The sequence below is a fragment of the Pithys albifrons genome, chromosome Z, assembly GCF_047495875.1.
Source record: "Pithys albifrons albifrons isolate INPA30051 chromosome Z, PitAlb_v1, whole genome shotgun sequence".
In the NCBI taxonomy this organism is placed as follows: Eukaryota; Metazoa; Chordata; class Aves; order Passeriformes; family Thamnophilidae; genus Pithys; species Pithys albifrons.
The window spans coordinates 2,073,667-2,361,295 of NC_092497.1; the positions used below are offsets into that span (position 1 = coordinate 2,073,667).

Consider the following 287,629-nt stretch of genomic DNA (forward strand, 5'->3'; position numbering starts at 1 on the left):
CTCCAGGGATGGGGACTCCACCACTGCCCTGGGCAGCTGTGTCAGGGCTGGACAACCCTTTCAGCGAAGAAATCTACCCTAAGATCCAACCTAAACCCACCCTGGTACAGCTTGAGGCTGTTCCCTCTCCTCCTGTCCCTTGTTCCCTGGGATCAGAGCCCAACCCTTCCTAGCTCCACTGTCCTGTCAGGAAGTTGGAGAGAGCGAGAAGGTCCCCCCTGAGCCTCCTTTTCTCCTTCCACCCTCCATGCTGCTGGCTGGTGTCTGCATTTGACAGTGCTGTATCACACTCTGCCTCATGAAGGCTGATCCTAATTCAGCAAGAGAGCTACTTCATTCTGGCAAGAGCCCTACACATGCTTTGGTGCCATCCCTCCAATGTCTGGGCTTAGGATTTTCCCTAACAAAGCCTTGAAGGCTTATGGATCTGGGATGGAGAACAAACGCAGACATGCTGAAACAACCATGACACATTTGCTGAGAGGGAGCACCAGGAGCTAACTGGAGAGCTTTCACAATGTGAGTCACTCACTGAGCTCCATCTCATGGCATGTTAAGCAGTACGAATCAAAGACTGAAAATGCAGGGCATGTCTTGCCCTACAGAAACACCACTAACCACTTTACTTTTTAAGTAATGATTTGCTATTGATTATGTGCATGAAGATGAGGCAAGGCTCCCTACCTCTCCTGCCAATTTCCACACTCAATCACATCACAAGCAGGTGCCAGAGTTGAGTCATCTCTAACAGAGCCGAGTTACTGCTCTCAGGAGGGAATAAACTTGACACATCAGAAATCTCTTGGGAAATGACTAAGAGTGCTTGAGTTGACCACAGACCTCCATATCTATCGGTGGATGGTGTGCTGCTCCGAGAATTAGGAGCAGGGCGTATTGCTCCAAGGGGCCAGTGAAACAGCTCACGAGTGAGAACAGCTCTGAGCCCCTTGAAGCTGGGAAGGCTCCCTCCGCTCCCGCCTGCTGTGCCGATCCCCCAACAAGAGATGACCACATGAAGGCAGGAGTCCACGGAAGAAGCAAAGTTTATTAGGGTGCCCAGCTTATAAAGGGATAAGTGGACTATTCTAGAAGAAGGGGAGCAGAAAGGGAGGGACAAAGCATCCCATTGGTCCGAGCACGAGCAGAGGGGAGGAACAAGGAAAGGACCAATGGGAAATAGGAATGGAAACATAAGCACATATGGGAGATTGGTGCATTGCATCAAACTTGGACCAATCAGGGAAGGAGCAGTGGGAAAAATACTAGGGGCTTATGGGAAGAAGAACCTGCATAAAAATAACTATAGGAAAAAAACAATGGGTAGACTTGATGACCATGCAGTATTAAACAGGGAACATGCCAAAAAATGAGGTAAAATTATTATAAATCTTTTGTAAAACAGTTGAATCAACAGGTCCAGACTCCCCAACCTTGATGTCTTCATCAACCCATCGCTTGTAATATTGCTGCCATTTGATGAATTCAGGGTCTATCCTGACATCTCCTCCTTTTTTGTCTTGTATGACAGGATAGGCCTGGGGAGTCTAAAAAAACTTGGAAACTTTGAAAGCATTTAAACAGACATGGTAAAATACACATGACCAAGACAATCATGAACAGTGCAACGAGAAAAAAACATAACTTTTTAAACTGTGTCCGATAAACCTTTAAAAGGTAACCAACTGAATAAATCCTCCAATTTCAACCCATCTTCTTTGATTTGATGAACTAATGACTTTAGTTGATTAATATGACTGTGAATAGATGTGGAATGGTCCGAGAAGTTCATGCAACATAATCCTTCGAATTCCTTGCAACCGTGGCCATTGACCAACAACAGGAAATCAATGGCGACTCTGTTCTGCAAAACAGCTTTTTTATTGGTCTGGGTGTCCAAGAGAAGCTCCTCCAGCACCTCGCTGGTGGCGTTAGCTTCCTTGGCTAGCCAACAAATCATTTTCGTGAGCGAGTCCAGTGCATGTGTTGTCCCAATGGCAGGGATAAGGATTCCCCCCTAATAAGTTTTTTCCATGGGCCCAAAAGTGCATGTTAGAGTTGCACTCTTTTGTAAATTCATGTAAGTGTTCCATTTTTTCTAAAGGATGAGGTTCAGGATGCTTATAGGGGGTAGGGTCAGGATCTTCCCACAGCCTTGGTGGGGGTAATTTGGGTACTGCGTCCTCCTCCCAAGACAGTGGTGCTGGGACCCTATACTCGTCTGAAAAACAAGTGGAACTAACATGGCAGTAAGACAGGGGTGCTCACATCTTCCTGGAACCTGTAAGCCAAGTCTGACTGCCACCAGAGCTGTCAGGTGTGCCTTGGAGGGCAGGGCAGAGAATGTGGCTGAGGAGTGGTGTGCTCATGTAACATGGTTCCCAGGTGCCGTGGTGTGTTCAGGTTCAATGATCCTTCCTGCCATAGGAAGGTAAGCCAAGAGCCCAGGATGAGCACAGCACAGGCAGGGATGTAGTCCCACTGGATCTGAAGAGGATTGGCAGGGCCAGTTGTTAGTACAGAGGAACTACTGAGTGCCCCAGGCAAAGTGAGGGGATGAACTGGGTTCAGGATTCACTTGGACACAGCAGGAGCAGGACTGGACACAAGGCCACAATGTAGGTATTATGCTGATCCAAGACACAGGACTCCAGGCAGGACTACAACTGTCGTATCGGTGGATGATGTTGCTCCCGATATTGGAGTGCACGTCTTCAGCTCCGAGAGGCACTGTGGCTTTAGGCTTATAGTGATATGAGCTCTTTTAGCTGCCTCTCGAAGCCAGGGGCAGCTCCTCCTGCACCCAGGAGGTGCAGCTCCCAGAGAAGAACCACACTCGAGGCCAGGTGTCCACAGGAGAAGCCAAGTTTATTAGGGAACACAGGACTTATATAGGGTGTGGGTTGAACCGTCTAGAAAATTGTGAGGGGGGATGCCTCCCATTGGTCAACACTTATGCAAATGAAGGATCAAAGGAAGGACCAATGGGAGATGGGGATTAAACCATAACCATATGTCACATGAAAGGGAGGAGGGAGACAGAAATGCAAAGATTTCTAGTCTTAACTGTATTAATTAAAAGTTATTAGCCGTAAGTGCTTCCAGACAATCAGATCCTTATGTACCCAACACTGTCTGTCCTCTAACTGACAGCACACAGGATGGAAGGGGTTCTGACCTCTCATGTGAAGCTTCACTTCAGCCAGGGAGAAATATTATTAGCAATAAGCACTTCTAGACAATCAGAGCCTTATGTACCCAGCACTGTCTGTCAACTAACGGACAGCACACAGGTTGGAAGGGATTCTGATTTCTAACATGAAGCCACACTTAATGCCAGAAAAAGCTTTTCTCACAACAGCTCCTGAAATAACATTTATTAATACAAATATGTGACAGTTGTTGTGGGTTCTGCTTTGCCGGTGAGAACGTTCAGCTGCAAGATTGTTTTTAATTGATGATAAAAGACCCCAAAAGAAACCAGCACAAAACACATTCTACAGAGACAAACACACTAAACTCAAGTTACAACACAGCAATGTACCCCATTTTCACAACAGACAGAAACCAGCAATAGAGAACTACTAACTAAAAACACAGCCACCTAAAACACTTATCCAGAACATAAGACAATAAAATATCTTGCCCACCACTCTCTCTGTAACACAAAACAAAAGGGAAGAGCAGAACTGCTTCTTATCAACATACATGTTGAAAAAGAAAGAAACTACACCTTGAAAGTGAAGCAAGTTACTATAAAGCAAAACACAGCTGGTCTTATAAAGTAAGAATAGCAAAAAGCAATAATAGCAAAAAGCAATAGCCAATATAAAGTAGCAAAGTGTGAAGCAAGTTACTGTTATTAGTATTAAGGTAGCAACAAGAAATGCTTATAAAGTAAGAATCAAAGGAAGAAAGTAAAGTTAATAACAATAGAGAGCACATGGTCTCCTCACCCCTACATTGTTCCAAGAGGAGCTGCAGCAGTTCCCCTCACAGAGACATTGGCATTTCTCCCTCTCCTGGAGTTTAAACTCCAAACTCTTTTTATACCTTTTTTTTTTCCCATGTGGTTTGTGTGGCTAAAAGTCAATCTAAGGGGGGGTGATGGTGATGCAGATGCCTGAGGGGAGGTGGCTCCTTGAATGGCTCCTAGAAGATATCATAAAGGGAGGCCATGCTATTTCTTAACCCTCCACCCTATGTTAATCTTATCAGTTTGAAAGCCTTTGTCCTCAGCTGGAGCACCCCTTCAGGGGCTGAGGCATCTCCTTCAACCCATCAGGCCTTATCAGAGGGGCCATCACCCCACACCATATATAGCAAAACCTCTGCAATGCAGCAAACTGGGGCCAATCCGGGAAGACTTGGTGGGAAAAACGTAGGAGTTTATGGGAAGAAGAACTTGAATAGGGGTTAATATAGGGAAAATAAGTGGGGTAGACATGTTGTCATAACAAACATTAAACTGGGGAAACATTTATGTAAAAAGAATCGCAACTATAGTTCTTGTAAATTCGGTGCAAAACGTCAACATTCCTGGGACCAGGCTTCTCGACCTCGGCATCTTCATCTATCCATCTTTTGTACTATTCCTGCCATTTCACAAAGTCCAGGTCTATCCCAACACTATTCTAAGACACAGCTCAGGCAAGGCACTCAGAGCTTAATTAGAGCCTCTGGACTAATGAGTGGAGGGTGCATGGATAGAGGTGAAGTTGGTCAGGGAAGTTAAAACCAATCAGTGCACTCAGGACCATGAGAGAACTAAATGCAAAGTGAAGCAGGAAAAGTTATATTTCCATTTTATCCATTTCCAATCTCAGGCCAAGAGCTTCATTGTTTTTTTCCTATCCCAAGTTTTCCTGTGGCTGGGCAGAGGGAGAAAACAACCCCAAGCAGATCCAAAGCATCACTTTGTTCCTCATGACACCCTTGTCCAAAGCTCCCATCCCTCACAGCCTCTTGCCTGCTGTGCTGGTGAGTGTTTGCCAGACGAAGGCATGAGGGAATCCTTAACACATGTCAGTCTTGTTTCACTCACTCTCTTCAAGATGCTTTTGGCTGCTGTGGGTTTGGATGCTTGTGTTCATCTCGATGGATTTTTGAAGGCAGGAGATGTAGAGGGAAGATTAGGAGGTAGCATCACGTTGTTCCTGTCAGTGTGTTTGACACAAGCTTGTAGTTTTAAAAATAATCAGGTGCTAACTCTGGATCTAGAGAACAAGATAAAGCTTAGGGGTGATTCATACGGGACAGAAAGGGGGCATAAAATCCTCTCTGTCCTCTATGGAGAACTTTTGTAACTGGGTGGCATCCTTCCTCTGAGTGAAAATGATCCCAAGTCTTGCCTTTACTTTTTGTTAGGAACATACATTCCTCCATCAGCAAACTCCCAGTAGCTAATTTGAACCCTCCCTTAAACCCTTAAATCTAAAAACCATGTTACTAGTGAAGGATTTAACCAAAATCTGAGGTTTTTTACTCATTAAGGCACTCAGAGTCAGATCCCAGGTGGGGTCAGCTGCTAGCAATGGTTTTACTGGGCATTAGATGAGAGATCCCAGAGTGGATCTCTATGCCAGACTTGCACCTGAAACAGATGGATTGCAGAATAACAAATCCTACAGGGACATCTTGAAATGGTGTTTTCATTGAAAACATTTGATGAAAATCCTAGAAAATATAGTGCAAATGTGCTGGACTCTTTCTAAATGCATACAGGAAGGCTCTCCCTGAATAGCTGATATGGAGGGTGAAGTCTCAACTCCTCAGAACTGAAGCTGACAGTGTTCTTCCATGACTCAGCATCATGCTGACTGCATTTGGGGACACAGTGGGAAAGCATGGAAGCCTGACAACAGGGTAGGAAACCAGATGAAATTAAAAAAAAATGTGATTGTTGGCTATGTCTGACTGAAAAAAAAAAATCTCAAATCCCTAAAACCTCTTACCAAAAACCCACAAAAATCCAACCAAAAAACCTAGCATCCATTGAAGAATTAAACCTATAAAGGAGAATTTTTGCTATTCAAATTTCATGGAATGAGCTGAGTCGAGGTGTGTTCTTTGCATATTTTCCCTGCAAATCATATTTTCTTCCCTCACAGCCAAGCCCTTGAGAGGCTGAGCAGTGACAGCATCAGGTTGGCTTCAGGGATGATGTTGGTGTGACAACACACAGGGCAGGTGGCACCTGAAGATTGTGATCCCCACAAACATGGAATCTGATCCTCTCAGGAAGCCGCTTTTCTCACCAGAGAATGCAGCCAGAGAGAGACAATTAGGAAGGGGATGCAGAGAGGATCCAGAGCTGCTGGATCCCTGTGGGACCAGGGCAGTGCCATCAGCCTTGCCCCACTCCACCATGCCCTTGACTGTGAGGAGGGCCTGGAGGTCTCACAGGGGAATGACGACACTGTATTAAGCACTGTGATCTATAATTTTGTGTTATTATATCCCTACCTAAGGGTTTATTTCTCAGAAATTATCAAATAGTCCAGGACACAGGAAGTAGGACCATGGGAACTGCTGAGGTTTAACAAAACTGAGTGCTGGTGCTGCACCTGGGTTGGGGCAGCCCCAGGATCAATCCAGGCTGGGGATGAGCAGATGGAGCAGCCCTGGGAGAAGGACTTTGGGAGGGCTGGTGGGGGAGAGGCTGGACATGCCCCAACCCGGAAACCCTCCACGCCCTGGGCTGATGCCACAGTGTGGGCAACAGGGCAGGGAGGATTGTGCCCCTCTGCCCCTCAGGTGAGACCCCACCTGGAATTCTGCATCCAGCCCTGGGAACAACAGCAGAAGGACATGGAGCTGCTGGAGTGAGTCCAGAGGAGGCCACAGAGATGCTCTGTGGGCTGGAGCCCCTCTGCTCTGGAGCCAGGCTGGGAGAGCTGGGGGGGCTCACCTGGAGAAGAGAAGGCTCCAGGGACACCTGAGAGCCCCTGTCAGGGCCTAAAGGGGCTCCAGGAGAGCTGGAGAGGAACTGGAGACAAGGCATGGAGGGACAGGACACAGGGAATGGCTTCCCAGTGCCAGAGGGCAGGGATAGGTGGGATATTGGGAAGGAATTGCTGGCTGTGAGGGTGGGCAGGCCCTGGCACAGGTTGGGCAGAGAAGCTGTGGCTGCCCGTGGATCCCTGGAAGTGTCCAAGGCCAGGTTGGAGGGGGCTTGGAGCAACCTGGTCTAGTGGAAGGTGTCCTTGCCCATTCCAGGGTGTGGGATGAGATGAGCTTCAAGGCTCCTTCCAACCCACAGCATTCCAAGGTTCTCGGATACAACACAACACCCTCCCCTGCCCGTCCTGCGGCACTGAGACCTCGGGGCGCCGCCGCCGCCGCTCTCCCCTCCGGCGGTCCCGCCCTCACCGCGCTCCCATTGGCCGAGTCTCCCCTCCGCCCGCTTCCATTGGCCAACCCTCTCCACCACCCGTTCCCATTGGCCGAGCCGCCCGCCCATCCGCCGCGGTTTGTTTGGTCGCGTGGACCTGTCAAACCCGCGGGGGGGGGTCGGGGTGGCGGAGGAGGCGGGAGCGCCCCCCCCGCACGGGCGGTCCCACGTGGCAGCGCCCCGACGGGGCGGGCGGGACCCGCCGCCCGTGTCACCCCTCCCGACCCGTGTCACACCCCCCCACCCCCCGGCGGGGGAGGGAGCGGGGCCACCGACATCCGGGCCCTTGGCTCGGCACCGCCGCCGAGCCGCCGGCAGCCGCGGGTCAGCGCCGCCGGACGGGGCGGGCGGTGCCGCCGTGCCCGTCGCGGTGCTGTGTCCGCTGCCAGCCCCACCAGCGAGGTGCGCGGAGCTGCCCCGCCCCGTGCTGTCCCGCCCCGCCCCGTGCTGTCCCGTCCCATCCCGTCCCATCCCACGGCGGGAGCGATGCTCCACCCGCTGCGCTACCCGCGGCTCCCTCTCTACTGATTCGCTTTAGACGGTGAGTTCTGGCTTTATCTATCTATCTATCTATCTATCTATCTATCTATCTATCTATCTATCTATCTATCTATCTATCTACCTATCTATCTATCTATCTATCTATCTATCTATCTATCTATCTATCTATCTTCTTTATTTTATATTTTAAGAAATGCTCAGTTCCCTCCCTCTCGGCCCTGCCGGGGTTCCCGGGTGGGGACGCGGCGCAGAGTCCCCCGCGTGCTGCCTTCACCGACGGGGGTGGCCAGGGGTGAATGTCCCTCCTCTCTCGCTCTCCGTCCCCTCTCGTCGCTCCCTCTTGTCCCTCACGGTGGCCGCGGACAGTGCCCGGTTCTCCCGGTGGGTCCCCGAGCTGCGGCAGCATCGCTACCGCCTCCCAGGTCGGGTATTTCCCCGCTTTTTTTCCTGCCGAGCAATCCTAATAATTACTATTTTAAATTGATTAATTAGTGTCATTTTTTTATTATTTCGTGGTGATTACTCGCCATCAGTAATTTTTGCTGTTTCCCCTTGGATTGTGGCAAAACTTTTGCTCGAGTTCCCGCTGCCCGCGGCCGCTCGCGGTGCAGCCGATGCGATTCGCGCCGCGGAGCGCTCGCTGTCATGCGGGATCAACTCCGAGGATCGGCTTTTACTTCTAGTCAGGGATCGGATGCACGGTGTGATCCCGTCCCATCCCATCTCATCCCGTCCCGTTCCGTCCCGTCCCGTCCCGTCCCGTCTCGTCCCTTCCCTTCCCATCCCTTCTCCTCTGCACCTCGCAGCGGCGCAAGGACCCGACGGCTCGGAGTCCCCGCAGTGGTTAAGAGCCCTCCAGTGGGTTTTTATCCGGTTTTTATCCGGCTGCTTCCCGAACCCTTGTGAACTCGGAGGCGGTTGTGGCTCCAGCCCAGAGCTGGGATGGCACCTCGGGCGAGGCGTTGTCCCCGCTGCTTCTGAAGAGCTTCACGCTGTGTCATCGTGTCCCTTAGGTTTGCCTGGCGCCGGATCATCCCTCGGATAACCCCAGATCCCGGCGGCAGCTCCGAGCCTGTGCGATGCGGTATGTGCCCTGCTGCGGGCGGGAGAGGGGATGCTCGGAGGAGCGGAAGGGATGGGGGGATGCAGCGCTCAGGGACTGGCGGGCCTGGTGGCAAGTATCCCTGGGATGGGCTGAGCCCTGGTGTGGGGAGTGTGGGGTGAGTATCCCTGGGATGTGCCCAGTGTGGGGTGAGCATCCTTGGGATGGCATTAGCTCCAGCGTGGGGAATGTGGGGGGAGCATCCCTGGGATGTGCACAGCCCAGGTGTGGGGAGTGTGCAGCGAGCATTCCCAGGATGGATACAGTGCGGCGGGGGGGGGGGGGGGGGAGGATCTCAGGGATGTGCTTAGCCGGGGGAGAGCATCCCTGGAATGTGCTAAGCCCAGATGAGATGAGTGTGGGGTGGCTGTCCCTGGGCTGTGCCCAGTTTAGGGTGACCATCCCTGGGATGTGCTCAGCTCTGGGGTTTGGGGAGCCTGGGACTCTCAACCCTGGGACGTGCTCAGCACAGAGTGAGCCTCTCCGGGTTGTTCTAAGCTCAAATTCTGCGAATGTGGGGTGATCATCCATGGGATGTGCTCATCCCAGGTGTGGGGTGAGCATCCCTGGGATATGTCCAGTATGGGGTGAACATCCCTGGGATGTGCATAGTGTGGGGTGAGCATCCTTGGATGTGCTAATCCTGGGTGTGGGGTGAGCATCCCTGGGATGTGTCCAGTGTAGGGCGAGCGTCCCTGGATGTGCTGATCCCGGGTGTGGGGAGCACGGGGCGAGCAGCCCAGCTGGTGTGGGCACCTTGCCACCTCCCTCACCATGGCAGCAGTCCTGGCATCCCCAAATGTCCCCGCTGTCCCCTGGCCACACACGCTGTGTGGCAGGAGGGGGAGCTCGCACCGTGCTGGCTGAACAGGATGGGGATCTGTGCAGGACAGGGGTCCCCAGCCTGTGTGGGGTCCCTCTGCCCTAAGCAAAGGGAACCCCATTCCTCTGCACCCCCCCCTTCCCACCAGCCATCCCCACAGCTCCGGCACTGAATTTCCTCCAAGCCCTCCTGCCCATATTGTGCTATTGATTGCTGAGCTGAACTTCCTCCCGAAATCATTAAAGCTTAAAAAATTGATGGCACAATAGAGCCCTTTATTAGCCACATAACTTTTCTTGCTTTCTTCCTTTCTTCTTAGATTTTTTTTTTTAATCAACACAAAAGGGCAGAGCCTGAGCTTGGATTTGTGTCCCGTGTCCCTGCGAGATCTGGGCAGCATGCCCTCCTCCACCCCAGCTACCATCAGCACAGCCGTGCAGGGCTATTTATTAGGAAAAATGGCAAAGATGGAATCAATGTGTGCAGGTTGTTTTTTCTTTTCTTTTAATCCCAGCCCCCTCTCTTTGCAGCCTGCAGATAGGTCTATTTATTCCTCCTCTGGTAAATAAAAATATTTGAATGGGTATCTGTAATATTTTATTTCCTGTCGTCCCTATCCTTCGGTCTAATGATGGCTGAGTTCTTGCTCGGTATTAACTTACCATTTTAGTAACAGTTGAGTTTTCCTGAAGGAAATCCCTCTGGGCTGACCATTACTGTGTCATTGTATAACACAACAGAAAGATGGATTACCTGGATGGATCTCTTCCAGCATGACTTGACCAAATGACAGGCTTCAGCTAATTTATCCCCGCTCCCGTTGCAATTGTTGGGATGGGGTTTATGGCTTCTAGGAAATATTTGCAGTATTTCCAGGCATGCAATTGCAAATATAGACACTGATTTGCCAGGTGGAACTGTTGGCAGCATCCTTCTTCATGGGAAGCCCCAGCTACTGGAGTCAAGTTAACCCCTATGAGTTCTTCTTTAGTGGGGAAATAGAAAGTTTTTAGTTTTTCTGGTTGTTCAGAGAGGTTTTGAGTGTGTTAGGGCAGAGGAGAAAGAAAGAAAAAAAGGTACATTTATATGTGTGAGTGTGTATGGGTGTAAAATAAATCACATGATTTCGAAGCCAATATAACATTTTGTTGAAGGATCTCTTAGCAATCCTGTGCTGGAGCAGGGATTGAAAGTCACGTAGAGGGGACACTGCCTTGCTGTGTGGCCTTGGGCCAGTCATTTATCTTCTGTGCTGCAGTGTCAGGATCTTAGGAGTGTGGCTGCCTGTGCTGCCCCATTTTCTCCTGGCCCTGTCTCAGTGCTGCACACTGTCCCTCTCCTCCTCACCACAGTTTTTTTTTTCTGTCACTCTGTTACTTTTAAGGTGTTGCATCAAGGTGGACACCCATGACGGCAAAACACCTCTCTGCAAAATCCTTCCCTCCTAGGACAGGAGCAGTAGGTGCATCCCTCTGTGTTCCCTGTTTTTCAGAAAAACATCAGCTTGCTTCTGGGTGATGCTGTCCACCCTGTGTGCCCCCCGTTTGTCATCCCTGCAGAATATTGCATGCTGCTGCCAAAAACGATGAAGCTGTAGAACAAGAATGGCTCAGAGGGGTTTGTATTTGCAGATGGCACTGAGCTGGGTGCAGTTGACGTGCCTGAGGGATGGAATGCCATCCAGAGGGAGCTGGACAAGCTTGAGAAGCTGGCCCAAGGGAACCTCATGAGGTTTAGCAAGGCCAAGTGCAAGGCTCTGCACACACGTTAAGGCAATCCCCAGGACCAGTACAGATGGATCCTGTCCAAAGCCCTGCCATGGGCAAGGACGCCTTCCACTAGATCAGGTTGCTCCGAGCCCCATCCAGCCTGGCCTTGGACACTTCCAGGGATCCAGGAGCAGCCCCAGACAGCTTCTCTGCCCAACCTGTGCCAGGGCCTGCCCACCCTCACAGACAAGAATTCCTTCCCAATATCCCATCTATCCCTGCCCTCTGGCACTGGGAAGCCATACCCTGTGTCCTGTCTCTCCCTGCCTTGTCCCCAGTCCCTCTCCAGCTCTCCTGGAGCCCCTTTAGGCCCTGACAGGGGCTCTCAGGTGTCTCTGGAGCCTTCTCTTCTCCAGGTGAGCCCCCCCAGCTCTCCCAGCCTGGCTCCAGAGCAGAGGGGCTCCAGCCCTGGAGCATCTCCGTGGCCTCCTCTGGACTCGCTTCAGCAGCTCCATGTCCTTGTGCTGACGACCCCTGAGCTTGATCCAGGACGCCAGGAGGGGTCTCATCTGAACAGAACTGAGGGGCAGTTACACCATATTGTAAAGATCTGACCTAGACTAATGCTTTGCAGTTACCGGAATCAGGTGCCTGAAGTCATATTTAGTCAACTAAATCTATGCGAAACCCTCCTCCTTCCTGGCTTGCCCAGGTTATCCCTGCAGTCCCAGCCCCTGTCCCACTGCAGCTGCACACTCTCCTCGGCAGCGAGGACTCTCTGTTCTCTCCTCTTGCCACGCTCCAGAAGCTTATACAATTTTTTTGGCGCTTTTCCCCGAAGTCATTATTCTGGGTTACATGGTTTGTTTGTTTATGCTTTTTGGTTTTAATCATACTTTTTTTTTCCCCTTTTAATTTATTTATTGTGTCTGAAAAGCTCCAGGGCTTCCTTTCCACTCCCCACTCCCAGATGGTCGCCTATTAAAAAAAAGGAAATATTATAATAAAGAAGGAAATAGTTTGGTTCTGTAATGAATGAAGTTTGGCTTTCCTGGAGAGGATGTGGGAGAGAAAAAGAGGAGGGGAAAAGAAATCTCAGGTGTGTTTGGAGGGAAGGGTGTGCCCTGCCATATGTTTAAGCTTTGCTGAGTCTGTGCCACTTGTTTTACAGCACTCCTGTGAAAAGGGATCCGGGTCTTGCTCTGCCTTTAATCTCACCATGACCAGCTCAAAGAAACAACACTCCCTCTTCTCATGAATCTGTTTCATTTATTTAATGAGATCTTAGTTCTCCATTATTGCCATTGGGAGGAGGCTTATTTACCTTCTTTACCTAAGCTGGTTGGTATGAAATGGTTTCCATGGGGGTTTTGGGGAGGAGGAAGGAGCAGGCAGGTGGGGAGCAGTGGGGCTTTTCAGTGGGTTTCCCTCTCCAGTGGTTCTCCAGGAGTAAAGGGAGTTGCTCCAAGAGCAAGGCTCAGAAGAAAGACTTCAAAGGTTGGAATGACACTGTCTGTCCAGGTGTCAAGGACTAGGCAGGGACAACCTGCTGCCATTGCAGTCTGGGGTACAATTCCAAGTGAGCAGGACTAGAATATTGTCAGTCCTTCATGTCTTAGAAGTCCAGCCTGTCCTGGTGACATTTCATCAGCTGTCGCCCATGGCCATGGTGGGTGTCCACAAACATGGTCCTTCATTCAATGAGATGAACACCTGACACAGGTAGAAGAGGTAACACAGTGCTGTGCCACAGATGTGAAGTTAGCCCACATCCCCAGTGGGGCTGGTGGATCATGTCAGCCTTCTCTGGGCATCATGTTGTCCTCGCCAACGATGGTGCAGGTCCACACTTTGCCAGAACCAGAGCTGGGATATTGCAAGTCCAGTCACTGCTTCTGCACTGCACACCAGCAGCAGGGCTGGCATGCTGCCTTGGGGCACTTAAGGAGCAGACAAGAGGTATGGCATGATAACATCTCACCCTGCTGGTCCAGTACTGGAGCATGTGCCCCTTGCTCCTGCAGGGAAGCAGGTCTCCAGGGCTGGGTAGGGAGGCTGTCACAGCTTGGACCAGTAACAAGAACGAGAGGAAATAGCCTTAGGTTGGATCAGGGAAGGTTTAGATTGGATATTAGTGAGAATTTCTTCACAGAAAAAGTTGTCAAATGTTGGCACAGGCTGCCCAGGGCAGTGGTGGAGTTCCCTTCCCTGGATGGATTTAAAAGCAGTGGATGTGGCACTTGGGGACCTGCATTAGTGGTGGGCTTGGCAGTGCTGGGGGGAATGGTTGGAACGATGTTCTTGGAGGGCTTTTCCAGCCTAAACAATTTGGTGGGTTTGTGATCCGGGACTGGCTTTGCAGGGGCCTGCACTGCTGCCTTTAGTTATTCTTGTCATAGTCTAGGTGTTGAGACACTCATCTCAATATGAAAGGACTGTCTGAGCCCCCTTATGTGCTTGTGATGGGGCTTCTGTGGTCCTCTTCTGATCAATCACTTAGATGGGTGCTCTGTCAGTCAGAGTTCTCTTTCTGTTCGTTTTGCTGAGGTTTTCCATGGCATTTGGGAATATCATCTGGCTTTACATCCCTTACCCACCAACACCAGCCATGATGCTTCCTGTCCTCCTGTGTGGTCTGTAGAGCCAGTGCTGTCTCTTGCTGCTCCTGTCAGGCTGCATATTGATGGCATAGCCTCAGTCATGGTTGGCACCTGAATGAATTACTGCAATACAAATAAATAAGGAAAAAAAGAAATAGTATTTGCAAGAGCAGTGGGTTGGAGCTCTAACATTTATGCAGGGCCATTCATCAGAAATGACACCCAAATGTTCTGTAAACTCTCACATGCACATAAAATGCTGCTCCCAGGCTTCAAGGCAGTTGTCAGCTGTTTAATAACAAAGCTACACCATGGTTCAGGACCTGAAATGCAGAATTACTTCTTCCAGCTGCAGCTGCAGGGAAGATTTGGGTCTACAAATAGGATGAACCCTATCAGAAATTTGACAGGACACCTGTATTGAACATGATTTGAACGTTTTATGTCCTCCAGTGGGTGAATCCACCAGCTCTTTGGCTTATCTAAAAGTTATTGCCTCTGCCACCAAACCAGCCTCAAGAGGTACATGGGTCCTCCTGGGTTGTGGGGTGCATGATGCTCTAGAAACTCGTAGGATGGTTTATGTTGGAAGGCACCTTCATGGTCACCCAGTTCCACGCTCCTGCCATTGGCAGGGACACCTTCCACTAGCACAGGTTGCTCCAAGCCCCGTCCAACCTGGCCTTGGACACCTCCAGGGAGGGGGTAGCCGTAGCTGCTCTGTTCAACCTGTGCCAGGGCCTCACCACCCTCACAGCCAGCAATTCCTTCCCAGTGTCCCATCTAACCCTGCCCTCTGGCACTGGGAAGCCATTCCCTGCGTCCTGTCCCTTCATGCCTTGTCCCAGGTCCCTCTCCAGCTCTCCTGGAGCCCCTTTAGGCACTGGCAGGGGTTCTCAGGTCTCCCCAGAGCCTTCTCTTCTCCAGGTGAGCCCCCCCCAGCTCTCTCAGCCTGGCTCCAGAGCAGAGGGACTCCAGCCCGCAGAGCATCTCCATGACCTCCTCTGGACTTGCTCCAGCAGCTCCATGTCCTTGTGCTGTTGTTCCCCAGGGCTGGGGCAGCTCTGTAGGTGGGATCTGAAGTGAGGAAGCAGAGGGGGAGAACCACCTCCCTTGTCCTGTTGGTCACTCTGACATCCTAAGTAGCCTTATGGGTTATGGATTTACTGAGAAAAGTGTTGCCTCCAAACCTGTTGTTGCTACTTCTTTCAGATCTTCTGTATAGTGCCCACAAGATCCACCAGTCTGCAGGGTGGCCCTTTGGACCTCTTGGTCTCTGTTCCTGCTGGCAGGAGCTGTTCAAACACCGTAAGAGCCTTCTCTTTGCATTATGACTAAGAACACAGAGCAGAGGAGGAGATGGGGAGGGAGTATTAAAGTTTATTTCTTGCTTTTTTCTTTTTCATTTTAATAAAGAAATCACATTTTTATGTGTTCATTGGCTCTGGCCTTCTCCTTTCCCCAGGCTTTGTCTAGCATAAAACCTGGAGATTTGCATGGCTGATCAATTCTGATGGCAGTAACCAAATCAGCATGAGCAAATGTATGGACCTCAAGCTAATTGGCAGGTGATGAACTCCATGACTGTAATGAAGATGAGCTCTTGTGTAGAGCATGATGTGCCTTGGCACAGGGATGCGAGTAAGAAGCCATTGGCAACTTTGAAATATAAATCCCTTTGGGGCATTTATTTTTAGGTTGCCTTGTTCTGTGGTGGAACACACGATCAAAGTAAAACCATGAAGAGGGTAGGCAGGAGCATGGTGACCTCAACTAGCTCAGCAATGAGCTTGAGGTTGAAGTCTGGAAGAAATGTTTGGGGTATCCATTGTCACTTTTAAGCATCTTGATTGTCAGTTAAACAGAGGAGAGGAGAAATACCACTGTTGATAGTCACTCAGCGGAGATTTGCAGTCAGTGCTGTTACTGCATTGCTGTCTGATGGAAGTGCTTCTCTTGTCAGCCTTGCCTTTACAAATTGTCCTTTTTTTTTTTTGATGTTTGCACCTTGGAGATTCTTTTGGGGGCTGGAATTTGATACTGGGGGCTTTGGTGTTGTCCCCAGTGCAAAGGCACCAAGGATTGTGATTCTTGGGGCTGTCCTGTGCAGGGTCAGGAGTTGGACTTCGATGACCCTTGTGGGTCCCTTCCAACTGGATATTCTGTGATTTTGTGATTCTATGATTGGTGCAGAGCTGGTGTTGGCTAATGCCCTGAATTGATTAAATTAATCCCTGATATGCTTTTTTAGAGTTGTTTTCCCCACAAAAAGATAAACAAAGGGAGGGCAAAAGAACTGTAGCCCATAAGTTGGCAGGGTTAGTTAGGAGGGCTTTAAACTAGGTTTGAAGGGGGAAGGGACGGCAACTGGGCTCTCCAGAGACAGGCCTAAGAGCATAGAGCCTGAGTTGAGAATGAAATCAATGGCCCAGCTGAAGTGCATGTACACCAATGCGCGCAGTATGGGAAACAAACAAGAGGAGCTGGAAGCCATAGTGCAGCAGGAAAACTATGACATAGTTGCTGTCACAGAAACGTGGTGGGATGAATCACATGACTGGAGTGCTGCTATGGGGGGCTACAAGCTCTTCAGAAAAGACAGGCAGGGAAGGAGAGGTGGAGGGGTGGCTTTATATGTTAGAGAGTCTCTTGACTCTGTTGAAGTTGAGGTCAGCAGTGACAAGGTTGAGTGCCTGTGGGCCAGAATCAGGGGCAAGGCCAACAAGGCTGACACCCTTGTGGGTGTCTGTTACAGACCACCCAACCAGGATGATGAAGGGGATGAATTATTCTACAAGCAGCTGGCAGATGTCTCAAAATCTCCAGCCCTTGTTCTTGTGGGTGACTTTAACCTGCCAGATATCTGCTGGGAGCTTCATACTGCAGAGAAGAGGCAGTCAAGGAGGTTCCTGGAGTGTATAGAGGACAATTTCCTTCATCAACTGGTAAATGAGCCTACCAGGGGGAAGGCCCTGCTAGACCTACTGTTTACAAACAGAGAGGGGCTGGTAGATGATGTAGTGGTTGGAGGCCGCCTGGGGCATAGTGACCATGAAATAATAGAATTTTCAGTCCTCAGGGATGTAAGGAGAGTCACCATTAAAACCTCTACCTTGGACTTTCGGAGAGCAGATTTTGGCCTATTCAAAGAACTGATTCAGAGCATACCCTGGGAAACAACCCTTAAAGGTAAGGGGGTCCAGGAGGGATGGACATGTTTTAAGAGGGAGATTTTGAATGCACAGCAACAGGCTGTCCCAGTGTGCCGAAAGGCCAGCCGGAGGGGAAGACAGCCAGCTTGGTTAAATAGGGAGATTCTGCAAGAAATCAGGGATAAAAAGAAAGTTTACAGACTATGGAAAAAAGGGCTGGCTACTTATGAAGAATTTACAGATAGAGCTAGGTCGTGCAGGAAAAAAATTAGGGAAAGAAAAGTGGAATTTGAAGTAAATTTGGCTATTTCAGTTAGGGATAACAAAAAGTCCTTTTATAAATACATTAATAACAAAAAGAGGGGCAAGGAAAACCTCCATTCTCTGTTGGACTTGGAGGGAAATATAGTTAAGGAAGATGAGGAGAAGGCTGAGGTACTTAACACCTACTTTGCCTCAGTTTTCACCAGTAAGACAGGTGGCCCTCAAGACAACTGGCCTCTGGAGCTGGTAGACAGGGAGAGGGAGCTGAATACCCCTCCTGTATTCCAGGAGGAAATAGTGACCGACTTACTGAGCCAGCTGGATCCTAACAAGTCTATGGGACCAGATGGGATCCATCCCAGGGTGATGAAGGAGCTGGCAGAAGAGCTTGCCAAACCGCTCTCCATCATCTTCCAACAGTCCTGGCTCTCTGGGGAGGTCCCAGATGATTGGAGGTTGGCCAATGTCACCCCAATCCACAAAAAGGGCTGCAAGCAGGACCCTGGCAACTACAGGCCTGTCAGCCTGACCTCTGTGCCTGGCAGGGTTATGGAGCAGTTCATCCTGAGTGCAATCACACAGCACCTTCAGGGTGGACAAGGGATTAGACCCAGCCAGCATGGGTTTAGGAGGGGCAGGTCCTGTCTGACCAACCTGATCTCTTTCTACGATCAGGTGACCCACCTGGTGGATGAGGGGAAGGCTGTGGATGTGGTCTATCTGGACTTCAGCAAGGCCTTTGATACTGTCTCCCATAATATACTCCTGAAAAAGCTGGTAGCCCATGGCTTAGACAAGTGTAGCCTCTCCTGGATTAAGAGCTGGCTGGAGGGTCGGGCCCAGAGAGTGCTGGTGAACGGAGCTGCATCCAGCTGGCGGCCAGTCACCAGTGGTGTTCCCCAGGGGTCTGTGTTGGGTCCAGTCCTGTTTAACATCTTTATTGATGATTTAGATGAGGGGATTGAGTCCATCATCAGCAAATTTGCTGATGACACCAAGTTGGGAGGGAGTGTCGACCTGCTGGAAGGCAGGAGGGCTCTGCAGAGGGATCTGGATAGACTTGAGAGATGGGCTGATTCCAATGGGATGAAGTTCAACAAGGCCAAGTGCCGGGTCCTGCACTTTGGCCACAACAACCCCCTGCAGCGCTACAGGCTGGGCACAGAGTGGCTGGAGAGCAGCCAGGCAGAAAAGGACCTTGGAGTACTAATTGACAGGAAGCTCAACATGAGTCAACAGTGTGCCCAGGTGGCCAAGAAGGCCAATGGGATCCTGTCCTGTATCAAAAATAGCGTGGCCAGCAGGCCCAGGGCAGTGATCCTTCCCCTGTACTCTGCATTGGTGAGGCCACACCTTGAGTACTGTGTTCAGTTCTGGGCCCCTCAGTTCAGAAAGGATATTGAGATGCTGGAGCGGGTCCAGAGAAGAGCAACAAGGCTGGTGAAGGGACTGGAGCACAAGTCCTATGGGGAGAGGCTGAGGGAGCTGGGGTTGTTTAGCCTGGAGAAGAGGAGGCTCAGAGGTGACCTCATCACTGTCTATAACTACCTGAAGGGAAGTTATAGCCAGGTGGGGGCTGGTCTCTTCTCCCAGGCACTCAGCAATAGAACAAGGGGGCATGGGCTTAAGCTCTGCCAGGGGAAATTTAAGTTGGATATCAGAAAAAAATTTTTTACAGAGAGAGTAATCAGGCATTGGAATGGGCTGCCCGGAGAGGTGGTGGATTCACCATCCCTGGAGATCTTTAAATGCAGATTGGACGTGGCGCTGGGTGCCATGATCTAGTAAATGAGCTAGAGTTGGACCAAGGGTTGGACTCGATGATCTTGGAGGTCTTTTCCAACCCAATCGATTCTATGATTCTATGATTCTATGACTTGTTGAGAGGTGTAGAGTTGCCATGTGAAATTGGAAGCAGGAAAAAAAGGAGCAAGGTTTCTTTTAACAACCACTGTTTCAAACAACGAGGCTATAAATGAGTCCTTTGATAACATGTAATTAATATGATGATGCATGAATTTACTGGGTTCAAGTTTTAAATTTAAAGTGACCCAGGATAATGACAGGCTTCACTAAACAAACATCAACATGTGAATTAATTGTTGAGTTAGAAATAAATCATTTTAGGGTTCCTCTTCAAAATATAAAAATGACAGTATTAACTTGATTTTTGTGATGTTGATGCAACTTGAGTATCCCATTTCAGCACAGTCATCTGTGCAGGTATGTATGGACTCGTGCACCACAGTTTGTGTTACTATTTTTTGCCATTTTTATGACTTTTATAAAATAGTTTGGGTTGGAAGGAACCGTAAAGATCATAGAATCATCACTGAATGACTGTTGGGGTTGGAAGGGAGCTTAAAGTTTGTATCATCCCCCTGTGCCATGGACAGGGACACCTTCCACTAGATCAGGTTGCTCCAAGCCCCATCCAACCTGGCCTTGGACACTTTCAGGGATGGAGCAGCCACAGCCTCTCTGGGCAGTCTGTTCAGTCTGTCCCACCCTCACAGCCAAGACTTTCTTTGAAACATCTAATCTAAGTTTCCCCTTTTAGTTTAAAACACTTCTCCCTTGTCTTATCACTACATGCCCACATAAAAAGTCACTTTCCATCTTTTTTATGAGCTCCCTTTAAACACTGGGATGCACTTACCTCTGGGTCTTCAGGAAGAATGAGGAAGCAGATAATTTTACCTCCTAAAATGATCTAAAATCAGGGTGCTGTATGTAACACAGCTGTAGGTGTGATTTTTTTGGGTCATCTCAGTTGGAGTCTGGTATGCCTGAACCCTATAAAATAAAAAGTACTCTCAGTTTCCCATAACTGCAAACCCCCCATGTTATTTGCACATGTTGCAACAATTTGTTCTTTAAAGGCACCATTTTAGTAAAGCTTAATATTGCTTCTCCTGCATTTTAGACTTGCATAGTTTTGCAAGAGATAATTGCCTGTTTGGGAGACAAAAAGCTAATTTTGCCTTGGGCTGTTCTTTTTCTTAACGAAGTTGGTCCTTGTTGGGAAGCAGCTTGGAAGTGGTGAGTGTGTGGATGAGTCTGGAGGGAGATGAATGCATGGACCATGTGCAGGGGTGGTTTATAAAATACCCAAAACAACCCACAAACCATTTTTCTGCTGCACTGGATGGTGCTGAACACCTTTTCCTTGCATTCCCTACCTTGTCTCGTGCTCCACCAAGAGCTCCTGGACATGGGTACATCTTTGTGGGTTTTGGCAGTCACTGTGGTGGGTTCAGCACGGGCTGTTCGCCCCGATTATATTTGCAGTTGCGTTTCACTTTTGCTCTTAAGCTATTTTTGCTGGTATTATGGGATGGTTTTATGTGGTTTCGAACATGCAAACGTTCAGACAGTGCACCCTGAGGCCAGTGGCTCTGTGCAGTCTCTCAGTGCTTCCCCAGGGCTCCCCACATCACCCTGGCCCTGGGGCTGGTGGAGTCTTGAGTGGCTGAGGTGGCTGATGAGTGTCTGGTGACTCATGTCCCGGGGGACACCCAGGTGACTGAGATGACCCAGAGGGCTAAATCTTTCTTACCTTTGCTGCGCTCCACAATCAGGGTGTCCTCCTCTGCTCTCCCATCTCAACTGTCTTCACCACTTTGACAGCATGCTGTGGGTCTTCCTCAGAGTCCACTGCCAGAGTAATCCTTTTCCTGCCTTCCCATGGGCTCTTCTTCTCCCTCTCCACAGCCAAAGCTCACTGTTTGGGCCCCTCCAGGTCAGGTTCTTCACCAGCTGAGCAAGAGGAGGCTCTGCTGCAGGCACAGCGGGTCAGCTGCCCAGCTACCCCTATAGGTTATCAATAGTAATTAATTATGAATGTAAAGAGGTGATCTATCTGCATGGAACAGCGTTTCTCATTGTATGGGAGATGGGTGCTGATGAGAGGATTGTGGTAGGTGGCTTTGCTGCATAATTGGGTTTGGGAAGGGCACTTGCTGTTTTTTGGAGAGACAGCGGTCAGGTTTTGCCCTTCTTTGGAAATGGAGGTGCTTGAGATGAATCTTCAGGAGGGCAAAAGGAAAAGGGAATCCTCCTCAATCCAGGCTGAGCACTGCAGAGCCCCATGGTGGGGATTTGCAGCCCCTCTTGGCTGAGATTGGATCCACTTGAAAGAGGTTGATCTTCTGTCTTGGGGTTTACCTGGCTGACTTGTACTCAGTGAGGTGACCTTATACCAGCCAGTGGGATGTCCCCTGAGATCTGCACCGTTTCTGACACTCTTTGCCTCTAGTTTTGGTTTGCAAAAGGGCTGTAGCTCACTGAGGTTCAGTCAGACCTGACTAAGGCACCAAAAGCAGTTCCCAAGCCGTGTGTTTGCTCCCCGCTCACCGCCCTCTTTGCTGGTTGAGATGGGGGCAGTAGTGGGATTACACATCAACCCTACAAAAATGGATGCCATGGGGAAAAGCCAGACCATTTCCATCACCCATCTCACTGCTTAGCTTAGCAGGGCCCACAGTCTTTCAGGTTATATTATACTGGGGGTGGGGGTGAAGAGCTGGCTTTGTCTTTTATTATTTTGATACGAAAGGTTGGAATTCCTTATTTGAAAGAGGAATGAAAGGGAAAGTGCTGGGTTTTACCAGGTGGGCACCTACACAGGGGTGTGTTGCACTCCTGCAGGCATATCCACTGTGGCTGGGGCAGGTCACCCGGGTATATCACTGCTGTAGCTATCATGGCTCACAGGGACACAGCTGAATTAGTTGGAGTCCTGTTAACAGGGAGCTCCTGCTGTGCAACACAGGCATGTGTAACTGGATGCTTCCTGAGGTTTCTGGCTGGCTCTGGGAGTTGGGGCTGGGTGCAGACAGGGATGGGATGTAGGTCAGTGGGGTGCAGGAGGTGTCACGGTCTCTGTCTCTCTCTTCTGCAAGATGGAGGGAAAGTCCTATCCTGCCTCAGAGAGTTGAGGTAAAAATTCCTTAAAGAGAAGCAGCTCTGATGTTCAGAAGAAGAAAAATACGACCTGGATATTGCTGCTGCAATTGGTAATTTTGGTTTGGTTTTTTTTTTTTGTTTTGCACCTTCTAGCACTGAGGTCCCCGGCCAGCTGTGGGGGGGACAGAGGGTTTTATAGCTGGTGCTGTCAGAGAAGCCCTAGTGTCTGTAGAGTGAAAGCAGACCCTGAGATAAGCTGAAGGATTGCTGTGATGTTTGGCACCAGCTGAAGATGGACTTGATGGTTTCCCTTCTGTGCCCAGCACCTGTCAAGGTGTGCTCCTGGTTTGGGTCAAATCTTGGGAAGTGGTGACCAGTACTGTCCTGTAGGTCTGGGCAGCCCTGCCCTGCCACAGGAGGTCCCAGGCATGGGGAGATTACTCTGGATGAAGATGTCCTGTGCTTCCAGACAAAATCATGTGTCTGTGGGCAGGTGTTTCTGCAGCCTTTTCTCCAACATGAGCTGTAAGTCCCTGGACTGAGACTGAACCAAAACTTGGACGTGTTGACAACTGGAGCAGGAGACCTTTGGGTCCCATTGTGATGCTGGAAAACCAGGGAGTCCTCCTTTGCTCAGACAAAACCTCTTCACTCTGTTCAGGCTAACCACACTGTCCCTCTAACTCCTGCACTAGAACAGAGGAAAATTATTTGGAGTTCCTCTCCTGTCTGCCTTTCCTGATTCCCACAGTCCCTAGTCCATCTTTTTGCTTAATCCTGCCTGAGCTGTTTTCATAGAATCCTAGAATCCCAGAATGGATTGGATTGAAGGGACCTTTAAAGACCATCTAGTTCCATCTCCCTGCCATGAGCAGGGACACCTTCCACTAGCCCACGTTGCTCTAAGCCCCATCCAGCCTGGCCTTGGACACTTCCAGGAATCCAGGGGCAGCCACAGCTTCTCTGCCCAACCTGTGCCAGGGCCTCCCACCCTCACAGGGGAGAATTTCTTCCTAGTATTGATCTTTTGAAGTGCCTATGTGATGTAGGAGGAGAACTTGTATCTATGGATAGTTGTTTTAGTTGGGGTTCCTCTGGGGTTTTTGTTTTAATGCGATATATCATCACTAAGTGTATCTATAATAGAGTTTTTGTGTTCATTCCAGAGTGGGCTTCTTAATTTATAAGAGAATGGCATTTGTGCCTTGCTTGTTTTCATTATGCCTGAAGTGTGGAGTGGCCCAGATACAGAGAGAATTTTGGCTGAGGAATAAAGTGTCAGTTCTGGTCCTGTTATGATGAATGAGATACAGAAACAACAGAAAGAAGAGAGAGATTGAAAATAAAAATGTGATACTGTGGGGTGGGGCTTGAAAAGGTGATTGGGCATGTGGGAGGTGGTTCACAAGCTGCAGGTGAAAAATCTGACCTGAGAATGAGCCTCAACTGTGGGGAGGAAGGAGACAAGCCCTTGGGAAAGGGATCATCCCGGTGATGGACTCTAGGGAAGCATTACAGTGTGTGGCTGTTGTGATGGAGGGACCCAGTGTTGGGGGAGCAAGAGGGAACAAGCCTGTTCGTGAAATGCAGCAGAGGTGGGAGTGGAGGATTGAAAAACAACACATTTCTGAGCTTCTCTGTGGAACAAGGATGAAAACCTTTTAAGAGTGCATTTTTTGGGTGACTCCCTTCTGGAGTCACAGCCCTTTGGGAGATGTGGTCTGGGGAGAGCCACCAGTGTGTGCTGGTGTACAGGCAGAGCTGGAGGACACTGCCTGCTCCTCCCTGCCCACAGCAGTTCCCTGGCAGCTCTCCACGGGAGCAGTGGAGCGGGGTGTTCGGGCACCCAGGCACTGCCAGCCAGCCAAACCCAGTGCCAGGCGGGTTTGTGGCTGTGAGTCCTAATTAAAAAGCAGGGAGAAACCCAAGGAGCATAAAAGTATAAGCCTGATGCTAAACCAAACCAGATGCCGTTTGGATCACGATGGCCCACGGTCCACTGGAGCGAGGATGTGGAGGCAGTCACCTGTAGCCTGTGTGGGGGTGGTGGGGAGGGGAGAGGAGGGAGCAGCACAATCCAGAATAATCCCTTTTTTGGTTTTTCTTTTTCCTCTGGAGCATTTTGGTCTCGCCCCTGGACAAAAGCAGGATAGTGTGGTGTGTCATTTCCTCCTCAGCAGCCATTCAGCCTGGCACCGTGTGGGCTCTGCCACCCCCTCCCCTGCCCTGGGCACAGATTGCTCCTTGTTCCAGTTTTCTGTACCACCCAGGGTTTCCTTTCCAAGTTTTCTCACACCCTTTTATAGCTGTGCAGAAGAAAGCCTTGCAAAGGAGGAACTAAGTAGGCAGAAGGGGTATCTTTAAAAACCAGGCATGTTTTCCTGCAGAGCCACAGTGATGAAGGACTGGGTGAGCTCTGGGGATGCTCTCCGTGAAGAGCAGGTTCAGCCCTTGTCTTAGCCAAAAGGGCAGCTGGTCATGCATGCTGTGTGTCTGTGAGTCCATAAAAGTAAAATCAGCTGTATTTTTAAGTGTCAATCCAGGCACTGCAGCAGACTGGGAAGACCAGGTTCTGAGCGTGGTGAATCTGAGGGAGAGAGCACTGGTTGCCCTTACTGAAGTATGGTGGCCCTGATGCTGTTGGTGGAAACAGCAGCTACCATTGTGTCTTGTATATTTTGGGGATGAGGCAGAAATCCGTATTTCCTGATCTGGGCACAGAATGAGCATTAGATTGTCCTGCTTTCTATTTTTCTTGAGCTGATCAGCAGATACTTTCACCAAGGACCCATCCCACAGGCAGGACCTTTTGCCCTCACCCGTTTGCTTAGGTGGCAATCAAACAAATGACCTAGAGGCAAGCAGCAATTCATTACAGCCCTCATTTAGCATGCAATAAAATGTGTCGTATACCTTGTCTTTTGATCAATAAGTTGTATATTATACAGAAGTACGTGAGTCAATGTCTTTACATCACGCAGAGGCTTCTCGATGACTCCTTTTTGCTGGAGTCCCTTGGCCTGGCATGATGGATCAACACTCGAATGATGGGGAGGGATATTGTTAAACAGTAATTGGCTACTGAATTATTTAGCTGCACAACCCCTGTAGCAGCAACACCACCATCGAATGCTTAACTTGCAACTGTCTCAGCTGGGAAACAAATACAGGGCGCTGCAAAATCAATGGAGCCTGAGGCAGAATAATTCTGTAGAGACTGTACTTTTAAAAAAGAGGTTTATAGTTATTTTGGCCCTGATAGCCTCATGCAGTGGGAAGTGTATGCTATTCACTTATTGTCTGCAGCCTTTTAATTTGTAAGCAGATTCCTGCTGCTTTTATAAGGAAAAAGTAAGGTTGGTCCGTTGCAGGTTCCTCAAATTAAAGGTGAGCGTCTCCCTGTGCTTTCTGACTCCAGCAGTGTTTGCTGCAGGTACAGCTGAGCTGTGTCCATGGGATTCCTGGCCTGGTCCTTGTAGGAGATGGGCTAATTCACAAAGCAACCTGACTTGGCAGGCAGAAAACCCAAACCAGAGCAAGTATTACATCCCCCAAAGCCTCCTTGCAGTGGCTTGCAGCTGACTGAAGACCACCAGCCCATTCCACACCTGGTTCTAGATGAGATGTTGCAGTGGTAACGCTCTCCTTTCACTAACCTGCAGCAGAACCTCACCACACACAATTCTCTCATGAATTTTTGGGTTGGCCATTGCTCAAAGTCTTCTACCTTTGAAGTGCACCTAGAAAACCATTCAGCAGATTCTACACCAGTACAAAACCTGCTTTTGTTTGCATTTACCTGCATGTTGCAAGCAGGACAGCCAGGCAGGTACCTCTTAAAACCAACTCCCCCATGAGTGCAGCCCTTCACTTGGAGCAATTCCAGTTCCTGCCCCTCCAGGCAGTTCGCTCTGTCCCATTGGTGTCTGTGTGTGTAGGAGTGTCTGAGAACTACCTGGTGACTCTTCAGGGTTTGCTTTGAATTGGCCTGTGATCTGGTGGCTTAAACATATCTCTTCCATGTAGGTGCCTCCTGTGTTCTCAATATGGTGCTTGGGAAGGACGGCAAGACCTAATTCAGTGGTCTTCTCTTTTAATTAAAAGCCCAAAGCTAAATTATTTTGCTCCTGTGTGTGGGTTACAAGTTGGGAGGGCTTGGGTGGTGTAAGGAGGTGCAGGCTGTTTGCAGGGGTTTGTTCACAAGCAGCTTGTCCCAGCAGTGCCTGGTGTCTGCCATGGGATGGGCTGTTCCCGCTGCTTTGTTATATGAGTTCGTTTAGCACCAAGGCATAAGAGGTTCCTCTAATTTGGGAGTGGAGGTTGGCATACATGCCATGGCACACCCCAGAACAGCAGTGGAAACCCATGAGCATCATCAGGGGCCAGCAGCTGAAGCTTTCCCATTCCATCACGTAGGCATGACTGCTGGTTGATACTCCTTTGATTTTTCCAAACACACATTGATTATTGCTATTAATTTTATTGACTTGCCCTGGTGGCTGACATATCCAGCACTGGAGCAGGGCTCTGCTTTGCTACATGGGGAAAAAAAGTTCTCATCAAATGTCCCAAACATCCCTGTCCAGTCCCACAGCAGGAGGTTTGATGCTCACCAGTCCAGCCCAGCTCTGCTTTTCCTCCCCTTCTTGCAATTCTTTTAATGCCACGTAACTGACAGCAGGATCCAACCCTGTGATTCAGAGCTTTCCATAGACACATCTCAGGGAAGATTAATCTCCCTAATGAAAGCTGGGCCTGAGACAGCTGTGACTTTCAAACCTTGGTCCCAAGTAAACCAAGGAGATCTGGGAGGCTCATAACTTCCTGAGCAAGTGATGTATAAAGCAAAGTAATTACAATTAACCTCAAAGCATGAAACAGTTTGTCTTTCAGGCAAAAAATAAAACCAAACCAAACATTGCTCCCTGGACTTGAGTTGAAAATGAGTGGATTTTTGTGTCACATTAGCTGTGCCTTTAAAAGAAAGAAGATATCTTTTTAATTTTTAATTGTAATGGGTAAGTGATAATGAAGTTCTCCTTTTCACTGGAGCAGTGTGGTTCTGTCACTGGAGCAAGCTGCCTGAAGCTGGCATGTTTGGAAACGCAGTTATTGTTGTGTAAATCAGTGTGGGGTGACTTAATTAAACACAATCAGGGCCTTGTGGGTCTCTGAGTACAGAAATGTGGAGTGGTGGCCAGGGCAGGGGAGGTGGGGGTGACAGGGCTGGTGTGGGGGATGGAGACAGAGCCTTTTGCAAAGTCCTTCTATCCCTATACATGACCTGCCTCACAGCTGGTGGAGTTGAGCATGGATGGATGGGTGGCAAACATGGGAAGGCCATAGGGACCTTTAGACTTTGCCCATCTGCCCATGTGGATTTTTCGGGGTGCTGTGTGGACTCTGTGCATGCACCCCAAGCATGAAGGATTTGGCTGCTGCTTTCCAAGCACCATCCAGCAGCTTTGACTTTGCAGCCCCACTGTCTCCTTCCTGCACGGAAATGCTGGGTGAGTTTCTTCCGAAACAAACTCCACGTTGGCAAGGCAGCCCTGTCTCTGTTTCATGCATCCTTGCTTTCAGCGTGGGGCTGGAGCTTGCATCCCAGGAAAATAATACATATCCAGGAGGCCAAGACAAACAGTGTCTGCCTGCTTTTTTTATGACCTCTTGTCGTTCCTCCCAGCCATCAAAACTATTCCCTTAATAAAGGACTTTTTGATCTCCAGGGGAAACTTTCTTACTTCTCAGGGTTAAAACAAAGGCAGTTGGCAAAGGGAAGGTCTGGAAAGACCAGGGGCTCCTGCTTTTTACAGCCGTTTTCATGGCAATGTTTTGATTTAGAATGTCATTCAGATTCAGAACTGGGGATGATGAACAGGTTTTAAACTGACAGAGGGGAACTTTAGATTAGAGATTGGGAAGAAATTCTTGTCTGTGAGGGTGGTGAGACCCTGACACAGGCTGGACAGAGAAGCTGTGGCTGCCCCTGGATCCCTGGAAGTGTCCAAGGCCAGGTTAGACGGGGCTTGGATCAACCTGGTCTAGTGCAAGCGTCCCTGGCTGTGGCAGGTGAGTGGACTGAGAGGAGCTTTAAGGTCCCTTCCAACCTAAAGCATTCTGGGATCCTATGAAAAGGGTGGTTACATTTTAGAGGAAAATGCAGGTAGTGCATTTCAGTGAAGGTGAGATGCCCCAGCTGACAGCCATCTTCCCCAGGACTAACCCAGCAGCTTGTCTCATCCTGGTGACTTCAAGCACAGACAGTGGCCCCACAACCCCTAGGGCCCTGTGGAAACTCTACCAGGAACATTGGATAGGTAAAAATAACTCAGCCTAATGCTTGGGACACCATCATCAACCCTACTTTAAGCCCCAAGTCCTGGTATCATGTGCTGGTGTTGTTTGTCCACTTTTGTTAGTGGACTGAAGGAGAGAGCAGAATGCACTTCTACCTGCGTGGTGTGGAGAAGAAGCTCAGAATCTTGTCTGCCATTCAGACTTAGAGGCAAAGAAGTAATTTGTTTAAGCCATGGGAATTTTTTTTTATTTGGAAACTGCCAGAGGGATTTTGAACCTCCAGGGCTTGCAGTTACAGGTGCGACAATTAAAAGTTTGGGATATTTAGTGAACTCTGCATAGCTGTTTTTCCTCTTTCATAGTTCCAGCATACCTTCTAATTAATTCCCTTTAATTGCTTTTAATTTCCTTTCCTCCTTATTTCTCCTTCCGTATAACTAGTGCTGTCATCCTTTTAGTTTGCCTTTCATGTTGGAGACTCTCCATTTGATTTTGTTTCATCCACATTGTGTCTTGCAGCTATTTCATTCCTGGAAAGCTCCAGCACCACAGATAAAATCTAAGTGGATTCAGAGAACCTGAAAGGATCGCCTGCTTCATGGCTTTCTCTTTAGTAATATGGGAGATAAACAGAATGTAAAAAGAGTTCCATGCTCCTTGGAAAAGGGCCATTGCCCGTCACCTATATTTTTGTGGTACCATCATGCTGTGGATGCTCTTAGTCACCAGTGACAAGATAAAGAGCCTCCTGGTATCTAGTGCTGGCGGGTGTCTGAGGCCGAAACGGGCTCTTGGGATGACACACTGTCTCGCTGTATGTTGATTTACCGCCGCCGTTCTGCCTGGCAGCATCCCCCAAATTCCCACTGCTGGGACAGCTGGCACAGGGTCTGGCAGCTGGCTGGCAAGCCGTGATCCCTGCCTGGATGGAGTGGACACAGGGATGGTGGCAGTGTGCTGCTTTTGACCAGCTGAGGTCAAATTGTTAAAATCTTGACATTCGTCTGTGATACCTTTCGGTTTTAATGTGCACTAAAGGGCACCTTGTGTTTTGATTGAGGTACTTTCCAACCCAGTCAAAAATAAAAAAATAGAGGCAAGCAAAACCACTGTTGAACACTCAGAAGAGTCCTGAGGGCTTGGATCCATCCAGATGGGTGACTGTCAGCAGAGCCCCGTGGAGCTTGGCCAATATACAGGATCTGATGAGCTGACTGAAGGTTGGAGACCGTAGATTTTTTATACCTGTTCCCTTTCTGAATGAAATTCCAGTTACTTTGTCTAATCTAACATTTTTTCATGCTGCTCTGACATTTTTAATGATATTTTAACACTGTCTACCCTGATGGTTTTCACCCAACAGAGCTAAGTAAAGTGGTGATGGCTTCCTCTCTTCTTGGGAGGAAAAAAAATATCCATCAACAGCTAATTCCATCTGGAATTGGCTGAATCATCTACTTTATATTGTAATGCTGGTAAAGTTCTGGAGAAGTTAACACTGGGATCATGAGGAGAGTGGCTGAGAGTCAGCTGAGGACTTTGGTGGTGAGGAAGGTCTTAGTGGGGAGCAGAAGGAATGTGGACAGCAAGGGCTGTCCCAACCACTGTGATCTGGGGACATGCACCTGTGTAGGGTGGGATTGTGGAGCAGTGTTTCACAAGCTGGTGAAGAAACTTTGGTCTGATCCAGTTGCTGGAAGGAAAGAAACAGCTGAATTTGTATGAAAATTGATAGTAGAGCAAGCAGCAGGAGGAAAGTGATCCCAGGACTTTGAAGTGCCAAGAAGAGCAGTGCTAGAGACAAACACATCTCCTGCCACCCAAAAGACTGACTCATGCTACCTTGAAGTTTATTATGGATTGTTACTATTCTACTAGCAATGTGGATGGTTGGAGGGTCCCCAGCCAGTCCTCCCTGAGCCTGTTCTGGTGAATGTCATGATGAAATGGTGAAACAGAGTGGGTGGGCAATGTTCAGGGCTGGTCTGTGAGCTGTGGGGTCTGGTTTTGCAGAGCCCACTTTAAAGGGTGGTGCAGGACTTGTAATGAGTTCTTAGTGAACTGCCCCTGTTGGATAGGGGAGCAGTCTTGCAGCTCTCTGCTCTGTCCAGGTGGGACCAAGCTGTGGCCAGGAGCTAAAGTGGCATCCAAGTTAACCCTGGGGCTGTCCCCGCTGTTTGGGAGTCCAGGACTGAAGTGGCTCTGTGCCAGGCAGTCACAAAGATGGAGTATTTTGCAATAAACTGATCTGAGTACTCTGTGCCTTTGCATTTGTGAGTGAATCATCCTGGCGGGAGCTGAGAGTGAGCAATCTCTGAAGGCAGTGCTGAGGTGGCAGTGGGGCAGGTCTCTGCCAGCCCCAGGCTGGGTGGCAGTTAAGGGGGAGGCTCCTTGTCCCCATCCTGTCTGGGCACGTCCCCATGGCTGAATCTGGGGGCTGAGATCAGGGGGCTGAGGCTGAGTGGCTGGCTGCTGGTCCTGACAGCAGCATCTCCTTCTTGTAACTTTTGGGGAATTGAGGAACTATAGAAGGGTTTGAGTTGGGAGGTCATCTTCTCCAACCCCCTATGAGGAGGGACATCTTCAACTAGATCAGGTTGCTCAGAGCTTCATGCAGCCTGACCTTGAATGTTTCCAGGGATGGGGCAGCCTTGACTTCTCTGGGCAACCTGTGCCTCACCACCCTCAGCATAAAAATATCCCTGCTATTTAATCCAAACCTACCCTTTCTATGTTCAAAACCATCACACTTGTTCTTTTGCAGTTGGCCCTGCTAAAAATCTCACCCCTGTCTTTCTTGTAAGCCCTTTTAGGCACTGGAAGGGGCTCTCAGGTCTCCCCGGAGCCTTCTCTTCTCCACATGAACACCCCCAGCTCTCCCAGCCTGGCTTCAGAGCAGAGGGGCTCCAGCCCTCAGAGCATCTCTGTAGCCTCCTCTGGACCTGCTCCAGCAGGTTCCAAGCAGCAGAACTTGGACATCCTTCTCCAGGGTATAATGGGGAGATGCATGTCTCCTCTTTGGCATAAAAAAACACCACAAGAAAGTTTTGGGCTACTGCCCCTCCCTGAGAGCTTGGCAGACCCTCCATCCCCCAATGAGAGAGACAGGATGCTTTATGTCCTCGGTAGTCAGCCCCTTGGCTGAGCATCCCTCGGCACTGTGCTCCCGACTCTTCCCGCTCCCATCTTAATAACTGTAAAGATCAGGGTTGCCAAGGTCTTCCCGTTGCTATAGTGAGATTAGATAGGGCAGAGCGCTGCATTCCCTCTGCCGAGGGGAGAAATCACTCTCATCCCTTCCCTGGGCTTCACCAGCCGGGTTTTTTTCCATCCACCAGTGGCTACTAATTGCACCTGAAAGACGTGCAACGTATTTCACTGGAATTAATATTCCATAGCCTTTTGAAAAAAAAAAAGAAAAAATTAATTATCAAGGCATTTTCTTTTGGAACCAACTTAAGAGACTCTCCGGCTGGAACGAGTTTACAGCACTAACTGTGAAGTTAAAATATTTATCTTCATAAACACGTCACTCGAGCTGTGCTATTCCTCGCAGGGTCATTAGCAAGAGGCACGTTAGTCCAATGAGGAGGTGCCTGGGAGACACAGATTTGCCTTTTGCTTCTGGGCGGGGTTAGGAGATGATTTATTAAACGAATTTGAGAGCTGCGAGTCTGGCCAGACCTCTGAGTCAAACTGCTGTAGGAAAAAATCCCACCAGCTGGAGCTCTTGCAGGCAGAAGATGGGGTGCAGTCATTTTGATACGGTTGATTATTTCCTGATGTGGAGGTGTCCTCCCCAAAAACTCGTGAGGACGTACAGCAACTGATCCAGGGACCATCAGATTGCAGGAGGTAGTTTTTGTTTTAATTTTCTTAGGTTTTATTTTTTTTGGTCAGATTTAATTTTAATTTCCTGAGGGTTTTTTTTTCACTTTCTTAGTTTTTGTTTTCATTTTCTTGGCACGCCTGGGGGCTTGGTTAGGTTTATATAAGAATTCAGGTGAGATCTCCCTGAGTATAGGAGTGGAAAGCTTGGGGTAGGGCATGTTGTCCCACCCTTCTGCCTCCTTTTTTGGGTTGATAATGTTGTTTTTGAGCACATAAAGTTTAACCCCTTATAGCCCAGTACCAAACGTGCAGTGAAGAGTGATGTCTGTGGTCTGCTCTGTGTGTGGGAAGGGGATGGAGGGCTTGGGTAGTGGTGTGTTTTTGAGACATGTGGCTGTGTTTTGTGCATTTTGGCTGCTTGTATCCCAGGACATGGAGTGGGGTGAAGGATACGGGTTTTTTGGAGGTGTTGCTGCATGATGCACTGCCCAAAGCTCCTGACTTTTCTGGGGAACCAGGGGTGTTTGTGTCTGTCTGATCTTTAGACTGAGGAGGAATGTGCAGGGGAAGAACTAGTGGTGGCTAGAGGTAGTCCTTGGTTAGTGACAGTGGCAGTAAAGATTATTCAAGCTGAGCAGCTGTAACTGAGTTTTTCCCTCTGAAATCCTCTTCTCCTTGGGTCTCCATCCATCATGTATGCAAACAGCACAAGGAATGACATATGGTCTGACCAAGATCATTCCAGGGTCTTGCACCCCAGTCAAGGCATGGGGCTCACCCTTTGCTGCACCTTGGGTAAGTGGGAGGGGTATTGAAGAAGTTTGTGATACCTGCCAGGCTGCACAGGTTCAGAACAGAGACAGGGAAGAAGCAAGTGATATTTCCCATCCTCTGAGCAGATAAACATAGCCTTAGCAAGGCTTGGGGTACATTAGTCTTCCTCTCCAACAGCAAACCTCAAATTTAGAGTGAAATTTTTGAAAACAGTTCTCCTGAGCAGCACTTTAAGCTCTCTGTTCAAAGAGGACTGTTGATAGAGATCCTGTTTTCTGTAGGAAACCAGTTCTTGCAGAGATTTTCTGATGGGTCTCAATTTGTGCCTTCTGCCCTCGTCTCTTCTGCTTGCTGTCTGCTGACTTAAGGTGCTTTTCAGAATAGTTTTCTCTTATTTTTTGGCAGGATTTTCAGTAGCAGACATCACTCCTTGACTGCCTGGTCTGCCCTGCTTAGGCAACCTCAAATGCTGATGCTCTCCTTGCTCCCACCACTGCTCTTGGCTCGTGGTCAGAATGGGAAGTGCTGGCTGGTGCTCTCCATGTACTCTGTTAGCACATTTTTTTGTCAGCTCTGTCATGACTTAATCTGATCATCATTCAGCAGTGATGGCTAAATGGCACGGGGTGTGCTCAGCACTAATCACTTGAAGGAGATGTATGCAAAGGTTACATCCTGGTGGTAAATGTCATGCCCTGTGCAGTTCAATCAGGGCTGATATTTATGTGATCATGATCCACTGTGCCGAATGGAGAGCCCTCCTCCCAGAGAAATCCAAATATTTTGGCTGCAGCAGGACCTAACCCTCATTTTTGGGAAGTTTTATTGGCTGCACTTTTCTGGCAGAAGGTTCCTGCTGCTGGTGCTTGGGTTGCAGCTGCCACAATGAGCATCCTTGGCTTACAGGAACGGGGACCTTTTAAAGGAGCAGCTGCTGTGGCTTCACCAAGTGTGACCTGATGGAATAATGGTTGGTGTCCTGGATAGGTGCATCTGAATGATTTCTGGTCTCAGTCCTGTGTCTTTTTGATATAAAACAGAGGAGGGAGTCCTTGGTAGGTGTTCCCAGTTTGGGTCTTGTGCCAGTGAATCTGACACTCTGCATATGGAAGGGACCTGGTAGAGCCTTGGCTCTGATGTGAAACCCACCCATGAGGTTCCAGGGGAGGGAATCTCTTTCTGGAAACCCCCATGAGATAAAGGCCGTGATTGCCCTTGGTGAAGTGAGTTTATTATAGTTTTAGGGAGAAGAGTATTTTGGAATAGTGTAAACCTTGGTATAAGTTTTGCCCTCAGGGATTTCTGGGAATGTCCAAAACCAAGAGCAGGGGATGGGAGGGATCAGAGTGGGCTGGGGAAGAACACACAGGGAAATATAAAGGGAAAAGTGGAATAAAGGCAGCTTCCCTGGGTGTGGGGATAAGGAGGGGGATGTCTTAGCTGGAGTGAGGGCTGGAGCTGGTGTCTGGCCGTGCATACTGGAGGTTGGATAGCAGGAAACTACCTATGATGGCGATGGTGAGGTCGATGGTGGACCAGCAGTAGAAGTGGGAAGGAAAGTAGCAGCAACAGCCTGCAAGGGAGCAACTCCATTGTGTGTTCTCCAGCTACCACAGAGACCTTGAGAGTGTGAGGCGTGTCATACCTGGAGTACTGAATGGTGCTTACAGCTGATCAACTACTCAACTGGCCTTTTTCATTCTCCGTGACAGAGAGGCTGTGTGTGGGAGCAGGATGCTCAGCCCTCGTCCATGCTCAGGAGCAGCAGGTACCCACAAGCATGTTGGTAGAAGCCACAGTGAAACTATCCATGTGTTACTGCTGCATGGGGAATGTGGGGAAAAAAAACTGGGATATGTTGTGGGGGAGCAGGGAGGGAGAGGATCACACTCTCCCAATTTCCTTTGGGATACTACAGGACACTTGGAGCTCATCCTTGGATATTGGGGTGTCCCATTCCTTGGCTGGTTCTGCCAGCTGTGGTGCTCAACTCCCACTTCCCAGCCATGCCAGAAGACATGAATTATGTATGGCCACTAAAACTCTCACCCTGTTGCTTCTGATTACAGAGAAATTACGGGTTACTGGGCCAGACTGTGCAGCTGGTGACGTCTGTGGGGCTTTGATGCCTCAAGCAGAATTTGGTCAATGATGCATGGCTAAGTGCAGGTGCTCGGAAGCAGCCTGACCTCAGCTTGGAGCTCCTCGTTATCCAAAGCCTGGACTTCACAGGGAGTTTGCAAGCCCTGAGACTTGCCTCAAATCGTTTGTATAATTTTTTTTTGGTCAGTCTTGCAAGGCTTCTGTTTTGGGTGCTGTTTCCCGTGACTCAGAGGGTAAATAGCAGTTGCTCTGCTCACCTGGTTTGCCTGCTAAAAATGAATGAGAAACAGTTCAGGGGCCTTGTTTCCGGGTTGTTTCCTTCTATTTTGGGTGAGTTCATCTCTGATTATGGGCTCTCAAACCTCAGAAATTCGTAGCTGCCTGTCTACTCTCTAATTTTTTATTTTATTTTAAATGGAACAGGAAAGGAACATAGCCCTCTTTTATTGTAAAGTCATAAATACTCCAAAGAGCAGGTGGATTTTGCAGAACTCCTGGCATAAAACAGTTGAGAATGCATGCCTGGGTAGTGATGCAAGCATGAGGAAGCAGCCCAGTTTTTTGGCAATGAACAGTAAGTACTAAGAAACTTTATCATGAGCACATTAAAACTTTTATGTCCAGCTCCACAGACTTCCCTTGGGCCATTTGTTGTGATATGTCATACTGGAAATGTCATGAAGAGGAGGTGCATCTTTCTCAGCTACATTTAAGACCTACAAAGCTGTAATTATAGTCATTATTGCAAGGCTGTTTCCCATTCTGTGGTGCCCAAATGGGAAGACAGAAGGACAGAGATGAGTGATGAAGGTGTTGGAGTTGGTGTGGATTTACATCCAGGCAGGGCTGTGCTTGGTGTTGGAGGAGATGGGAAGATGCATGTACGAGTCTGGGAGGAGATGGTTGCACAATATGTGCCCACACAATCACAAAGGCACACACAAACAGGCTTGTACACGCTTTGTTACTCATGTTGGACCACTGTCCCAGAGCACAGACCCTTATACATCCCTCAGCCACGTGCTGGAGCTTGCTGAGATCACCTTGGCTTACAGGGGACTGTAGATAAGATAGAGTCCCTCTCCCATGAGGAAATGCTGAGAGAGTTGGGGTTGTTCAGCCTGCAGATGAAAAGGCTCCAGGGAGACCTCAGCCCCTTCCAGGGCTTAAAGGGGCTACAGGAAAGTTGGGTACAGTCCTTAGCAGGGTCTATCACAATAGGGCAAGAGGTAGTGGTTTTAAACTAAATGACAGACCATTTAAACTACATCTAAGGATGAAGGTTTTTACAATGAGGCTGGTAAAACACTGGCACAGGTTGCCCAGATTGCTAATGGGTGCTCCATCCCTGGAAACATTGAAGACCAGGGGCTCTAAGCAACCTGATCTCATTGAAGATGTCCCTGTTCATGGCAGGAGGTCGAATTAGATGATCTTTGAATGTCACTTCCAACTCAAACTCCTTTATGATTCCTCCTGCATGCTGGTATTGGTCAGCTCTTATGGGGAATGCTGCTGACCTCCACACTTGCTGCAGAGCAAGTATCTACAGACAGGTCAGCTTGTGGTGGATGTAATGTAAGGCCAGGTAGCAAAAAGCTGATATTGGGAACTGGAATTCATCCCAGGAGGTGGGGAACCCCTGAGGGGACACTTGGATTTTTCCCTCCCTTGGCCACTACCTCCCTATGTGACCACAACAGGTCACTCCAGGTTTTGTGTTTCCACTGCCTTGTCCCTGGAGCATTTCTTTGCTTTTCTGGGGCAGGGATTTTCTTTGATGTTCTAAGTAAAGCAGCAATAGCTGGCCTAGCATGATATTATGCCCCCTTGGCAAGGTCTGTGGACCTCACTGCAATATGGATGGGGAATTGTAATGATACAACGTTCAGCCAATGCCCAAAGCCAGTACCTGCAGGTCTTCTGATGTCTCCCTCCTTAAGGAGGTGGAAGATGTTGATGTCTGCAGTGAAATGACCCTGACTTGCACTAACTATCCAGACATTCAGATTTTTGTCTTATAAAACTTGTACAAAATAAACAAAAAGTTCAAAACAAGGGATGGCTTGGATTTTCCTCTGAGCCCCAAAGATTGCTGCTTTGATCTTGGCAAACTTTATAGAAAGCAGTGATGGGTTGGCATGAGTGGAATAATCACCTGGAATGAAAGAGGTCAATAAAAGAATTTCTGGGCAGTTGGAAAGACATGAGGAGCCTTAGACTGCTGGTCATCCAGTTACCCTAACAAGAGCCAAGGAGTGTCTATCTTTCTGAAAAGTGTGATCAGGCATTGGAAGGGGCTGCACAGGGAGGTTTGTAGTCCCCATCCCTGGACGTGTCCAAGGAATGACTGGACATGGCACTCAGTGCTCTTTACTAGGTGACAAGGTGGGCATCAGGCACAGGATGGACTTGATGACATTCGAGGTCTTTTCCAGCCTAAATAATTCTGTGATTCTGTGATCCCACTAGGATGTGGGATCACTGTGTACTATGCAGTTGTTGGTGGTGGCTGGGAGTGGCTCCAAAGAGAGAGGGCTTGGAATGGGCAGCACAAGGGAGGAGCAAGTGCACATCTCAGTCCCATCTGCTGGGAGACTGGAGCTGAATGTTGTGGTGGTGCTAATTTCTGCTAATGAGAAAAGGGCAAGGCTTGAGATCCAGCTGCTTGGCTGGGTTGGTGTTTTAGAACAGAGCAGGATTGGATTAATGCTAAGTAATTTAGAGCTGAGAGGGAGAGTGGATTTTATTCTCCCTTCTAAATCCTCTGTGAGTTCTTCACAAATTATTTCAGGTGACTTCCATGGTGTGAGTTCTGTTTAAGTTCTGTGTGTGACCTTGACCAAGGCACTCTAGTCTGAGATACATGAAATTGATTTTGGTTGATACCTAAATAAGGTCTAGAATCCCTGTGCATCTGGTCCTCAGCTGTGAAGCCCATGAATTAATCCTGTGTGGGACTATCCAAACACACAGGCTTCGCTGTGTTTATCTGCCAATTGAATTCCTGTGCTGTTTTTCACAACTAGGGAAGCAGAAATCTTACTTTTCTCCCAAGCTCTGGGAAGTTTGTGGGGCACCTGGAAAGGTGGGGCTACAGCAGTGTGGAGTTTTCCATAAAATAGAGGAGAATTTGCCATCTACTTCCTGTGATAGTGGTTTGTAAAGCCAGCTGATGTCCGTGCACTAGTGATCACAGCCTGTCAAGTGTGGATCTTTGAGGTCTCTCTGACGGTTTGGCTTCTTTGCTTGTCTATAGGTAAAGGTCAGTGGAATTTTAGGGCCTCAAATCCCCAGGGAACCATCTGATCAAGTTATTTTTCCTGTAATTTTTTGCTTTGAGTCCAGAGGCCTCCTCCCTTCCCCTTCAAACCCTTCCTCTGCTCTCTGTTTATTCCTTTGAAATCCCGTTTCCTTCTTCCCACCAGGATTCCCTCCCTACCAGGAAAATCCAAGCTGCTTTTTTTAATGCTTGAGTTAGATATAAAATATGATTGAGGTTCTGGGCACCTCCAAAATGCCTGCCATGCCTATGAAGATTTCTCCAGACATCTAATGCCTGCAAATACTGGCCAGCAGGACACAGACACCTTGGAGAAGGGTTTTTTGGCTGGAAGTGACCGTGTGCTGGAGTTCAAAGCATCGTTAGGTGCAGACTGCGTGATTCCCCTCCAGGGTTTTCCAATCCCTTATTCCCATTTCCACATACCCAAGAAACAACCCTCGGTACCAGCCCTCGGTGCATCCCTAATTTTGCTCTCATTTACAAGGGTGCAGCTCTGGTTGCTCTGCTGGGAGTGTTATTCCTGCATGGTAGTGAGGAGTAGTTGGGTTTTTTAATCACTTGTTCCAAATGTAATGCCCAGGCTGTTCTGAGTCATGTCAAGAACTGCAAAACAAGGCATCCAGCCCCTGTCCTTCACACTGGTGGCCAATGATATCGGTGGTGCAGGGCACTCCCAGCCCTGCTTGCTGTGCCCTGGCTCTGAACACACAGCCTGGGATAAACAGGGTCTCTCTCTGCTGGAGAAGAGAAAGGCAAGGGGTAAGATGTGAACCAGAGCGTGATTTGCCACAGTGACAGTGAGTATGGCACTTAAAAGTTGTTTCAGTGTTGTGTTGCAGGTCTGTGCCGTGATGTAAAACACAAACACCAGCAGGAAAACCACCAGGCAGTCAGAGGAGATGCTGCATCTCAGGAGGAGGCTGTGATTTAGGAGGTACCATGTGCTCCCTGCAGGGTGCTGTTGGGGAGCACACACAGGTCGTTATTGGGAGGAGAAAGAAGAGGGATGTTGTGGTGCCTCCAAGTGTTGCCCAGAGAGGTGGTATATTCCCCAACCCTGAAAATATTCAAGATCAGCTCAGACAGGGCTGTGAACCTGATCCAGTTGAAGATGTTCTTGCCCATAGCAGCTGAATTGCACTAGAGGTCCTTTAAAAGTTCCTCCCCACCCAAAAGATTCTATGATTCTGTGATGCCCAGGAACTCTGTATTTCCAATAAAGCTGCTTTAGGTGAAGGTCAGAGATACATCTTGCCAGGACTGTGGGTGCCCAGATATGCTCAACAAGAAGAAGGAGCTTGCTGGGAGATGGATGAGATCTCTGTGAAGGAAATGTCCCATCTTCCTCAACCCAGCAGGCTGGGGGAGATTGGGTTAACATCTCATTGTTGCTGGTACACTCAGGAGACAAGGCAGGTTTACTTTATTTTATTTTGATATTAAACACATCCTTTAAAGAAGTGTCAGCCCATAGATTGTCACTTTTATGATTAAAAAATTGTTGTTGCTTGCCTGGGGTGTATTTGAGAACAGAAAGGAAGAGACTGTGTTAGATTAATAAAGTAAAGGTTTAATCAATTTTCATTGTTTGCATAATAGTGTTTTCTAATTAATAGGTAATGGGCAGCCTATTAATTAATCCACGGGTGGGTGGAGTCTGTGGTGATGTCATCAGGAAAGGGTTTTATTGCTGAAAAGTACAGCCTTTTTTAATCTTTCTAGTAAATTTAGTAACTGTGAGAGCCAAAGGGTGTCTGTGAGAGTGTGTGCTGTGCCTGGGGTGGCAGGGTCTTTCAGGGACAACACGCATCTTCCCTAAATGCATCAGACCTGGAATGCAACCAGGGTTTTGTTCAAGTCTGTTGCTGCTCTGCTGCAGGCAGGGGCCAGCCAAGAAGCTTTTCTTATATTTTAATCTGTTTTAAGTAGCTTGGAAAATAGTTGCTTTTATTGTGACCATGATTTTCCCCTCTGTTTTGTCCTTAAAAACCTATCATGCTGTCATTTTGGTGTCCCTTCTTCAGCTGATGGAGACCTTTCTGCTGGTCTACAGGCACACAAGTGGTTCCTGTCTCAGATACATGCCAGGAGGAGGATCTCTGTCTCCATCTCTGTTTCTCTCCTCTTTTTTATGCTTTGGTTATGACAGTGTTTGTGATAAATGGAATGGGATTGCTTTCGATGCAAAGCTTGGCATGAAGCAGAACCTCTCATTAAATTTTGGGGTGGAAAGGAGATAGAAGATGGGAGGCCAGCCACTTCACTATAGGTGAATCCTGGCAGCAGGTAGGACTCCAGGCTCAGAGAATTTCAAGATGCAGTCAGTGTCCTGAAGAGCTCACCTTGTGAGATGAAACAGGCAAAGGAATGCAGGCACATAGAAGAAAAGTTGGGAAGCAATGGGACATAGATCCAAGATATCTGTTTCTTGGTTTTCTTCTTCACCAAACTGCCTTAGGGCTGTCCCACCTTAATTTTAGTGACTATTTTGCCCCACTTTTCCCTACATCCTGATGTGCAGGCACTGCCACAGGTTGCACAGAGAAGCTGTGGGTGCCCCATCACTAGAAGTGTCCAAGGCCAGGCTGGACAGGGCTTGGAGCAGCCTGGGACAGTGGAAGGTGTCCCTGCCCATGGCAGGGGGTGGAACAAGATGAGCATTAAGATCCCTTCCAAACCAACCCATTCCACGATGTTGTTTCGTACAACAATCCTGCTGCTTTCAGAGAGATGTTGTGGATGTGGCTTTGACTCTGTATTTGGATTTGCACCTGCTTGTACCAGAAATGAGCTGAGACCTTCGAGATTATTTGATTTCCTTTCAGTTAATCCACTCCCTGTACTCAGATGAAAACTTCAGATACCTACCCCAGGAGTTTTTCCTCTTGTTTTCCACTGAACTCTTGTGAGATACCACAGTCTTTGAGTGATGCTTATAGGTTCTGTCAGAGAAGAAGCATTGTTTTGATGGACAGCAGGTATTCTGGAAATAAATGACACAAAAAAAGGAGATTGTGGAAGTAAAAAACATGCATTTTTGTTGCTTCTGTGGCTGTGAACAATCTCTCCTCACCAAAGACTGCACTTCAGAAAAGGAAGCACAATTTGGCTAAAATTGCTTGAATGAGGTCATAAAATTATACTCTGTGAATGGTCCTGTTATTCACAAAGCACAGTTGCTTGGATGGAAATTGCTGACGACCTTTCACTGATACAGTGGGGAAAAGGAAGAGGTTTCATGAGCCTCCCACAGTTTAGCCACTGAGGGGATTAATACTGATGTAACAGCCAAATACCCTGTTAAAACCCATTTGTACTCTACTATACTCCAGGGTCTGTTGCTCCTTGGCTGTGATCTTGAGCAGAGCTCATCAGATACTGCTTGTAAGGCAGTACATTTATAATACACTTTAAGTGTCAAAACATGTATGCAGGAACCCCCTTCCCAAAGCCTGGAGCTGTTCCTTGCCATTACTCCTTTGGGTGAGCTGCTGTTCATGTGTGGGGTGTTTCTGAATGTGGTGTTGGTGGGAGAAAATGCCTCATGCAGTGATACTCCACTCACCTGGAATGACAGAGAACTTCTACATGAGCAAAATAGTTACTGAAATTATTTGCTGTGCCAATCAACAAGGTCAGGACTCGTTCTTGCAGAAAAGAGTCAAGAAACCTTTAGTGCATCTTGCCTGGGAGACTGCATGTGCCTCAAGTCTTGGATATGCCACCTTAATGCTTTGGTCTAGTACTGACACATTTGACAGACTCAGGAGGATTTCCTTCACTGCCATGGTTTTCAGCTGGAGGATTGTAGTTGATGAAAAACCCAGGTCTGACTTTGTACCAACTGGTTTCCAGTTTAGGAGTCCAGAGAAAATGAGCAGCCTCCTTAGGAATATTAATAGCCTTAAATTGTCAGAGAGTGGGGTTAGATGGGGTATTGGGAAAAAATTCTTGTCTATGAGGGTGGGCAGGCCCTGGCACAGTTTGCCCAGAGAAGCTGTGGCTGCCCCATCCCTGGAAGTGTCCAAGGCCAGGTTGGACATGGCTTGGAGGAGCCTGGGATAGTGTTTCTGTCCATGGCATGGTGGGTAGAACTAGATCATCCTTAAAGTCCCTTCCAACACAAAACATTCTAGGATTCCTAGGAGCTCTGTGTTTCTCGTAAGAGTAGTTTTTAATTATTTTTGTAGTTCAGCAGGTAAAGAGCCAACTTCATTTAATAAGGGATGTTGGCTGAGCTTCAGGCATCGGAAGTTAAAAGTCTACAGAAGGGCGTGTATTAAATACAGAGGTATGTGGAGAATGGAGAAAAGGCTGAATGCGAAGAGGCTGGTTCTTCTGTCTCTACCTCAAAAAGGCGAGAGGTAAAGGGATCCAGAGAAAGGACAACAGGAAAGAAAGGCAAAATATAGATCTCCCTTTTTTTTTTTTTTTTTTTTTTTTACTTCTGCTATTGCATTAATTCTTTTTTTCTGCAGGTGTCTTATAAAAGCAGTGTTTTGTCCTTTTTTGTGTTTCATGCCTCCCGTGTCCATGCCAGGATACCTGCTTTTATATGGTGGACAATGGGAGTGCAGCTGGCACTGAGCCGAAGCCTGAGCTGTTCTGCACCTCATGTGGATTTGAGTTCAAATAAATAGTTTTACTCACTCAAGGAGTGAATCAGAAAAAGGAACTTGAGCCTCTAGCCTACAAGCACCGTGCTGTGCAAGCAAGGTCTATAAACATGTAAGTTATTCTTTAGTGTGCAGTTGAATGTGAAGCTTGTGCTGGAAGAGGGTCGGTGTTTCAGACCTCCCGTAGCCCTGTACAGGGTCTTGGTGGAGAGTGCGGGAATATTTTGGGTTAGACTTTGTAGCAGGAGAGTGGAAGTTTGTTGTAACCTGATTTTCTGTCCTGTTCTCAGGTTTGTCTTTGGTACTAGGTGCTTTCAGTCTGAGTAAATTACAGTATTAAGAAGTAAAAACAGGAAAAGCAACCCCCCTGAGCCTTCTCAGCAAAATGGGGATAAGAAGTTACTAATATGGCAGGGCATTCTATATTCAGACTTCTTGCTTTTGTTAAAAATTGGTAGCTTGCTGAGCATGTCTAGGGACAGGTTCTCCTGGCTTGGACTGACTCAGAAGCACTTTGGTCCATCAGTCACCCAGCAAGGTCACACCAGAATGGTGATGGATTAAAGCCTAATGGTGCAAGTTTTCTCTTAGCCACTGTCTGTCCAAGCTGGATTGGAACCATTGAGTGTGGCAAGGGAGAGTGGTTGGAAACTAAATGAGGAGAGATTTAGAATAGATGTTAGCAAAAAATTCTTGCTTGTGAGTGTGGGGAGGCCCTGGCACAGGTTTCCGAGAGAAGCTATGCCTGTCCCATCCCTGGAAGTGTTCAAGGCCAGGTTGGATGGGGCTTGGAGCAACCTGACCCAGTGGGAAGCATCCCCATGGTAGCTGGGGTTGGAACTAGATGATCTTTTGGGTCCTTTCCTACCCAAACTGTTCTGTGATTCTATGAGACATCTTCTAGAAACATGATGGAGCTTCCTAGACTCCTGTTGGACAGCCAGAGTTCCTGATGAGCCTTGCAGCTGCTCTGAGGACAGTGGTGAGTCTCACCACCAATCTGCTGGCAAGCAAAAATGAGTTTGACCACTCATGTGCCCCCAAAAGTCTTCACCAAGGCCTTTGGTTGATCAGTTTGCTTATCTGCCCAAGCATTACTTAACTGAAGAGGGGTTGTGAGACAATACCCATGGTTGTCATTGCTGTCTGGTTTTGTCTTGCCTCCAAAGTATTACAAATCATTCATGGTGTGACATCGTCGTCTGTGTATGTGAGGTGAGATCTACTCAGAAATTGTTTTTATTGTGTGTTAGTGCTAGCAGGTAAATAATGTTCCCTCTGAGTTTTGCACGGGGAGATGGTTTTCTCCTCTCCCTTCAAATCAGGTGGTTAATAACAGCTATTAATCCCCATGAATGACAGCAGTATATTAGAAGCAAAACACATGTTACAATAATTTGAGAGGCTCTGGTCGGGTCATAGGTGTCACGTGAAAGGGAAGAGGGAGACAGAAATGCAAAGATTTCTAGTCTTAACTGTAATAATTAAAAGTTACGAGCTGTAAGTGCTTCCAGACAATCAGAGCCTTATGTACCCAACACTGTCTGTCCTCTAACTGACAGCACACAGGATGGAAGGGGTTCTGACCTCTGATGTGAAGCTTCACTTCAGCCAGGGAGAAATATTAGCATTAAGCTTCTCCAGAAAAATTCAAGCCTTATGAACCCAGCACTGCCTGCCAAACTAGGACAGAACACAGGCTGGAAGGTTTTCTAACCCCTGATATGAGGACCACACTTAAGCCAGGGAGAAAATTTTTAGCACTTCTAGACAGTCAGAGCCTTATGTACCCAACACTGTCTGTCAACTAACGGACAGCACACAGGTTGGAAGGGATTCTGATTTCTAACATGAAGCCACACTTAATGCCAGAAAAAGCTTTTCGTACAACAGCTCCTGAAATAACATTTATTAATACAAATATGTGACAGTTGTTGTGGGTTCTGCTTAGCCAGTTCAGCTGCAAGATTATATTTAGTTGATAATAAAAGACCCCAAAAGAAACCAGCACAAAACACATTCTACAGAGACAAACACACTAAACTCAAGTTACAGCACAGCAATGTATCCCATTTTCACAACAGACAGAAACCAGCAACAAAGAACTACTAACTAAACCACAGCCACCTAAAACACTTATCCAGAACATAAGACAATAAAATATCTTGCCCACCACTCTCTCTGTAACACAAAACAAAAGGGAAGAGCAGAACTGCTTCTTATCAACATACATGTTGAAAAAGAAAGAAACTACACCTTGAAAGTGAAGCAAGTTACTATAAAGCAAAACAGAGCTGGTCTTATAAAGTAAGAATAGCAAAAAGCAATAATAGCAAAAAGCAATAGCCAATATAAAGTAGCAAAGTGTGAAGCAAGTTAGTTATTAGTATTAAGGTAGCAAAACACATTTAGTAAAATAAATGCTTATACAGTAAGAATCAAAGTAAGAAAGGAAGAAAGTAAAGTTAGAAAAAATAGAGAGCACATGGTCTCCTCACCCCTACATTGTTCCAAGAGAAGCTGCAGCAGTTCCCCTCACAGAGACATTGGCATTTCTCCCTCTCCTTCTGGAGTTTAAACTCCAAACACTTTTTATACCTTTTTTTTTTCTTCCATGTGGTTTGTGTGGCTAAGTCAATCTATTGGGAGAGTGATGGTAATGCAGGTGCCTGAGGCAAGGTGGCTCCTTTGAGCAGTTATAGAGATATCGCAGAGGGGGGCCATGTCATTCCTTAAACAACACTCCACCCTATGTTAATCTTATCAGTTTGAAAGCCTTTGTCCTCGGCTGGAGCACCCCTTCAGGGGCTGAGGCATCTCCTTCAACCCATCAGGCCTTATCAGAGGGGCCATCACCCCACGATAGGCTAATACATTCTCTTCATATATAATGTTTTCATAAAGTGTATTTCCAGGCTTCAGATGTTGGCTGGAGATCAAGCTTTCAGAATGTACAGGGGTGGACCATCCATAAGAGCATCTCAGGGTATCAGGATCACAATCTGGACCAAAACCAAACTGAACTTCCAATGTAAGTTAATTAAAAAAGATTTGGAGTGGATATTAGGAAGAAAAATTATGCTGTTAGGGTTGTGAGGCCCTGGCACAGGTTGGGCAGAGGAGCTGTGGCTGCCCCATCTCTGGAAGTGTCCAAGGCCAGGGTTGGACAGGGCTTGGAGCAACCTGGGATAGTGGAAGGTGTCCCTGCCCAGGGCAGGGAGATCAGAACTTGGATTTTCTTAAAATTCCCTTCCAACCTTAACTGTTCTGTAAATTCCAAAGTTGAATTTGGGAAAGACTGGACTATTCATAAGCTTAAATTGAATTTGGCAACTGGATATGTTGAAAATCCCCAGGGGGAGTTAATTTATTTTTCATGTCCAGGCATTTCATGTGAGATGTCAAAATGAAATGTGTCATTTTGGAAATGCCAAAACATTTTCTTTTTGACATCTTCTCAATGAAGCTTTTCAAGTTTTTATTTGGCAATTGCAGTTAGCAGTTAGAAGGAGGAAAGGTTAAACAAGACTTAGTAATCAACTAGTCGATTTTATTTTGATTCAAACAAAACGTGTAGTGGTGGCAGACTCTCTGTTTTCATCTCACCGAATCCCTTTCCCTTCCCTCCTCCAAAATCTGTTTCTCATTGACTGAAGCTGTTTTCCTCCTACTTTTAGCACAAGTAGGAGATGTCATTGGATTAAAAAAAAATTAATTAATTCACCCCTTCCAGCTCCTGGAATACCCTGATTTGAGAATTATGACCATGACTGATGGAACACCAGTGCAGGAATATGCAGAACAGCCCCTTAACATCTGGTGATCCTATAAAACAGGATTTCATGGTGGGGCTGTAAGGAGGCTCACAGTGCCCAGTGCAGCATTGCAGCCCTTGCTGGCCATGCTGGACTCCACAGTAAAGCAGGTGAGGCCCTAAATAACCCAGCAGGAGTTACTGAGAGATCCCTGCGAGGCTGGAGAAGGTGATAAGGGACTTTGGGGAGGTGGCACCACAGCTGATGGAGAATTGTCCCAGCAGAGCCCACCAAGCACAGGCTGTCCTATCCCTGGAAGGAGTGTGCAAGACCAGGTTGGATGAGTCTTGGAGCAACCTGGTCTAGTGAAAGGTTTGCTGCCTGTGGCAGGAGCGATGAACTGGGTGGGCCCTTCCAACCCAAACCATTGTGTGATTTTACAATGCTAAGCAGCTGTGCTGCCCTCTTCCTACACACCTAGGAGCAAACTGTGATTTTTTCAGGTCAGTGCCCCCTTTTCCGGAAAGTAAACTCAACAGACAGCTTGGTGATGCAAGATACTTTGCTTTGTAGGGCTCTTCTGGTGATGGAGCGAGACTGTTCCCACGCTGGGAACTGCAACAAGCCATTGATCTTGACGTGCCCTCTTTGCAGGCAGTAATGTGTGTTCTTTTTGTAGCATTTTGGGCAGGAGATACATCGTGCTGCCTGCTGGAGCCCAGGGAGGAGCATCATCAAAATGAGGGATGCCAGAGGCTTAATTGATCTTAGGATCAGCCCCCAGCTCATTTCTGTCTTCAGCTCCTTTCTACTGTAATCGTTCCCCTGGGTTTGAAGAATTGGTAAGAGAAGAGTTTTGCTTTGAAGTGAGTCTCTACTAATTTTATTCCAGGTTCTGGAGGAAACTGTACATATGCAATAGCAAGGAAACAGGTGAGATTAAAAAAAGTGATAAAAACAAGGTTTTCTAGAAATTACTCTGAAAAAGGTGCTCAATTTCCAAACCAGAGCATACAATCATTGCACCTTTTTCCCCTATTTAAACCATCCCTTGGCAATCTCTGGGGCTGTAATTCTCTGCTGAGCTATCAGTTTCTCAGCAGCCTGTTCCAGCCAAAACATGGCAGGCTTTTTTCAAGGGGAATGTTGTCAAATGGAGGGGCAGAGGAGTTTGGGGGTCAGGGCTGGACATATTGACTTGCTTTACCCTAATTGTCAGGCAAAGCTTCTAATTTCATCCCAAAAGCAAGTCAGAGGTGGTTGGGATGTGTGGAGGAGGGAGTGATCCCACTGGAATTGCTGGAGAATCCCAATTCCCACTGGTGACTCGGAGTTGTCAACACTGTGACGTGTGAGATGGAGGTCTCAAACCTCTGGAGGAACATTTTGCAGTGTGGATCCAGTAGCTGTCATCCACATCTGAGGTTTGGGAAGAGCTCTCCTTGCAGCTTTTGTTTCTTTAATTGCTAACAGCAAACTGTTGCTGTTCGCTGGAGGAGAGAGGAGATGCTCAAGTTTTTATTTTCTCCTCTCACAGTACTTTTACCTGACTTGCTTCAATTACTGCTGCTGAGCTCTGGAGGATTTTTCTGCTGTTAAAATAGACTTAACTCGCACCAGAGCAATATTTTTTTTTTAGAGCTCATTTAACCATGAGATGACAAGAGGGAGATGTCACCAAACATTTTCTTGCTTCTGCCTATGTGTTAGTGTAGCAGGGCCTTCAGATGGTTACCCATATGTGCAGAAAACACGTTTTCTGCTACTCATGCTGGAAACAACTGTATCTGGAAAAGGCAACTTGTAGGTCTCTGCTACAGAGTGCAAGGCAAAATTCATCTTCTGTGTCAGCAGCAGACTTTGGATGAGGTCTAGAAGGGATTTGTGTAGCTTTATTGGTAAAACTATACCTGCTCTGCATAGTAGCTGTTCATTTATTTTAGCTGCTGTGACCCTAACCCTGATGAAAGGCTGAATTGTGATCCTTGGGCTGTTTTGTGCATGTCAGCACTGCACCAAGGTTTGGAAGTTGATGGAGATGTCTCCACTCTACATAATGGGGAGAGATATCATGGAATCCTAGAATGGTTTGAGTTGGAAGGGGTCGAAAGACAACCTAAAAATCAGCTCATTCCACCCTCTGCCATGGGCAGGAATACCTTGCACTAGCCCACATTGCTCAAGCCTTGTCCAACCTGGCCTTGGACACTTCCAGGGATCCAGGGGCAGCCACAGCTTCTCTGCCCAACCTGTGCCAGGGCCTCCCCACCCTCACAGACAAGAATTCTTTCCCAGTATTCCATCTCACCCTGTCCTCTGGCACTGGGAAGCCATTCCCTGTGTCCTGTCCTTCCATGCCTTGTCCCCAGTCCCTCTCCAGCTCTCCTGGAGCCCCTTTAGGCACTGGCAGGGGCTCCCAGGTGTCCCTGGAGCCTTCTCTTCTCCAGGTGAGCCCCCCCCAGCTCTCCCAGCCCTTTTCCAGAGCAGAGGGGCTCCAGCCCTGGAGCATCTCCGTGGCCTCCTCTGGACTCATTGCAGCAGCTCCAGGTCTTTCCTGTGCTGAGGACCCCAGAGCTGAATGCAGCACTCCAGGTGGGATTCGAGCAGAGCAGAGGGGCAGAGTCATACCCCTCAATCTGCTGGCAGTACCTCCCTAGATATCATCTGGGTAAGAGCATTTCCCACCCACAGGCAGGTGTGAAGCTCTCAAGGACAGTGGGGTCTCCCATTCATCAGTTTGTGGAAAGTGTCTTCAGGGTGGTCAGGGCTTGCTCTTCCAACCTGTGCCGTAGTTCTCCTTCCCCAAACCCTGCAGGAACTGTGCTGAAGGAGTGCTTGCTTCTCTGGCTGAAAAAACTCCCCCACCCTCGAAGCAATTTAGGGTTGCCTGTGTTTTATCTTTTTTTTTAATAAGGTGCAAATGGGGACTACGTGATACAAAGCTGCTAAATGCTGATTATTTCTTCATGTGGGCATGGCAGTGGTTCACTCTGAGGTCTGGGGAGAAGGGTGTTTTTGTGATTCTGTAAATGGCTGCACTTAAAAGCAGTGATTTGAATTTCTCTGGTCACTAATATATATTTTATATATTTATTTATTTATATCTATGTATTTATTAGCCTGAGAGCCAGTGGCAAGGCTTTGGCTTTGGCTCACCCCCTCCACTGCTTATTAGCAGGATGCTTCTGTTATCTATTGAGATGAAAGGTGCCTCAGAAATATAAACTACCAATGAGCCGTGCTCCTTTTAACGTAAAATAGTGATAATAAATACTATCCTGCTGTTCCCCTCATCCCTTGGCATCACAAAGCACTCCATAAATTGTGCTCCAGCCTTTTGCATTCCAGCTGTTTCACGTACCGAGGTACAGCCATGCGTGGGAATAAAAGAAATACTATCTTTGGGGCCACTGCTTATGTTACCCACAGGTTAATGTGAGTGGTTTGCATTTCCTTTCACTCCCCCTTGTCTCAGTCTCTGATCCATGTTGGTTTGGAGACTGAGTTCAGCCTGCAGCAGTTTATACCTTTTATTTTGGTTGAGTCTTGATATCAGCTTGGCACAGTGGCCACCTCGCATCCCTGTGGCCAGGGCAAAGTTGGTGACCTGGTCTTTGTTCACCAGGCAGTGGGTTGAGGCTCAATGAAGTACTGGGTGTTCACCTGTCCTAGAAATGGGGCAGGGTCATATTTTTCACCACCTTGCTTCACTGGGTTTTCCCCATAGATCTAAAATTGGTGCCTGGCACGATGTGATGCTCAGGTTTCCCTTTGGCAAGCAGTGTTCCCCTCCCTTCTGGGCTTGGGTTTTTGCTCTTGGAAGAGAGTCTCAGCCATCACTAAATCATGTTTCCCTCCTGTCAGCTGCACCTCCTTCCCTTCCAGCATCCACTCAGAGGGTGAGTGTTTGGAAGGAGCGACAAGTGTGCCTGAGCTCTGAAATTTATCCATAGGGACTTCCTGGCTTCTCTGTTCATCCTTTACCTCCCTCATTTCCCTTCCTTCCCCATCCTCATGCGTTTGGACAAGAAGAGAACATAAGCCAGTAAAATCAGATGCTGTCCACGTGCAACAGTTAAAATTCCCCAAGTGAAATTTATTTTTAAATTTCATTAGCCATGCAAAACTCTTTCCTAACATTGAACTATCCATGTTTTGGAATCCTAAAATGGTTTGGTTTGGAAAGGACTTTTCAAGGCCATCCGGTTCCAACCTGCTTGTAATTAGCAGGTACATCTTCTGCTAGATCCGTTTGCTCAGAGCCCCATCCAACCTGGCCATGAATGCTTCCAAGGATGGGGCAACTGCCATGTCTCTGGGGTATTTTTTGTCCTCTAAAAGTGAAAGGCTAAAGATGTAGTTGATGTTGAGCAGTAAACTGTCCTCCACACTCCGGTTTGCAGAGAGGCTCAGCCAGGAGCCATATCCAAATAATCCAAATATTCAGACTGAACTCCCATGATCTGGCAGCAGCCCAGGGGTTGATAACCTCCATCACAAAGGTCCAATCCAGCAGCCTGGGTTATTTTAAAGCAGGCAAGTGGAAGAGCCTACTGAGATAAATGCTCAGGTAATCACACAGGTCCAAACTGTGAAACCACCTTATGTCATCAAAGCAATTTGAAAATCAATTTGATGTCTGGCAGGGAGGCAGACACATCGGGTCCCTTCAGTGTTCATTAGCATTCAGGTGGCAGTGCTCTGCCAAAGCTGCTTTTTCTGGGAAAGCCATTAAAAAAAAATTAAAGGAGGGGGAAAAATTAAAATTAAGCAGTAACCATAATTTCCTCTCATTAAATGTAACAACAGCCCCAGTGCCAGTCTGGAACAGGGCTGGTTGATAGGTTTTCAAGACGGGGAAGCAGAGTGCACACCACAGAAGTGAAGTGATGATCAAATAAGAAAGCAAATGAGGCTCCCCCCTCGTTTTTAACAAAGGCAGGAACGGGGCCAGTGGCAGAGTGGTTTAACCAAGCAGTTAGAAAATTGGAGGTCAAAGCTTGACATGGCTATTGATGAATTGAGGGTGTTGGAAGAAGAGTAGCAGACATCATGAGTGGGCTACAGGGACTGAAACATGAAGCAAGATTAAAAGAAGTTAAGTACCTGGAGGTGGTGTGGCTGCATGGCAGTGAGGTGAACCGTAATTACAGTCACTACATGCTGCAGACTGGAGAGAGACGAAGGGAGCGAGGATCAGAGTGGGGTGAGGCAGAGGAAGGGGGGAAATTCAGGCTGTTCTGTCCACATGCTGTGCTCAGGCAGGTTGTGTGGTGCAGCACCTGCTGCTCATCTCTTTTTGGCCATCACTTCCTGAATTATTCTAGTTACTACTCTGATGTTTCCAGTGTAGCCACAGGTCATTAATGAAGGGCTGGATTCTGCTCTGCTGGCTGAGAATGAGCTTGTCTAGCACAACCTCCAGTGTCTGCTGCTGTAAAGCATCCTCATGGGCATTGGGTTCAATGCATGAAGGAGCAAAGCCTTGGAAGATCTGGCCTGGTAGTTCATACCATATGGGGCATACTGGGTGTTGGGATGGAGCTGGCTCAGGGCTAGTGGTAGCTCTCAAGGAAAGGTTTCCTGCCTGGAATGGTCAGGTGTCGGGCTCACATTTCAGCTGTCTTGCAGTGGTGCCATTTAGTTGCTCTCATTTGTTGAGGTTGCTCATTTTCATGAAGACTTTATGGGCTTCATAACTTCCTATCATCGTGTCTCCCTTTGAAACTAGAGTGGAGATGATGCCCTGGGCAGGTGACCTACTGAAAATTGTAGATGCAGAGACTTGCATGTATTTTTTTCATTAAGCTTTCTGGTTTACAAAGACAAGCACTAAATGAATCCCTAACTACTGTGACTGCAAAATTGTCTCTGAATCTAAGCATAGCAGCACCTCCCTGAGTCTACAGGTAGCCTGAGACAGTAAAAGAAAGGGTGAACACTTCCTCTGCCTCTTACCACACAGCCTGGATGGCTTTGCCTTGCTTGGTCTAGACTAACTTTTTTTCCTGATGATTATTTCTGTGTCTTAATTGATAAAGGAAATAGACTAAGGAATGGCAGGGGAGTTGTAACTAGATGGTCTTTCAGGTCCTTTCCAACCCAAATTGGTCTGTGATTCTATGATTCTGACACTCCTAAAGAGCATTAGCACTATACTGTTCCCTGTTTGCATTGATTGCATGATTAATTGATTGATTGAATCCGTATTTGCATATATAATTTTTCAGCCTGGCTTCCAAGGAAACAAACCTGAGATCTGTCTACATACCTCTCATCAGTGGTTCTTGAACCATGTGGTGGCTGAGGGTCAAATTTGTTGGAGGGCTAGGAATAATTTGAGATGCCTAGATTTCTCCAGAGTAAATATGTTGCTGAAGACCATAATGACCTGAGTGAGGAAACATCTGCAGTGATATGAGACACCAGTGAATCTGGTGATGGCAGAGCTGTGTGATGTGGTTACCACCCAACTGCAGATGGGTGGATGCTTTTGAACAAATTAATCCTAAGGGTGCTTGCAATCTCTGTGCAGCCAGACACTCCTAGGATAAATCCTGGACTAATTCCGAGCTGTCTGGCATCTCGTGTCGTCATTCAGCCTCTGCAGAGCAGGGACAAGGAGCAGCCACACTGATATTTGACTGTGAGGCACTGAGGGATTGAACCTTTTGCATGTGTCTGAGCAGGGTAGACAAGAGTCCTGAGTCAAAATAAAAAAGACAGCCACTTGAGAGTCTGTTAGACATGACTGAGGGCTGCTTGGGTTAGTGGAAAAGTTGAGCAAAGCTGAATTGTTCCTGCATAAAGAGCACATGGAGGAGCTATGAAAGCAGTCAGAGGTGATGTATGTAAGGTGTTACTTGTATGCTTATAGGGTGGGAGTAGATGAGCCAGCATCAGTTTGAACAGGAAGGAAAAAAATAAAAATAATACTCAGAAGCTTTTATTTTGAGAACTGTTGGTGCCAGAGCAGCTGCAAAAGGAAGCCGCCCTGGGATGCTTTGGGTTCAGCTGTGATTCAGCGTTCTTTTTCTTTTTAAAAACACATTTGCTTTATATTCAGGGATTTTGTGCCAAGTGAGATACCATGTGCATGTGACAATCTTACTGAGTGCTTTGTGGGGCTTGGCTGTCCCCCACAGCTGGCATGGAGCTCATCTGTAAGTTCTAATGGATGGAAGGGGCATCCTTTTCTCTGTGTGCCTGCAGACCCATTTCTGCTCAGTGCTGGTGGACATATGGACCAAGCCAGAGGTCCTCAGAGCTGCAGTGGAAGTTGGGCAGTGACATAGAGCAGGTAGGGATTAATGATCCCCTCCCTGCAGTGATTTCCCAGGGCCTTCTCCAGCCAGTCTAGAATCCTACCTTTCCTACCTTTGTCTTGGGAGGTACATTAAAGCTCCTCTTGTTGCCTTGGGCAAGGACACCTCCCACTAGATCAGGTTGCAGTGAGGGCCTTTTCCTGCTGCCCAAGGGTGATAGGTGAGGCTGGGCAGCCTTGAAATCTCTCAACAGAGCCTCAGCAAGGGTGTCACCTCCTTTCTGCCCTACATAATTGCTCCATCTCATGTAATAAGTGTTTGTACCTCCCAGCTTTCCATTCCTTAAACTCCTGGTCGTCGCTGCGAACTTCAGCTCTTTGCTTGCACTTTACTTGCTGGATTGTTTTGCAACTGCATGGCTCCTTTTTTATCTACCATGGAAGGTAGGAGAAGAGGCAAAGGAATGAGAGAGGGTTGGGAAAGGCATCATGATTGTTGGGGTGACAGCTCAGATCCCTGCTGATCCCTCTCCAAGGGGAGAGAGGGTGCACCAGGGCAAGTACAGGGAACCCCAGCCAGCACCTCTGCATCCTTCCATCACAGCAGGAAGAAGTCCTGTAGAGTGTAGTAAGTGCTATATTAACACAGAAAAATGTACTTGATACAGAAGCAAACTGACTACGAAAATTTTATGCGTTGTCTCTTTTTCTTTTTCCCTCTTTTACACCTCAGTAGCACACACTGAAGTTGTCTGGGTGGGTCTGATCTCAGTGCCTGGGTCATTTTGTGGCTGTTCTTGCTGTTTTCATGGAAGTCAAGTGATTTATGTGCATCTTTGCAGATCTGGGCCTTTAGCTGATATTGAAGTGCACACCCACACATGCCACTATGGCAACATCTAATAACCCCTGTGTAGAAAAATATTTCCTTTTCATTGTAGCAGTTAAGCTGGAATTTCTGAGAGGACTGATGACACGAAGTGCTGAACTCCCACCCAGGTAAATAACAGTTGAGCATGTTATTCTTTCCAAGACTTTTTTTAAAAACTCCTTGGTGCTTGTCTCTGCTCATAGTGGATTGTGGTGGGGAATGAGACAGCTGGAGCTTGGGTGGCTTCCTGGCAGGCAGTCTTGATGGTGACTTTGAAACATTTAGGCATCACCCCAGAATTCTTGTTCTGGGAGAAACCATCCAGTCAGTGCTGTGCAAGGCAAGGGGGTGCTCAGTGGGGAGGATGCTGAGGTCTGTCCTGCTCTTTCCTAGCAAACTGACTTTTCCCAAGGTGACTGTAGGACTTGAATTCCATTTTGGAATCTGGCTCCTCATCCTCCTGCCTTCAAGGGCTACATCTGCCCTAGATGGGGTTTGCACTGCGGTGGTGATGGTGAGATCTCTTCTGGTGCTGAGCTGTGCTCCTGCTCCTCAGCAGTCAGGTTCCAAATGCTTTGTGTGGCCCAGCAGTGCTGGTTTGGCGTCAGGACTTAAGATTTAACAGCCGCATTTGGCCCCAGAATGTTGTCTCACCCTGGGTAATATTGAGGGAGGTTATGTGTGGATACCAGGAGGAGATTCTTGAAACTGTTTTGAAGCTGAGGGGAGGAATAAAATAAAAATAAGAGAGTGCTTGTCCCCCCAACCAGCAAAGCGGGATTAATGAAATTCTGCAGAGGGCAGAGGGAGGGCAAAGGCACAATCAGCAAAAAACAGATCTGGGTGACTGTAACATAAATATTGAGGGGGATGGAGGAAGCTGGAGACGTTGCCCTGCCCTGTGCCGAGCACTGCAATTTAAGACGGCAGTGTCCTGCTCTGGAAAGCAGCATCTGCACATGTGTGTGCACACTTGTGCACAGTCATGGAAGCACGTAATGGTTTGGATTGGAAGGGACCTTCAAAGTCCAGCCCCACTGCCATGGACTGGCTGACATGCACGAGTCTGAATAAAACTACCAATGCGCCCAGCGAGTTGGTTTGCCCATCTCTGGAATTCACTACCATGCTGGTCTTTCTGCAAGCTCAAGCCAGGAAGGAGTTTGCCCTTAACAGAGATGGGATTTTTGAGTGTATTCACCATTGCTCTAGTGCTTTGTGTTTTGTATTATTATTAAAAATAGAGGAGAGCGTTTTGGTGAGGTGCATTCGCTGCTTCAAACACTGGAAGCAGAATTAGCTCAACACTGACTGTATTTGAAGCCCCTGCCAGCCTCAAAGGCCCTCATTCAGTATCCACTTTGTTTCAACAATTAGCAAGACGAAAGAGCATCTGGCATGCAAATTGTATGGTAGGACAAATGTCCGATGTGAGGTCCTGCACTGGTAACCAATGGTTCAAAACAAACAGAAATATCTCTTTCAGTCAAGAAATCTGGTATTGGGTTGTCTCCAAATGCCTGTACATTGGCACAATAAGGTTTTTTTTCTCATGGTGTCCCTCCAGAGATGGGATGTGCAGCAAAAAAAGTGTCCCTGCTGTGTACATCATGAGTTAATTACCAGCTTCTAATTATCTCTGGTGTGTATGTCTGGCAGGCCATGGCTTGGCTGTCACTGTGGCCATAAAGCTGAATCTGCTCATTGCTGCAGGTTGTCCAAAGAAGCTGTGGCTGCCCCTGTATCCCTGGAAGTGTCCAAGGCCAGGCTGGACAGGGCTTGGAGCAACCTGGGATAGTGGAAGGTGTCCCTGCCCATGGCAGGGAGTGGAATGGGATAATCTTTAGGGTCCCTCCCACCGCAAGATACTCTGTTATCTTTCATCTTGTGTTAAGGAGCTCCTGCAAGCAGTTCTGGAGTGCTTTGGAATTGAATTATAGAATAGCTTGGGTTAGAAGGAACCTTCAAGATCACGTAGTTTGAACCACCCTGCCCTGGGCAGGGATGTCTTCAACAAAATCAAGTTCCTCGAAGTCCAATCCAACGTGGCTGGGAATGTTTCCAGGGATGGAATCTAACATTTCTCTGGGCAACCTGTTCCAGAGAATGGGTTGGTCTGTGTAATTCCAAAGGCTGATCTGATGCTTTTAAGCCCGTGATGATGCTCCTTTTTTAGATCTGGTGAATGTCAGGTCCTGTTACAGGGCTCTCTGCAGGAGAAGGGGAGATCCCAGGTCACATCTCAGCTTCAAATCACAGGTGGAGAGGAGAAATGCACTCCTGCCTACTGATCTCACTTAAGGAATGATGCTGGCAGCGAACAAGCCAAGCAGCATCTTCCCTTTCTTCAGAGGACCTTCCTGTCTCCCAGTGAGAGGTGTGGGAAGGATGGCAGTCCCTACTCACAGAGTGCATGAGAAGAAATATTTTCAAAATTTTCTTAAAACCCATGGTAAAATTAGACTTTGGAGTCATTATTGCTGAAGCATCAGTGACAGGGAGCATTGCTGGAAGTGGAGGCATGACTTTATGGGAAAACAAGGGCTTGGTTGATGCTTTCATGTTTTAGTGTCTAAGGCAAGGTAGACCCAGTAGTGGTTTCCATTTGAAGCATGTGGATCCTCATAGCAGGGGTTGTGTGTTGTCATCCTCTGAAGGGACTGCTGAGGGAACAACACTTTTGGTGAAGGGAAAATTAGAGGATGACTCTCCAAACAAGTTTTGTAGGTACTTGCTTGGAAAGCAAACAATTGATTTCTTCTCTTGAGTGTTTTCAGATAGTTTCCTGCATTTGGCTTTGCTGGACAGTTTAAGGGAAAATACTGAGAAAGATGAAATTTCCTGTTCAGTCCTCTAAGCTCTTTCTCTAAAGCTTGAGGAAGGATCTCTGGAAGGTCAGTGGCAGCTTCTGCAGCAGTGTGAATAACTCATTTCTCTCTCCCCCACCATGTCCCTCTCTCCAGACCCTGCTGTCACAGTACAGCTGTGAAAGTGGCAAAGTGCAGATGCTCATTTTTATGAGCTGGCCCAGCCTTCTGCTGTCCCCACTCTTTGGCAAAGGAGGCTGCAGTTCCAGGCACGGCATCTGCTGGAGTGCCTGGAGGGCTGGCATGGCGTGGAAGTGAGTTGTAAGGCCAAGGGGAAGGCAGTGGGGTGGTTCAGACGGGATGCAGCCTTAGGAAGGGTCAGAGGCAGCTCCCATCGCCTCTCCATAGCTTCTGTTTTCCTTTCTTCTCTTTGTCTGTTTGTGTTGGATGTCCTGGCAAATTGTGCCCTCTGCAGATGGGCTTTGACCTTGGCTACCACCCAGGCTTGCTTTGCTGGAGCAGGTAGAGATAGGAGTGGTTTTTTGAGACCAGCTCTGAGGTCTTAAGCATTTTCCAAATTTGATGAGGTCTGGTTTAGGCTTGTTAACTATCTTTTTCCACTGTTAAAAAAACCAAAATTGATAATTTATTTTCCCAGGGTTGTGGGAAACTGCACTTACTTGAGCTTGAGGTAACTTCAGCTGAGCTTGTTGATCCCTCCCAAAGCTCCTGAGTTCAGAAAATAAAAATAAAACAGTGATAACAATCCAAGTGTGCCCCATGAGAAACAGAGAGGGGCAAATAGCAAGAGCTTGGGGAGTTTTCGATCTTGTGCATTTATGGGATTCTTAGAAAATAAATGTACTACAACTTTAAGGCTTTGCCTGCAGCTAAATATAAGGGTGTGTTGGCTCCACCCTGCTGCTCTGTTAGGGATACAGGCATTTATTTTTCTGGGGTGAGGTTTTTTGCTTTATATTTCATCCCTTCTATTTATTTTTTTTTTGGTGCATCTCCACCATGAAATAACCGACAGTTTAAGAGAGTGGTCCTGGAGCATGCAGGAGAGATACCTCCTAACATTCTCCCCATGGAAAGTTAAAGGATTGGAACTTTACCAAATTTCAACCTTCACGTAAGTTTTGTGTGCTGTTGTCCGATGGGGAGATGATGATGGCAGGGATGAAGCCTTAAGGCAGCAAGTCTATTTTAACCTGGCTTTCCTGAGCGCCCAGCCTGCTTGATGTGAAGCCAACAGCCAGGTTAGCCAGGAGAAGCTGAGCTTTGTGGCTTGGGCATGGTCAGCCCTTTATTTATTTCCTAAATATTTTTTTTTTAAGGGGAAAACTCTGTGTGTTGGTACAACTCAGAGAGGCGGTGGCAGGGTGTGTTTTCAATCAGTATTTTCTCAGTCTAAACTTAGTTTGCCTCCGACTTTCTGTTTTTGAAAGGAAAGCTGGTTCCATCTCCATTTTCTATAATCATCTGCTTATTTTATTAGCTTTTTCCAAAAGGCTGTGTTTCCCCCAATGCCTGGCCACCTGTTTTCTGTGAGCTGCTGAAGGTCCGAGCTCTTGCCCGCGTGTGCAGAACAGCTTTCTTTCAGCAAGCCAAAAGAAACGACACAGCTATAGACTAAAAAGGGCAAAAAGCCCCACATGCTGTGCTATTTTGGTAGTAGAAAATTATGCCTCCTACAAATTACCATTGGTTATGAACATTGTCTGTCTGTCTGGATGACAATGTCCTGCTTTCAGAGCATTGCTAATATGTTTAGAATTAGGATAATACCCATTGAACTCCAAAGCAGCTTCTCTTTCCTGAGCCCTGATTTATTCCTACCAGCAAATGTCACATGCAAGTGGAATTTTTATGGCTGGATAATTCACAGACTGTTGGACATCTTATTAGGAAGGACTCGCACTTTTTAAAAAAATGACTTGAGGTTTTTCTTTTAGAATTGTAAAACTATCAGTTCTCTAGATTTTCTTGCTTGCTGGCTTTCTCTTTTCCCTTTTTCTCCACCCCCCCTTTTTCTTTGCCCCTTTTTCGTTCCTTTTTTCCCACAATTTTTCCTACCCTGTTTCTTTTTTTCCTCCTTTTTCTTTTCTTCCACCTTTTTCTTTTCTTCCTCCCTTTTGCTTTTCCTTCCTTTTCTCCTTCCTTTTTTCTTCCCCCTTTCTTAACCCTTTTTCTTTTCCTCTCTTTTCTCCTCCCCTTTTTCACCCTCCCCTTTTATTTCCTCCCTTTTCCTTACACTCCTTTTCTTGCCCTCCTATTCTTATTCTTTCTCTCTCACATTCTTTTTCCATTTTTTCTCTCTTCTTTCTTTTCACTTTCTTTATTCCTTTCCCCTGTGTTTTTCCCTTTTCCTTTTTTTTTGGCATTTTTATTTCTTTTTGTTTTCTTTTTTTTAATCTTCTTTTCTTTTTCCTTTTTCTTCCATTCTTTTCCAGCGAAGCACAAGTTGAACTGAGGGTTTGTTCACCTTCAACCTTAGCTTCATGAGCTCTGAAATACCACCTTGAATCCACAGTGAGGACTGTGGTGCTGTAATTACAGTGAGAAATAGATGACATGTGATACCTACAGTATCAGGAGCATATTCAGCATTTGATATGCCTTGCAAAGGTGTTTCATGCCATATCTTGACCTATGGTTGGTCTTTTTATGCAGTGTATAGTGAATGGTGTTTTCAGATGTGACATTGCATGGGAGCTGAGCTGGAGCCTCTGGTGCTCCAGCTCAGCTATGGGGTGTGTGTGTTTGTGTGTGTGTGCTGAATGAATCCCAGCACAGGAAACCCAGCAGGCAGCTTTCTCCTCTCCTACAAGCCCTCTCTGCATCAGAGTGCCCCTTGCAGCCCAGCAAGAAAGGGCAGGTTATGCCCTTTCCAGCTGTGAGGCTTGAAAACAGATGGTGTCTTGTCTCACTTTCACACCACCCGTGGTTTCCTTTCCAGTTTTCCTGAGTCACCTTTTCCACAGATGGGATTGAAAGAAAGAGATAGGCACATCCATGGGAGCAGGCTGCTCTTCTCCTTCCATGCTGCCTGGCACATTCCTGTTAGAGAGTGTCTGGTTCATGTTTCTGCAGCATCTCTTCCCCATAACACATCTGTGCTTCCCCTCTCTGGGGTTTTCCATGGTGGTTATCTGTGCCAAACAGAAAACAGGAGGTGAGCTGCTTTACTGGCTGCCTGGGAAGAAAACAGTACTGTGGCCTGGTTTCATGTTGGATGGATTCAGACATTGCTCCAGAACAAACTCAGAGACCTCTTCCTTCCTTCTCTTCCTCTCATTCCTTTCTTGTCTTTCCTCCCCTTCTCCTCATCCTCCTCTGCTTCCTTTTCTTCTCCTCCTCTGCTTCCTTCTTCTCCTTTTTTTCTTTTCCTCCTTATCTTCTTCCTTCTCCTCACCTTCTTTCTGCCCTCTCCTTCCTCTCCACCATCTCTTTCCTTCCCCTTTCTTTCCCCTGATTCCTCTCCTCCTTCATTTTTCTCCTTCGTTTCTCTCCTTGTTTTCTGTCCTTCATTTTCTCTTCTCCCTTCCTTCCTCTCCTTCCTTCTTCTCCTTCCTTCTTCTCCTTCCTTCTTCTCCTTCCTTCCTCTCCTTCCTTCCTCTCCTTCCTTCCTCTCCTTCCTCCTGCCCCACCTCTGTTATAACCACAGTGGGACCTGGAGACAGATAGATCGAGTCCCAGGTGCTACACAAATTCAAAGCAACATTCCCAGCTCCAACTGCCACATCCACAACCCCTATCCCACACCAGATTTCTCTGTCTCTTGCCCTGCAGAGGCAGCCCTTGCAGAAGGGAGATTCCAGAGCACCCCAGCAGTGGGGTGTTGGTGTGGGACCCCTGGGAGCTGTTGTCAAGGCTCCTCAGGTCCCTGGGGTGTTTGTTGCCAGGATCAGACCCACCATCACCCTCCAGCTACTTCTAGGGTGTCTCAGGGCTTTGGGTGGGCAAACAGGACCACCTGCTGGGTTACGGAGACAGGTGCAAGAAAGGTGCCCATCAAAGATGAAGTCCCTGTCGTTGTGAAGGTGCTTGCACAGGGACCCATTTTAAACAGGCTTTTATCCACTGCATGGTGAGTGCAGGGTTGGCTGGGCTGCATGCTCAGATGTTGAGGTGCTGCTTTAGAAGGTATTTTAGGCCATAAAACCCAAGTGCTGTGCCTGGAAGGACAGACTGATGAAACAGTGTAAGCAAATCCATTGAAACCAGGCAGCCAGGTAATTAAACATGTACCATGTGTGTGTGTCCATCCCTTTTGTGCTTTCCTGGCCAGACTGAGAATGGCTTGGGCACTGGAGGTAAATCCTGTGGGGGGGGGGGCTGAAGGAGTTGGAGTTGTTTAGCCTGGAGAAAAGAAGGCTCAGGAACTCAGCAGAGCTCAGGCTCTGCTCCCAGGGAATAAGTGACAGGACAGGAGGACATAGTTTTAAGCTGCACTAGGGGAGGCTGAGGTTGGACATTAGGAGGAATTTCTTCACAAAAAGGGTGATTAAACATTGGAAGGGGCTGCCCAGGGAGGTTTGAAGTCCACATCCCTGGAAGTGTCCAAAGAATGACTGGACATGGCACTCAGTGCTCTGGGCTGGGTGACAAGGTGGGCATTGGGCACAGGGTGGACTCAATGCCCTTTTCCAGCCTCAGTGATTCTATGGTTGTCTGATTGCTACCCTCTCAAAGAGAGTGAGACAGGTGATGTGTGTAGGTAGGAGATGCCACTAACTTAAAATGAGCCCCACATGAATCCCATGGAGCTGGGACCGGTGTGAAATGGCACTAAAGCTTTGTCATTTGTGTGGATCAAACTCCTGGAGCAGGAGAGTTCCCTCTCCTCTGGGTGGCTTTGGAGGAGCTGTGTAATGACTACTAGAACATGGATGTGTAAATCCCTTCCTCAGGTCCCTGAACTCATGGCAATGGATAGAAATTAAAGACTGTTTTTGTTGAAGGATTGACGAGCTGCAGCTGATATTGCTCTTTTCTACACCTTTTCCATCTCCTAATGGAAGGGGTGCAATGGCCACTGGGAAATTGAGCAAATGCTCTATAAAGCACCTAAAAAAGCAAGTGTCTATGTGTGTGTGCTGCAGAGGGGGAGTGCACACTGATGTGTTAGCATTTCTAAGAAATGGTGATTCTCCTTTGGGAAGCCTGAGTGAGCACCACTTCCCGGGAGTTGCCTAATTTAAATCATCTTTGCTCTGTTCTGTCCTATCCATTATTTTGAGCTGTCAACATTAAATGCCACAATCACCCTGTAAGAGGTTTCTTTCTGCTTCCCTCTAATAATCCCAGAAACAGTCACTGGTCTCTTTCTGTGGAGCACTCTCTGATGGCTCTCAGTGTTTGGTTTTCTAGAGAGGAGACACTTTGTGGAACAGTAAGATGATCAGTGAGGCAGTGGCTCAAGTCTCCTGCCCTTGAAGAGGCAGGAGAGGAGTGAGGTGGAGTTGTGTTTTGGCCATCATGGTTAATGACCTCTAAGAAAACTTTGGTGGCAGCTCAACAGAGGTGATCCTGGCTTGAAAAAATAGATGCTTACACTTAATTTGCTACAAAATTCGTTAGGGTTTAGTGTTATCCTTGGTGCTGGAGAAGAATGATAAAATCTAGTGTTCAGGTCTAGATTAGGACTTGCAGTCTGAGTCCAACAGGAGGGTCCAAGCCTAGAGTGTCAAGGCCAGGATGAAGTCCAGCAGAGATGAGTGTTGGCTGACTGTCCTGGGTTTTTGAGGAGTTGGTGGGATCCAGGGATGGGTCCAAACACTGATACCAGATCTACTAAAGAAAGGGCTGGTGAAACACCAGGGACCTGTCAGTGCTGTGGATCCATCCTTGGCAGCCCTGAACTGGACAAACATCTCCTGTGTGTCCTTGGGGATGCCTGCTTTGGGCTGAGGGTTAACCAGGAGGCATCTTGAGGTCTGTTTCAGTACTTTGATTCTATAGTCTGTCTTCCTTCAGGCCTGTGTAAGGCATTGCATGCCTAACTCAGCATAGACTTGGGGGAACTCTACCCTGGTTTCTTAATCACCATGTTTTACTGAAGTGGAGGAACAGCAAGTGGCTTCATTGCCCAAAAATATCTTGAAATATCCAGCATTTCATGTGATTCCATACTGATTTGGTGCTAAGCTTTCCTTATCTTACTTGTGCTCCTGCCCTCAGCTTTGCCCATCTCCTGCCCCTTGTGCTATTAGTTATTGGTCCAGGTCTGTCTTCCTATTAGACCCCAGTCTGCTTCAAAAATTCTGTTTTTCAAGGGACCAGCTCAAGGCAGCTGAAAGTACCCTAATTACAACCAAAAGTACACCAACAGTGCTGCACTGGGGGTTAGAAGTCTGATTCTATTTATTGGTTAAGAATGGCTCTGTGACAACCTTTTCCTAGAGATTTTAGGGAGAAAAAAGGTGTAAAGATGGAGTTTTGACGCGTTTCTGGAGGACTCCTTCATGCATTGCCTGTGATTGCTTTTTCAGTCAGCTCTGATCCTGCATGAGATGTGACACAGGAAGGCACCAAGAATACATGATTGAGCAAGGCAGGGATGGCTCAGAAAGCTCAGAAAGAATTCAGCTTTTCTATAAGTGCATAAAGAAATAAGATATTACAGTGGGAACTGTTAGTTAATGCCTTAAAATACAGTAATAATGAGGAGCAAAATAACTTTCTGAGTAAGTTTTACAAGTAGAAGTAAGTTTGATTTTTAAGTTTTTACTATACATGCAGAAGCACAGGGTAATTGCTTCTGAGCCTATTTAGTCTTGAAACTTGATCCTTACAGCGACCACTGTCAGGAGCTGTTTTGCATTGGTTTTGTGTTGACTGGTGCTGCATTTCATTTGCCATCACACTGCTCAGCCCCTCTGCCTGCTGCTTGGCTTTCTTGAGTCCTGCTGGAGTGCCTGATGGGTTTTTGTGGCCTTGAAGCCTTACTCAACTCTGTGCTAAGGCAGCAGCTTTAGGAATGAAAAATAAGTTTTAAAATACTATTGAAAAAAAAAGCTGTTGGTGTAACATGATTTTTGCTCAGTCCCAGATGGCTGAGGGTGTCCTGGGCTCATTAAAAAACCCACTTAAAGTATGCTCTGCCTCCGAGGATGTCTCACAAACATCCCCTTGATGTTAGCAGGTCTTTTGGGTACGCCTGGGTGCTTTCCATCAATTCTCAGGTCTGGAATTGGATGGAAAGCTGAAAAACTAAGGAAAACTGTCATGACAAAATCTGGGCTTGTTTATCACCATATGGTTGTGGAAAGAAAAGTTGCAAACTGGACTTCTGAGCAGTCTCAAAGGAAAAAAAAGTCAATGTGTTTAGAAGAAAAAAATTAAAAAGAGGACTGAGCTTCTGTTGAAGCCAATCTCATGGCTTTGGGATGGTGTGAGCAGTGAGTGTGGCAGCCTTTCCTCCTGTCCCCTGGCAGGTCTGGATGGGGCTGGCAGTAAGCTGGAACTGTGGTTGAAGACAGAAGTCACCCTCTGGCTTTTCTTCAGGTTCAAGGAAGGTGGATTGTTTTCTGGCAATGAAATTTCCTTTTGAAAAAATTGAATGCTTCCTTCTTGCTCCTGTGAAGGGGACGCCCGGGAAGCAGAGCACGCTGGTTCCAATTACCAGCACAGCAAGGCCAAGTGCTGCAGTTGGTCAGGAATTTATACCTTTTCATACCTATTTGAAAAGATAAAACCTCTTTTTAAATTTTTTTTTATTCTTCTTTTATTATTATTTTTTCTTTTTCAATGTATGAAATGAATTCAAAACAGGAGCCCAGCCAGACAAGCTGCTTTTGATTCATTCCAATATTAATATTTTATGTCAGAATATGTGCCTAATGGCTCAAATTAGTCAAACTTGCTGCCTCAGTTGAGCCCAAAAAAATGGTCCCAAGGAATGCAGGCTCATTGATGGACCAGAGGGTTGAAGCCCCCAGCTCTGGAGACAGGCTGGAAATACTGGGGGTGCTCAGCCTGGAGAAGAGAGGGCTCTAGGGAGACTTTATTGTGTCTTTTCAGTACTTAAAGAGGGCTTATAAGAAAGATGGGGACAGTTTTTAGTAGGACCTGTTGTGATAGGACAAAGGGTGATGGTATAAATTAAGAGGGGAGATTCAGAGTAAATAGAAAGAAATTCTTGGCTGTGAGGGTGGTGATGCCCTGGCACAGGCTGCCGAGAGAAGCTATGGCTTCCCCATCCCTGGAAGTGTCCAAGATTAGGCTGGATGGAGCTTGGAGCAACCTGGGCTGCGGGAAGGGGTCTGGAATCCCTTCTCTCCAGGCCTTTCCCTGTTGGCATGGGCAGGGTGGCTGGCCCAATTTTCAGGCCATGCTGGATGGATCTGCTGTGAGCTGTGACTGCAGACAGGCCTGGAGGCTCCAGCTTTGCATGATGCCTTCTGCAGATAACTGGCAGAGCACAAAGACCTCATTGAGGTGGCTGGTTTGACTGCAAATGCACACTCCTTCCAGTGCACAATTGTCATGAGTGGTGCTGCTCCAGGACCAGGGTATTGCATCCCTTCCTGTTGATATTTAAAATCAGAGCATGCATCTCTATTATTGTTGGCATCCCAGTGTCACCTGCAGGTCTTCAAACAGGACCCCTGCTGTCCTAGAGTTGCACATGATGCCTCAAGAGAGCCAAAGCTTGTCCTGCAGACTTGGCAGTCTGAGAACAAGTGGCAGCAGACAGAGCTTGGAATCACAGAATCATTTAGGATGGAAAATCCCTCCAAGATCATCAAGTCCAACCATTCCCCAGCACTGTCATGGCCAGCACTAACCCATGACCCCAAGTGTCACATCCACATGGCTTTTAAATCCCTCCAGGTATGGGGACTCCACCACTGTTCTGAGCAGCCTCTGCCAGGGCTTGGCAATCCTCTTGGAGAAGGAATTTCTCCCAATATCGAACCTAAACCTTTCCTGGCAGTTTGAGGCCATTTCCTCTCGTCCTGACCTTGTTACCTGTGAGAAGAGACTGACCTCCACATGGCTACAACCTCTGGTCAGGGAGTTGTAGAGAGTAAGATGGTCCCCCTGAGCCTCCTTTTCTCCATGGGGAAATGTAAGTAGCTAGAGGAGAATGAAGAAATAGTGATCCAAAATTGGCTGTGGGAGATGCAGAAGTCCCACCACACACAAAGTAGCTCACAGCGTATGGAAATGTTGCGTATACATTTGTATGGATTGCAAAAGATTCCCATTGCACAGTTGTGTCTTTGGGAGTACATTGTCATTAGGAGTGAGCAGGAGTGGGAACACCTGGAGGAGCAGAGTTAAGGGTGATTATGTAAGCCCAGCCCTGGCTTTTCTTCACTTTGGGGAGCTGCACAGCATAATTCCAGCATAGATTTATATACAACTAATTGGCATATAGTTTGATATGCAAATAAAACCATATAAATATCAAGAGAGAGATTTAAAGCTGTGCTCTCCACTGTCTTGCTACAATCCTTGCTTTTCTGGTCAGTCTAATCTACTCAATTACTCCTTTCATCATCCTGTGTTTTGAAGAAATGATATCTCTTTCAAAGAACATCTGTCAGACGTATATTAATTAGTTAATTTTTCTGCATGGAATGTAAACACAAGGGTGGAGAACCCAAAACCTCGAGGATCCAATGAGGTGTGAGTCCAAGCAATTATTTTGGGATAATGCAGAGATGTGGCCTGCACTTGGTCTATAAAGGCAAGAAACAGGTTTCCTACCAAAGATATTTAGTTTATGCTAAAGACTGAAGAGACATTTTCTTGATGTGGGTAATAGAGCATCTGTCATAGACACTGTTGAGATGGCACTTCCAAATTGAGCTTTCTGGATCAGGAGTGCTACCAGCAATGTGCTGAAGGGTGTTTAAATTTGGTTTTTAATTCTGAAGATTAAGCATAAGTAGTTTTAAAATGAGAGAAGGTGTGCACAGAGTCAATATTTCTATTTTGAAGGAAAATTGAAAGTGTAGATTTGTTTGCTGGTAGCATCAAAGGTCAAACCTACCTTAGCCTGGATGCTCATTGTCTGGTTTACACTGAGAACCAGATTTATTGGGATTCTTGTGTTGTGATCTTTGGTGAGTGTCTTTCACTGTCATTCTGAGTCTTGAGTCAGGTACCTTGGGACCTTTTCCCTCCCTTATCCATTCTCCTACAGAGCTGAACTCCACTGACTACAAATTTTTGCAGGGCAGAGGAACCTGAAGGCTGTAAACCTATCTCTGGGTGGTGTATGTTTTCCCAGAAAAGATTCTGTGTGTGGGGGGAGGCCTGGAAGTTGGTAGGTGGTGTGAACACTAAAAGTAACCTCTGGGTGCTCAGCACAGGAAAGGCATGGACCTGCTGGAGCAAGCCCAGAGGAGGCCACAGAGATGCTCCAGGGCTGGAGCCCCTCTGGGCTGGAGCCAGATTGGGAGAGCTGGGGGGGTCACTTGGAGAAGAGAAGGCTTCAGCAACACCTGAGAGCCCCTGCCAGTGCCTAAAGGGGCTCCAGGAGAGCTGGAGAGGGACTGGGGACAAGGGATGGAGGGACAGGACACAGGGAATGGCTTCCCAGTGCCAGAGGGCAGGGATAGATGGGATACTGGGGAGGAATTTTCCCTGTGAATATGGTGAGGCTGTGGCCACAGGTTGCCCAGAGAAGCTGTGTGTGCCCCATCCCTGGAAGTGTCCAAGGCCAAGTTGGATGGGGCTTGGAGCAATCTGGTCTAGTGGAAGGTGTCCCTGACCATGATAGGGAGTGGAACTGGTTGCTATTTGAGGTCCCTTCCAACCAAACCACTGAGTGATTCCATTATTTGTGTAATTATGCAGTGGACTGCAGGTGAGAACTGGTGGCTTTGTGAAAAAAACACATTGTTTTGCCCTACCTGCCCAGCCAAATAATCACAAAAATTCCTCAAGAAGAAAGGGAAATGGCACCCATAATCAGCTGGGGGTCTGGTGAAAGACCATATAGCACGAGATTGCCAGTGAAGTCACGGCACCAGCAACAGTAAACTAAGGATTTTTGCTGGGTCTCATGTTTTCTTGGCCTTGCTTGATAAGATAAAACCTGCCAAAGCGAGCTCCCATCTATCTGTTCTCATACTCCCAGCCGCTTCTGCTTGAATTATTCATGTTCAGTAAGTGATCTGCAAACAGCTCCTGTGATCTCCCTGTGATCTGTGGGTATGAGAGACTCACCCCTGCTTAGGTCAGGGCATTTTCTTGTTTCCTTCCCTGCGGCAGGGAGTCTGTGGGAATCTCCAGATTCCTCACCTCCCCTTTCTGATTAACCGAGCAGTGTATTTATTATTTACATGATATGAAGAACGTATTGTTCTGCTGTCCAAGGCACATGGAATTACCAGTGGATAAGCAGGGAGACTTCCTGCAAACATCCGTAGTTGTTGCTTGACAAATCCAGTTGTATAAATAATAGTAGGGAGCTGCAGAGTTTCTTGTAGGGTAAATATCCTTGTGACTTAAGGCAGCACTACCAGCTTCTCACCCAGCTTTTCACCTGCATGTGCATCTGATTTATTGGGCTGGTTGTTTTATACATATATAACATAAATATACATCTTCAACCTATATATATATATATATGTCCCAACTTATTGCAAGGGGTTTGGACCAGATAACCAACCTAATTTGGTTGTCTAGTTCTTGGGTGGTTTTTTTTTTTAGTTTGAGTTTTTAGTTTAAAGGTCCCTTTCAACCCAGATTATTATGATTCTATGATTTATATATGTGTGTATTTATATATATATATGTTTTATGTATTTACCTGTTTTCCACCAACTCTTACCTGTCTTTATTTCAGGTCTTAGTATTTTTTTCTGATTTGGTTGTATAAGAAGGTTGACAAACCTAGTGGGAAGGGCAGTTTATGGGCCAGGTATTCTGTGTACTTTGCTATCTATGTAATTAATGAAATGGGCTGTATGCCTGTTCCACCACATCCACCCCAGATACATCTTGGATCTGCCCTTCCAGTATCTGCTTGATCCCAGCATAATGCAATAAACCACTTTGTATTTTGGAATGAGGACTGGAATGCTTCAGGAACCCATTTCCAAGTGGAGCTGATGCTCTGAGCAAGGGACATGGGACCCCCAGATCCCCTTTCCCCAGCTAAGGGAATAACCTCTGGTGAAAAATCTTCATTTAGGTTACCTGCTTCTGTGTACTGACCCTGAGAAAGACCTGTGTCTTGCCTAGGATTTCCCTCACCTATGGCATCACTGGGATACAGCAGTGAGTTTGTTAAAATGTCCTGTCTCTCTGTATTCTGGAAAGAGGATTTTCTATTAAACCTCTGGGAAATTACTGGCCTTGTTAACTAGTGTAGAAGTAATGAACCACAGCAGGGTGACTCGAGAGATTGGGCCCTTGCTTTGTAAGACTGCACTGTTTCTTCAAATGAGAGAAATAATTTAAGCAAACAAACGAACAAAGAATTTCTGGAAATTAAAGTATGGTACAAATGGGATGATTTGATCATCCTCTGTTTAATAGGAGCAGTGCAGCGAACAATTGCGTGGTCGACCTCAGAAATCTATCCATGGTAACCAGTCACAGGAGAGAAAAATAGACAGCCTGCCACCAACTTGGTATTAAAGTTCTATTTTCCGCTTTTTCCACGGTTGTGGGCCAGTCAGGGACTTTCCATGAGCAGTCAGCACAGCAGAAATCCCCTACTGCTCCCCAGCAGGCACTGCTGCTGAGCAAAGAAAGGTCTGATGGTGGTTTTGTACTGGTTTTCACTTTAGTGAGCTTTGGTCCCAGCTTTCAATGGGATCAGGCTGGGGCAGATCCTTCATGCCAAAGGTATCCTGCTGGGCCAAGGCTATCAATAGAATGGTTAAGTTTAAAAGGATGCTTAAAGATGTCCTTAAAGAACCTTAAAGATGTTCCACCCCCTGCCATGGGCAGGGACACCTTCCACTAGCCCAGGTTACTCCAAGCTCTGTCCAACCTCACCTTGCCTGTTCCACGCTGTGGCCAAGGCATGCTTGTGATGGTGTCTGGTAGAGGAAGCTCACCTTTGGCTTCATCACCCCTACAAGGTGCTGGGTGTTAAATCCCCTGTGGGATTTGGGATCTGTGCAAGCCCTGCATGATCCCTGCAGCTTTGGGTGGTTTCTGCAAGAGCCCAGAGGAAGGACAGAAAGACTCTGACAGGCTGGAATTCATCCAAAAATAAATAAACCAGAAATACTGGGCCTTCGGGCTTGATGGTCTGTTCCTCAAAAGACAATTTTGGAAGGGATCACTGTGCTTTTGTTCTTCCATTAGGCCACTGAGGAGAGTACATTGTTTTCCTCCCCTCATCCATTCCCCTTTTAGGGAAAGAAGGAGCACTTGGCCACTGTGATCTGAGCATCTCAGGGGACCTCCCAAAACAAAAGGCTGTGTGGAGGAGCCATCCTGTCCCTGTCATCCTCTTCCCTGCCTTCACCCTGCCCTTGGCACGGCCGTGTCTGCCCGGGGCTGTCATGCTGCACGTCCCTGCCAGCCGGCAGGGAGCTCCGAGGGGTGTTCCTTGCCTTCCTCCCTGGAATCATGGATAACTCCTCTTATCTCCAGGTTCATCACTTCTCATAGACTTGACAAGGCAACCCTGGAGTTTGTCTTCTGCCAGGAAGGGATGTGAGCTCTGGGATGGTGTTGTCGGTGTAACATGTCCAGGTGTGGTGTCTTGGAAAATGCAGCACTCCTGAGGAATGTCATTCAGGTGTTTCTGGATGTGGATGGAAGCTCTATGGGCACATCCATCCCATTCTCCTGTGTGCTGAAGGCATCCATTGTGGATCTGCAGAAGAGGCCTCTGGGTTGGAGAGCATCTCCTCAGCCATGCTCTGCAAGACCCTGTTAATTCCTTGTGCAGGAAAAAGAGGGCCAGCACATGGAGCTGGAATGTTTTTGGTTTTGCCTTTTTTTTTTTAATTATAGGTGTTTTAGGGGTCTTTTTATAAATACTGGACTAAGACCAACCTGTCTTGTTTTGCCCAGGCTCCAAGACTGACCCTGCTGAGAGCCCCTGAGCGGAGACCACTTGACTGCACTCAGCACCTTTCAGGACCAGGCCCTAGGTAATTATTCTAATTCTATGCCTGGATGATGGGGGAAATTTGATATTCTGGGTTATGCAGGCCTTTTGAATTGACATTCTTAGTTGTTCATCCCATGAATCTGTGGATTTTTTTTCTCTACTGGAGGTTGTCACTCTAGTGGCTTGACACTACAAAATACCAACAATGAAAGGGTGTATCTGCTTTGCTTCCCAAGGAGACATCATAGAATAGTTTGGATTGGAAGGGACTTTACAGACCGTCTAGTCCTACCCTCCTGCAATGAACAGGAACACCTTCCACTAGACCAGGTTGCTCCACATGCCCCATCCAACCTTGGCTGTTTTCGGGGATGGGGCATCCACCACCTCTCTGGGCAACGAGAATTACTGGATCACCATCCTGGTAATAGTCCCCAGCTATTCTGCTTGGAAGCTTCTCCTGAAGTTAACTCTCAGAAAGCTGTAAAATCAAAGAAACAAAAGCAACAAGAAGTTTTCACTCCCATCAGAAGCAATCAAAGGCTTGCAATAGCAATGTTTGTTGGCAAGGGATGTTTTTTCAGATCAGGCTTTTAAGAAGTGCTCAGAACCTACAGGTGCAGGTGCCTGTTTTTAAAAATGAATCCAGCCTCCATCTTCTGCAGAAAAGTAAGTTGTGAGAATCTTATTCATCTGGGTTTACAGTAGCTGCATTCTCTCCTCCAAACCTGGTGTCACTGTTGTGCCTTTGAGAAACTTTCAATCATTGCTCCAAGGTGGATAGATGGAATTCAAAGAGCCTAGGACCAAGCACTGTCCTGCTCTGCACCCTCATGGAGATGCAATGTCATCCTGGTGCCTTGCCTGGGGCACATGGGTAGGATTTGACCCAAGATTTGCTCTTCTATCCCGGCAAGACAAGCTCAAACTCAGAGCATGAGCTTGAGAGGTGAGGACCTCAGGGGTGAGTTTTAAGAGGAGTAAGGAGGAAGCCAGCAGGATGCTGTGGATGTTACTCTGAAGCACTAAGGATGAAGGATTTCCTATAGTGTTGGCTTCCTGAGCATGATGATATTCCACACAAAATTCCCTATGCCAATAAAAGTAACAGTCAACAGAGGGTTATAATTTTTAACCCCATCAGCTGAGTTTTTCCCCCAGTTAATAAAAACCAGCTTTGTACTGATTTCAGCAGAGGTTAAAACCCAGCTTCCAAGATCAGGATGGCATGAGGGCAGGGCAGATGGTGTGTCGCTGGCCAGTCTCCCAGAGCATCCTCTCTCTGTGTGGGAACAGAGAGCTTTTCTCCATCCCTTGCAGCTCTGTATGGTGACATTTTCAGGATCCAGGCCTGAGGACTTTGACTGGGTTGCTTCCTGTTTTGACAATCTCCATTTCAAATACTCTATACACAGCATTGTGCAAGGAATTAAAACAAACCACAACCTGTATCCTTTTCTCTTGAATGTTGTGGTGGGGAGCTAAGCTGAGGTTTCCAGTGGGGAGGGAAAAGACATGGATGGTGAAACAGGCTCAAAGAGTGAAGGAGAGGAAAATGAAGAATGAGAAATACAGTCACCTTCAGGGCTGCAGTGTGATCTTTTTCCCCATCCACTCTGAATTTGTGGGGATGGGGTACTTCCTCGATGCTGAAGCTCATATGCTTTGTGTTTAAACTGCTGCTGTCAAAGCTTGGGAGAGTAACTAAAACAAAAAGGTCGCAGGTCAAGTGGATGTTTTCCAATTGACCGGAGCGCAGTATAAATCCTGGGGAAGGAAATAACGCAACAAACATCCACCAGCCCCATGTCTGCATCCCCTGCTCCAGTGCTGGCTGCTGGTGGCAGGTCCTACAAGGACATGCAATCCACTGGCAGAGCTGGGCAGGCAGGCAGCTGCCTCAGCATCCTGAAACACATCTCAGGCAGCATCCCCTCCCCAGTAAATTTTTTGTGCAAATTTAACAGTACCAGACCCAGGTTTGATCTAGGCCAGTGATTAGGAGGATCAAGAGGTTGCTTCAGGTGAGCGTGGTAGGAGAAGAAACACCTGCCTGTGAGGACATTGGGCCTGAAACTCATCCTGAACCCTTGAAACAGATCTTCAGATGAGGGATGATATTTGCTGCTGTAGATTAAGGGGATTTGGGCATGCAACGCTCCTGGGGAACATCAAAGCAAACGTGTCTCTGCCACCACTTTGTGTCATCCCTTGCACAGTCTCCCCTGAGGTTTCGGTGTGGCCAAATGCTCTTCGATGTGTTGTAACCTGAAAAGAGGGATAGATAAAGGCAAAGTGTTCTGGGAGCTTTGCCAAGCCAAAGGCACTGAATTATTAAGAGATCTGGATCTTGATAACAGATTTATGCTCTATAACAACTTTTAAGAGAAAATATGGTGTTTGCAGGAACAGATTGGGATTGTCCTAAGAAATGGAGCTCTCCTTTTTAAATTGCATTGCTTTTATTATTATTATTTTAATAATAATAATATTTCCACAGTGAAGCCATATATGAGAATATTATTTGTGTAGGAACTGGAAATGAACCTGAAATGATCAGCGTATTTTTTAAAGGCACTTTACAAGTCACTTGGCATTGGAAAAGGTACAACTATCCATCAAAGCAAGGCTTGGGGATAAAATAATTAGAAATCACACAACCATAGCAAAGGAAGATTAGTGCTAAAATTAGAAGCCATAAAGTTGTTTTTAGATTAGGCTGGAATCTGGGCAGGCTGCTTTATTGTACCATGTTACTTTAAAAAATGCAAGGTGAGAGGTGTGAATTGTCTGCATTTGGTTGTGCTGAAATGGAAATGCTATTGTGAGTGCTAGATGGGATGATCTATGAGATAATTTTCAGGTAAATCCTTAGGGGATGAAAGTACAATGCCCAGTGAAAGATGACCAGCTGCTAAAGGAGTTGGGTTTGGTGCTGAGCTCCTCTCCCAATGGATATTCCATAAGGGTGGTTTGTTCCTTGTTTTGTTTCAGTGTTCTGGTGGCCAGCTATCCATGTTGCATCCTAAAAAACGTGGTGGGATGGCTGGATGAGGAAGAGTCTGCTGCCCCACAGGTAGGGTGGGTGCAAGTTGGGACTGCTGTGGTCCCCAGACCTGAGCTGGGGCTTTGGGACCAGACAGCAATGTCAGATGGGCATAGCCCATGGAGCTTCAGCACTTCATTTGTCTGCTGTAACTGCTTAGTCATGAACAGGAATGCATTCTCTATCAGAGACAAACACCAAAGTGATCACTGGACAGACTGAGAGAACAGAGCCTGTTCAATGTGGAGACTTCAGAGCCCTTTAAGTACCTAAAGGGGCTCCAGGAGAGCTGGAGACGGACTTAAGAGCAATAGAACAAGGGGAAATGGTTTTACACCACGAGGAGAGATTCAGAAAAGATAGAAGTAACAAATAGTTTGTGATGAGACACATCTCTAGTTGCCCAGAGAGGTGTATGTGCCATGTATAAATGTCCTCACCAAAAAATGTCTTGAGACTGAGAGCCATTCTGATATGGCTGGAAAGGCATAACATGAGCAGGAGGTTAGAGGACAAGATCCGGCACATCCAGCTGTGTTCACCTTGGGGGATGCTAAGTAGAGGTTCCTGTCACCCACAGAAAGGTGGCTTCTTCAGTGCTGGTGCCTTTAAATGGGGAGTGGAGGATTTCTGGGCAAGAAACCTGAACTTTGTGGGATGTGTTGCCTAAACATGGACACAATTAGGTGAAGCCTTTCACCTGTTCCCACCAGAGTACCAGGTGAAAGGTTCTCAGGTTCCCTACTGGCCAGGAAGCACCAGCCCCTCTGCGACCACCCACAGCATCTTGTTGGCACATGCATTTCCCAGTGCCTGCAGGGGGAAAGTGGAGTTGAGCAGACTGCCTGCTCCCCCCAGAATGCTCCCTGCTGTGCCTCCAGCTCAGTGAAAGCAGGACAACTCCTCACTGACTCTTTGTAGCCTGAGAACAGAGCCTTGGAAAAGTCCAGCAGCAGGAACTTTACTAATTCCAACTAATGACTCTGAAATACTGACTGAGGGGAACAATTGCACATCATCAAAAGGGACAGACAAAAGAAATGCACTGTATTGTGATAGCAAACGGAGCTGAATTTGGTCTGATGGAGCACCTTTCATATTCCAAGCATTTCAAAGCCTTTTGCAGAGTAATGAGCTGCATGCTGACAGCAGGCCCCGTGGACCAGGCTTTATGTGCCCAACAATAGCTGGCACAGTTGTTGGCAGAGGACCTGATCATGGTGGGAGAGGGGATGGTGGCTGGGATGCGAGGGTTATCCTGCACTTTTCTGTGTTTTTTCAGTGTTGTTGGATCTCTAGCTGGTATTTGGATGGGTACTGAAGGTGATAGGGCAAGACTTGTTGGTCTTTCACTCCTTAAGTGGGGCTTAGAAAAAAGATACAGCCAGATGTTTTTAGTAGGGTCTGTAGTGGTTGGACAAGGGGTGATGGGTTTAAATTAAACACAGAGAGATTCAAATTGAATGATGAAGAAATTCTTTATGATGAGGGCGGTGAGGCACTGGCATGGAGAAACTGGGGCTGTCCCATCCCTAGAAGTGTCCAAGGCCAGGTTGGATGGGGCTTGGTGTAACTTGGTCTAGTGGAAGCTGTCCCTGTCCACTGCAGGGGGCTTGGAAGCAGATGATCTTTAGTCCTTTCCAACCCAAAACATTCTATTAAACAGGAGTGGACCAACGTACCCTGACATGAGAATCCTTTGGCACAGCTGAGAATAGACATCAGCCTTCCAGGTCACCATCTAGTCCTCTAATCTTGTGGTCCCTGTGACAGTTTCATGAAGGCCCACATACAACTTGAGCTCTTTAATTTTAGCTAAGCCAGAATAGCACTGGTGCAGCTGTGGGAACAGATATCTTAGTCCTGAAACTATTTCTGTGGCAGGGAAGTTTCTTGCCTATTACAAGGAAAGGAAAAGGTTAATTGCATTTTTTTTCTTTTTTTCTTTTCTTTTTTCCCAAAGAGGAAATAAATGTACCTACCCCACCCTAAGGGAACAGCACAAATCTGTCAGCCCTTTGTGGGTGGGGGCAGGCAGCTGGGCTGCATTAAGGAAGTTGCCCTGGGGAGGGAAGGGTTTGGGGGCATGGGTGGGGGGCCTTGGCTGCCTGCCCAGAGCTGCAGGCAAAGAGTGGGATGCTATGCTGGGCTGTATTTCAAGAGACCAGTTAGTCACAGAATGGTCTGGTTTGGAAAGGACATTAAAGACCATCTAGTTCTACTTCCTGCCACGGGCAGGGACACCTTCCACTGGACCAGGTTGCTCCAAGCGCCATCCAACCTGGCCTTGGAGTGGGGCAGGCACAGCTTCTCTGGGAAACCAAGAATTCCTTCCCAATATCCCATCTATCCCTGCCCTCTGGCAGTGTGAAGCCATTCCCTCTTGTCCTGTCCCTCCATGCCTTGTTCCAAGTCCCTCTTCAGCTCTCCTGGAGCCCCTTTAGGCACTTCAGGGGAGTCCAAGGTCTCCCTGGCGCCATGGGACTTGTGATGAGTTACTCTTCCCAAGGGTTGAAAGAAAAGATCTGTAGCAAAGCCTGGTTTGGAGTTAGAAAATGAGCTCAGAGATGAGGAAGGAGATCTCAGACCTTGTACTCTGTGACGCAGGTCCTTCGCTGCACCAGCTCCCTGCTAACCAAGATAACCAGATTCCAGTAGCCTCCTGGCTTTCCTGGAGGTGCATGCTGTGTTGTTGTTGGGTTTGCTGCATCATCCCCATCCCAGCAGGTAAAGGAGGATGGGAAGCTGCTTAAGATGCTTTGGAAGCCTGGTTCCTTCTTGCTCCATCTGTGTTTCCATGCTTCCTGCGCTCCAGCTGGGTCGGGCTGATGCCATGGCAAGACTCCCTCTTGCAGACAGCAGTCTTGCATGCTGTCATCCCAGCAGGGATTTGATGGTGTGCAGATGGATTTGCTTCCTGTTTCCCTTCCCATCAGCCTCATTTGAAGTTGCCCAGTGCTGCTTTCCAAGCAGGAAGATCTCAATGGGCTGGCTGAGCATCTGCTTTAGCAGATACAGCTTCTCCATGATGATCCAACCCCATGCAGGTATTTTGGTTCCACTTTTGAAGTGATGCTGAAAGGAATATATAAAGAGCCAAGTTTAAGTTTCTTTGGGAGCTGATTACAATAAAAATACACACAGCCTATCAAAATCTTTCTTGTTTTGCTTTTATATTAGCGATGGCTGGTGTGAGTAACCTGTACTCAACTTCTGAGCATAGTAGGAGAGGAGGTAAGTCAGCTCTGGAGTCTTGAGGGAGACTGTACTCAGAGGAGGTGGAGTTGATGTTGGCCCTGGTGTTGTATCTGAGGTGGATTTACATCATTGCACTTAGCCACAAAGATCCTTTGCTTTGGTTCTGGTTTCAGTTGCATGTTGTGGCAGGGGCAGAAGGGGAGACATTAGGAAGGCAGGTATTGGATTGATAATACCAGGCCAGCACTGTTTGGTCTAGGAGAGCAGCAGTGAAGCCTCAGTGGTGTTTTCCAGAGGAAGGACAGACCGGCTGAGCCTGGGCATCCCTGTAGGACTCTGGGAAAATGCTGTACCCCCATAGCCCTGGGACAGAGGGGCTCTCATTGCCCTCTCTAGCACAGCTACAGAACAAGGGGCTCATCTACGTTTTGCAAAAAAGATTTCTTTGCCTCCTGTCTGGGATTCACCATGTGTCTGAGCTTTTAATATCACTTCATTCTCCCTCCCTACATCCCATGCCCCTGTCTCAGATGTGTTTGTTTAAGTGGCTTTAATTAACTTACATTTTCCTGTGCGTGACAGCTCCTTGAGGCTTTGGTAGCTGTTTTCTGTCCTTCCACAGTTGTCACTGACATGTAGCACTTTCCCTGCAGACCAGCCTTCAAGCCTACCATGTTTTTTCCCTGATCTGTGGAAGTGTTTTAACATACTGAAGGAAATGGTTTCCTTGTGGGCATTGTTACACACACTTAATTGATTATTAGGTGTGATTTTCCTGATCCCTCCTGGTATCTCTGAGCATTTTGAGTGAGGAAGCCAGAGGAGTGTAGGATGATGGTTTAGGTCAGATAGATTTATCTCACGAGTGACAAGACTGATAACTCTGGAGTGGCACGGCTACAGGTGTTATCATTTGGGTGTCTCCTCAAGAGTGAAGGTTAATGTCTTGCCACTACTGATCCATCACGGTGTTATCTGCAGGATTTATAGGTCTTCTGTGCCTTTCCAGTAGCAGTGGGTTCAGCTTTCCTGAGTCCAGAGCCATGTACCTTCTCCCTGGTTGCAGCAGCTGTAATGATCCTGTCAGCAAGCCCTTGTTCTCATCGATTTGTTTGCTTTTAAACTCAAAGTTAGGGATAATTTCTGCTTATTATTACATAGTTTTGCTCTTCCCCAATGGAGGAAAGTTGATTGCATGGGGACAAGCCCAATGGTTGAGTCCTCTCTCAAGGGAAGGCATCATAGAATGGTTTAGGTTGGAAGGGATGTCAAAGCTCATCTCATTCCAACCCACTGCCATGGGCAAGGACATTTTCCACTAAACCACGTTGTTCAAAGGCATCAAGTAGATGAAGGCAAGACAAGCCTTGATTCTGCCTTCCCAAGGATCACCCAAGAAATGTGACCAGGAGGATGGAAGGGAGCAAGGAGGAGGGACTCAGATCTTAAAGTAAAATCTCTTGGGAAAAAAAAACCCTAACAAACAAACAAACAAAGAGCAATAAATCCAGCAAATTAAAATGAAAAGGCAGCTCACATGAGTGACAATTGTGCAGCATCAGATAACACAGCATCCTGAATTCCAGTGGAATAGGAAATATGAAGCAAAAATCAGTCAGGTGCTTCTAGATAGCGATAAGGAAAGCAATTCCCATTTACCGGTAGAAATAAAATAAGAGGTCCTGATAAACCCTCCATGACTAGACTGGATTAGGGCTCTAGCTGTGAAAATTCATTACAGGCATGCAAAAGAATGCATATCGCAGCAAGCTAAACTGACTGCAAACACCATTTATCTGGAGCAGAGACGATTCTCTCAGAATAAATAGATTTCTTTCAAAGGGAAGGGGGTTGATCTGACAGGAATCTATATTCCTACCTTGTCATTTATTATGCAAATAAGTCTCACACCTTTCTAAGCCATGAAGGATGAGTTTATGTTGGATTTTATGCTGGAAGAATGATCTCAAGCTGTTTCAGGGACTCCAGGCTGGGGTTCTTTGTACACAGTGCCAGGAGCTGCTGATTTCAGGAGGCGTTCTGATGGTCAGAAGTCCTGGTTCTTGTCAACCAGGGTTATGCAATTTGGTCAGGTGCTTTCAAATTCCCAGAAACAAATCCATTGCTTCACATTGTTTTCTGCTATTTATGATGTTTCTCTTTGGATAATTTTGTTTTACTTATTTTTGTTTTACCTTGTTTTATTCTGATTTATTCTAGTCTCTTGTATTCATAGAATCACAGAATGGTTTGGGTTGAGATACACCTTAAAGATCTTCTAATTCCAAATTCCCTGCCATGTACAGGGATACCTTCCACTATCCCAGGTTGCTCCAAGCCCTGTCCAACCTGGCCTTGGACACTCCCAGGAATCCAAGGGCAGCCACAGCTTCTCTGGGCAACACTTGTAGTTACCCATTTTCTGTATCTGGCTCATGTGCAGGAGGGAGCCCATGGCATATTCTCCTCCCTCCTTTGTGGCATCAGCACCCAAGAAAGCTGCATCACTCTGCTGAGTAGGGCTCATTTGAGCTTCCATTTGTGGCTGACTCTGAGGTGGTTGTAGGTGGCTGCAGAAGCACTTAGCATGATGTGCAGAGACCAAAACGTGACCTAACACCTTTTGTTCTAGCAATTACATCTCTCAGGATGCTAATTTTAGAAATAGAATTGAGCTAGTAGAAACCTCGAGTAGTAGATGAAACCTTGATTCTGCCTTTGGTGGAGAAAGGACTGAGCCAGTGTTAAAAGAATGGACAATGAAAAAAACCAACAAAATAAAATGAAACAGAAAAAGAACTCTAGAGGGTATTTCCTGACAAAGGGGTTGTATGTTTTGGTCCTGTATTTTGGAAAGGCTTCTGATGAATTAAATATATGTGAACAAAGCTCCAGATTTGGAATCCTGGCCCACAAATCCAGCAAGGTCTCATCTTCAAGGTGGACTCTGGGCATGATTCAGGACAAGTGGGTCTTCTCTCTAGTGCAACATGAAAATCAGAGGGATTCAGGTGGGACATTGTATGTCACTGTAAGCCAGTTGTAGGGCACAGAGAGAACCTGGGTTACAGCAGAACGCATACACAGGACTTTCCTAAATGCTCGATCCCAGATTTCCTAGTTACCTTCTCCATCACAGCCAGTCAAGGTATTTGCACTGAGTTCTGTGTCTGGTGATCTAAGGAGACCATGGCAATAGGTGGCTTCTGGTAGGAGGAAAGGGATAGGATGGATGAGCAGGAGGGACCGACCACTGAGCATCTGCTGTGGGGCACTGAGGGGTGGTGTTGGCCATGGCATGAATCTCTCTTGCTTCTTCAGGAGCATTTTACACTTGTGGGTTTTTCCCTGAGCATTTCTGTGGAGCTGGGCTGGCCGTGTCTTGCAGTGCTCTGGAGAGATTCTGCTAATGGGATCTGACCTGATGGCTTTGCATGTTTTAAGTAAATTAAACACAGCTGCTAGGAAAATCCAGTAACCTTAACAGCACCACAGCTCCGTTGTCTGCATTGTAATTACAGCAGCAACCACTGGGAAGTTCTACTTTCTGGTTTATTTTTAAATAACTTCTGAGCCAGCCTTTGATCAACTACTTCATCCCCAAGTCTCGCCTGTCCTCTTGCAAGGCTTAACCCTTGCTGCTTCCTCAAGCATCCATCTCATCACAGTTTCAGTCAGTCACAAAGGCAAGTGGCTGACTGCAAAAAAATAACTTTCCTCCCCAAATATATCCTGTAATTTTGAGCTGAGGGTGAATCTGGGAAGGGTTTTAAGCCAGAGCTTTCAGGGTGCGTGCAGACTGCAGGCGTTGAGTGGTGTTTTATGGCTCCTGAGGAAGTGCATCTTGAAATATGCATTTTTTTGTTCTGCTTGAGCCAAAAATCCTTTGTACCCATTCAGAGAAATGGGCTTTCTGTCACAATGACTGCACTTCGATGAGAAGCAAAAGGACTTAGATTTATGTAGGAAGCAAAATTAGGAGCCTAATTAGTTTTCCCTTGTCAACCCATGAGTGGAACACATGCCTGCAAGAGCAAATGGTCAGCTCATGGCACGGATATAGCTGCATTCTCCTTGCCTTCATTAAAAGCTCACACCATCCTCTCTGTAGGAGCTGCATGGTTTTAAATTTCTAAAGGAAACGCAGGATTAGGGAAATGACACTGCCTTTTGGATCAGAGACTGCAAAAGTGCTTAAGAAACAGATGTATTTTAAGCATGTCCCAGTGCAAGGAGGTTGGCTGAGCATCATGGGATGCTGGTCCCACCTTGGGGGCAGCATGTTTGGGGCACCAGAGCTGATACATCCAAGGTTATGTTGTGTTTGAGTATAGAGAATGCAATATATATATATATATATATATATATATATATATATATATATGTATTTATGTGATTGATTATGTGATAATAGAATCATTGAGTGGTTTGGGTTGGAAGGGACCTTGAAGACCATGCAGTTCATGGGCAGAGAAACCTTTCACTAGACCAGGTTGCTCCAAGCCCCTTCCAGCCTGGCCTTAAATGCTTCCAGGGATGCCCAGCTTCTCTCAGCAACCTGTGCCAGTGCTTTATCACCTTCACTAAAAATCATGGGATGAACTGTCTCACAGAGACCAGAGGGCACTTCCAACAGATGCCTTTGATGGATTGTTTTGCAGCTCTACTTCCTTTCTTTTGAACTGGGCTGCCCAGGACAGGCAAAGCTCAACTGAGGTACCCTGGTCTGCTGTCCCATCTGCTGTCAATACCTAGTTGTGTATCTGCAAAAGCAAAGGGGTTGCCTGTGCATTTGATTTGGATGAAAACACTGAGTGAGTGTGGTTGAGGTTGTAAACTTTATCAGATTCTGCATTTTATGGTAAGTTTTAAATTGACAATGCAATCAGGAGCATTAGAGTTTGTAAAGGAAAGTCGGTGTGATGTGTTGCAGAACACAAGGTGGTAATTTCCTCTGTTATATTGATGCAACAGCAAAGAATGAAGCAGCTGCTTGTTGGAGGATTGATTTTTTTAATGCATTCATTTTATGTAATTTATAGAGTATTATTTATTAAGTGGGGGGTTTCCCCCTTTACTGGCTTTCCTTCTCCATTCCTAGCAGAGTGCAGCACTGTTTTACCTACCACTTCTCAGCTGTAGATTTCAAAGCCATTCCAACCACAGCTGACATTGTTGTTTCCATTATCACACAGGAAGGGGAAAACTGAGCATTGGAGTTTGGAAAGGATGTCAGCAAGATGTAGCCAGGCCACTCCTCCTTCTGAGCATGATCTACACACTCAGTTCTTCCCAGGTTGGGAGGGATGATCTGTGTCAGGGCATTTTTTGATGGAAGAAACAGTCCTAGGCAGTAAAGAAAACCCAGCAATAATCATCCCAAACACTTGCCTAGACAATGAAATGTCCACATGTGTCAAGGCATGATAGAAATGTCTTTCAAAGTATGTTTGCCAGGTGGGATTTTCTGCAGAGATGTGGATGACTTGCCTCCAGTGATTCCTTGGTTCCTGCACTACCCTGCTACAGGCTCTGAAGTTGCCCTGTTAATTTGCAGAAATGGGGTTTTCAGCTGAATGAAGTGTTTTCTGTTGAGGTGGGATTCATCTGTCCACGTTTGGGTACGTGGATGGTACCACCTCTTCTCTTGCTGCCTGAGCTGCCTTCACCGTTCATGGTGAGCACTAAGGACAATTTCAGTGATATGGTTTCTCTTCTCCTAAAGTAGATACGTAGCTGAGATCAGCTGCATCTTGGCTGGGGCTTCTCTCCTTTGATGATCAACTCCAGATAACTAGCCCAACCTAGCTAGGTGTGTGAGGGGTATGTGACCCTGGGTGTCTCCTTCCCACAACACATTTCAATAATGACTGGAAGGAGAATTATCCCCAAAATGTGGTGTATCGTGGGTTTTTCCCACCTGATGCTGTGTGCTCTGGTGTTCCACCATGGACAGGCTCTGTGGTTGCACTGCAGATCCTGATGTACCATGGTCAGGTATCATCCTACCTACCTACACACACCTCCAGAAGGATGGGGCCACCCTGATCTGGTGAGTGTCACAAAAGGAAGGTTTAGCTTTATTTTGTTGATAGCAAAAGGGCCAGTCTGTCATCTCATTGCTGTCAGAACACCTCAGATGCTCAAGCTGGGTTGGGAAGGCAGCATCTCATAGCTTTCTCCTGAACTTCAATGAAGACAGGATTCACACTCATTTTCTGTCTGACAACATGACAATGTTTGCCTGCAGCTCCAGATTTTGCTTGCCATTGCTAAGGCTGCTAGAAAACAGTTCTGGCATCTTCCTCATCCACTAATGTGTCTGGTGAGGTCAAAGACTTTTGAGAGCATACAAAGGAAGTGGTAAGAGTCCTCTGGGAGGAGTTTGGGATTACCTGTGCATGAGGGGAGATATGACATGAGCTATTCCCCCGCCTTAGGCTTGTTTGTTGAAGCTGAATCACAGCAAAGGTTTTTTTATGGTGTTAGGTTTTCAGATGTGCCAAGAAGGTGTAAAAAAACCTGATTGCAAAGTTCCTGAGCATTTAAAAATATTATCTGCTGGGGATTTATTGAAGATGCTGTAACACAGCTTGTAGCAGCATCTGCTTCCCAGATTAACAGAGGGTTTGAAAACAGCACTTTGGAAGCAACCTCCAAGATTATTTGAAAACTGGAGAGCAGATTTGGTGAATGATTCATGACATGGGTTTGCATATCAGTTGTTCCTTCTCTTTTCTTTGTCAAATTTATTTATTTCAGTGCTATTATGCAGAAGGCACACAAACACTGGAACCGTCCTGGAAGTGTTGATGTGCCAGGGTTGTGCTGCTCATCACAGCAGGGACCTAGGAGTGCAGAGCTGGAGGGCATCCTCATCCAGTGCAAATGGGTTTTATTTTGGAGCTGTTGAAACTTGGACCAGGAGCTGGAGGTGGGCTGCAGTGAGAGATAAAAATATTAACTCAGTGCTCATGTCCTGTTAGAGTTGCTGGATGTTTGATCAGTGAAGTCTGGAAGGTGTTTCACACCCCAAAAACAAGTACTGGTGTTTGAGTAACTAAATGGCTCACCAAGCACCCCAAATGATGCTGACTGCACCCCCATGGACTGCAGTAAGAGTTGGGACAGACATCACAATTCAGCTGCTGGACATGGGTGTCTGCTTTTACCTTAAGACTGGCTTAATCTCCATTTGTGAATCAAGGAGGATGCAGGTCCAGAGTTGTATCTGGCAAAGCCACACTTGGGTCTTCGATGCCTTAGGGAGTCCAGTGAGACAGTGGCAATGAGAACCTATGTTTAGGCAACCAAATCCAGGTTTTGCACATGGGCATCCCAACTGAAATGCCTTAATCTGGAGCTGAATCCTGCCCAGCATGCCAGGGTATGGTACAGGTTTATCAGGCTGTTCCTGAGGGTCACCCCATGGCATGGACCCAGGGAAGGAAATGCCCATGGTCTGTGCTGCTGGCTGTCAGTCCAAGGTTATCCTGTGCTTCTGGTGAGCTGAATTCCAGCTGCTGGCTGGTCAGGGATAGAGCATGGATGGAATCCTTGGGAGTCCTCTGGGAATGTGTGACTGTCTGTGCTGTTTAAGGCAGGGCTGTTCCCAGTGTGGACATATTACAGAGAGCTCTGGGAGTCCTCAGCACAGGAGGGAGGTGGAACTGCTGCAGCGAGTCCAGAGGAGGCCATGGAGATGCTCCAGAACTGGAGCCCCTCTTCTCTGGAGCCAGGCTGGGAGAGCTGGGGGGTTTCACCTGGGGAAGAGAAGGCTCCAGGGACACCTGAGAGCCCCTGCCAGTGTCTCAGAGGGGTAAACTTTTTGGCAGGGTCTGTTGCAATAGCACAAAGGGGCGATGGTTTTAAACTGAAGGAGGATCAATTTAGATTATTTGTTATTAAGAAGTTTTTTATTTGAGTGTGGTAAAGCACTGGCACAGCTTTCCCAGAGAAGCTGTGGGTGCCCCAGTCCTGGAAACATCCAAGGTCAGGCTGGACAGGGTTCTGACCTAGCTGAAGATACTCGTGCTCATGGCAGGGGATTTGGACTAGATGGCCTTTAAAGGTCCCTTCTAACCCAAACTGTTTGGTGATTCTGTGATAAAGGCTGTTTCTTCGCATGGGGTTGATGTCAAGAGCAGGACAAGCATGGCCCATCACCAGTTTGGGAACTGTCTTTCCTTGCTCTGCTGCTCACCCCAGCCAGGCAATGGAGAGGTCAGTGTTCTGAAGAGAGGCAGAAGCTCCATTTCGAGAGACACGTGGAGAGAGGAACGGACCCACCAGTGAGCTGATGTGGCATGTTAGTGATGTATTCAAGGAGGGTAATTAGAAACTTGAATGTCATATCCAAGAGGGTGTGTTCGATTCATCTACAAACCACCCCAAGAAGCTAAAAGGGACCTTGTGGCTGAGGGGGAAGCCACAGGCAAGCCTGGTTGATCCATAGCTTTTCATTGCACGTGTGTTTTGGGAACGGGGGAATGAAGCCTGGGCTGCTCTCGACAGTACCCATCCTATTTTGGAAACTGCTACAAGGACGCCAGGGCATCCTCCTCAGCTCCCTGTTCACTGGCTCAGAGGGTGGACCATGGCTGTGGTTGTTCATAGCCACTGTTCTTCATGGCAACGGGTTAATGAAACTGTGACTGAGATGCAGCCTTTACTTAGCCCAGAAACTCACATTTATTGCCCCATGAGGATTTTCCTGAACCTTAGAGATTTATTTTTTTAAGTGAAATCATAAAATTAGACACTCAGTTTAGGTTGGAAAACACCTTTAAGATCATCAAGTCTAACTGTTCCCCCAGCATGACAAGAGCCACCACTAAGTATCCTCAGGTGGCACATCTACATGGTTTTTGAATACCTTTAGGGTGAGGACTCTACCACTGCCCTGGGCAGCCTGTTTAGGGCTAGACAACCCTTCCCATGAAGAAATTTCTTATCATATCTAAACTTGCCCTTGTGCAACTTGAGGCTGTTCCCTCTTACCCTATCGCTTGTGAGAAGACACCAACCCCCACCTGTCTACAACAATGTGTTGCTTTGCAAGCTGTTGTGTCTGTGAGTTTCCCTTGCCATGGAGAGCAGGTGCAATGAAGAACCTGTAGAGAGAAGGAGACTTTAGCTGGAAGTTAAAGCTGAAGCCCAGCATTGCTCCAGGGAAACACAAGGCCAGCCCTTGCCCTGATGCCAGGAGGAGATTGTGCATCAGCCTTAGCAGAGCTGATGAGCTCTGGAATGAAGCCAAGACATAGCAGGATTTTTGCAGCCTTCTCTAGGAATTTTGTCCTAAACAAATATGATGGTGCTGACCCACGTGGGTGTGTTGACAGTGACTTGCATTAAGCTCTCTGCCCCTCTGCTGAGCACTTTTGGTTGTTGAGTGGAAAAAGAGCCATTAGTTTTCAGTAGTGGCAGTTCCTTGTCAGCTAATGATCTGAACAGGGCTGGGGCTAAGGAAGGAGGTCGTGCTGGAGTGCACAGGGTCAGAGCAGCTGGATGCTCTTGAAAGCAGATGGACTCATTAGCTGCAGGGAAATCCCATTCTAGGGGCTGTTCATGGCTGTATTGCTGGTCTGCAGCCACTCTGTGCTCCACCTGTGCTCCATGCATTGCTACTGCCTAAATGTCCCCTGATTGGTGGTTGTAGAAGCATGAGAAGGAAAATTAGAGGCCATCATAAAGGTTACCCTTTGTGGGTTTCCTCTGTTCCTTGGGTGTACATGCAAAGCAATTATCTTACCAGTTTAATAAATTGGGTGGGGTGTTCAGGGCCCTTTGGTTCTTCCATCCTGGGACAGTCGTCCACGGGTCAGCTGCACTTGAAAAAGGCTATTGGCACTTTCCCATAAAAATAATGAGAATCCCATGAAGGCTGACTCAAGATCAGTGGCTCCATCTAAAAGTAGTGAGTGGGTGGGAGAGGATCCCAGTTGATTCCTGTGTCATGAGTAATGGGAAGTAGTGCTGTGGGACCCTGCCCAAGTAAATCCATTACAAGGGCTGCCTGGAGAAGGAAGGAAAGGATATGCTTGAGTAACCGATCCAGTTGGGAACTTCTTGTGGACCCTGGGAAGAGAAGGCAGTGTGTCCATCTCCAACTGCCCCATGATAATAAGTGTCTCCTTGCAGTGATTTTCACCCCCTCATGTAAAATTGAGAGACTTCCCACAATGAGTGGCTGTTTCCTTACTTTGCACACCACTAAGCCTTGGCGTGGAGATCCTGTTTCCGTCACAGTTTCCATGGGTTGATGGACTTGACCTGACCAGAACTCAGGTGCAAACCCAGGTTTAAGGAAAAGGTGTGAACTGATTGTGTCATTTCAGGGAAGATACCCCAGATCATCACTTTTTTGGGCATGCAAATACTGCATCTGCATCTGATTGCTGAGCTACAGGAGCAATTTCCAGCTGGCACTTCCATATCATATGTGCCCAGTTTTGTATTAGCCATGGTGGTCTTTCTCTCTGTCCTTATCCAGGAGGAGAACTGGACCACCCCCTAAGCTGTACTAGGGGGCCTCAGGACCTTGTTAATGTGATGGCTGCCTACTAGTGGGGGTCTCACACCTTGAGGTTGAGGCCCACCTTCTGCCAAGCTGCTGGGCCAGCTCATCCCTCAGCAACCAGCCCCTACGTAACCCATGTTATCAACCATCAGTGTGTTTTGTCATCTCCTCTGGCACGTGCTGGTGACAGTTCTACTCACCTAACACCACCCACATGGAAGTGTCATCTTCCTGTTTGGAGATGTCAGCCTGCTGTCTCCATCATTTGGAAGTGTACGTGGTGGCCAGGAGCTTCTGTAGAGCTCCATTTCTCAAAAGTTTTTCCCAAGCTAAGAGGGACAGGAGACTTTTACAGGCAGAGTTGGGGGGACACTGGTCATACACCTTCCTCCTCTGCACCCCAGCACCTGTGGGTTGTGGGTTTGTTGCAGGTACTACTGCAGATACCATCATAGGTACCACTGAGGTACTACTGACAACTGAACTATGGTTGCAGAAAGCCCTGGGAAGTTGATAATCCCACAGGGACCAAAGCATAGTGTTTAGCTGGGGGTTGGATGGGTGAAGCAGCCAAAGCTGCTTGGCTGTGATCCGTTTCCGGAGTGTTCATCTCCCAGCTGTCACAGGAGATGTGATACAGTGGGAGGATGGGGTGGGTTTGCACCTCCATGGCACAGTGTTGCTAGGTGATTTTGTGATACAGGGACGGGTGATGAGCAGATGAACTGACCGTGGTGGTGGGAGAGCAGGAGCAGGCCTGGCTCAGTGTTTTCTCATTTTGCAGGCAGAAGGTTTCTCCAGAGCCAGCCTTTCTTAACCAGACACTCAGTCCTGGATCTGATGAAGGTTTTTGTTTTGTTTTTTTTCCTCTCTGTTGTTCTTAGGAAATGGTCAGAGGAGCAAAGGGAGTGTCGCTGATTTGAGACAAAACCAAGGGCCCTGGTGAGTACTCATCTGGGTAAGCTTTGTGGGGAGAGCAGGTGGCTCCTGGCAAGCAGGACACAAATTTAGGTTCCCCTGATATCCTTCTAGAGTCTTGGGGGTCTGATCCCGCCCTTCAGTCACCGAGATTTCCTGCGGGAGAGGAGGTAGTTTGTCATGTTGATGGATCAGCACAAAGCATCTTTACCACCACCACCACAATTCTCTGCTGTCATCACTGAGCAAACCTCTAATTGCTCTTCCTGTAAATCCATAGAAGATGCTCTCTTGAACGTGTGTGTGCTGAGTGCTGCAGTGCTGGAAGGAGCAGGCAGCAGATATGCTGGCAGCTGCACAGGAGTGCACTGAGCAACAATATTTGTTAATGCTTGGAGTGCTTTTGGCTGTTGTTGTGCTTGGCCCCGTCGCAGACCCAGTCACGGGGCTGTGAGCTGGGTGACATTTCAAGGTCCTCTCCAGACCTGTTTTCTGCAGCTGTCACAAAGGAGCCTGTGACTTGGATACCTGCCTAAAGGTCTTGAACAGGAAGAAAGGAGAATCCATTTTTTTATTGTCTAAACTGGTTCAAATGTGCCAGAGCCAGATCCCGCATAGATATTGCTGCAGTGAGTATTTTGCATTTCACCAGGTAGAAGGCTCATCTTCTGATGAGCAGCTGCCTGGTGTGCACTGGCCAAACCCTCAGCAGGGCCATGCTGTGAGTCCCCACAGGTTCCCATCTGTCAGGGAGCAAATCCCCACATCTCCCCTCTGGGCCCCATGCTGCATATTTGTAATGGATGCTGCAGATCATTTCAGTGCTGGGTTATCACAGAATTATAGAACAATCATTTGGGTTGGAAGGGACCATTAAAGCTCATCCAGTCCAACCCTCTCCCATGGGCAGGGACAGCTTCCACTGGACCAGGTTGCTCCAAGTCTAATCCAACCTGGCCTTGAATGTTTCCAGGGATGGGGCAGCCACCACCATTATGGGCAACCTGTGCCAGGACCTCACCACCCTCATCATAAAGCATTTCTTCCTTATATCTGTTGTGTCTTTGCTGTAGCCTGGACTATTTATACATGTGGGAATGGTGCTGGTAGGTCAAGGGGAGATGCAGAATTTAAGAGACACCTCGGCTCCTATAGTATAACCACGAGATTAGATGAAGGGAGAAGTTGACACAATGTGGTTTCAGGAAGGAATCTTCAGACATTTAAAAGGATAGAGGCCCTTTGTGTTTAGTGGAGATCTTTTTGTCCCTTGTTACATCTGGTCTAGTTTGGACACTACTCTAGGATGAGCAGAAGCCTGTCACTCTCCTCTGGCTGTAAGAGCAGGTGAGGGGATGGTGTGTCTACAGGGTCACCTCCTGACAAGGCAGTTGAGGAGGACACTGAGACCCAACACTCATCCCAGAAGAAGAGCCTGAGAAGTGATGCTTTGTTCCCAGGAATCATCTCTGAGTCCAAAACAGGTGCTAATCAGTGTCTGGAGCAAAACCCAAACTCCTCTCTGGCTCCCACACCTCCCACTGCTTCCCTGCTGCTTCTCTGCAATCAACTAAAATATAAACCCAGGCTATCTTCCTGGGAACACCAACACCCTTACCTATAAACAGGGCAGCCTTCAAGGCCACCAGCTGCAGACCTGAGTCCATCAACAGACTCGGGCTAGAGGACTGTGCTTCTCAATCCCAGGGACTCCTTGCACCCATCTTCTCCCAAATTCCAGCTGCATTTCCCCTCCCTGCTCCCCAGCCCTGCTCTCCTGGCAGAGATAGAGGACCAGTGTGTATCTGAAGCACAGGATATTTTATCATGCTGACTTTCCTGATTTACACCAGCAGGGGTTTGGTCCCTTGAGCTCCAACAATCCTGAAGTGATTCAGCTTATTAAACATTCGTTTGCACTGTCTTTAGCGTTAAATAATTGGCTTCTCAGCATATTTGAGTTGGAGGGTATCTAATAATCCTGTGAACTATCCATCATGCTCCATTATCATCTCTCCACTCCTGCACTGGCTGCCTCGTGTCAGCTCTGCCTGGGGTTTACAAATAGATTTCATTTCTCCTGCAGTTTTGCTCCTTTTCTTCTGTCTCTTTCTCTCAAAGGAACCATTTCAGGCTCCTTAAAATTTGTGCAGACGCTCCCATCAGCATCTTTCTGCTGACTCATGAGCGATGGGTCCCATCCTTGTGCTGCCTCTGTTCCTGCCAGAGTCCCCAAACAAAGACTCTCATTTACCACAAAGGAATAGAATTGTTATCTTGATTGAAAGAATTTCAATCTGCAAACTGATAAATCATCATATTGTGGAGTTCCCTTGTTGGCTTGGAGGATTTGTAGGACACACAGTAATGACCTGGCAGGTCCTGTTCACCAGGCCATCGCTGCAGCACACACAGGGCACAAACCCTGTCTGTCCTGATGGTATTTTAATAAGGATGCTTAAGAGGGCTCCTAAAAACCTTCCTAACCACAGGGATAATGTGAGAGCTGAGAATAGAATAGAATAGAATAGAATAGAATAGAATAGAATAGAATAGAATAGAATAGAATAGAATGGAATATTTTGGGTTGGAAGTGACCTTTAAAATATATCTAGTCCAACCTCTCTGCAATAAGCAGGCACATCTTCCACTGGACTGGGTTGTCCAGAGCCCTGTCCAGTCTTTATCTCATAATTTTTGGTACCTGTTGCTGCTACTGCCTTGCCAGTGATGGGAGAGATGCTCAGCTTGTGCTCACCTTTCTGGGTCTGCAGCATCCTGGAGGAGGTGGAAAGGTTGGGATATTGCATCCTTGCAAATCAGAAATGCTTTTAGAGCAGATGTACATATTCCCATTTTTACAGGCTCTGGAGATGCTGCTGGATATTTTACCATTATCAGGAAAGACCCAGCTAGGTTTAAGTCTTGCAAAATGAACAACTTCTTTTTTATATGGCTTAAGACAGTCTTCCCAGTGAAATCTTGGGATCATCAAGACTGATCTTAGGGTGACAGACTGGGATTGCATACCAAGATATAGCACAGGGGCAGGAAAGTGGAATCATCTTCCTATATAGTCTGAGCACTCCTTTTCTGAGTTGTTCTAGACACATCTTTTGCTCCTAGGGTATAAAACATTCAAGGCAAATTTGAGCAGCTTCAACCCATTTAGGAGCTCTCCAGCCCATATATTAGATTTTACCCCGTCATTTCTAGATCACCCTTTAAAAAATCTTTCCTAGCTCTAACCTGTCAAGAAGAGATTGATAAGAGAAGATTAAAATCCTAAAATAGCCACCTGGTACTTCTGTAAAAATATGTCAGTGCAATTGTCTAAAGGACAAAAACATTGAATTTTGTACTGAAATATGTTTGCCTTTGCAAGGATAAGTTTCACTTTGCCTCCTTGTCCTAGGTCCAGTCTGTTATTGGGCAGGAGCCATCTCTAACCTAGTGAGCTTGCAGTGTAAACAGAATAAAACAGGGCAAACCTCCCAGTAAACAGGGTAAAATAATTATAGAACAAGATATATTAATTATGGTTAACACATGGAGGACACTGCTGCTGGATGGCATAAAGTGACCCAGTAAAGCCCAAATACCTTCAGCAGAGGCAGAGACCTGGTTATCAAGACATTTGCAGGGTCTTAAGGACTGCAAATTTTACTTCTCCAGGAGATGCAGCAGTGCTGCGGCGTCATCATGAGACAGAAACCTCTCTGGTTCCTGTGCCTCTGCCCTAATGGCATTACTCTCCTTCTCTTGCAGATCCTCCTAATGACATTCATGGTCACACACGCTCACAAAAATACTTTATATAAAGAAAATGAATCTGGCTTCAGCCGGCTCTCGCCTCCTGCTGCGGTTACCTCCAGACCCCAGCTCGCCCAGGGTGAAATGAAAAGGGGAGTTAATGTGGTGGGGTCATTCCTCACTGCTGAATTGGTCAGCCGTCTACGGAGCCAATTTCTGCAGCTTTCAGTGGCGTGGCAGACCCCTGGGTAATATTTGCCTGAATAGAGCCCTAAGTGTTTAAGCTGTGTTGCCAGGGATGGCTGTTTTATCCTATGCATCTGAGATTTCAACTCATCAGACATGAAGCAGGTCAAGACTCTCATGCCATTGTGTGCATTATAGCGAACAGAACAGAATATGCTTGATAAAAGGGAGGACTTAAAAGAAATGCTTCTTTAGACCTGAAACTTTCAAGTCCCACAATGCATCAAAGACCCCTCGTATAGACTTTGAAAGGGGCAAAAGGCATTGCCTAATATTTGGAGGAAATGAATAATAAAGCATCCCAAGTGCCTGGAAACTAATTTAGGAGTGCACGTTGCACTGTATTGCCTCTGCTGGATTTGCTCCCCAGAAGAGTTGCTAACAAAAGATTTAAAAAAAAATAAAATTACGTTTGGAGACCAACTTTTCTGCCTTGAAATGCCCCCTTTTTTGTAATGTTTCCTGGTAAGAGTTACTTATGAAAAGATGAAATACAGCCTGCGCTGCAAACACCAGGTCTCAAATGAAGCTCAGGAGCCCATAAGGTTTCCCACCATTCCCCTCCCTGTCACAGCCTTTTTTTCCTTCATGTTGAAAGTGTTGCTTGCAGGATGCTGAGACACTACCTGCTCATGGAGTTAAGTCATAGCTTGGGGAAAAAAGAAAAAAAATCAGCCTTTGCTTTTGTTCCAGCAAAACCACCTTTGGGTAGAGTTGGGGCTGCTCTGTGGGTGACCTGTTGCTCCTTGCAGCAGGAGCTGGGAGCTTGGTACTGTTCTGAACGTATCAGTTATGTTTCTGGTATCTCTATGGATTCTGAAGATGCTGTTTGAAGCCTGAAATACTTATTGTAGAGTCACAGAATGGTTTGGGTTGGAAGGGATCTTAAAGACAATCCTGCTCCAAGCATCCATCCAACCTGGCCTTCTTTCCAAATGCTTATTTCCATAATTTTGTTTCTGAGGTGCAGTCGTTCCTAATGCAGTGGTCTCCAAGTCTCCCATTGGTTTTGGGAGCTGCAGAGCTTATGTGGGCTCAAATTCTGCCTTGTATCATGAGATGAGTATCATGATGGGACATCTGCCCCATTGGGATTGGTGGGACTGGCCTAATGACTCAGGGAACATGGGATTCAGCTTGCAAGGATAACCTGCTTCAGAGCAGAGTTTTCCCCTGAGAGTTAAACCTTCTGATATGCAAACTTCCTTCAAATCCCATGAAGTGAGATTTGAGAACATCTATGCATCCACAAGGATGTTTGGGCAAGAAGGGCTCTGCTCTCCTCCTTGCCTTGCCCTTGCCCATCCCGGCTGCCTGTGTTTGTCACATCAAGTTGCAGTTTTACCATCTGCAGAGATCAGTTTAACTTGAGTGCTTTCTTACCTGCTTCTCCCCCAGGCCACAATTAATTGAGGGCAGGAGGGCAGGCAGGAGTGCTCAGGCAATATTTACAAGAAGAAGGGGATGTTAATGGGTCACTGGGGCCAAACCAGTGGGGGATGGAGATGATGGGCAGTGTGGGGGGACAGTGAATCTCCTGCCAGCCCCAGGGGTGATTGAAACCTCAGCTTTGTGTCCAAATGAATTAAAATTGGACTCCCCCCTCACCAGCCTTCTGCTGCTGCGGCTGCTGTTTGATTGGGACCTTCTGGAGTGGGAGAAGAGTGGGATATTGGGATGGGGGAGGATGCCTGTGAGTTATCGGTCACTGCAAGGACTGGGAATGGGTAAGTTTTAGCCAAACAATGTTTTGTCTCCTCAGAATTCAGCCCAGGAGCCCTGTTAGGCTGGGGCCAGTTATTTTAGTTATCAGTTATCAGGGGGGTGGTGGCTGTCCCATCCCTGAAAGTGTCCAAGGCCAGTTTCGACAGGGCTCAGAACAATCTGGTCTAGTGGAAGATGTCCCTGCCCATTGAAAGGGGTATGGGCCAGCGGCCTTTAATAGTTCATTTCCAACCCAAAACATTCCATGGTTCTATGGATCTGTTTAGCATTCAGCCACAAAATCCAGTTGGTAGATGAGGCACAGAAAGTGGTGTACAGGGATGACACACCAGTTCTCAGCCTTTCCACCACCTTTCTCCTTAACACCAGAGAGCTGGGCAGCTCATCTTTGATAAAACAGTGATCATAAACCAGGATAATTTCTCATGGAAAGGGGTTTGGCAGCACTGTGAGGGGAGGTTCATGCCCTGACTTAACGATACATCAGTGCCTGGGGACTTTTCAGTCTTGTGCTTGGGTTTTATGATCCGTATTACTTCTCTTTTAATTTTTATTGCTTTGCTTTAGTTTTTGATACAGTTCTGGAAGCACCTTGGTGGGCAGGGATAGCTCTGCCAGCACTAACTGTCACCTTGTGGCTTGATCAACATTTCAGCAAGTAGCAGAGGGGCCAGACACAGGCTTGCCAGCCACACACTCAGTGTGGTGACATCCCTGCCTGTGTCAGCCCCTGCCTGCCACTGCTGTGGGCTGAGAGGTTGGTCTTGCTGATCTCCAACACAGCCGTATCTGGCTTCGTGATCCCCTTGACAACCTCTTAGACTTAGCACTCCATAACGTGTACAGGAGCAGAGCCAGGAGGAAGAGCTTGGTCTGGGTCTCCTTTTTGAGGTGACGCTGCACAAAATTGGTGGCTGTTGGGCTCATGGTGCTGTTTCCTCCCAAAATTGTGCTAGGCCGTGCTGCTTTCTCCTGGTCTTGAAGGGAAGCATGGCAGGACATGATCTTTTCCTCTGCAGAACATCTCATTCAGGGGGTCTCTCATCCATACTTGGGTTCCTAGGACATTGCTGAGCCAGCTAAGCAGGTAGACATTGCTGCTGGCTAGCCCTGATTTCTCCTTCCCAGAAGATCAGATGATGTTTTCTTCTCTTCTGTGTGTGTCACCCTTGCTGTAGTCTTGTTTCTGGTTTGCTAGCCATTGCAGAGAGAAATAAATTTTCATTAACATCATTCTGATGTATAGAGGTAGCAAAATGTGGACTGTGAGGTTTATCTGGGAAATTTTAACATCTCAGAGCCACGTGGGGTCATCCACACTGTCCTGAGCTGGAGCCCTCAAATGCTGTTCTCTCAGGTCTGCTGGTGACTCTTTTCTCAGAATAGCTCTGGGTAAGATTTGCTGTCAGGGAAAGCAAAGGGAAGGGATTTATTTAGCTTGAGTGGGAAGCTGGCACTGTCCAAACTTTGTGGTAATGGGGTGACTTTTGTTAAGGTGATAGTCAGATTGCACTGGTTGGCACCTCAGTGTAAAGAGACATCTGCCTTGGGTGTCTCCTGAGGCTCACTCCATGCCAGCTGATAATCCATGTCATTTAGGAGTTTTACTCCTTGCTACTTGGCATTTCTACTCGCTGCTCTGGGACAGATTCAAACCCTGTTGGCATCAGGAGAGATTTCCTCTGACTTCAGCTGTCTCCATTCTCTCAGAAAGAAGATGTGACACAACTTCTGTGTGATGGTTTATTCCTGGTGACAAGTGCACCTTCCCCAGTGACCTTTCACACCACAGAATGGAGGGAATGGGATGCTGGTCCCCTCCCAGGCATCCCAAGAGCAGGGCTGTCAGAGCCAGGGAGCTTACATGCCATTAAGAGAAATCCTCCCCTCAGTACCCAGGGGACCTGAGTGCTGGTTCAAAAGGTTGCAGAGCACTGTCAGCTCCTGTTTGGGGCTGCTGTGCTGAAGAGAGATCCTGCCAAGGAGGTCACAGGCTGAAGCAAGCTGAATTTGAAGCAATTGTGGTTTGAAATGATCTTTTAGGTTTGTCAGCCCTGTCAGAATTTAACTCATGTAAGGGCAGCCAGAAGCTTGGGGTGCATGGGGTTGTATAACCAGCCAGCCAAGGATGGATGTCCTTGCAGGTGACACAGCTGGGCCTTGGGCTTTCTCCAGCAAGACAGTACTCCAGTTTATCTGCAGTGAGTGAGAAAGTGCAGTTGGCCACAGGAAAGGAGGGAACAAGGACATCAACTTCAGCATTGAGTTTGCCACAGTGCTGAGATCCTTCTGACAGCAGCAGAGTGGTTGGGATCCATCCATCCATCCATCCATCCATCCATCCATCCATCCATCCATCCATCCATCCATCCATCCATCCACCCACTCTCATGGTTTCCAGACCATGACTTCCCCATGCATGTAGGTACACCCCTCTACTCTCCTCTCAACAGGTATGACATTTGCTCCCAAGTTTCTTAATCAAAACACTTTGTAAATAAAATTAAAATACCAAGCAGCAGAGGCTGACAAAAATCAGGGAGGATCTTTCTTGGCATGGAAAAATATCCCTAGCCAAGCAAAAGCCCAGTTTGTTCTGGTGGAGCAGAGAGAATCCAACAATCTCTCTTTTGTTGTGCAGTTCACATATATATATATACACCCTATATATACCCTATATTCACACTTGAAATCTTCTACTGAAATTTTGGCATCATTTCTTCCCCTTTTACTCAGAGAACTGGTAGTTTCAAAGTGGCTTCATTCTTTCTGGCTCTGTGAGAGCTGATTCCCACAGGACAGGTAGCATTGGTGGGTTGAGAACTGCAGCCTGCATTTCATCACCTACCAGCAGTCCCATCCATCAGTGGGAGCTGCACAGTTCTCCTCTGCTAACAAAATTATTTGTTTTGACCTGTCATTAGGGATATTCATGCAGCAGGAATGGGAGTGATCTCTGCTTTGTGAGTTTTACAAGCCCATTTTGTATTTGTCTTGGTGGTAGACGAGCAGTAAAGATCATGCCTGTTACGATAAGTGAGTTTTGGAAGAGGTTTTCTGTCGGTAGTCCATCTAAAAGCGTGGGGAAACGCCATTCTAACGGCTGTTAAAACACAATTGCTTGCTGATTTACACAGTCAAGGAGTGCCTCTTTACTAGGAGATGTACACGGAATGAAAGCAGTTCAAGTGGTGCTTTTAATAAATAGATAATGGAACAGCATTTCATCTTCTGCTTTAATCTGTTATGTTAGTGTAAGGTAGTATATCCCTCTGATAGATTCAGAGATAGCAGAAACTGAAAGTCAAACCACTTTCTTTCTGTGTCTTTGAAGCCAAATTGCACTCTGGGGAAAGGCACTGGGCTCGCAGTGAACTGGCTTTTTTTTTTCCTGTGAATGTGTTTAGTTGGGTCCCCCTGGGCTGGTGTTCAGGGCACTCATGGTAGAATATGGAAATGTCTCAAGTTGCATGTCCAGAGAAGGGGATGGAGCTGGGAAGCGGCTGGAGCAGCAGGAGTGGCTGATGAAGCTGAGAGGGCTCAGTCTGGAGAAAAGGAGGCTCAGGGGGGACCTTCTCGCTCTCTGCAACTCCCTGACAGGAAAGGGGAGCCGGGGAAGGTCAGGCTTTGCTCCAGGGAACAGGGACAGAAGAAGAGGAAACAGCCTTGAGTTGCACCAGAGGCGGTTTAGATTAGATACTGGAAAAATTCTTCATGGGAAGGGTTGTCCAGCCTTGGCACAGCTGCCCAGGGCAGTGGTGGAGTCACCACCCCTGGGGGAATTTAAAAGCCACGTGGATGTGGTACTTGGGGATATGGGTTAGTGGTGGCTTTGGCAGTGCTGGGGGTAACAATTGGACTTGATGACCTAATTCTGTGATTCTAAATTGGAAGGGGCACATAAGGATCACTGAGTCCAACTCTCCACTTCTCACAGGATTATCTAAACCTAAGAGCATCTTCCAGGTGCTCCTTGAACTCTGTCAGGCTTGGAGCCATAAACACATCCCTGAGGTGCCTGTTCCAGTGACTGATCATGATCTGGGTGAGGGGCCTGTTCCTGATTTCCAGTCTAAAATTCCCCTGCTGCAGCTTTACTCCATGATGCCTTGGCTTTGGCCATGGGACCGTCAGCTTGCGAGATGGCAGTAGCCATACCTCATGTCCCCAGTGCCATGGGGGATCCTCTCCAGCCCCCAGCTCCCATGGGTTTGAGTGGGAGCCACGGAAGGAGGTAATACTGTGGAAATCCCTTGGACTTCCCTGGGGGCACCAGGTTGCTGGGGGCTGAGTGCCTTGAAGCTAAATGAGCTGTTGGCTGCTTGGTTAGGAAAGAAACAGAACACTTCGGGAGGCAGGAAAAAGGTCATTTATCCTGTTGCTGCTCATCCTTGTTAATTCATTGTTTCCGTTGAAAACCCTGCACTTAGCTGCTTCATGAATGAACCTAGTGTCTGTGCCTCCAAAAACAACTTGGCTTGGTGAAAAATAAGACCTTTCACCTCCTCTCTGCTCTCTCTGCTGTGTTTTTTCCCCCGTGTTTTCTTCCACTCTTATCCATCCTGCCTGGGTGGCAGTCCAGGTTGTGCCTATGGAGTGGGGCTGGAGCTCAGGGGCCGGAGTCACAGAATCACAGAATAGTTTGGGCTGGAAGGAGCCCTTGTAGGCCATGGAGTCCAACCCCTGCCATAGGCAGGGACACCTTCCACTGGCCCATGTTGCTCTGAGTCCCATCCAACCTGTCCTTGGACACTTGCAAGGATGGAGCAGCCACAGCTTCTCTGCCCAACCTGTGGTGGTGTTTCACTACCCTTTGCATAAAGGATTTCAGCCCAAGGGCTGCTCTGTGGGCACAGAGGACGCTTTCTGTGTTCTGGACTGGGACTGCAGAGGCTCTCACAAGCCAAAGGGGATGGGAAAGCTTGAAGGAGATGTTGGGAAAAGGGGAAGTGACTCAGCTGCATGGCAGGAGGGACATCAAGGAGGAAGGGGTGGGTAAGGGAGATTTAGATAGAACTGGGAGGCTTTGTTGGAGTGGGGGAGTAGAGGGGCTGGAGGGTGACCAGGATGCTGTGATGGGACTTAGACATTGCCCAGCTGTGGCAGCTCTAGTGAGCAAACCCTTTTCCAGCAATGGCCCAGATGTGGAAAGGCAGATGGAGCAGGGGAAAGGTCTCTGGTGAGTGGTAGCTTGTCTCCTAATGCCCTTTAGCAGCTGGAATGGAGGAAGAGCTGGCACCACATCAACAGTGAGCTCTCCAAGGACCATCTGTGAGCCAAGGGCAGTGAGAACAATTACAAGCCATAGGAAAAAATCACTGAGAGAGAGTCTGGAAAAAGCTGTGGGGGAGGCTTAAAGCCAAGGAGAGGCAAGAAAAAGGGGATCTCAAAGCTAATGAGTGGCCAGGGAAAGTACACTGGATGTTTCTGATCTCCCTATCTCATAGCACAAGGTCTGTTTACGGAAGCAGCCATGCCTGTGAGAAAATGTTTTCCCATCTTGTTGGGTCTGTTAAACTGACTGCCAAGGGATGCCTACAAAGCTGGGAATTCAACACTCAGATAAGGCATGAATGTTGTCTGGGAATAGCAATGAGAACAAGAGCTAAAAATTAGATTTGGAAGAGGAATTAGTCAATTCAGTGGTTTAAAACAATCATGAGCTTGTTGGAGTTGAGAGAGCACCTTCCAGGAAGCACATCTGGGTGTTGGATTGTTTGGGGCAAGTGGTGAACCCTGGATGTGACCTAAGGTCACAAGGCTTAGCTCCTTTGGCTCTGCAGAGAGTTGAGAGTGTTCACTTGGAGAAGAGAAGGCTCCAGGGAAACCTGAAAGTCCCTTCCAGTGCCTAAAGGGGCTCCAGGAGAGTTGGAGAGGGACTTTGGACAAGGCATGGAAGGACAGGACACAGGGAATGACTTCCCACTGCTAGAGAATAGTTAGATGAGATTCTGGGGAGGAATTCTTCCTTGTGAAGATGGTGAGGCTGTGGCACAGGTTGCCCAGAGAAGCTGTGGCTGCCCCATCCCTGGAATTGTCCAAGGCCAGGTTGGATGGGGCTTGGAGCAACCTGGTCTAGTTGAAGGTGTCCCTGCCCATGACAGGGGCTTGGAATGAGTTGAACTTTAAGGTTTCTTCCAATCCAAACCATTCTGGGACTCTGTGATTGCTGGCCTTGTCCATGGAGCTTTTCTCCCAGGAATTCTGCCAGAAGGGAGAGCAGCTTTGAAGCTTTTCCCAGGATAGGGAAGAAACCAAGAAAAGAGTAGATATTTCCTAAGAGTAATCTGGCTGGTCCATCTGGTATTCCCAAAAAGGCCAGTGACATGGCACAGCACTGAAGAAAGCTGTAAAAATTGAAGTGGAGGCATCAAAGTAGAAGGTGATTAAAACTCAAACAAAATAGCAGCAAGGATGGTCTCCAGGGAGGAAGAAAGTCTGGCAGAGCTCCATCAGGGAGGGTTAGCAAAGGGAGGATGGAAATTAAAACAGGGCAATAATGAAGGTCAAGTGTATCTCCAAGGCTTTGGGAACGAGGAGTAACACTAACTCTGAGCTGCAGCAACTGCTACTCCAGGGAAGGGGGTTTGGAGGGAAACATTGATTTGTTAAATGGTTAGAAATAAATTGCTGTATAAACCTGTAACATTTTTTTCATGGGTCTGGAGGCAGAGCTGCTGCTGAGCCTGGTTAGGCTGATGTTAAGTGGTTTTGCTGAGGTTTTGCAGGTTTTTAAGCCAAGCCTCTCTGTTGGATAGTCCTGATTATAAACTCTCCGCTGTCCTGTCCCCCAGTGAAACTGGGGAGACTGGGGGTGCTGCTTTTCTGACGTCTCACTTAAGTGTTTGATGTCTCTTTAATCCCATAGCCCCAGAGTGCTGGGGAGGGAATCTGAAAGGAGAGGGTCTTACTGGATCACCTCATCCTCGTTATCTCTACTTCATCATTGCCACCCCAACCCTGACCTGTCTTAGGCTGCAAGCCCCTCCAGAGTCTGTCATCCATCCAGGTCTCTTTCCAAGTGACTCCTTTCCCAAGGCATCAGAATTCCTTGTCTCTCCTTTCCTGCTTCCCCCACCTGCATCTCATCCAGCTGCAGAACAAAGTTAATGAGGCTGGTTAGGCTCACATGGGGGAGTGGACATGTGGAGTGCCCCTCCATCTCTAATACCCTCCTCCTGACTGTTTCAGCCATCCCTGCTGTATCCTTCAGCTGGGATAATGCCTATGTGGACTTAGGGGGTGTCACAATGAGGTGTAGGGCCACCCAGGGGTGATGGGGTTCAGAACTGGGCAAGGGAAGTTGCTGCCACAACTTTTGACTTCCAGTCTTTAGTTGAGCTTTCTACAGGGTTTTCAGTGCACCCACACACTTCTAGCTCAAGCAGTTTCCTGGAGTGGGTTGTGCAGGTGCGACTTGGTGTTTGAATGGGTCAGAATTTGCACTGAAATGTCTTAGAAGTGGCCTCACCCCCAGCTGTGGTGTGGCTGATGGGGACCAGCTCTGGTCCACACAGGGTTGCCATGGTATTGGAGACCCACTACCCTTCCTCAGGGACTCACCACAGCCAGGCCCACCTCCTTAGTCTGGAGCAGCTGATATTTGGGTGCAAGTTACCCCCAGATAAGCTGGGCAAGCCACCCCACCACCAGCACGGGATTGCAAGGTCTGGACTCCCATCACTTCCACAGCAAGCAGAGCATGATCCAAGTGGAGGAGCCCTTAGCAAGACCAAATGCTGCAAAATGGCTTTCCAGTATAGAGTACATCTCTCATGATTACACTCCCTGAAGCAACATCTTCCCATTTACAGTATCTTGACCTAGAGACCTATCCCAGCAGGAGAAGATCAGGTGGAAATCACGGTGCTCCCCTTCTTCTGTAGAGCTCCTGATTGCCTTTTTGTTTTTTTACTGGCTTTCTCTACTCCCATTATCTCATGATGGGGGAGTTTTTTAAATAAGTAGGTTTGGGAACAGCAAGGCCATGGAGATAAGAGCTGAGATGACTCCTGCACTCAGAGATTCATTATCTGCTCCCATGTAAGCCAGGAGAGAAGCAAGCCTGCTTTTCTTTTTGTTAATAAAAATACTACACTGGGAATTTTTAAAAATCAAATTAAAGCACAGAAGGATGTGAGAAAGTGTGGGGGCTACAAACTAGTGCTGGAGCAAAAGGGACTCATTAAAATAGGAATTATTTAGGAGAACAAACTGGAACGCCATTATACAAAGTGTCACCAACTCATTTTCATTTCACTGAGTCCAGCCTAGTATTTGGCTGCACTTGATAAATGAGTCCGTTTTACTTCTCCTCCTCCTTTTTTTTCTTTTATTTTTTTAATATGGCGACTGGGGGGAAATATGCAATTACTATTTCAACCTGTTGGAAAAAATCAAGTTCCGCTGGAGCAGTCAGAGTAAAACCTTTCAGGTCTTACACATCTCCCTAAATGTGAAATCATCTGCTTAAAGCTGGGTGTCTGAGTGAGCACTGGGGGTCCCTGTTGCTGAATTTGGGGGGGTGCTGCAATGGGGTGCTTGGACCTACCCTGACACAGCCCCTGCTTATGCAGCATCACCTGAGCCAACCTGCCCCATGTTCTGGCTGAGTAAGGGTTTTAAGACAAGAAGCCTTTGTCTGCTGTGGTTATTTAATTTTATTCCCCCCTCCTTCTCTTCTAAGTAATTTACTCTGGCTGTGCTGTCTCTCGGGCTTGACTGGAGCAGGGGGGGGGATGTTCTGCCTCCTCAAGCATTAATTGTGGCAGAGGAAAAACACACTGGCCCAGCAAGCTTGTTTGGAGGGGAGGGGGAAGGTGGGACTGAAGGTAGTATCTTTTTTAGAGGGATGGAGTATTTGTGATTGTGCTTTTCTCCTCACCCTGGCTGCTCATGGAGCCAGAGAGGAAGAGAAGGTGGGAAGCAGGCAGGGCAGTAAGCAGGGGGCCATTCTCTGCAGGGCTCTCACCCACTGAGGACTTTATGCCAAGCACAGACATTTAAAAGCACACTGAGGAGTGATGCTGTGCCAGTCCTGTCCCCCCATAAGTGCATGGAATCATGGAGTCTCAGAATGGTTGGTTTGGAGGGGGCCTCAAAGACTATCTCGCTCCACCTCCCTGCCATGAGCTGGGACACCTTTCACTAGCCCAGGTTGCTCAAAGCCAAATCCAACCTGGCCCTGAATGTTTCCAGGGGTTGAGCAAATAAATTCAGGTGAGACAGAAGATGCAACCCAAATTGGTGGTTCTTTGGGGACATGAATTCTACAGTGAGCTGCTGGCAGGTTGGAGCCATAACAGGGAAGATAAACCCAGTTCCAAGGACTTTGGCTGGTGGTTGACACATCTTCCCAGCAGTATTTGCAGATGAGACCCCAGGTGGTCTGTTTTGGATGACAGCCTATTTTTTACCTTGCATCTGGACAGCCTGACAAGGTGGCTGCAATATTCACAGATCACCTCACCAAAACTGTATTTTTTGGGATTCAGTGATTTTAAGACAAACTTTTCTCTTTTTTTTCTTTTTTTTTCACCTCAAGCATTGAAACATTTTGTAATATTAGGTTTAACTTTTGATTTAATGACTTCTCCCTTGAATTCACCTTCAGCAATCACAATGTATTCTAATCCTCTGCTCAGGTGTTGATGGATGGGTCCTGTTTGGGTTAAACATTTGGGATTTCAGTTGTTGACCCTGTTCTTTCCCTGGAGGAAGAACAGTCATAACAGCCCATGAGGAACATTGTGAGCAGCAAGTTCTCCATCACTGGTTAGTGGCAAAGTCAAATGGAAACATGAGGTCAGGGGAGTGGGGTGCCCTTAGCCAGACTTCATTTCCATCTCCCATGGGGAACTCTGAATGTTTGGGACATGTGCAGTGTTAAGAAGCCCTCTGCAGATCCTGACAGATGGAGAAAAATAGGTTGGAGGCTAAATTCTTCCTTGAGTGTGATTCAGAAGGACAAAAAGTCATGAGGACAAAAATGTCTTGCTTTTTTTGAGGCTGTTTCACAGAGACTGTTGCCCAGCTCTACTGTATTGGTGCATCTGGAGCTGAGTAATCCTTTGAGCTTGGCTCAGGCTGGGATTAGGGAGCAAACCTTCCTCTGGACTCTCCAGGGGCCCCTTGGGGTCCTCCCTGGGAGTTGCCACATGGTCAGTCCTGTGTGAGACCCTCTGCCCCATCCTTCCTTCTCCAGTGACCACTGTGAGGTTTCATAAAGTTGTCTAACCTTTATGTGCCTGGTGTGGTCATGAGATTGATCAGGACTTTCTAAGCTTTTCAGATGGAGAGGTTTCCCCTCATCTTTTGCATAATTGAGCAGGTCTGGTCCTTTCCAAGGCAGCAGCAGGAGCAGCAGGAAGAAGAGAAAGTACCAGATTGCCCTTCCACACCCAGGAGAAGACACAAGTGAAGGCTGGGTTAGCAACTCTGCTCCTGGAACCTGTCTTGGTGTATCCAAATCACTAAGGCCCCTCTTTCTTGCTCCTGTGCTGCCCTAAAGACCAAAAACATGGACCCGCCCTTGGGGTTTGAGAGTAAGGAGCACACATGAGCTGATGAATGTGCACCCTCCTCTCTCCCACAGAGCCCTCTTCTGCTCTGAACCTAGAGAAATTAAGTCTCCCATGAATTTCCTGAGCCCCACATCTCCTCTCCAGCATCCACCCAAGCAATGGATGGATGTTGGCTGGCCGTGACCAGGATGAGCAGCTTTTCTTACACTCCACATGCCCCATATGAATATGAATACCTTGTGGTTTTCTAGGATGGGAGAGTAGAAATAAACCAAAACAAAATGGAATTGAATTGATGAAGCCTCAGAAAAAAGGTGGTACCTCTTCAGGGAGAAAAGATGTGGCTAAAGAGGTTGCTAGGGGTAGTGTAAGTGATACTGGTATAACTATGATGCAGCAAAGCCACTTCACATAATTGTTTGAACATAAATGTTTTCTAAAATCCTTTTCTTTCAGCTGCTCTGGTTTTGAAGCAGTAGAAAAGACCTAGGCATCCAAGTCTGTAGGTCTGCCCACAAGAATGCTCACTCCATGCCTACTACCTCTGTGCTTCCCTCTGGGGTGTCACTGAAGTGTTTGCCTGTGCATTATGTGTTGTGTTTTCCCAAGGGCCAGCTAAAGCTTGGGAATATGAAAGGCCAGATGGGATATTCCTGCTAGGAGAAGCTGGTTCAAGCATTATTTGATTTCCTTGGAGTCTCAAAAGCCAGTGTCAAAATTAAGTGTGGAAAGGTCTGGTCTGGGTAATGCATCCTTTCCTAGGCAATGTCTGACACCAGATGCTGCAGAGTCCTGCAGTATGGAGTCATTCATACTGACTCCTCTCATCCCAGGCTCCAACTTACCTCCTTATACCCACTCCAAGGATTTTTCCTTGGACATGTTGGGGTATGACACCCAAACTTGCTCTCTCCTGCTGATCAAGGTCTGTGCATCTCTCTGGGGGCACATGGTCCTCACCACCACCTGCTTCAGCATCACCTCGTGGATTCTGAGCATCCCACCTCTGTTTTTCCACTGACTGTCCCCTTCTTCTTACCCTCTGAGGTGAAGTGATGACCCCAGCCAGATGCTGGGCTGCCTTGACTCTGCTCTGCTTAGATGGCTTGGCCTCTCCTGTTTGTGTAGCACATAGCTGATTTATCAGCAGCGATGTTATATTTGCTTCCAGATAAGAAAATGCTGAATATCAGGGCTGGGATTGAGCCTTGTGAAATCCCCCTGGAAACAGCCTGATTCCCCTCTGACTGCTGTTTGTTGAGATCACCTTTGAATCCCCTGCACATGTGCTTTATTCTCATAATACAGCTTTCATTTTATAATCAACATGCCATGCTGTAGTAAATCAAATGTCATACAAAAGCCTATATATATTATCTCCAAGCAATTATCTTTATTAACCAAACTTGTAATCTCCTCAAAGAACAAAATCAGCTTTGTTTGACATGGTGTGTTTGCTGCAGAACCTCTCTGATGAGCATTAGCTGAATTCCCATCCTTTAATTCCTCTTCTGGGTGACTCTTGGGAGGGTTCCCATTATTTTACCTGTGACTGATGGCAGCCAAGCCAACCTGTTCATCAGGCCTTCCCACTTGCCCCTTTAGCAGATCAGTGCAGTATTTGCATGATTCCAGCCGTCTGGATCTTCCCTGGTATTCCAAGATTTATTAAAAATTAACATCAGCAGGCCAGAGAGCTTCTCAGCCAGCTGTTGGAGAGCTCTTGGGAGCAAGCTATCCAGGCCTGCTGATTTAAAATTGTTTATCACCAGTAGATGCTGTTTAACAACCTCCTTGGTTACTAATGGACTGGAAAGTACTTCATCCTCCTCATGTGATACAAGCATCTCATCCTGCTTCTTTCCAGATGCAGAGCAGAAATATTGATTGAACACTTCTTGCCTTTTCTGCATCATTACTTCTCTCCCCATCTGAGGCTGCGCTCCTGATTTATACAAAGGCATTATAATATTGCCAGGATTATTCGTTGTCCCTTTCCATGTGCAGCTGAACATGTTGTGATCTTTGCTCTGTGACTGCGCAGGGTAGAGGACTCCACAGTCCTGCCTCTATTGATGGGAGAGCAATTCCTTGGTTTGACTCAGTGTAAGACCCTGGGAGGTGCCTGAGGAGCAGAAATTCCTTTCCCTGCCTCCCATCTCTTTGCATTCATTAAGGAGGGTTTATGAATCTGCTGAGCCATTTGATGAGCCACCTCCAAAAGCTCCAAAACCATTGGACCCCTCAGCCTTTCCACAAAGGATGAGTTTTGCCCTCAAAACTTTCAGACTTTTTTTTAGTTATGACCATTCTACATCTCAACCAATCTGTTAACTCCCCACCTCCATGTGGCTGTGCTAATATTAGGTTAATCATCCATGGATGTACAAGCCCTCATCTCTCCTAGCAATCTGTGTCTGCGTGCTCTCTCTCCTGACCTAGAACAGAGCTGCTATTTCTTTCTCCCATCCTATGTTTGCCTTTTTCCTTTCCTCCCACTTCCTCATCTGTGTGTCGCTGAAATAATAAATTCCAAGGCTTGGCACAGGGAGGGCAAATGTACTCAGTCATGGGGCAGAGCAATTCCAGGGGCTCCTTCTACTCTGCTCTGGTGAGACTCCACCTGGAGTCCTGTGTCCAGCTCTGGGGTTCCCAACATCAGAAGGATGTGGAGCTGCTGGAGCAAGTCTAGAGGAGGCCATGGAGGTGCTCCAGGACCTGAGGCCCCTTTGCTCTGGAGCCAGGCTGGAAGAGCTGGGGTGGCTCATCTGAAGAAGAGAAGGCTCCAGGGACACCTGAGAGCCCCTGCCAGAGCCTAAAGGGCTCCAGGAGAGCTGGAGAGAGACTGGGGACAAGGCATGGAGGGACAGGACACAGGGAATGGCTTCCCAGTGCCAGAGGGCAGGGTTAGATGGGATATTGGGAAGGAATTGCTCGTTGTGAGAGTGGGGAGGCCCTAGCACAGGTTGCCCAGAGAAGCTGTGGCTGCTTCAGGCTTGGAAGTGTCCAAGGCCAGGTTGGACAGGGCTTGGAGCAACCTGGTCAAGTGGGAGGTGTCCCTGACCATGGCAGATGAGTGGAACTGGATGCTCTTTAAGCTTGCTTCTAACTGAAGCCATTCTGGGATTCTGTGATATGTTGTCCCCCTGGCAGACTCCAGCCCATTCCAGCTGGGAGGAGGTGAGCAGATGACCTCTTTCTCTTCCTTAGAAAAAGATGAGGCTGTACCAGCTCCTTCTGAATATCATTCACTGCTGGCATTTCCCCCTCTAGCTTTCTCTAGCATGGAGAGAGAGGGGAACCTTGGGGACAGGGGCCCTGGGTGCAGAGAGACCACAGAGTCCGGCTTTTAGACTGTTCAAACCTCCACCCATCTTTCCATATCTTTTTTTTTTCCCTGAGGAATCTCCACCCCTGGTCCAGCTCCCTGGTGCCACTTCCATTTATAGAAGAGGTGTGTAGTCCAGCAGGTGAAATGCTGTGGAAGGGATAAGCTCAAAGCTCTCATCCTTACTCATAGGACTGTAGCCTTCCAGTCTCCACTTTGGCAAGAGTATCAAGCTGTTTTCTTTAGCAGAAAAATACTTGGTGTCATAAGATGGTCAGAAACTAGAGCTAAACATGTCCAGGCAAAAAAAAAGAGAAAAAAAAGGAAAAGAAGGAAAAAAAATTCAATTTCTTTTATAATGAGACTAATAAAATTCTGGAAACACTTGCCAAAGGATTAGGGCAAGACCCCCTTGATTTGAAATCATCCAGCCAAGATTGTCTCTGCTTCTAAATGCTGGAGGGCAGGCAAGAATGAGAGGTGTGCTGCAGAAATTACTGGGTGAAGTATTTTATTTTATATGAAGCTGGAGGGCAAAATACATGATCATAACCATCCCTGTTGCCTGAAAATACAACAACGAAATAAACCTTTGTTTTGTAGCATAAATTTCCTATGAAGTGTGGTCTGAAATCCATGAATGGATTTAATGTGGATGCTAAAACCTTGAATAATGGAGTGATGGATGGTAAAATGTTGAATAATGGAATGAATATTGCAAGGAACAGGCAAAAAAAAAGTTTGGGGCAGCCAGGAATGAGGATGCTTGCAGAGCAAAGATGTGAGCTGTGAAGGAAAATACTCTTGCACCCACTAAAGGGAGATTGATCAGTTGTGTTCAATATTGTGTGTAGCTCAGGTCCTCCCTCCTGAGCACGGTGTGAAAGCAGTGAAAATAAAAGCTTGGCTTTTGCTAAGAAAAAGAATGACCCACAATGTCAATTTTTTTTCTGTGGGAAGAAGGGCTGAATTCAGTGTTTTGCTTTCTCGCTCCATCCTGCTGCAATGCTTTGCTCTGTGGCTGGGCAGGCCGGCAAGCAGATAATGAATCTGCCGAAATGTGGTTATTGATATAGCTGAGATCATTATACCTGAGGGTCTTGTGAGCTTTCCCATCTAAAGGGGCATTTTTCAGAAGGTTGTGGTCGTGACATAAACAGTCTCATTTCATCTGAAATCTTGGCTGGTGAAGTCCAGAGCCTGGGAGCATTTTTGAAAATATATTATCAGAAAGGTAAATCAGGTCAGTTGCACTTTTTTTTTCCCAGCTAGGAGAAGTAAAATGGTTCATTTGCCTCTCACTATTAATGTGATGCTATGCAAGGAGCAGGCTGTGCCCTGATCCACAGCTTTTTAAAGCAAAAGTGATTGTTTCCACCTACATCAATGGGCCTCTGCGAAATTTCTTATTCCTGGATAGGGATAACTTTCCAAATTGGGAGAGAAATCAAGTGGTTTGGGCAGAGGCTGAAATGCTGGTTGTGATGGGCAATTTCCTTGGTTGCCCTGAGCCCATCCACAGGTGTGATGGTGTGAACGGACCCAGCAAGGAGCCATAGCTCATTTTGTGTGAGACCAAAGCAAAAATAACCCATCGAGAAATTATGAGGAAGTGAAAGTGTTTCAAAAGCTGCATGTGGCAATTGCACTGAGGCTGTGAGTTGTGCAAGGAGGCTTAAAGTGATTGCAGTGGAGGTCAGGTTGATAGAATCACAGAATCATAGAATCGATTGGTTTGGAAAAGACCTCCAAGATCATCACGTCCAGCCCTTGGTCCAACTCCAGTCCCTTTACCAGATCATGGCACTCAGTGCCACGGCCAAGCTCAGTTTCAAAATCTCCAGGGATGGGGAATCCACCCCCTCTCTGGGCAGCCCATTCCAATGCCTGAGCACTCTCTCTGCAAAGAATTTTTTCTCATCTCCAACTTCAATTTCCCCTGGCAGAGCTTGAGCCCATCGTGCCCCCTTGTCCTATTGCTGAGTGCCTGGGAGAAGAGACCAACCCCCACCTGGCCACAACTTCCCTTCAGGTAGTTCCAGACAGTGCTGAGGTCACCTCTGAGCCTCCTCTTCTCCAGGCTAAACACCCCCAGCTCCCTCAGCCTCTCCCCACAGCACTTGTGCTCCAGTCCCTTCTCCAGCCTCCTTGCTCTTCTCTGGCCCCACTCCAGCCCCTCAATCTCTTTCCTGAACTGAGGGGCCCAGAACTGAACACAACACTCAAGGTGTGGCCGCCCCAAGGCAGAGTCCAGGGGAAGGGTCACTGCCCTGGGCCTGCTGGCCACGCTAGTTTGGATCCAGGACAGGATCCCATTGGCCTTCTTGGCCACCTGGGCACACTGGTGGCTCCTGTTGAGCTTCCTGTCCGTCAGTCCCCCCAGGTCCCTTTCTGCCTGGCTGCTCTCCAGCCACTCTGTGCCCAGCCTGGAGCGCTGCAGGGGTTTGGAGTGGCCAAAGTGCAGGATCAGTAGGGTCTATATCTTTGCTCTCCACCACCTCCCTTCCATCCCACAGCAGATCAGATTTGTGCCACTTTGTTTTTTACCAGCCATCTCAGATTTGTTAACAGGGCGCTGGAAAGATTTTTGGCATTGGAAACAGTGAGATATGTAAAGTGGATGTTCAGAAGCCACATGTGGTCCAAACCTCCTTGAAGAGGTTTATCTCACCCAGCTTCATCTGCCCTGGGGTGGGAGAAGTACCTCCAATAAAACTCTGCACCAACTCATCAACCTCTGAAAGAGGGTCTTTGGTCCACATCGTGCCTATATTATTAACATCCATTTGTGCTAAGATTTCATTCTGTGATCATCATCATCTATTTTTAGTTGCCCTCACCCAGTCCCAGCCTGCCCAAATGCAAGCTGAAGCAGACTCAAAACTCTTTCCCAATAAAGAGGAAGAGGGACTGCGGTGGCAAAGCATTAAAAGCAAGTAAAGTGATCTGGTCTAGTGGAAGTTGTTCCTGCCCATGACAGAGTGGTTTGAACGAGATAATATTTAAAGTCCTTCACAACCTAAACCTTTCTAGGATTCTATGACCAGGATGTTGCCCTCAGACATGCCATCTAACCAAATACAGGCTTAATTCAAAGCTTGTGCAGAAGTTCTGCCATGTTCTTCCTAACGTAGCATCTTTCTCATACCCTGAAGCTGCAGGGGACTAAAAAAGACTGAGAACTGTGGATCAAGAAGGGCTGGGAGTTGTTGGGTCAGCTTCACACAGAGCTGACTGCATTTCCTAGGTCTGATGCCAGTCCCTGTTGGAACAAATATACTGGAGGAAGAGAGGAGGTCAGGGGATAGCTCTTCCTCCAAGAGCTTCCCAATGAAGCCATATGATTCTTCCATATAGTTGCACATACAATGTGTGTATGGGCACCCATCCAATGTCATCTTTGCTCCATTCAGCCCTGTTCCTTGATAGAAATCAAACTGTGCTGTCATTCCTCTAGGAAGTCTCTGAGTAGCATAATTGACCATATTTCCACTGATGACACCAGAGCCCCACTGAATGCTGCTATCCAGAGCAAAACATGAGAGATCCCTTGGGATCAACCATTAAGGTTTCAAATATGAAATCACTGAGATTGTTTTGGTAGAGCACTTTAGAATATTATGGCAGTAGCAGCTCTGCATGTAGGCACAACCTGGACCAGTGAATCTGCCCAGTCTGTGGCATGAAGTAACTGGTAATTCAGCCTCTTGCTGGAAGAGTCTGCAGAGTGTGGGGCTGCTAGTAGGGAAATCTCACCCATTCACCATTTCCCAGTATCCACAATTACCTTCTAAAAATGGAAAACCAGCAGCTCATCCCTGAACCATGAGAAGAGAGACCTTAAACAGGGTGGGTCATGTCCCCTCCTACTTCCTCCTGCCCTGCTCGTACCCCAGTGGTGAAGGTGTTTGTCCAGGTTGTGGGCTCACATCTCTTCTTCCCCTTACTCTATCACCTTTAAAATAAGGCCAACATTTGGAAGCACTTAAGCAAGGCTTAACTTTATTGCCAGGAGAGCCCTGCTGAAGTTAATGGGGATATGCACCGTCACAAACGGAAACACGTGAGGGTGTGTGGGATCCACACCTTGGAGGAAACCTCTCCAGGCTCTTCCAAGTTTCCCATTTGCAAGCAGTTTCTGTGAGATTTAGGGGGGAAATATTTTGCTGGGTTTTCTTTCTTACCAAAATTAACCTGTAAAAAACTAGAGGGTTTTTTTTGAGGGTTTTTGGTTGTGTTTTTTTTTAGCCACCGTGTTTTGGCAATGAAAAAGGGATGTTTGAGGAAGAAAATTATTTTCCTTTGAAAAATGTGACTAATACAGCAAATTTTGATGCAAAAAATATCTTCCTCTGGCTCTACAGATTGCTGTATTCACTGAAGTTGATTATTGGGCTCACCAGCCTGAAAGTGTGTGATACAAAAAGAAAATATTGTAAAAACTCACAAAGCAAACAAAAATCCCAAAACTGTGTCAAAATTTATTTTGTCCATGAAAATCTTTACATCTTAATGATCATTTATTTTTCTGATTAGACAGCATCCTTCAAGTTCTCTTTTTTTCTGGCAAGCTTTCAATTCAATACACTTGTAATTAGAGGTTTCCTTCACCTGGGATAGGCAGTTATTACAGCATTTTCTATTATATTTTTACTGGGTGTTTCCTGTTGTCCTTGTGAACCAAGGTGGGTCTGGCACAACCCTTCCTTCTCTTCTTTCTCCTGCTGTTCTTATTTCACACGCTGTTAGAAGTAGCTTAGTCCCTCCTCCTTTATAATGGAGGAGACCTGTTCAACCCTCCATTAATGGTGATTACAAAAAAGGGAGCTAATTTGGAAAATGGAAAAAGATGGCAATGAAAAAGGGCTAAGAGAAAAAAAATGGAAAATGGGAATAATTTCCAGGGTTCAGGGGGACCTATTGACCTGCAATAATCTTGGACTCAAAGTTATCACTGAGATGTTTCAATTGTCATGGTCCACACCCAGGTATTCTGTATGAAAATACTGGGTTTGGCTTGCAAGAATTTGAGGTTGGAATAATTAAGGTTAGAAAAGATCTCCAAGGTCATCCAGTCCTACTGAGCACTGCCAAGGGTTCCAATAACCCATGTCCCCAAGTGCCTCATCCACATGGCTTTTAAATCCCTCCAGAGATGGGGATGCCACCTCTGCTCTAGTTTAGCCTGTGCGAATTTCCTTGAAGGAATTTTTCCTAATACCCAACCTAAAGCGTTCCTGGTGCAACTTGAGCCCATTTCCTCTAATCCTTGTTCGATAGAGCAGAGCCTGACCCGCCCCAGTTCCCCTCTCCTGTCAGGCAGCTGCAGAGAGCAAGAAAATCCCCCCGATCCTCTTTTTCTCCAGGCTGAGCCTCCCCAGCTCTCTCAGCAGCTCCTGCTGCTCCAGCCCCTTCCCCAGATCCATGTCTTCTCTAGACAAGTTTCAGCCCCTCCGTGGTGCTGAGGACATTTCTATAGACACTGATCATGAACCATCTTGCGAAGCAGCACCATGAACAACATGCTTTGCTAGCATGGGATGGACTTAATTTTTCTCTTCAGCATGTTGTCTTTGGTAGATTCATGGAGGCAAATCATTTTAATGGGAAGATTATTAAAAAAGTGAGTTTTGCGGGATGTGAAGGTTTGCTTGGCTTTGTGCTTGAGGAGTTTGGACAGGGTGCATGTGAGTGGTTGCATGGGAGCTCTCATCCCACGGGGAATGCCGGCTATGGGAGTACCAGGAAAAGCAGTGGGTGGCAACTGATGTTCCTTTCCATGCCGACTTGGCAGTCACTGGATGCTGCCCAAGTTTTGCTTTACCCTTATCTGGGGCCAGACATATTGTTCACACCGACTTCACTTACTTGATTTAACCAGACACTCCTTAGAAACCCAGTAGTCAGAGAAGCTGCAGATAGTGTTTTGGGTGTGGGGATGGAAGCACCATTTTTTTTTCCTACAGATGAAGAAAGTGTGTAATAAAAGTTTCAAAAGTAACCGTGTGCTGAACACGGAGCTCTTCCAAGCCCTGTCTGGGAGTGCCAGGTTGCCCCAGGCTATCTTACACTTGATTTTTGCCTCGTGCTTCAGAAAGATTTCCCTTGTATAAACAATTTTGGTTGTGATTTGGGGTTTTTTAACGTGCTGCTTTAATGGAAAACCACCAGAAAGGCATGCAACATGGAACTCTGTGTCCAGCTGCTCTCGTCAGATTTATTGTATTAACAAAAAAAATGTATTTCCTCATTGTCATAATACCTGTGACAGAAAGGAACTTGCATTTTATTAAATGCAGTGTTTTACTTAATGGGGCTGGTTAATTTGGGGCAGAAGCTCAAGAACAAGCTGTTCCCTAGGGCACCCAAGAAAGAGAAGAGGAGAAACCTGCTGTTTATCATCCAACACAATGGCCAGCCCCTTTGGGGTTGTGTGTATCCCGGCAAGCCAGGCTCAGCCAGCTGAGGCTGCTCATGGTGTTGGAAACAGCACACTCTGCTGAGACAGGCTCCCGTGGGGTGAATCCTCTTCTGGGGACATCCTTGAGGTCAGGCACCACAGGAGGTGTGTGTGGGATGGGATTCTTGGCCACATGGGTGCAATGGAGGTGGCCAGGAATTGGCTTCCAAATCTGGGTGCCAGGGGTGGAGCTTTGAAGCCACACACTGGGCACTTGGGAAGGTTTTTCAGTCACTCCTTGGATTGGGCACCCAGTTTGGGGTCTTGTCACCAGGACAGCACTGAGGACTTGAGTAAGCACCCCCACACACACACCTTTGAAGATACTTTGCCTTGATCTCCTTGCTCACTTGGGTTGTCCATGTGCAAATCTGTTTTTTTAGTTAAATTATACCCAGTTCATTTTAAAAGAGGTGGTTTTCATTTCACTCCCCATGTTTACCTTGTCTGAGGGGGGGGCACGTTTTGCAGGGGAAGGGGAGCAGATCGTAGGAAAGTCACCCCCAGAATCACCTCTGTGGGGGCAAACCACGGGTCACCATTTAGACCAGGAAGGGTTTGTCCCACTGCGTGGAGAACACAAAGAATGAGATACATCTGCTTTAAAAAAATCAGTTTAAAAAAAGAAAAAAAGCAAAAATTCACAACACACACGCGCACACACACACACACCCGCTCCCCCGCCAAGTTTTTCTTTTCTGAAGAACTTCGTGTGCTGGTTTAAAAAAGGAAACATGAAAAGATCCGGTAAAAATCGGTCCGTGTCCCGCGCGTTGTTTAATAGTACAGGTGGACGAGGAGGGCTCAGTGCCAAATACTTTTGGTTTAGAGGGAGTGGTGGGAGTGAATTCTCCCAACCGCTCCTAGAAAGGCTTAACTTTCCGCACACAAATCAATGACAATCTCTGCTCGGCTGAGACACCCGGGCAGCGACGCTGCCGGATTCCCCCGTGCAGCCGCGGCAGGCGAGGGCAGGACGAGGGTCGGCACCTGGAGCGGGAAGGTGGGTCGGATGCTCTATTTTCACCCTCTGAAATATGTGATTTTTAATTTCTCCCACCCACCCCTTTCAGGGATTTTGCAGGGCATCGAGGGGAGGGGAAGACACTTGGATTTATTGCTCGGAAGCTAATAGTGTTCGTGTTGGGAATTTTCAGCGCGTTGTGACGGTCCTCTGTACTAATGTATCGCCATTTACATGCATTTTTAATTGCTGCTTGAACTCAAACCTGTGTTTCTCCTCCTGATTTCTTTGCTTGGTATCTTGAATCATTACCAAGCCTGGAGATTTTGGCTGTGTATCAACACCTGTGTGATACAACCTCTCAGTTTGCAGGGCTTTTCTTTTCATTAAGTCCAGTTTAATTTATGTTTATTTGTTCTAGATAGGAAATACTGGTGCGAAAACACGTCTACCAAAATGTTCTGATGGGAAGGAAGAAGGAATCAGATGGGGCAGTTGGTTAATATTTAGGACAGAATAGAATAGGATAGAAGAGAAATATATACTAATGGAAGTATATATTCCTAGAAGAAAATATATAATAGATAGAAATATATGTCAAAAATATTAGAAAATAATGTCTATTGTATTCTGCTTTATATTTTTAGTATTTATTAATATTCTTTTTTTAAATAGTTTCTGTTTCAGTTGTTCTTTGCAGAAAACTTGCAGGGGAAAACCCTCTCCTCTTAAACAGTTAAAATGTCTCAGCACATTTAATGCTAGCAGAGAAATTGTGCTTAAAGACTTGCTGGGAAGCATGGTTGAGAGGAGATTGCTGCTCCGTGCAGGGTTAAGCCCAGCTCAAGCAAACCTGCTCCGCTCTGCCCGTGCCACAAGCCGGGATTGCGTGTGGAAGCCGGAGGTCCTTTATCTGGAGAGCCCATGCCTGGAGTTTGAGTTTTAAATTTCATTCTATATTGGGAACTTTTTGGTTCTTCACTAGCAAATGGGATGCAGCAGGACAGTGTGTTATACCTAGTTAAGCTCTAATATTTTTAACAGCTCCTTCTTGAGATTAAATGCTGTTCCAGCGGCACGAATCCCCTCGCCGGCTCCCCTGACCCCATGTAGGTAATTCCCGGAGCTGCACTGCTGATAAAAACAACAGCCGTGGTTTTGTTTAAGGTTGGGCTGAATGAAAACAGGAGGGGAGGAATGTGCTCAGCAGAGAAGGAACTGGTGCTTGGCCATCCCGGCGTTGCGTTTTCTGGAGCGCGTTGGGTGGACAGAAATACTTGGCGGATTTATATGGAGACTTGCAGCTTGTTCTGCCCTCAAAAAGGAGACTTAGCAGCCACCTTCCACTTCATTCAGGTACAATGTCTGGGGCAGTGAGGCAGAGTGGGACTTTCCCCTCTTTTCTGCTTGGTGGAAGTGGAATTGGATAGAGGTTTCTCCTCCTGGGAGGACTTGGAAGTTGCTGGGTCTATCCGAGACCTGTTTGCAGGGAGTGATGCCCTGGACACGGCCCACCCTTGTTGCTTCATCATCTCCAGCACCCTACACCACAGAACAAACCTTTTGCGGGTTTCTCAGTACATATCCTGGTGTACCCACACCAAGACAGCCCAGCAAATAACTCCTGGACAGGTAGAGGAGATGCTCTGTCGCCTCTTCCTGGTCTTCCAATGCCTCCCATCGCTCCTACCACTGCAACAAGGGCTTTTCAAACCCCTGCTCCGAAACAGACACCATTTAACACCCACTTTTCGCCTGTGCTTGACACTGTTTACTTCAGGTGCCAGGCAATGAGGAGTCAGATCCTGCGTGTTTGAGCACTGAGCAAGCATTAGCTGGAGAAACTTGGGATTTTCCAGCGAGCCCGGGGCTGTCCAGCACCTAAATTCTGTAGTCTCCTTTGAAATTCCTCCTCTAATTAATAAATAAGAAGAGAGTTTCACTGACATAATTTCAGAGCTATTGCTCTTAATTAAATAACAAGTTATTAAAATAGTTTCAAAACTGAAGTCTTCCCTGCCCAGTTCATAGTCCTGGTCTTATTCCCATAAAGTTTCTCTGGTGGAATGGCATTATAAATTTGGAAGTAATTAGAAAAGGTGAAGGATCTCAGACCGCAGAGAAACGTGATATTATTGTGTGTGGATGATCCTGAAAAAGCAGACAGTGACGGGAGGGCTCATCCCTGCCCCTGCCCATGCCCTTGCTTTCCTGGCAGGATGGAGACGGGAATGTAGAATCATGCTGAGTCTCCTCTGCGTGGTCCTATTCCCATTAGCAAATGTATTATTTATATATAAAAATATATTTTATATAAGCAGATATCTATACATATATATATACACCCATATAATGTATCTAGTAGTGTGCAAATGTAATATATATCATAAAAATTTACATACAGTATAGAAATAAGCATGATGCATATATCAAATACACCATTATTTTGGTGTACAATGTTGGAGAAGAGGCAGCCAGCACCCAGTTGCACCCCGCTGCAGGTCAGGTCAGTGAGGCAGTTGCACGGTTTATTTTCCTTTGCCTGAGAGAGCTTAACCGATGAATAGAGGGAGGGGATCCGAGCCTGGGATGCTTCTGCCAAGAATGATTTGGAGGCCTCTTTATATTAGTCAGAGCTTTTTATTCCTTACTGGAAGCCTGAGAGGAGCTGTGTGCCTGATGGCAATGTTGCTCACAGGTCTGCATAATTTTCAAGTATCGCTCATGTGAGCAGCTTGCCTTAATTACAGATTTATTTCTCGCTGCTGTTGAACTGCTTTCTTCCTTACTCCTCAAAAAGATGTCCTTGCACCTAAGGAATGGGTGTGTGGTGATCATGAGTGCTTTTTCTGTGGAGAGGGAAAGGATGCCACATCTCAGCTGTTGTTTTTGCAAGGGGCTTGATGTTCTTGGCAGCTGCAGAAGAAGAGGAGGAGGAGGAGGAGGAGGAGGAGGAGGGAATGTCTATCCCATGAAGGATCTGCACCGACTCCATGTGGGTTCGGGCAGATGTTGGGACCATCAAATGACTTCCACCTCCTGGGGAGAGGCAGCAGCCCAGCACTGCCATCCCCCACCCTGCCCTGCCCAGCAGGGAACCAGTTTGGGAAGTGCCTCCATGTTGCCTAGGGATGATCCAGCCTAGGAGGAGGAAGGAGACCACTTTGGACTGAGATCCTGGCACTGCTGGGAGGAGGCAGGGTGGAGGGATGGAGACCAGCCAGCTTCCTAACTATGCAAACAACCCACACCCATGTTCAGTGTTTATCCCTGCTGAGCCCGTCACCATGGTATCTGGGCACCTTTTGCCAAGGTGAGTTGAAGCTGATGGAGCAGATCCTCTGCCAAACCCCAGGCTCTCTAGGCATGTGCCTGGGAGGTCTCCTAGATCAGCTGGATCTTCCAGAGCTACTGCAGTTGGGATAGTCACAATCATTTTGCTGCTGCCTTTGGATTCCCTGCCACTGCCTGCCCAGTCTCTGACTGGCTCCTGTCTGCCATGAGTTTCTCCAAGCAGGTGCATCCTCACCTCTGCTATGGGGTTTCCTTAAGCTATGTCACACCATAGTGCCAGGTGAGCAGTCAGAGAGGTGGATCCACAGACCCATGTGCTGGGACTGCCTCCTTGACAAAAATTTGTGCCCTTTCTTCACTGTGTGGCTGTGACTCTGGGATGCTGGGGAGCCATCCAGAGGCTGGGGATGTCTCCTGCAACAGATGAGGTCTGAGGACATCACTGGGTGATCAGCTGCTGGTGTGTCATGTCCATGTTCTCTGTCAGTGTTGTCCTGTGGCTTGGGGCAAGTGGTTCCAAAGTGGAGATGAGAAGGTTTGACAGGCTCTGGGAGGAAACTGAAGGAGAAGAGGGGAGAGGAGAGGAGAGGAGAGGAGAGGAGAGGAGAGGAGAGGAGAGGAGAGGAGAGGAGAGGAGAGGAGAGGAGAGGAGAGGAGAGGAGAGGAGAGGAGAGGAGAGGAGAGGAGAGGAGAGGAGGGGAGGGGAGGGGAGGGGAGGGGAGGGGAGGGGAGGGGAGGGGAGGGGAGGGGAGGGGAGGGGAGGGGAGGGGAAGGGAGGGGAGGGGAGGGGAGGGGAGGGGAGGGGAGGGGAGGGGAGGGGAAAAAGGAGAGAGCAAGGAGAGGAAAGAGAAGAGAGAGAGGAGACAGAGGAAAAAGAAGAGAGAGAAAACAAAAGGGGAAGAGATGAGATGAGTCAAGAATTAGAGAAATAGAAGAGAAGAGAACAGAACAAGACTGAAAAAATATCAAAACATCACAGATGAAAACCAAGCAAGAGCATATTTTTTTCTGCAAGGTATTTAGCTATAAAAAAAGCTTTTATTATCAATGTTGAGGAATTCAAAAATAGGAAATTTCCCTTTCTGAACTACTGGTGAGTCATTGCCCCAGCCACTTGCTGGGGGTGTGTGAGAGGAGATGAGCCACAGGACTCATCCTTGTCTCCTGCCTCCAGTGTCCCTTCCAGATCTTCTCCCCATCCTTGTAGGGATGCAGATTTCTGGTGCAGCTGCCTTCCCTGCACAGAGATAATCAGTCAGGAAATGAAACTGGAGGCAGCCTTAGGTGTATGTAGTTCCTTCTTGTTTTCCTGGAACGGTGCACAGGGATTGCTTATAGGCTGTGCTGAGTTGACTGAATGCTGGCTGAGAGAGGGCTCTGGAAGTCTTCCTCAGTTGAGATTCGTACTTCCATGCCACAGCTACACACTGGAAATACTAGAAGGGCATGGAGTGTATAAGAGATGGGTCATATTTGCATTCCATTGTCATGGAATGGTTGGGGTTGGAAGGAACCATAAAGCTCATGTAGTTCCACCCTGCTGTCATGGGCAGGGACAACTTCCACTATGCCAGGTTGCTCCAAGCCCCGTCCAACCTGGCCTTGGACACTTCCAGGGATGGGGCATCATCAGTTCTGGCTCTCACTGCCTTCTGTCTTGACGGAGGAGTTGCTTCATGTTGAATTTGTGGGTGAGGCAACCTTTTCCATGGACAGGAGGCAGGTCCCAGCCTTGCCAAGGCGCTAGGTGTTTTTGGGAGCTGCAAGGGAACATGAGAACCTCTGAGTGTTGCAGGGTAGTGATTTACATCCAGGCCCAGGCTTTGTTGACTGCTAGCACCTTCTGCCTTCTTAGTCTTGTCTGAAGAGAAATTAAGGAGTTTAGTTTCTCCGAGACTGAATTTACCTGAAAGTAAAATGAATCAGTAGTTGCTTTCCATGAGTCTTTGTCTGGCTTTGAGAGGAGCTGGAGATGCTCTGGTTATAGGGTGGTAAAATGAATGCCAAGTGTTGTATGGAAAGAGAATGACAGATTTTATGCAGATTTTGTGGCTGCAACAGAGGAGTCAGGTTGCAATATTCCAGCCTTTCCACTGTGCACATGCACTTTCCAAACAGTTTTGTTGCAATTAATTACAGTGCAATTAAAGCAGAACGACAGTGCTAACTAAGGGCAAAATCTTGTGAAACAAATGGTGTTTGGGCTGATTTTGTAATTGCTCCAAGTTCCCCAGATACAAATTACAGTGTCAGGGCTCCTGATTTATGGCAGAGCAATATATGCACAGACAATTCAGGGCAAGACCTGCCTGCGTGGGTTGCAGGCACAGAGGTCTGTGTCCCATTGGTTCTCCTTGGGTGACCCATCAAGTATGGGTTCTCCTTGAACTGTCCCATTGCCAGCTGTCCCTCTCTCCCTCATCCCCCAAGGCTTCCTATGAGATTTCCTCGGCAGGGAGCTCTCAGTGAAGTTCTGGATCTAAGTCCCTTCCAGGCAGTTGGCTACAGCCACCAATAGGGAAATGGTGGGCAAAGGGATCTCATTCATCCATGGTGGTCCAGCCTATGGCTGATGATGCTGGAGCATGTCCAGAGAAAGGAATGGAGCTGGGGAAGGAGCTGGAGCAGCAGGAGCAGCTGAGGGAGCTAGGGGGACATAGCCTGGAGAAAAAGAGGCTCAAGGGGGACCTTCTCGCTGTCTGCAACTCCCTTACAGGAGCAGAGGACCAAGTGGGGTTGGGCTCTACTCCCGGGGAAAAAGGGACAAGATTACAGGAAACAACCTTGAGTTGTGCAAGGTGAGGTTGAGGTTGGCTGTCAGGGAAAATTTCTTCCCTGAAAGGATTGTCCAGCCCTGGCACAGCTGCCCAGGGCAGTGGTGGAGTCCCCATCTCTGGAGGTATTTAAAAGTTGTGTGGATGTGGCACTTGGGGACATGGGTTAGTGGTGGCCTTGGCAGTGCTGAGGGAATAGCTGAACTCAATGATCTTAGAGGGCTTTTTCAACCTTAATGATTCTAATTCTATGCAGCAGTTTAGCCCTTGGATCCCAATCTTTACATGCTTGCAGGAAGTCCCCATGAGTCTGCACACACAAGGCTTGGCATTGCTACATCACAGACAGACTCTGCTGCTCGATCCTTCTCGGTCTGTCTGCTCGGGCCAGAGTAAACCACACCAGGTCATGGTGACTCAGCTGGGGAGTGTGACCTGCAAAAGAAATACAAAGAGATTGTGCCCTTATCTGTTCCTCTGAGGGGTCACCAGCCATTTTGTTTCATAGATTGCATCTGCTCCGTTTTTCCAGCCATACTGAGAATATTGCACTTTGTTTTCATGAGGGATATCCCTTTCCATATTAGAGAACTGGAGTGGGTGTTTTCTCCCTTGTCATTAAAAGGAGTGAAGCTGTGACATTTTAGCAAAGAAATCCTGTCTTGTGAGTGTTTGGAGGTTATTTGAGTTAATGCATTTCAAGAAATGCAAACAAAACCCCTCAGATTATTCAGATATCACTGTCTGGTGTTTAAAAATAAGTATGGCATGCTTCTGAAAATGGCACAAAATCAAGCGAAAAATGGGATGAGTTTAAGTCATCATTTCTTACAATTAAACCCTTCTGTGTTTATTTTTTACCACTGGACACTGGGGTTTGGGCTGCGAGTTGTTTTTTCCTGGTGTCCCAGTGCTTCCATGAGCCTACTTGGACACACCAAGGGCTCCTCACAGATCACAAAATAGAATCATAGAACCATAGAGTGGTTTGGGTTGGAAGGCTCCGTAAAGATCACCTAGTTCCAGCCTCCCCTGCCACAGACAGGGACAACTTCCCACAGACTAGGTTGCTCCAAGCCCCATCCAACCTGGCCTTGGACACTTCCAGGGACAGGGCAGCCACAGCTTCTCTGGGCAACCTGTGCCAGGGCCTCCCCACCCTCATAGCCAGGAATTCCTTCCCAATATCCCATCTATCAGTGCCTTCTGGCAGTGAGAAGCCATTCCCCCTTGTCCTGTCTGTTCAGACCTTTGTCCAAAATCCCTCTCCAGCTCTCTTGGAGCCTCTTTAGGCACTGGCAGGGGCTCTGAGGTCTGCCTGGAGCCTTCTCTTCTCCAGCCTGAACATCCCCAGCTCTCACAGCCTGTCTCCATAGGAGAATATGCAGCTATGGAGTGTTAATGTGTTCCCTAGCCACATCAAAATCCCGTGGTGCTGATGAACATCCTTTGCTGTGGCTTTCAGGTGGCTTCTCTGTGTATCTGGGGAAAGGTTCACACCACCATCCTGGCTGTGACTTGGGGTTGAGCATCTTCCTGCAGCAGCTTTTGGTATTGGGTACCAGTGCTCCCCGCAGTGCATCCCACCATCAGCCAGGCTCCTGCTGTGAATACTAAATCCTGAGACAGAGAGGAGCCCGAACGCTGATTAATTTGAGCCTGCGCTTCTCTTATCCTGGTTTCAAAGTAATTGTCTCTCTTGTCCACAATTTTCTCTCCTTACATTTCACTGCATATTTATTAGGTTTTTGTGAGGCTATCTGCAGCCACATTAAACCAATTTACTTCTTGAAATGTCTGACCTTTGATCTGCCAGCCACTGGCTTTCGGAGCCAGAAAAAGAGCCTTTAATAACGTGTCACATGAAAGGCTGGCTGCAGAGCCTGTCACTTGCACACCCCAACTCCAGTTAATAAACTATCAGATGAATCAATTATTGCCTCATAATTGTTACCTGTATTTTTGTGCTAAACAAGAAGAGTATTTTCCCCCACTTTTCCCAGTCACTTTGTCACCTCCCACTAGAGAAAACTCAAAAGGCAAATACATGTAAACAGCTATGAATAATATTTCTCAAACATCTTCAATCTTTATAGTCAGTTCTGATCCTGGCAGATATGGGAGGGTTTTTTTTTGCAGAGGCATTAGACTATCTGTGTGCATCTAATTTTAGGAACCCCTGCAGCATCCCTGTGTGCTCATCTGTGTGCTGTGTCTCCTGGGCCCCTCCAGCTGCCCTCTGCAGCTGACACAGCAGAGCAGAGGGGGTTTAGTGGGTAGCAAAGTGCTTTTCTAGGGATATTTCGGCTGATTTCCAGGCAACAGCAGTGAGACAGGGGTGTGCTTGGATTGTCCATCACAGCAGGGTTGGAAGCAGCTACCCCAAGGACTGCACCCCTCACCATCACCTCCCAGCACCTTGTGCACCTTCTGCATCAGGGCTGGATGCTTCTGTATCACTGCTGGAGCCCAGGCATCCTGCTCCAGGGGTGATGTCTTGCCTCCTGACCCATTGAAAGGACAGACTGGGAAGAGGACCCCTTCCAGTGGGCTGCTGGCACTACTAGCTCAACCAGTTCTCCATGTCATGAGTCAGGGCAGCTCACATCACAGCTGTGGCTGCATCTGGTCACACCATGTACCTTTTATTTCACATTCATATCATGTATTTGAAGGACAAATATGTTATCTGTTACTGCTGTGTAGCTGTAGAGCTCTTGGGGGGTTGCTGAGGAAAGCAGAGACAGGTATGTACAAGCAGCGTTGAAACAAGGATTTGGGGAATGGAGCTGGTGGGATGCAGTGTGGCTCCCTTGGGATCTCTACAGCCTCTGGGCACAAGGCCCAGGTTGCCAAGGCCAGCTCCAGGGTGGATCTGTACCCTCTGGACAGCGCTCTGCCCAGCTCCTTGCTGCCCTGCACCCCAAGAAGTCATCTGTAGCATTTTACAATGGATCTAAGACCCTTTTTTTAGTCAGGCTGCTGGCTCTCTGCGTCTGGTTTGGACTACTTTTGGGGATGATGAAGAACATTGTTTAAGTCCTCATGAAAGCCAGAGCAGCATCCATGAGGCCTCAGGGGCATAAGACTGCAGAAGGCTTAGGAAGCAGAGCTTTACTCAGGCTTTTGGGGAGAGGTATCCCTAGCAATGCCAGCCTCTCCCCTGGCAGGGACACATCCATCCCTGTTCTGCTGAAATCAGCAGCAAAGCTGGGTTTCACGGGGGTGAAATGGGCCAGTGAAGTTTAAGCACAGCAATTACAGTTTATGTCACCTGCAAGGTTTTCTGATGCATCACCCTGAAGCAACGTCTTGCCCAGGAGCCCCATTTCACTCCCAGTGACATCTCTCCAGAGCAAGAATAGGCAGCTGTCCAGAGGGTGCAGATCCATCCTGGAGGTGGCCTTGGTAACACACTTCAACATTTATGTATTATTTATTTTCCCTGACTCTTTTCATCTCTTACGTATTCACTTTACCAGAACCACTGGTGGAGAAAGGCTGAAAAATGCAGGAGGCAACCCAGGTCTCCTCTCCCTGCTTTAATCTTTGCAGGATGACTTCTCGCTTGCCATATGGGGAAGGGACATGCTCCTGACATCCCCAGTCTGCAAAACACAGCAGTGCTGATCAGAAGCAAAGTCTCGAGTTTCAAGGGAAGGGAAAACCATCTGCATCACTCTCTGGCACATCTGTGCTGATTTGGCTCTGCGAGGGCTTGGTTTCAAGCCTGTAGGATTCATCTTCAGAAAGGCTGGGATTAATTGCTGAAATGGGAAATGTTAAAAGCTGGGTGAAAAAGAGGTGGAGAGAAACAGGAAAGCATGGAAATACTCTGGGCTGATACTTCTTTCTTGTCAGTCTTGCGTGTATTAACACTGATTGTTAAGATTGTCACTGTAGGAGACCGTCTGCTGTGCTTTGCCTCCCATGGATGGGAACGTGAGCATCACTGTGGAATCACAAAATCACAGAATTGTTCAGGTTGGAGAAGACCTCCAAGACCATTGAGTCCAACTGGTCCCCCAGCACTGCCAAGCCCACCTCTAACCCATGTCTCCAGGTGCCACATCCACATGGCTTTTAAATCCCTCCAGGAATGGGGACTCCACCACTGCCCTGGGCAGCTGTGCCAGGGCTGGACAATCCTTCCAGGGAAACAATTTTCCCTAAAATCCAAACTAAACCTCACCTTCTGAAACTCAAGGCAGCTCCCTCTCATCCTGTCCCTTGTTCCCTGGAGCAGAGCCTGAGCCTCCAGCTCTCCCCTCCTGTCAGGGAATTGCAGAGCAAGAGGGTCTCCCCTGAGCCTCCTTTTCTCCAGACTGAACCCCCCCAGCTCCCTCAGCCACTCCTGGTACTCCAGACCCTTCACGAGTCTGAGCTTGAGAAGTTTCAAACCAAATCCCAAATTTGAAACAAGATTCAAATGGTCCTGGAAACCTTCCTAAAACTTCATGAAAACAAGAAATGTACCAGACCAGATCCTATTCTCTGTGTTGTTGACTACATTTCAGATAGAGGCACTTAATCTACTTTTGATCTACTTTCCAGCTTTAATACTGACTCACACCTTGTTACCTGCTTTCCAAAGCAGATAAAAAGTCATGATGGGGGGCACATTTTATCCAGAATGGTTTCTGAGCTTCAGAAAGGAGGCTAACTTGGAATAAAACAGAGATGGGGAGAGGGACCTGTATTAGTCCTGGCCATAGAAAGCCATGTTGACATGGAAGTCCTGCCCTGAAAGCCCCTGCAGAGACTTCCACCTTGTCCTTGAGTTTCTCAGAAGTGAGCATTTTGCTTTCCCACATTCCCTGGCATTATGGGTTGATTCTCCTTAAAATGGTGCTGTCTTTTTTACCTTTATCTCTAACATGTGACTTCCTGTGGCATCAAGGCAGGAACATCCCAACTGAGATGCTCCACATTATTTTCCGGCCCTAAATCTATGGATGCTCAGATTCTGACCCCCGGCATACCCCATCCAGGTTGGTGAAGGGAAAGCCTTTTTGACCTTCAGTTTTCCTCCCTGGGAGATGAAATTAATACTCCCTGCCATAGCTTGAAGGGATGCTGCTGGGATTAATTAGTTAATAGACCAAATCTCACTCTCCTGCCTCTGTGAAGGCAGTTGTCTTGTGGCTGAGTCTGACATTCACCTTTTCAATGACCACAGGGGACTTTGGCTGGGATTTTGCCACAACTTGGGTGGGAGCATCCTGTGAATCCGTCTCTTGGGTGGCAAAGACTGAGGCTGTTGCAGAGATGCCGCAGATGCCTCCCTGTATCCCAGCACCGCATAATTCCAGGCTCGCAGTGCTGCCTCTGCAAAGGTAGATTTGGTTTCTATTAATAAGGGGATAATAGCACGGGAAACCTGGCTGCAGGATGGCCCGTACCCAATTACTGCGGTCGCTGGGCTACAGCAGCCGCTTCCCTGCAATTATCCCACCGCACGCCAGCACAGCACAGCCCTCTGCATTTTATTCTTAGTAACAAAGCCCCAGGCAAGGTCAGGGGGCTCCCTGCAGCCAAAAGGCCCTGACTTGGGGATGCAGGAGCTGGGATAGGAATAGCGGAGCCACCTCAGTGTCACCCACAGGTGATGAGATTGGTGGGGGCAACATAAAAGGGATGGCCCCTCTCCCCTGGCACATGAGGCTGGCAGCAAAGCAGTGCCCTAGTTTGTCCTTGTCTCGAGCCAAGTGGTGCAGGGGGAGTCCTGGTGACTCCTGTGGAACTCACTGGCCACTGTGGGATCCATAGCAATCAGTCTCATTTTCAGGGAAGGAACAAAATCCCCGATCCGGTCAAAGTTTAGTGATGCCCTTGGCAGTGCTGGGTTAACAGTCAGACTTGATTTTAGAGGGCCTTCCCACCCTAAACAATTCTGTGAGTCCATGATTTAAGACTGGATGTGGTGTTTGGTCTTGCTCCCAGTTTAAAATGAGTTGAATAGAAGCTCTGCTGGTTTGCACCCAGTGGGAATTGGCCCATTCACCTTAGCAAGCCCACATGGGAATCACTGAGGTGAGGATGATCTGGGGATTGAGATTTGGGTAATCCAGGGGGAGTTTCTTTTCCAGAACATTCCCTATGCATCTTTAGGAAGCCACTTGGCTTCTTTATCCCTCAGGTGGGTATCCATAAACATGGATAATAGCCTGTCAAGAGGGATGCAGTGAGAAGGAATACATTCTAGCCAGGGAGATGCTTGAAGCCAAGCTACCCAAATCACTCTAAAAACACTGAAGACCCTTCCCAAACTTGCGCTGATTATGGGAAAGCAATGAATGGAAAATAATTGTTAAGGATAAAAGGTAATACTTAAAGGGCAGGAGTAAAACCTTTCCATGAGAAAAGTCCAGCTCAAGTCTGTGTGGTTTCATATTAAGTTTTCAGTTTCCTAGAGGCAGCAGACAGTGCTTCACTCAATTCTCTCCCCACTGTCATTAAAACTCGAGTGTGTTGTCTGGATATAGTATTTTGCCCTACCTTAAGAGCTCTAATCTTTTTAGGACCATTTCTTGCTGCTATCTGCAGACACTCGAAAGCCTTCTCAACCGCGGCGTGAAATACAATCCCTGTCTTGGGGAGCTTTCCCTCCCCTTTGTCTTCTGCACAGACAGAGGGAAAATTACCACTTAACAAATCTGCCAGGTCTGAAATTTTCTCCCCCCCTCCATCACCCCTTTTGCAGCTATCATTTGTCGGGGTTGCTTTCTCCCAGTGCCATCTGCCTGTTGCGGGGAGATGGCGAGGAGCCTTTTATTGTTCGCTGAACAATTCCCTGCAATTTGCCGCTTGCTATTTCTTTTGGGCTCCTTTAATCCTTTTTTCACTTGCTGGTGCTTATTTTTAGCTTGCTTGCCGATGGTGTTTGTCCCTCTAAACTGTTTATATTTTGAAAAGCCTCACTTTGTTGTTGCTGATGGTACTTTTTTGAGTGTGCCTTGTCACCTGCAAAACCCTCCCTGCCCTGTCCTTTCCCCAGTGCCTTGCCAGGCTGGTAGATGCAACAAGCTATCTTTCCCAACTTCTCTAACTATCCCCATTTTTCCCTTTGGAGTTTAGTCAGATCTGAGAATGCTCCGAGCTATCATCAGTAAACAATAATATTCATATGTTTATTTCCTTGGTTGTGCATGCACTGGTCGGCCTATACTTCCCTCCTGTTACCCAGTCCTGCAGCTGGAGAATTAAAATCCATCCCCTCTCCTGCCCATGATCAGGATTCACAAATTCAAGGAGAACTTTGTTATCTCCTTTGTTACCACAAACATCTCCTGATCTGCCCCAGCTGACTGCCCTGAGGGGAGGTAGACATGTCCAGAGTGACTCTCTTTCCTGAGCTATCCAAACTGTCTCCACTGTGCCAGCCAGGAATATATATTTTATTTACTCCTGATGGGATATCCCATCTCTTCCCTCATTAATACTGCAACAAGCATTCCTCCCTGGGATCATCACCTGTCCCTCAGGAGGGCTTTGAGCTTCCCTTTTTTCAGGCAGGTATATGGTAACTCTATTAGCTCCATCCTTCATGGTAGCTTCAGCTCTGTCTTTTTCCTCACTCCACCCAGAAGGTATAGTTTTATCATAACCATCATCTCTCCTTTTCCTTTTTTTTTTTTCAATCAACAAGTGAATTTATCTTGGAAAACCAACTTGAATTTCCTGACTTCAGAAATTACCAGGAATAGATCTGGAGACACTTCCATTTTGGTGCTTTTTTTTTTAGTTTTTCCTCTAAAATGTCTTTGTGGCTGGAGTTGCAATCCCAGAGCTGCATCGTTAATTGCTGTTTTCATGAGCATCACAGCAACAGCACTGTGGTTTAGGGGAAAAAAAAGGTGGGATCTCTGTTAATAACCAACACATCTCACTGCTGATAATCTCAAACCAAGAAAACTGCATTACTTCTGCTGTCTCCTAATAACAAACTGATTTTCTCTGTTGTCTTTCAACATGTGATGAATTCTTTCTCCCATTTCCCTTTAGTAAGTGCTATTTTGTTTCCATTATTACTCAACAGTAAAATCTTTTCCCGGCGACTTTACCAGAAGTAGATTTACAGCTTTGAAAATAAGCTTGGGCGTGATGAGATCTTGTTTTATTATTTATAAAGTGCCTCGCATGACTTTGTCGTTATCAAATTGTAATTATACATTTAAATATTTCCATCATCTCTGTTTGTTTGTTGGCTTGTTGTTGTGGGTTTGTGTTTCTGTAAAGAGGGAAGTGATGAAAACTCCAAAATTCATGCTTAATATAACTCAAAATATGACTGCCTTTGAATTTTCTCCGGCTTCTTCCATACAAAGGGCAGAAAATACTCACCATGCTCAGGGATCTGGATCTGCCCATGGTGATATTCATGTTAAGACACATCTTGAGGGGGGTTTTCTCATGCACATGGAAAATGTCAACGTTTCCTGGTTTGAGATATGGTATTTACTGATTCTTAGGCGGCGCTGGATGTTAATTGTCGTCGGAGGTTCTGGGTGTGGGCGAATCATTGTATAATGCCCACACCCTTCGGGTGGCTTAGGGTGCGGCGTTGTCTTTGCCTCACCGTGCAGTTCTAAGATGTATTATTACCCAAAAGCAACACACCCTTCCGTGCTTCATTGTTTTTATTAGGGATTGCTCTGAACCAGCGCTCCAAGCACCTGGAAAAGCTGCTGCTGGATGTGGGGCTCGTAACTCAGGCTTGCCAGGGCCTCCCGCTGGGATTCCCTGCAGAGGAGCTCTTGCTGCTGATGCTTTGTAGAATCATAGAATCATAGAATAGATTGGGTTGGAAAAGACCTCCGAGATCATCAAGTCCAACCCTTGGGCCAACTCCAGTCCCTTTACCAGATCATGGCACTCAGTGCCACGGCCAAGCTCAGCTGAAAAACCTCCAGGGATGGGGAATCCACCCCCTCTCTGGGCAGCCCATTCCAATGCCTGAGCACTCTCTCTGCAAAGAAGTTTTTTCTGCTCTCCAACTTCAATTTCCCCTGGCAGAGCTTGAGCCCATCGTGCCCCCTTGTCCTATTGCTGAGTGCCTGGGAGAAGAGACCAACCCCCACCTGACTAGAACTTCCCTTCAGGGAGTTCTATACAGTGATGAAGTCACCTCTGAGCCTCCTCTTCTCCAGGCTAAACACCCCCAGCTCCCTCAGCCTCTCCCCACAGCACTTGTGCTCCAGTCCCTTCTCCAGCCTTGTTGCTCTTCTCTGGCCCCGCTCCAGCCCCTCAATCTCTTTCCTGAACTGAGGAGCCCAGAACTGAACACAATTTATGGTGGGAGTGGGCCATTTTGGGCTTCTCAGTAGGCACATTGGCATCCTGCATATCTGGAGGACCACCAGGGTCTTGGGTTGATCTTAGCTAGGCTGAGCTCCTAGTCAGAGCTGGCCTAGATGGAGCTTTCCATGATGAGTACCAGTAGGAGATGGAGACGTGGGAAAGACAAATACTTCTGTTGGGACTGGAAGGGGCAGGAGACAATTACCCCTTTGCAGAAGGCTTGTAGCCTGAGCCCTGTTTTAGGGACTTTGGCTGGAGATGCCCTATGCAAGGGCTTTTGAATGTGTGAGCTGCTCTGCCTCAGTTTTTCAGTCTCCTGTCAACTACCCAACTGCTTCTTCCACCTGGTGCAGGTTATATTGGACAAAATAACCAATTATTTCTCCAAATGGAGCCTTTTCTTGCAAACAGTGTTAGGAATAAGTTGTCCCATTGAAGACCCTGCTTCATCCATTCCATATGGCACTTGGTGTCCGCACATCTTCTCAACCCTGACGTGGCCACTGTGGGTGCCTCTTCCACCATCTCCACCTCGCCGGCCCTCAGGAGCATCCGCGGTCTCAGTGGTGACTTCCCCATCAATGATGACACCCTTTTGCTCACTTCTAGGATGCTGCCTTCTTTTCCAACCACCCAGTTTTACTCCTGTGAAGGGTTTTATTGCTTTTTCTTGGCTGTGTTTAAATGCAGCACTTTCAAGGCAAACTTGCAGAAAAGTCTCACCTTTCCCCGTGCCACATGATTGAATAGGGGGGCAAAGATGCAACCCCCTTATTAGAGTAATATAATTTTCCATCTCAAATAGGAACCAGGGATGTTTTACTGATTGGGCTCATTAGGTGGACTTTCCACTTAAAGTGTCTGTCTGGCAATTAAGTCTGGGAAAAGCATGACTGATGACCACACCTTCTGTGACTTAATGGGGAGTCTGAAGGCTGATCTTATTATCACACTGATACAGTCTGTGATAAAAAAGAATTTAAGATACTCTCCAGAGATTTATTTGCCCATTAGGAAACTGCCAGGAGAAGGTTAAGGGAACTCGTAAGGTCAAAGCTAAACAGAGAAAAGTACTAAACACTTGGGATCCGGGTGGACAGAAAGAGGAGGGCGTGTTTTCTGCTCTTGGCTATGCTACTGACCTGGTACATGGCCCTTTACCAACTCACTTTCTTCCTGTTTTTTTCTGGTGTGGCTGGTCATCACCTTTTTGGGTACCACAGTAGCCCCTCAGTTGCTTCATTGTGGCTTTGCCTCGGTGGTGCAGTTCCCTGCCACTAACTAATGCTGGAGGAGCACATGGAAAAATTGTGTGCAGGGGAAGGAAGCATGTACAGTCACAGCAAGAAAGTGATGGTGATATGGGCAGGGAGATGAAAAAGACCATGGCAGAGTTTCTGTTCTCCTCCAAGAGTATCCTCATGGGTCCTCAGTGATTCCCTCACCTATTCTTTCTGCTTTAAGACATGACCTCCTATAGTATTTTACTTAAGCCTAGTATTTAATGGACTGGAACTTATTGTAGAGTTCACTGCGTTGGCTTCAAACCTCCTGTTGGGTACCATTTTACTGCCATTAGCTTGCCACACCTTGTCAGTGATTTTAATTCTGCTGATGGGTTGAACATCCCAGGATAAAGGAGCTGCCTCTTGTGGCTTTGTACTTCACTTGAGCTTCCTTAAGTACAGTGGGGAGAGATAATTCACCTAACTGTGTTTTAGTCCACAGCTTTTGATGACAAAAATGCATCTGAGTCAGTTTTGTCAGATTAATGGAAGAATTGTGAAAAAAAGGAAGTGTTTAATTTCAGCATCTGCAAAGGAAAAGTCTTGACTTTCACAGGCAGCATGATTTGTTTAACTCAACATTTGCTGTGGTTTTGATTAAACAGACGCCTGGAATTTGGGAAAACATTTTGTTTCAGGCTGAACAAGTAATTTTTCTAACATTTTTCAGTTCCAGAAAGAAGAAGGCCTTCTTAGTCCCACCCTTCTTCTCCTGAAAAGCCTTCTCTGTTCACTCTGTATCCTTTGCAAGGGGGTTGCACTGACTCCAGCCCCGTCTGGTCTATTAGGAAAACGAAGAGTCACAGGCTTCTCTCACCACCACTCCACTTTATCTTCCCTTTGTGCCAAATAGAGTGTTGGAAGGTAAAAAAGCCTACCATATACTATTTAGATTTGTGTGGAAACTAAATAATTGAATATAAAGGCATTTGCTTTATGTCTTTAAGGAATCCTTTTGAAGTCGACTCTTTTGACCTTCAAGGCCCTGCATAATTTTTTCTTCCCTGTTTTCCTCCTTTTTCTTGTTCCTTGCACTCCTGTAATCTTCTCTCCTGCCTGCTTCCTTCACCTCCTCCCACCCTGTCCCGTAAGCCCAGTTATCTGCACCCTGTGTTTGAAGCACTCGGTGTCTGGTGCCGCCAGCATCCTCCTCTCCCCCCACAAGCCTTCCTCCCACTCCCCTCTGCGAGGACCTTCTCCTGCCCACCCTGTTTTCTTCAGATGGTGCTTTACCTGGGCGCTCTCGACCACCCTGAATTGCTTTTTTTACCTCCCTCCCATTGGGAAGTGTTAAATTAGGGGACCTGCCTTATTCTTCTGGCTGGCCAAGTGCAATACGTCCACCCACAGCTTTCAGCAGGGGATGGGCTCTCCTCCCTCTCTCAGAACAGAAGGAGGTCTCCACCCTCCTGTGCTAATAGTCTTAAAACTGTGTGAGCTTCCTGAGCTGAATCCACACTGTGTCCAGCCCTGTGGGCCTCTTGGTCTCCTCATAGGTGGTTGTTGGAGTTGCATGTTCCGACACTGTCCAAAATGCAGTGCAGTTCTGCATTCCATCACCAGGCTCTAAATGATTCTCTAAGCTCAGAGTTTGGAGTGATTCAACTATAGGAGTTCCAGCCAGTGAAAAAAGATCATTTAAGTAGTATATAAAAATTGCTACAGACTCTTAATTTTACCCATTCAGGGAATGGTTTTCTTCGTTTTGTTAAGAGTTGTAGCTTTGCTGAGGTGAATAGTAGGACACAGCTGACTTATCACAGAATGGTTTGGAAGGGACCTTTAAATCTCATGCAGTTCCACTCCCCTGCCATGGGCAGGGACACCTTCCACTAGCTCAGGTTGCTCCAAGAACTGTCCAACCTGGCCTTGGACGCTTCCAGGGATGGGGCAGTCACAGCTTCTCTGGGCAATCTGTTCCACGGCCTCACCACCCTCAGTGTAAAGAATTTCTTCCTTCTTTCTGGCTTCAATGGGACAAGCAGTCTTCTTTCTAAAGAGTAAACATAGCTCTGAATAAAGGATGTGTACAATGTACACACATATTTCATGGAGATATTTAGGCATGGGAGTGCTGGCATCACAGAGGAAGCAAAATTCTTACCCTGCATTTATCTGGGCAAGGTTTTCCTGCTTATTCACTGGGAGGGAGGAATATGGATTTGCTCCTGGAGGAAGTAAATATTCATAGTGATTTCATGAGGACTTGAGTTCCTCCTGCAGCAGAGTGTGAGCTGAGAAAGGGCAGCAGTGGTTAGTTTCATGAAGAACTGCTCTCCTTCCTCTCCAGGGTACAGAGTTCATTTTTCCACTGAAGCATCCCTGACAAACACCCAATGGGAGCTGGCATGGGCAGCCAAGTGATTGTGTTGTCACGGCAAAGCCTAGTGAAAGGAGAGCAAGATTTATATCGTGGCTGCTCAGAGAGTTGCAGAAAAATGGCCCAAAGCCAGGAGTCATGCAGGCATGGCTGATACTGTCTTCAGTCTTTTGCCAAGTGTGGGCTGGTTGGTGGCTTATGTGAAATGGGCTGCATAGTCCTGGTCCAAGTCTTGGTGGGCATGATTCCACATCACAGAAACCAGACATAGAGCTGACACTTTCACTGACAGTCTTAGCATAAAGATGAGTTGCTGAATTGGCCCTAAAGATGAAAAAAAAAAATAAAAATCCAAAGAATTTTGCAACATGAGGAGCATAACCCTCCTACCAGGGGAGCAGCCGACTCCAGAAAGCCCAGCACACACAGACACAACTGTAGTGATGGGGTTAATTTACTCAAAGGCAATGAGGATAGGGCTTTAGGTTGCTCTCTGGAGTTGTGGCCTCAGGTGAAGGTCCTCTGCATACCTGTGGTTGTATTATTTCATCTATTCTGTGCCTTGGCTCCCTATCTGCACAACCAGGACATGGAGTCAAGGAATGGTTTTGGTGGCAGACCTTTGAAAACTCCTGATTCAAATTCCCACTGAAGGGCTTATGTGTGCTTGAGTTCTGAGTATCTCCAAGGATACAGATCCCAGTGTCTCTCTGGCTTCACGGTTCAAGGCTTGATCAGCCTCTTAGTAAAAATGTTTTTCTTACATTTGATCTAAACTTGCTTTGCTGTAACTTCTGTCCAAGGCTTCTTGTGCTCTGAGAAGACTCTGACTCCTTCTCTATAGTTATGCATTAGGTAGTGAGATGGAAAAATGAGAATTCCCTTCGTGCCCCCCTCTCTGGACTCAACAAATTTCTCACCTTGTGTACTCCATCTCCCTCATCCATCTGTGTGCCTCCACAGTGACAATGTCTGCCTGGAGACCCCAATATAGGCATAGTGCTCCAGCTGTGGTCTCACCAGGGATGAATAGCGGGATCAGATCACTCGCCTTGACCTCTGGGCAGCACTTTTGTTAATTCTGCTGACTCTGTGTCTGGCCATCTTCACTGCAAGGCCATGCCATTGACTCCTGGGCACCTTCTTGGCCACCAGGACCACCAGGCCTTTGCCTATAAGGTGGCTCTAGGCAGGCACAGGTGGTTATTGTTTCCTGCCAAGGTGGGATGGTTGGGAAGTACCAGGGGCTTGGCAGAGCTCAAAGGATGAGGAGCAGATTGTCCCTGAAAATGCAGGGCCTGGAGGATCAGATGGGCAAGAGCTTGGCCATGTCATGTTCCCATCTACATCAAGAAACAGCCAAGGCTGAGCCTTCTTTGAAAGAGTGAAGCCTGTTAGCCAGTGAGAGATGAGGTGGCTGTAGGAGCTGGAAAGTGGTGTAGAGACAGAGGGTGCACTAAACCACTCTTTTTAATCTCAGGCTTGTTCAGAGGAGGTGCAGCTTGTATAGCCACCATGGCTGCTGATTCAGTACCTGCCCTGTGAATATAATAGGAAGATTTCTGTCTCCACCATTGCCCATCCATCACCTTGCACAAGCCTAGGAGCAAAAGGAAGAATAAAAGGAATAACAAGAAAATAAAGAAACATTGCAGCCAGAAAGCTATCCTCTATGTTTCACAATTCTATAAATTATACCCTTCCCTTCCTCTTTAATCGCCAGGCATATAAAATATGCTTGCAGCAGAATCATATCCTTCCATTAAAGTTTCAGAAGAGAAATACAAGTCCCATCTGCCTGTTTAGCAAAGCAGGGCAGTGCATGACCGTTTCTTTTTTTTTCCTCTCTCTCTCAAAATCTTCTTTATGGTGGGAGTTTTCTTTTTTAGGACTGGCTGTTTATTTTGTTTTCTCATTCCAGTGTGTGTTTTCACAAGCAGCCCTCGTCTTTGTTCTCACACAGGTCTTTCTCCAATGCCTTCACACTCAAGTGTACTTAAAGAGCAGAGGTGCAACCTGCCCTTGATGAAGGTCAAAGGAGAAAGAAGATCATTTAGGACTTAAACAGGCTTGCTATAGGTGGGCTTCTGTTCTGCAGACAGGACAGATACTGTCTGAAGAGCAAGAGCTGGCAGTAAAGAGAAATTATTAATCTGGGTTGTGAAGGCATCCATGTGCTTCACTGCAACCTGTCCCTGATTACTCCCAAGGATATTCATATTCATTTGTGTTGTTCTGGAGTCAGGATCTTCTTAGGGATGGGTTTTCTGCATGGTGGAGGAGTGAGCATGGCATGGTCCCTTTTCATACAACTGTCCCCATGACCCACCTGTGTACAGAGCAGGGAGAGGAGGCTGCTTTTGGGTGCCTAGTTCCTCTGTGGGTAGAGTGGGATGGCAGGAGGGGTGTGTACATCCAGGGACACCTTCCACTAGACCAGGTTGCTCCAAGCCCCATCCAGCCTGGCCTGGGACACTTCCAGGGATCCAGAGGCAGCCACACCTTCTCAGGGCAACCTGTGCCAGGGCCTCACAACCTTCAGCATAAACAATTCCTTCATTCTATCTAGATGGAATCCCTTGTCAGTGTGAAGCAACTCTTGTCCTGTCCTTCCAGATCCTTGTCCAAAGTCCATCTCCAGGTCTTTCGGAGCCACTTTAGGCACTGGCAGGGGCTCTCAGGTCTCCCTGGAGCCTTTTCTTCTCCAGAACACCCCCAGGTCTCCCAGCCTGGCTCCAGAGGAAAAGGGCTCCAGTCTTCTGATCATTTTTGTGTTACTCTCCATACCTGTTCTATGGCTTATCATGGGTTACACGAGGCACTTGCAAACTGGCTTGAATGATTATTTATAGCACTGTGCCCTTAGAAATCTGTCCTATCCAGCAGAAGGACGTGTCCCTCTTTTTTACCATAAAGCCTCATTTTTATTCAGTGGCATTCAGAGCAGAGTGAATCCAGAGGACTGGGGCTGCACGTCTGAATTTTCCATGTCTGGAGATTTACACCCGCACTCCTGCTGCCATTAAAGATGCCCTGCTCCAAGTATAAATCAGACTGTGCTCTATTAGGTGCTTTATATGTTTCCAAGAAGACATGTGCTATGGTAGGAAGGATCTACTGCAGATTTTTCACTGGGTTTTGGGGGCTGAATGCTGCTGGTAGAATAAATCCGCAGGGGGATTTATAGTCCCTTTTCTTGATGGGTTCACCATAGAAGGGACTTTTTTTTACCACCTTGGGCAAGAAGCTGTTTGGTTTGATGTAGGTTCAAATTTTATTTTTAAGCAAAATATGAGAAACACAGGAGGGAAAACCACACTCTGTTCCTTAAAATAAGTGGAAGAAAAGACAGGGCTAGAAAAATATTCTCTGCTGCAAGCAGTTGATGAGCATGTACCTTAGCATATGCAGCATCAAGTTGCTCTGGATGTCTAACTGGATTCTACCTTTTTGTCTAGAGGTGTTTTTTGTAAGGACCTGATATATGGGCTTATGAAGTGCCACAGCCCATCTCTGTGTGTAAAATGCCAACAGTTCACACTGAGCTCTGACTCTGCAACACCTTTTGGAAGAGGGAGTGGAAACCAAACTCAGCTCAAACCTCAGCCTTTCAGTCCTTACTGGGAACTTATAATAAAGATGGAAGACAACTTTTTACTTGGACAGATAGTAATAGGACAAGGGGGAATGGCTTCAAATGACAGAGAGCAGGATTAGATGGGATATTGGGAAGGAATTCCTGCCTGTGAGGGTGGTGAGGCCCTGGCACAGGTTGGGCAGAGAAGCTGTGGCTGCCCCATTCCTGAAAGTGTCCAAGGCCAGGTTGGATAGGGCTTGGAGCAAGCTGGGATAGTGGAAGGTGTCCCTACCCATGGAGGGGAGTTGGAACTGGATGAGCTTTGTGGTCCCTTCCAGTCCAAACCATTCTGGCATTCTCATAACCTGCCTGAGCAGACCTGTCTCTAAGGCCATGACTCAAGGATAGAGGAAAGATGTGGGTATTTTGGCCATCCATCTCCCCTCCTATTGCTCCTATCTGTGAGATGCAGATGTCTCTTTTAGCTTCTTTCTTTTTCTTTTTTTTTTTTTTTAATTCTTCGTGTTTGTGTCCTCTGATTCAGTGCTCAGCCCTCAGCAGCCATGGAGGAAGCCTCCAAACCCCCATTTTCACCATCCACAAAAGCTGGAGCCGCCAGCAACCACCTGGGGCAGGGGCAGGGGCAGCAGCCCTGCTCGTGGCCACATCTGCTCTCCACTCACACACACGCCCACAGTACCATTACCTTATAATTAAATCTCTTTTTCCCCAACTGGAAGGATTCTGCTGTAAACAAGGGTTTTCTCTAACCATAATTGCACTCAGTGGAGGGCAAAGCTCTGCAATAACTCAGGGCTTTGTTCTGTGTGCAGGGAGCGAGTCCCTCTGCCTCTCCTCAGGTATGCCAACAATGCGAGCGGAACTCCCCACGACCTGACATGAATCTCAGGGCAGGGTTTGCAAATAGAGGCAGTGGTCAAAACGGGGCTTAAGTGCATTTATAAATATTTTGAAGTACTGGCTTGGAAAAGGAAAGTCCCCAGCATGCTGCGGTGATGGTGTTTCATCCAGTGTGGCTTTGAAGTGCGTTGTTGGCAAGCTGATGGGGTCCTGCCCATGCCTAGGAAGGGCTGAATGAAGGGAAAAAATACTGCATTTGCACCCCTTTTTGTCGTGCTTCTTCAGGGACAAACGGGGAGAAGAAATTAATATGCTGCAAGGAGGTATTTTGTTTGTGTGTTGCACATATGAAACAACATAATGTGGATTATAAAAACCCAGAGGTGGGAGGTGAAGTGGGTGGGTGGAGAGGTAGATGTTTTCAAGTGTTTGCTTGTGTTGTAGCCCCTTAACTAATGAATTTTCCTCTCCTAGAGACAGATGACTGTGATACATTTAACCAACAGCTGGCATATTTGTGTTGTGGAAGGAAATGAAAAATACAAACAGTGAAATAACGGGGAAAGAGGAGTGAAATGGTGATGTTTTCCCACCCAAGACAAAAAGTAGGTTCCTAGGATGGTGTGAGTGATTCAACATTATGTCCTGGTGCTCTTCAGATCACTGCCCAAACATACACACACGTACACACCTAGAGCATCCTCCAGTCCTTCAGTCAGGAGGTGGATCAAGGCTGTGCCCTGGGAAGAGTGTGGGGAGACAACCATGTGCTCCCCATGCATATGCAATGCCCTTTTCCAGCCCACAGATACTTGGGGTTGCTGTTGTGTTAAATGTTTGCATTTCTACTTCTTTTTTTTTTTTTTTTTTGTGTGTAAGAGAGCAAGAGCAAGGCAGCTGCTCCATAAGATTCTGTGTAGGAGCTCGGAGCAAACCCACCCATAGGTGTGGATATCATTGAGCAATTTGGTTTGGAAGGGACCTTAAAGACGTTTTGATTCCAACCCCCTGCCATGGGCAGAGGCACTAGGTTGCTCCAAACCCCGTACAACCTGGACTTCCAGGGATGGGGCAACCACAGCTTTTCTGGGCAACCTGTGCCAGGGCCTCACTACCCTCACAGCCAAGAATTTCTTCCAAATATTCAAATTTACCTGGCCGTCTCTCAATGTGAAGCCATTCCACCTTGTCCTGTCCCTTCATGTCTTGTCCAAAGTCCTTCTCCATCTCCCTTGGAGCCCCTTTAAGCACTGGAGGGGCTCTGAGGTCTCCCTGGAGCCTTCTCTTCTCCAAGATGAACAATCCCAACCCTCAGCCTGTCTACATATGCCACACTGCACTGCCAGGTTGATCTGTAACATCCTGTGGGTTTGTATGGAAGTTGAAGCACTTTAACAAGACTTGTCTGGTTATACTTGTACTATTTCCCCCTAAGCAAGTGCAACCAGAGCTCTACAGATGTTGCCTTATGCATCCAGCTGTACCAATGGAAAATGATGCCTCTCTCCTGGAGGTTGCTGTCTCTATGACTGTGCTGCTGGAACCATACTCCAGGAGCATCAGCCAAGTTCCCTTCACCCAGCTGCCCACTGCAGTTGGAAGAAATCTGATTGCTGCTTCTTCCTAGCAAAAACTGGGATTTTCATAGCAACCTCCAAGGCTGAGCTGTGTGGAGTGTTACCTCTGCCTAGTAGTGGTTGAGAAGCTGGGGTTCCTATCTTATGGCTCTGGCACATCTTGGATCAGGAGAGAGCATCTGTCCTCAGTCTTGAAGTGCTGTATAGGGGCATATATGAGAAAGGGAATCAGCCACCTTGATATAAGATGCTTTTGCAGTGGTGTAGCTGCCTCTGTTCTGGCTCTCGTGCTCATGCAGCTCCTTCTGTAAGTCACAAACCAGCTGCACTTCTACATCTTATCCCTAGAAATGTCCAAGGCCAGGTTGGATGGGGCTTGGAGCAGCCTGGTCTAGTGGACAGTGTCCCTGCCCATGGCAAAGCGTTGAAACTAGATAAGGTTTTAGGTCCCTTCCAACCCAAACCATTCTGGAATTCCATGATCTTCATGGTGACTCCAGCACAGAAGCTTAGTACCATTCAGATCCCTCTGCAGTGCTGTCCTGCAGACCACTGCAACATCCTCATCCTCTTTGCACTGGTGCAAATCCGGAACAGCATCAGTTAAATCCCTGGAGTGAGTCCAGGATAAGTAAGAACACACACCAAAGCCCAAAACCAGTGTAATAATTCATCTGTTCACTTCCAGCTAGGCCAAGTTTAGACTGTAGCCAGTGGCTTGTAATTCAACGACTCCTTTGGACATCCCCTTTGAGTTCAGGCATGTGAGCAGCTTCCCTCTTCCTTTAGAAATGTTTCCTTGTAAAGCCTTTGTGAACTTGTGCATGCGTTGATGTTATGGTTATCACACATGTAATTTCATCTGACATTGTAATGACAGCATGGGGAGTTCAAAATGTAACAGTAAATACAGTTGTTAGGGGAAAAAAAAATACCAACATCCTAGCCCATCATCCTGAATGCCTCTTCACGTCATGGGAGGGATGCAGACAGACTCCAAACACCATCAGCATTTCTGGGTTCCAGTTGGAAACTGCCTGGAGTTCAGGATAGGCCAACACAAACAGTCGAGACTGTCTCTCTCTGCATGGCAGGGCTGTATTTTCTCCTCCTTTTTCCTATTTTTTTTTCTTTTTGAAGGGTCATCCCTCTGAAGAGGGGACAGGCTGGGGGTCCTCCCTGCTTGGTTGGGCTGTTTTTGTAGCCTGATGCGTGATGGCCTCCCAGATCCCGCACTCATCCTGTGCCGAGAGCTGAGTCCTGACTCGACCCCTGGTTATTTTTGAATGCTGTCGGTTTGTGATGCTGTATTGAAGGGTCATTTGCCAATTCCATTATAAGCCTCATTTACAACTCAGCTGGTTTAAATCAGATCAGGCTGTGAGTTGGCTTGTACAAGGAGTCAGCTGGGATGTAGGACTTGCTTTGCTTGGGGGACCTGATCCCTCAGACCCCCTTATTGCTTGCAGAAGCATTGGTTGAAAAGTTAATCCTATTGATTTTCAGTATTATTTTTTTCCATGTGTTTGAGCTGAAACATCTAAGCAGCAGATATTTTTCTTTTCCTTCTTCCAGGGAGAGTTCCTTCTTTTTTTTTTTTTTTGTTGGTTCTCCACCAACTTTGGCTATATTTACCAAGCTGGGCATGGGTGGGCCCCACTGGATCACATGGATTGCTCGGACGGGTGAGGCTTTGCAGGACCAGGGCTGAGCTGAGGACTCAGCTGCTGTTTAGCTTATGACCAGGTTGGCAGACTTCTCACGCAGGAGATGAGGGACAAATGAAATCTGAATCTGACCCCTGATCTTCAGTTAAATTGCTCTGCAACCTTGAGAGCTGGATTAAATCATCCCTGGAAGACAGGGAGTTGCCTCTGGATATTCAGTGCTTGGGCCACACTTTAAGGTTATGCTCATATATTACCTGTGGTCTTCAGAGAGCTCATTATCTGGTTCGTTTACATATAAAAAATCTGGATGAAACTCTCATCCCCCTTCCCTGACTGTCCTGTGCTGAAACCTGGCAGTATTTCTGCTAGAAATTCCCAGCTCAGAGGTTGGAGATGTGATGCGTCTCACTGGGGTTTCAGCATGGTGAGGACATATGATGCAGAGAAATGTTAGCTTGCAGAAAAAACAATCATGAAATCACAGAATCATTGAATGGTTTGGGCTGGAAGTGACTTCTGAAGGTCATCTCATTCCAACCACCAGCCAGGGGCAGGGACACCTTTCACCTTCCAGGGCTAAGAGCCCAATCCAACCTGACCTTGAATGTTTCAAGGGATGGGGCATCCACCACCTGTGTGGGCAATGAATTTCTTACCTCTATCTAGTCTGATTCTCCACTCTATTAGTCTGAAGCCATTACCCCTTGTTTCCAGAGGTGGAACATCCATGATGGTCCTCCTTGGGTCAGCAAAGGATGGGGAGATGCAATATTCACCTGTTCTGCCAAACTCCCCTCTACAATGGGGCAGTGGCTATAGGTCACGTGGAGGAGACACTCATGAGTAAAATCTGGGTGGATTTTGTTTCTTCTGTTTTGTCCTGTGTTGGGGATAACTGTGGCAGCACAGTCCAAGCCCAGGGCTAACCTGCTGCCCATGGTACAGATATGGAGTGGTTGTGCTGGAAGGGCTGTGTCTTTGCAGGCTGTATTGCCATTGCAGGTTGAGATGCTCTGCAGAGTCACCTTCCAGGAACGTGTCTATCCAAAAGCCACCTCCTGTCTGTGTGGGAGCTATTCTGGCCCAGTTGTAGCACAGAAGCTTTTGTGCTTAGAGGTCCAGGACTGAAATGGCAATTACAAATCATTGAGGCTGTAAAGGCTCCCAGGAGAGTCAAGCAGCAATAAAATATTTTGGGTTATGCCAGCGTTAAATAGACCAATCTGAGGTACCTCTCTCCTAAATACCTGTGGGATTATGAGCCTAATAAATGGCAACATCGTGTCAGCAGCACAGGGTATGGTGGGAACTGAACAGTGAGGCTGAGCTTGTGTTATGGGGCTTGGCCCAAAGCACGCCGGGCTTTGGAGAGGTGCTACACCCTGAGATGGCCTTATAGGAGGTAGGACAAAGTCTGGAGACTCCTCAGGTTGGCAGCATCTTGGCCAATGCGTGGGGATGGTTGGGGGCTCCCCCTGGAGGGATAATGCTGGGAGACATAATGGGGATCAGCAAGAAACTCCCCCTAAGAGGGATGTGTGCCACTGGGGATGCCCAGAGGTGCTGTGGGAGAGCTGGGGGAAGGTCTGGGAGAACAGTCCTGCCCAGGCAGGGGATGGAGCACAGCTGCTGCCAATGCCACCAGTGAGCTGAGCCTCCCAACCCACCGCTCCTGGAGCCTGCCTGTACCTGCTCCCAAGCCGATATTAAGCCTGCTCAAACACTGCACCGCCTTCTCCTCACATTGTTTTCTGTACCCCACACCCAGCACCAAAATAGCGATAACCCCCCCCTTCCCCACCCTCCCGCAGTGACTCAGGCTGGCGAGCAGGCACACATCTGCTTCTGATTTAATGTGCAAGCGCTCTGACCCTTTTATTTTTATTCCCAAAGTCCTCCCATCGGTGGCTTTCCCTCTGGGGGTGAGGGCAGAGAAGAGGAGGGGGTAGCTGGATGTCCATCCTTCTCTGCCTGCTTTTGTGGAGCCCTCAAAAAATGTGTTTTATTTTGGAGCAGTGTTTTCATGCAGGTTGGTGACAGCCTCACCCGGATCCGCGTCCAAGTACCTCGCAATCCTGTCCACTCCAGAGGGACGCCAGCCAAACCAGTTTTCCATGGTTAAGCTGGGCACATTTTTCCGCCGTGGTTGGTTGGGTTTTTTTTTTTGGCTTTTTTTTTGTCAGGAAGCGAACCCACCCAGTGTGTGCGCGCTGTTCAATAGGAGCCTTTTCTTAATTTCTTTTCCTTTTTCTGGCTCTGAAGAAGAACAGGACGGGAGAGAGCGAAGGGGCTGGCCTGTTCTCCCAGGAGAGTTCAGAATGGGAGGAAATGGCTTTTCTGGCTATTTTTAGTGCCATGATGGAAGGAGGTACCCACTACTGACGTGCTCATTGGGTTGTAATATCATGTGTTCATAGGGATGTATCCTATATATACATACACACACACACACATATATATATATATATATGTATATATATTTATATCTGCACATACTATACCAATCCCTATTACAGGATTTGAGCATCTTGCACAACGGGAAGAAGAGCAGACACGTGCAGAAATGCCACCAGCAATGTCACAAACCTCATCCATCTCATGCTAGAGCTGCTGGAGGGACCAGCAAACTGATGTTCAACCAGGCCAGCTCTGGCATGGGCATATCTCTGGTGGATATCTAGGGAAATCTGGGGATTTTCCTCCTCTCTTTTTTTCCCCCTCTTTTTGGTGATGTGGGAGGGGGATTGTGTCACTTGAAGTGTGAATGAGTTTCCATGAGAGTGGGGTGGTTGCAGAGGTTGACTGGAAACTCTGCTGTTTCATTTGACATATTCCCCACTTCCCACATATTCGAAATTGTGTGTGTGTGTGTGTGTGTGTGTGCTTATGGATACATATAGAGGGGAAATATTAATCAGAAACATTATATGGACCATTGCCAGGAGAGCATCAAGGCTGTGCAGAGTCATGTAGACAAGGTTGAAGAAAAAGACCTGGATATTGAGCATCTCCAGCCTTTCAGCATTTTCCAAACCTCAGCAGAGAGGAGGAGAAGGGAGCTGATGTCCTAAGCACCATCCCCTCAAGCCCCAGACCTCCAAGGAACTGCTTGAATGAGGGGGTCAAAGCTGCAAAAAAAGAGTGTGGTCAGGTGTGACCACCCTATTAAGTCTCCTCTCTGGTACCTGCCTGCCTGTGGTTAATTAATTTGCCCCTGCTCTGTGCATAGATGAAGCCCTCAAAACACCATCTGGAGCCAGGCAGTGCCTTTGATGTAGCTTTGCTAATTGTTTACGTTTATTTGACCATTTATCACCAGGATTTGCCTTTGCCAAAACCTGCTCAGCACATGAGATGGCACTTGTCATGCAGCTTGCAGACTTCATCAAGCTGCCACCCAGAAGTGACCCAGACCTGCTGGTTTTGGAGCTTTATATAAACTTTGAAACTGGGAATTTTACTGGGTAATTTAAAGAAGCTAGAAAGAGGAAGCCAGAGTGAAAGTATGGCCCTTCAATTATGGGAGGCATTGAACTCTATTCTGGCCCTGCTAGGGCTCCTGTTGGCATTTATCTGGGGGCCAAGAACTGTTTCTAAGGAAATAGGAGAGCGGTGGGGCTTGGTCCTGCTGATGTGATCATAGAAATCACAGAATGACAGAGTGGTTTGGGTTGGAAGGGACCTTAAAGATAATGGAGTTCCAATTCCCTGCCATGAGCTCAATCTGTTCATCATCCCATGCCAGTCAAGAGCTCAGCCTGAACAACAAACCTGTAGAAGAACTGAGGCCAGAAAATATGGCCTTAACTTAAATACCCCAGAGAGTGGGGTTGGATCCTGGTGGTCATGGAGCAACAGTAAGTTTCCAGTACAACCAGTAGCACCCAACTGTTGAGGTCACTGAGGGATGATCTGATTCATAATTTGCAATTTTGGAGATTATGTCTGTATGGAAACAAAGTTGTTGAGGTACAGAGTGCTTCAGGTAGGCTCTGGGTAGCTGGAGTTAAGCTGCAGGGATGGATTTATTGAGAGATGCATAGCATTTGCTGTGATATGTGTAAGTAGTCTTTAAAAACTCCCTGGGATGGATTCACAGAGGGCACAGGAGAGGCTTGGGCTTGCACACACACCTCAACAAGCAAATGAGTGGCACCTGTAATCACTATTTACCTTTGTAAGCAAATGGTCCTCATGTAGTTCCCAAGTGATGTTGTACCAGAGATGTCCAGCAGATCTCCTGTGTTTATGTGCCCCAGGTCTGTTTGGCTAGCTGAGCTTCTGCAAGGATTTTGGAAACTGGGAAGAGAAGGGGTGAAATATGTTATTGATGGGACCATTGAAAACTGTGGAGATGGTTCTAGAACAGCTTTTATTTTGGATTCCCTGATGAGACTTCAGTGAAAATGGCTTTTTGGTGGCCTGCTTATAGGAAACTAAGTTCCAGCCAAAAATATTCAGTTCTATATAGTATGTGCAAATATACATAGTTCAGATGGGCTCAACTTGATATCCAGATGTTGATATGAATGAATCCTTGTATGCCTAAGGATTTTGTTCAAAGATTAGTATGAATATTGAAAAGTCCAGTAGGTAATGGAGAAATACCAGGGGGAAGGTCACCTGTGTGATCTCAATCCCTGACACCTAAAAGCTTTAATTATGTGATCAAACCATGCTCGATGTCTGGAGCTCTTTCATCTCATGCATTGTTGTCTCTGGGAACCTGGCCAAAAAGGGTTGGACTGTCCCCCTCACGGCTCCTTGGCCATCCCTCTCATCCCAGCACCAGTGGGAGGTGTTCATCTGGGTCAGCATTGCTGGGGCTCTGGTTGGCCTTTCCATTGGTGTCCTTATGGATCATCTCCTTAAGTTGTACTGACCTGTTCCATTTACAGAGGTGTTTCCTTGCCATGAGACATATGGGATGATGCCACCCCTGCAGCCACCTACAGGGCTTCCTCCCTATCCTTGCTGCCAGTGAGCATCTTCCATGGCAAATATGACCTTTGCATCCTTCCTCACCAAAGCATCACTTTGGAAACTTCTGCCCTTTTCTCCTTAGTCCATACCTAAGCAAAATCGTTGAGTTTTTGGTGAGATCCTCAATTTTGAGTGGATGAGCTCATTACATACTTCTTAAAAGCCAAACACCCCCAACTTTCCCAGCTCAACCCCATGTTTTCCAAGCAAGTTTGGTCCCAAGGGAAAGGCTGGTCCCAGTTATTGGAGGCTGGGGCGGGTGCCCAGCCCAGCAGTAAAACCCAGGTGCTTTTGCTACGAGGCGTTTCCCCTCCCACAGCACCATCTGTGGGTCTGCAAAGTCTCTCCTGTCCTTTAAAAAACCCTGATTATTTCCTTGCGAGGGAGGCAGTGGTTGGTGTCACCACGTTTTCCTCATCATTTCAGGCATCTCGCTGGGAAGTGATTGAAAGGTGAGGAGTGCTCTGCCACACCTTCCTGCCAGAGGGGAGAAACACTTGGTACTGGGGTGGGTGGCTTAATAATGTGTTCTTCTGGAGACAGTATGTTCAGAGGGCAGGTGTGATGAAGGAAAGACTTGCCTTGTTTTAGGTTTTCACCTCCCTTTTTTTTTAATTAAAAAAATAAGTGCACCCCTTTGTCTGCCTTCAGATAGGCTTTTAGGTATCCCAACTCTTTCTTGGTTCTCCCAAGTTGCAGCAAAGTGCTTGGCTAAGGCAGTGGTGCTGTCCCCACAGGACCACCTTCAAGTGGGGTGTCAATATGGGTGGCTTTGCTCAGGACTGTTTGCACAAGGGACTTGCTCAAGGTCGTGGAGCAAATGGTGGGTGCAGGAACAGAGCCCCAATATCCCTGTGCCCCTAAAATCAAATCGTTGAATTGTTTAGGTTGGAAGGGACTTCTAAAGGCCATGTGGTTCAAACCTTCTTCCATGGGCAGGGTCACCTTCCACTGTCCCAGGCTGCCCCAAGCCCTGTCCAACCTGGCCTTGGACACCTCCAGGGGTGGGGCAGCCACAGCTTCTCTGAGCAACCTGTGCTGGTATTTTTCCACCAAATAACAGGAGCAGGAGTTATCAGTCACTGGCCAGCATATCCCATAGAAAGTAGCTGTAATATTTTGACAGGTTAGGGTGATCTCCCATGCACATCTTAATTGCTTCATTATAAAGAGGCACAAATAAAACTGGGTGAAAAAAAAATAACCCACATATATTTATGGGCTGATGGAGGTCACAGGCAGGTCTACACAGATGGGATACAGGGGTGGATGCAGAGGGAGGACAGCCAGCCCACCCTGGCTGCTGCCTCCATTTCTGCATTGTGCAGCAGGGATTGGGAAAGAGAAGCAGGTAGCGAAGCAGAAGAGCCAAAGCATCTGTGTCTCAGGGTGCCAGGTGCCCTGGGCAGGTGAGTCAGTGGTAGAAAATAAAATTAGGCTGGGGAAAGATGTTGAGATCTCCTGCTGACTCTTCCATCCCTAGAAGTGTTCCAGGGCTGGGTTGGAAAGGGCTTGGAGCAACATGGAAGGTGTCCCTGCCCATGAAGGGGGTGGAACTGGATGAGCCTGGAGGTCCCTTCCAACCTAAACCATTCTGGGATTCATTCTGTGATTCTCTGACTCCCTCTCCTGACTGGGGTGGCCTGGGATGATCAGCACCTCGAATCCTGGTTTTGCCACCTCTAGGGTGCTTTGTTGGGTGGCCTAATGCTTCATGTGTAAAGCTTGAATTCCTCCAGGGGTTTTGTGTCAGCAAGGGCTGATGGATGCTGGCGAGGGGGGGCAGGATCTGACTGGGATAGGGGAGCAGTGGTCAGGGATTTCCTCCTCCAAGTCTTGCACACTAAACCCTGCACCATGCACAGGGTGGGTGAAGGGAAGATCTGGAGACACCTTGTTTTGCCTGGAAAAGTGACATTTTGACACCAGTAGCAGGCAGAGATCAGCAGGAGCCTCAGGCTCCTTTCTCTGCTGTGCTGAATGCAGAATGAGCCTGGCACTGAGGAGGGGCACCTTGTTTTTGCATCCCAAGCTTACCCCAGGGCACCCCCATGTCTTTGGGGTGGCACTCCCATGGAGACTGACTACAGGCTCACCAAAAGGAAAGGTAATCAGGGGAACCAGCACCTTCCTGAGGGGAAAATCATATCAAAGAAAAGGCCAAGCAATCCACATTTTAAGGTGAGATGCTCTAAATATCTCTATATAAATACCAATATATAAAATAAAACCACATACAATATAAATATATACAGTATTAATGTAATTTTTAAATGCCTAAAATACTCAAGCAATAAAATAGTAATGTACTGAGATACTAATATATTAAAATAATAGATCATTAAAATACTGAAATATTGAAACACTGCATGTTAACAGCAATTTTGTTATATGCCAACACACAATTAAAGGCCAAAATTGCTATCTTCCAGCTAAGACTCAGGTTGTGAAGTGTTGTCCCCACAGGTGGAGCAATTGGGAAGGGAAGATCCCCATCCCTGCCATAGCCCTGAACCAGAAGCCAGATGTTGCACAAACCTGGGCTCTCCCTGACAGCCTTTATCTCCTCCAAGGGCTCAGCTTTGCAGGGCGTTGTCACTGGGGATGAGGAAGGAGGTGGGAAAGGGAAGTGCTGGTGAGGAGCCCTCACAGGTCACAGCATCCTGCTCCTGACATTGAGCAACACTGAGACCCAGGGGCAGGATCCTGTCCCACCTTGGCGCTGACACATCTTTCCCAGGGCTCCTCCAAGCTGCATCCTCCATTTCCACCCATACAAATGAATATAGGCAATATTAGTTTGTTTTGTCTTTTCTCAATGTGCATATCTCAATAATCTATTGAGTGTGCATCTGGTTTTTTGCTTACTATGGTGTTAAATAAGCATTTTGCCTGTCCCCCTCTGATATTCCAATTTTACATTACTGGTTTGCAGATGCTGTATTATACTGGAGGAGCTTAAAGTAAAAAGATTAAAATAAAATAAAATAAAATAAAATAAAATAAAATAAAAACAGAAGGGGTTTTTGAGCAGCAGAGTGCCTGGATGAGCTTTGGGTCACCCAGGGAGTGCACATTGCAGGTGCTTTGTAATGTTGCTGTGGTCCTTGTCTTGTATTTGGGGTTTTTTCCTTCAAAAAGGGGATAAAACTTAGTTTTCCCAACCACCATTTTTTTTCCTGTTGCAGCCTCAGGTGTCTAAATCTGTTGGCAGAACGTGGGGAGAAGCAGTCTGGCACCCAAAGAGCATCTCCTAACATCATTTCTTTTATAAATTGTGCTTTTCCTGGCAAGAAAGTAATGAATGAGTTTTAAGCATGACCATAAATGCAGTGTTTCGTGGTGTCATTTGCAGAATACATTTATTTTAGGTGCCCTCCACCCTTTCCACCATCTCCCTCCAGTTTATTTTAACAATGCTGTAATTTTCTATTATAAAATGGGATTTTTCTCTTTAACTCTGTGTCGTCTGCCCAGCATCTGGATGTGTGTGTGTGTGTGTGTGTGTGTGTGTGTGTGTGTGCATGTGCTGGTGACATTTGTCACCATCAGATGCTATTTTTATGCCTGTTATTATTGAAGACCCCACCCTTGGCTTGGGCAGGGGAAGGGGGGAGTGCAGGAGGAGGGAGAGGAGGGAGGGGGAGGAAGGAAAACATCAGCCTCAGCACACTTCCAGCCTCTGGCCATCAACCTCCCCGGGGGCATGGGAACCATAAGGTCATTTCTCAAGCTCACTGAGCTTCAGAGCTGTCAAACCACCCTTCGAGTTTAAAAAATGCAAATGTATGCAAATGAACGGGCTGTTTCTTTCCTTCTCCCCCCCCTATTTAAATGACATGAATCACCTTCAATTTTGCCAGCATCTTGTAAAGTTATCGGCTTGTCTAAGCTCTGTGGTTAACAGAACCACATCTCAAGAGGACCAGGAAGGGAAAAGAAAGGAAAACCAGTCAATTTCCTTAAAGAGCGGCATAATTTTTATATATTTTCTATGTATAAATTAAATATATGTATAATCACATACCACCCTGATCTCTCAATTCAATTTTTTCTTGCTGTGGAGTGAATAATTCACTAATTAGGGAGAATGAAGTTCAGTGTCCAGAAAAAAAGGTCTATAAAAACATTTCTCAGGCTAGTCTAATATTCTGCTTTTCTGATCTTTGGCACTTAGGGTGATCTGGCAGTAAAAGATCAAAATAGGCTTGTAGGAAGACATGCTCCTTCATGCGAGGAGCAACTTTAACACTAATGTTCCTTCCAAACAAAAATAAATGAGTAGAAGATAAAAACAGCAATAGAAATTTAATTGCTCATGCTTATTATTCGAGATACAAAGCCCTAAAAAAGGAAGTTGTCTTTTCCTCCCTGGCTCAAGGGTTATTTATTATCTTACACTCCACTTGGAGAACACATTGGATTTGCCATCATTTATTGGTGATTTTCAAGGAGGATTTAATACAGGACTTGTTGGGCTTGTAGAGGAGTGTAGCTGGTTAACATGGTTAAGCACAGCACGCTGTAATGAATCAATTTGTTTCAAGCAACAGACATAATTAGCACGGAGGTAATGGACACACCACGGGATGCGGGGCTGGAGCATCCTCCTTGTGTTGAAAGTTTTGATGGCTGAAGCTGAGGGGGCTCAGAGGGGTGTAATTCCTGGTTCCTCTCCTCAACTCTGGGCATGGGGAGGTGGCTGGACAGGGCTCCCCATGGTGGCAGCCTGCTGAGAGGCTTCACTGGTCAGGAACAGCTGTCCCCCATCCTCACGTTGCTCCCACCAGGCTCGTGGTCTATCACCTCTCCCAGGTGTGTTCTGTCTTACCAAGGCCTTTGCTTCACTTCCATATGTGAGTTTTCAGCAGTGCAGCTTAGGTAGGAGGGAGATATCTGCAAGTTCTCAGCTGGAGAATGACCCTGTGGAGGGAGGAGAAGCAAGACAATATTCCTTTTCCCATGGGAATGTTTGCTGCTGAATCTGATCCCTTCTAGGTGTCTCCCAGGCTTTGCCAAGCATTGCTGGCTTGCTGGCCAAGGTGAAGAATGGATTTTCATAGACAAACTCCGTCAGACTAGGCTCTTTCCATCCACAAAGGTTGGAGGCAGGTGGGAGGGTGGGAGCCAGCCCCTCACCATGAGGTAGATCAGGACCCCACAGCTGGTGAGAAGGATTTTGGAGTGAGTGCAGCGGTGGAGGATACCCAGGACACAACAATGGATCCCAGGAGAGATGCAGAGGTGGTGTGGAGTGGAATTGGGAACTGACAGAGGTGCAAAGGGTAGGACTGAGAGACTGCCTGAAGGTCTCCGCCTTGCAAAAAGGGACAGAGTGGGGCTGCAGTTTCCCTTACCTGTACCCTGAGCTCTCTTGGTGATTAACTGCTCATCTCTGAACCAGGTGTCTACCTGCAGCATGGCCACGAGCTGGGGCTGGTAGAGGTGACACTGCATGAACACATGCCCTGTGTCCTGGGGATTTCCAAAGGGTTAGTGTATTCAAAGTTATTCTGTCTTTTTGATGTATTCTGTGTGTGAAGGGATTAATGTATTCGTTGCCTGCTGAAGGAAATAACTCTCCTTTCCTGGGATTTCTCATGTGGAAGGGCTGCTGGAGCCATGTGAAAGAGGAAACATATTACAGATTTAAAAATGGCAAAAAAAAAATCAGGTTTTCCTCTTGGGTGTGGGCTTTTTGCTTCCGAGTTTTCGTTTGAAGCTAAAGCTGCTCTAGCAGGGGAAGGTGTCTGCCGGATGCACGGGGCATTTGATACCATACTGACAAGTCCAAGCAGGATTGTGAACGAAGCAAGCTAAGCTCATGGAAGAAGATAGCAGACAGCAATTTGTGTCTGGCCAGGTCCTTGCTACGTGGTTGTCTTCCTCTGAGCATTTAGGTATGCTGTGACACAAATCCTTGTTTGCCTCCCCTTTCCCAGATCCCTCAGGAAGATATCCTTATGCGGTTTGTCCACATGCTGAGGTGGCATGGGAGAACTTCCAGGCATGAAGTAGCAGAACTGGATGCCTGTTGGTCCATAAGGATCACTCTTCTATGACAACAAGCAGCCATGACCCTTCTATTTGGGACACTCAGTTGTACCAGTTACGTAGATGGGATGGGCATTCCCTCGCTCATCTTGTTTAAACTGTGTAGGTGCTGGGACTTGGCAGTGTGAAGCAATACAGCATCATACTTTCCCCATGTAGCTCCTGGCAGGGCAAATCCAGCATGTGCCTGGAACAGTGTTGTCTGTGGGAGGACACAGAATAAACTTGGTGGGAGGGAGTCATTGCACAAGGTTCCTGGAGGAGGGATGCAAAAGAGAAAAGGGATCTTGTGGTGGTTATGAAAAGGTGAACAGGGTGGGAATTGAGTAGAGAGGGATGGAGACAAAGGAGGAGATGAAGAGATGTGAAGAGAAGCAGAGGTTAGATCACAGAGAATCTGGAAGGAGTTGCAGGTGGCACAGAGAAGCAGTGGGGCAGTGCAAGTGGAATGTGATTACAGAGGTCCAAGTGAGGCAGGGGAGAGAAGGACACAGAGAGAAGGCAGCGTCATTTTGGCATCACTGTTGGGAATCCCCTGCTAACGCTCCACTGTCTTGTGTTTTTGTCCTAGGGCACTAAATGAGAATATGGCCAATGGCATTGAAGATCTTATCGGGATCCCATTCCCGAACCACAGCAGTGAGGTGTTGTGTGGTCTAAATGAGCAGCGGCACGATGGTCTCCTCTGCGATGTCATCCTCATCGTACAGGACCAGGAGTACCGGACCCATCGGTCCGTTCTGGCTGCCTGCAGCAAGTACTTCAAAAAACTCTTCACTACTGGCACTTTAACAGACCAGCCCTATGTTTACGAGATTGACTTTGTCAAGCCTGAAGCACTTTCTGCCATCCTTGAGTTTGCCTACACCTCAACACTCACCATCACCACCTCAAATGTCAAGCACATCCTCAGTGCTGCCAAGATGCTGGAGATCCAGAGCATTATCAATGTATGCCTTGAAATCATGGAGCCCAACAGAGAGGCTGAAGAGGAAGATGACAAAGAAGACGAAGACGATGATGAAGATGATGATGAAGAGGAGGAGGAGGAGGAGGAGGAAGAAGTGGAAGATTTTGTCAATCAGGAGAACCTAACCGATGTACAAGAAGTAAGCTGCCACCAAAGCCCTTCTGAGTCTGACCTTACTGAAGAAACATATGCAGAAGCACCTAAAGATTTTCCAAATCACTTCCCAGCCAGTAACTCCTCTGGACACCTGGGCATGATACGAGACTTCTCCATTGAGTCCTTGCTAAGTGAAAACTTGTACCCTAAGGCGAACATCCCAGAAAGGAGGCCAACTCTCTCTCCCTTCACCCCTACCTTTTTCCCCCATCTATGGAATGGCGACTTTAGCTCCTTCTCCCAGCTCGAGGAGCCACAAGACAATGGCCCCTTGGATCTGGTGATCAAAAAGAGGAAGATCAAGGAAGAGGAGGAGAAGGAAGACCTGCCTCCACCTCCTTTCCCTAATGACTTCTTCAAGGACATGTTTGCCAACACCCCAGCAGCTCCCTTAGGGCATATTAAAGCAGAGACTGACTATAGTGCTTATCTCAATTTCTTAAGCGCTACCCAGTTCGGAGGAGTTTTTCCTCCATGGCCCCTGGAGGAAGAAAGGAAAATAAAGCCCAAGGCATCTCAGCAGTGCCCCATCTGCAACAAAGTCATCATGGGAGCTGGCAAGCTACCCAGGCACATGAGGACCCACACGGGGGAGAAGCCCTATATGTGCAATATCTGTGAAGTTCGCTTTACCAGGTGTGCATGGGTTACCTCTGCCATGTGTGGGGAGGGGGTTGTGGTCATCATCACCCCTAGCTGATTCCTGAGCTACACATTTTTTTTTTTTCCCCCAAAGAAAAGTAGTAAAGAAAGCAGGACATGATCTCTATCCCCTCAGGGAAAAAAAAAAACGGGGGAAGGGGAGGAGGGGAGGGTGGAGGAAGAAAATGAACCTACTGATTTCTGTGGGTTGTGGATGACATCCACAAGTCACTAGATCCATCCCCTCACTGGGCAAAAGCTTAAATAAGTAACAGGATATTTTCAACCCCACAACAGTTCACCACAGTGGGACTAGAGTGAGCTGGAAAACAGATGGTCAAACAGCCAAGGAGGCTTTATCTCTAATGTGCTGGGACATACATTGAGTTGGGAGGGCCATTTAGCCACAGGATGTAATTAGTTTGGGTTTGCACATTTTGGCACCAGTGTAAACCACAACCAAGTTGCACATGTTTGGACATGACAGTATCTGTGTGCTCTGAGGCTGGAGTGGCCTTAATTATTACATGTCAGTAGTGCAGTAGGGGTCGGTCTCTTCTCCAAAGACAAGTGACAGGACAAAGGGGAATGGCCTCAAGTTTCACCATGGGAGGTTTAGGTTGGATATTAGGAAAAATTTCATCATGGCAGGGGTTGTCAAGCACTGGAACAGGCTGCCCAGGGCAGTAGTGGAGTCCCCATCCCTGGAGGGATTTAAAAGATGTGTAGATGTGACACCTGGGGGACATCATTTGGTGGAGTTTGTAGTGCTGTGGGAACAGTTGGACTCATAGAATCCCAGAATGGTTTGGGTTGGTAGCAACCTTAAAAACTATCTTGTTCCAACCCCCCTGCCATGGGCAGGGACACCTTCCACTATCCTAGGTTGCTCCTGACCTTGGACAATTCCAGGGATGGGGCAGCCACAACTTCTCTGGGCAACAATTGGAGCAGGCTATGCAAATCTAACGCTCCAGTTTGAAACCCTTCCCTGCAAAGCTGGGCGAATTTAATCGGTGAGCAGAGACAAATAGATTCCTGGACCTGCTCTTGCTGAGTATAATTAATATCTAATGAGGACAATCTTTACCATAATAATAAAGCTTTCTGACAAGAGCATGGTATTTCAGCTCCTGGCTGTGTGAGAGAGAGAGAGCCCTATTAAGCTGGGGCGGGAAAACCAGAGAAAAATAATCTGCACAGTAGGCAGAGGCGAGCTCCTGACAATGGCCAGACACCTGGGGTGCTCCCACATTCAGCCTATCTTTTCTTCTCCTGTCCCTATGATAATATTCAAATGGAAGATATGCAGATGATGAGGATTTGACCTGAAAATAAATTTCCATGCTCCCCTCCATTAACACAGCAGACACCATATTATAATGCGGGGAGCATCATGCCTCAGGCGGGCACAAGCAACGTGAGCCTGGCTCACCCTGCTATTTGCAGGGGAAGGGCCACTGCACGGTGATAATTCCTGCCTACAGGAATTTGGATCTGGCTCCTGCTGGTGCTGCATCCCCAGGTTAGTGCTGGGTTGTTTTTTCCAGACAGATGGGCTCTGTGGGATGGGTTCACCCCACTGGTTGTGGGGGTCTGCCTGGCCAGCCCCATCCTGTGGTCCCTGTCACTCTCCTGCATGTGATGCCACAGGTGCTAATTGATGGTGAGGAAATAGCTTGGCTTACCCATCACTGACACCTTCCCTGTCATGTGAATAATAGAGCCAAGCCCTCCTAGAGAGCTCCCAAAGTCCTTTACATGCAAGGGCAGCATCATTGGGCTTAGTTTGGGGAACACACAAGAAAATGCTGGTACTGACCCACTCTGAGGGTTCAAGTGAGAATTCGAGTATTCTGACCCATAATCCAGGCAGGTTACAACAGCATCATGGTGGTTAAAAGCTCCACACAGAGCTGTTTTATCATGGCCCATTACTAGCACAGGGATAACCCGACAGCTTTGACATCCCCCATATGCTCAACAGCTTCTAAATAAAGAGCCCAGAAGGAGTGGGACTATAAACCGAGGAAATAATCACAAAGAAAATCAGGACCAACCCAGTGGTGCAGTCTCCCATCATCACTGATGAAAACAAAGCTGTTTGTGTGGGTCACCCATCACAGAGATGAGTGCTGTAGGGTTTTTTTCCTTTTCTAACACCCTGAGACAAGGGTTGTTTTTAAACGCATTTGGAAGGATTTTGAATAGCACACAGCTATTGATGTGATGGGCTTTTTAGCCATTTTTAACATCACTCTGATGTGAGAACTCTCCTTTAGTAAAAGTTGTGTTTTCGAGCAAAGTGAGGTGATTGAGATGTAGGAAAAGGTTTCTGTCGGGATTTCCTCAACACTGCCACTTACATTACATGTTTTGCTCTTGGGGAGAATTTTGTGCTTCATGAGAGCATCAGACTTGTGCCTCTGCTGGGGAGATGCGAGCTCAGATGGTCCCTTTTGTTGTCCACTGGGAATGAGGCACAGGGAAGCAGAGGTTCCCAAGTGTTTCAGAATGAATCTGTCCTTTGCATTATTTTTGCCTTTAAGGAATTGCAGAGGAGCAATCCAACTGGGAAAACCAGAGAAAATGTATTTTCCTGGGTGGGGAGTCCCCCAGCCTTTCCATCAGATCCCTTCCCCTTCATTATCAGTAGGATCACGCATCCCTCAGCAAGGACCCACCCCCCCCCCCCCCCCCCCCCCCCCCCCGTGCACCTGGATCTGCCACTCCCACTGCCCAGGGACATCTGATCGCAGGAAGCAGGACTTCATTTAATAGCTCATTAATTTTTTTCCTTAAACAAAGGCTGCTCAGCCTCTAGTCTGCTGTTTTCACCCTGCTAGAAGGCTGGAGAAAACTGCAAATATTTCAGCTTTTCCACCAAGACAGCCCCAGAGTGCTCAAGGAGAAACTGTTCCAGCCAGAAAGGTTAACATTATTTGTTCCTATTATTTGTGTTGTGACAGCTCGCAGAGCCCTAATCGCTCTCCTAATGCAATTGCATTAAGGTTATTCACACACACGGAGTGTGGATCTCCCTCAGAGAGCCCGTGAGCCGAGCTCCCAGCTCACAAAGCCTGTGTCCCCCACACCACATCCTCCCCATGGTGCTCCTCCACAACCAGAGCATCTCACCGCCCCCAGCCTCTGAGCTGCTCCAGGTAGAGCCATAAACCTCTCCTTCCATCCCCCGGAGATCCTGCCTGGGCAGAGGGGATTGAGTTTCTCCCTGTCTGCTGCCAGAGATGCATAACAGCCTGAAAAGAGCTTTGCCTGTATTTACATTATAAAGTCCTGGCACACAGCATGTTATTAGGAAAAGTGATCCTACTAGGTTAAACATTACATATAGAGGTTTAAATTAAATTATAGGTGGGGCTGGTGGCTCTGCTTTTTATTAACATTTCCCACCACTTTGCAGTACAAGCCCCTGCGTTCATCCGTGTGTGATTTCACCACGGTTCATCCACTCAGGGTGAAATTTTCCATGTTGCTTTGTCTTCTGCTGTGCACTGGTTTCAGACCTTCCAGGGGAAATGCGCCCTTGTGAAAAATCTTGGGATAACAGCAGCTTTACTCAGAGTGTGAAGTTGGGAACTGGCCCTGAGCTTGGTGCAGGGACCAAGAAATGCTTTTTTTCTGTCTCCCTAAAAAGCTGTAGGTGCAGGACCAGACTGGGACCAATTTCCCAAAGGCAATGAAACATCATCTGGTGAAGAAGTGACTCTTCTGCTAGAGATGCTTCTTTACATCCTTTATCCTGAGGGGCTGGTGTGCAGGGATGCCCTCATGGAGTGGCTGACACCAGTGTGCTGCCAGGCATTTCACAAAAAACTATATCAATATCCATACAGGCAAGGTGGCAAAAGTTAGTGCCAAGGCAGCACCTTACAAGTTTTGAGGGTTTAACCTGCCAGAATAAATAGATTTTTTTGGGGGTGATTTTTATATTATATAAATCAAAATACCATAACCTGTACTTATGTATTATATAATTCATAATGCAATAATACTTTAAAACTATAATAAATTGTATTATATGTTGTTTAATATTTATCTAATATAATAGAGGTTTATATGAGATATCTATAATATATGTATTTTATATATAATAATGACATGGCTCTCTATGTTCTACAGATAGTCCCAAATACTAGTCTTTGGAGGGTTCATACCAAAACCATTTTGGAAAACAGTATGAATTTTCCCACTTTGCTTGAACTCCACTGGTACAACTATGGAAGCAGTGCTCAGCTGAGTTCAGCTACAGTCAGCTTTGCTTTTTATTATCATATGGTTTAGCTGTGATTTTTTTTTTTTACTGCAGAAGGAAATATTCATTGGGGAAAAATAGGGATTGGACTGCCAGTGTGGGAAAACATTCTTGCTTTTAGATGTTCTCCTTAAAAAAATATATATATATGTTAGTAAGTGCCATTGGGATGGATATTATGCTTTTCTCTGACTGGATTTAATATCCTTCTCCAAATGGTGAATGAGGCTGGATGTGTGCTGGCCTTGAGACCATGGCAGCCAAGGACAGAGTGCCTAGGAGCTGAACCTCTGTCAGCACCCTCTGTGATGCTCCTGCTCCAAATGAAAGCCTCCTGAGACACCGTGTGGTCAATGCAAGGATAAAAACAAAGGGAAATCCAAGAGGGACTTAAATTAAGCAGTATTGTCAGCCCAGATTGCCATGTTCTTGAATCCCAACTAATTTCCTTACTTGCAGGAAGGAATAGGTCTGTATTTAATTAGATATTTCCATATTTACATGTATGTATAGATATATTGCCATATTTAGATACTTGCTCTCTGCAATTCCCTGACAGGAGAGGGGGGGGCCAGGTGGGGCTTGGGCTCTGCTCCCAGGTAAAAAGTGCCAGGACAAGAGGAAATGACCTCAAGTTGCACCAGGGGAGGTTTACATTGAATATCGTGAAAATTTCTTCATAGAAAGGGTGGTCAGACATTGGCACAGCTGCCCAGGGCAGTGGTGGAATCCCCATCTCTGGAAGGATTAAAAACCACGTGGATGTGGCACTTGGGGACATGGGGTAGTGGTGGCCTTAGCAGTGCTGGGGGAATGGTTGGAGTCCATGATCTTGGAGGTCTTCTCCAACCTTAATGATCCTATCATTGTATGGTTTGGGGGTTTATTCCAGAGGGCTTTTTTTCCTCCAGTTTAAGCTGGTTTTGAACTCTCTGGGATGGGCTGCAAACTCCTGATGTGTGTGTGTGATGTTTAGTTTCCCAGGAAAGAATAGGGGAACACAAGGGTCAGCCTGCAAGAGCACCCCTGTTCTGGGGGAAGCCCCAAGATGAGCTCCCCACCTTTCCTCTCCTGATCCAAAGAGCAATCCTAATCCCATCCAGCCCACACTGCCCTGACCAAGCGCCTTCTTCTTCCACAGGCAGGACAAGCTCAAGATCCACATGCGGAAGCACACGGGGGAGCGGCCGTACCTGTGCATCCACTGCAACGCCAAGTTCGTGCACAACTACGACCTGAAGAACCACATGCGCATCCACACGGGCATCCGGCCCTACCAGTGTGAGTTCTGCTACAAGAGCTTCACCCGCTCTGACCACCTGCACCGCCACATCAAGCGGCAGAGCTGCCGGATTGCGCGACCCCGGCGCGGCTGCAAACCGGCGGCGTGGAGGGCGGCCGGGCTGCTCTTCGCCCCCGGTGGCCCACCCGTGGAGAACAGCTTCGTGATGCCGCCCACGCTGGAGGAGATGAGTGGCCACCTCGGCAGCACAGCCATGTGCCTTCCCGGCCCCAGCCCCAAGCACTTCTTGAGCGGGGCCAAGACCTCCTTCAGCCTGCAGGAGCTGGAGAGCCAGTTCGAGGAGACCCAGAGGAAGCTTTTCAGGCGAGCCCAGATGGACATGGAGAGAAACGCAGGGATCTTCGCCTTTGCCCTGGGCCACAATGAAAACCTTGCTGCCCAGCCCTTCTTCCCCCTCCCTGACCCTTGGAGCACAGGCTTCAATGGCCTGGCAGGGCTTGGCCACGTGGCTCCCATCTCAGAGGCAAGCAACTAAACCTGCGCCCGGTCCCACCATGCAACTGCTCCTTTCCCAACAAGGCACCCAGACCCCTTGGGGTCCCCACCTGCCCTTCTGCATCAGCAGACTCACAAGAAACTCTTTGTCCCCTCACTGCCATGGGCCTTGGGGCTGTCCCTGGGGTGAGCACAGGGGTGGGCAGGTGCTGTGCCCCATGGCCACTGGCACTTTAGACTCTGCAACGCACTTGGCTTTGAGGCCATCGGGCGCTCTCTGTCCCATCCAGCCACCCACCACTCACAGCTCCATCTGGGAAGGCCAGGCCACGACTGCTGCCCTCTTCAGCACTCCCAAAAATGTCACTTGCCTTAGTCCAGGGCATGGCCATCACTGTGAGATGGCTCTTCTGGGGGAAAGTATTCCTCATTTTCCACTCACAGAGCCCACTGGACACTGACAAGCCGTCCAGACTTGGTTTTATTTTGTTACATTCCTTGGCCTTTTTGGTCAAAAGAACTTTTCTCTTTTGGATTTTTTTTGGTCTTGTTTTTTTTGTTTGCTTGTTTTTGTTTTGGATTTTTTTTTAATTAATTGTCATGTCTGGCAACAATATTTATCCTACAAGGGATAAAGGGGAGGTCAAGCAGCCGTTTTGGGAGAGGGAGGATCCTGGCCATTGCCTTCCTCAGCAGTATATCTGATTTACAGGGCTAGTGAAAGCCCTGATCTGCAGCATGAGTTGGGACCCTAAAAATAAAAAAAAAATTTAAAAAATGGAGATAAAAAATCACCCAGCTGCAAAGCTGGGTGTAAAAGGGGGATGTTACTTATTTTGGTTCTTTAGCTATTTCAAAATTTCAAAAGGAGAACCAAAGCCTATTTTGAGTATTTTAACTTCAGTTGCTTGAAAAGGTGAAGGAGAAGTTTTGAAAGAATCAGAAAAGTTTCAATATTGAGCTTTTATTAAACCCTTGCTTTGTGAAAATGAACCACGTGGGAATTTTGAAATGAAAAAGTCGTTTCAAACCAAAGAGTCAGAATTTGCCGCCACTGACCATTCTGAAAAGTCTGGGACTCTGTCCTTAATTCCCTTGAATTCCTGTGTATATTTTGATGAGAAAAATTTACAAAACACTTGCATGTCCCAGAACCTGCAATGGTAATGGGAAAAAAATTGAGTGTGGAAATATCCCTGCTGCTTGTCTCAAGGGATCTTTGTGGAAAAAAGTCCACTAAAGGTGTCTTGATGATGATATTTTCTACTTGCAAGCAAGTAGAAATGCTATTTCTTCACTGTTTGTTGGTTCACAAGATAAGGTGGTAACATATGATGGGGTGGTCCGAGCTGAAGGTTGTCCATGGTGACCAACAGGTTTGGGGTATCTCCTCAGCATCTCTGCAGACTCCATCTTAGCCACTCCATCTAAGAATTCTTTTGAGGCTAAAAGAATGGCTGGAATTGCCCTGTCAGCCTCCTTCAGCTGCAAAACCATGAGCTACTCTCAAGGATAAAGGCTTTTAGTGACCATCTGCTTCTCACAGTTCCTTAGATGAGCTGTGGGAGGCAGATATGGTGGGATCCCAATTTCAGCACTGGCTGAGATGGCTTGCAGTGGGTGTCCTGGGAAGCTGGTTTTACATGAAACCAGCACTTTAAAATGTAAATGTTACAAATTGGGGCACTTTTCCCCCTCCCCTCTTTTTACTGTTACCTTTCAACATCAGCAAAATTGAGGGAATGAGAGGACCACGGGTTCATGAATGTTTTGGTTTGTCCATCAATGAGGTGGTGGCTGGATGAGAGTCTCTCCACCAGAGCATGGAGGGGGACACAGGAGGTCCAAGTTCTGCCCCCATGAGGGTATGAAGGACTTCTGCTCTGAGACCACACATAGCAGAATGACCCCAAGGAGCTGCCCAACACTCACTTCCTCCTCCAAAACAAAATCCACAAAGACTCCACGTGCAGTGAAAGTCAACGGAGAGAAAAAAGATGAAAGGAAATCTTCTCAAAACTGCATCAAACTTTTTCTTTTTAATCCATATCAACTTCCTACAAGCAGCGATGTTTTGCAGATGACTGGTTCCTTCAGGTGTTTTTTGTCTACAATTTGGAGTCATTGTAAAATATCCAAAGATACTGAGTACTGTATAATCTGCAAGGACTTGAAGCAAGGTGTTTTTTCTGTCTCGGATTGTTTGTTAGGTTGGTTGGGTTCTTTTTTTTTTTTCCTATTTGTCTAAGTGGGGATAAACCTTTGCAATTTTTCTATTTATAACTATTTTTATGTGATTGCTTTATGTACAAAACAATGGAAAAAATCAAAAGAAAAAAGTAGAGAGAAACACACACAATACACACACACATAGACACAAATTTGCCTTAGTTACTCACGGGACAATCACCCTTAACTTTAATTGATGCTAAAAAGTGGATGGGAAAAAAGAAAGAGACTAGATCCTTTTATGTGTTTATTAAACTGTGTTAATTGATGCTTTCAAATTATTAGCAGGACTTGATTCTCTTGCCTGTGGCTGTTGTGAGAAGACAAAGTTGCAGTTGCTGACCCATGTGGCAGCAGCTTTTCGGATGTTTGCCTGGCACACAAATCTGTGCTTTCCAAAGGCACCTTTTGGGAAGCCAAAATAATCACTTGTGAGTTATGCATTGAGCTCATACAGGCTCCAACCCAAGGGGCCGTTGGCATTGTGAGGCTGATGATGATTATGGAGTTAAGGTTGATTTTCCCGCGTGGGCGCTGGGTTGGGTAGGGTTGGAGGGATTTGAGTGCTGCCAGTGATTGTGTTTTGGGGTGAAGAGGAAGGATTAGAGAAAACCCTATTTCTTCCCATTTTGATGTTGTGTGGTGAGTCCAGGCCACAGGTATCCACATGGGAGCCCAGCTAAGCATGGAGATACCTTCCCAGGGCTCTGCTCACTTTTCCCAACCAGGATGGGTGTAACAGATGTCCCATGTATATTGAGACACCTACGTGTTGACACTTTAATTTTGGGTGTTCAAACCTGCAGCGTGATTTCCAGCCTTCCTCTGGAGCTGTCGTCGCTCTGGAGGGAGACAGGTAGTGATGGAGGGTGATTCACCCCACCTACGCTGGACCTCCCAAGGGTGAGATGAGTCACCTTTGACAGCACCTGTCTCTGCTACCTACCAGGGTGCTTTCCTTTCCCATAGCTCAGTGAGATAAGGTTAACGATGAGGAGGGATGTTCCCATCACCACAGCACCCTCCTCTCTGCTCAGCTGTTGGCGAAGTCCCTGGAAAAACCTTTCCCAGGAGGATGGGCTGCTGGTACAGCTCAGACCCAGCAGTCAGATTCATTTCTCCCCCGTCTGTTTTAACTGGGAGTGCAATTGGTAAATAAGGGTCCAAGTTCATTCTCCCAAGCCTGGGGACCAGGGATTCAGGCTCAACAGTTGTACACCTGCTGCAATCCCAGTGAAACATCCCAAGTTCTTACAGCCACATTTTCCTTCCTTCACACTCATGAGAAGGACTGCCCAGAATCAGGTGCTAAGGCAGAGGTCCAGACCTTCAGTCAGGGTCCAAAAATGTGTCTTGAGAAGATGGAAATAATCAATCCCAGGGCAGACAGTCAGTCATTGAGCGTCTCATTTGTGATTGGAGACTGCAGGACCACAGCAGGGTCAGCCCATAAACAGTGTGTTTCTGAGCATAAAAAAAAGTACAAAATTAAGTTATTGACTTTCAAGATATTTAAATAACATTTTAATTTTTTTTAATCTTGCGGCTTTTAACCCCATTTTATGCTCTTGTTCTGGTTTGCTTATAAAACCAAACCAGCAACAACAACAAAAAAAAAAGAGGTAGATTTGCAAGGGGGAGAGTGAAAAATCTGAAAATTGCTCGGAGGAGCTGTGCATTAATCAGACACTTGGGAATCACAGAAAGAAACCAGCTTCAGTAAATGCTTGTTAGCAGCAACATATGGCCACACACTTGCTCCTGAACAGCTGCTGTTATCTGCTGGAGCATCCAGGCCGTGGAGGGGGAACCAGTGCTGAGGTGATTGCTTGCACCAGGGTTTGCTGCCAAAGAAGCATCTCCTGAGTACCAGTGTCAGGGAGCTGGATGGGCAGCTCCTGTCCCTTCTCAAAACCCTTTGTTGGGCTTTGCAAAAGCCTCTTCCTGCAGTTGTGCAGAAGAAATTACATGCAAAAAAAAAGGGTGTATATATACATATTTTTTAATTTTTGTTTTAGAAAGGGAGAGCCTGCAGTTTAGGAGAGTGAGAGGCTTTTCCCTTTGCCAGTCACCTCCAGAAAAAAAAAATAGATCCTAAAATGTTTTAGACTCAAATACGTGATTTTTAGCAGGATTCCCACTGCCACCAGTGGGGTTGCAAATGCTGCCCCATCTCTGCTCTGCTCGTTCTCTGCCTGTAGCCCCCTGGGACCTGCAATGTCTCCCCATCCTTTCCTACCCTTTTTGGAGAGGATTAGTGCTTTATTTACAGTCTCAGTGCCCTGAAGCTGGAGGATTTTGTGGTTGCAGAGAAAAGTTTTATGATAAAGACAGTAAATGAAGCAAGACCCCAACAATCTTGTTTTAAGAAAACATTGTATTTGGCAGCAGGTCACCCACTGTTGGGTTTTTAGGGTCTGCCATTGCCTTTTGGTACCTCTGACAGTGTGCACCTCCTGGGTCTGCACCTGAGTTTCTTTCCAATAAAAAAGCAAAATGGGAAGAAAAGAGGAAAAACTTCTTGTAGAATATACACCCACCTATCCCACATAGTCCGAGCCCAGGTGAACTGAGCCCCATCCCACCTCCCAGCCCCACCTTTGGGACCTCCGCCAGAAGGAGACAAAATACCTGTGGCTTGGAAATACCTATTTTTTTTCCTTGTTTTCCTGTGTTGAACTGATGTTTTACATGACTTGCACTATTTGCTGTAGGGCAGGATACTGTTAGGTTTCTTTGTTTCGGTCTCTTGTTTGGTTGCAACTTCTCTTGGCTAAGAAAACAGCAGTCCTGTACACGTACCTGCTGCACATCTTACACCCTGGAGAAAATAAACTGTTACCTGAAGCAGTGAGTGGCTCGTGTGTCCTTAGTGCTGCTGTGGGGCTGTAGAAGTTACAGAGACAGGTTAATAGTTGGTCTTGATGATCTGTGGGGTCTTTTCCAACCTAAATGATTCTGTGATCAAATGATGGTGAGATGGGTGATGTATCATTTTGTGGTGGCCTTCCAGGGTGACAATGCATGTGGGCGGGTTACCACAGGGGTGTATGGGCTGAGGAGCAACCCCTGGTGATGCCTGATACCCCAGTATGACATCTCATGCAGGGAAAAAGGTATATTTAAGTACAATTGGGGGTTTTTTCCCCATTTCTGTGCATCTGCTTTGTGCAACTCCCAGCACAATCAAACTTGGACTGCCCTCATGTGGTGGCCTGGTGGCAACTCTGCCACTGGGAAGATGCTGGGGAGTTAGAAATGTCACAGAATATGCTTGAGTTAGAAAGAACCCACAATGAATATCGAGTCCAACTCTTAGGTGAGTGGCCCACATGGGGATCGAACCCACACCCTTGTTGTTATTAGCATCATGGCACCAGAGGGCTGGTACCCACATCTGGAGCTGTTCTGGGGTCTCAGTTGCACCAGGGCATGCATGATCCCCCACCACCTCCCATCACACCTATCTACCTGCCAGGAAGAGGAAATACAAACCTCAACCACATCCAGAGGGAGTTTAATGGATGGACTCGATGACCTTAAGGGTCTTTTGCAACCTGAATGATTTTATGATTTTTACACCTCAGTGTTAACCACAAGTAAATAATTAGGCCGATGAGGCTGGAATATGCCACAACTATCAGTGGTCTCATGGGAACCCTGAATTTTGGGAGATTATTCCCAGGGGGATAAGCTGGGACTGGACCCTCTGATGCCCAGCATGGCCTCAGCTGATATTTCCTGATTCCCCTCATAGTACCACTAATAGTTTTACCCAGTTCAGTCAAATAGAGTGACAATTATGAATCTTATGCAATTAAATAAAGCTCGTTTTGTTGGGCACTGAGACTAAAAACCATAAATGCAAATAACCAAAGAAGGAGTCAAACAGCAGTGCCGAGCTACAACCCCCAAAGTTTTATTTTACTACTTTTTTCCTACAAAGATGACACTGACTGAGATGTCACAAATCCGATCAGGCTTCCTAATAGTTCCTGCAGTGCCTCGAGCCTCAGGGGTCATCTGAAATTCAGGCAGCCAATTTGCAGTCAGGAGATGCAAAGCCAAACAAGGCAGGGGCTGAGGTTTTAAGGACAGGCCCTGTCTGTCAGCTAAAACCCTCCTCTGCTCTTGGGTAACCTCTGGCAAATCCTTCTAGGGATGGCTGTAAACCTGCCTGTCTTTAAGGTGTAGCTGTTAACTCAGTTTCCATAGTAAATAGGACACAATTGCCTCACTGAGACCAACTTCTGCAACATCAGCTGGAGTTTTGCATTGTTTGGGAAATACTTAAGGCTTCACCCTTGAGTCCTCAGAAACAGGGTTCTCATTTAAGCAGCTTTTGTGGGATGTTTTTGGAGGTTTCAGTGATGCATTCACTGGAAAACGAGTTGGAAACACAAAGTTCTCACAATCTTTCTGAGATGTGGTCCTTGGATCTGAAGGGGAATAGCAATTTGCTCTGAGTGTTGATACAGGGCTGAAGCAGCCAGGCCGTGACACACTGAAATTTAAAGATGAGAGCTGGGAAGAGTGAGCAGAAACTCTGTGGGAAGTATAAGAAAATCCTCTGTGGCGAGTAAGACTGCACATCGAGTTCCATGTACACTTCTGGGCCCCTTGGATAAGAGACACAGGGCTGGAGCGTGTGCAGGGAAGGGAACGGAGCTGGGAAGGGGCTGGAGCAGCAGGAGTGGCTGAGGGAGATGGGGAGGACTCAGCCTGGAGAAAAGGAGGCTCAGTGGGGACCTTCTCACTCTGCAACTCCTGGACAGGTGAGACTCAATGATCTCAGAGATCTTTTCCAACCTAAATGATTCTGTGTTTCTGTGAGCTGAGGGTAATCATCACTGCTGGAGCAGCAGTCCATGTGCAGATGTGGTGCTCATACAGCTGCCCAGTGTCCTGCTTGTTGTGTTTGATCAGCTTAGCCATGTCAGAGGTAGCTCCAAGCACTAGCGATCCTTTTTCCCTGGAGCAGAAACAGCCAAGCTGGCTAATATAAGTCTCTACTTTCAGATAGATTCAGCAACCCTAAGGTATGTGTAAATACATACACAGACCTCCATACCTCTGATAGGCATTTAGCTGTTATCCTCACCAAATTTTGCATAGAAAACAATGTTATTTCTCAGTTTGGGAGGTAACTGAGGCACAGGGAGGCACAGAGATTTAATCATGGTTTAATTATGGTTTAATCAGTTTAATCAGTTTAATCAGTGTGTGTACTGCCAGCCTACCTACACATGGTCGTTGCATGGGTGCAAATCATACATGGGGCATGGTCGATCTTGTCAATGGCATCATCAGTCTGTGAAATTAAATCTTAGGAGGGATCATCCCCAGTAAACCCGATCTCCTTGTCTCCAGCATCTCTATCTGATTCAGCTGGCCACTGTGCATATCACTATCCAGCTGGTGAGGGAGAAATTTGGAGCAAGAGTGAAAAAGGAAGCAAATGAGAGGAGTCTTCTTGGAGGAGACCATGCCAAGATGAGTTGGTGAGAGCAGCAGGAGCCACCAGGGACATGCGTGGCTGTGGCTGGTTCAGGTGACCATGGTGTCTGTGGTAAAGGTCTATCTCTGAGGATGGAAGACTGCCAACATCCCAATCTGCCCCCTTCCACCCCCCAAAAAATGGGGGAGATAAACATCCATGTCCTCCCTCGTGATGCTCTGAAGAAACTGCAAGAATGAGGGAGAATTAAACATAGAGATGATTCTGAATGCCAGTGAGGAAGGAAACTCCCTGGCATCCCTACAAGCAGTATCAGAGTAAATCCCAGCCACAGGGAGGGGCTGTAGCCACTGCCACCAACCTCCTAATCAGGCAGGGATGTCCAAAGCTTGGGATGTGGCCATGTCACACAGAGGGGCTCCCTGTTTGCAGCCAACGTGTGCGCCCACTGCACCGAATCCTGCACTGCCCCCCGCCAGCTGCTGCATTAATGCCCCATATGCCCAGCCATATGCTCCTTCCACACAGGGGGGGCACTCGATGGGCCTTCAGGGGAGGAGAATGGACATCTGAGCATGTGGAAGCAGGTAAGACTTAGAGAGGCCTTGAGGACCAGTGATGTGGGAAGGATACTCAGCAGGTGTGAAAGCCCACACGGGAAGGCATGGGGTGAGTGCCTCTCTGCCCACCAGCAGAAAAATGTGACTAGAGGATGTTAGGGGGGTGTTGGAGGGCACCACAGACCCTTTTCAATGGGGCCCTGATAGGAATCAGCTAAAATTTGAGCGGGAGGATGCTGACAGGGTGTTGGGGGGCACCACTGACATCTTGTTTTCTCTAAATGAGATGGGAGGTTGCACTTGAAAAATTTATTATGAAGTGTATTTTTAAGACACCAACGTTCAAGGCAGAAGCTTTGAGGAATGTCATGCTGGAAACCAGAAGGTGCTGGGTGTTTCTGCACGTTGGGAGCATATCCTGCCTAGGTGGCAGCAACAGAGTGGATGAAGGAAAGGGATTCAGCTCATCTGGGTCAGACAGCCACAGCAGGGACGTTGTTGTCCCTGCTCCTGGGTTGTGCTTCTCCTGTAGTCAAGGGGAGAGCAATTCCTCTCCAGGTAAACACCTGGAATGAGTGAAATAATTACACTTTTGAAGTGCTGGTTCCTCTCCAGTGGCAGATAATGGAGGGTGTTATGTCCTGAGTGCCCCTTTTCATGCCCTGTCCCTTTGGTTATCAGTCAGCTGGTCCTTTGCACCCAGTATTCAAAGCTTTCATTAATCACCACTGAAGATCCCGACACATTTAAACACCCAGGATGGGATGTAGAGTAGTACTAAAGACCAAATTCTCTGTATGAATCACCAGGGCAGAGGGGCAGGAGGCTGTGGGTGCACCCACAGCTGTGGGTGTGCCGGATGTGCTGAATGAAGGGCTAATAAGGGACACCACCAGCTACACAGGTTCAACACAAGTCATTTAAAAGGGGTGTTGGGCTATGCTCAGTTAATCCTTCATCCCTGGGGAGAGGAAGGTGGGTTTTGTACCATCTTCATGCCATGATATGGGCTGAATGTTACTTTTCCTGCATCCTTCCAGCACAGATAGATACAAGTGAGAGAGGGAGGATACCAGCATCCTGCTGATTAGTGAAAATGCTTGAAAAGCTACTATTTTGGCTTGAAAAATCAATTTATCTGGACAAATTAGAATGGACTCAAGCAAAGTAGGGGACTTAAGCCTCCTAGTAAACTACCATGTGTTCTCTCCAACCAGCCTACACCAGGCACTCCCTGATTTCCAGCCCTGTAACCTGACTCATCTCCCTGCTGAGAGAGAAACTCATTTGAGTCAAGGACTGAGGTCTGGGCTGCTTGAAGGAAGGCAGCTAATCCTTCTGCCTTCGCTCCTCTATTTGTAAAATGGAAATGGTGACTTTATCCACCCTTTGTGGGCTGTGGTGAGGATTATTGCTTAATCTGAGACTCTGCTGGACCCCAGTGAGACAGCCTGGTGTAAGAAAAAGTATTAGCTGTATTGTTTGGGATGCTGCTCCCTTGCTATGGCAGTAATTGCTCCAAGGATGTGGAAGGATTTGTGAATGGAGAAGGGCAGGAAGGGATTTGTGAGATCATTTCAGTGTGGGGAGAGCAGGTTGTCCCTGTTGGCACCCAAGATGCTGCTTGCTCAGGCAGAAATAGAGAATTTTGACTGTAAGGAGAAATAAGTCTTGCTGTGGCCTTAATCTGTTGGAGCGAGTCCAGAGGAGGCCATGGAGATGCTCTGAGGGTTGCAACCCCTCTGTTCTGGAAAAGGACTGGGAGAGCTGGGAGGTTCACCTGGAGAAGAGAAGGCTCCAGTAACACCTGAGAGCCCCTGCCAGAGCCTAAAGGGGCTCCAGGAGAGCTGAAGAGGGACCTGGGACAAGGGCCTGCAAGGACAGGACACATGGAATGGCTTCCCAGTGCCAGAGGGCAGGGATAGATAGGACATTGGGAAGGAATTTCTGGCTGTGAGGGTGGGCAGGCCCTGGCACAGGTTGGGCAGAGAAGCTGTGGCTTCCCCTGGATCCCTGGAAGTGTCCAAGGCCAGGTGGAACAGGGCTTGGAGCAACCTGGGATAGTGGAAGGTGTCCCTCCCTGCTCATGAGCCTGCCTTGAGCTCAGTCAAGCCAAGAGGACAGAGCTGCTGTTGTCTGTGCTGGTGCAGGACCAAAGCTTGAGAGGATCTGCATCTGCATGTCCTCCAGTGTCTTCATAATTCATGATGGCATGCCTGAAAAAGGCTCCTGGCAATGTTTTCATTACTGCCCTTAAAACAGGATGCAAATGGAAAGGTTTATGGGGGATAATTCATTTTATTGGCTCTTCTGTACCAGAATTAATTGCAGCCATATTTATTGCTCCTGCAAGTAGAGATGAAGTAGATAAGAGAATGTCTTTGTTTCGGGCAATGAATAATTTATGTTGTAAATTCACCAGAACCTTGAAATTTGAAGGACTGGGTTTGCTTCTTTCCATGTCCAGGGAGTAAGATTGAGTCATAACCCTTGTGCATGACTGAGGTTTTATGACTATCCCATCATTGTGATATCTGTTCAACCTTCAGTAACACATAACATAGCATTTATCTGAGTAGAGTGCCTTGGATTACCTCTAGCCTTGGCATCCAGATTACTTCTGTGTGTGGTGATGAGAGGTTTGTCCATCCTGTCCTACGACAAACATCTAAAGCAAAATAAAACACACAGTTGAGTACAGAGGGAGTTTTGACAGCTTGATGGCTAATCAAATCCTCTGCCAAGACAGGGGTTCTGTGTCAGACCTCTAACTCCTAGCTGAGCTGGAGGAGAATGTTGTAAAAAGACACTCTGAGCATCATGGAATAAAAACTTCCCAAACATTACCAGAAAGCTGCAGTTTCTTTCCCTAAGTGACTGTCCCTCAGGCTGTGGGCTCCTGATGAGCATTGGAATCATGGAATACCCTGAGTTGAAAGAGATCTATAAGGATCCCCTAGCTGAATTACTGGAATACTAGTATTTGTTTTTTCTAAAGAGGCTAGATCTGTTGTTGAGATGTATTCTGCCTCCAGGGTGGGCACTGCTGCCTGCCTGCCTCCCTGAGAGCAGATGGCACATGCCCTGCTTCCCAGGCTGGGAATTGGATGGATTTGCAAGCCTTTGCCTTGGAGATGAAGGATGAATAATGGTTCATCAGTCTTGCCTGCTTGTGCTCTAGAGCAGAGCTGGAGGGCTCTTGAGTGAACATACATTGGTGTCCCTTGGATGATCCCTTGCTTCAAAATGAGGGGCTGGGAGGGAAAGACAGTGAAAGTCAGAAACTGTAACTTCAAAGACAGGCTGGGATGGGAGCCTGTGTCAGCTTCTGAGAGGAAAAACAGGGATGGTTTTGATTAGTGAGAAGGTAAAACACATGAGTAGATGAATAACAATGTCCTTGTATAGATAGCTCTCTTCTAATCCAAGGAAGGGAGACTCTGGCATTCTCAGTGGAAACTATTATGTCTTGGGAGAAAAATCTATTTATTTTAACCAACTGACAAGCAGGTCTATGAATTCTCCAGCCCTGGAGAGGCCCTGACAGACCAAACCCTTTGTGTGACGTCAGTGTTGCCCCTCCTGCAAAGGAGAGGACTCTGGACTCAAACCAAGGACAAAAGAGGGGACTGGTGGTGAGGGGAGAAGGACATCTTTGTGGCCTAACCTGCCTCTGCAGAAGATAATGTTGCTCTAAAAATTCCAAAATGAAGGCTGATTGTCCAGATCTTACAGACTGGCACATCTCAGCTGTGACAGAGTGTTCACTGTCCACCCAACACAGTCAGAGGTCCATTCAGAGCATAAAAATTGGATGGGCAATCCAGGGAATATATGTGTTTTTCAGAGTGACTAAATGCAAAAAGCAGCAGTGGGCTCACAGTGCAGAATGAGCAGGTCACAGGATGGCAGAGGAGACCCAGGCTTGATAAACCACAAGTTCTGAGGACAGAGGGCACAGTATGGAATGATGGTAGCGACTTGGGTGGCTCTGCCGAAGTCTGACAGACAATGACAAACATCAACAGTGGCTGGAAATTAATATTCAGGGCTTGGATTTTGGATGTGGACACCTGAAATGGGACTCAGCTGCCTGACTTGGCAGCACTCTGGTTGCCCTGAGTGTGTCCCCTGTGTCTGTTGCTGTGTTGTGTTCTGGTCAAGCCTGAGCAATGTCTTGAAGCCCTCAAGGGTCCCTGCCTCTAATATTCATCTTCACATCCAAGATACAGCTGAGGCAAAATGCAAATAATGATGGGGGGAAAGAATCTTGCTGTTGTCTAGTTTTTCTTCTTTTGAAGTATAAGTTTGCTTGTATTGCAGGAACAAGAAAGTCACAAGTGTGTTCTCCCTTCTTGCCAAGCACTTTCTCCAATTTGCAGGTCAGCATCCATCCAGCAGCAGAATTTTCATCTCCTGCTAAGGCAGAGAGGAGGAAAAAAGTCCTATAGCTAAAAAAAGAGCCGCCTGTGGATCAATCACAAGCAGAGGACAGAACTGAAGGCTGCTGGGGCAGTAATTTTCACTGTGAGAAGTGACCAAGTAGGGAGTATTTTTCCCTTTCTTGATGTTGAGAGTTGTCAGACAGCTGGTGAGATGGTCTCTATGCTAGAAAATTCTGTGACAGGAGAGGCAATGCACCAGCTGCTGAAGTATGTCCGCCCTCAGTTTCTTCTGCTTTCCTGGCCATGGCCTTAAAAGCTTTCTTCTGTATGTGTGGAGATGGAAACACCCAGGCACTGGCTCCTCCAGGAGGATATGCTGCTGTCCTGGTGCAAATTTTGAGACAAAAGTTTGCCATATGTGTCAGGGCCCAAATATCAAACTTTTATCTGTTATCTCCCAAATCTGGTAACCTCATCCACACTGTTCACCTTCCCTGCCTCCCTTCCCTTTTTCGTTCGTATTTTTAACTCCATTGTCTCTAGACTTCAAAACTTACCCCTCCTTGGCTACAAGAACAGCCAAGACTGCATTGTGTTGGTTAGAAAATTGTAGGTCACAACTATTTGAGCCAGCTGGGCGATGTGGAAGCTGGAGGATGGTCCAGGCAATGTTTGACATCACTGTGCTCCCATGGGCTCTGGGCTAACACTGGAGCTGGGCAGTAAGGTCTGCAGTCTGCCTGCAGCTGAGGAGGGATGATGACCACAGGTGAAAGGGTGAAGACCTCTCTTTACTTTGTCTGAGCAGGCTGTGGTTTACCCAGAGGCTTCAGGCTCACAGGAGGATGGGTGTGCTAGCTTAATGTGGGGTTAGATTTTGGTGTAGGGGGACTTTCTACAAGAGAATGGAGTGACAGCACAATGGGCATTGGTTACAAACTGACAGAGGGCAACATTAGGTTAGATATTAGGAAAAGTTCTTTGTGAGGGTGGGGAGGCCCTGGCACAGGTTGCTCAGAGAAGCTGTGGCTGCTCCATCCCTGGAAGTGTTCAAGGCCAGGCTGGATTTTGTTTTGAGCAACCTGGGATAGTGGAAGGTATCTCTGCCCATGGCAGGGGGTTGGAAGGAGATGATTTTTGAGTTTCCTTCCAGCCTAAACCATCCTGTGATTCCCCAGCAGGTGTTGGCCACAAGAGGCATTACACCATAGACATACTCCTTGAGCCACCACTCCTGGGGGTTATGGTTTACTTTTTTCATGGAATCACAGTACACTTTGGGTTGGAACTGACTTTAGAGATCATCTTGTTCCAATCTCTCCGCTATGGGCAGGGACATCTTCCACTAGACCAAGTTGCTCCAAACCCTGTCCAGGCTGGCCTGGAGCACTTCCAGGGATGGGGCATCCTAAGATATACCCTGATTCCCCTCCTTCTGATGACTCTAGAACTTATTCCAGGTTTATTCCAGCAAGCTCAGTCTTGTTCTTAGCTGCTAGCACAGCATCTCCAAGCTTTTGCTGTGATTATATTGGTCTTCAGCTGGAATTCCCATGTACTGCCTCACTGGAACTGCTTTAACAACATCTCTGGATTGTCTTAGATCAGACTTCAAGGAATCCACTAGAGAGGGGCTGGATACAGCCTCTGCCACAGCCCACCTGTGTCTGTCTGCTTCAATACTTGGTGCACACCTGGAATTCTCTGAAGCAGCCAAGGTGGTAAATTCATGGACAGAGGTCTAGTAAGGAAGCAGTTGGGGTTACATTAGAACCAGGGTGTACAGTGGGGTTTCTTCCAACACTGAAAACTAAAAACAGAGACCAAGTTTGGTTCTGATCAGACAAAACCCCAGATATTTAAAACTCAGTAGTTAAAAACATTGCAGTGCAAATTAATGCTCCAATGAAATATCATGAGATATAAATGAAAAAGGAGTAATTACTTAGCTAAGCTATAATTTCATTCACTGTTATTAGGTGGATTTAGATTACTTGCTTACTTGAGATTAGAGATTTGAAATACATGGCTGAAATCCTCTTTCTAATCCAGAATTTCTAAATCCTTGGATATTTCTCCATCACGCTTTGATTTGCATCCATGTTGCTGTTCAGGATATAATTTCAGTTCTCTGCCAAGTATTTCTTTCTTTCTTCTCCCCTAAACATAATATCCTGTTTTTCTGATAGCAGGCACAGTAGGCAAACCAATCCACCATCTCTTCCCAAGTTCCACAGGGCTATCAACTCTTCAGACCCCAGCAGGGTGCTGTAATTCGAAACTCCAAAGCAAATTATAATTAATTTTATTGAGAAAAAAATTGTCAACAACACAAAACCAATTGAAAATGTAGGGGTTTTTTCTTTTATTTTTGGTTTCATTTTGTTGAGTTTTTCTAGTTCTGAAAAGTGTAAAATCATAGAGTGGTTTGGGTTTGAAAGCACCTTAAAGGCATCTCACTCCAATCCCCTCCCACGGGCAGGGACACTTTCCACTAGCCCAGGTTGCTCCAAGCCCCATCCAACCTGGCCTTGGACACTTCTGGGGATCCAGGGACAGCCTCAGCTTCTCTGCCCAACCTCTGCCAGGGCCTCATCACCCTCCCAGCCAGCAATTCCTTTCTAATATCCCATGTAACTCTGCCCTCTGGCACTGGCAAGCCATTCCCCCCTGTCCTGTCCCTCTATGCCTTGTCCCCAGTCCCTCTCCAGCTCTCCTGGAGCCCCTTTTAGGCACTGGCAGGGGCTCTCAGGTGTCCCTGGAGCCTTCTCTTCTCCAGGTGAACACTCCCAGCTCTCCCAGCCCTTTTCCAGAGCAGAGGGGCTCCAGCCCTCAGAGCATCTCTGCGGTCGTCACAGCTTCACATCCTTCTGATGTTGCCATACAGAGACTTGATAAACCTCCTTGCTTGGATTTCTGCTATTAGGGATGAACTCAAACCTCTGTGACCTATTGCTGTGTCCTTTGTCCTGCCTGGCCAAGAACTGTTGCTGGAGGTGTGGATATGTGGAAGGAAGGAGAAAGCAGACAGTCCTGGTGCTCCCAGAGAGAGGAACTGAGCCTCAGCTGGATAACCAGGCTCACCCTGATGGCATCAACAGGGTTATGCAACTCCACAGTAGGGAAGGGTTTGGTCCTTCAATTCTTTTGGAAGAGTTTCTAGACACTACTGGTTCTCATTAACCCGTTTCCCTTGATGTTGTAAGTACTTGGGGAATTCCACGAGGTGCTGCCTGTCTTTCTGGGTGCTTGTGTGAAGTGGATGCTCAGTAAGGTGGAGTAGATGGTGATTACAGCTTGCATAGTCAAGGGTGAAAGGCATCATATCCTGTGATTCTGCTCACAGCTGTTCAACCCATTGACTACTTCGGGATGTCACTTCATGTTTGCTGCCACATCCTGGCAACTGAGTCTCATATCAAGACAGGCAGAAAGGAGCTGTGCTCAGAGATCAGCTGTGAGGGCAGCTATTGAACTGTGGCACTCACCAGTATGTCACTGTAAAAGGTATCCTTATTTTCCTACATAAAGTAATATAAACCCAAGGATAGTATGGGGAATAAAAAAAAAAAAAAAGAAACACATTTTGTCTGAAAAAATAAAAACCACACCAAACCAGAAAACCAATCTGGTGAAGATCTACCTCCAGCCCTTTTGTTTTTTAATCAGTCTAAATAAATGGTCAGGGTGTGAAGGGAATGTTTGGGTGCTGCCCAGAGTCATAACCACACCAGGTGATGTTGCAGTCACGTCTGGTTTCTAGCTGCTACCTGCTCTCACTCCACTGATTTCTAACTCACTTGGCATTTTCCATGCGTGTGAGATGTTTGATTAGAACCTTTGTGTTGCGTGTGTGGAAATAAAAGGCCAGCTAGGAACAGACAACTGATTAGGCATTAGGTGAGGTTTAATCCTTCCTAATCACATTTCTAAACCTGGTAGTTGGAGGTGGGATTAGAGTTATTAACATACGGACAATAAAGCATATAATTTATTTAACAATTACTGGCTCTTTGTGAAGGGGGGTCTGTGCAAGCTGCAACCACACACCAGCTCCATCATCTTGCTGATGATGGAGTTGCTGTCAGTGAGAAAGCAGACAGATGTGAATGGTTGTCCACTGACACAAAAGGCAGAAAAATAGAGGTTACTTTGGACATAATCAGAAGTAAATCAGAAATCCCCTTGCAGGGCACCTAGGTAGTCCTGTAGGAGAATACCTGACACCCAGATATTAAGCTGTGTAAATTGAAAGAAATAAAATATCAAAAGGTGTAAAAAATTTTACTGAGGTTTCCTAGTCTTTTCTTGAGCAGACTGTAATGCAAATGTACAATAATCTAAAGAGCTGTTAAAAACTTGTAAGATGAAGAACAGTAGGCAAAGGCAACAGCTGGCAAGCAGTGATGTTGTGCAGGAGCAGCAAGGAAGGGAATTCCAGAGCTCCTGGATCAGTCCCTGTTCTGAGCTTGTCCTACAATTTTCCCAGCTATGCTGTGCTCTGTGGTGTTACACCAGAGATTCACATGCCAGATAGACATCCTCATAGTCAGCAGATCTGTATTTTAATTCTTGAGTTCATTGTGCCAATGTACCTGTCTGCCTTTGGAGAATTGAGGTTTGATCTTGTGATTGTATTGGGGATGTTGGAACAGTTTTTTTCCCAGTACATTAAAAAAATAAAATCAAAAATCACAAACAAAACAGCAAAACAAAACAAACAAACAAACCCAAACACTAAACCTTCAGAAAAACCCCAAACCACAACTCTGTGTCTCAGCCTGTTGCCTGGTATGTATTATCCCACCAAAAGATCCATGTTGCTCCAAGAAGAATGTCAGGTCTGCTCTGCAGCAGCACAGGATGCCAAAGCTTGGAAACAGCTCAGTCTGATCCCAGAACCATGTAGGTGCAAATGGGAACACCCACCACATAGAGCTCCCTTGTCCATGCTCTCTGGCTGCTGCACTCCTGGGTAAAGCCTGGGCTCTGGGCCAGTTGCACTTTTCCCTTCAAGTCTTGGGCATGGTTTGAAATTTAGGTCAGGCCAGGGACAATTTGCAGCAGTTTTTTTCACATTCCTCTGCCCTGTTTTGAAAGCAGAAAGTCTGGTACTCTCTGGGTGTTGCTCATTCCACACCAGCAGGAGCCTCTGGCTGCAGCCACTTGGCAAGGTACACACACCAGGCACTGCTGACCTGCTCATGGTCCTGCAGGAGGGGGAAAACCATTCTGCTGAGGTCACATCCCTGGTGTAGACCCCACAGGATTAGCCCCCTTGTGCTCTGTTGTGTGTCTGGAGCCAGGCTTGCAGATTTGAAGCATCCTGAGGTATCTAAAATTAAGGGCCTCCCTCTATAATCAGTGTAGACTAATAGGAACTCCTGGGGGATTATTCATCCACCCCTAAAACAGTCTCTAAAATATGCCAGATGCACTAGACAGTTTATGTGAGTAACTTGAATTTTGATGTCTAATATTTGGAGAAGTGCATCCAGCTTTCTGTCTGCAGGGATTTGGTACTGGAGGTAACCTTGAGGCACCCTCAAAAGCCAGCACAGGTCTAGCCTGTATATCCCAAAAGAGCTTTTTTTGTTACTTGAGTTTTGTTTTTTTATATATATAATGAACCAAAACCATGTTACAAATATTCTTTCATGGTGGAGCTGTTTCCCTGATCTCCCTCCTCGAGGCTTTGCTCTTGCCACAGACAGCAATGCAGCTCCTGGCTCAGAGAACAGAGATCTTCCAGGTGAAGCATTTTATGAGTGACCTCACAGCCTTGGCAACATATCCAGGTGAGACTGCAGCTGGGTCATGATTTGAGCCATGTCAGATGCCATTAAATCATTATGCTCAAAAAAGGGCAAGAAGACAAGACAGGGGAATGGCAGGACTCATTCATGGGGGTAGTCTTATCTGTCTGGAACTGTAAATGGTGCTGGGTGATTCTCACCCTTTTGCTGAGAAGCAAGCTAAATAGATAAACTGTTTAAAAATAGATGGGTTTTTTCCAAGCAACTAGCCTTAATTTGAAAATGTATACCAAATGTAAATTGTCACAGATTTTCTTCTGGTTTTATCTAGCAGCAGGAGATCATTATTTACTGACATTAGCTGTTAAATAAGTGCAAACTACCTGTAAGTGCAGCACTGCATGTTTCTGGGGAATTTATGTAAGCCTAAACTGATAATAGGGATGGACTTTGGAAAAAAAAACCAAACCAAAAACATCTCAGAGAGACACAGTTGATTCATCAAATCGCGTCTTCATCTGAAATGTACCTGTCACTGACACAAATAGCCTTTGAGATCATGACTGAGAGAGGATTCACATGGAAAATATTCTCCCCTATCATTTTGTTAACTCTGTGCATTTGACAGCACATCACTGGGTCTAGACAGTTCTGCGGGTAGGCTGATAATCACCTGTCTGGCACTGGCAGGTGTAGGTGAGAGCTTTGGATGCTGCTCCTCTGGATCAACTACAGGAGAAGTAGCAGAAACAACAGCTGAAGGATGAGAAGGTAGCAGTCAGGAATGGATAATCAAAAGGAAGCCCAAGCACACCGGCTTGTCACTTCCCTGAATGTTCCCAGGAGAGGGCAGCTCACACATGGACCATTGTAGCTGCCAGTGCCCACCAGCAGAGCCATTAGAAGCTGTGCTGGGCTGAGGGAGCTGGGGGTGTTTAGCCTGGAGAAGAGGAGGCTCAAAGGTGACCTCAGCACTGTCTGGAACTCCCTGAAGGGAAGTTCTGGCCAGGTGGGGGTTGGTCTCTTCTCCCAGGCACTCAGCAATAGGACAAGGGGGCACGATGGGCTCAAGTTCTGCCAGGGGAAATTGAAGTTGGAGATGAGAAGGAAATTCTTTGCAGAGAGAGTGCTCAGGGATTGGAATGGGCTGCCCAGAGAGGGGGTGGATTCCCCATCCCTGGAGGTTTTTCAACTGAGCTTGGCCGTGGCACTGAGTGCCATGATCTGGTAAAGGGACTGGAGTTGGACCAAGGGTTGGACTTGATGATCTCAGAGGTCTTTTCCAAGCCAATCCATTCTATGATTCTATGATTCTCTCATGCAGAATGACTCCTGGGCTCAAAACCCACTCCAGGCATGTCTCCCCTGTGTTTCTTAAGAGTGGACAGAGTTCAGACTGACATTCCCCGACTCTCCTACTCCCCAAACAGCGTAGTCACCTGTAACACTGTTTGGTCCATTGCAAAATCCACCCAGGACCTTGGTGAGCAGCCAGCCCCAACCTCCACATACTGCACCCACAAACCGAGAGCTACTAGGCTCAGCCAAGAGGTTTTCAACTCTGACTAAATCACAGGAACGGGCTTTCAGATGATTTTTTAATTTTCTTTACCTTCAACAGGGCTTTTTTACTCAATTGCAAGCCAGTGGTCAGCTGAGTTTCATCCATAAAATTGAACAACAATGATTGCACACAATTCGAGATCCTCCAAAGCTTTGTGTTGTCATAAAGTCACCCACACAGACTGTTTGGGCCAAAATTCTTAATCTCTGCCCTTGAAAAGCACAAACGTGCCCTTTGTTATTTAAGGAGAACCCTATATCTACATTCAACATAGTTAAGGTTGAAACTACACACAGAGGTCAAGGTGGGTCTTTGAGTCCAAAATAACTGCAAAAATTTGCCTCAAGTCTTACTTGAATCCTTAATTTAGCTTTTTAAGTTTGTGAAAGACACTTGCATTAATTCTGAAAAGGAAGATGTCCTTGGAGTATTTCTTGCCTTGACATTGCTTGAGGTACAAACTGGGTTTTTTTGTTGGTGGGTTGGTTAGTTGGATTTTTTTTATTTTAATCTTCAAACCAGTGGATGGGGAGCAAGATGTTTCTTCTAAAGGCTATTACTGTTTATCTTCAGTTGCTGTAGAATACAAATTGCTGCAGATTGCTCTTTGTGCAGGCTTGGAAAGCGATTTATCTTGGAATGAACTCCATTACTGGATATTAACCTCTTTCATTTGTTTCTTACTCTTTGCAGATCATTACTTCTGTTTCAGATGCTGCTCCAACTTATTGTCCACGGTGTGCATCTTCTGTGTTTTCTAAGGTTTTCACCTTTTGTAACTTGTTCATGCCCTATTCCTTGCTGTGACACATATCAACAGGCTGATTAATTCTGATTCTGACTTTTGCTGCCTGTGTGCTGTGATTTTCTTATCCCTGGTGCTTAAAACTATATGATCTGTAATCTATTTGCCTGCAGCCATGTCAAACTTACATAAAGAACCTAACTCAGCCAGACTGCAGTTTCAGGTTTGCCTTGGTCACATCTACCAGAAGACATAACTCTCCATTTCCAATTCCAGTAGAAATGCTACTACAAAGCATTTGAGGTCTCATTTTTGTCTGACTTTTCCTCACCTGTAAGTGGGAAGGTCTGAAAATTCAGAAGGTGTCCCTGCTAGTGGCTGGAAGCTGAATTTTTTCCCCATTGCTATGATTGATAAATATTGACAAATTAATTTACAGACTGATCTGCACAGTGCAGTAAATGTAGTCACTCAGACTGGTGGTTTTAAGACAGCTGTCTGAAGGAATCAGGGCTGCACATCTCAACTTGAAGAGCAGGGTCTGCATTTTGGAAAACAGTGGCTTTAAAGAGGATTTACAGGTCACTGTATCTATTCCCAGTTTTACACAGTAGCCCACAGAGGAAATGAGGTATTTGAATGCAGAAAAAGAAGACAACTGAATAAAAGGCAGAGAAGTGTAACACTGTAAGCTAATTAAAGGACTGTTTGTGGTTTCAGTGTCCATACTTTAAAATGGAAGTTGTAAAGAGGATTTCGGATAAACATGGAAATTTGAAAACCTTCCTTGCAGGGAAACACCAAAGAAACTCAGTTTAGATTGTGTATTTAAGGAAAAAAAACCACACTGAGGTTGACTCACTCCCAGTGGCCAAATACTTACACATGATAAAGATTTCTATGTGAAGACATCAGTGTAACAAAACAAAACCAATGAAAAAGGGATAATGAGATCTAATGGCATGCAGAGAAAAGAGAAGGCCCTCATTTTCACCACACCAACATACCAGGCAGAGGGCAGCTCCTTCTCACCCCAGGTTTGCTGCCTTTTCTGTAACAGCTCAGAGAGGGATCCTTTGGGGGAAATTATTTGGTCTTTGAAGTGAGCAACATGGTCATAATGGTCGATCTTGGTCATAAATTTGAAGGCTGGTAAAATGTTGGTTTTCACCCTCTCAGAGCTTTGCAGCCAGAACATGGCACCAGCAACTCCTGATTGGTGAGATCTCACCTGTGCTGCCAGAAAGGCTCTTCCTCAGTGAAAAACAGGGCAAAATCTGCTTTTGCAGAGTAGGTTTTGCTGTGCTGAGAGAGGATGGTGCCCACCAACAGGGGATGACAAAACCAGCTGAGTCTTACAGCAAACAGCAGAGGCAGGGACAACAACTAGAGTTCTTCCCAATGTCCTCTGCAAATCCAACAGCTGTCATGGCACCATGACACGGCTGTCCAGGGCACAGAGTTCCTTCCTCTGCCCCTGTTCCAAGAAATCAGCCCCTGGTAGTGTGGAGTGCCAGGGATGGAAGCTCTGACACAGGTTTCCCTGTGGATTACACAGAAAAAAACATCAGTTGGCTCTGAGAGCTGTTAGAAGGATAGACCATTTTTTTTTCTCTTGGCATCAGTTATTCATCATGATAAATACCAAGAGCTAAAGTAAACAACATGACAGTTTTGTAGTGATAAAATCCCAGATTATTTTAAGGCCTGATTTTTTATTATGGCAACATTTTTATTTGGTGGTATCTTCACCTGCATAGCAGCAATGTATGTTTCATATCTCTAAATAAAACTAAGCAGGAAAGGATTTGTCAAGTTCTTTAAATTCTTGCTTGATTTATTTGGTCCATCAGAATAAATCTTTTAATATGACATCTTTTAATCATAACTTTTAAATTGATAGTGCCTTAAATCACTAGATTTTGACAGCACAAGGACAATGCTCAAAATCTGTAACTACAGCTCTGCTAGACCAATAATAACAAAATAAAACCTTCCACCTCTAAGTGTTCTAAACACTTTTTCCACTAGTACAGACAATATATATGGAGATCACTTCCAACTCGTCTACCAATCTTGCACAGATGGTGTAGAAAACTGGGGTAAATCTCATTGAGACTAATCTATATAAACATATGCTTAATTAGCATAGTGCATCTTACACAGTGTAAAACAGAAACAGACTGTATTGGAATAACTGATCATGGCATAAATTGGTTTATTTTGATCCTTCCTATGGAGGCACGAACTATTTTTTGTTAATTATTTTTCAGATTTCACGGTAATGAATTAACTTCAGCTTGCTGGACAAAGCAAACAGAAAAAGGAAATAAGGATGATCAAAAATTTAATCATATCAGCTTTGCATTTATGCTGAATTTTGTTCCTATGACTGATCCTGCTGGCTTATTCCCTGCATAGATTTAAACATGTACTCAAATCCTTCCTGGACCAAGGCCTACCATTAATTTAGAAACAAAGCCATTGTCCCCCAGGCCTACTCACATATTACACTTGTTTATTTAAGTCAATAAAGATAAACTTGTGTAAATCTCTTTGTAAACAAGGCTCTTTCACTTTAATGATGGCTTATTTGGGGTTAGCATAAATGTGTTTCTAATCAACTAATCCAAAACAAAGGATGTAGACAGATGAATGGTGCAGTATTTGGAATAATAAGAAAGGACAGAGGGATAATCTGAGGAAAAAAGGGAAATGCTGGCAACATAAAATATTTCTAAGCTATAAAAAATAAGAAACTGGGGAAAGAACGGCCAGTTTTCAGTGCAGGAAAGTTCCCTGTCCATTTCAGTGCAAAGTCAGGCAAGTTAAAGCAGCAAAGGAATTCAAAACTTAAGTGTCTGACTGTGTCAAAGTTGTCTCTCAACTCATTCTGCTTTGTGTTAGTCAGGGCAACTGGGTTTATGTGCACAAAGGCACGAGGAATTGAGATAAGTTAAGGTAGTTAAATAATTTGCTGATTAGAATGACACAGTGTAAATGAAGAACAGGAGCAGATATACAGGTCTTCTCATTGTGCTGGGAATGTCTTAAGGAGGTTGTCACGTCTAAGGATTACCGTCTAACTCCATTCCATCTGATAAATGTAATGTTCTTTATAACACAAACACCAACCAGCTCATGCTGTGATGGGTCAGAAAGGCAGAACTTTGCTTATAGCCCATTGTTTTGAATACATGTTATTTTTTAAGCTTGCTTTGCCAAGGGGATAGGACAGACAGCAACCTTACACCAGGGGCTGTTGAATTCTACTTTTTGTCAGTACTTTTTTCACTGTGGAACTGATTTCCTTTTTTTTTTTTTGTTTTGTTTTGTTTTGAAATCTCCTAACAGCCCAGTCTGAAGTGATAGTGATTTGTGTAATATTGGAAACATACTTCTGCATTTAAGAAGAGGTAGTGAGCAGATTTGAGTTTAGAGGCTTCAGAGACAATTCATTTCACTAATTTCATTATTGATAATAATGAATAATTTCATTATTGAAAAGATAAACAGAATAACAGAAATATGCAATGCCTTTTTTAATATATTTTGCTGTTATTCCTAGGCTTAAGTTGCAGCACTGTTTTTAAAATTTGAGGAGTTTTCCAAGTATTTAATCTATGGTGGTATGACCAAGTAGACTCCTGTTCATTTTGGTGATTTTTATGTCTCATGTAATGGCTTTGTTTTAATTTCTGATGCTAAAGCTCTCCTCCAGTCACTTTAATGCAGTGCCTGTTTGGACAGCACGCCAGACATTAGTTGTCTTGAAAATCAACTGACATGTGCCTCGTGATGTGATGGCAAAAGCAGAGTGTGGTTTTCTCTTCAGAAAAGAGACAACCTCGTTTTGGTGCCACAAGGGCTGATATGGTTTGGAGTGGTGTACAGCCTTGATGAGACATGAGGAAAAGGGATTTAAATCCATATTTAACCCTCTGAGCAAGACACAATCTCAGTTCTTGAGGAGCTTTCCCATGCTGGTTCCAGCAACAGAGGAGGGTTTCTTTCCAGTACACCACTGTTCCCCCCATGGCAGTCCTGCAATGGCATGGAAAGGCTGTTCCCATGTTTGGCCATGAAGTAGTGCAGAGAGAAAGGGAATCCATCCCTTTCCCAGCTTCCAGACCCAGCACCATTCCCTCAAATCATTCCCACAAATCTTTGGCAGAAGGGAAGTTACTTTCATGTAAGTTTAGAGAGAAATTTTAAGGTGCTCCAGTGGCATTTAGAGTAAGCAGGGAAGGAGCACTGTGATGCAAGAGACAAAGCACTTACTAAGGTACATGATAGCCCTTCAACAGAGTGAACCAAAATATCTGGGAGCATTTAACAGTAGTCTTCCTTGGAGTTTTGGTCGTTTTTATACACAAAAGTACAGAGTATATCCTGAGTGGGAAGTGACCCATAAGGACCATCCAGTTCAACTGCCCAGACACCTCAGCAATCCCACCCTGCCCCTCAGAGCATTTTCCAAACACTCCTGGAGCTCTGGCAGCCTTTGTGCTGTGCCCACTGCCCTGGGGAGCCTGTTCAGTGCCCACCACCCTCTGGGGGAAGAGCCTTCTCCTGAGGTCCACCGTAATCCTACCCTGACACAGCCCCAGCTGTTCCCTCAAGTCTTGTCACTAGTAACAGGAGAGCAGAGATCTCCACCTGCACTTATGAGGAAGCTGCAGCCTTTTATGAGGATTCCCCTCACACTTTATTTCCTGTCTTGAATACGCTGGCTGATCTTTATGTATCACAACTCTGCTCAAAGCAATTCCTTGGGATTTTTTCAGTTTGTTTTGTTTTGTTTCATTTGTTTGGTTTTTGTTTATTGGTTGTTTGGGGTTTTGGTTGTTTTTTTTTTGGGGGGGGGGGATGGGTTTGGGGTGGGTTTGGGGTTTTTTTTGTTTTTTTCTTTTTTTTTAGTTTACTACATCATTTCGATGTGTTGGTAATAATGACCTCAACACACAAACTGTCTGCTCTGCCTCCAAGCCCTGTCTTCCTGGCTTTGTACTTCACACTTGCCGCCACTCTGGGCAGTAATATCTGATAGTGTTGGGTCCTTTAGAAATCCTAGGTGTCTCTGAAGTTATCTGATATAGGTGTTGTATTTATTTTACCTCTTACAGGGTTCTTTCACAGGCTTTGGGAAGTCAACATGTACTCTCTGTAGTGTAGCACAGCCAGCTACTGTTTCAGCATGATTTTTTGGTTTTTAGGTTATTTCAGAGAGTTACAGAATGGTTTGGGGTGGAAGGAATCTTGAAGATCACCTTGTTCCATGGGCTGGGACACCTTCCACCAGAATACGTTTCTCAATTTCCCTTGTTCTTTATAGCAGACAGATGACTCTCAAATACCACTGAGCTGTTTGTGTCTCTGCACATGGACACCCTTGTGACAATGTTGATCCTCTCCCATGCCTTGGGAAACCTTGGGAGAGATGTCCATGCTCTCTCACTGCATGTTCAAATCCAAATGGCACTGCCAACCATTTGTAACTCTCTGTTCATGTCCAAAATGTGTTGAGTTACACAGTTTGAGAAAGATGTGGACCTGGAGCAAGTCCAGAGGAGGCCACAGAGATGGTCTGAGGGCTGGAGCCCCTCTGGTCTGGAGCCAGGCTGGGAGAGCTGGAGGTGTTCATCTGGAAAAGAGAAGGCTCCAGGGGGAACTTACTGAGGGCTTTGAATATCTAAAGGGAGCTTATGAGAGATGAAGAGCAACTTTTCACAAAGCAGAGAGTGATGGGGATGGTTTTAAAGTAAAAGAGGGGAAATTTAGATTAGATATTAGGAAGAAATTCCTGGCTGTGAGGGTTATGAGGCCCTGGCACGGGTTGCCCAGAGAAGCTGTGGCTGCCCCACCACTGGAAGTGTCCAAGGCCAGGTTGGACGGGGCTTGGAGCAACCTGGGCTAGTGGAAGATGTCCCTGCCCACGGCAGGGGTGGGATGATACGATCTTCAAGGTCCCTTCAAACCCAAACCAGTCTGTAGTTTTCTTATTAGTTAATAGGACTTACTAATATCCAGCCTTGGTATCCAGGGTTAAGTTTTGCAGTTTATTTTACTGAATCAACTATTATTTCACAGAATTATAGGATGGTTTGTGTTGGAAGGCACCTTTAAAGGTCATCCAGTCCAACTCCCCTGTCAAAGGAAGGGATATCTTCAATGAGGCCAAGCTTCTGAAAGCTCTGTCCAACCTGACCTTGAATGTTTCCTTGAATGTTTCCACCACCTCTCTGGCCAACCTGTGCCAGCACTTCATCATCTTCATAATAAAAACCCCTTCTTTTTTAAATCCAACCTAAATTGATGCATGCATGTGACTGGGAGCCCTTTCTATAGCAGATACACATGTATTTCTACAGCAGATACGTGTCTATCTGACTGCCTTCTCTACAGCCACCACTGCTTTCTCTGCAGCCACCACCTCTGCGCTCTGTGATATGCAGCCCCTCTGCCACCTTCTTCCATTTGCTTATTTCCTCCCAATACTTGCATTTTCCTTTCCTAGAGAAAGGAGGTTTGCACAAAAATTGCTGGGTTTTTTTAGTATCAGCATCCTTCAGCATAAGATTGTTAACTTTTTCATCTGTTTCAAGCACACCTAGCAGAGATGAAGAGCTTCTGGAAATACAAAACCTATTGAGTGTCATGGCAAACAGTGGCTGCATTAGGAAAGAAACATGTTGTCAGTGCTCTGCCCAGGAGAAAGGCAGGAAAAGCCCAGCTCTTAAGAGCACTGCTTGGCTACCTTGGCAGCAGAGAACCAGAGGGCAGCTGGCCAGTCAGAGCACATTCTGGAGCGGGTCCAGAGAAGAGCAACAAGTCTGGTGAAGGGACTGGAGCACAAGTGCTGTGGGGAGAGGCTGAGGGAGCTGGGGGTGTTTAGCCTGGAGAAGAGGAGGCTCAGAGGTGACCTCAGCACTGTCTGGAACTGCCTGAAGGGAAGTTGTGGCCAGGTGGGGCTTGGTCTCTTCTCCCAGGCACTCAGCAATAGGACAAGGGGGCACAATGGGCTCAAGCTCTGCCAGGGGAAATTGAAGTTGGAGATGAGAAAAAAATTCTTTGCAGAGAGAGTGCTCAGGCATTGGAATGGGCTGCCCAGAGAGGGGGTGGATTCCCCATCCCTGGAGGTTTTGAAACTGAGCTTGGCCGTGGCACTGAGTGCCATGATCTGGTAAAGGGACTGGAGTTGGACCAAGGGTTGGACGCGATGATCTCGGAGCTCTTTTCCAACCAAATTGATCCTATGATTCTATGATATTCCTAAACCAGGCACAGCACATGCTGCTCCAGAGTAGTTTGGGGCACAGAAGGGTGATTTGGATCTATCAGGAGTCAGCCTTGAAGATTTAAGAGGAGAAGGAGCCATGAAACTGTTTTAGAGAAGACATGAAGGGAATGTCTCATGCAAATCCATATGAAAGCTGAGATTAATTAACTTGCTGTTCATAGAAAAAAAATATGCCTCTGAATGCAGTGAAACGTCCACAAAGCAAGTGCTGTGCTGGCTGAATAGCCTGTATCTGTTTCCAGGTACAGCATGCCTGGGACACCTTATCTTTCAGAAACATGATGGCAATCTGTCAGATGCTCTGCTTTGTCTGCAGCAGGAATCTTCTCCATTTCACTTCTCTGTTTATTTCACGACTGCCTGAATCTCAAACTGATGGAAAAGCAGGGAAAAGGCAACTAAAAAACCAATTAAGCCACATGTCTTCTTCAAGCTGGGAAAATCCAAGCACAGGCAAGGCAAAAGGGAGACTTCTCAGAGTCCACATCTATCACTGTCAGAAGGGCTGAAGGATGGGAGAGGTGTCTCACCTGGCTCCTGGGAATACCAACCCTGTTGAGATGGGATCCATGCCCAAGATACTGAACCACAGCACCCACATCACCCAGTTTAGGAACCCTTTCAGCCTGGAACAGCAGCATGTCTCTGGAGAGCCAAGTGCTACGTTGGTGAGATGTCACCTCAGGTGTAAAAGCAGTGACCTGAAGTTGAGATAAATGATAAGCAATACAGAAAAGTATCAAAAAAATCAAAGCAGAAACACAGAGCATGTTCAAGAGACTTACAGCAAAGCAGGAATTGACCTTTTCATCCCCAAAAAACCCCTTAAACTGCCACCTCGTGGCTTCCACTCAGGATCATAGAATTTCAAGGGGTTGGAAGCAACCTTAAATATCAATGTAGTCCCAGTCCCTCTGCCATGGGCAGGGACACCTTCCACTATCCCACGTTGCTCAAAGGCATGTCCAGCCTGGCCTTGGACACTTGCAGGGGTGGGGCAGCCAGAGCTTCTCTGGGCACCATGTGCCAGGGCCTCACAACCTTCACAATAAAGAACTTCTTCCTAATATCTAACCTAAATTTCCCCTCTTTGAATCTGTATCCATTACTCCTTGTCCTGCCACTAGAGTGTCTCACAAAGAGTCTCTCTCCAGTTTCCCTGTAGCCCGTTCAGATACTGGAAGGTGCTGTGAGGGCTGAACTCAACTTTCTCTTCATCAGGACAAACTCCAGGAAAGCTGCTGGGCATCACTGCAAGGATGTTTGCAGATGAAACAGTGATGGGTTTCACCTGCTGATGGGACCCCAGCTACACAGTTGCAGGCAAGAGGCTGTAATTCCCCTGTGGTAAGTCTGGGCAGTTGCTGAAGCACAGAAATTTGGTTATAGAATCATAGAATGGATTGGGTTGGAAAAGACCTCCGAGATCATCAAGTCCAACCCTTGGGCCAACTCCAGTCCCTTTACCAGATCATGGCACTCAGTGCCATGGCCAAGCTCAGTTTCAAAATCTCCAGGGATGGGGAATCCACCCCCTCTCTGGGCAGCCCATTCCAATGCCTGAGCACTCTCTCTGCAAAGAATTTCTTTCTGCTCTCCAACTTCAATTTCCCCTGGCAGAGCTTGAGCCCATCGTGCCCCCTTGTCCTATTGCTGAGTGCCTGGGAGAAGAGACCAACCCCCACCTGGCCACAACTTCCCTTCAGGCAGTTCCAGACAGTGCTGAGGTCACCTCTGAGCCTCCTTTTCTCCAGGCTGAACACCCCCAGCTCCCTCAGCCTCTCCCCACAGCACTTGTGCTCCAGTCCCTTCTCCAGCCTTGTTGCTCTTCTCTGGCCCCGCTTCAGCCCCTCAATCTCTTTCCTCAACTGAGGGGCCCAGAACTGAACACAACACTCAAGGTGTGCCCGCCCCAAGGCAGAGTCCAGGGGAAGGGTCACTGCCCTGGGCCTGCTGGACATGCTAGTTTGGTTCCAGGCCAGGATCCCATTGGCCTTCTTGGCCACCTGGGCATACTGGTGGCTCCTGTTGAGCTTCCTGTCCCTCAGTGCCCCCAGGTCCCTTTCTGCCTGGCTGCTCTCCAGCCACTCTGTGCCCAGCCTGGAGTGCTGCAGGGGGTTGGGGTGGCCAAAGGGCAGGACCTGCACTTGGCCTTGTTGAACTTCATCCCATTGGAATCAGCCCATCTCTCCAGTCTATCCAGATCCCTCTGCAGAGCCCTCCTGCCTTCCAGCAGGTCGACACTCCCTCCCAACTTGGTGTCATCAGCAAATTTGCTGCTGATGGTCTCAATCCCCTCATTACATCATTGCCACACCACGGACTTTGAAGAGTCTAGTGAAGGCAGGAGCAGAATGAAAAGCAGCATGTGGTGGGAAATGGCTCTTGCAGGAGTCCCAGGGTGGGTGCAGGCAGCGCAGGGATGCCAGGCAGGCTCTGGGCTCCTCATCCTATGTCACAACTTGGGACCTCCAGGCCTGGAGCTCTTGTGCCACTGCAGGAGATGAAGCCTTGGGCAGTTTAAATCTGTTTGGTTGGAAAAGCCCTCCAAACCCATCAAGTCTCATCGTTCCCCAACACTGCCAAAGCCACCACTATCCCATGTCCCCAAGTGTCACATCCACATGGCTTTTAAATCCCTCCCGGGATGGGGACTCCACCACTGCCCTGGGCAGCTGTGCCAGGGCTGGACAACCTTTTCAGCCAAAATTTTCCCTGATATCCATCTAAACTGCTCTTGGCATGGTCTAGGCCATTCCCTCTCCTCCTGTTCCTGCAGCACAGCCCGACCTCCCCCGGCCCCCCCTTCTGTCAGGGATTGCAGAGAGTGAGAAGGTTCCCCCTGAGCCTCCTTTTCTCCAGGCTCAGCCCCCCCAGCTCCCTCAGCCACTCCTGTTGCTCCAGCCCCTTCCCAGCTCCGTTCCCTTCCCTGCACACGGTCCAGCCCCTCCATGTCTCTCCTGTCTGAGGGGCCCAGAACTGCCCCAGCACTGGAGGTGCCTCAGCAGTGCCAGCACAGGGACAGGCACTACCCTGGGGCTGTGACACTCCATGGCTGGCACAGCCCAGGGGCCACTGGCCTGTGCCCACCTGGGCACTCCTGGGCTCATGTCCAGCGGGAATTCCTGCGGGAAGCAGCGCACTACTTTTCTCAGGTCGCACCCGCGGAAGAACACGGAGTCACCAGCACGTAATGCGGCTGCGCGCCTGCTGCTCACCCAAACCCCCGCCCCTCTCGCGCAACCACCCGCGGCGGGCGTGAGTGACAGCCGGATCCACCAATCAGCACGGCCATCCGGCCTCGCCCCGCCTCGCCCCGCCTCGCGTCTGTTTCTTGTGCTCCTCTTCCCTTATCTTTTCCTTTTTTTTACCTCTGCGAGTCTTCTATTGGTTATCTTGGCCGCCAATCATCTAGAACAACCAATCGTTGTGGAGATCTGGAAGTGACGGGCGGTGCGGCCAATGGGCAGGGTCCCCGCCCCGCGCGGGGGCGGGCACAGCGGGCGGGCCGGCTGGGGGAAGAGGCGGCGGCCCGGCGGCTCCCGGGCAGCGGCAGCGGCTCCGAGCGCGGCCCGGGCGGGGCGAGGCGAGGCGGCTGCGGCGGCTCCCGGAGCGTCCCGGTGGGTGGCGGGGCGAGGGTTGCTGCCCCGCGGGCCGTGCGGGCGGCGGGCACCGTGTAGTGGGCCTGGGCCCGGTGCCGGTGGGGCCGCCGCGCCGCGCCCCCTTTGTTGCGGTGGGGCCGCGGCTGCGTGTGCTGTGCCCGCCGGGATAACCGGGATAAACAGGGGAAGGGCCGCGCTCCGGGCGTGTGTGGGAGTGAGGGGAGGGGGGTGAGAAGTTGTGCTGCTCCTTCTCCCACATCCCCCCCGCCTCGCTCCCTCCCTCCCTGCGTGCCAGGTGTGTTTCCCTTGCGGGGGTTCGCGGAATTCCCGCGTCCGGAGTGACCCACGGGGGTTGTGGCCCCCGGCCTGGGGCACCCCTGTGTGCCCGTGGGGTGTGCGGGGTCGGAGGTGCGACGCTCCCGGCGCAGAAAGTTGGGAGCGAGTTGTGTTTTGGGATGGCGGGGCTGCGGCTCCCACCCTTTTGTCCGCCTCTCTCGTGGTCGGCAGAGCTGCGGGGTGAGGCACGAACGACGATCAGTGGCTTTGCTCACCTGAGGGCAGGGTTAGCTGGGACACTGGGGGAAAATCCTTCCCTGTGTGCGCGGTGGGGCCCGGGCATGGGTTGCCCAGAGGAGCTCTGGCTGCCCCGTGCCTGCGTGTTGTTTGTAAACAAACAACCTGGTGAGTGTTTCACCTACCTGGGGAAAGCTGTGTCGTGATAAATGCGATTGGTTGCGTTGTCGATGCTGCGGAGCTGTGGAGTTTCTGATTGTAATTTTTTAGTCTTTTTTTTTGTGGCGGGGGGAGGCGGAGAGGAAGAGAATTAGCGCAGCACAATATGGTGTTTTAGTCTTTGCTGCGGGGAAATAAGGGGAAAAGTTGTGCAACGTGAGTGAGTGAAGAGCCCTTGTGATAGTCTGGGAGGGCTGTTGAACCGCAGGGATTCAGGTTGCAGCCTGGCCTCATATCTTTTTCGTTGCCTGTCACAGGTTTTGACTGAAAAAAAACCCAGCACGCGTTTTGTGCCCTTTTCAAATGCTTTGCAAGTGGGGTAGCATTAAGAAAAAGTTTTGCTTACTGATTGTACCCAAACAAGTGCCTCTAAAAACGCTGCAACTTGTGTGTACTGTGTGTAGAGCCCATGGTTATAAACGAGTCAGATTCCATCTGTAGCAAGAGGTTTGTAATAACAGCTTGTTAGGAGACCGCAGGTAACATCAGGTTTGTCTTTTCTCAAGTATTCCTCTCTTAGCCTGGAGAGCTGTCCTTTCAGACTGATTCATGACATTATTTCTATGGAGCCTGGACTCTGTAAGTGAGAAACTGATTAGTCCTTGCTCTGATCTCCAGGCCGAAAAAGAAACACCTTCTGGTTGGGGTGGAAGGCTCCTCTCAGCAGAGCAGAGTTGCTGTTTGGACTTTCCCAAACTTTTATCGCGCTGTTGATGCGGTGGTGTGTTATTTCTGTGCCTGTTCTGAGGCGCTGCTTTGAAAACTTCGAATGTTTACAAGCTCTGGTGAATTCGGGGGAGATGAGAATGTAAGAAAAGGAGGTGTTTGTGAAGTCCCTTCCTCCCCCCCGCCTCGGTTTGCTTAGCACTATCATGATGAAAGATAACATTAGTTGCAAATGCCTTTAAAAAGAGGAAGGGAAGTGTCTCGCTTAAGGTGGTTTAAACTTTAAGATGAGTTAAGCAGATATTGAACAGCTTATTGGGATGTTGAGTAGGGTAACGTGCCACTTGGTTGTTGTTCTGCAGTTCAGGTTACACCGACAGCCACCAAAACAAGTGGAAGTGTTTGAAGATCCAGTTTTCTTTGTAGGAGAAGCTATGGGGGTGTGTGTGATAGAATCTTGAAGAAGAATTTGTCAGCTTTTCTGGGGTCTTCATTGATGGTAAAAGGAACATCACAGTTGATAAAATGAGGTTAAAAAATTGTTCTCTGAGCTGATCTCTGCATTTCCTCTGCCTGGCAACTGGATTGACCAGCAAAATCAAATAAGCTGGAATGCACAGCTGATCTCCAAATGAAAGGCCCTGCTGGGTCCTCCTTCATCTTCCTCTTCCACTTGATCTTTCAGAAGTGTTGAGCACCAGTTGATATAATTGAGTTTATTGGAGCTCAAAAAAATTTCCCTGCTACTGAGAGCAACTTTAAAAAACAAACCTTGTTTCCATCTCTCTAATCCCTTTCCCACAAAAGTCCTGGGAGAACAGGCTCTGTAGTAGGTTATGGATAACAATGAACCTGAGCCCTGCTTGAGACTGAAGCGAATTCCTAAGTTTTGTTTGTACAAAGAACAGTACGCAAAGTTTTAATTATTATAAAAAGTATTCCAGAGTTTTCAAATGTATTCAGTGCTGCCTTAATGGTTGTGCATGTAAATGCTCTGTAATTGAAAGCATCCATTTATGGGCCTGACTTGCTAAGTGAGCTGTAAATTCTGCTTTTCAGATTGGATTTAATGACTTTTATCATAAAGCCATAAACTGGTTGTGAACTGTGCCGAGAGGCAAACAATACCTAAGCTTACTTTGCCAAAATATTTGTAATTGTTGATTTGTTAAACTGAATTGCTGCAGGTCATGCGATGGGATTAGGTTTTTGTAATAGAATGGAGAGCACAGGCAGCCCTGTGTTCAATACTCTCTGGGCTAGAAGAAATTGACTACTGCAGAAAACCTTCCTAAACATTCCCCTCCACTTCCAGTAACAGAAACTCCACTGCAAACAGCAAACCTTCATTCCAGACGCCTTTTTGTTGTGATTGTGTGTGTTTGACAGACACGGTGTGTAGTCAGACCAAGCAGAGACTGCGGGAGAGCAGCTCCTGGTTCAGTCTGGGACTCAGGCTACTTTTAATTAGACTGGAGCAATATGAGCTTAGCACCAGACACAGAACATAATTGAACTCTGCTTATCAAACAGGTGGAGGACTGGCTTGTTTGGGGCACATTAGACCTGTATTGAAAGTGAACTTGCACTAACTAATTGTTAAATGCAATTGTTTGGGCTTTAACAAAGTGGAGTAGCTGCTAAGCTATAAACCACAACAGACACCTCGGTTACCGATAGAATCATAGAATGGATTGGGTTGGAAAAGACCTGCGAGATCATCAAGTCCAACCCTTGGTCCAGCTCCAGTCCCTTTACCAGATCATGGCACTCAGTGCCACGGCCAAGCTCAGCTGAAAAACCTCCAGGGATGGGGAATCCACCCCCTCTCTGGGCAGCCCATTCCAATGCCTGAGCACTCTCTCTGCAAAGAGTATTTTTCTCATGTCCAACTTCAAATTCCCCTGGCAGAGCTTGAGCCCATCGTGCCCCCTTGTCCTATTGCTGAGTGCCTGGGAGAAGAGACCAGAAATATAAGCAATTCTGTCAATATTTCTGTCAAATTTAGCCCAGCAGTGTTTATTTTCTAAAATAATGAAGGTGACACTTGCCTGTTACACATGGAAAATTTTACTTAAAATTAATGAGGTGAGAAGGGCTTAAGCTGCCATGGTTTGGAGTGCATATTCCCTGCTTTTGTGTGGCTGTTATGGCCTTTTAGTTTTAAGGAGCAATACTCTGACCTTGTTCATAATACTGAGTAAGTGGAAGAACTTTGCAGCAAGCACGTGGTTTGTCTGACTGCACTTGCAACTTTCCTCTCTCACAGTTTTATGAGAGTTGGTAAAATACGTCGGTCCTATTGGTAGTTTAATCAAAGGTCAGTAAAATTAGCAACTCTTCCTTCTTGTGTCTCCAGGTGCATGCAGTGTTAGTATGCCACGAGTGTTACATTGAGTGCTAATTTTTTAATAGCAATGTGTGTTTTCATTACCACATTTGGCTGTCATTTGAGGCAACCTTTAGTAATTGAAGAAAAATTCAACCTCTCAAGCTTTCATAACATCATGATCGTGCTTATTTAGTTCTGTGCATGAGGAGTCTGAATTTCCTCATTTGATTCATATCAAGCTTCACAGAGTGAGCGAGAGCAGGAGAAGGTCTGTTTTCAGCGAGCTATATAAAGGTAATACAGTTATGTGTAGTGTCAAGATGCATTGCAATACTAGAGCATGGTAAACTTTAAAATTGGTATGTAAAGCAAGTCTCTGTATGGGTGTGTTTCGAATTCTCGATCTAAAGCTGCCTGAGAGGAAGAGTTTTCTTGCTCCTGTGCCCCCAGATCACAGCAACATGCCTTGAAACTTCATCAGCTCATCCCAGAGCTGTGCCAGGACCCTGAGGGTGCTCCTCACAGCTCTGGGATATGAGGTGGTCAGAGCCCCTTGGGATTGGGAACTCTCCAAGGCCACTCCCCAGTGCTGCCCTAATTGGCTGAAAACCCGAACTGGGAGGTGAATCTGAGGGCGCTGCTCAGTAGGGCTCGACTCCTTTTCCCCCAAAGCAAAAAAGCAAAAACCTCAAACACCGAAAAACCAGCCAGGAAATACCACCCTACCCTGACCTGAGTATGAGGAGGTCAGGATGAGCACAAACCCAGGTGCCTGATGTACCCATTTGTAGGGAAAGGAAGAATTGGCCCTTCTGGAACCTCAGAAGGCATTTATGGGAGAAGTTGTGGATGCAGTAGAAGAAGTGAGGTGTCTTCTCCTGTCTGTTCCACTGGGAGGTTTCAGCTAGACTGTGTTCTGTCTGAAAGGAAAAAGACTGGCTTTGATTTTGGTCTGAAGTTCATACAGAATTCAGATGCATATTATGCACTTGGTGAAATTGATAAAGAATCTTGTCCAGATTCCAGGATTAATGAAAAAAACATTGTCTGTAAAAAAAAGTCTCAAAAATGGGACTAAAACAGGGAGGAAATGAGCTTTCAGACTTTCTCTCAAATACCACAAATTATTTTCCTCGATCTTCTTTCCTTGGGAGCTTAACTTCTGTCCTCTTTGTTCCAGAAGAGCTCTTGCAAATGAAATTCCTCTAAGCCAGAATACTTCTATAAAACCAGGAGATATCAGATTTCTTTATTTCAAGTTTAGATGAATAAGCAGACTGATATGAAATATGTTGCATAAGGCTGTAGAATAAATTAGCCAGAAATCACTTGATATTTTTGGTAGCACCAGTGTGTTTATGGTGTGTTCCAGACACTCAGGAAAGGAAAATTTCCCTTGAAGATTTTAGTCTGCTAGCATGCTGCCCTTACGGTTTTCTTCATCTTCTATGCTCAGTTATTGCTGAATCTTGGGCTTAGTATTTAATTCTTGTTCTAGAGAAACACAGTAGAATGGAGTAACAGCAGACATGACTCAAACTATGACTTTAGAAGTTGCCAACTATGACACTGTTTGACCAGCTATAGAAACACGTGTGTGATGGGAGGGCAGAGATGAAACAATTACCCCCAGAACTGGACAATTTGTAGCTTTTATGCTGTTAATCTGTGGGGAGTAACACGTGCTCCCTTTCTTCCAGCAATCTAAAGAAACTTTGTACCTCTGTGGACAACTGTAAGCACTCCTGAATATTCAATACTGCGGTTTGAAGGCCAAATCTGGAGATGGATTTGGGATGGAAAGGGATAAAATGAAAGTTTTTTTGCTGTGGAATGCACTGCTGCCTTGGTGCTACTGGTTCAACTACAGCTGGGCTTTGAAAGGGATGTTGAAAATCTCCCTGCAGATACTCAGAGTCCTTGAGTATTGATGTGTTGTAGCAGAAATTGGAATTAGTACACAGGAAGAAAGAAAAATCAGATTTAGGCTGTCGCATTCATGGAATCATAGAATGGATTGGGTTGGAAAAGACCTCTGAGATCATCAAGTCCAACCCCTGGTCCAACTCCAGTCCCTTTACCAGATCATGGCACTCAGTGCCACGGCCAAGCTCAGTTGAAAAACCTCCAGGGATGGGGAATCCACCCCCTCTCTGGGCAGCCCATTCCAATGCCTGAGCACTCTCTCTGCAAAGAATTTTTTTCTGCTCTCCGACTTCAATTTCCGCTGGCAGAGCTTGAGCCCATCGTGCCCCCTTGTCCTATTGCTGAGTGCCTGGGAGAAGAGAGTGAGCAAAGGGGAGACAGTACAAAGGATAAATGATGGTGAAGCAAATCTGAGGTCCTCAAAAGCAAAGGCTTTAACTGAGTGCTCAGTTTCTTGAGATGGTTGGCTGTAAACTACAAGGAAATCGTAAAAAATTCCATATTGCAAGTAAGAGAGGATATTACGTATTTAATCTGATGCCACTTTAGCAATGTAGAAATGTTTCTTGCAGCATTGGCAAAGTTTGTTTTCTGGGTGCATTTGCAGGAAAAACATCTTTTTTTTTTTTTTCCCAGTGGATGAAGAATATGTATAGGGCAAAAAAACTTAAGGAATGTTTTTAGCAAGAGACTACTGTCAACAGTGATGGTGTATGAGAGAATTGTTCTTTATGAGATCTCAGCTCCATGATACTGTACCCATTTGAAGGTAAAAGTTACTGTTGATGAATTGAAATGGGATTTGCAGTTAAAAAAATGAGCTTTAACAGTGACTCCTAAACCCATTAATACAAACAAGGTGTTTCTGACACTATCTGGATGGGTACAGTTAGACCCATGAGGTCTGGGACTCCTCTTTTCAGTTGTGCTCGTGTCAGATCATAGAATCACAGAATCATAGAATGGATTGTCTTGGAAAAGACCTCTGAGATCATCAAGTTCAACCCTTGGTCCAAATCCAGTCCCTTTACCAGATCATGGCACTCAGTGCCACGGCCAAGCTCAGCTGAAAAACCTCCAGGGATGGGGAATCCACCCCCTCTCTGGGCAGCCCATTCCAATGCCTGAGCACTCTCTCTGCAAAGAATTTTTTTCTGCTCTCCAACTTCAATTTCCCCTGGCAGACATGTGCACCCTGCCTTCTACCTCCAGTTCCTCAAGAGGTGTAAACTTCTTTGTACTTTTTGTTTAAATTATAATGTTGAGAGTTTTAGGATGCTATGACCAAAAACATAAGTGCAAAGATAACCTTAGACAGATGAAGAAGTCTTTTCTGTGATCCTTATTAGTCCTTATGCAGAGTCTTCAAGTACTTGTAGTTTAATTGAAGCAGTAAAGCTTTCAGGCTTGACTTGTGTCCAGAGGAGCCTCCCAGACTGTGTGAGCTGCGTTCAGATTCTTCCTTTGTGGCAAAAGTCTGAGAGCCCTTTATGTGAGGGAAGGATGTGATTCAGGTGTACAGAATCATGAAGCTTTGCAGCCCAGATGAATGCAAACAGTTCTTCAGCAAACTTGCAATGGTAGAACAAGAGTCACTTTCTGAAACTAGGGAAGGAATAAATTAAATTACTAAAAGTAGTCCTTTTGACAGTGGACAGTTAAGTACTGGTGCAGCGTGCCACAAGAGGTTGTGGAAGCACGTTCAGAAAGTGGTTAGATGGATTTGTAGACAGCAACTCCATAAATAGCTGCTGAAGGGAATAAGTAGGAAAGTAACCTTTAATTTTGTGTTGCAACAGTTTAAGATGCTGAAGAATTAGGAGGAGGGTACAGAAAACAGCCAGGTTCACATGTTATCCTTTTGCCTCTTTTGGAGTTGGAGCACGAAGCTGGATGCACCATTGCTGCTCTTTCATTGCTGAATCTGCATTTATCCAAGTTGCCCATCATTCAGCCTTAGCCACGCCTTGTAGTTTGTACTGTCTTAGAATCGTAGCATCAGTTGGGTTGGAAAAGACCTCTGAGATCATCAAGTCCAACCCTTCGTCCAACTCCAGTCCCTTTACCAGATCATGGCACTCAGAGCCGTGGCCAAGCTCAACTGAAAAACCTCCAGGGATGGGGAATCCGCCCCCTCTCTGGGCAGCCCATTCCAATGCCTGAGCACTCTCTCTGCAAAGAATTTTTTTCTCATCTCCAACTTCAATTTCCCCTGGCAGAGCTTGAGCCCATCGTGCCCCCTTGTCCTATTGCTGAGTGCCTGGGAGAAGAGACCAATCCCCACCTGGCCAGAACTTCCCTTCAGGCAGTTCCAGACAGTGCTGAGGTCACCTCTGAGCCTCCTCTTCTCCAGGCTAAACACCCCCAGCTCCCTCAGCCTCTCCCCACAGCACTTGTGCTCCAGTCCCTTCTCCAGCCTTGTTGCTCTTCTCTGGCCCCGCTCCAGCCCCTCAATCTCTTTCCTGAACTGAGGGGCCGAGAACTGAACACAACACTCAAGGTGTGGCCTCCCCAAGGCAGAGTCCAGGGGAAGGATCACTGCCCTGGTCTCTAGGCTTGGAGCAGAGTGCCATGTTTTTTTCATAAATAAGCTGGCTGAAATGCACTCCTGTGAGTACTCATCACAGTCAGCTGAAGTATTAAGCTGAGTGATATGCTGTCCTACTTGTGTCACATTCTCTCTGCTCATCCTTTGAAAGATACAGGGCCACTTACTGGAGTGACTTAGTGAAATTCTTGTTGATAGTCCTGGCAAATCACTGACAGTGCGAAACAATAGCTAGAAGGAAGAAGTTTAAGCCTCCCAGACTCTTAGTCTGCAGCTGTGATATATGTTCTGGCTTTGTTAAATAGCTACTACATTGCAGAAATCATTGTTGTAAAGGGATCTTTAAATGTGTCCCTTTGTGTTTTATTATTTTTTAAAGGTAATTTTCACAGGTGTAGCAGATGTACTTCTGGGTTCTGACATCTACAGAGGCTGGATGAGCAAACATCTGTAAGGCAACTGGATACAGTTGAGTATCTGGAAATTTCTGTTTAGTGAGGTCTGAGCTTACTGTCTTTTGGAAATGGGAAAAGAAAGGTTTGGGGTGTTTTGCTTCTGACTTTGTAAAAATAATATGAAAGTTCAAATATAAAGAAAACTTGAAATGTGGAGAATTTCTAAATTCTCTCCTGCTCTAAGACTTAAATCACTCAATGTCTATTTGAAGCAGAAGGGCAAATCCTGGCTTTAAAAAAAGCACTAGAGAATGCAGAAAAATATGTCCGTCCATCCATCCATCCATCCATCCATCCATCCATCCATCCATCCATCCATCCATCCATCCATCTGTTTTAAGAGAGATAGTATTGCAAAATTGGACACCTCATCACAAGGAGTATTTTAAAGCTGAATAATTGGATCAAAGCATTGAGAATGTTTGGAAGGGGCTGGAGGAACATGTTCTGAAAGAAAGGCTACTGACCACCTTGGTGGTAAATGAGAGCCTCCTGAAGTCTGTGTTTATAAGGCTGACAGTCGAAAGGAGTGTTCTGTGGCACTGGAAGGTGTCAAATTTGAAGGTAAAGAGCAGGAAATACTCTCTTTATGTGTCAGTGAGCTCCATAGAAAGGAGGAGAACTGGTGAGTGGGTCAGCAGTGATAGTGGTACTTGGTTGCCTCTGTCTGTCAGCACTGAATTGAATGTTCAGGTATTACACCAACAATTGCTACTATCTCCTTTTACGATCAGGTGACCTACCTGGTGAATGAGGGGAAGGCTGTGGATGTGTCTTACCTAGACTTCAGCACGGCCTTTGACACTGTCTCCCATAATATACTCCTGGAGAAGCTGGTAGCCCATGGCTTGGACAGGTGTACCCTCTGCTGGATTAGGAGCTGACTGGAGGGTCGGGCCCAGAGAGTGCTGGTGAGCGGAGCTGCATCCAGCTGGCGGCCGGTCACTGGTGGTGTTCCCCAGGGGTCTGTGTTGGGTCCAGTCCTGTTTAACATCTTTAGTGATGATGACACCAAGTTGGGAGGGAGCGTCGACCTGCTGGAAGGCAGGAGGGCTCTGCAGAGGGATCTGGATAGACTTGAGAGATGGGCTGATTCCAATGGGATGAAGTTCAACAAGGCCAAGTGCAGGTCCTGCCCTTTGGCCACCCCAACCCCCTGCAGCGCTCCAGGCTGGGCACAGAGTGGCTGGAGAGCAGCCAGGCAGAAAGGGACCTGGGGGGACTGAGGGACAGGAAGCTCAACAAGAGCCACCAGTGTGCCCAGGTGGCCAGGAAGGCCAATGGGATCCTGTCCTGGATCCAAACTAGCGTGGCCAGCAGGCCCAGGGCAGTGACCCTTCCCCTGGACTCTGCCTTGGGGCGGGCACACCTTGAGTGTTGTGTTCAGTTCTGGGCCCCTCAGTTGAGGAAAGAGATTGAGGGGCTGGAGCGGGGCCAGAGAAGAGCAACGAGGCTGGAGAAGGGACTGGAGCACAAGTGCTGTGGGGAGAGGCTGAGGGAGCTGGGGGTGTTTAGCCTGGAGAAGAGGAGGCTCAGAGGTGACCTCAGCACTGTCTGGAAGTGCCTGAAGGGAAGTTCTGGCCAGGTGGGGGTTGGTCTCTTCTCCCAGGCACTCAGCAACAGGACAAGGGGGCACGATGGGCTCAAGCTCTGCCAGGGGAAATTGAAGTTGGAGAGCAGAAAAAAATTCTTTGCAGAGAGAGTGCTCAGGCTTTGGAATGGCCTGCCCACAGAGGTGGTGGATTCCCCATCCCTGGAGGTTTTTCAACTGAGCTTGGCCATGGCACTGAGTGCCATGATCTGGTAAAGGGACTGGAGTTCACTCAAGGGTTGGACTTGATGATCTCGGAGGTCTTTTCCAACCCAATCCATTCTATGATTCTATTTAGAACGGGATCTTTAAAGCCAGAGTGGCTGTTGTCTTCGGTTTGGTCTATCTGAATTTCCTGTGTGTGCCTCTGAAGCAGCCAGTATGATCCTTGCTTGAAGGCTGAATTCTTTTTGTAAAGTTTAGTGACTGCTCCTCTCTGTTTTAGAAACCAGTGGTGTTGCTTAAACCAGTGGAGGCCACTCGAGCCTCCTGTTTCATCTCTGGAGCTCTAGTAAGGGTGCTCATTAGTGATCTGATGTGTTTCACTGCCAGGCCCTTGAACAGTTCAGAATGTGTCAGGCTGCTTAATTTAGTTTTGTCACCAGAATAAATGATCTAAATTAAAGCACATTTCCAGCAATGCAGTCAACACGAGCACTGCAGTTGAAGGCTGGGGCTGGAGTTCTCCTTCCACAGTCCTGTAACTCGTCTGACATCACCTGGAGTACTTCAGTGCCATGTGTGGAGCAACTTCTGAACTTGAAAGAGAACTAACTCAGTGAAAAATGCACAAAATTAAACTGTTTTACTTTATCTGAGTTTATGCAGAAAGTGTCAAGGTGGTGGTGGTACCATGGGGAAGAAAGGAGGGAGAAATCATCTTCCTATGGCAAGTGGCTGTTGTGTAGGCTTGACTCCTGGGGAACTGCACCCCTCCTGTTATAGTCAGTGTTTAATTAAAAATATTGGCTGTTGAATTTATTTTTTTGTTTACTGTAGCCAGGGCTCTAGTGTAATGCTTTTACAGTTCCAGGAGCCTGAGATTAGCTCAGTTGGTTAAAACTTGATTGTAATAATGCCAAGGTCGTGGATTCAATCCCCTGTGTGGGCCATTGACTTAAGAGTTGGACTCGATGAGCTTTGTGGGTCCCTTCCAATTCAGAATAGTCTGTGATTCTGTGATATATCAGCAAAACCCGCAGTTTGAAATACTGGGGACAAGTTCTGTAATAATTTAACATTATTGGAAGAATAAAAGTTCTTTATAGTCTTGTATGAAAATAAGTGCTTTGACTTTTTACCAAGGTCTTTCCTGTCAAGGCATGGAGCAACAGTTTAAAACAGAGAGGGTCAATTTAGGTTGGATATAAGGAAAAAATTCTTGGCCATGAGAGTGGGCAGGCCCTGGCATGGGTTGCCCAGAGAAGCTGTGGCTGCCCCTGGATCCCTGGAAGTGTCCAAAGCCAGGTTGGACACAGGGCTTGGAGCAACCTGGGACAGTGGAAAGTGTCCCTGCCCATGGCAGGGAAGTTGGAACAAGATATTTTCTAATGATTCCCTTCCAACCCAAAGGTTTCTGAGATTCTCTGATTTAGGATTAAGTATTTTAAATGACTTGCTTAAAATTGCCAAGTGTTGATCTTGAGTCCCTGTTAACCCCTGGAACCTCTGTCTCCTTTAGCCCAGAAAACTACACTTCTTGCTTCAGTCATATTTTTAAGTGCTTCAAGAAGCTGGTTTATGGAGGTGTAACTTGTTTGAAACTGAAATGTCATGCCTGCTGAATATTCTGTCTTGTGGATGTTGAAAAGTTATGATTTAATGTTACCTGTAGAATAGAATGTAGTGTTTGTTGACTTGGTCCTCCCTGAAACTGCAAGGATGTGACAAGGCATAAATTAGCCATGAATGCTGCAGCCCAAAGTATCCCAAAGTCATGTTGTTTTGCAGATGGGAAACTTCAGTAAGACGAAGTTGGTGTATTTTGGATGAAGGTTGGGGAGTGTGCCTGTGTAGATTGGAGAGGCTTGTAAGCTGCCTTCAAAGCTCAGCTCAAACAGCCTGAAGGTAGTGTTGGATTTAGCTAAAACGGGGTACTTTCATCTGACTGAACTAACTTACAGAGCTTGGAAATAAGGTGACTTTCTGCAGCTCAGGTACCCATTTGTTGCCTGGAAATAAGATTTTTTACATACTTGTATCCATAAGACCCTTAATGTCTGCAAGCAGTTTCTGAGAGCTGTCTGCCTGTTGGGTTTAGGTACTACATTTTAAGATCTAAAACTGGCCTAATGGAAGCTGCAAAAACAAGTGGCTTTCATTGCTCTTATAAATGATTTTCCTGAAGGAAAGTTCTGGCCAGGTGGGGGTTGGTCTCTTCTCCCAGGCACTCAGCAATAGGACAAGGGGGCACGATGGGCTCAAGCTCTGCCAGGGGAAATTGAAGTCGGAGAGCAGAAAAAAATTCTTTGCAGAGAGAGTGCTCAGGGATTGGAATGGGCTGCCCAGAGAGGGGGTGGATTCCCCATCCCTGGAGGTTTTTCAGCTGAGCTTGGCCGTGGCACTGAGTGCCATGATCTGGTAAAGGGACTGGAGTTGGCCCAAGGGTTGGACTTGATGATCTCAGAGGTCTTTTCCAAGACAATCCATTCTATGATTCCATGATTTTATGATTTGAAGTGCATATTGCAGGGAATACATAGCTCAAGTTTCAGCACTCCTTTTAATATTTTATTTTATATTAATACTGTGAACAAGTAGTTACAGTGAATGAAAGTCTATCAGAGTTGGAAACAGACACTTCTACTACTCAGGAGCCTGCAAACTAAGATTTTAACTGCTGTGTAATGACTTATGAAAGACTTGATTGTTTGAAGTGCTGCCAGTTGAGGAGATTTGTTATTGTGGACCACTGGACTTTAGATGGGAATAAGTTTATTACCAGACTTATTAATGAATTTGAAATTGGCAGTTAGTTAAGACATGACAAAATGAGAAAAGGTTTGTGAAATGTCTGGCTGTTGGAAGACTTCTGTCAAGCCATAATGTGTAAATGACATTCCAAACACAGTTTCACTTGCTAAATTAATTTGGAGATGGGCAGAACATGCACAAATGTGTATGCAATTTGTCAGTCACTTGTGGAAAGTATTAATAAATGACTAAAACCAGCCAGTCTAGGTGCAAAGCTAGACTCAAGTTACCTTGTGTATTTGCTGAAGTTTGCTTTAGTCAGGAAGTACTTCAGAAAAAATCTACTGTCTTACCCAGTAGTAATCTTAGTCTGCATTAACTGTGGAAGAGTCTGCAGTGAACTTCAATTCATTGATTACATTCCTCACCATGATGATACAACTTCTGAACCATTTATCTGTCTTGTTTTGGGATGCAGTGCCCTGTGGAATTGGGTAATGAAAGGGCCTAAGGGATGTATTTATTTGATGTGAAACTTCAGTTCTGAAACGTTTTGTTTTGTGTTTTCAGGGATCAGACGGGAATCTCTAATTTATTGCGTGCCGAGCGTTCGATCTGGTGAAAGTCATGTCCATACTGCCATTCACTCCTCCAGTTGTGAAGAGACTTCTGGGGTGGAAAAAGTCTGCTGGCGGTTCTGGAGGGGCTGGTGGTGGTGAGCAGAATGGCCAGGAGGAAAAATGGTGTGAAAAAGCAGTGAAAAGCTTGGTCAAGAAGCTCAAGAAAACAGGACAGCTGGATGAGCTTGAGAAGGCAATTACCACCCAGAATTGCAATACAAAATGTGTGACAATACCAAGGTAAGTGCTGTTGTGTTTGAAATTGCCACAGCTGTTTAAGAAATTACAAAATAGATGTTCAGGCCCCCTGTGAACAAATGACTAAAAAAATAAGTTGCATGTTTTTGATTCTTTAAAAATTATTTATATATTGAATTTATATAGTGCTTGCTTATAACTGAATCATATGCTTTGTGAAGTCACAATTTCCATTTGCATTACTGTGTGCATTTCTGTTTGTGTGTGTTCTGGTGATGCCTAACACAGCTCTGAGTTTGTAGCACTGCCTTATGCTGTTATTTAATAACCCTGTCTATAATTGGGTAGGGGGGACACACCTGAACCAACACTTTGACTTTGAAAAAAAAAAAGACTAGTTTTTCCTTGGTCAACACTTCAGTCATCTAATTACTTTCAGTTGTATCTGGTAGTTTCATTCAAATTGTACAAGCTGCCTCCATTCTCCCTTTTGAAGGGAAATTCTATCTTTGGAGGCAGTTTGTCTGAAGACCAGTTTTATTTACTGTAATTACCATTATTGTTTAATGAAAATGGTTTTCATTTAATGCCCTGGGGTATTTCTAGAATTGCTCTTCTGCTCCTGATATGTATAAACATTTAGGTGAACGACTTGTGTTTTACCCCTTTGACTTTCTCAGCTTAATTCATAGCAACTGCTGTGCGAGAGGCAAGGGTTGTGTTTGTAAGTATAATGCAGTCTGTTCCTGATTCACGTTGCACAGAAATCCCACTGAGGTGCCCAGGCAAGCTCATTATGTGTGACAGAAGTATCAAGTCACTTCGCAGGTGTGTTTTTCTGTGAAAAAGTTGGAGGATCTGGTGGCACTTCACTACTCAACAACTTAAAATATTTCTGGGGGAGAGAAACTGTGTCTGGTTTATGAACTTTGTTTCTGTATTAGCACATTCATCCCAGCTACTTTTATACTTTGTACTAATCATAGCGCGAACTAGATCTGACTGGTGTCAGTAATGATTTCCATATATCAAGTGTGTTATAGCTGTTATCTGATAATTGTTCCAGCATTGTCTTTTAGATTTGACACAGCTGTCTGGGAAAGTCATGAATATGCTCTGAATGAATGACTACTTTATTTCTGTTCTTTTCTGTTCACCTTTTGTTTCTAATGCTGCTCTCTGTTTGCATTTTCTTCTCTAGAGTAGCCCCAGAATTCTGAGTTTCTCTTCTCCTTTTTTCCTTTTTCTAGGTGAAAACCAATTAGTAATAAAATACTAGTGCTTTCTTGTCTTACTGTGTATCAGCAGACTAAGATTGGAACCTGTAGGGATATATATTTATTGAGATGACTCTCTGTATTTCACAAGTCTTTATCAGGACAGAGATTAAGTGCTTAACTGGAAGGTGTTTCATATAACAGAAGTTAAATTTGCCTTACAGAGATTCACTTGATTTAAAATGTGTATCTTAGGTTCTAGAGCTCCTAGACCCTGAGATTAGCTCAGTTGGTTAAAACTTGGTTGTAATAATGCCAAGGTCATGGGTTCAATCCCCTGTGTGGGCCATTGACTTGAGAGTTGGACTTGATGATCCTTGAGGGTCCCTTCCAACTCAGAATAGTCTGTGTGTGATTCTGTATGTGTGACTTTCTGGAGCTCTCCTGCAAGGGAGTCTGGGGCAGCAAATATTGCTACTTCAGAAGAATGGTTGTTGAAAGAATTTTGTCAGGATAATTTTGTTGGAAGATCCAAGCAATATGCTAATATATCATTATTTCTGAGTAGTAGCATGCCTGCATGGCCCTTTGTGTTAAAGCAGACACAGTAAATAATTTCTTGAAATGAAGTAAGAAGCTGTTTTACACTCTGTGACCAGCCATTCTTGCTGGGCTGTGATGTGTGTTCTCCATCCTCCAGTTGGCTGTAAAAAGGGCTGGGCCTGGGTTTTACTCTTCCTGAGTACCTTGGGAGTAAACCTTTAAGATCTCTTGCAGGGCTGTTGGCTATTACACAAGGTTTAATTTTAAACTTAGGAATGGTTCTGATATTAATGAGCGAGATGATATCAGGGTTGCCAGCAGTGCTATACAGAATTTTTGAGTTTCACAGTTAGCTTTTGTACTGCTGATACTATTTCACTTTGACAGGAGTAGTCTGGGTTCCCAAGAAGTAACAAACATCTACTCAGTACTGTAATGACTTCTTAGAGATTCGTGTTCTTGGATTTAGTAAGGTAGTGAAACCACTGCTTGAGACACACTTTAATGAATGTCTTAAAGATCTGCAGATCAGCAGGTATAAGTGATAAAATGCTGAATTTGAAACTTTTTTCCTTCCTAGTCAGCAGGAAGTTTGTGGTGCCAAGCTGCTGAGATGCAGTTCTGATGTGACAGCTGTGCAGGCTTTCCAAATGTTGTTCTGCTTGGGGAGGGTTTTGGTATTTGGTGTGTGTTGGGTTTTTTAAGCTAACTTCAGTTTTACTCACTAGTGCTGCTTAATTGGTGTAGATATTGACAAGTGTTGTGGGATGCTTCTCTTTGCCACTGTCACATTATTCCCTCAACAGAAGTTTCAGTTGTGATTTCACAAGTTTCTGGTCCCCTTGGAGATTTCCAGGGTTTGATACAGCATTAAATGCTATTATACTTTTTCATCATTCAAACCTAAAGCAACTAAACTCCTACAAGCTTTTCTCAAAGCTGAGAGCAGCTTGAACAGAAGTTGTATTAAATCACTTCTTCAGAAATCTGCATTTCTTGCTGTGTGTCGTTGATAATCCTGCTGAGTTAGGATTGTTCTGCTTCTGTGCTGTTTGTCAAGGTGACTACACAGTAAGGGAGGCTGATCCTGTGTGTACTACACAGAAGCTGCTCATGTGGTAATTAACAAAACTTCTTATGAGACTAGTAGAGGTTTTGAGAAAGCAGAAGCAAACAGATGGAGTGGGTGTTGGCATTGCACAGCAGGGATGCTTAGCTCTTCATAAGTGGGTCAGTAATCTAGAGCAGAGGCTAAATAAGTACAGAGGTCCTTTTGACACCAGCCCTCTAAGTAATTTGTAGTTATCTTGCTGAATCCTCCCAGCAAGCCAGTGGGATTCTAATCACATAATCCCTGTGTATTCTGAAACTAAATGTTGGCACATGAGTTCACTTTTCTGAAACACATAGTGAATTTGGTGGCATTTAAGATCCTGTCTGTGTGCTCTGCCTTGCACTGTTGACATGGGCACAAGAAACAGTCGATGGAGAAACGGAGCATGAGCTTCCTTCTTCTATTGGAGTGGTTTCTTCCATATTAGCCTGGATTATTCTGTTGGATAGAGAATCCTAGAATGGTTTGGGTTGGAAGAAACCTTAAGGATCATTTAGTTCCAGCCCTTCTGCCCTGGTCATGTGCAGGGATGCCTTCACTAGGCAAGGTTCCTCAAAGCCTAGTCCATAAATACTTTGTCACTACTGGTGGCTAAAATCCAAGCATTCAACTAATCAAGCCATGCCATGTAGTGAATTATAAACTGTCATGTTCATAGTCTGTCATTATTTTAAAAGTTGCTTCAGTGTGATGGCACAGAGTATTGGAATCCAAAGCTGGGAAACACAAATAACTATTTTTTAGCATCCCAGTATTTTGTTGTATCAGCTGTGTGGCGTTTTTGTCTTGGAGTGTAGATATGCTTAATTTTTGCTTCTCTTGAATAAAACCATAAACCAGTTGCTTTTGTAAAATGCCTGATAATGTACAACTAATAAAAGAATTTAGTTTGGTCAGGTTTGGGATAATGTTGACCTGGACTTTGGTAGCTACCTCCTATATCACTGAAATTGAAAAAAAAAATAGAGAGGGAGAAAAGAAAGCAAGCTGGGGATCAGCTGTACCTGAGTTCATCTGTATCACAGGTTGAATTCTGCCTCTGTGCTGACATTTGGGTAATGTGACAATTGTACTGGATTTTTTTATCTTATGTGAAGGGTGAGTAATAATAGCGATAACCTGCCTGTAGGGAGAACTCCCCAGGTACAAGTGTAGTCCTCATCCTCCAGCATGTCAAAACCACTGACTCTTTCCCAGAAGAATCCGTCTTTCCCTGTGATTTCTCTGACCCATTGTTGCACCCTCACAGCACTGCTGTATCTCCTGTCCTTACAGGTTTCCTTGTTCTCCTGCTGACTCTGCATTGGTGAGACCACAACTTGAGTTTTGTGTTCAGTTCTGGGCCCCTCAGTTCAGGAAAGAGATTGAGGGGCTGGAGCAGAGCCAGAGAAGAGCAACGAGGCTGGAGAAGGGACTGGAGCACAAGTGCTGTGGGGAGAGGCTGAGGGAGCTGGGGGTGTTTAGCCTGGAGAAGAGGAGGCTCAGAGGTGACCTCAGCACTGTCTGGAACTGCCTGAAGGGAAGTTCTGGCCAGCTGGGGGTTGGTCTCTTCTCCCAGGCACTCAGCAATAGGACAAGGGGGCACGATGGGCTCAAGCTCTGCCAGGGGAAATTGGAGATCAGAAAAAACTTCTTTGCAGAGAGAGTGCTCAGGCATTGGAATGGGCTGCCCAGAGAGGGGGTGGATTCCCCATCCCTGGAGGTTTTTAAGGTGAGCTTGGCCGTGGCACTGAGTGCCATGATCTGGTAAAGGGACTGGAGTTGGACGAAGGGTTGGACTTGATGATCTGGGAGGTCTTTTCCAACCCAATCCATTCTATGATTCCATGATTCTGTGGTCTGCATGATACAGTGTTGAACTGAGCTATGAGGCCGCTTATGGTTTAGGTGCACCTTTTCTTCCAATCTCTGCAGGAGGATAAATAGGTGCCTCCCGTCAGTCTCAGCACCTCTGGCTTTCATTTGTTTTGGCTTTGTGTGGTGAATGCAGCTCTAGTGCATGCCCTGACAGTCTATTCATAGTTGTGAGGAAGGGTACAGCTAAAACATATATCTAAATGGTGTACCTCTGTTTTCTTTTTCCATGTGTTTGTGCTTTCATCTCAGTAGTGGAGAATGGTTTGGTATGGCATCAAACACCTTCCTGATCAATAGCATCAACTTTCTACTATTAATGTCAACAGGTTTTTTTGTTGGCATTAGTATTTATTTTACAGTTATTCTGTAAACTTGGTTTTAATACTGTGTGGAAAGATACTCAACTGAACTACATTGCAAAAGCAACATTGAATGTTGATGAAAAGCTGTTTGGCAGCTATCTGGCTGAAGTAAGATTTTAAGATCCATTTTCTTAAATCCCAGTTTAGAGGTTGTTTGCTGTGGTGCTGGTGCCTTGCAGGTGCTTTGGAGTGTCAGGTGAAATGCAGCAGTTGCTTCCAGAGCAGAGCCAAGGCTGATGCTCCTGCCTGGGTCTTGCTTTCCAGCCTGCTTTGAGGACTACCTGAAAAATGCTTTTTCTTGCTAAACATCTAAATATGTATGCAGAGAATGTAGTCTTAAATGTGTTCTCTGTCCTCTTTGTTTAACTTGTGGAGAGCATTCCTGTGCTATCATTTTCAGAAGCTTATCTTTGCTTTCTTTCTGCAGCCTCCCAGTTCTGACTTGGAGGGGCTCAAATCCTGACATTACTTTGAATGATGTAGATGATCTATGACATTTACAGTCCACAATTAGACTTGTAAAGCACCTGGCTTCTACTTCCAATGTGAGATGAGTTCTGAATTTTTGAATGATGCAGAGTCAAATTAAAAACCTTACAGTGGGTTCCATGGTTTTGGGAATGTGGAAGTTTGTCAGGGAGTGTTGGGAATGTGAAGCAAACGGCTACAAGTGAAGTGTTTGGTTGGAATAACTGACTGTCTTCACCAATACTGGTGTTTCTTCAAGCTTGTTAGGATGAAGCAGTAATATTTCAAATATTTTAAAGCCATAACTGTTGTATATTTTTTACATCAGCCAATAGTAGTAGGGGTTTTTAAACTGCTGTCATGAAACCAATCACACTCTGATTCCTTGGGAAATAATGTGTTGGTAGGTAAGCATTGTGCTCAGAAAACCTTTCTGATTTTTTTCCTTGAAGTAGAAATGTAGTAGTATGTATTATACATAAAATGTATATTGACTGCTTCTGAAGTCTTTAATGGTTTTGCATTTGGTTGTTGTTTAGTTGGGTTTTTTTTCTGAATAAATATCCAGGGCTTTCTTCTCCATGTGACTTCAGAGCCTAAAAGGCTGCTCTTGATGTTAAAGTGTATAGTGCTACTGACACTTGACTACTTCTCTATATTTGTGTACAGTGTCCTGGAAATAAATCCAATATATCTTAATTTTGTTGTATTTCTGATGTAGTCTGCCAGGCAAAGAAATGTCCTGTTCAAAGATGGAATAACTGGCTTGGCACTGGTGCTTGAGAGGAAACAAATACTTTAAAAATATGACTGCTTGGTGCCTTTTTCTTCAGATAACTGAGTAAAAAGTGATTTCTAGTTTAGGTGTGAAGAGCACAGATTTTCTTGAGTGAAACCTGTTCTATGAGCAAGCATGTTTTCTTTAATTCCTAGGGAATATTTGTCAGGGAAGTGATCACATAGCTGCCCACAGTAACCTACTTTTGAGAATGCTTTTGATCATCAGTAGAGCAGAGTTGTCAACCTGATGTGGCTTCTGGAATAGATTTTCAAGCTTTAATATCTTTCCCCAAAATACGTTACTTCAGATGAGAGCAATACAGAAATGAATTTGTTCCTGCTCATGTTAAAGCCATAGGAAATGGGTGATTTCAACAGTTAAACTGGGGAGGAGGAAAAGTTTCTCTGAAACTGTTTTAGGAGAGTTCCCAACTTCTGCTAAGCTATTGATGAGTGAGTTAGCAAAGAGGGCAGCACCAGGCAGTTGCATTGGCATGGAAGATCCTAAAACAAGATTGCTGTCCAGACAGAGGTAAAGTCTCCTTTCCCAGAAACTAAACTTGGCACTGTCAGAGGGTTTGTAGCAGAGCTGGGATAATTCAGTGTTTAGGTTGGGGGATGGACATTGATTCTTAATCACAACTTATATATATAAAGAATGTCCTCAAACCATCTACTGTATCTCGGTCTGGATGCATTCACTTAGATGTAAATTGGTTCCCTAATGTTTCAAGACTACAGTTGAACATCTTAAGCTTTCAAAAATAAGTGTATTTATTTGAGACAGTACTTCAAAATTCACTGAAGTACAATTTTTATTGCTGAGATTACAGGAAGAACATGCTTGTAAATTGTTTGTTGATAAACTGTCTCCCTTTTCTCATGACAGGATTATTGAGGATAAAGCAGAGCCCCCTCTGCTTTTCTCTTGTAGGAATTTCAATAAAAATAATTCTTTAGAACAAAGCCAAAGATATTTTCTGTAAGTATGGCAAGAGAGAGCTGAAATGTTGGGGAGTTTTGGCCAAGATTAACTTCATAATCCTGCAATCCTCCTTGTGATATCTGGTGCTATGAATACTTTGGATGCATTCTATGGAAATATGTAGGAGAGGGATCAAAATGCCCTGGCTCTTCAGTCCCATAATTATGGTGGGACTTAAATCTTGTCTTTGTGTTCTCTGTAGAAGACTAAAAGATAAAGTTATAAACAAAAGGATGCTGGCTCTAATTACATGTGTGTAAAATGACATGTTGGAACTCCAGGTTGCAGAACACCTTTAGATGCTGTGTGGACAAGAATGGGAAATAAAAATTCATGTGAGGTTTGACTTCAAGTCTCTGTGAAATTTAATTTCTAAACTTGAGTTTAGCAGTCAATAAGACAGTGTTTCAAGTGTTCCTTACATCTGTTTAGAAGCTACTTGTAGGCATTTTCTTAAGCAGATTTAGCTTATGTTTTATCACAAAACTAAACTTAAAGATTAGATAACTGATAGTTCCTAAAAGATTTCTCAGTGTCTTTTAAGCTGGTGGAAGAAGTGAGTCTGTTCATGGAAATAGCAGCTTGTCTAATACTAGTATTCCTGAATTGTACATTTTTTATACCCTTACTCACAGAAGGAGCTGAATAACTTTGCAACTTCTGTGGTTCTTGTCTTCAGAAAGGTACTTTAAATAAATGCCTTTTTGAAGCCTATTGTGAAAACAGTGCTTTGAGCATTTCTTAGTAAAAACGTTGTGAACTGGTCAATCTGTACGTCCTGTTAATTGGGAGGATCCATCATGGGTGGGGTGTGACAGACTGCAGTGAAGGATCAAAGCAGAGTAAGCCAAGAAGTTAAATACTGTCATACTCTCCTTCTTTAACCCTTCCTTAGCTTTTACATCATAGCCTGAAGTTAATTTTTTTTTGCTTCCTCCTGTGTGATTCATAGCATCAGTGTATTGCATAAGTAGGGTAGGATGGAGAATTAATGTGTGTGTAAGATAATGCTTTTTTCTCTCATAGTGTATTTTTCCACTACCGCAACTTAGTACTCAAATGGCTACTTAGCAGCAAGGCTTTACTCCTGGTGTATCCCTGTTTGTCCCAGGCTGGGAGAGCTCCTTCCAGTATACAGAGACTCCAAAAGAGCTGGAGCGGGACTTTGGACAAGGGCCTGGAAGGACAGGACACAGGGAATGGCTTCCCAGTGCCAGAGGGCAGGGTTAGATGGATATTGGGAAGGAATTGCTGGCTGGGAGGGTGGGCAGGCCCTGGCACAGGTTGGGCAGAGAAGCTGTGGCTGCTCCTGGATCCCTGGAAGTGTCCAAGGCCAGGCTGGACAGGGCTTGGAGCAACCTGGAACAGTGGAAGGTGTCCCTGCCCATGATCCCTGCCATGAGATGAGCTTTAAGGTCACTCTTGATTGAAATTAAGAGTAGCAATTGTGTTCCTGTTAATTGAGTGAGGTTCAATTATAAATACTCAAACATAACTGTTGGTTTTTGCCGCAGCTGTGGCGGGTGTTGAGGACTGAATTGCTGTAGCTGAGGTTAAGCTGTAGTATAGACATAGCTCAGGTTACAGCATCTTACAGTGATGTCATCCTGAAAAAGGAAGTCTTAGAGTATTAAACAAAGATACTTAGGGCTGCCAGTTTTAACCTCGTGCAATTCAGGAAGCCATGTGACTTACCCACATAATTTGTTAGAGTTGGTGTGCCAAGCAGAAAGTGTTGCCATGTCATTTGAACTTGGTCAACGTGTGAAAATACAAATGTGCAAGATACTTGGCCAGTAGCAAAATGCTGCATAGTTCAAAGGAGCTTGTATCTCGAGTCAGAAGGAAAAAATGTTGAATTTTGGGGATTCTTTTGTGTACTAACCAGATCACTGGATAAAGGCTCGGGGGATGTGGATTTTGGCCTTGGCTCTGCTGTTTTTTCTCAGGTAACATTAGAAGTTTTCAGTTTGCTGTTATTTTTCAGTCTATAAACTGTGTTTTGTTTTGGTTTTTTTTTCATAAGGACTGATAATGCCACTTTACCTCACTGCTGTAGGGTGTATTATTTATTTAGTGAATAAGTTTAACATATTTTTTTCTATTGGAGTATCAGTGATGTGAAAGCAAATTTGGGGGAGAAAATATGAGCTGTTGCAATTTGAGATTTCTTTATGTACAAGTAACTGTTGGTCCTTGTTAGGATTGCTTTAATGATAGGAAGCAGGAGGAGTCGGAATCAAAAATAAGTGTTAAAACTTGCTTCATTTTTAAATGCAGTTAATTGTCAGGTTGACAACTGGGGCTGGGGCTGTTGAGTTTTAGGCAAATGAAAAATAGCAACTTGTGAATACTGTAGTGACTTACCTGCTCAGTAAATCCTTTATAGAGAGCTCTAACTAGGAAGAGTGATGTCTGCATATGGCAGTTCGTGCTGCCATTAAGAAGACATACTAGTAATTCAAGAAAAATATGTTGACTGTGCATTATTGTCAACACTGACCCCTAAATTATCTCATAAATAGCATTTTTTCTCCAACAGAGCAATCTGTCCTTACCCAGCCCCAGTCAATGCTAAAGTATTCCCTGGCTTGCTGTAGTAATTCATGTCTTTATATCCAGCAGCTACTGAGAGTGGTGGAGATTCCTCTCCTCATTATACTCTTCTTCTGTACAAGTCAGCCAATTTAGTTTTCTTGGTAGTGCAACGAAACACCTGAGTGCTGTTTTTACTCGTGTGAATGTTTTATGACAACTTGCCCAGTTTTACAGGGAAAACTTGCATAATGCACAGCTCTGGCTGTTAGCCCAGCAAGAATTTATAGGCTAAACAAGATACTGCAGGTCTTTTGCTGCTGCAGCTTTGAAGACCAATAGCTGTGTGATAGGCTCCCTGCTGCTTTAATCCTGCCTGTAATCTACACCTGCTAATTTAATAAAAGTAATTTCCCATATCTTGTTTACTACTTGTTTTTGTTCACTTACTCTGACTTGGCCCCTGTGCTGATTGGTGGAAAACTTCTAAAATTTACTGTGTGCAGTGCCATAGCCTCATCATGAGCAGCTTTCTTTGGCCTCTGTCACAATGCATTGTTTGAAGCCGACTGGCAGGATACAAGAGAACAATCAGGAGCTGGAGTGAGTTCACATCTCGCTGCATATGCTTCAAAATTGGCAGAAGAACAATGAGGTTGGGGAAATCCCCTTCAACCAGCGGTGCACAGTGATCTGACTTTAGTGTCTGTTCAGAAAAAGATCCTCCAAATTGTGGCCTTTTCATTATGAAATGTACAAGCAAGTTTCAGTAGACTGGGAGGTGAAAATCTTCACTTAAAAGTCTTCACTTACTATTGTTGGTAAATGGACCATTGCTTTGGATGCTTGGTCTGTTTTCTTGGGGACTGGGTAGAGAAGAGCCCGGTGCAAAAGAAGCACGTGCTTGAGTTTTACTTAAATATGCAGAATTTCAGAGATACTCCTTAGTTGAATTAGTGAGTTATCTCCATAAACTTGTCTTCACTTCCCCTTAGTTTTGTGGGAGGCTTCAAGTCAAGTTCCTCTGATTCTGGAGATAATTTTAACTCACTGTAGTTTTGCAGTTTTGAACATGAAGAAAGGCTGATACCAACTGATGTGGAATCTTGCAACTTTGTGACACTGAAGTTGTGTTTGAAATGGTGTTTGACTTTAGGTGTTTGGTAGAAAAAGTCTTTTCTCTTTAGTAGATAACTCAAAGGTTCCTCTCAGGAATTCCACCTACATTTCCAAGAGTGGCTTCTGAACCTTGCTGTGTTTGTGTAAGGCTATGCCAGCACAGCCTCCAGTCATCAAACCTCATTGATAATTCTTTGCTGTCCTTCTGTCATAAATATCCTCTTCTATTATAGTGGGGGGAACTTAACTACAAACTTAAAAGTCTTACCAGGAAAAGAATTCAAATGAAAATGCCTTTTCAATTCCTTGTATTTAAATTTTGGATGTCCAATGTTCTGTTTGCCCTATGTACCTGTCTTGCAGACTGATGCAAAAAAAAAAAAATCAAAAAATCTTCTGTCCCCTTTACTTCTCAATTAGGTGACTATAGGAAGAAAACAGAAGGCCTAGTAAGGTGATTTCACCTGTTGCAAGCAGCATTGGTGGCAGCCGTTAAAAAATGCTGTAATACTCTGTTAAATGATGAGAAGACATTTTTACTAGAGTCCAGTGACACTGTGTGTGTTCATCATGTGGAAACCTTTCAGTGATCTGGCCAGCAACCACAGGCATTCCAGGAAGGATTTAATCTCTCTCCTGCCAGCAAGAATCCACATAACCGTTTGCTTGGATGTAAATGTTTCTCAAGCCTTTGAAAGTGCCATCTCTTTGGCTGCCACAGGACAAAGAGACAGAGCAGGGCAGCTGCCACCTCAGCAGGGAGCAAGTGTTGGTAGATCAGGGTTGACTCCTGGTGGGTGGAGTGAGGAAAGGAAACTGCTGGATGTCCCTGGGAAAGCGCTTTAGGTGTTGTGCAATTGCATGTGAGGCAAGAGCACTTGTGGGCATCATCTTCAGATGCGTGTTCTGGGCGTGGATCATGAGCAAGATGTCGAAGACTTCAGGAGTTAGCCATGATCTTAAGCATCTTTTCTGCCTAAGCTCCAGTCTGTGAAGCTCAGGGAATAGACTTTGAGTCTTGTTCTAGAGGTCTCCCACATACTGGTGTCTGACACAGGGTCCTGTATTCCCTTTGGGGCCTGAGGAGACAGAGGCCTCTAATTAGGCACCTTTGCTATTGCGTTCTTGATTTTGCCTTAGAATGAGGTGATATAATACTCAGCACACATGCTAAGTGCATTTTATAAAAAACCCTTGATTTCTTGTGTCTCCACAGTGAAACTCTTCAAGCCTTTAAAGTGGTTTCCTTGCTAGTTGTGGATTTTTTTTAATATTCCTCATGAAGTATGGACTTTGCTGGAGTATTGATAACATCAGTGACTTAATTTTGTGTTTATTTAACAAACAGTGGAGGCCTTCCTCAGTACGTTACTTGGGGAAGCTTCATCTAAGGCTCAAGCTTTAACTCCACTTGAAATACCTTACAGGAAACACCGTCTGCCTTAGTAATGTGATATTTGATGTGTCTTTTGAGTTTTCCTGGAGGTGTGGATCAAGGTCAGTGTATTCTTTGCTTCACCAGCTTTCTGCCAGCAGGATCTGCAGCAGGGTCAGTCAGACTTCCCTGCATTGACCACATCTCATTATGTATCCTGTGCTTGTTTGTTTCTTGAAAGGGGTGTATTTTATCAATTCTAAACAAAGTATTGAAAGGACCCGTAGCAGTTGTTCTAAGTGTAATCTTTTTCCCAAGGTAACTTATTTTTTGAGGTCTGTGGACAAGAGAAATGTAATGCAGAGTTCATCTCTCCCCCTCACTACCCCAAATAAACAGTTTGAGAAGGTTAATCAAAATATCTCATGTTTTCTCAGCTGTCCATCAGTTGCAAAACAGCCCACGCAAGGAGCAGCATCAGCCACTCACCCACTTGGAGGATGACGGACTAGTTGAGAAAAATTATTTGGCTTGGCCCTTGCTTGGTAGCTGTACCTGTTAGCTTGTGGGAAGAGCTTTCACCACACCTACTGTGACTAACAGTGGTTGGAGAACTTGAGATAAAGGTCATTTTTTAATGTCTGTTGAAAATATGATCTCCTGTGAGATTTCTCTCTGCTGTTAACAAACCAATTTGTTGTGGAATATATCAGCCAATATTGTGCCAGATATGTCTTCATACACTTTGTCCTTTGACACTTCTGATTCTCTTAAGGTCTGTCTAGGAGCATTAATGTGGAACTGCCCTGGGTGCCCTCTCAGCTCCCTGCCTGATATATAGAATATAGGTAGATACATAGAATAGTTTCAGTTTCTAAAGATACTGTGAGAAACTGCAGCAGTGAGAAAACCTTTATTAGATGAAATAGTGTAATGAATGACAGCAGTGTAGGAATTATAAGTTACCATTTCAGAAGTGCCATCTTAAAGCATAAACATCCACATCCTCAGAGCTTGTGGGTCTACCTGATAACAGGTTTTTTGTTTAATTCCTTTTTTTTTTTGTTTGTGTTACCTCTACCCATTGCTTGGTTAATCTCTGGAGAGCTGCCATTGTGAATGCTGTTGTTCACTAGATACAGGACATGTAGAAGTCACTGTTTTTGTGGCTGTTTTTTGAACATGTGATTTTAGGGGAAGGATTTCTGTGCCTTGGTTCTTATCTCCAGTCAAGACTGCTTTAGTGTTTGTGAGTTCATAGTTGCTGAAAGCTGTGGTGTTTGTTTGAGAGGAGGGAACTGCAGGGCAAATTTTCCAAGGAAGACCTTAGCTCATGATTTCCACAGGCTGCTTTTGCATGCTCCACATCTTTGGTCTCTGAGCATAAGACTCGTGGCCAGCTCCCTGCTGAGTCTTGAGGGAGGCTGAGCTGCATTGCATGTCTTTTGTTTCTCAGTCCTGAACACCGTCTCTCTGCTGCTCAGCTTTGCCACTCAGAAGGTTCTAAGGCTTTGCTCCTCACCTGACTGTGAACAGAGAGTAAAAAGAGTCCTTGATAGCATCTGCCTCTGAACAGGCCATATGGACAACAAGAAAAGAAACAGATGTTTTACTTCAGCTTGATGTCCATGGCATCCTGGGAAAACTGCTCTTGACCTTGGAGGTGCTATCATTCCAGCAGCTCCCAGCTTTGAGGCAGAAATAAAGGCAGCACTGATTGTTGTTGTCTGCTTTATTTTGCCTGACAATGGTCAGGATTTGGGAGAAGGGAGGAGGATAAAGTGCTTTCAAGAGGCCTCTTATATCTGTATTTTTGCCTTTGTAGGCAGTTTGTTGCATGTGTGAGCAGGACAAGTGTACCTTTAGAAAAAGCAACAGAAGCATATACTGTTCAAGATGACTTGTTGGCCTGGTACTCTGCAAAACTGGAAGAAACTGCCAGCCCTGAAAGGTGCACTGGGCATCTCAGATACTGGGCTTTAACACTGTGTACATCACGTTCTACTTTTGTGTCCCCTGTGGACATTCTTGAAGTTTTAATATGAAGTAAATGGGAGTTACTCAGTGACTTTTTTCTTTTCCCACAGTGTTAGAGAGGTTAATTGTATCCTGTGCCTCCTGCTTTTCTGGCTATTTTGATGTGTTAATTTTTTAGCATACATCCATTTATAAGGAAGGTTATTAAGTCATTCTCCTTGGTTCAGGTGCTGCATTTTGTATTTGATGTAATGATTCTGAATATACTTTATAAATTCTATGTAAACTTTATTCGTAAAAGCGTTCTGAAAGATGAGAAGTTGTGTAATGGCTCCTGATTTATATTCCACTAAATATGCACATACATAAATATTTTTTTCTGTAGTGTGTCCTGAATGTGTACGTGGAGGAGGGAGGCAGGGAGAGAAGGTGCAGTTACCATTTTGAGCAAGTAATCTGTGTTACAATGTGCTTGAAGAATTAAAGTCTGCTTTTGAATTCTGGGGAAGAAGGGGAACAAATTCTATTATTTTTATTTTATTTATTATCTGTATAAAGCTTGTTGCTTCAATAAGTAAACCTGAGGGGCTGGTGACTCTTGAGGAAGCACTTGTGTCCAGCTGACAGCTTTACAACTGTGTTGTTGAGCTTGTGTTGAAAGAGAAATCTGTGCTCTCAGTTCTGCAAGAACTCTTTTTTTGGGAATCCAGGGCTTTCTTAGCCATTGCTTAGTATTCTTTTCCTAGACTAACAGGCTCTGCCTCTCCTTTGAGGAAGGGGAGAATTCAGTGTCAGGTCACCTGTCCACCTGTACTGGTGTGTAAGTATTGTAGATATTCATTTAATGCCCTTTAAAAGAATTTTTTTAGAGGTCTAATTTTCTACCTCATGTGCTGCCACACAATGCTCTCCATGGAATCTTTGTCCATTTTCTCTTAAGGACAAGTGCCACTGATGGTCTGTGTAAATAATTTTTAAGAAGAATTCATGTTTGTGTTTTTAATGTGACATTCATTAAGTTTTAGCTGATCCCTCTAGCAGATGCTTGGAAGGGAAATCATAATTTCTCACTGAATTACTGAATCCTTGCATTTTCTGTTGCAAGAAAATGAGATCAGGGCCTCTGTTTAACTTCATGTCATTCTCAAGCAGGAATGAACTGCTGTAGCTTTGAGTCGATGTTTGATGAATGTGTGTGCCTGGTTATGTACACTTGAGTGAGCAGACATTTTGTCACTGTAATATGGGATGATGGAGATGCAGGAAAAGACATTGGTCAGTTCTGCAGGGATGCAAAATGACTCAGAGGAGGACTATGGTGGATATTCCACGAAAGGAACTCAATGTTTGTGTTGTTATTGCAGATCACTTTAATGTTTTCTGAGTGAGCATAGTACAAGTAACCTTTCCCCTGTCTCCTCTGGCATGGACAAAAGAAACCATGAACAGGTGAGACACTTAGGCCAGCCAAAACCTGCATTTTACAGTGAGCTTTTGTTGAGGCACTTGGCTGTACAGGTAGCTGAGGTGCTCTTTGCAGAGACAGGTAATATAAATGGCATTGCTGCTCTCTGGTTTGTAGACATTTTAGGCTGTAATAATGAAAAATGCTAATTGTCAGTGCTTAGAAAGCACTTCCCCTGTACTCTGCGTTGGTGAGGCCACACCTTGAGTGTTGTGTTCAGTTCTGGGCCCCTCAGTTGAGGAAAGAGATTGAGGGGCTGGAGCGGGTCCAGAGAAGAGCAACGAGGCTGGAGAAGGGACTGGAGCACAAGTGCTGTGGGGAGAGGCTGAGGGAGCTGGGGGTGTTTAGCCTGGAGAAGAGGAGGCTCAGAGGTGACCTCAGCACTGTCTGGAACTGCCTGAAGGGAAGTTCTGGCCAGCTGGGGGTTGGTCTCTTCTCCCAGGCACTCAGCAATAGGACAAGGGGCACGATGGGCTCAAGCTCTGCCAGGGGAAATTGAAGTTGGAGATGAGAAAAAAATTCTTTGCAGAGAGAGTGCTCAGGCATTGGAATGGGCTGCCCAGAGAGGGGGTGGATCCATGTGAGTGCCATGATCTGGTAAAGGGACTGGAGTTGGCCCAAGGGTTGGATTTGATGATCTCAGAGGTCTTTTCCAACATAATTGTTTCTATGATGCTGTGATTCTATCAAATCAGAATATAAAGGCAGCTACACCTATTTTCATTTGAAACCCAGAATTAAGGAAACCATGGTAAGACACATTTGGTTGGAACTGTCTGTGCTGAGTACAATGCTGCATGTAAGCCAAGGAACCTTTTTAATTGTTGACTTTATTTTGTCTCTGTTATAGCTAACCCAATTCAGTCTTTCCTTTTATTGGAGACCTTGAGACCCTCTCTGAAATGGCTCCAAAGGTTTGGTGTATCTCCATCTTAGCTATTCTTGAACCTCAGTTCATGAGAAGATAAGTAATGCGAGAGGAAGGATTCTGTCCTTTCTTCTGTCAGTTCATTGATCCTTTTCTCAAAGGTAGGATCGGTGAAGTGCAATGGGCAGTGTCTTGTGAGTTCAGCCCAGCTACACCAGCGATGACTCTGAGCCTGAGTCTGTAGTGATGTTCCTGTCTTGGATTCCTGCTCAGTATATTCCTCTATAAAGTCTTGGATCTAACAGCTTATATAGCAGGCTTTATTGATTTATTTTTTTAAACACTCTACAAGGTACAGATCTTGAGTTTGCAGACTTCAGCCTGCTTTCTCAGGTAAATTTTACACAAGTGGCCCTGAGCAGAGCTAAAGCATTGACATCTGCCCATTTGTTATGAGGAAATGGGGTTCCATAAATTGAGTGGCCATTTTTCACTGCTCTAACTTGGAATGGTTGGTTTAGCTGTGTAGCTTTTGAAGCAAATTCTGTGCCTTTTTTATGCCTCTTTGACAAAACATCAGTCAAAGTAGTAAATCTTCTAAGTGTTAGGCTGGTGTAAAGGTATTTGTATGCTTGTGTTAAGTAACTCCTCTAGCTCAAGTGAAAAACTTGATCATCTTCATTTTTCTTGTTTTAGTCTATCAGTGAAAACCAGTGTCAGGCTCAGTACTATAGGGAAGACTTTGCATGACAATTCTAGAACTTGAAAACAACTTTCATTCTAACCTACTGCTTTAAAACAGATAAATAAAGAACTGTCGATTGCTGAAATTATTTTTCATTTCAGCCACAGCTCTAGCACTACAGATGCCTCAGAAAATGTAGACACAGACAAATTAGATTCAGTGGAGGGAAGGATCATGATTATAAGATGCAGGAGAAAGAAATGGAAAAGATTGCCTTGAACATGAACTTGGCAAACTTGTTAGTGGCTGTAGATTCTGAAAGATGTGAAAGATTCTGGAAGAATGTTAGGGCTTCAATGTAATACTTCACAAATAAGCAAATTAAATATGGAAGACCATTCTATAATGTTTTCTGTATAATGTGATCTTTGACTGGCACAATGCTATTTGCATTTCAGGGTTTTTTTGTCCTATTTCTAGTGCTACCGCTTCAGGTAAAGAGGAGGCTGCTGGGTGACCTCAGTGCCTTCTATCTTCTCCAGAGCTGTTCCACTTTGCAAGACTTTGAAGAAGAAAGTGTAACTGCAGTTATGAATTGTGGCGATATCTAACAACTTCTGTATAGAGTTTCAGGTACTTCATATGTAAAAAATCCTTAATGCAGTTCTACCTACTTTCATCTGATGCTGTACTTGTTGCAAGCATTTTATTCAGTATAATAAGTACCTCCGGCTGATGGCATTGCCAACACTGTAAATAGTGGTAGGATAGTTATTTGTTTATTCTGTCTCTCCGTAAGAATTGGTAATAAATTCATCGTATCAACAACCTGTAATATACAGAGATCAGCCTAAGCACGTTTATGATAATTTTTGGTTACTGTTTAAAACTCTGCTGACTTCAGGTTCTTTCAGCTACAGCCTCAAATAAAACATCTCTATAAAAATTAGTATTCTTGACAAGACCTACCACCTCTATCTTCTGTTTTGCAAAGGCACTTGGGGAAATGCAGGGATGGAAAGTGCAGGGATGTCTTGGAGTAATGTGCAGCATAGTGTTGTTTGCAGGCACCACCTTGTTGATGCTGTGGCCATAAGTATTTGGACAGTACTTGCACATACTTGCTTGGATCTGCAAGGCAGTACATCTGGCTTTTAACTGTGTTGGGAAACGGATCCTATTTAAGCAGCCTAGGCTGAGTACCAGTAGGCTTTAATAGCTGACATCTGGACATCAGTGAGGGGATTGTGGGTTGTTCTGTGTAGCTCCAGCTACTGAAGTGTCTAGTTTAGAATTTCTGCACAGCTAGCAAAGATGCAAATCACAGAATCATAGAATGGATTGGGTTGGAAAAGACCTCGGAGATCATCAAGTCCAACCCTTGGTCCAATTTTTTTCTGCTCTCCAACTTCAATTTCCCCTGGCAGAGCTTGAGCCCATCGTGCCCCCTTGTCCTATTGCTGAGTGCCTGGGAGAAGAGACCAACCCCCGCCTGGCCAGAACTTCCCTTCAGGCAGTTCCAGACAGTGCTGAGGTCACCTCTGAGCCTCCTCTTCTCCAGGCTAAACACTCCCAGCTCCCTCAGCCTCTCCCCACAGCACTTGTGCTCCAGTCCCTTCTCCAGCCTCGTTGCTCTTCTCTGGACCCGCTCCAGCCCCTCAATCTCTTTCCTCAACTGAGGGGCCCAGAACTGAACACAACACTCAAGGTGTGGCCTCACCAGTGCTGGGGACAGGGGAAGGGTCACTGCCCTGGGCCTGCTGGCCAGGCTGGTTTGGATCCGGGACAGGATCCCATTGGCCTTCTTGGCCACCTGGGCACACTGTTGGCTCCTGTTGAGCTTCCTGTCCCTCAGTCCCCCCAGGTCCCTCTGCCTGGCTGCTCTCCAGCCACTCTGTGCCCAGCCTGTAGCGCTGCAGGGGGTTGGGGTGGCCAAAGGGCAGGACCTGCACTTGGCCTTGTTGAACTTCATCCCATTGGAATCAGCCCATATCTCCGGTCTATCCAGATCCCTCTGCAGAGCCCTCCTGCCTTCCAGCAGGTCGACACTCCCTCCCAACTTGGTGTCATCAGCAAATTTGCTGATGATGGACTCAGTCCCCTCGTCTGAATCATCAATAAAGATGTTAAACAGGACTGGACCCAACACAGACCCCTGGGGAACACCACTGGTGACCGGCCACCAGCTGGATGCAGCTCCATTCACCAGCACTCTCTGGGCCCGGCCCTCCAGCCAGCTCCTAACCCAGCAGAGAGTGCCCCTGTCCAACCCATGTGTTCACTGAGATGAGGCTGTGCTGTCACAGACTAACATTAGTGTGCTGTTTGGTGATGCCCATCTTACTTTTTTCAGCCTTACCTTGCAGTGTCCTTTACAACCTAATCCTGTCACAAATACTAGAATTTGGTTTTGGGTAGTGTGCTCCAGATGATATGATGTCCATCTGTATTTTTGGACTCGTGGACTTAGTACAGCATGTTATTTTAGACTGCTTCATCCTGTGGTGTTTTTATCTGGTTATTCAGAATTTTGACATGGACTCTTAACTCCTCTGATAGGGATATACTGCATTAAAGCAATTATATTGTTTACTTATGAGTGTAGCACAGTCTGTTTGTGTCCATACTTCATGGGCGGATTAGTAATTCATCAGTAGTTGAACAAGGACTTGATAGTCCAGTTTTTGTAATAAGCTTACAGATAACTGTTATTTCCACTAATACAGTTTGTACTGTTGGTGCTGACTGGGGACATCATCCATATCGTCTAGATAAGGGAATACAAGTACTTTGGGGTTGTCTTTAATATTTGTTTTTTTTTCTGTGTCCACATTTTTCTTGTGCGTGTTACTATCTTCTGTTTTACTGAAGAAAGACCTTTTGTCTGAAAAATCAGGAAGCATTGCCACAGCTCTTTGCTGTTTAGGTAATTTCTTGCTTAGAGTATGGGGTTTTTGGAACTCAGATTTTCCTGTTAAAGGAAATGATGAAATGGAAGAAGTGAAGGCATACTGTGTACTGCTGCATGCTGATAGCCACATTAAAGATTCTTCTTGCCAGAATTGTACAGTATGATCTGAGATGCTGCTCCTTATAAGCAGATAAAAAGTCAGGTTGAATCACCAGCTCTTGCAACCCTTTCCATTTAGGGAGAGGCTCCAACTGAAGTAGCTTCAATTCCACCCTTGTTTGAGCCGTTCTTCACCATATCAGTCCTCTGGTCAGTCCAAAAAGGTCCCAAACCCCAGTTGTCCCAGGTTTTTTGTATAGCAGCTTAACCACATACCTTCTAGACTTTGACTTTCTCAGAAAATCCCTGAGTCTCAAAGAGAGCTTGTTAGTCCTTGCAAGTGTTTCTTCATCAGTTCTCCTTTGTCTTGGAAATAGTTTTCTCTTGTTAGACTTTCACATCACCTGGGACACAGCCAAATTGATGCTTTATATCCCTGCACTCCCTTAGAATAAATCCCCTTATTCCCAGGCACTCAGCAATAGGACAAGGGGGCACGATGGGCTCAAGCTCTGCCAGGGGAAACTGAAGTTGGAGATCAGAAAAATATCCTTTCTAGAGAGAGTGCTCAGGCATTGGAATGGGCTGCCCAGAGAGGGGGTGGATTCCCCATCCCTGGAGGTTTTTCAACTGAGCTTGGCCGTGGCACTGAGTGCCATGATCTGGTAAAGGGACTGGAGTTGGACCAAGGGTTGGACTTGATGATCTCGGAGGTCTTTTCCAACCCAATCGATTCTATGATTTGATGATTTGTGGGGTCTGCAAAAGTAGCAATCTAGTGTTCAAGCAGGCCTGCTCTGGGTGTGCTGGAGGCCACAGAACATGCTGATTTGCTGTTCTGAGCTAGTGTTGAAAAGATAAAAAACTAGCTTTCGTATTGTTGACCAAATGTTGACTTGTGTCTGTCAACAGCCAAATTGTTTTGAGAACAGCAGTGAAAATGGCCTTGATATAAAAGTATTGGTGAGAGCTCTGGTGAGATGAAGTATATTAGCCTTAAACTTGTATTTTGAAGTGTATTTAAGTGCTGTCTACACAGGAAAGATTTAAGTGCAACTTGGACACAGGAGCCAAATTATGTTTAGGAAACAATGATGATTTGTCAGTGCTGCAGTGAGTTCAAAAACAAACCACCCTGTTTGGTAAAATACAGAGCCTGAAGTTTGCTTCTAGACTGCAGCCTGGGGACAGTCTGCTTACTAAAAGTGAAATGGTGATATGTTTTGGCCATCTCCCTCCTAATAATTAAACTTGCCTGGGAACATTCCCAGGCACCACATCCAAATGACTCGGGACTGCCTTTTCCATACTCCTCACATCCCAGCTACCAGGACAGGGGTCTGCATCTGAACTGCCCAGTTCGGGCTGTCCCGATGGTGTGTGACTCTCAAACCTGGGAATTGTGTGGGAGAACACTAATTGGCACAGCCTGGTGCTGGGGAATGTCCTAGCTGCCTTCTGGCATACCATGATCATGTTCCGGGGACTGGGAATGATTCCAGACAAGGCTTAACTTATGAGTGCAGATGTTAGTTCTAAAATTTTTATGGACTAAATCATAGAAAGGACTTTTTGCATCACAAGGGGTTTTGGATGCTTCAGAAAGGTAGATTTAGGAGTGAATGACTCCTGTTTATTTTGACTAATTATGCACTACTAAAAATCTGTACCTCCTGTCTTCCTTTCAGATGGTTTAATGGTGGTTAAAACATGTTTCAGAATTCAGTCACCTTTTCAGCACCACCTTTCTGGGATAAGTAGATGTGTTTTCTCTCTGTCAGGCAATTGCTTGTGTATGAATGGACATACTGTGGCCTTTCATGGAACTGCTCTGTATGAAGCACAGTGTTTAGGTTTCTGAGGAATTTTGCTGTGATTTGGTGTGCATGTGTGTGAATATTAAAGAGTCTTAATTTACTGCCTGGGTGACATGGTGGAGGGATGGTCTCGCATCTTGTAGGCAATGGATCTTTTATGTGAGCAGGATTGCTGACAAACCACTTTATTTCCTCTGATGTTTCTTCCAGTGAACAGTAAAAGCTGTGTTGAGCTTAGTTTATTGATCATACAGAATGACTTTCTGCAGCTCTTCCATATTTGATTGTGGATTGTTGGAGTATAGTCCTAGTGTGGATCTCTCAGTAAAACATTGATGCTGCTCCCAGCTCTAAGCAGATGTATATCCTAGGAGATGGCATACTGTGTAAGCTGTTGGAGTAGTTTTACTCTAACTGGTTTCTTTCCTGTAACTCCTGGTCTGTCCTCCCTCCATGGTGTTCCGAGCATCATTCCAAGCTATGGCTCTGCCACACCTCGCTTAAGGATACTGTTTGTCTTTCTGTAGGTTGTGGAATATGCTGTCAGCTTTGATAGTTTGGATATTTATAGAGAAGAGATTAGTGGTATAAAATACTGTTCCTGTTCATCATGCTTTGTCAAGGACTGTGATGTTTTACTTTTGCATATATTATCTTAAAAGCCTCATGAACCAAATGCGTGGCGTGCCATGCTTACACCAGTGAGCGCTCCACAATTTTGGGAACGTGTAATCTGTGTGACAGCATCAGCTTTGGAGCGCTGCCTCGTATAAAGGATCCCTTGCTCAAAGGTATTGAGCTGTCAGAGCTGACTGTGTCAATTAATATGCAGCAGGCTTTGTGTCTGCTGATTGTTCTTCTAATTGCATGTACAGGATGATCTGTCTTGCCAGCAGTGGTGGTGCATATTTAAGGCACAGGACAGTGCAGGGATGCTCTCTGGTGTCCTGCAGGCTGCCTGTGTGTCTTCAGGGCGGCTGTTTCTATCCTTACAAAGCTTCTCAACATGAGCCAAGAGTGTGCCCAGGTGGCCAAGAAGGCCAGTGGGATCCTGGCCTGGATCAAAACTAGCGTGGCCAGCAGGCCCAGAGCAGTGACCCTTCCCCTGGACTCTGCCTTGGGGAGGCCACACCTTGAGTGTTGTGTTCAGGTCTGGGCCCCTCAGTTCAGGAAAGAGATTGAGGGGCTGGAGCGGGGCCAGAGAAGAGCAACGAGGCTGGAGAAGGGACTGGAGCACAAGTACTGTGGGGAGAGGCTGAGGGAGCTGGGGGTGTTTAGCCTGGAGAAGAGGAGGCTCAGAGGTGACCTCAGCACTGTCTGGAACTGCCTGAAGGGAAGTTGTGGCCAGGTGGGGGTTGGTCTCTTCTCCCAGGCACTCAGCAATAGGACAAGGGGGCACGGTGGGCTCAAGCTCTGCCAGGGAAAATTGAAGTTGGAGATGAGAAAAAACTTCTTTGCAGAGAGAGTGCTCAGGGATTGGAATGGGCTGCCCAGAGAGGGGGTGGATTCCCCATCCCTGGAGGTTTTTCAGCTGAGCTTGGCCGTGGCACTGAGTGCCATGATCTGGTAAAGGGACTGGAGTTGGACGAAGGGTTGGACTTGATGATCTTGGAGGTCTTTTCCAACCCAATCGATTCTTCTATATGATTCTATTCTGTTCTGGTAGCCCAGGGTTCTGGAGGCATTTTAGGAATGTGAAAGAGAGAGGCTGCAGGCTCTGCTGGTGCTGTGATGGTCACTATCCCTCTTTGCTCACTCGTCCTGGAGAGCTGTGATGCTCCTTGTGTCAGAGATGGATGGAACTTGTTAGGGACAATTGGCTTTTTTGAAGAGCTGAATCTGTGTCAGAGAATAGGCCTTTATCTCTGGCTCTACTGCTCTCTGCTAGACAAAGTCATCTAGTACAAAATTTCACTTGTGTCACAATCAGGAAGGCCATATTTTATTTAACATATTAATTTGTGATAAATGCAGGTTGCTGCTGCTGCCCACAGTTACGTTCTTGCTTCTGCTTGTGGTGCTCATGTAGCTCAGTGGTGAATAGGAGTGATCAGAGTGAAAAATAACTCTCAGAACTTGTATTTTCAGCCGCGTATGTCCTCTGGTCAGGTAGCCAGTTTATTGGTCTGTGTTGCTGCTCAAATGCATGGATGTTTCAGCCTCCCTAGGATTGCATTAGAAATAACATGTGTAGCACAGGCAGGAAGGGGACAAGACCTATTCACTCCTTTCACCAGTAGCCCACACTTAGGTTTTATTAAAGCAACTGTGGAACTGAGGTGGTTGTCAGCCCTGAAAGTGGTTTTAAGTCCAGTGCTGTGCTGTGTCTGCTCCTTTGTTTCATAACACTAATTAATTTTCCCTGTGTAACAAGGAGAAATAAAAACACCTACCTCACTTCCCTTAAGCGCTCTAACCAAACCTGTGGATTTATCAGCTAAATTTAGTGATTTAAATTTAAATCACAACGCCTATATTTAAAACTAGGAGTTTGGTGAACTTGAGTTCTTTCTGCTGCAACTTTTCAGACACTGGTAATTTCAAGGGTAACGTAGCAGCCAGTCAAGCTTCAGGTCTCCAGTTAGGAAGCAAAGGTGTAAGTTGCTTGTGAACCACATTTTCTTCCTTTCTGAGGTGCGAGATCTGGTTGTATTTACTTACATAAATTAAACTGTCCATTTTCAGTGGCCACAGAGCAAGTATGATGGAATTGAGCTTAATTTATGCTTGTGAAATCTGCTGCCTGTTTATGATCCTGTGCTGTTTTCTGCCACTGCTTTTAGTTTGTGTATATAACTGATGCTTCCTTTATGTTTGCTGTTGTGATCTTGTCCTTGGACCAGCTTGGTAAATACTTAGTTATCTCTCCTTCCCTTCCTGCTTCATTTAGCAATTGAAGGTTTATTACTCTGGAGTTGAATCTTAAAATGCAACACTGTAAAACTATGTTAAACATACGCCTTGTATGTTGTGGGAAAGAATGTGTTTAGCTGTTTAATCAAGCAGAGTACAGAAAACAGTAAGAAGTATCAGCTGTAACAGGTTTTTTCTTTGGAGTCTGAATTTTCCTGTTTTGGGAAAAGCAGCAAATTAGTATGTGCATGGAGAATAAAATTAATGCTTTAATGGTACCTGAATGCTAGATTGTGATGTTCAGTTTCAGCTACACGTGGCCTTTGTTTGAAGTCCTAGGGTAGTTCATGTTTAAAAACAAACAAAAACAAAAAAACAACCCAGAAACTACCTTTTAAAATTGCATTTTGTAAAGAACTACGCTGAGGAAGTTTTGCCTGTTTTAAGGAACATTGCAACTGTATCAACTACTTAAAACCTGAGAACTTGTTCACCTTTTAAAAACATTTATCATTTATCTTGAATCACTTGTTCCATTTTGATAGCCTCCTTCATATAGAAAATATAGCATGAGATGTCAGTTTAAATGCAAGTTTAGCAGTGCTCTATCTTCTATGTGAAAGGAAGTATTCTGTACATTTCTCCATGTTTGACATCATGGTGTTTTGAATAACCATGTTCCATATTCATACCAATTTTTTGTTTTTGTTTTCAATTTATGCACAGCACTTGCTCTGAAATTTGGGGACTGAGTACACCAAACACGATAGATCAGTGGGATACAACAGGCCTTTACAGCTTCTCTGAACAAACCAGGTGAATATTCTGCCCTCTCTCGCATCATAAAAACCTTGTGGGAGGGATTGGCTTTGGAGGGTCTGTAATGGGATGCTTTAGCTGCAAAATAGACTAAAATGCTTCCTAGGCCTCTCATGGTACAGCATTTTAAAGTATTTCCTTGCCAATATAGAAATCCAAGTGTTCTTAGCTGATGTTTTGACCAATGAAACTCTTAATTCTGCAACTCGTTTTTCACGCCAGTGCTATTGAAAGAATGGGAAGACTTGTTAAATGCAAGCTCTAATGTGATTTGGTATTTATATTAACAAAGTTGGGAAACTTAATTCTTTAGTCCTAATCTTACAAAGTGTTTAAACTGCTTTGTATGCCACAAGCTTTCAGATAAATCTTGCTAATTAGCTAAGAATCAAGCTACTAAAGAATTGTTTGTAAATTCTTCAGTAGTTAATGGTGGGCAAATTCTAAACAGGGTCTTTATTTTTTCATGTCACATTACTTGATTTGTGTATTGAGGTTTTGTCTCCCATCCCATAACAATCATAAACATCTGCATTTGTGTAAGCATATGCAGTCTGTCTTAAAACTAGCAAAACGTTTTCAGCTGGTAGCAAGGCAGATGAAGTGAAGAAGATAAACTGTACAGCCCTTACGAGACGTGCATTCCTGCTTTTTGCATTACAGTTATACTGCCATGTGGATCACTGGGGCAGCTGACTGCTTATAGGCTTATTTGCAGTCCTGTGGGAATTCTTATACTTAAAGCCATAAAGCTTCCATGCCACAGCAAAGCCTTGAGGTTTAGCAGTGGAAGGGACCATTAAGTGTGTGCTTTTATTTTAACAACTGTCTTCTGCATTTAAAAAAAATGTATATGAAGCAATCATCCTAAATACTTGGTTGGACTTAAAGTGGCTTTTAATGAACTCTAAATTCACTGGCAATAATCTGAGCAGCTCAAAAGTAAGACACTGCTTGATAATGACCACTTTTACCACATTTTGTAGCTTTTTAACAAGAGTATAAATGTCACTAGCAGTGTCACTGCACTGAATTTGAGGATAAACTACCCATCCCATGTGTGTACTCTGTTGCCTTAGTGATTGAGAGACAGTCTGTAAATGCTTCTCCACATCTTTCCCCTGCAGATCCCTCGATGGCCGCCTGCAGGTGTCTCACCGTAAAGGATTGCCACATGTCATTTACTGTCGCTTGTGGCGCTGGCCAGACCTCCACAGCCACCATGAACTTAAAGCAATTGAAAACTGTGAATATGCTTTTAATCTTAAAAAGGATGAAGTATGTGTAAACCCTTACCACTACCAGAGAGTGGAGACACCAGGTAGGAGGACTCCTTCTGACTTTCTGCTGTGGAATCTGTGCTTGTTTAGCAGAATGTTCTAAATGAAAAATAGAGAAGGGTAATGCTCTCTCTTGCCAGAAATACAAGATTCCTAGAGATACAGTGTTTGAGATTGTATCCCTAATAGTTTTTAATAGTAAAGTTGCTGACAAATTTTTACCAATGTGTTGAATACCTCTGATAAACACTTCCAGGATCACTAGGAGTTTCCAGCTGGAAAGAGTTATCCAGACTGAACAGGAGCACAGAGATGATTTACCTTTACTAGTGTGGAACAGTCTTACTTGAGGCACCTCAGGAATCCATCTCTTCCAGTAACTAGCAATGCAATTGTAGTATTAGCAGTACTGAGATTCAGATTTCAAAACAGCTGAAGAAATTGTTAGATGTTTTAGATTAATTTTTTTCCTGTGAGCTTACAGGATTGTGCACTTTGAGGGTCTTAATAATGTTTTGAATTTTTCCTTTCCAGTGTTGCCTCCTGTGCTGGTGCCACGGCACACTGAGATTCTAACGGAGCTGCCACCTCTCGATGACTACACCCATTCCATTCCTGAAAACACTAACTTTCCAGCTGGAATTGAACCACAGAGCAATTACATACCAGGTATTTTCTTAACTCCCACTGTAAACAGTACATTAAACATTGTGCCCCAGGAACAGAGATGGTCGTTCCATCCTCTTAATCAAATTAATTTAAATATGCACCAGTAAATTAAATCTAGCTGATTTCATGTGTTACTTCCAATGGGAATACGTGAACATTTCAGTTTGCAGACCATGATCACAGAATCACAGAATATTCTGGATGGGAAGGGATCCAGACTCATAGAATCATAGAATGGAATCATTTGGGTTGGAAAAGACCTCCGAGATCATCAAGTCCAACCCTTGGTCCAACTCCAGTGCCTTTACCAGATCATGGCACTCAGTGCCACGGCCAAGCTCAGTTGAAAAACCTCCAGGGATGGGGAATCCACCCCTTCTCTGGGCAGCCCATTCCAATGCCTGAGCACTCTCTCTGCAAAGAAGTTTTTTCTGCTCTCCAACTTCAATTTCCCCTGTCAGAGCTTGAGCCCATCGTGCCCCCTTGTCCTGTTGCTGAGTGCCTGGGAGAAGAGACCAACCCCCACCTGACTAGAATTTCCCTTCAGGGAGTTCCAGACAGTGGTGAGGTCACCTCTGAGCCTCCTCTTCTCCAGGCTGAACACCCCCAGCCTCTCCCTCCTCAGAAGGATCATTGAGTCCATCTCTGAAGTGAATGGCCCATACAGGGATCAAACCCCCAACCTTGGTGTTATTAGCACCGTGTCCTAACCAACTGAACTATGCTATGTGAAACTCTGGTTTCAAAATAGCTTGCTTGGTTTCAGTAGCTTATTTAAGATTCAGAATGCTAACAAATACAAAATAGACCTTCATCTTACACTTCAAGCCAACTTCACACATGTCCAGGGGTTGACAGATGCTGTGCATTGGAGATTGAGTAATAAACTGATGCTCAGTCTCATCACTGTAGTATGTGGAGAAAACTTTTAAAAGTTGCAAAGCAGTAACTTAAAAAATGTCTTGTTCTATAGTTCACCATTGGTCAACCTCTGCTTTGGTTTTTTGTTGCTGTTGTGTGCACGCAGTTTTGTCTTTTTAGTATGAAAAAACAGCCTAATAGTATTGAACTGTTAAAGAATTCCTCCTCCCCTCTTTGCCCCTTTCTCATCCCAAAACAAATACCAAGGCTAATCTGGTGCAGTGCACCCAGACCCCTGTTTCCCTCATTGAAACAAAATGAGTGGCCTTTGTTTCCTGCCCCAAGTTCCTGTTTCCCATCTCTTCGGAATGTTGCCTGAACTGTAAAACCAAGTAAAGCTGAAGTTTGCTCATAAATGTTTAATGCATCCATGTTATGAACAAGCTGGAAATTCACATCTGGAGTATCAGAAAGAATATGGAGTCTCAGAAAGAATAAGATGACTGCCTTGAAAGTCGAATTTGTGCAGTGTGCAAATTATATCTATGTGTTACACAGGATGTTGTTCGTGTTTTCTTTTAAATAGATCCAAGAATAGAAGTAGCATTAAAAAATCAATTAATTTGATCTCTTCTGTTTAATTTGGGCTTCATAGTTGCCACCTTTAAAAAGCAATTTAAGGTGCTAGAAGTTGGTGATGCTTTCTCAACTTATATATACTTTTTTGACTCAGTTGGAGGGCTTTTGATAGCATTTGCAAACAACTTACTGGAAAGCCACCTTTTGCAAATCCAATTCTATGCAAATGAGCTGAAGTAGTTATTTGCAGGAAGTTTGTTCAAGGTGATTGCGGGTATTCACATGATCTTCAAATGTTTATGCAGCTAACCACACCTTGCCTCCTTCTCTTTGTCCCTTACACCTTCCTCTTGTGTTCGTATCACGGAATCTTGTTTTATTTGACCTTGCTGACTTAACCTTGAACACTTAGCTGGGTTCTGATAACTCTTGTGTCCCTTAGGCTTTTTCAGAGAACCGTTTTCTGTAGCAGCAGGTCAGGCTAACCATGGTAACTTTGCACCCCAGTACTGCCTCAGTATTTGGCCCACAAGAGAGGTTGGTTTCACCTGCAGCTGGGAAGATGGTGATGATGAAGGTGCAGGATGGCCTTTGGGAGCTCTGTGTTCTCCTCCAGGTTGTGTTTGTGCTGAGCTGCATCATCCACACTCCTGGCAGCACCCAAACTACTGAAAATTTGTAATGCTGCACCTGAGCTTTTTATGTCCAGGTGCTTGACCTCTGACCCTAAACTATTCATAGTACTAGGTGGACATGGAAAATAATCTGTGCCAAAGAGCCTAGATTAGCAACTGGAAACAGGAGGCGTGGGTTGTACTGGAAATGGGTATTGACCTTTTGCCATGGCTGTGGACTTAACTACAGCAAATGGTTTGGACAAGGGTGGAGTCCACTTTGTCACAATGGATTCTGTAAAAAGTGTTCAAAGCACATATGATTTTTGTTATAAGAGCTATTCCTAGTGAAGATTTCCCTTAATCATCCTTTTAATTTCTCACTTGAATTTTGTTACATCTATATTTAGCACACACGTTTTACAGAATGAATCCAAGATTAAATTCTCTCAGTTCATTTTAATTTAATCATCTGACTTCATCTAGTTTCCTCTTGCTGGCTTCCTTCTCATCTTACTGTATTGCTGTACATCTTAGACATGATATTTGATACCATTTTATTTTACTTCTTAAGCAAAAAGGTTTTATCTTTAAATTTCTTCTGTTTGGTAATAATGTAATTAAAAGTATTTAATCCTTGGAAGTTTCAGAGACAATTCTAAGGTGATTGTAGAGATAGTTAGCTTCAAACACTTTCACTAAAGAAATCCATGTTTTGCCTTTAATATGTAGGAAAAGACATTTGCCCAGTTCAAAGAAAATTATTTCCTGAAAGGCAGTTGGTTAACTCATTATCTGGATTACAAAGAGCATTTTGAATGGAGAAGAGGAACATGCATAGTCTCCTGGGGTTTGAAGATATTTCTGTGCAGTTAGACACAGTTTCTGGTATCAGAATGCTTCAAAGTTGGTACTAAGTTTACTTTGGTCTATGAAACTGTCTTTAAAGAAAGCTAGTTAATAGATGATGGTTTTAATGGAGCTTAGAAGCAGTAGTAGTAATATTAATGGAGCTTGTGCAGTGTAACTAGTTAGTTAATATGGTTATTGTAAATGACAGAAATCAATTATTGAGTGTTGAAGAAAGGTGGATTTGGAGACTGAACTGAAAAATAACCTTTAAATCTACAACTTCAGCAAGGTGTGGGAGGGTATCTGATCTGATGGTTATACTACATTAAGACATCACATTATATTTTGTGGAAGCCACCAGATGGGTTTTTTCATTTGTAGTTCTACTCAATATGAAAGCTGTTGATCACAATTGCAAAATTGTTACTCATTGTAGTGACTGTATCTTGCCTTAAACAGAACAAACAAGGATTGTCTTAGTTACATAACATATTTGAACAAGTGAGTGGCGTACAAGAGAAGATGCATTTTCCATAACAAAAAGACAGGTAATGTGTTTGAAGTCCTGCTGAGAGGAAAAAGAGACAGGAAAGTGACATTCTGATTCAGTGTTCAGCTGTCATGGAGCTCGTGAAGACGTGATGACAAAAACACCAAGTCTTTATAAAAGTTTCCCCAGTTGTTCAAGCAATCAGTGGATTTTTCTTGGTTTTTTTTTTTTGCAGAAACACCTCCTCCAGGGTATATCAGTGAAGATGGAGAAACAAGTGACCAGCAGTTGAACCAAAGTATGGATACAGGTAATATTTGTTTTTTACTGCTTTCAAGGCTTTGGATTTCTATCTGTGATCCCTCTGCAAAGGAGCATGAATTCAGCCAAAAGATGGTGGCAGTTTTCCTCTGTATGACCTGATGCTTTCTATTTAAAATACCACTTGCAATCTTTCATGAACAGAATAACTTTTTGCTGGGGGAATGCTTTTAAAACATTCTGTGCTATATTAAGTACATCACATTTGTTTCTTAAGAGAAACATACAAGTCTAATTAAATCTTCACCAGAATGCCTTAAAATAGATTTTAATAGTTAATTGGTTTCAGCCATCCCCTGGTAAACAGGTTAATTGAAGCAAAATGTCTGGTGGCCTAATAAACAAGTTTCAGACAATCTGTGTTCTCAGAACCCTTCTGTAACTCTGACAACCTTATCACTTTTGTCGTGTTTCAAATTAATTCTTGTATGTAGGGCTCTATGGAAAAAGTTCTAGAAACATTAAGGCATTTGTGCCTTTATGTGAGAGGATTTCTGCAGAATGTGGTTGACCTTAGACTTGGACAAAGCACAGTTAATGTGCTGGATAAGAACCTCCTGTTGTGTGCTGGCAGACTTGGGTGTGCTTGGTTAGCTAATTCTAGCAACCATTTTTTGTTAGCTGGAATCAACTGCACCAGTTTCTGTAAGAACTGCAATATTTTCCCACTATGTAACAATGGGTACCTTAATTAAAACAGCCTGACATTGGTAATCATTGTAGGAATGTTATGGTGAAAGCCTCTCTGTATTTTGCCTTCTAGTATGTAAATTGTGTTGGAGGGTTCGTTTTTTGAGTTTTTAACTTCCTCCTCCTGGTAAAGAATAATTTTCTCAACTGAGGAAATATAGCTTGTTCTTTTCTGGAGATCACAGGATCATAAAATCATAGAATGGTTTGGGTTGGAAGGGGCTTCGAAGACCATTTTGTTCCAACCCCTCTGCCACGATCAGGGACACCTTCACTGAATGAAGTTGCTTAGAGCCCCATCCAGCGTGGCTTTGGACACTTCAGAGGTGGGACAGCCACAGCTTCTCTGGGCAACCTGTGCCAGGGCCTCATTGCCCTCACAGTGAAGAGTTTTTTCCTAATAGATAATCTAAATCTCTTCCAGTTTGAAGCCATTCCCCCTTGTCCTGTCACTACATGCTCTTGCAAACAGTCCCTCCCCATCTTTCTGCAGGCTCCCTTCAGCTTCTCAAGGCCACATTAGGCCACCCCTAAGCCTTCTCTTTTCCAAGATAAACCTTCTCTGAAAGCAGAAAGGCAGTATCTTGCTTGTCTCATCCACTCTTTCTTAGTTTTATTTCACAGAATTTGGGAAGTCACTACCCTCTCACTGGAGAAGTGCATAAATAATGTTCACAGAGTGTGCATGAAGTGAGAGCTCTGCCAAATACAACACTAAGTTAACTGAGTCTTTACGAGGAGGGGTAGGTTCCCAGAAGTCTGGAAAATTAAATGAAAACTTAATTCAGAGTAAGTGTATGATATCCTGGAAAACTGATTGTAGGATTTCTGAGGCTTCTTATTCTGAAAAAAAATCAGTGTAAAACTGATGTAGATAATGGTTGTGCCTACCCATCTGAAATAACGAAAACTGTTTGCTCTGGAACTGTCTGTATTGCTTCAACAGGATCTCCAGCAGAGCTGTCTCCTAGTACTCTCTCTCCAGTTAATCACAGTCTGGGTAAGCTGGAAATACTTATAATTATTTCTCTCTGTGTGGTGACTCTTCATTATACATGTATATAATTACCTTAAAAGTGAAAATGTACTTTGAGAAATTAAGAGTTGTATTGGAAGGTGAGTGTTGGGTTGGCTTCCTGATGTTAAATATAATAGGGCTGGGTTAATAACGTGTTAAGAACTGCTCTATTTCTGTAACTGTTGAGCTCTTAGCAAAGGAGCAGCAGTTATAAAACAGTTTAAAGGACATTTGCTTGTCCATAATGCTGTCCAGACTTGCTGTCTCTCTTGTGTGTGTGTGTGTTCTGCTGCTCCCCTCATGTGCTGTTTCCTCTGTAACTGCAGCACAGTTGTTGCTCCCACGTTAGCTGCCCACCTTCTTTGATCAGGTGCCATGACTGTATGTCTGTGCAAATGCCTCAGGAATATCAGATTGCCCTGGGTTTGTTTAAGGAATGGTGACAGGATGTGACAGGAAAATGCTGTTCAGAATGCTAAGTAGTTAGAGTAGGTAAAAAGGGGAAGCAGTACAGGAAAAGTTGAAGATGCAAAGGGAAGATACCAGGCTCTTGTAGGGAAGAGCAGAAGGAGCTTAGAACTACATTTAGATAAAGAGACAGTATAAGATCTAGTGTAATACAAGAGAAGAGAATTTTCATATTATTTTTTCCTTTGTGTTGTTCAGTGTTTGATAGTTTAATCTTTTCTTTTACGCTGCCAAAATGTTTTCAAGTTACAGAAAGGCAACAGGAATGTCTCAACGTCTGGCGCTCAGAGCACCATTAACTTAATCATTTTGCTGAGCAAAATGCAAGTACTGAACTAAATGAGCTGTGGTCAGATTAGATCACCCCTTCTCCCCCTCCTCCTTCCCTTGTGTGGAAGATTGAATTCCATTCTGTTTACTGGGGTAGGTAAAAAGGACAGCAAGCAAAATACCATTTCTGGGAGACACAAATATCAGGGAAGATAGTTCCACTTTCAGCTTCAAATTCTATGTTAAGCTTGGCTTTTTTAAATTTTTTTTTTTTCAGACTTGCAACCGGTTACTTACTCAGAGCCTGCGTTTTGGTGTTCAATAGCATATTATGAATTGAATCAAAGAGTGGGAGAAACCTTCCACGCATCCCAGCCTTCCCTGACCGTAGATGGCTTCACAGATCCATCAAATTCAGAGCGATTTTGTCTAGGTCTGCTTTCCAATGTAAACAGAAATGCTACGGTGGAAATGACAAGACGACACATAGGTGAAGATCTCTGATCTTTTAACTATCTAATTTCATTTTGTCAGCTAATTTTTCTGGAATGATCCATGTAGGATGTGTTTTGGCTTCCTTTCACCCTTCTGCTGCCAGACATCAACCTTGTCTCTCGGGTCTTGCCAAGGAAAGTTTGTTCTCTCTGTGTAAGGACAGAAGTGGAAAACCACAGAGGTCACAACTTCTGAAATCAAGCAGAAATGTAGCAGCTTCTCCTAGTAAAGTCAGTGGGAACTGGGAGGAGATGTAGTGATGGCTGGAGCTGAAAGGAGCTGCCTTTCCTCAATCAGTAACTCCTAACATGGTTGCAGCAACATTCACAAAGCTCTCAGGCTGCAGGCAGCACACAAGGAGGCCACCCAGCTCAGTGGGATTTCTTTTCCTCATGTTGCTGGTTTTGCCTTGTGGAAGAAGATGGTGCACCAAAGCATCCCTAGAGATTGTTTTTCTCTTTCAGGCTGCTTTTGGATTTCTCTGCCCTGGGCAGCATTTATAGTTAAGAGTTGCTTGTTATCAGAATTGAAGCTTTAATTACAAAATATTAACATGTTGCTTAGTTTATTCTAGTTTATAAAATGCAAAATGGATGTTGGTAGTACTTCTTGAATTCTTTTCTGAAATGGGAAAAGCTGCCATTGAGATAAGATGCTGTTCTGACATGATTAAGATTTGCTTTCTAATGGTTAGTCAAAGAATGTTGTTTTCCACAGTGCAGTGTTTTGGCTCTAGATTCTTCAATAAACTTTTTTTTTCCCATGGATTCTTCTATTAGCAACATTCACAAAATTTTTTTTGTTTTTACTTTTAGTAAAATTTCAGCCTCTTTAGTAGGACCTTCCAACTCCCTCTTTGCAAATGGCAAATATACATGCTTGTCTAATGAGATTTTAGATGTGCAGAAACCCAGACTTTGCCTGTGCTGACTGGTCAAAATGGTCAGTGATGAGGAAAAGCAAAGATGCAATGAACCTCACTCTTTAATGGGGCAGCTCACATTTTGTTGAAAAACTGTTTTAAAGAAAAAAAGGAATGGAAACTACGGCCTTTAAAGGATCTGTTGATTATAGTTTTCTTTGGGAGATCAATTGTACATTATTTACCTGCTGCTACAAATAACTTATACAGATCTGTTTCCCAGTCCAAGAGAGGAAACAAAATAAGAGTTTAGAAGTGGACAGTGGTGTTTCATACAGGTATTTTTTGGTCATAGAGCTAAACGAAGTCCTATTGTTTTTGATAAAGCAACACAGGGGTATGCAGTGGGTTGTGAAATAGTGTGGGTGCATGTAAGCAGAGAATGTTGAAGTGGTATACTTGTGTTTGTCTTTTTTGCCACAGTGGCCTGTGCTGCTTCACATACAACACTTTAATATTAGCTCAAGTTTTAATTCTGTTTTAATGAACACTGCTTCCGAGCTTGGATGTGGTTACAAGCCATCATATGGCCAGAAAGTTCTGTCTTGCTTTTGACCAAATTTATGCTGCTTTTCGTCCAAATACTGTGCATTCCTGGAAGAAAAATGCAAGTTAATTGTGTTCTGCTCCTGCTACAGCTGTCAGTACAGCACTGAGGTCCTGTGGATAATTGATTTCTGTTTCTGTTGTAAGGAAAAAACTTGGCCTTCTCTGACAAAAATACTCCCTTGTTTCCTAATCTGCTTGGGTCATATAATAACTGGAGTTCCTGTGAATTTTGCTACAGGGAGGGGAGTGCGTCTCTATTACATTGGTGGAGAAGTTTTTGCTGAGTGCCTAAGTGATAGTGCGATTTTTGTTCAGAGCCCCAACTGTAATCAAAGATATGGCTGGCATCCTGCAACTGTGTGCAAAATTCCACCAGGTTAGTAGCCTACCAAAGGTCTCGTGGGAAAACACCCAGTGAAGGTATTCGCTGGACAACTTTTGCTTTCCTTTTCATAACTTCTGAATAGTTTTGGGCTCCTGTGTGGCAAACACAAGTGTTCACTGACTGTACCCTTTTGACTCTCTTTTCTTTATAGGATGCAACCTAAAAATCTTCAATAACCAAGAATTTGCTGCTCTTCTGGCTCAGTCTGTGAATCAGGGCTTTGAAGCAGTTTATCAGCTTACTAGAATGTGTACCATAAGAATGAGCTTTGTTAAAGGATGGGGGGCTGAATACAGGTAAGAAAAAAAATCTCGTTGCTTTTAGAGTTAATAATTTTTGTTCTTTCACTAATACACTCTTTCTGTCTGGCTTGAAAGCCATGTATAGAGGCTTCTTATTGCTATTGTGGGTATGCTGTCTGCACATTGAACCCATATTTTCCTTTTTCTCCCCCTCTACTATGGAACTGCTAAGTTACAAAGTCCATAAACTGATTATAGTGCTTCACTGGAGCCAACTGTTGAGCAAGGAATGCCATCAAAGTTCTGCTCCCTTGCTCACTCCTGCAGGCTTGCACAGTGAGGTGAAATCCCTGACAACATCTAGGAATTCAGTTTGTGCTGGGAGATTATTTGCTGATTGTTAGACATGCAGTCATTGTGGTCTCTGCTCTGAGTGTAGTAGGAGTTCCTTAGGTTGTGGTGCGGGATGGGGTTTTCTGGTCTCCAACAGAAAGACTTGGAATCACTTGGAGTGCCTCTTGCAGAATGAAATTGCTGGACAGCACACATTTCAGAGGTGGCAAGTACTTTGGAACTTGCAGTGGAAGAAGCTTTGTAGGAGTGAGACTACTGTGTTTGTGTAGTAAAACTTCTAAAAAACGATCTTTGAGTGGAAAAAATAGCATTTTAGATGCTTCTGAATAGATTCCAGTTGTGTTCTCTATTAGCACAAACTAGGAGCTGTAGCTGAGGACAAGTGACTGTTTTTAATGTAGTATGGTAATTCAGCAAGAAAAGGAATTGGCTTCTAACTGGCAGTTTCAAAGTGTCACTATTTTGGAGAGCTAGAGATGTGGTTTTAAACAAACCCCTTAAACATCTCCAGAAATGGTCCACTGAAAGAATGAAGCCTGATATATCAATACCCTAATGCAATACATAATGATTTTTTCAATCCATATAATTTCTGAAGTTGAATAATGGCATACAGGTTCCACTGTGGATCCAGAGGGTTTGATTTCTTTATCTGCTCTCGAAGTGCATGCGTGTATATGTTAGTGTCAGTATGTGGGGGAGGTTTCTCAGCTGAATGAAGCCAATTTTGTAATAGTCTAATTAGATAAAATGAGAAATTTGAGTAATGGAATAAATTGGTACCTCTATGTTAGGAAGAGGTGCACAAGAAAAAATCTGGCTCATGTTTAAAGAGTGATTGGATTTGGCTCTGAAGGAGTATGTATACACTTAGGCATAATTAAATGCAGCATTCAATCTAACAGAAGAAAAGCTTAATCAGTCAGATTATATGGAGGTAGCTTGAAGTGAACGGAATGTAAGTGCTGGGTTAAAGCTTTTGGTCAAGTTATTTCTAAGTGGGGAGAATGTTGGTTGTTAGTCTGTACTGTTTTTAGACCATAGGATTGGAAAAGTTGCAGTGGAAATACTGCCAGGATAGGACAGAAACTGATTACAGACATAATGATGAACTAGTTTTTTGCACTTCTGTTTAAAATTATGCTAATAAATTATTGATGTACAAAAACTTGTAAATTACGTTGCAGTTGGGATTAAAGCAAGAAGAGGTGGCTCCAGAAAAGACAACCTTAAATTTGAATGAATGTAGTCTGACTTGTGAAAACAGACCAGGAAGCTCTGTAAAATCCATCTTTCTTGTTAAAACTCCTGTGCTTCATAATTATGTGAAAAAACATTTCTTGCAGGACAGGCTTGGGCAAAGCCAAAGCATTGCTTGCATTTTAGGCATATGTGCATAAAGGTGCAGGTAAGGCAAGGTGATACATTGTATAAACTTGGTAGGCAAAGTAGCTCACAGCTTTTTGCTTGTTACGTGTTGGCTTGAGTTGAGGTGGTAGAAGTTCAGATCACCAGTCAAGTGTTCACATTAGCACAGGAACTATCCAGGTCTAGCTCATCCTCTGAAAAAAGTTCAGTAGAGTGTAATTAGTGATACATGAACTGGAAATCCATGGGTATGAGAGGCTGAGTTTTGAGCTTTGAGATGTTGCTCAGTGACTGTCACTATTTTATCAATTTTTGCCAGTGTAGTACAAAGCCAGGGCTGTTGAACAGAAACTGTTACAACATTTTGAGGAGGTATGTTGTGAAACACATCTTAGGGGAGTTGACAGCAGTGGAATAATGGACTTCCCTCTTTGGAAGAGGATTCAAGCGTAAATGGAATTATATTTTCTGTGGTTTAGATTGTTTTTCTGTTATATCACTTTGTTCTAGCATAGGCATTTGGGAATAACTGTTTTGTAGAGTGGTGAGAGAGCACAGTCCTCAGCTGCTGTCTTCTAGAAAATGTGAAACTTGAAATCAGTCTCCTCACTGGCTTAATCTTTGTACCTTTTCAGTTCCTCTGTTTATATAAACAGATTCCCTTAAAGCAAAAGGCTGCAGTGCCGACAGTAAAAATGAAGGGGCTGGGTTTGCGTCTGACTAATCTGCTGCCTTTGAATCTTGGGATAGCTGGAGTTACAAGGAAAAACTGGCTTAGCAACAGTAGTCTTGCCAGTCTACTTGGGGAAAACTCCCATGCCTGGAGTGGCTACAGTGAAATAACAGGATTTCTCAGGCAGAGTATGTCCAATTCTGATTACTTTGGAGATGAGAAGGAAGATTTTTGAATAACAGGTCTCTGAAACAAGGGTATTATGGGAGAGTGAATGGAGCTTCTATGGTTGTCAGTCCTTCAGCTTTACTGAGGGTTGCTATATGTTATCTAATTAAAAGCTTCTATTGTGGAAAGTTATAGGCAAGTTAGTATAGAAGACAAAAGGAAATGTAATTTTTACGTAAATTGTTTGTGTGAGGATATTACAGTACAAAACACATGTAGAAATGTAAGATTACAGGAAATCAGAGATGAAGTTCGATGTTCCTTTGAGATACCATCAGTTAACACAGTATAACCACACACCATGTTTTGATGTAGTGTTTCTGACAACATCTACGAGTTTCCTTATACATTTATCGTGTCATTTGCTCCAAAAAGCCAAACCTTGTAATCACCACAGCACTGTGCTCTTTGGCCATGCTGACAGCCAAGGGATTCTATTCCATATTTCTCAGTAGTTATCTACAGAATTCAAATCCATTTAAACATGCAGACTCTCTGAAGGTTGACATACAGCTGCACACAGTTATCTTTGATATGAACATTTCATCAGTTGGGCACCCTTCAGTTCTGAATTTCTTTTTGCAAGTAAGTCCTGTGGTGTGCACTGGAAGCAAATACTGCTGTTACTCTCCAGAGTCGAATATTCTCGATGTATTAGGACAAACGTGTAATTATTTACGTGTCTTACAGATGTGGAGTGGTTTGGAATTTTGGAGCTGGTTGAGTTTTTTTTTCCTGAAAGACTGAAAAAAGTTTAGTAACAATTCTGGTAATGGTTGCAGGTTTCTGTCTTTCTGTATGGTAGATATGGGTGAAAACATACCTGATCACATGGTGGAGAATTTTATGGCAGCCAGAGCTGCTTTCTGACTTCCCATTTCCCTGTTTCTTTGTTTTCTAGGCGGCAAACGGTAACAAGCACTCCTTGCTGGATTGAACTTCATCTGAATGGACCTCTACAGTGGCTGGACAAAGTACTGACTCAGATGGGCTCCCCTTCAGTACGCTGCTCCAGCATGTCCTAAAACCCTCCTCCCTTACCAGTGGGCTAAATATCGAGTCCAACTACAGACTTAATATAACAGCTCCTCTGTCGTAGTATTTGTGTGTGGTCCCCATGAACTGTTTACTATCCAAAAAAGGTTTTTAAAAAAGAAAAAAAAAAGATTAAAAAAAAAACACAAAAAAAAGAAAGAAAAAAGGAATTAAAAAGAAAGAAAAAAAAAATGAATTAAAAAAAGAAAACAGCACTTGAGGTCTCATCAGTTAAAGCACCTTGTGGATTCTGTTTCCTATACTCTGATACTAGATGAAATTTTAGTGTATAGAAAAGCCTTCTTCAGAAAGAAGGGACAGTTCTAAAGATTCTTTAATGGTGTTTTTATTGGGTATATAATTGAGTGTCCTAATGGTTTATCAATAACATGAATAGCTACGTACACGTACAGATAATGTATCATGATCTCAAATATCACAGTATTGTGCTGTTCTACATTTTATTCCCATAAATAGTTGTTTGGTTTTTTGATTGGGGCAAGTGTCTCATAGGGGATTCCAAGACTCTACTCCCTTGTTCTTTTATATTTTTTTATATAAGCAGGTTTTTGAGTAGTCCTAAACATAAAAAGCAGACTTTCCTTGTAGAAAAGCTTAACTTTTTGCTGCCTTCTTAAAGAAAAAAGAAAATCCCTCCATTGGAAGGGAAAGAAATGTCTTGAGATTCCTCTGTGTAATCTTAAGACACTTTATATACTTAATGGGGCCTAAAATGAATTCATATTATAAATTCCAAGTATCCATCACACCAGGAGTCTACTTTTCCCTACCCACCTGAGTTGATGCATCTGGTGCCAGCACTATTGCTAGTGGTGTTGTAATTTGGGATTCTTTGTACCTTAAATCATTTAAACGAGTGGTTTTTTCTCATGGAGTAAGAATTTACTATAGCATTTGATACTGGACTAAGTACACAAGGTTATTGGCTTGCCTCTTACATCTGTATTTTTTCATTGAACAGATGTTGCTAAAAATAATGGGGTTTAGTTTCTGGAGCCAGATACCTTGAAAAATCCTTTCCCAGGGTAAACTAGACTCTCTTTTTGTTTAGGTTTTAAATAGATGCAGCTTCTTAACATATTTCAGTAACAGAATTTAAATTTCTGATCTGAGTGGCTTTGTGTACCTTACACACCAGATCACACACATTCATTATGTCATAATGGGCCTTGTTATTAAAAGTAGTTGCTTCTGCAAAACCTCTAGGATAGTGGTTGCTGAGGTATGACCAGCGAAGGAGGACTTTCTGGGTTCTTCATGACAGTGCATGTTATTGTGAACCTTTGGACACTACAGCAGCACCATATTAATTAAAAAATATTCTGAAATATATTCTACAAATAAGTCTGGGTTGGGGATGGGTTGGGAAACTGTATAGAAGGGTTATTCTGAACTTGAAAAATACACATCTTACTAACAATCTTGTGATCTAGCTGTCTGTCATTCTTTTGTTATTGTGGCAGTAGCAGGATTGCCTTTGTCTGTTTTTCCCATTGTCTCATCCATTACACTAGTACTGTACTTTGTAAGTGCAGCTAGTGATAACTTAGCTTTGAGAACAAAAATGTGGCCAGTGTTACAGCTTTTAATCACTTGAATGAATTGATGATAGTGATGGATATTTTTATGCCATAATGAAATAGAAGCAATACCAAAAATCAAGCCTTGAAAAAGTGGGCCAGACACCTTTTAAAAATTGGCAAAGCAGTTACCAGTTTGTGCTAGTTTTACCAGTAGACTAATGTATTGGTAGAACTTGTGAACCTAAGAAATAAGCTTCATGCGTGTTGCATTTGCCTAATATGTGAATACACTAATAAAAGTTTTAATTCTCATGATGGCTGTGGGGTTTTTTTTGATTAATTACTGTCCATATTTTTCTTTAAGTTAGGAATCATCCTAACCCACCCAGCTGAGTGGTACAAGTGTCCTGTGTGGCTGGAAAGGTTGGAGTTTATGTGTTAATACCACTTTTCATACAGCTGTGGAGGGTCTGGGTCTGTGTGTGTTCAGTAGTACAGACTTCTCCTGTTTGTTAAAGCAGTTATTTTTTCCTTCCACAGTCAACTTGCATCCTACTGGCTCAAGTGTTTGTTTTCACCTGTGAAAATGTTCAGTAAGAGAGACTTGTCTGGGTCAGACTTGTATATATGAGCGGGTTGCAGCTTCAATCAGTTGGCTGACCTAATTCTGTGGGCTCCTTGCTGTGGATTTCTGAAGGTGCACTTCCAGCTGTGATGGTATTACTTTCCTTGGGCATTGTAGTAACCTCCACTGTACCCTGTACCTCCACTGTACCCTTTCTGTTGGTGTGAACTTCCAAGGAGTGCACAAGGACCCTGCGGACGTTACCTGTGGACCTGTGGTGCTGCCTGTGTGCAAGACCATCCCAGTCTATGTGGGAGTCACTGGTTTGGACTTGTTTGTACCACTAAACTATTCTCTTCTGCCATTGCTCTTTCAGCCACAGCTTAGCAGCACAAGGAAACTTATCTGTGTTTAAAATTCTTTGCTTGCCAGTATTTCACTTAAATCCCTTTGGCAGCTCTTGGATAACTTTAACCTACTCCTGTTTCTTAATCCTCTGCTTTTCTGACTTATTCCACTGCTCTTCTGCTCTTCAAAGTCTGACAGTACCCACTCAATCATCTTAATGCAGAATGCTTGTGGTACCTAAGGAATGTGACTTCTTCCCTCTCCTGTTTTGCCAGTCAAAGTACTGATGTCCAAAGTGAGTTATTTTTTTCATAATGAGGCTGTTTTGCAAAATAAAACTTGTAGCAAGCAGTTAGTACTCAAGCGGAGATGTTTTCAGAAAAGTATGTGTAGCCAGCTGCTTATCTGTATCACGAAGCTGGAAAAACCCTGTAACTGTTGCCTTAAGTTTAGACTGGGAATCCTGAGCCTGGATTCAGATATCTCTTGTCACTAGCCCTGCCTGACCTTGATTTTCATAGCATTGCCAAAGCCAAGTAAACAGAAATCGGGTAGTTGATGGGAACATCCAAGCCTAAAACTTATTTTTGACTTGCCTTTTGGCAGCCTGAAGGCACAGAGATGACTTTTCAGAATTCTTCCTCCTCCAAAGGAGAACCTGATTTCATTTAGCAGTTGTTTCGGGGCTGAGGCTTTAAGAACAATGTCAAATGCCTGGACTTGTGCAGCTTTAGACTGTGATAATTGATAGTAGAAAGGTGTCATCTCTGTTCTTCCTCCTCCTTTTTGTGCATGTTTCCTACTTAGGTGTTGGTCACTCTGGCACAGAAATTCTCTGCTGTTACTTGAGGATTTTGCTTAGAGTAGTCCTTTGACTTCCAGGTGGTGCTGTACAAATCCAGACCACAGTGAGAGCTTTGAAGTTTTCTTGTTCTTATTCAGGACATTGTGTTTAATCAGAACTTGACTTCCTTGAAACCAATTGCAGGCAAGAAGTGTAAATAATTTAATTTCAAAATCCCTGTAAAATCAGCAGGCAGGGGTAAAGTAATTTAGACTTGCTTTCTGGTAGCCAAGGGTGCTGACTGATGGGCCTGTTTTAAATGCATAAAGCAAGTTTGAATATCTGCCTTAAAATGTTCTTGGGTGCTATCAAAGTAGTCAGCTAAGGTGTTTAGGAATAATAGCTTTAAACTAATTAACACACTTAAAGCTGGAAATCACAACTACTTTACTTCACTAAGCTTTTTATTTTCATGTGTCCAACTTTTCATGTTGAAGTGGGAGGGTGTGAAATTTGGGGGTTTGATAATCATCTGCAGCTCTGAATTGTTGGCACAGTGAACTGTGTTGTGTTTTAGCTTCAAACTTGTCACACTTCGTTGTGGTTACAGCTTTTTTTAGCAATGCAAACTGAAATTTTGCTGCAGCTGGGTTTTGAGTTAAAATATTGTGAAATACAGGATTTCACTATACTCCACCCACAGAGTGTTTAACTTAAGTATGAAGCAGTGTTCCTTTTACCAAAACAAGCTTGACTATAACCTAATTTTGGGGACGCTGAGGCTTCTGTGAGGTACTGCTTTTGTTAAAAGAATTACCAAAATAGCAAGTAACATACCAGCTGTATTAGCAATAGCTGCTAGAAGGACCTGCTCAGGGAATTAAGTTGCAACTGGTCTGAAAGTTTATCACTATTAAGAAAATATTAATGAAATGTGGTTTTTTTCTGACCGCTTAAGCTTGGCTAATGAATAACTGGTTGTCTGTGGTGGGTTGACCCTGTCTGGCTGCCAGGTGCCCACCAAAGATGCTCCATCACTGCTCTCTGCAACTGGACAGGGGAGAGAAAATGTAACAAAGGTTTAATAGGCTGGGACAAGGACAGGAAGAAAAAAGATCACTCACCAAATACTCTTATGGGCAAAACAGCCTTGAATTGGGGATATTAATGGAATTTATTAACAAAAAAAATGAGAGCAGGATAACGAGAAGTAAAATAAATCTTAGTAACACCTTCCCCCACCCCTCCCTCTTTCCTGGGCTCTCCCTCCTCCGCCACAGCAGTGCAGGGAAGCTGGAATGGGGGATACAGTCAGTTCTCAGGTTGTTCCTGACACTGCTCAGGGAGAGGAGTTGGACTCCTTCCCCTGCTCCAGCCTGGGGTCCCTCCCACAGGAGCCAACTCATCGTGAACTTCTCTAACATGAGTCCATCCCATGGCCAACAGTTCTCCATGAACTGGTGCCATGGGTGTCCTTTTCCATGGGGTCAGTCCTTCAGGCGCAGTCTGCTCCACTGTGGGTCCCCTGCAGGGCCAGGAAACTTGCTCCAGTGTGAGCTCCGATCCACAGGTCCCGCCAGGACCCTGATCCAGCACAGGTTCCCACAGGTTCACAGCCTCCTTCAGGCATCCACCTGCTCCAGTGTGGGCTCCTCCATGAGTTGCAGGTGAATCTCTGCACCCCTGGGCTGCAGGGGCACAGCTGCCTCACCATGGGCTGCACCACGGACTCCCAGGGGAACCTCAGCTCTGGCACATGGAGCACGTCCTGTCCCTCCTTCTGCACTGCCCCTGGTGTTTGCAGAGCTGTTCCTCTCATATTCTCACTCTGCTCTTTGCAGTTACAACTGAGACCCAATTACATCTGAGCAGTAACTTTTTTCCTTCTTAACTATGTTATCCCAGAGGCATTATTGTCATTCCTGATTAGTTCAGCCTTGGCCAGCAGTGGGTCCATCCTCTAGAGCCAGCTGGCATTGACTCTGTAGGACACCGTCTTACAGAAGTCACCCCGTCACCCCACCACCACCAAAACCTGGCCATGCAAACTTACCACTCCATCATAAACTATGTTAAAGGAGGCCATATAAAAAGCTTTTTGTCACATTGGTCCTGCCTCTGTCTCTTGGGTAAAAATTTCTCTGGGTAAGATTGCTGTTTCTTCTCTTGGGAAAGCACAGTGTGTAGAGTAAGTTTCTAGTCCTGGATTGTCACTGCTGCAAGTAGAATGAAGGCTTCAAAGCTGAGAACAGTCTTTGATGTTACATTAGCTGTTATTTCATTAACTGTAATCAGGATTAAATCTAGTTAGTTGGCAGAAGAAAAATGAATGACAATGGATATGTAAAAATGTCAGACCTCGATGCCCTTGATCCTTTTTCCCCATGTAGAAGATCTAGTTGGAATGGATTCGATAAAGCCCAGCTGCTTGTCCTGTTCTGTTAACAGCAGAATTGTTGCTCTCTGTGCTTGTCTAAAGCTGTAGTAAGGTATCATAAAAAATTGATGCCTCATGAATTAATTGAACTTATGAGCAATGTGTACCCAAGACAGCAGATTCTAAAGTGTTGCTTTCTTGCCTTTCCATTTTGAAGTAAAATTCCAGGAACAGCTGTCATGGCACTGAGTGTAGGAGATTATTAAATTTAGACTTCCAGTAGTTGCAGTTGGGTAAAGAGTTGGATGCTCTCCATCAGTTCATATTTAATCTTCTCAGGGGAGTTGTTGGTCTAATAGGCTGGTCACCTTCAATCAAGGAGTAGCTACACAGGGAGACCAGAGCCTCAAACGTGCACCCAGTTTCCAAGGAAGCTGGAGCAGAGGCAGGTCAAGGTGTTGTGCCGTGCCCTGGACCAGGGAACTGCAGCCCCTCACAGGTTATCTTCTGCACCCTCAGAACTTGTCAGAGATACCAAACAGTTGGACAGGTACACTGGAATTGTCTAGATGCATGAACTGCTTTGAAATAACACTAATGCATAATGAACTTGGAAACACTTCAGAAGTCCCCTCTCTTCTGTTTGTGTTGCATGTCCTTGAAAAGCTGATCTGTAGAATTCACAAAGTGAAGCTGAGTAAAAGGTGTGTGTAAGCTGGTGCGATTCCTGTGGGGGTTGTCAGCATGGATTCCTCAGGACTTTCACACCTGTGTGTTGGTGTATTTTTTTCCCTGTGGAATCACTGGTGGAGTCTGTGGTTAAAAACAAAAAGCCTCAGGCAGCAGAGGTGAGCTTGTATGGAGAGGAGCCATGATTTGATGATACTGAAGCTCTGAGAAGAACCACATTGATCTTGCCATTGAAACAGCAGCAGGCAGTGCTGACATTTGTGAACTGGGGGAATTTTCGCGCCATGTGAAGGACAGTGTCCTGTCAGAGGGGGTGCTGGTTCAGGTACAGGTCTGAGTGACATTTCCTACTGACCTGAACCAAGCTGTGCACAGAGGGAGTTATTTGTGCTGTGATTCCTCACGTGCTTGGTTCCAAAGCCAGCAAAAGCAGACGGAGCTTGGGCTGATCTCTCCTACAAGCATAAATGGATAAAGCTCAGCCAGGTCCACTTGAGGGTTGAATAATAATCACTATCCAGACTAACAGTGGAGAAAGGACTTCAGAATTGGTTGCCATGTATTTTTGTGAGTGGTCTGCTGAATAGCAAAAGGTGTTAAGTTTTGTAAAGGAGGAAAAAAACTGCATTTGTGGTGGGGAACAAATGAAATTGTGTTCTGGATGAGGAGCTGTCATGCATCTGAGGAGTTCAGCAGTCTCAGCAATACTGGAGGACTGTTCAGCACTGAGGCAATCTCTGGGTTGGGAAGGACTGTGGATCCACTGGAGAGTGTCCACTTCCAGACTGGAATTTCCTAACAGGATCCTGGTTTGCACAAGAGATATACCAACATCTCCTCTTTTTGTAGTCAGCCTTGGAAACAGTAACATTAATTTAGAAACAATAATCCCCTTTTAGAAAAGTACACATCTTTTCTTCTACAGCTTCAGAAGTCTGAGAGTCCAATGGGAGAAAAACAGCAGCTATTAGCAACGCTTATGTTAGTACTGATGCGAGGGAAAATGTCTTCATAATGTACTCAGACTTTGAGATTTGTGCAGCCTGTGAAATTAAAATGGGCAAACAGCCAGGGCTGAGATATACTGAGGTTTAGCAGAACAGGAAAAGTGGTGGAGCGCTGAACAAAATCAGAGTGAGTGGCTGATGCTCAGCTTCAGCAGTGATGTGTGGTCACAAAAACATCCTTGGCAGCTATCTGAACACTTGTGGTAAGTATTGCCAGTTAGAGATCATGAAACTAGTTTTCCTTGTGTTACAGCACTGCAGGAGTGTTTGGAGCACAGGAGCAGGCTTGATGGAAATGGGTCTGAGGGGAGCACAAACCTAGATTTGCATCTCTGTTGATATCAGAGCCAAGGCTCGGCATAGTCCCTTCTGGAGCAACTTGAGTGCAAGACAAAAGAACTGACATTTGTCCTGTCTTCTGGTGCTTACCTGACCATGAGGACAAGCAGTCTTGGAAATAAATAGTCATCAAAAGCCCACAGCCTCTAGGGGGAGAGGTTTGCTGAAGCATCTGTGTGAATTTTGATTCTGAGGAAGACATGTTTGCTTTTTCTGTAGTGCTTGGACAATCCTTGGGAGTGTTCAAGTGCTCGTCAACAAATTGCACATCTCATCCTGTGGGCTGAAGGTGTTTTGTGGAGTGTTTTTAAGAGGGGAAGGCTTTATTTTTTAGGGACTTAGCGGAGAGACCAACCAAATGAAACTCTACAAGACTCCTTTGTCTCCTGACTTTGTTCTAAAAGTGTTTAACTCCAAAGTTAGTGGATTTTCGCATGGCAAACAGCAGCCATGCTTGTAAAGTGTGGTGAAAACCCTGTACTCCTCCGGGGCCCTGAGGAAGAATATTAAAGAGGAATTTTTTCCAAAATACTTATTTGCCAATAGCAGGAAGTCCTATTAGAGTCAGAAAGAAAAACCCAACTTCAAGATTTTCTTCTTAAAACAGGGTGGGATAGGTAGGAAAGGAATTAGTGTACATGTATCTGTCTAAATAATTTAATTGTTTGGATTGAGAGCACTAAGTTGAAACATGCCGTGCTGACGGACCAAAGCTTTGATGAAGTGAAGATTGAAGAGACTTAGTTGCAAGCGTAGGACACATGCTCACAAATATGTATTAAGTTTTTAGCTGGCTGTGTCAAAAGACACCCTTGTTATGTATCGAAACTCTTGAGCTCAGCTGAGGGGTGACTGTAAAGTTTTGGGATCTCATTGTGCCCCCAGGCTGCTCCAAGGACTGAGACACTTACATGAGCATAAGTAATGATCATCTGCACATTGTGAGGACGAGTAGAATTTTGTAAATTGAATCTCTGGCCTGGGACAGGCAAAGATTTCCCTCATCTTCCCCCAGTGCCCAATATCTGGTGCTGTGGAAAATATTGGGATACACTTGGAGCAACTAATGTCCTCTTAATTAGCACTGCAGCAGATAGCACTGGCCATACTAATTACTAATGATGGAACTGTTGTGTCCAGCTGGATGTCTAAAAACAATAAAGACAGATGAATTTTCGACTGTGGCTTGAGCTTGACTGTGGCTTGAGCTTGAGTACCAGAGGCTGCTGGTAGCCTACATTTGCTATGACCCTGTCAAAAGGCAGCTCGATGGGCGAGCTAGTTTTTAAATGCATTCATATTTGTTTAATATTTGGCCCAATCATTGAAAGCCATTTAGTTAAGGAAACATGGAACTGGATTAAAACAATGCAGGAGCATGGGAGGAATTCGTGGGCTTCTTCCAGTGGCATGGGAAGTTTGAGTGGCAGATCCAGTTCAACTCAAAATTCATGTATTGGATGCTAATATTGGTGTGTTTGCATCCATGGAGCCTTTAAGACTTTTCCCCAGCTGTGATTGAACCAATTCTGAAACTAATTATTTGCAAGACGTGCCTTTCCAAGTGTACAGAAGCTGTTCCTCCTCTGTTTATGTTACTGTCCTGTGCTCTAGCTGACATCAATGAAACTCAGCATTCCACTGAGCAGTATGAGATCTCTTTTGTACTTTATATTGTTGTTATTTGTGTGGTCAAGAAAATGTCAGCCCTATGAGAAGCCAAATCACTTAGAGCATCTTTCCTACAGAAAAGGACTTACTAAGTGTACAGGTTCAAAAGGGATGCAATAGTGAATATGACAGAGGTAACATCATAATTTCAGAAGTTAAAAAAAAGAGATCTTTTTGTTCAGTCTCATTCCCCTGAAAAGTGTCTGTATGAGTTGTTTTCTACAGAAGAGGGATCAGATTCTCACAATGCAGGCGTCAAACCTCCACAGCTCCGGGAGGGAAAACGATCTGCTAAAAGTTTGTGTGGAGGAGTGCCAAGGGAGGCACACCATGATGAACAGTATCTGTGTACAGATGGAAAGCAGATAAGTGCAGTCAGTGGGCAGTGTTTTATAACCTTGTTTTGCTGAAGTCCTCGGGTAGTTCTCGAGTGTCAGCCCTTCATACTTTCAAGTAAGTTTAAACTCATGGGGAATTTCTTGGTTGTTGTTACCTGAGGATGCATTTGCAGCACCAGCATTAAACCCCACATCTTTCTGCTTTCCAGCCTCAGGTGATTGCACTAAAGCCACAGTATTTTTTGACAGGGTACCACCACTGTCAGCCCACAGCTCTGAGTCATGGAAACTTTGATTTGTCTATAAGTATGGAGTTGTTTCACTTTGTGTCCCCCTTCCTTTGGCTTGTAGAGTTGGTCTGGTTTCACCCTGGTGGGACTCATCAGAGTGTCTTTCTTGTCCTTGGTTAATGGGACAGTGGTGGAGGTTCTGTGACCAGATTGTAACTCAAGATGGGATTGGCCTTCTGACCAGCTGAAATGGGAAAGTATCTTTTTCAAAGGGGCAAAATAATGACAAACAGGTGTTGATATTTATGAAATTAGTTATACACCAATTGACTGACTATTTTTGTTCCTAGCAGTTTTGGAATTTGCAGATGTGACATTACTACAGTCCACCCTTGCCTGTTGTAAGGGTAAAGATACTTTGCACCAGGCCTGAGGACCTTCATGACCTTGATTCCTTATCTAGGAGAAACTTTTTTGACCTTGGGCATCAACTCAGTGAGTGTTTCCAAAGGGATGTGATAAACAATCTGTGCACTTCTTACCCCGCAGAGAAGGCTGGTGAGAATGGCCAGTGACACATGTTGTGTCACTGCTTGTGGGATTTTATATATAACCTGGTGCTTGTAAGAGTGAAGAAGTTGGAGGGAACAAGAGCAAATTAGCACCTTGGCTTTAAAATTGTGATGTGAAAATTTCAGTCCTTTGAGAATTACTACTCCCTAAAAAAAAAATAATAGGGTTACCTTTGTTGATTTAAATATTTTAAGGAATTTAAAATATCAAGAAAGAGTTTGTTGAGCAGTGCTAGGTGGTGGTTTCACTCTACACAAGAAAAGCAACCAAATTTCATTAAGTTTGGATTAAAAAGAAAGGGTGGGGTGGGGGGAGAACCAGGCACTTTTGACAGAGTTGAAGTGTTACGTGGAGAAGTGTTGATTACATGGGGCTTTTGAATAAAAGCAAAGCAGACAATTTGGTCCCTTGGTCATCATTTCAGCCAGGCAACTTCCCTGAGCTGATGTCACCCCATGCGTCTCCAGTTATTTCAAAATTAAATTTTTCTGACAAGCCTTCTGCTGAATGCTTCTCACTTTGAATTTTCCTTCCCCATATAACGTGAAAATGATCTGTCATTCCACACAGGGTGAGCATTCAGTTCTGAAGTTCCTCCAGCTGTTGTTATATGTGGCACAGTCACTTCTGTGTGGATGTGAGCATTTCCCAAAACTACCGTGTGAATTCAGGCCTCTTCTAAACCCCCTCATGGTTTTGACCTAACTCCCTACCTCCCAACAACAGGACTGTCTTGTCTTCCAAAAATGTCCATGCTATGTTATTATTTAACTCCCAACCTTATTATGTTACACCCTGGGGAAGAAATATCTTGGTCTCTGTCATTGACAGGTGACATCTTCCCCTCTCAAGGCAGTTGGTACAAAGCCCCAGCTCTCAGCAAGCCTGGGACTGCTAAAATCTGGAAAAAAACAAGCCACAGAAACATGTTTTGAAGACACCCCACAGTGGTTGCAGTTAAGATAGTGGGGTCTCAGGTAGGTGCCAAGCTTGACTGGAATCACATGTTCTTGTGAGAATGGAGTTTTCAAGAGCATCTTATGACTCCCTAGCAAGACAACCTTGGCTTCCTATGGGCATGGTTTCTACTCTGCTAAACTTGATTCTGCAGTTGACAGCCAACCACCATGGTCAGATGATGTCTATTGCTCGTGGGCACATGGTCTTTGTTCTTCACTTGAGGTTTCATCTCTAAGCTTTGCTTCAGGTGTTCCCAGCCAGAGCTGTGCTCTCTTTACTCTCCTGCCAGACTTTCCCACAACAACCTGGTCACTGTTCATGCTGTGGCAGGACTCGTTTGGTGGTTGGGAACAAGAGCCTGTTTCTCCCCAGGTTAGTGTTGGCAAACACCATCTTTTCTGGTTGGAGTAGCTCATACAGGCAACTTCAGTAGCCTTGGCACAGTCCTGGTAGACACAGAAATTTCACATTCATGCCCTAAAGCTCTGGGCTGTTTTAAAAGGCATTCATGCAAAGCTTTCTGGTCTGTCAACCATGGTTTGCTAAATCAAAAAGATTACCTTTTCCTCTGTCAGGCAGTCCCGATTTCCCTGTGGGTTTGGTGTAAAGACAACAGGATTTGCTTGTCTCAGCAGCTCCCCTCCTACTTGTCCTTGAGCACTCTGGGAGATTAACTGAGTGGAGTTTTGCTTTTTTACCCCCACATAGGGCATCTATTTTGAAATTATTTCAAAGGCATGTGATGTGGTATTAGCCCAATGTAAATAAACCCAGTTTGTTTATTTCCCAGGTGATCAGGAAAACTGGTAACTTCTTCTTTTGAGTAGGTTTGTGCCCAAGGTCTTTCTGAGGTGTTTTGGATGGCATGACTGAACTCTCCTGGAATCTTTCAGGAGGCAGAGGGGCAGGCACTTGTTACGATGCCTGAACTCCACAGACACAGTTCTCAATTGAGCCTTTTTAAGGCTTTGAGAGGGTCTGACCTCTATTGTTAAATAAAGCACTTTGATTGCATCTAGTTTTATGGGTGTTTCTGGTGGTTTATTTCTTGGTCCTCTTCGTCATGAGTTACAGTTACCAGATAGTTGTGGAAAAAAGGGAAGAAGAAGAAGTAACTATGTTTACATTAACACATTTTTAACTATTTCTGCACAGGAATATACAAGTTACAGGAGGGACTATATGCAGAACTATTTTTTCACACAGTTACACACAGTCTTAAAACCTACACACACCATGCAAACTACCTAACATCACATAGCTATAGCTAATGATTAAGTAATATATATTTCCCAAAAATTGCTAGATCTTAACAGTCTTTATGTAACTCATTTTAACTTTAGAAAAGAGCTCTTTTGGTGTTAATCCATGGAGTTTCTGCAGGCTTCTTTTCTTGCTTCTGCACCAGCTCAAGGTCTCTAGACCAATTCCATTCCTATCTTAGCAGCTGGCACCTGCAAATTTGTCTTTGTTTTGCTGTCTTGAAAATGTATGAATCCCAACAGGGACTGATCTCCTCTCCCTGGTGACCAGCGATAGGACCCAAGGGAATGGTATGGAACTGTGTCAGGGAAGGTTTAAGTTGGATTTTAGGAAAAGATACTAATCTCAGAGGGTGTTCGGGCACTGAACAGGCACCCCATAGAAGTGGGCATAGCCCTTGTACTCAGGCACATACTGGGGTTGTTGGCGTGTCCTGTGCAGGGCCTTGATGATCCCTGTGAGTGCCTTCCAACTCAGGATATTCTGTGATTACCAAGCTTTGCTATTTCTCTGTGAAGCTCTGAAGAAGCCAGAATGATGGTCTGATGATTCTGATCAGTGAAACAATTTGGAGGCAAGTCTTCAATGTGTATCAGTAACTGAAGGGAGGCTCTTCTGAGATCTGTTTTGTCCCTGTGCCTGGCTGTGGGTTGGGCATCTGTTCCCTTCATTTGCTTTCTTAGGTTGTGGTGGGAGGATGGAGGAAACCTGACTCCCCATGGCTGGCACAGCTTAGCTCTCAGGGAAGGAGAGTTCCTTTAGAGCCTGCCCTCTAAGCCTGTGTCTGATTCAGCCAAGAGACTGATCCTGGCATTTTCCACATCTTCTTCAGGCAGTGTCCTGCCATAAAACCCTGAGGGCACCTGCAATGTTGGGCTGAGCAGCTTCATGGTTGTGTTTTGGCGTGGAGGACTGATGCCCTGCCCTGTGAATTAGTGACATATGGAAACTGATGGGATTAGGTGGGGATAAGATCCAGCATGAGTGAAAAGCAGCTGTACACAGGGAACACTCTGATTATCCATCCCCTCCTGTTTGTGTGGAGTCTGCTGGAGCTGTACTTCTGTATCTGAGAGGAAAATTAAAGAGATGTGATGGTCTTTCACACATCCATGCACTGAGCTGTGGGCAGCTCTGGTGCTGCTCCTGGCTCTGGAGAGGTCGCCTCACCACTTCCATGTCTCCAGAGCTGTGCTGGGTTGTTGCAGGGAAACACAGAGCAAACCATCTGCACAACCCATGAACAAATCTGTAAAATGTTACAAAGGATATAATTTTTATCACATAATGATGTATAAGGCAGAAAATTTTACAGCAGGATTGGCAAGACACTGCCACAGGTTGCCCAGGGAAGCTGTGGCTGCCCTGTCCCAGGGCCAGGTTGGACAGGGCTTGGAGCACCTTGGGCTAGTGGAAGGTGTCCCTACCCATGGCAGGGAGTGGAATGAGATGGTTGCTAAAGGTCCCTTCCAACCCAAACAATTCTGTGATTCTGTGAGGTAATTCAGCTAAACAGTAATAGAGGTGAGAAAAAAAAAACCAGAACAAAACCAAACAAAACAAGAGAAAATAGTGAAAATACCTTTGCATTACACAGTACTAAAGGCCACCACACACCCCAGGAATTTATGGAAATGATGCACACCAAAAAAACACCTCTAGAAAAGGCATCTGGGTCACACTGGATTTTTTGATTCGGATTATGGCCAACAGTTCTTTCTATTTAAATCACATTTTATGGGGAGAAATATTTGTGGTAGCCTCAAGCCATGAAAATTCAGATTTTATTTTTTTTTTCTAAGAAAAGAAAGCACACAGCAAAAGTTGAAATGGAAAAGCTAATGAAACCCATATCCCACTGAGTACTTGCACAGAAACTTTATAAACATGAAAGGAAGTATTCTTAAGTAAGCTAATATTCACTGAATGAAGAGGACTTTCTATGATCCACTCTGGTAGGGCTTGAACCATGCTGTATTTCAGGCAGCCAGGAAGATAATGAGATTTTTATGTCAAATTATATTTTTCATACATATTACTTCAAGAAATTCATTCCAGTCATTGGAAGGACAGTTTCTGAGTTGCTGCATCTGTTTTATAACATGCATCTATTTTGTACTGGCTGTAAGGATTCTGCCTCCAATATTTCTAGGGTTTTGGGCTGTGATTTTTTTGCATGGATAAATATTAATCTAACAGGAAGGGCTTTTGTTTCAAGTGGAAGGGTAAATATGTGAAGGTTTCCCAGGGAATTTACTACACTGCAAGCAGAAAAAAATAAAGGGAAAAAAATAAAGGATGAACCCATGAAATGCAATGGGCGTTATTGGTGTAATGTTGTAGATGGAAGAAACCATCAAACATTGGCTAAATGCTACTTAGGAGAAGTAATTTTTAGAATTCTTGTCAGCTGGGACAAAGTTATATCTAAGCTCCCCGTGGCCTTGACAAGCCCCCAGAGAGATGTACGTGTGACAGAGCGCATCAAAACACCCCAGCTCCAATGGCAGGGAAAGTAAATTAAAGGAACAGGTTTGATCATAAACCTCCCGGAAAATATGAGGATATTAAAGCTGGTTGGATAATTAGCATAATTACATCATAGCGAATGCAAAGGAGATCATCTTAAGGGATATTGTATTGTGGGAGCTCGGCTTTGACTGGTAGTGCATGTTGAACGACAGACTAATAGACTGCTCCAGGGAACAGAGCAGTAAAATCTTGTTATGAATTTGTTTATCAAGAATGCAGAGATAGGGAGGAACAACTATGGCAGTTAGTTGGCTGAATTATTGCTTTTTTAACCTTGAGTTCTGCTGATAGTCTTTTGTCAACACCTGAGCATCCTATTCACTTTAAGGGCAGTGGAAAAATAGATGTTGGCAGAGGACTTTGAAGCCACAAGTGCTTTATGAAACTGGAAGGCAGGATCCCATTTCTGTGGTGATTTCTGTCTCTGGCTCCCACACCCTAGTTACTTTGCTTTCAAGGATCATGTGGAATGGTTTAGATTGGAAGAAACCTTAAAATGCATCCAGTTTTGACCCCCTGCTATGGATAGGGACTCCTTCCACTATTCCAGGTTGCTCCAAACCCCATCCAACATGACCTTGGACACTTCCAGAGATGGGTCACCCGCAACTTCTCTGGGCAACATCATCCAGCTCCTATTTTTACCCAGGCATGAAGAGTAATGCTTGGTGACTTATAGATGATCAGAATCTACTGGGAAAAATTAAAATGCCTTCTTCAATATTCTTATTTGCTGTTTTGTGGGGTTTCTGCCTAACTTGAGAACATCCCCTGTGGTTTTTGAGTTGGCATTATTGTGCCTGTGCCGTTGTCAGTCTTGGATCTCCACTCCTAGGGCTTCTTCAACCCGCTCACCAGTTTGGCAGAAGATGCTCAGTCTTGTTGAATCTTCTAGGATCACCTGAAGGAAGATCCATGCAACCTACTCTGCTGCAAAGTGAGCTTGATATTTCTCTTCTATTTGGTCTGCCACTGTTGAACTACTATCTACTGACCAGCCATAGAGAAGGGGTTCAGCCTGGCAAGAGATGGGTTTTGTGTAAAAACTCTCTTTGGTGGCTTCCTCATTGATGGAAGTGGTTGAAATGCAATGGGAAATCTGGGAATAAAGCACCAGAGGTGGATGCTTAGAGGCATAATCACACCTTGGTGTGTGTTATATGTGGCCCTTCACATCATACTGCCTAAACACCAAACACCTTGGCAGTGTTCTGGGTCTCAGCAGAACCTGGTTGACTGGCTCCTCCATCAAAATTCCACAGTTTTTCTGCATGAGAATGCTCTCCCAAATTTCACAGTTGAAATCATTCTCTGGTGTTTTGGTGCTGCTGCTGTGGAATGAAAAATAGCTATTTACACCTTTAAATTACCTGCAAATTAGAGCAATACAATTCCAAAAACCTTAATAATGCATTTTCAAGGAATTCATGGAATTCTGGTATGTCTGGGGAGACCCCATCTGGAATCCTGTGTCCAGCTTTGGGGTCCCCAGTACAAGAGGGATGTGAAGCTGCTGGAGCAAGATCAGAGGAGCCACAAAGATGATCCAAGAGCTGGAGCCCCTCTGCTCTGGTGCCAGGCTGGTACAGCTGGGGGTGTTCACCTGGAGAAGAGAAGGCTCCAGGGAGACTTTATTTCACCCTTTCAGTACTTAAAGGGGTTTTAGAAGAATCAGAGACATGGACATTTTAGCAGGGCCTGTTGTGACAGGCCAAGGGGTGATGGGTTTAAACCGAAGGAGTGTCAGTTTAGATTAGCTATAGGGAAGAAGCTTTTTACACTGAGGATGGTGAGGCCCTGGCACAGGTTGTCCAGGGAAACTGTGGCTGTCCCATCCCTAGAAACCTTCAAGGCAAGGTTGGATTTGGCTTGGAGCAACCTGGTCTAGTGAGAAGTGTCCCTTTGGAACAAGGGGGATGGAACAAGATGATCTTCAAGGTCTCTCCCAACCCAAACCTTTCTGGGATTCTCTTTCATGATTCTGAGTTGTGTGACATGTTGTGAAGAAGATGCACTTGTTGGTTTAAATAGGAGCAGTTCTTGTCTGGTTGAGCTTTTGGCTGCTGAGTGGGAAAATAAGATTTGTAATGCTGTTCTTTCTCTGCCAGCAACTTCATTTCCAGTGCATTTATCACCAGAAGATCTTCTAAAGGCTGAGGTGCCCTGCTCAGCAGGAACCTTTTCCTATGTTGTCTTTGAAATCCACGCTGGAGATTGCTGACTCGTGAAAAAATGTTTGCAGGAAATATCCTGGCCCCGGGGTTGTGCCAGGGTGAGTGCTAGTGCTGACCCCTGCTACTGCTTAAAATCTTCATTCTCCTGGGTTGGGATTGGCCAAGGAGATGTTGGCTAAGGGGAGCAATAAACAAAGCTAGTCTCCCAGGTGGGCTTGGATCCAGAGCACTGACTTAAGAAACAAGAACAAGACCTATCAGTGCTGCCTGTTGGGTATTGGCAGCTCTCTGTGGTGTCCAAAATCAGCTTGTTCCTGAGAAGGGGGAGAATATCAGGGATATTTTCATGTCTTCAGGTTCCTATGGCTTTGTTTGTGTGATCAAGGCCAGGGAATCAACTTCCTGGGGCCAAGATGGTTAAATCCAGGGAAAACACAGTGTGGCTTTGCAGCTTTTAGCTGAATAAAGAGGAATATCCACCTGATGGCAGCAGAGAACCGGGAATGGGAGAGCTTGGGCTGGATGAGCTGTCCCAGCCTGGCTGCCCAGCACCCAGCGTGCACCGGGGATTCTCAAAATGCAAAGCGTAGTTTAGCAATGTGGTCTTTCCATGGCAACAGTCCTGATCCGAGCTCACTCACTTCATCTCTGTGCCCTCCAGGAGAGGAAAAGGTGATACAGGGTTCAGGTACCATTTTTGGGGATGCCAAGATGTGATGAGCAGCATTGAAGTGCCTGGTGTGCTTGTAGGGTGGCTTCTGCCAAGCATCAGCACCCCCAAAATCCAGGTGGAGAGGGCTGTGATGGCACAGCTGCAGGCTGGGTGCTGTGGTTGCCCGTGGTTGCCCCAGGTTGTGGTGGCACAACTTCAGGCTGGGTGCCGTGGTTGTCCCTGCAAGTGGTGCTGGATCCAGACACTGTCCCTTCAGCCATGGGCACTGCTTCAGGGTATGTCAGAAGGAGCTAAGAGGAGCATGAGAATGGAAATAGATGGATGTAGCTGGGAATTTGGGCATTTTACCATGGACTCTTCAACTGTGAGAGCCCCCAGAGCAAAACTGGGGGTCTGTTGTACAAGGGACAGAAGAACTTGAAAGCAGGAGAAGGATTGGTGCCAAAGCTTGTCCTGGGGAAAGGGCAGAGGACAGTGACAACAATTTGGAGTAAGCACCTTTCTGTGGAGTGCAAATGTCATTTTCTGGCCATATCAGTACCTTTCTAGGATTTCCTGGACAGGCAATGGGTCTTCCCATGTGCCCTGGAGTCACGGCCATCCATGGCATGTTATATTGAAGGAAACATGGATTAACTTCCTTAACTGAATCTTGATTAAGAATAACCTGATTCTGTGACTTTTAACACCTGTTTTGCCAAACTATTTGGTCACAGGGGAAGAACTTAATAAAAATTCAAGGGAATGTTTCAAAGGAACATTTTCAAGCAAAATAATTCTTTATATTTAAGATACTTTATTTTGAATTTGATTCTTTTGGGTAGAACTGTACTTTTAAGTTCTCCATCTGAAAAAAGTTTACCCTATTTCATTTTAATTACTGAACTTTTGCTGTTATACCCCCTATTATATTATCTTTTAAAATTGCAACAGAATGGAAAAATCTTCTGTACATCTGCAGGGATTAGTGTTGCTGTTGGGACCTTGTGACATATTCAGCACTAAGCAAATAGATATTGTTTCAAGAAGTGAGAAGAAGTGACATGGAAAAGGACGATGGTGCAGCAAGAATTGCCCAATAATTATCTTATTTATTTGCATAGACTAATTTTTCTCTCCTTTTACCCTGTGCAGATCCCATATGCTGAGATGGCATCAAGGCAGCAGGGGTGAGGTCCAGAGGTTTTCTGAGCATGAGAAAGGTCTCTGGGGCAGGGGCTGCCCCCCACACATGCGCTGCCCAGCCCCTTGCCTCACAGATCCCTTGTTCTGTGGTGGCACTAGGAGGACCCAAATGAGAATTGGCAGCATCTCTGCTAACCTGTTACATACAATGCTCACCTGTAAGTGCCTTAAACGACTCTGCAGAGACATTGGGAAGGTGAAATACACCCTCTGGGTGCTACACTGCTCAGTTAAAGCCTCTTCTGCACATTCCCTCCCCAAGTCCCATCAGGATGTCCCTACTATTTCTAATAGCTCAGGTCACCAGCCAAGAGAGAGGATGCTTTGATGCTATAAAAATGTGAGGCTGCTTCAACCCAAAGCCCCTTTCAAAATCAACGAGGAAGAGGAAGCTTGTTGTCATCCCAAAGGCAAATCCCATGTCCACATCCCAATGTCTGGGCTCTTTTTTTTGAGTCTTTCAAAGGTAAAAAGAAACAAACCCAAGAAGGAACAAAACCCAACGTAATTTTTTGAAAACTATTGCATTTATAGAAAACTACTAGGAAACATTTCTTCATAAAAGGATTTGTCCAGCCCTGGCACCGCTGCCCAGGACAGTGGTGGAGTCTCCATCCCTGGTGGGATTTAAAAGCCACTTGGATGTGGCATTAGAGGACATGGGTTAGTGGTGGGTTTAGCAGTGCTGGGAGATGGTTGGACTCGATGATCTTTCAGGTCTTTTCCAACCCAGATGATTTCATGATTCTGTGCTGACAGAGTAACACAGGTGTTGTATGAAATAGAATAAATAAACATGGAAGGTAATTGCTGCTGTTGTTAGCTTTGAAGAGCTGGATAGTCTTTGTGTGATTACTGGCCCATTGATGAGAATAATTGAAAAAGAGTATTTATATCCACATGACCTTTCAGTGACCAAGTAATCAGAGCAACAGCACGTCAAAGATTTGGTATCAGGTGAAGACCAGGAACACAGAGTGATGAGTTGGAGGGCAGCCTTGTTTGAAGACCAAGGAAAGCTGAACAAGTTGATTTCAAAGACAATCTCATTCTGCATTCAAAGCAAACCTTTAGCTAATAATATTAAATGCTAACAAAAGAGACTATGGTAATTGTGGATAATAAACTATTAATTAGAGCTTTGTCATAAACGACTCTTGACCTTTGAGCCAAGACAATAAGCAATTGGGGATCCTTTGTTTCCATGGTCTTGACTCCAGCAGTGTCAAATGTTGGATACAGGTGAGTTATGTTGTTCTTCCCCTTTGGGAAAGGTGATGCCTGGTAATTTGAGGATATTCGGCAACTTAGAAACTAATTAGTTTAAAATTAAATTTTCCACTCTGCCAGACCAAGCACAATAAGACTGGTCTTACTACACAGGAGACCACTTTGGAAAGGAGTAAAGGGTGACTGGGCACATGAAAGAGATAACACATGTTTCAGGTAGACCCAGAGACCCTAATTAGGTGGAACACAAAACTGTTCTCCTGCTTCTGCAGACCTGACCTGCTGCCAGCACTCATGGGACCTCAGAGCCCTGAATGTTGCCAGGGTTGTGGGAGATTCCTGATGTCTCCAAATACTCCCCATGCCCCACTTTGCCACAGAATGGTACCTCCCTACCTGTACCTACTGGTTTGGTTTTGTCTTCCTCCCTTGTACTGGGGCTCACCTAATTCATGCAGCAAACTGTAGGGATGAAATAAGCTCAGGTGCCCAACTGAAGGCTACTTAAATTTTTTTTTAATCAGTTAAATTAACCATGGGCTGAAATTATGGGCTTGCTTGTTAGATCTCACTGCTGAGCTACCTGGAATCTGCCTCTGAAGGGTAGTGACACAAGTCCCATCTCTTCCATTGCACTTGGATTTCCTCCGTTGCACCTCTTGCCCTCAAAGCCCCTCTTTAAGCAAACCTGATGCTCCCCATTCCCAAGGTCCTTGTGCAGCTTCAGTTTTCTGGGATGGCATTTTTAAACTCCTTCCCATCCCATGGCCATCCCAGGGCTCAAGACAACTGAAAACCAGGATGTTTGCCACAGGGTCCAGGATCACATCTTCCCTTCTTAGACAAACACATGGTCATCATGGGGTGTGCGTCAATGTGCATGTCTGGACATGAAGTGTCTGTGATGAGGAAGGTGAGGTCAGCTAATGGGATGTGCTTCCCTGCTTGGAACCTGTCCAGTACACTAAGACTGGAAGAATTTGTAGGACTGGACTCTAGAGCAGTAAATGCCACCAGGTAAGTCTCCCCTTGAGTGCCAAGGGGTTACAAGTAATTTGGGTTCTTATAGAAGGGTTTTTAATTAGAGAAAAAAAATCAAACAAAAAAAAATTTCTGAATTTCTTTAATATCATTTTTTAAAATATAAAAAGAAAACCAGAAAGTATTATGTTAATATTGCTAAAAGCCCTTCCAAGTGCCTACTTCAAGCCAGCTCTGCACCATCATCCTCTTTCTTGTGGTTAACATTGCTGAACGCTGTAGAAACTGTAATTGTTCATAAGCAAAGTAGCACTTCCCAAAGTACAGTATTTGTTTAATGGATCGTTAAACCAATATAAATAACACTGAAGCATGCATGGGAGCAACGAGGATCTGAGTGTAATTACACAGGGAAACTTGGAGCGTGACTGTCCTCTATCTGAGACTGCAGTGCAGTGTGAGTATGTTATGGAAGTGAGGGGATTAAACCAAGATCAGGAGGGGTTTGACTCTCCAGAACAATGGTTTAGGTCTCTGAATTTCTTTTCTGCTTAAGGAGGAAGTTTGGGGACAGGCTCTGACCTTTTGACCTTGTTCCTGGAATAATTTCCTCTATAATGATTCCATCAAGAGCAGTGAAAGTAAATTAAAAGGGAAAAAAAAGATAATCACTTGTACAGCAGTTGGAGATGCTGGGAGAGAAATGAAGCAAAATACCATGCCAGTTTTGGAGAAGATTTTGGAGTTGTCCTAGTGGGTCTGATGTCTGTAGATTCAAGGTCCAAAGTTGAAGTCAAGGATGATTTTAGATGACTTGTCAAGGGCTTTGCCGGACCATTCCTGCCTCCAGCCTGGAAAACCTCAGCCCAGGGGAAGTCCACCCACCTTTTTATGTATCAAGGACTTTGTATCATGGAATTGCAGAATGGTTTGGTCTGAAAGGGTCTTTTTAATCATCTCATTCAAGGCCCTGCTGTGGGCAGGGACACCTTCCACTAGACCACATTGCTCCAAGTCCTGGTCCAACCTGGCTTGGAACACTTCCAGGGATCCAGGGGCAGGCACAGCTTCTCTGGGCAACCTATTCCATCACACAGAGCTGATGCAGATGTATTTGGGAAAACTACTCTAAACATTAACTACTGCAATGTCAAAAATTTGACAAAAGAGCCAAATTCTGCTTCCAGGAAGGCCTTGGCAACATAACCGGATTTGTCCATGACAGTGCAGCAGGAAGTGTGGCCTTTAGTAGTGCAAAATGCATATTTAGATAACAGCCAGTCAAAAATAAGTTTTCAGGGCTGTTTTCCAGGTTCTGGCCAGCTTGATGTTGGTGCACAAGAGTCTTGCATTTGGGTTGGTTTTGGGTAACTCTATCTGGAAGCTGTGCTGTTGTCAAACAGCAATGGCATCACAGTCTCCAACCTTGCACCAAGGAAGGCAAAGATCTCAGCTGAAGGTCACAGACTGCTCAAAGAGGTGAATATTTCTATTTTATTAGCTAATAGCTGCGTGTTGTTGGGGTGCAGTTGAAGTATTGTTGGGTAAAATTAATCTGTGTTATTGAAGCCAGTGAGGCCAGGGAGAAAGCACCATAGGATGATCATGGGAATATTTTTCTTCATCTGTGTCACCAAAGCAGCAAGTAAAAAATGGTTTTGACTTGTGTAGGTGTGTAGGTTGGTAACTAACTGCAGGGTTTCTTGGTCTGCAGCTAATTTGTCTCTTTTTTCTGAAGGATAAAGATCTCATCATTGCAGCTGGAGGAAACCAGTGCATTGGGCTAAAGCCTCAGCAGTGCAATGGTCACCTCCAGTCCCTCTGAGCTTTACTGCACAGGGAGGTAATTTATTGCTCTGAAAATGCCAGTGCAGCCTTACTGGCTGGTGCAGACATGCAGTCAGTGGAAGTTTGTTATTCTGTTCATTAAGTTAGTGTAAACAAGTTGACCAGTAGTCAAAACTATCACATAAGAGAGCATCCTTGCGTCGATAATTTCTATGCTCTGTGTACAGCATGGGGGGTAATTTGGGGCTCCTGATGTCCAAAATCTAAATGCAAGCTGAACAATGACAAACACAGCAAGCAAAGTGTCCTCATCTTCCTGACTATTAGTTTTAAAATAAACTGTTGGGAATCCCTTGTAGAGGAAGTGCTAATTCAGTCATAGAATCATCACAGACTGGTTTAGGTTGGGAGGAACCTTAAAGGTCAGAATCAGAATTAGAATCACAGACGTTGAGTTGGAAGGGACTCATAAGGATCATCGAGTCCAACTCTTAAGTCAATGGCCCACATAGGGGATTGAACCCATGACCTTGGCATTATTACAACCTAATCTCAGGTCATATAGTACCAACCCCCTCCTCTGCCATGACCCACTAAACCAGGTTGGTCAGTCAGCACATGCCTGCTGAGTACACTGCAAGGACATGAGGTCTCCATGGACCTCTGCTCCAGGCACCCCATGCATTAGAGAGGAGTCGGAATTCCTGTTTCTGCTCTGGGAGTTGAGCTATGGGTTCTCTGCTGTGTTTTGGTATCTAAGAGCTTCTGCATGCTTGTGGGGTCCTCTTGTCAATGTGATGTGGGGAGAAGGTGAGCCCTAAGGAGGATCCAGCTCTTGCATCAAGGCCTACCACACTACAGGCAATACCTATGAAACCCTGATCTGCCTAATGTGCCCAAACCACTAAGATCTTTTTCTTCTATTTGGGCACATAATAAGCAGCTGGACATCCAGATGGACCCACCAACCTTCCTTTTATCTCCTCATCCACCCTAGTGCCGGCTCTGGAGCCCCATGCTGTGTTTTCTGGAGCCAGTGACTCCAGGTGATGCCAACAGAGCAAGTTGGGACACCCAAGGGTGCCCAGCATGCGGGATATCCCTCTTTCCCTGGGATGTGAGGGGTGACAGCTCTTCCACCTTTCTGGACCTGGAGAGGGCAGCAGAGAAAAGCAGAGCACCCTTGGCTGCGAGCGCCTGGATGGAGCAGGAGCAGCTGCGTTGCAGTATCCAAACACACTTCTCTGTGAGGAGGGTAATTTAGAGCAATTACACCGATTATTATTGCTTTTCTAATTAGTGCTTTTCCTACAGAATTAGCTGAGTGTTTATTAGGAGCCGCTTGTTGCCAATAGCTTAACTGCTTCAGTACCAGTTTTTATCAAACATTAGAGTGGCTTAATTTTATTATTATTTTTTCCCCCTCTGTGTGTAACTGGTTTTGTTATCTGGTTTCACATAAAAGCCCCAATTAAATATTCATTTTGCTTTGTTACATATGGCATTAAATTTTCATGAACTGTATGTTCTCCTTGAATTTTGGGGGGGGCAGGGAGGAGAAGGGGGAAGTAACCCATGTTCTCTAAAAGGCAGGGATGCGCACACGTGTTTTTGCTTTAGTGATAGGGAGTGAACTGGGAAAAACAAAAGGAAAAAAAATAATAAAAAAAATCAACAGAAAAAACCCTTTTCTCATATACTGTAGAGATCCAGCCTTAAACCCAGCAGCTTAGGGGAAAAAATTGTGATGCAGGTGGAGTTTCGGTGTCCCTCTTTGCATTGTGGCACCAGGTTGCGGCATCAAGGCTAATCCCTGGGAAAAAAAATCTCCTTGGGGGCAGAGAAGGTTAATTTTTTAACTCTTAGCCCTTTTTTCTGCTTTCCTAAGTGTCTTTGAGCAAGTTTTGTGGGTCCGCAGCCCACATGATCCTTCCTCTGTGCAATCAGGGAGTAAACTTGCATTCCTGGGATGGGGTTACATCTTGAAGATGTGGATGGAAAGGGTTGGGATCAATGGTGGCTTGATCAGGGGATTAACAAAATTAGCAACAATTAAATCCTTACCTTCCTCTGTGATGAGAGGATAAGGATTTAAAGAGCAAAATTCCGACTTCTTTTTGTTGTTTCTTTCTTTTTTTTTAAGCCAAGAAATTGAAATTATAACAGCAGAGACAAAACCGTATTTGAAGCAAATTCATTTGATATCCCTTATAAAATACACTTATATCCCATTAAAATCCAATTAAATACTTTCCCTAAAATAATATATGTTATTAAGACACCTTAGAGGTTTGAGGTTGTCTTTTTTTTGTTGTTGTGTGGCTTATAGTTTTGGGGTTTTTTCTTTAATTATGTATTCACTGTCAAGGGGAAAGGGTGTTTTGTGGTTAATTTTTTTACCAATTCTCTTTGGCCAATTCTCAAGCAGTGTCAAGACTTTGACAGAATTTGAGCAGCTTTCTCTTTATCCTAAGAAAGCAGTAATGCTTCCCTCCTGTATTTTTAATTAAAATGGGAAACAAAAATTGAAAAATTATGAAAAGTCTTATGATCAATTTTTCTTCCTCTTCCCTTCCTTTCAAAAGGCAGATGGGAGTGATGGGATATGGAGAACTAGGAAATAGCTGTCACCTTTTTCCTTCTATTACCCTCAAAATTAGAGAAAATAATCCAGTTGTTTTCAAAAACCTCACATTATGAATATTTTTTATGACTTTTAATAGTAATATATTGGATTTTAACACAGCATACAGAGGAATTCTCATGTTCCATCAGCTGCAGCAGGTGATGGGCTGAGTGTGTGATCTCAATAAAAGGATTGAAATTATTATCTACAATAAAAAAGTTTCTAACTGGCAACATTTCTGACAGTTCTGGGTGTCACAGACATGACTGTCTGCCTGTTATGAGATCAAAGATCTGCCTCAAACAAGGGAACACATTTGCACCTATTTATTTTAGGGTAAAACAGATTCAAAATACTTGTCCAGCATAGGCAAGCCAAATGTCCTCTGTGCATCTGCAATTTGTAGGACTGATTTTGTATATTATAATTACATACTATAATGCAACATAAGTAAAATTATATATATATTTTCATGTACTGTATTTTATATATAAGTATTTGAGGACATATTTTTCCACAACACCAAGGCTTGCAGAATAACTACTTGACAAAACATTGACCAGAATATCAAATCCTCCGAATTATGTCCTACTTATGGGTTTCCAAAAGCGAGCTTTAGAATAAATTCCAGGGGATAAGTAGGATGGGAAATACACGGACTAATATGTGTACAGACACCGCGAGCGGCGCCGCTGCCACTGCTCGAAACAGGGAAGGTGGGAAGATAAATGAAATTCATAGTCAATACATCATTTCTTATCCCCCTCTTGGGGCAAGGGGTTCAGGTTTTGTTTGGTTTGGATTTCTTTTTGCCTGTATTCATCAGTGACTTCTTTGCAGCTGTCCCTGAGCATGAGAGCAGGAGCAGGGAGACCTTGGGGTGCCTGTTGGGACCATCCCAACCTTCCCAGGGTTTTCAGGCACATCCATGAGACTTCTCTGAGGCACTAGAAGTCCTGACTTTAGATAATGCAATAAATTAATTATTTTAAATTTTTTTTGTAGTCAGCTTGAATTACTATTTCCTTTCTTTATTTCAAACAGCAAATTTTAAATCAAACTTAGCTCTTAAGAAGCTATGGAGCAATCAGAGGTGAATGCAAGCTGGAGAAAAAGAAGACAAATCATTCCTGTGTCAAAAGGTGAAAAAATTTGCTAAATAACATTTACTAAATAACATCAAATTAAACACGTTTTATCTAGAAATAAAATGCTTTAAAATTTTGAGATAAGTTAATCTAAATGTGATACTTAAATTTCTAAACAGTATTTTGAAACAATCTAAAATTTCTTTGAAAATGTGAAACCCTTGTCCCCACTGCTGTCTTGGAAAAAAATAAGTAAAACAAGTATAGTCAAGTTAAACAACCCTTTAAAACAGTTTCTCTTACCTTTAAGAGAAAATAAAACAAAACAAAACATAAACAATCTTTGCTTATGGGTTGAACAAACTATTTTTCTCCTAGATTTTGCAGGGGTTAGAAAACAGGGGAGAACCTTTCAATTTGATCCATGGGATGCTCTGGGCAGGTTGGACATTGGGGTGGTTCAACTCTCCACCAGCATCCATGACAAAAGGTTTTTTCTCTCCTGGTTTTCTCTCTCTGTTAGTTTAAATATGGCTTTTTTTGGGAGGCACAAGTAGAGTTTGTCACACTTAGAGGATTTTTCCAGGTTTGACATTTAAATTTTTCTGTTATATCACATGCAACCAACCTGGCCTTGAACAGTCCCAGGGATGGGGCAGTCACAACTGCTGTGGCCAACCTGTGCCAGGGCATCACCACCCTCACAGAGAAGAATTCCTTCCCAGTGTTCCATCTAACCCTGCCCTCTGGCACTGGGAAGTCATTCCTACATGCCCTCATACAAAATTGCTGTCTGTCTTTCTCGTAGGATGAGATAAAGGACGCCAGGGGAATGAAAACCAGTGGGAAAAGCTCTAGATTCCAAGCATTGACCCCATGGGTTGGGTGGCTCTATGACCTGCCAGGGGCAAAGCAGGGTGGGCAGCACTGTGGACTGGCACACAGGCAGGGTGGACAGGGCTTGGAGTAACCTGGAACAGTGGAAAGTGTCCTTTCCCATGGCAGGGGTGGAAGGAGATGGTCATTCAGGTGTTTTCCAGCCCAACCAGCTTAGGATTCTGTGAGCTTATCTTCCCATGAGCATAAAGAGGGTTGTTCTGTGGGAAGAAGAGAGGATAAAAAACCCAACATTCAGCCTGGGAAAAGCAAACCCCCCACAATCCCATTTAAGAAGTGTGTGTGGGTTAAATTTGGGGGAAAAACAATCAACAACAACAAAAAAGCAAGCAACCAACAAAAAACAACCAGAAATTAAAATATCATCTATTAAAGGAAAAAAACCAATTTGTCATCAACCAAATTTTGCATAGCTGACCAAAATTTTGCAAAGTTACAAATTTAAGAAAAGATTTCTGGTTTGGACTGATGCTTGGAAAACCTAACTCCTGCCGAGTTCTGCGGGTGTATTCCCAGTGAGTTTGTCTGTTTCCTAAGTACTAAAGTGAGCAGGCTGCTCCTCTGTGAACCTGCACCGTACATAGGAGCCAGATTTTAGAGGGAATTCTTGTGGACAAATGGGAGTGAAAAATGCCCAGGCCAGAGCCTGTACACACGTGGTTTACTACTTGATGGGATAAGTGAGCCCACCAAGGTGGGACTGGGACAGTGCTGCTGCAAGAGGGCACTGTCCCTCATTTGGAAAATAAGAGACTCTCAGAATGATTTGAGTTAAAGACCATCTAATTCCAACCCCACTGCCATGGGCAGGGATGATCTCACCAGACCAGGTTGCCCAAAGCCCCTTTCAGCCTGGCCTTAAACACTTCCAGGGATGAGGCAAATGAACATATGGAACTTTGGAGAAAGTGGCCAGTTTGGGATAGATATCCCTGACTTTCCAGCCACAAGCCAGTAAAATAATAACTTACAAATAGTGCTGTCCATGCAGGACTTTAATCTTCCTGGGCCAAGTTTGACTGGGCAGCTGACAAATCCAGGTCAGCCCTGTTTTCACCTTGAAGCTGAAGAGGGAATGTCTGCTGGATCCCGTTTTTCCGATTCTCTTAAAACAGCTTTCCCCATGTGGAAGTGCATCCCTCACTTGGGAGGAGCCATGACACCTTCTTTCCCTCTGGTGGCAGCCACACCTCAGGGATGCCAGGTGTAAGAACACCTTGTCCTATGGAAAACCCCTCTTTGGAGCCCGATGTGCCATAGCACAAGCTGGAAAGCAGTCAGGGGTGGTTAGAGATCCCTGAAAACCACTGTGGGCCACCTTTAACGGTGCTGGTCCTACTGGGGAGTAACAACCCCAGCAAGGGAAGGACATAGAACTTCATTCTGCCAGCAGGAAGTTCAAACCAGATGCCTGTAGGGCTTGGGTTGGAGGTTGGAAATCAAGCTGAGCTTCCTGGCCCATGGCTCAATGACGTGGAAACAGAAATGCCCCAGCAGGTTAAGAACAGGCTCTTCCACCTAAAGGATGAAAAGAAGGGGGGAAAAAAAAGCAAGAGAGAGAAAGAGCCACTGCCATTGAATAATTGATGAGTTTCAGACCAATCAATGTGACAGCAGAGCAGGGCTAATTAAAGGTTTCTGAGGAATCCCTGTAGTAATTTACTTGAATGTAAGAAGTTCATATTCTTTCTCCCTTTTTTTCTCCTCCCTGTTCCCAGGAATTCCAGTTTTAGGCTTCGACGGTCTCTAACCACCGCTCACTTTTCCCCTCCAGGGGGGTGTTTGCTATGGAAATATGCAATTAATATTGCAGAGATCGTAATTGCTAATTATTAAAACAATGCTACCCCTTTTTTCATGGCCTACTTTCTTGCTCAAAATGATTTAAATAACAGGGAAAAGAAAAAAAAAGGAAAAAAAAAAAGAAGCAGAGACAAGGTGGCTGGGGCTCAGCTGAGCCAGGATTAAGTGCTAAGCATGGCTCGGTTTGGCTGTAATTTGGTGAATTCCCACATCTACCTGAAAACTAAGGGAAAGGTGATGCTGCTGGCAAGTGGCCTTGCCATAACCTTGAGCCATGCCAAAAAATTGCCTTGCAGTGCCAGAACAACCTCAACCCATTTAGTGATAGTCTGCCTGTGTTTTTCAAGCAGCTGTCATGGTGGTGTCCTGGTGCTGACTGCTGCCATGAAATATTAATTCAGTGAAGAGGAATTAACTGTCAGAGGTGTAGGCTGTCAAGGGAAAGGTGAATCAGGTAGGGGAGAGGTGCTCAGTGCCAGGAATCCAGGCTGCAATTCCCTCCCATGCCTGGCCAGCACCTGCTATCCCACTAAAGAAATATGAGGCTTTTGGGTAGCCCAGATGTTGGGATTCTGGGGGACTGGAGGAGAGCACAGCCAGCTGGTGGGGCATCCCACAGGACTTAAAAGCCCAAGGCCACACTTCTGAGGAAATGGCCTCAACTGTGCCACAGCAGATTTAGATTAACTATTAGGAAAAATTCATTCACTGAAAGGGATGTCCAGCCCTGGCACAGCTGCCCAGGACAGTGGTGGAATCCCCATCCCTGGAGGGATTTAAAAGCCATGTGATGTGGCACTTGGAGACATGGGTTAGGGGTGCGTTTGGCAGTGCTGGGGAATGGTTGGACTCGATGATCTTAGTGGGCTTTTCCAACCTAAATATTTCTGTGATTCTATAATGGTCAAGAGTCAAAAAGTTGTGGGGCTGAGTTGCTCTTTTGCTTTGCCTCCTCACCTCTTCCTGACCCATTGTTTGAGTCACTGGATTCAGCCAGGACAGGATGGAGGGAGCTCACACATGGTGTCATAGGTAGTTGTATGGATTAGGCACAACCAAGGGGCCATGGTAAGAGCTACTGGCAAGAGCTACTGGCACAGGAAGAACTTGTGGAACTCCTTGGAGTGCATCCTCCATGCTGCAGCAGCTGCTGTGGTCATGAAGGTAGTGGACTAAAATAACAGACTGTACTGAAACAACTGCACAACCAAGATGTGAAGAGCACTGGGGTGGTTCCATCGCCCATAGAAACACAAACAAGGAAAGACAAAAAACCTGCTGCTGAGGATGCTGGTGGCACATCACACACAGCCATTTGTGCACTGAGCATCAGACTGCAGGAATCCAAAGGGGGGATCTGCCAGGGGGTTCTGGAAGCAATGTATGTGGAAATAAGTCTTTAAAAGTCGCCTTGTGTGTTGAGGCTGGTGAAGGAGCTGTTTTCTCCCGCACATAAATGAAAGTAAAAAATTGGCAGGGTTATAATAAAACATGAAAGGCTTATGTATAAGCTGGGAAGCAAGGCTTTGAATGGGTTCCTGGCGGTCTCAGGTGGTGAAAGGTGTACCTCTAATACAACAGGCAATTAGAAACAGGTTTGCTATTAACTGGCTTACTTTGCTGGCTGCTTTGATGGAGCTGACCTTTCCCCCCCAGCCCATCCTGGAGTAGGTGACAGGTTGGAGAGTACCTGGCTCTCACCCCTCCGTGTTAAGCACAGGTTTCTGTCCCATGTATCATATCTTTTCCTGCCAGAGGAGAAAGATTTGCTGTGTGTAGAGCTGATGGTGTGAAGGTTGAGCCCTGGCTCTAATGGCAACATGTAGGCAGGGCAAACCTGTGGTCAGGCAGGCAGGAGGAATGGCCTGAGCTCCCCAGCATTCCTTCAAGAGCAAAACAAACCCCTGGTGGGACAGGGATATTTTTAGGGACCTTTCTTTTCACTCTCTCTTTTTACAGTGGATGCTCTATCTCTAAAATTTCTTATGTATTTTGCAACACTGTCAAAGATTCATTACAGATGTTACCAGCTAATTTTCCTGGACTTTTCCCATTTATCCTAGGAGTGAGTGAGGAGCTCTGTTAAGACATGGAAATTTTCCTGATTTGCTAAGGTTTTGTTTTTAAAGGACTTGAACTAAGTAATCTTTTCCTGCAGCTCACGAACCTGCCTGGATGTTACCTGATCTAGTTTCAAATCCGCCACTGATGCTGCTGGGATTTGAACAAGTAATTTGAAGAAAAGCTTTCTGCTGCTTTTCTTAGGTGTGCTCTGCTTTCCACCACCAGCTGTCTTGTTGGGTCACCTGTGATGAACAAGCAGAGTGGGCAGGGGGGTGGTTGGTTTCTGCAGAAAGATAATGGGAATTGCTGCCAGCTCCAGTGGGTAGGGAACAGTTAGTTTTGGACTTGGCATGGCACAGCTGCAAAAGCTGCCTCTGTTGCAGCTCCACCCAGGTGACTCCTGTCTCTGTGTTGCTGTTCACCACACCTGAAGCTGTATAATTTTGGCCAGAATATATTCCTGGTCTAGCAGAAGGTGATGGAATGCCATGAGTTTTTACGTCCCTTCCAACCCAATCCGTTCTAGTATTCTATGACTTGGAAAACAGGTGCATTAGCAACAGCCAGGAGTCACTCAAGGCTGATGAAAAGCCAGGCAGGTAACTTGTGTCTTTATTTTTAACCTTATGCTAGTCAGAACTTTGATCAACATTTCTCCTGGATCTGTTCCCCTCACTTGGAACCTTCTCATCTCCATTACACTGACATCACCTGAGTTGCAGATTTCTTCAGCTGCAGCTTTGGGGAAGGTCGACAGTCAATTATTAAAATAATTACTGGTGTTAGCCTTTGTAGGCTTTAGCACCCCTCTGAAATATTATCAAGATCCACACCACAATCCCAGTGCAATGTATAACTCATCTCCTTTCCAAGCCAAATCATTACATCTTTACCCAGAGCTGGTAGGTGAGATGCTCAGACCTGGTCCTGACTTGTGAGGGTCTTGGAGCCCTTTGCTGGATTTTAGATGGAAATCAAAACATAGACAAGGCAACCCCCACCCAGGTGTGGGTCAGCAGGCTGATGGGACAATGTGTGTCAAGATCCTACTCTGCTCCTGGAGAGCAGCAGATGGTCTAACAAACTAGACTGTTAATCCAGCCAAAGTATGGCAACAAGTTTGAAGACACTTGCATTCAAATTCAAATTGTTCACCCTCTTGGATAAGCATGTTTGATTAATTAAAAGGTGGGGAGAAGCAAAGCCAAAACAAAATCAAAGAGGTTTTTTTCATCACCTGTAATCAGGTGCACAGTGAGGAGATACAGATGTTACGTGACAAAAGAGCAGCCCCTACACTCCTCCTGCTGCCCTCCTGGGATGGACAGAGAATCCCTGAAGGACAGGAACTGGTTAAAGCCGCAGCTCCTGAGTAGCAGCAGGATCTGCTGCATGAGTGGTGAAGGATTGGTGGGCTGTAATGATGCTTGGGCTGTATGGAAATGCCCACCAGCCCTCGGCAGTGGCTGCGGCGCAGACGGGGGGACGCGGCACCGAGAGGCAGAGGGAGCGTTATTGATGCACTCGCCTCGGGGAGGGAAGCGGATAATGGATGTGGGATGTTGGCCGTGCTTTGTCATCAAACGAGGGGCCTGAAAGATGGTGCACTGGAATATTATCAGTCATTCCTTGATCAAGATGTAATGCTCTCGGGGTCCTTTTCTTTTTCTCTTTCCCCCACACTGCACTGGTGAATGCTTTTATTTCTCACTCTTTGACCTTTTTGCTCTGGTGTTTGGGATGCTTGGATCTGTTCTTCTTTTAACCAAGAGAGCACCACCCTCTCTTTTTCCTCCCTTCTCCTGAGCCTGAAGAGACTGGTGTCAACTCAAGGAAATCATGTTTTCTGGTCTGTGTTGCTTCATCTTGGAAAAGCTTCTTGCTTTTTATTCCACCCCCCACCATGATAGATTATGTGTGTGCATACAAATACTTAAGTTTTATTTCTATGGTACTATAGGTAAGAATAGTGCTTCAGAAACAAATAAAAAGGTCAGTCCCTGCTTTGAGATTGCCATAACACAGCAAGGGATGGCAAATAAGGGGTTTTATTACATCTCACCTGTATTTAGGCAAATCAAACAATTGCATTTTTTACAACCCTGCGTAATGGCCTGATGCAACCAAATGAGACCTCTCTCCCAGGGAGTTTAAGCAGCATATTAGCTTTATCACTTGATGACCCATAAAATGGTTGTGCACCCCTTAGTGATTACCTGACTTACTCAGCACAGCTCGGCAGGGAGGATATTTAAACATTTTTTGCATTACCAATTTCACAATGTCATAGTTCTAGTCATCAGCCTTTTAGGGGGGGGCTTCCCTTTTCAGCTTTGTATGGGGTAGTAGACCAAGGAAGATGGCATTGGGAAGAGAAAAATAAGTTTCTTCATACTCTGGAGATGGAACTAGAATTTGGAGCATCTTCTCTTCCATCCATGTCTCCTCTGATGATATTTCTTTGCATGAATTACTTAGTAGTTGTGAACTAATCATGCTGATGGACAAGGTAAATGAAGAAATATTCCCATACATGTGAAGGGACAGAGATTTGATGTGTGTTGCAGAGTGGTGTCAAGACACAGGACAGGAAAGAGGTGGGAGTAAATCCTGTACTCATCTCTGCAAGGCTGCATGTGGCAGGAGAGCCCCAGTTTGTGGGCTGGTTTTCCGGATTGCAAAGCGTTTTGACGAGTTTCACACTCTGCAGCCCATTTTTGTGCATTTATCATCATCTCTTCAGTAATTATCTCTAAGCCCAATGTGCCACAACACCATGTTTGTATGTCTCAGTGTCTTGACTGTGGTTCATTTATAGAAATGCCAGTTTAGGGGCTGCTCCTATATAAAGGCTGTCCACAACTGAAGCAGATACTGAGGAAACCCTCGACAGCATCCTCCTTATTCACATCTCATAAATGAGAAGTGTCACTTTTCTGTAGCTGACAGGGAAATTTGTGATTACAGAAACTCTATGGGTTGGCGTGAGTAGAAGAACATTTCAAAGAACTTATGACCACAGAGCTTCTGCACTCCACTGGGAGTAATTTTTCCTTCTTTGTGAGTAACTTGCACTCTGAAAACCCCTGAATCAAGTTTGTAAGTGGTGACAGCACAGTGCCTGTCTGTACTCCCTTACACTACAGCTGGAAATGTAGGAAGTGATGCAAAAGAAATGTGCTTCAGAGCAGTTATTGAGAGAACAACAATAACCTATGAGGAATGAGATCCAACAACAGGGCCTTGGGACAAGAGCTTTCAATGACAATGTTTTTGAGCATCTTAAGTTTTGGGAGTTGCTTTGTTTGCAAAGCAGGTTAGAGAAAAGTTTTTGTCTTTTTTTCATTTTGTTGAAAATCAGGGTTTCAATATTCACATCTTACCTAATTTGCACAAAAATTTGGATAACAGCAAGTATTTTGCTTCCTTTTGGAGAAAAGTCGGCTGACAACTATTTCGTTGGAAAAACCCTCTAAATTTAAATTAGGTGGGTTTTTATTCTACTGAAGAGATTAAATAAAGTATATCTTAAAATGAAATAAAAATTATAGAAATGAGACAATTCAGTATTTTAAAATGGTTTTCTATTCCTTTATAAAAATCTTGTTGCTATCACTATGAGAAACACTATGTGTTTGTCAGAAGTGCATTGCTTCTGGGAAATGTCTTTTAATGATAAAATTATAGACCATTCTACTTTTTAGGTAGGAACCACAGACCCCCCCTGGCACTAGGGATTTATTTGCTCTGGCATTGGCTTCTTAAAAATAGTTTCCCAGATAAAGATAGCCCAGGAGTTCTCCTCTAGTTTGTCTCAGCCACCACACTTGGATGGACACCAACTAGAGATGTTTTGTGTAGTCTTAAGGCATCTGGCACTGGATACCTGTGTTTGAGAAGTTTGTTCCCACCTCCCTTTGCAATTGACCTCTCTTGGTTGGAGGATGAACTGGGATTCATTGAACTCCAACCAGCTGACCTACATCCCTGTGGAGTAGACGAGATGCCTGCGAATCAAGGTTGTTTAATGCACCTGCACTATATTGCCAATAGGCCCAAATGTCACCAAAACTGTGATTGAGTCCAAAATTACACCACCTTTGGGCATCAGAGGAGGTTAGTAGTGGAACCTCTCCTGCTGTTGCACAGCAGCCCTCTCTGTCCATGGCTTGAGGAACACCAAAGGGTAGTTTTCCAATCTTTGTGGAATATTTTGAGGGGATGGGGCGAGCCATCAAATACTGAAATAATTCTGAAACTGCACAGACCTCCTTGTTTTGACTGATTTTCTCCCATCAATCACGTTGGAACTTCATCAGTCTCTGTGGGAATTCACTAAGCAGATTTCATAAGGGGCTTGCATGGTACAGCGATAGATCATCTATCCTGAAGTAAGCACACTGAGCACATCAGTAGTAGGATTTACTCCCAAGAGTATCCCCCAGAGATAGATCTCAGGCCTTAGTTAAAGATCACAGTTTTTATTCATTATCTTGTCACTGATTCCAGCATTGGTTTGATCTACAGAAGGTTGTGTAGGGAGCACAGCTTAATAACTGGAGAAGGAGAGCACTTTGGGGTTCTGTCCCCAACTAGGTGTAGCCACCTTGGGCAAGTCACTTGCTCCTGAATCACCAAAAAAACACTGACATTTCAAACTTGTTGACACAGGTGGGAAATTGTGGGGGGTGTTGAGTATTTTGACTCTTTGATTATGTTGCATTAGTCAGGATATACTTCCTTTTCAGCTCCTGAGGATCAGTCCACTGGAAATAGAGGAGGTAGAAAGGCTGCAGGGTCCCACACAGGAACAGTGAGAGAAGGTGTCACTTGGCGGTATCCATAGTGAGATTGGGATTCTTCTATCCATTTTAGGAATGTGTCTTTGGGCAGACACGGGAAAAGAAATTTGTACTAAAAAGTTTGTTGGCAAGTATGTGCTGGGAGTGTCCTGTTTTACTTGAAGATGTCCTGTAGGTGAGAAGGAGGGGACATGTCAGTGACTACTTCCTGATGCAGAAGGAAGTCATCTTTGCAGTGGTAGGCAGCTGGACTAGATGATTGTTGTAGGTTCTGTACAGCTGAGTTATCCATGAGTCATAGGGGTAGAGTCCCCATCCCTGGAGGTGTTCAAGGAATGACTGGATGTGGCACTCAGTGCTCTCAGCAGGGTGACAAGGTGGCATTTGGTCAAAGACTGGACCCAATGATCTTGGAGGTCTTTTCCTACCTAAAAAAATCTGTGATTCTATTATTTTTAGATTTGGCCCCATGTTTCATTTGATATCTCTTGAATTAATGCTAAACAACTAACCCACCCACCGACCCTAATTTTGCCTTTCTTGGAAAAGCTTTAAAGGGCTGGAGACTGGAATCTGTAAGTCATCAACTGGAAAATACTCATAGAATCATGGAATATCCTGAGTTGAAAGGGACACACAACTTGTGGCCCTCAACAGGACAACCTCAAGAATCCAACCATGAACCTGAGACTGTTGTCCGAACACTCCCTGAGCTCTGTCAGACTTGGTACTGTAAACACTGACCTGGGCTAAATGAAGGTAGATTGTGTCGATTCATTTCTAACTTTCTTACAATAACAACACATTTTCTTCTCATATGCACTGAAGGCTGAACCTTCTTGCCTTTTTCCATTTATTGCTGCTCCACCAGAAATGACTATCACCTTATAAATTACTCACATCTCTTTTCAGCTTGCTTTTGAATGTCAAACCAAACAATAGTCCAGGATTTTGAGATAAATGTGTCATTCTAAGCCTTTTTTTTGGTGAGTCTTTGTAATACAACTTCACCCAAATGCTTCCTAAATCAAGACTCTGCTTTGGATTTGACAATTCTTTGATGACTTCCAAGTCTTAGAGTGAATAATGCAGCTGCCTGCTGAGGGGCTCTGCTGTGGGGGTTAGTTTGTGAAAAAAAATTCCTGACTATTCTGGCCTATAAATCCTGAGCCCAAGACCATGAGACTTTCATCAGTGAATTCACTCACAGAGTATTGGCATTTTAAGTTTTTGACAATCCCATTTAACCATCTCTATTGATTGCAGGTTTGGGTATGTACAAGGGAACTTTTATCAAGGGGAATTTGAATTCCTTTGGAGTAGAAGGAAAGCCCCAGATCACGTCAACACATTTTGATACTTAATTGGCAATCCTGGGATAGTGTAACTTCAATTAAAGTGAAGTCATCCCACATACCTGTCTGCTGACCTGAGCTCCTGCATGAACATGATGGTGTTTGATAATGAGCATGGACTGCACACAGTATAACAATCTCAAGGTATCAAGTGTCCTCAAGACTTGAGGTATCAAGTCTCCTTAAGGCACATTTTCCTTTTGTTTTTCTTTTTATTGTTATTATTTCTTTCACCCTGTAGTGGCTTTACCCACCTGTAATTGCAATAGAAAAAGGGAGCCAGGAGATATTTCTTTGCAGACGAGACAGTGGTTGTGTTATTATGGTGTATTATGTTACTTTCCATTAGACCAAAAACTTTTCATCTCTAACCCTAGGAGGTGACCTACAGTAAATACAGTGTCGTATTTAGCTTTTGTAAATAGCTTAGCTCTCATGAATGTTTTATAGTGGGGTAAATATCACGTTCTCTCCACTTATTTACATCCGCACAGCATCACAGAAGACTTGTTGGTATTAAATATTAATTGTAAGCTTCAGTGAATCTATGCTTTTGTCAAGAGTGCACTGGGCCACACATCTTTTTTGGCCTCACACATTGAGAAACCGCATCATCTTCCGAAGAAAGAACTGGAAGTGCATTATCAGTGTTTTTAACCAAACTGCTCCTCAGCTTGATGGCTGTACCTTCCATTGCTTTCTCTAGGCTGTGAGGAGAGAGGGAAGTAATGGAAAAAGGTGTACATGGCTGACCCAACACTTTGACCTCAGTCTATGTATCCTTTGCATCCCAAGGTATGTCCCTGTGGAAGAGTTTTGGAGATTTATGAAGGCCAGAATGGATCAGCCAGTCTGACTTGCTCTGTATCTTGGTCCAGTGACCTTCCTAAATGAGCCAAGAACTTGTGCCTGTCCGAAGTATATCTTACTGGGAAGCAACCACATTTTTGGCTGGAAGACATCAATCAATGGTGAATCCACCATATCCCTTGGTACACTGCTATTACTTGATGCATTGTTAATTAATTTTAGAATTACCAATGATTTTTAATGCCATGCAATAATTTTCCTGGTTTTTGCTTCTAGCCATGGATTTTTGTTGTGCCTTTCCTAGTAGATTTGCAGATCTTGTCTAGTGTCTTGTACTTTCCTCCAGGAAAGGGCAAGTTTTTCATCTCAGGATGGAGGGTATTAATACCTCCCTTTCTCTGGATATGCTAAATGCGTGGACCTATTGCTGTCTTCCAGAAATTTTCTCCAGTTTCAAACTGTTCATGACTTTTTTTTGTATCTCAGTAAATTTTTGCATCTCATGTGTTTTAGGGCTGAGGGATGTACTCAATACTCCAGGCTCAGTCTCTGCTTGTTGCTTTTTTGCATTAAGTCTTCCTCCAGAGTGACCAAAACTCATTACAAGTTTTGGTTGTGAAAGATTTTATATACATAGAGAGAGATAGATACAGCCATATATATATACAGATATATATCTATATATATATAGATATATATCTGTATATATATCTATATATATCTGTGTATATATACAGATAGATAGATAGATAGATAGATAGATAGATAGACAGACAGATGGAGAGAGAAAGAGAGAGAGAGAGGTAAAATTCATTTTTTTACATCCAATCCACAATTTTTAATAGATATTTTTTGTGAAACTACTTCAGAGTGAGACCT

General features: G+C 45.6%; 2 protein-coding genes across 9 annotated transcripts; both read left to right on the forward strand.

Moving 5' to 3' along the window:
• The first annotated feature begins 7,763 nt into the window (after positions 1–7,763).
• ZBTB7C (zinc finger and BTB domain containing 7C) lies at positions 7,764–167,337 on the forward strand. 6 transcript variants are annotated; one of them, XM_071580900.1, is made up of 6 exons: positions 7,764–7,931; positions 8,905–8,975; positions 72,061–72,140; positions 89,751–89,808; positions 155,051–156,241; positions 161,665–167,337. In XM_071580900.1, exons 5-6 carry the CDS (start codon positions 155,067–155,069, stop codon positions 162,299–162,301), a joined length of 1,812 nt encoding a protein of 603 aa, XP_071437001.1. In that variant the 5' UTR covers positions 7,764–7,931; positions 8,905–8,975; positions 72,061–72,140; positions 89,751–89,808; positions 155,051–155,066; the 3' UTR covers positions 162,302–167,337. The 6 variants fall into 6 exon arrangements, with proteins under 6 accessions (XP_071437001.1, XP_071437002.1, XP_071437004.1 ...); XM_071580901.1 differs by lacking the exons at positions 7,764–7,931; positions 8,905–8,975 and adding an exon at positions 32,534–32,604; XM_071580903.1 differs by lacking the exons at positions 7,764–7,931; positions 8,905–8,975; positions 89,751–89,808 and having other exon boundaries at positions 72,116–72,140.
• A 26,410-nt stretch (positions 167,338–193,747) lies between these two features.
• On the forward strand, positions 193,748–249,909 carry SMAD2 (SMAD family member 2). 3 transcript variants are annotated; one of them, XM_071580036.1, is made up of 11 exons: positions 193,748–193,878; positions 207,594–207,883; positions 233,598–233,687; positions 234,818–235,011; positions 235,505–235,639; positions 239,271–239,345; positions 240,993–241,046; positions 242,080–242,292; positions 244,007–244,144; positions 244,305–244,449; positions 247,920–249,909. In XM_071580036.1, exons 2-11 carry the CDS (start codon positions 207,651–207,653, stop codon positions 248,041–248,043), a joined length of 1,401 nt encoding a protein of 466 aa, XP_071436137.1. In that variant the 5' UTR covers positions 193,748–193,878; positions 207,594–207,650; the 3' UTR covers positions 248,044–249,909. The 3 variants fall into 3 exon arrangements, with proteins under 3 accessions (XP_071436137.1, XP_071436138.1, XP_071436139.1); XM_071580037.1 differs by lacking the exon at positions 233,598–233,687; XM_071580038.1 differs by lacking the exons at positions 193,748–193,878; positions 207,594–207,883 and adding an exon at positions 216,941–217,116.
• The last annotated feature ends 37,720 nt before the right edge of the window (positions 249,910–287,629 follow it).

Excerpts from the sequence above, each read along its gene's own strand:
- SMAD2 (XM_071580036.1), top strand. The coding sequence starts at position 207,651 with ATGTCCATACTGCCATTCACTCCTCCAGTTGTGAAGAGACTTCTGGGG. Across the intron at positions 235,012-235,504 it reads CCAGAGAGTGGAGACACCAG|TGTTGCCTCCTGTGCTGGTG; the intron begins GTAGGAGGACTC and ends TTTCCTTTCCAG. Across the intron at positions 244,145-244,304 it reads TGTGTGCAAAATTCCACCAG|GATGCAACCTAAAAATCTTC; the intron begins GTTAGTAGCCTA and ends TTTTCTTTATAG.
- ZBTB7C (XM_071580900.1), top strand. The coding sequence starts at position 155,067 with ATGGCCAATGGCATTGAAGATCTTATCGGGATCCCATTCCCGAACCAC. Across the intron at positions 156,242-161,664 it reads TGTGAAGTTCGCTTTACCAG|GCAGGACAAGCTCAAGATCC; the intron begins GTGTGCATGGGT and ends CTTCTTCCACAG.